At 47.9% G+C, this 288,358-nt stretch overlaps 1 protein-coding gene across 1 annotated transcript; it reads left to right on the top strand.

Annotated features, from left to right (window-relative positions):
* The first annotated feature begins 71,314 nt into the window (after positions 1–71,314).
* On the top strand, positions 71,315–253,943 carry LOC144752395 (E3 ubiquitin-protein ligase TRIM39-like). The gene is made up of 10 exons (XM_078640329.1): positions 71,315–71,728; positions 123,288–123,383; positions 130,147–130,377; positions 159,896–159,918; positions 160,638–160,644; positions 165,707–165,734; positions 178,531–178,564; positions 188,410–188,424; positions 189,211–189,233; positions 253,432–253,943. Exons 1-10 carry the CDS (start codon positions 71,315–71,317, stop codon positions 253,941–253,943), a joined length of 1,383 nt encoding a protein of 460 aa, XP_078496455.1.
* The last annotated feature ends 34,415 nt before the right edge of the window (positions 253,944–288,358 follow it).

Here is a 288,358-nt window from a genome sequence, read left to right as displayed (position 1 = left end):
TTCTCAGTACATCAGACCTATTACACATTGGGTCGCTACTTACCACAGCCCTTCTCAGGACCTACAAGACACTGCATCTAAAACACCTGCCTGAGAAAGGAATAATACCAATAAACACACCTACACAGTTAGAAATACGGCCAAAGTCTTGGGGAATCAGTACAATAATGCAATAAGAGTCAACGCCTCCCGACGATCAAGTATCACCGTCTTCCGACGGCCAATGCGCAAACAGCACAACAAATAATCACAAGCAAGTATCAACGTCTTCCGACGGCCAACGCGCAAACAGCACGACCTAGTATCAAAGTCTCCCGACGGCCAATGCGCAAACAGCATGACCTATAATCACAAGCAAGTATCAACGTCTTCAGATGGCCAACGCGCAAACAGCACGACCTCAAGTATCAACGTCTCCCGAGGGCCAACGCCCAAACAGCATGACCTATAATTTGGACATTCCCGATGGGAGCCGATTTCCCTCCCATAAAAAAAGGGGCCTGGCCTTCCCACACGAGAAATATCAGGCCTAAATAACACTTGTAATCATCCCCAATAAGCAATGTGATTCCCTCTTGGTCTCAGTTACCTGTAGGAAGGGAAACTTACCATCCTTCGATACATCAGCACCTGGTTAAGAATAAGTCACATCCCCCCTCAGAGATGACAGACAAATGAAACTAATACACACTGGGGTCTCTTTATTACATAATGATAGGGTGACAAGAAAAGAAATAACTAAGCATTATAATAAAAGGTCACCAACATGCACATACATATACAAACTAGAAGCAAACATTTAGTTAAATACAATAGGCCAACTTGGAACACCTCACCATGATTCTGGGCATCTTTGTATTAGCAGTCGAGCTGGTCCCTCTCTCTTTCCCTCTGATCCGGTCAGGACTCTCTGCTCCACAGTTACGGACACACGTCTGCACCGCTCTGTTTCGTCAAACTGCCATAACTTACAGACCAGTATATCTCTCCCTTCACTAATATAGAGCACAGCTTCTCATCGAAGCTTCTAGCAAACTCCTCCTACGGCTCCCACCGGATTCCTGTGCCACCTGGTACCAAGGACACTCTTCAGGGTAGCTAAGCCTGTAATATGACCTCGGCCCGAGATGAGCACATTCCTTCGATAAGAACCGGTCCTCTCTGGTTCATAGTTAGAGAATAACACATTGAAACTAAAATATAACTTTTCCCCTAGAAGCTTTTCAGAGTATGATGGCAGAAAAGAACATGGTGTTTCTCAAGTATGGGCCTTTAGGACAGATAAGAGCAAAGATCATAGTAAAAAGGCATAGAATCATGTCAAAGCAAGTAGGCAAGCCTTGCCAATAGGTGAGGTAAAGTCGGAAATAAAGGAAGTATCACACATGTGCAGGTAAATAGCAGCATATACTGAGATGGTGGTGGGCAACGGTCATCACCAGTCCAATGAGTGCAAATAATACCGTCGTTACAACAATGTAACAGTTTAGCCAGTGTTGGAATTGAAAAAAACGCTACTCCTTGAAGCCATAAATTGGGGTGGTTAAGGTATGGCAACGAAAACGGGGTAGGTTCAGACAGCATCCTGACCGGTTAATTCATACATTCATTTTATTTTTAATCTTTTTCCACGAGGGAATTGGCAAGAAAATGAAATGTGAGAGTGAATTTGAGCACCATTAATTCTATCACAGCAGCCCCCTTGCATAGATGGTCACAGGCCTTTCAGCTTCGATGAGTCAAAGAACGCTAACTGAGAGGAACTGACGCCCATAGGTCTTGCGCACGTGGGATCTATTGGCTTTGTCAATGTTTTTTTAGTGGTGTGTTGTATTGTGGTGTGGTATGCAATGGCCTGTCATTCCATAGTGTTGTATGGTATGGCCTGTCATTGTATAGTATAGTATGTGAGCAGTGTGCCTGTATGAGTGCAGGGTGAGCATTGTGCCTGTATGAGAGCAGGGTGAGCACTGTGCCTGTATGAGTGCAGGGGAGCACTGTGCCTGTATGAGTGCAGGGTGAGCACTGTGTCTCTATGAGTGCAGGGGAGCACTGTGCCTGTATGAGTGCAGAGGAGCACTGTGTCTCTATGAGTGCAGGGGAGCACTGTGCCTGTATGAGTGCAGGGTGAGTGGTGTGCCTGTATGAGTGCAGGGTGAGCACTGTGTCTCTATGAGCGCAGGGTGAGCACTGTGTCTCTATGAGTGCAGGGTGAGCACTGTGTCTCTATGAGTGCAGGGTGAGCACTGTGCCTGTATGAGTGCAGGTTGACTTGTGTGCCTGTATGAGTGTAGGGTGAGTGGTGTGTTTGTATGAGTGCAGGTTGACTTGTGTGCCTGTATGAGTGCAGGGTGAGTGGTGTGCTTGTATGAGTGTAGGGTGAGCACTGTGCCTGTATGAGTGCAGGGTGAGTGGTGTGCCTGTATGAGTGCAGGGTGAGCACTGTGTCTCTATGAGTGCAGGGGAGCACTGTGCCTGTATGAGTGCAGGGTGAGTGGTGTGCCTGTATGAGTGCAGGGTGAGTGGTGTGCTTGTGTGAGTGCAGGGTGAGCACTGTGCCTGTATGAGTGCAGGGTGAGTGGTGTGCCTGTATGAGTGCAGGGTGCGCACTGTGTCTCTATGAGTGCAGGGTGAGCACTGTGTCTCTATGAGTGCAGGGGAGCACTGTGCCTGTATGTGTGCAGGGTGAGCACTGTGCCTATATTAGTGCAGGGTGAGCGGTTTGCCTGTATGAGTGCAGGGTGAGCACTGTGTCTCTATGAGTGCAGGGGAGCACTGTGCCTGTATGTGTGCAGGGTGAGCACTGTGCCTGTATGAGTGCAGGGTGAGTGGTGTGCCTGTATGTGTGCAGGGTGAGCACTGTGTCTCTATGAGTGCAGGGGAGCACTGTGCCTGTATGTGTGCAGGGTGAGCACTGTGCCTATATTAGTGCAGGGTGAGCGGTTTGCCTGTATGAGTGCAGGGTGAGCACTGTGTCTCTATGAGTGCAGGGGAGCACTGTGCCTGTATGTGTGCAGGGTGAGCACTGTGCCTATATTAGTGCAGGGTGAGCGGTTTGCCTGTATGAGTGCAGGGTGAGCACTGTGCCTGTATGAGTGCAGGGTGAGTGGTGTGCCCGTATGAGTGCAGGGTGAGCACTGTGCCTGTATGTGTGCAGGGTGAGCACTGTGCCTGTGTGAGTGCAGGGTGAGCACTGTGCATGTATGAGCGCAGGATGAGCACTGTGCCTGTATGTGTGCAGGGTGAGCACTGTGTCTCTATGAGTGCAGGGGAGCACTGTGCCTGTATGTGTGCAGGGTGAGCACTGTGCCTGTATTAGTGCGGGGTGAGCGGTTTGCCTGTATGAGTGCAGGGTGAGCACTGTGCCTGTATGTGTGCAGGGTGAGCACTGTGTCTCTATGAGTGCAGGGGAGCACTGTGCCTGTATGTGTGCAGGGTGAGCACTGTGCCTGTATTAGTGCGGGGTGAGCGGTTTGCCTGTATGAGTTCAGGGTGAGCACTGTGCCTTTATGAGTGCAGGGTGAGCACAGTGCCTGTATGAGTGCAGGGTGAGCACTGTGCCTTTATGAGTGCAGGACGAGCACTGTGCCTGTATTAGTGCGGGGTGAGCGGTTTACCTGTATGTGTGCGGGGTGAGCGGTTTGCCTGTATGTGTGCAGGGTGAGCACTGTGCCTGTATGTGTGCAGGGTGAGCACTGTGCCTGTATGTGTGCAGGGTGAGCACTGTGCCTGTATGAGTGCAGGACGAGCACTGTGCCTGTATTAGTGCGGGGTGAGCGGTTTGCCTGTATGTGTGCAGGGTGAGCACTGTGCCTGTATTAGTGCAGGGTGAGCAGTTTGCCTGTATGTGTGCAGGGTGAGCACTGTGTCTCTATGAGTGCAGGGTGAGCACTGTGCCTGTATGAGTGCAGGGGAGCACTGTGCCTGTATGAGTGCAGGATGAGCACTGTGCCTGTATGAGTGCAGGGTGAGCACTGTGCCTGTATGAGTGCAGGGTGAGCACTGTGTCTCTATGAGTGCAGGGTGAGCACAGTGCCTGTATGAGCGCAGGATGAGCACTGTGCCTGTATTAGTGCGGGGTGAGCGGTTTGCCCGTATGTGTGCGGGGTGAGCGGTTTGCCTGTATTAGTGCGGGGTGAGTGGTTTGCCCGTATGTGTGCGGGGTGAGCGGTTTGCCCGTATGTGTGCAGGGTGAGCGGTTTGCCTGTATTAGTGCGGGGTGAGCGGTTTGCCCGTATGTGTGCGGGGTGAGCGGTTTGCCCGTATGTGTGCGGGGTGAGCGGTTTGCCCGTATGTGTGCGGGGTGAGCGGTTTGCCCGTATGTGTGCGGGGTGAGCGGTTTGCCCGTATGTGTGCAGGGTGAGCGGTTTGCCTGTATGAGTGCAGGATGAGCACTGTGCCTGTATTAGTGCAGGGTGAGCAGTTTGCCTGTATGAGTGAAGTGTGAGCCATGTGCTTGAAAGAGTCCAGGGTGAGTGATGGGCCTGTATGACTACAGGCTGAGCGGGGCACCCTGAAGACTGCAGCATGAGCACTGTGCCTGTATGAGTGCATAGTGAACACAGAGGCTATGTGAATACAGGGCGAATGGTCCAAAAACAAGCCTGCAAAGATGGACATTTCTGACTGGGGCATGTGCAGTTTACAGAACTTTATTTTTGCTGTAATGCCTGAGTAATGTGCACCTCTGAAAAGTGCCATATTCAGATACCACAGCATTGCATACTGTGCATATTAAGGGTCTGCATTGTATACTCTAGACATATTTTTGACTATGCATTTTACATGAGCCTATGTCATATGCACATTTTGGAGACCTGATATATGCATATAATCAGAGGTTTTAGATGTCAATATTGGGCATATGACAGGATTGAATGATGTACATAAATCAGTTACAGGTCGTGCATATGCCAGAGAGGTGCATAATGTGCATCTAGCAGGGTCCAATATATTCTTCATGTGATAGATGCCTTCATATTGGGCTTGATCCTCTGAACTCTATCATGTCAATTATCCTTTGGCAACAAAATGTACACACATTAGTGGTGAATTTGTCAAATTCTTAAAGCAAAAGAATTGAGAAGTGGGTGAGGTGTGGAACTGTCTTTTACTACTAGACTGGTCCGGGCAGTTTAGGGTGTTATTTGAAAATCCAGCCTGGGGAGACACAAAATCCCACAGAAGTAGATAGTCATTTCAGCACAATGCTTAGAGTCAGGACTTTCATGGTCAGAAAGAAGGTGCATTATGCTCAGTTCCAAAAGTCATGACATCCAGTCTCTTTTGCAGTGTTGCCTTGATTTTATTGAGATATCTTTCCCAAGGAGCTGGAAAACCAACACGTGTTTCAAGTCAACCATCATATTACCAAGGTAGGAATTCAGTTGCTATTACATCTCGCTTTCAGTGCCAGTTGGAGATGTAGGCTGAGCCAATTGAAGAACTCTTTGTACCTGCCGGACCCTGTGCTCTGTTTCCTGAATCTTTGTGCTGCGCCTCACGGTACCCGCTTCGCGGGTCCCGCTTCGTGGGGTGTGCTGCAGCGGGTCCGTGGCCACTGGAATTGTTGGCCCCTTTGGAGTCTGCTGTGGGTGTGTGAGTGTAGGCAGGGCTGCGAGCAGCGGGACCGGGACTACATCTCCCAGGAGTCCCCGCTAGCGCGAACTGCCACCACCTGGGCCGCTCTCCCTGCCTGCTCCGCCCCACCAACGAACTTAAAATCCCCAGCATTTGGAATCACTTTGGGACGCTCTGCTGAACTCTTTGTACCTGCCGGGACCCTGTGCTCTGTTTCCTGAATCTTTGTGCTGCGCTTCGCGGGTCCCGCTTCGTGGGGTGTGCTGCAGCGGGTCCGTGGCCACTGGAATTGTTGTCCCCTTTGGAGTCTGCTGTGGGTGTGTGAGTGTAGGCAGGGCTGCGAGCAGCGGGACCGGGACTACATCTCCCAGGAGTCCCCGCTAGCCCGAATTGCCACCACCTGGGCCGCTCTCCCTGCCTGCCCCGCCCCACCAACGATAGTCCCTATATTATCAATCTGTTACCCCCGCTGCGCGGGAGCGTCCCGGGAGAAGCCCGGGACAAGGGCGGGACCGTCTGTGGCCGTCCGTGGTCGGCCGAGGTTGGATTGGGCCACCACCCTTGGTTTTGTTCTTCTTTGGCTCTCTGGTTCTGCTGTTGTATCCCACCTTGCTTTTGGTTTAAACAATGAATCATGTCTTTACGTTCTGGCAAGGTACGATCTGTCCAACTGCATACGTCCAAGGGGGTGGTATCAGGGCCCCTGGATGCTTTTATTACTAGGGCAACAGGCATATTGGAAAAAGAGATAGCTATGGCTGAAAAAAGGCTCTCAATTGATCTAGTTAATGGGAAACGTTCTTCGCTAGGTTTAATTGCTACTATACCCAGTCCTGAGGCATTGGCTCCGAGTGCAAATCAATATTTGGTTATAGCACCGGAGAAAGTGCTTTGTGAGGAGAGGGGGGAGGGTTCGTCCCTGATCCCCTCCGATATTGAATTGAATCCTGGCAATTCACAGGATAGTCGGGCTGAGGATAGCGTGCTTCTGGCTAGCCAATCTCTGCCGGATTCATCCTTCGATGATGTACCCATGAGAATCTCATTGCATAAGAGAAAAAGGTGTAAGAGACGCCAGAGGGGAGGTGCCACTAAGATATCAAAAACCAACGGCCTACCTCAGCCAACTACTATTACTATCACCCCTGAAGTATCTGCTAATTTACTCCCTGTCTTGGTTACAAATGATCCCACGCGCCCCCCTAACATCCCTTTGGGGTCCTCTGATCCCCGTCCCACGTGTTTTAATAGGGATGACGGTTTGTTGGGTAAAATAGACGTTTTACTTAGATCCTTTTTATTGCCCGTTTTGGAAAGAGCAAGAGTGATGACTTCAAAATTGGATGCTCTTGAGAACTCGGTTAAAACTAATACTGGGCTTTTAAATAAACTAGTAAACCCACAAAATAAACTTGATGGGGCGGGGGTAGGGGGTAAAATTGCACCCATATTGGCCACGACTCTAAAGGTCCCCAAGAAGGCTAGCACTAAATCTAACCCCTTGTGTCAGCCGTGTACCTCCAAGCCCTCTGTGGTAAAGTCAGCACAAACACAAGTGGGGAATGACTCCAACACATCAATAAAACCCAAAATAAGTAATGGAGACTTGAGGAATAATACCATCAATCCCTCTATTCCCACCACGCAGGCTAATAAACGGGGACCTCCCCGTACAGACCTACCTGTTGAAGCTACCCCATACACGATCGTCCTAAATGGTGTCGCACCCATCAGGGAGGGACAAACTGAATACTTTCGGGATCTTAAAAATAAAGTCGTATTTTGGCTTAATAAACATCGTCCCCTCCCTCCCTCCTCCTCCACAGATATTTTGAATGTGCGTAGAGTTGATTGGGTGGGCTATTCTATGAAAGATTTATAAGGGGACTGCATCATTATATCTTTTAAGGACCCATGGGTAGTAGATTTTATACGCAGGGAGGCGAGATATGGTAGGTTGGGTGATGTGCAGACATTAGGTCTGGGGTACTTTTACCCAAAACGTTCTTGTGAGCTCCCTCCCAAATATATGTTCCCAAGAAAACCCCTCAGAGGATTCAGAGGATTCCAAGCGGATAGAACTCCCTTTACCCCGAAGTACCCTATATTGTTCAACCGCTTCGAATCCCTCTCTGGTCTGGAGGGCATTGACTGACTTCAGCCTGTAGTGGGGGGTGGGGGTACCTCCTGCAATCATGTTGATGGGGCTATTGAAGTCTGTAATATGGTACAGATTGAGGGGCGAGGAACCCAGGCTCTTGAGAAGGGGCCAGTCCACTTTTTTAATAAGAATGTTATCCTGGAGTCTGATTCCCAAACCAGCAAGTGTGATTTCTCAGGAGGGCTTCAATGTGTTCAAAATGTTTTCATATCCCCCAGCCAGGCTGTGTTGCTTAAAGTAGCCTGTTGGAATATAGCGGGGCTAAAGGGACGCATGGGCTCAGAGGACTGGCTAGATTTTATTGACACTTTTGATATTTTATTGTTCCAAGAGAGTTGGGCTCCTGATCCCATCCACAGGGTTGGGTTCTTAAATTTTTTTAAACCAGCAGTGAAGGGCCATAAAGGTAGAGCCTCAGGGGGCCTAGTTATCTGGGTCAAACAGTCTATTGGTTATAAACCAGTGGAAATTGTAGTGGATAACCCGGATCTCCTGGGAATTAAACTATGCAAGGAAAATTGTCAAGAGGTTGTAGTTATTAATGTCTATGCCCGGGGCCGCCCAGGAGGCCGCTGTCCAGCCATACTTAATGTATTAGATTCCTATCTTGAAGGGATTGGGAGAGACAAGTTCCTCCTCATAGCAGGGGATCTTAATTGCACGTTCGAACCCTTGTTGAGTGCGGGGGAGGACATGGGGCTGGAGGACGACATTGTTTGGAATATCCCGTTGTTGTCTTTGAACAATTTTAAAAGGGGCACAGAGGCGGTCTTACATTGGGCGGGGCTGTGCTTGGATTGGGGCTTACGAGCAGCTAATGGGCGTACGACCTCTGACAAGGCCGGTAACCCCACTTTTGACAATGGTGTTAGCAGAAGTAGAATAGACTATATCTTGCTAAAAATGGAATATTGGTCTTTTCTGGTCGACATGGAAGTCATGGTTCGGCCTGAAAGTGACCATAATCCTCTGTTTCTTAGCTTAAGGTTCCCAGAAGTCGCCGGTGGGCCTAAATCGACCGCATTTTTAACAGGAGATGTCATTTTGACAAACGATAGAAGAAGGCTTAAATGGCCCAGGGTAGTGGAGGATCTCACCCTCTTAGACGGTATAACGCAGATAGTCTCGTCGACTTTGAGCGACATCTCGAAATTATCCCCCACCACAGCTACCAATGACCAGATTTGTGACCTCCATGAAGAATGTTTTAATAAACTTAAGGCTCTCTTAACCCTCCCACCCACCCATGGAAAGGCGAAGGCACAGGGATGTCAAGAAAAATGGTATAATAAAACCTGCAGAGTCGCGCATAAGGAATTAATTAAGGTAGTTAAATCTAGGATTACAAGCGATATAAAAGAGGCACGCCTAAGGTACAAAAAAGTACAGTGGGCGGCGAAAAAAGAGTGGGACGAACGTCATTGGTCCGATCTTTTAGACGCTTGTAGTTCTCCTAACCAAATTAAATTTTGGGAAATAGTAAAGTGGGGTAGGAACCCTGACTTACAAATCCCTGCCAATCATGTGTCTGTGGAAGCTTGGGTCGAATTTTATTCTAACCAGTTTTTGGATCCCGATATGGAATCTTGTAACGGCCAAGAAATTTCCCTCCCCATACATAATGAAGTGCTTATTTTTACGCTTAAATAATCAACAGAGACCACCTGAAACAAATATACAATACATATTCCGATGGTGTTGGAATACACTCAGTGTGTTAAAATACCCCTCACACACCAAAAGGGCCCTTGGTGTCATGCTTCATCATCGGGGTCTTCCCGCCCCCGCTGCGGGACGGGGCAGTGCTGCGACAAGCGGCTACGCCGGAGCACCTTTTACTTGTGAGTACTATGTGAGTGAAGATGGAGTGAGTGTCAGTGAGGTCAGAAGTGATAAACAGTGAAATTAAAATTAAAAGATACCTGGCCTGGTGTTTAGAAAAAATTATTTAATAGGCACTGGCTGGTATCGTTACACATTGATCAAACACAACACTCTCTATCTGTGGGAGCGCATTAGTGAGTGACAGGGGGATCTATACATCCCGGTCCTGACGAAGGGGCATGTCGCCCCGAAACATGTTGACCCACACAGGAGAGCAAGACTAGTAACCCGATCTTGCACTCCGCCTCACCCCTTTTAACGATACCAGCCAGTGCCTATTAAATAATTTTTTCTAAACACCAGGCCAGGTATCTTTTAATTTTAATTTCACTGTTTATCACTTCTGACCTCACTGACACTCACTCCATCTTCACTCACATAGTACTCACAAGTAAAAGGTGCTCCGGCGTAGCCGCTTGTCGCAGCACTGCCCCGTCCCGCAGCGGGGGCGGGAAGACCCCGATGATGAAGCATGACACCAAGGGCCCTTTTGGTGTGTGAGGGGTATTTTAACACACTGAGTGTATTCCAACACCATCGGAATATGTATTGTATATTTGTTTCAGGTGGTCTCTGTTGATTATTTAAGCGTTCATAAGAGGAGGATTAGCCCACCGCGGTGCCTTGTCGCACCACCTCTTCACTCCCTTTTTTGATATTTTTGTGCTTATTTTTACCTCCTTAGAAACTGAGACCGCACTTCGTATGGTTCAGTGTGGGAAAGCGCCAGGGATGGATTCCATCCCGGCCGACTTATTTAAAATAAACCTTCAACTCTGGGTACCCTACATAACCTCGGTAGCCAATGCTATCGCTAGGGGGACAAGGATCCCATCGTCCTGGAAGGGGGTGGAAATTTTGCCCATTTTCAAAAAAGGGGATCGTTCGGCCCCGGGCAACTATCGCCCCATAAGCTTAATCGACTCGATACAAAAAATCATAGCCAGGATGGTCCTTGCCAGAGTCCAGGGCTGGATGGAGATGGATGGTATCCTTTCCCCGTTACAGGCCGGCTTTAGATCAGGTACCAGCACCATCGACCAGGTCTTCAGATATACTCTGATTTACTGGAAGGTGGTCCTGTTGGGCGGCGGATCCATCTACGCCGCCTGTGTAGATCTAAAGTCGGCCTTTGACCTGGTGCCAAGGGCCAAACTGTGGGCTGTCCTGAAAAACCTGGGCCTGCCGCTTGAATTGCTCGATCTGGTAGTTAGATTACACAAGGGCAACTTTGCCAGGGTGAGGTGGGGAGGCCAAGGGCAGGTGACGGATTGCTTCCCCGTAACCCGAGGCGTCCGTCAGGGTTGCGTTTTGGCACCCACGCTCTTTTTGCTGTTTATTGACCAGGTGGTGAAGTTCTTTGCTGATACTCCCTCTGATGCTCCTTCACTGGGCGGGACCAAGTTCTGAGGTGCCGGGTTTTTAGGAACCCGGTGGTGCCAGGGGGTAGCACCCGAGGACCTCTGAGTTCTCCCTTGTTCCGGACCACAGAAACACGGAGTCTTCTAGTTACCGTCAAAGATCAAGTTTTATTGGTAGCTACCAAGTAACACGTGTCCCAGAAGTACACCACACGGAGTGTAGGTTCTCGGGAGACTGTTCATTTTTACAGAACCAGCCGTCTCCTTATATACAAAAATAATAGCTGCAAGCAAGAATTCCTGAGTTTATGATATGGCTATACACATATTTCTACAATAATACAAAGAGCAGAGTCATGTAAGCAAGCCCATATTTTAGATGTCCAGTTTGTTGATAGATTACCCAGTTAGGCCTGGAACTTCCATCAGATATCGATGAAACCTTAATAAAGAAAGGTACAACCCAGTCATAAAACTGGCCATAAACAAGGAATGTGGACAGGTGCATGTTTGCAGAAAGCATGGTCTGTATGTCGTGAATGGTTTGTGGAATGTTATGTATTGATGCTATCGTATTCGGCCACTGGGCGAGGAGCTGCCCAAACAGGTTTGGCCGAAGGCAATGGAGTCAGTTGGGACAGGTCAGGGGGAAGTCACGAAAAGGTGGACGTGTCCCTCTTGATCAAGCTCGACCTTTAATTGACTTAACATGAGGGCAAGATGCAAGATGGATGCCGTTCACAAAATGGAGTTTAAGGGATGGGGACGGAAACTACGATTTTGGGGTGTTGGCAACCCTCGATTGTGACGCAAATACATAGGAATGATGTCCTAATTATTATCGGTTCATAGATACCAAAATCGTCTTGGTGCGTTGAGGTTTTTGTGACACGGGTATTGGACCTCGATATCGGGAGAACACCAGGGTCCGGATTTTCGAGAACCACAGACCCTCCTTTTGCCCTCATATAAGGCAATAACTCATGCTAATCTGAGTCCAAATCGGTATGAAGAAATTCGTGGAGATGTTGCTGTAGCATCATTCTGTTACTCAGCTCGTCCTGTGACACAGGCTTCCGTACACACGAGGTAGCACAGAGGCCACATAGTGCAGGAGCACACTGTATACATAGGCAAAACATGAACAGAAGTGCCAAGGTCATCCCAATGAAGATCAAAATTTTCCATCCCCAGGCAGTGATCAGCTCCCAGAACCACCCCAGCAGGGACCAGTCCCCTTTCTCAACGTGAAGGGAACCAGATATTTCGTGTAGTTTGGAGATGGCCTGGTATACTGTCGGTGCGTTATCAGGGATGAATATGCAACAACTAGATTGGATGACTCTACACACACCACCACGATCGGCGAGTATGATGTCTAAGGCAATTCGGTTCTGAAGGGTCATAAGTCGATCCGACTGAAGCTCGGTTGTCAGATTGCCAAGTGCTCCGGCCGTCGTAGTCACGGCGGATTCAACTATCCTCGATAACTGGCGAATATTTCTGCTGTTCACCATAGGCCCCCAAAATGGCAGAAAACCCTTTGCGAAGTCAGCGAATTCCTGACCCGCGGTGTCGTCTTTACTCACGACACCCCTAGCTGTCCTTGTCCGATGGTAATCTGCTCTGGCCGTGTAGGTGGGAGGCAGCAGAAATGAGATAAAACATGTACCTGAGAAATCAGGGGGCAACCACGTGTAGGCTTGGTCGTGGCAAACGAAATACGTGCCTTTGGCTGCCAAAAGTATAGGGGAAGTTCGGGAAGTAAATACATATGTTTCCGTGCAAATGCTCTTTCCTAACTGTGCTGTGGGGTCCCTACCAATACCCTGTAAGCATAAGTGACCTCGGTGGGGCACTATCCAAACTGGGCGGGATTTCTTTGCTGCCTGGCTCTTGACCAGGTAAACCCCATGTTTAGTCACGTTCCAACGGGTGTAGGGACTGAGTTCATCTTTGGGCATTGTCAGATATGTGTCGATATCCCTACTCATATTTCTTATCCCTGCAATTAGTGCCCTGTTATTGGAATCGCTCGCAGTGGAACGGGTCGGGTATGGTTCTAGGGCGAATAGGAACATGGTCTGGAAAGCCCACAGAGAACCATAGTAGCTGAATGGCAAAATGAAGTATGGGATTCCCTTATCGGTTGTGTGTGGCATAAGTCCGCATATCCAACAGTTTGATATGTTCATTACGGACTGGTGTTGGTGTAGGAGCTGAATGAAAGAATTGTTTACAAATTCGAGTCTTCGGGCAGACTCGTGTTCAGGTAGAGGGTGAAAGTAGTGTGGAGAAATAGTGGGAGGAGATGGTGGCTGGGTGTCATTCGAAAAGGTAACTTTAAATACGAACAGAGTATAACCAGTAAAAAACACAAGTATGCTACATAACATTAAAACACATAGCATCAGGAATCTTCTTTTGGACAGTATTGTGCATAACTGTTTTCCGAAGTTCGTGAGTCTGATAGGTCTCTCTACCCTTGGAAACTCCATCCTCTAGTTGCTGCCCGCGGTGGTTGATTGATTCTCCCAGGGAGCGCGCTCTGCTCAGTCCGGGGTAACTCCCGTGGACCAATCAGAACCGTGGACCTAGAACTTCCCAGTTGCACTCCCCAGACTTCAACCGCGACCCTAGCAGCAGAACCGGATGGCGGTTCGAAAAATCAAAAATGAGCTAGTTCCCCTGGGACGAGAGAGCTGAAAAATCAAAAAATAGTTCTTAGGGGAAAAGGGAAATCACATTAGGTCAATCGTTTATTAGTCTCTTTGTTTAGACCGCAGGTCGTATCGTCGTTTCCCAGGTATGGTGTGGTCTTCAAACAGCGTCTCAGGTTCGGTAGTGTCCAATTGCATAGACGGTGACACAAGTCCTTGTAAAATATGATCACTCTCCTTTTCAGTACTAGTTTCTTTCAAACGTGCATCGCTGAAAGGGATGAAGCAAGGTACGGATTCGGTCTCGGAGTCGGCAAGTCCTTTGTTGACCCACCGGTCGTATGGAAGGGGTAGAGGGACCCGTTTGCAGTGGGTCCCATGTACCCAATTCTTCTTGCCTTCCACCCGAACAGCAGATCTCGTTGAAAGCAGCACTAGGTGCGGTCCGGTCCACCTCGGCTGTCCGTTGTTGGTGCGCTGGAAATTCCGCACCAAAATCCACGAACCGGGCTCGATGAGGTGACCTGGATCGTCAGAGGCTGGTGGAGAGGAACTGTGAACCTGTTGGTGTAAAACACGCAATTTAGTTGTCAATTCGCACAAATAGTCAAGTAGTACGGGGTGTTCTATCTCACTTAGTTTCTTGGGTCTTGGCACGCCCCAGACGTTGGCTGGGCGGCCAAACACGATCTCATGGGGGCTAAGTCCTAATCTGGAATGCACAGTCATTCTGGTTGACAAAAGCGCTAGAGGCAGGGCGTCAGGCCATTTAAGACCTGTACTGGCTTGGATCTTGGCTAGTTTGAGTTTTAGAGTGCCATTGTAGCACTCTACTAATCCAGCTGATTGGGGGTGATTTGCAGCGTGGAATTTTTGGTGGATGCCTAAACACTCACAGACTCTCTTCATCACGCATCCTACGAATTCACTTCCGTTATCACTCCAGACAATGCTATTATTATTATTATTTATTTTTGTAGAGCGCATAGTCACCATAAGGTATCCCAGCGCTAGGCACCCTATCTCTTTGGTTTGGGCTGGTTCAGGACGGTTAAAGAAGGAACGGGGGGGCAGGGGATAACTGTTTAGAGTAGGCGTGAGTCATTGGGGAAAAAGATGAGTTTTGAGCCGCTTTCTGAAGTGAAGGTACCGTGTTTCAAGTCTCAGGTCGCGGGGGAGCGAGTTCCAAAGGTGTGCAGTTTGGACTGAGAAGCGTCTTCCGCCTGAGCGGCTTTTCTTAAATCTGGGAGTGGTGATGAGGTTTTCTGTGTCCGACCGAAGGGATCTCGTGGGTCTGTAGGGTGTACTCAGTTTACTGAGAGCGGGGGGGCCTTGCTTTTGAAGTAGTTTGTGAGCTAGACACAGGGCCTTAAATTTGACCCGCTCCCTTATGGGAAGCCAGTGGAGGAGTTTGAGGGCAGGTTTGGCGGAGGTTCTAGCAGGGGTGTTTGTGATAATCCGGGCCGCAGTATTCTGGATTCTTTGAAGCTTGGTGAGGGTCGCCTCCGGGGCACCTAGATAAATCACATTACTATAGTCAAGCCTTGAGATTATCAAGCCTTGAATAAGCAATTTTTGGGAGTTGAAGGGCAAGAGGGGCAGGACTTTCCTCAGTGATTTCAGGAGCCCGAAGCAGGTCCCGGCTACTTTGTTTGCCTGCGCAGTGAATGAGAGGTCCGAGTCGAGCCATACCCCTAGGCTTTTTACCTCTACTTTTGGGTCAGGGGGGGGGCCCATACAGGCGGGCCAGATGTTAGGGGAGAGTGAGAGCCCTTTTGGACCGAGGAGCAGAACTTCGGTTTTTGTCCCATTTAATTTTAGGGCTGAGTTGTTCATCCAGAGGTGGACCTGTGAAAGGCAGTTAAATAGATCTGCTGATTGTTGTCTGGGGTGGGATAGAGACACCACTAGTTGTGTGTCGTCGGCATAGCTGACGACGCTCACTCCGAAAGGGGTGATAACCTCCTCCAATGTGGACATGTAGATATTGAATAGAGTAGGGCTCAGAGAGGAGCCCTGGGGCACGCCACATTGGAGGGGAATTTCGGAGGAGCGGGCGTTTTTTTCCCAGATCTGATAGGTCCGTTGATCTAAGAAGGATGAGATCCAGGAAAGGGCGGAGCCTTCCACACCTACTCTCTTGAGTCTTTTAATGAGAAGTTGGTGGTTGACGGTGTCGAATGCCGCGCTGAGGTCGAGGAGGATCACTGCCACTGATCCTCCGTCGTCAAGCAGTGTTCTGGCTTCCTCAACCGCGGCCAGGAGGGCGATGTCAGTGCCCTGTCCTGGACGAAAGCCCGTCTGTGAGCTCTTTAATTTGTTGTTGCTCTCCAAAAACTGGGAGAGCTTCCTGTTGACCAACTTTTCGGCGATCTTGCTTACTCCAGGGAGTAGGGAAATAGGCCTGTAATTGGCCAAATTTCCGGGGTCGAGGGAGGGTTTCTTGAGTAAGGCTTTTACGACGGCCTTCTTCCAGCTCGGGGGTACAACTCCCTGTTGGAGTGAGGCATTGATCAGATGTGTCAGGGGAGAAGTGATCGTGGGAGCTACTTCCTTGAGAAACCGGAAAGGTGCGGGGTCCCTAGGAGATCCACTCTTTATGGAATTCAACGTATTCTAGGCATTCCGAACCTCGGAAAGAACTCTTTGACAAGTGCTTTGGCAGTTGATAAAGCGGTATTGTCCTTAAGGGGGTACGCTTCCACCCACCTTGAAAAGGCGCAGACAACAACGAGCACATACTTTAGGTTGTTGCACCTCTCCATGTGGATGAAGTCGAGCTTTAAAACCTCGAACAGGTACGTTGGAGGCGCAAAATGACCAGCTGGAGTTGGGGTTCCCCTACCGGGATTGTACTTTAAACACACCATACACTTTTTAACCACATTCTTTGCATATGTTGGGATATTGCTATTCTGCCATACTGGGGCCAATAGTTTACAGATTCCTTTCGAACTGATGTGTGCAATTCCGTGAGCCATCGTTACTACTGCAAGTACGTATGCATTAGGTAATAGCCATCGCTGGTGTTCTGATAGTTCGACCCAACAACCATTCGCATCCAATCTACCTGTGCTTTCTCTCCATTCATTCACCTCGTTCTCAGTGGCCTCAGCTTGTATCGATTTTACGCTTTCAATGGTGTCCTCGCACATTCCCACGTCAGTAGTCCATCTAGCGGGACCCATAACATACATCCGACTCATTGTGTTCCTTGCAGTTTCTTTCGCAACCTCATCTGCCAATGCATTTCCGCGGCCAACATCATCCTGAATCTTTTTGTGTGCACTGCATTTTATAATGGCGACTTGTAGGGGCAAGGTGAGTGACTCAAGGAGCTCATTAACTAGCTGGCCATGTTGTATCTTCGTACCATGGGACGTAAGGAACCCACGTTCACGCCACAATCTCCCAAAACTGTGAGCCACACCAAAGGCATATTGGCTGTCAGTGTACACATTCACTCGCTTTCCTTTCGCCAACACACATGCTCTAGTAAGCGCAATCAGCTCTGCAGCTTGTGCAGAATTGTGGGAAATGCGTGCAGTCTCTACAATGGTGTGTAATGTCGTTACGGCGTATGCTGTGGTCGTATCACCATTCGGCAACTTGAAACATGAACCATCAACCCATAAAGTATTATTGCATTTGGGATGGGGAGTGTCCTGTAAGTCTACTCTCCCTTTTGTCTCTTCTTCTGTCCTGAAACAGCAGTCGTGTTTGTCAATCTTGTCTGTCTCTGTCGGGATGGGTAATAACGTAGCGGGGTTGAGTGTATCACACCTCTTTATGTGGATGTGACTTGCTAGCAGGGTAAGTTCGTAACTGGATAGTCGAGCGCTAGTAAGATGTTGTGTCTTGGTCCTATTTAGCAAAATGTCAACTGCATGCGGAACCATAACGATCAGAGTGTTATTCATGACTAATCCAGCAGACTGTCGAATGCAGACAGCTGCTGCGGCGGTTGCTCTTAGACAACTTGGCAGTGCCTTAGCCACTGGATCCAGAGTTGCCGAAGAATACGCGCATGGGCGCTGTTTGTCCCCAAAGTGTTGCGTTAAGACTGATAATGCACAACCTTCGTGGACATACAATGTAAAAGGCTTACTGTAGTTGGGGTTTCCCAACACAGGGGCCGAACACAATGCATCGCGCAACTCGTGGAAACTCGTCTGACAATCTTCAGACCAAGGCATAGGATTAGGCGTGTCTTTGCGGAGTAGTGCCAGCAAGGGCTTGGCTAGTAGTGAGAAATTCGGTATCCATTGTCTACAGTACGATGTAATGCCCAAGAAGGCTCGAACCTCTCTCTGTGTCCTTGGGGCACTTAGTTCTGTAATTGCCTGTATTCTTTCTGGTGTCAGTCTCCTTCCCTCCTTCGATAAGATGTGACCTAGGTAGGTTACTTCTTGTCGGCAAAATTGCAGCTTTGAAAGAGAGACTTTGTGCTTCATGTCACATAAGTGACGCAATAGTAACAACGTGGCTTGTTTGCAAATCTCCTCAGTGTCTGCGGCGATCAGTAGATCGTCTTCGTACTGGATCAAAGTTGACCCATCTGGCAGCACAATTGTGTCTAGTTGTGTTTTCAGTGCCTGACTGAATATAGATGGGCTTTCGCAGTAGCCTTGAGGAGCGCATTTGAAGCGGAAGCTTCGTCCTCCTAAATTGAAGCCGAAAAGGTCTCTACTCTCTTCGGCGATCGGGATGCTGAAGAAAGCGTTCTTCAGGTCAATCACCGAGAACCAGTCTGCTGAAGCTGGAACCATTGTCAATAAAGCAGTAATGTCGGGGACAACTGGAAACTGTGGGATAACTACCTTATTTACCTCTCTGAGGTCAATCACAAACCTATACACAGGGGACTGTGAAGGATCAGTACGTTTTAAGACTGGTAAAACTGGACTGTTACAAACGTTCCCTGTTGTTTCTTCAATAACATCTTTATCGATCAAATCATAAATGATCGTTAACAACGCCTTCTCGCATTCGTTAGATATTTTGTATTGGGGAATACGTGGCAATCCGACGTTGGCTTTCAAAGTTATGACATACGGTGCTATCTCCAAACGACCTACGTCGTTGGAACCATTAGCCCACAGTATATCAGGAAGTGATGACAATTCGGTTGGAATACCTTCTTTCGACAAATACATTGGAGAAATGACTTTTTTCCCTAAGGTAAGTTGTACTCCCGAGGGAGAACAGTACAAAGTCGCATACAACCTTTTTAGCAAATCCAATCCTAACAAATTTTCACCGCAACCTGTTGTAAGAATGAGGGGTGCTTCTAATTCACAGGGGCCAACAGAAAGGGGTATAGGACTAGAGATCGGGTTCCTAACAGGGGCGCCAGAGAAGCCTACTGAGACATTCATTTCGCCAGACAAAGGTGCGCCAGGAAGTTTTGAGTGCATAATAGAACTTTTCGTAGCACCAGTATCCAGCAGAAATGGCTCTGACACTCCTGAGGTAATTACCTCGACATAAGGTCCATCCTGGTCTACTGGAACTGAAACAACTCCCTCTCTTTGTCCATGGCTGTCCTAGCAATCGTTACCCTCATTGTCGTGTTCGGTGTAATAGTCGTCAGCATAGTACTGAGCTGACCTAGACGATGCGTTATTCTGTTGGTCAAAGCTATTCATGGAATTTTGAGGCGGAAAAGAAGCTGTGTACTGGGAGAAATTTCCACGGCCCCTACATCTGGGGGCATGTTGAACACCTCTCCCTCTTACACCTGAAACACCGTTTAAGCGTCGCGCAAGAGCCGGACAATTACTCCTAAAATCACCCTCTTCCTTGCAATACGCACATTGTTTCGGGCCATACGGAACACGCTGGTGGGAAGACTCGTTTCCCTGCGCGTCGCTACAATTCTGCTTATTCTGTTGATAATTGGGCTGGCTAGCCATACGAGGCGGATAGGCCTGTTGGAGAAGAACTTTAGTTTTCAAATCTTTCGTCTTTTTGTCTGCCTTGTCTAGCTCGTCTTTGCGCCTGTTTTCGTAGTACTGAGCTGTTGCTAGAATCTGCGCTGACGTAGAGACAGCCCAAGCACTCTCTGAATCTTTTAGTTTAGCACATAGTTCGGCAAGCAGATTGTGTACAAATTTGTCTACAAACAATCTTTGGCCACCCTCGGTAGCCATATCCTGACCACTATGGTCAGTGAAAGTTTCATCAAATCTCGTGAAAAAGTCAGACACATTCTCGTCTTTCTTCTGCTTGCACGCTGATAGCTTGTCCCAGTTTACGCGTACTTCAGGCATAATTGTCTTCATGTACGCAATAATTCTACCGGGAAGTTCAGCTATTAACGGCTCAGGCTTGAAACCACCGACTTGTCTAGCATCTGTAGTCGCAATGTTCGCCCACGAGTCACCTAATTCTTGGTCATGATCTGTATGACGTATCTTACTCCATAAAGGATGTGGAACAACGTTCCCAAACAACATGTCTATATCCGCTAAATTCATTATACATGAGCTGGCAGTTTGGGATAACTCCTTATAATACCCAGTCGGGTTTTTACGGGGATCGGGTAGTGTCTGCTTGAGTGCTAAAACTTCTGATCTTTTCCAGGGGACATGTACCCATACAGGCTGGAAATGAGGCAGAACCGGTGGAACTGCAGTTGCGTCACCTTCCCTCCAGACCGGAGGAACCTCTCTCATGGGGTACTGTCTCGCTCTTTTCCTGCTGGATGTACCACTGTCAGAGGATGACCCAGAATTACCACCCGTACTTCTATGTGATAATAATACCTCAACTGCTTTTTCAACGTCGGGACCTACAATCATACCCTCCCCAAATTTAAATCGTACACTACACAACTCTTGCTGGTTGGTCTTCTGACCATTATCTACCAAATCCTCACACAGAAAAACACACATCTGCTCAAAGACGTATCTTTGCGTTGGTTCATCCCATTGACGGAAAACGTTCATGACAGACTCTACATCATATCTTGCTGTGTCCATAGCCCAATTTCGTGCTAACTTATTCAATGATTCCCTTTCCTGATAATCGGGCATTTGGCTTCGTAATTGTCTTCGTTCCGTGTTAGGGGTCGTTTTAGGCGACCGAAAAAGTGGTGAAGGAAGGTTAGTAACAATGCTGGTCATTTTATGCCAGACGGAAGGTGAAAGTGGGGGAATAACTGGTGGTAGAACAGAGTCACGCAAAGTAGAAACAGAAATGTTCGTAGAACGAGTATCAGAGAGACTAGAAGATGTGCTAGGCGAAATTTTAGAAGGAACAGTAGGAGAAGTAGATGTGATCGGTGAGCCTTGAGGAGGCTGCGCCAGAGAAACAGGAGCCAGCTGAAGAGTAGCCGGTGAGTGCGGAAAAGGAGCCTGTATAACAGCTACCAGAGGTGCAACTAAAGGTTGCGGAGGTGCTGTGGCATTTTGTGCATAGGGTGGTGGCGAACTTAGCAAATGAGCCATTAATGGATCTTTCTCACGCTCTTTTTCTGTCTCTCGCTGAAGAGATGGCAAAACGGGATAGCATTTATCTATTGCCATTTTACGTTGCCTGTGCAACTGCTCACTTATTTGATCCTCTTCGTTGTCTTTAAATTTTATCGCGGCTTGCATTACTGAAATACCTCTTTCCCTCTTATTCTTTTTTTCTAATTTAATTTCCTTCTGTTTGGCCTCTTTACGCCATAAGCGGAAAGAGTCAAACATCGCCGGTCGGGCTTTCTTCTTGAATAGTTTGACTTCTAGGTTATCTAAAACTTCTGAGTCGAAACTACCATATTGGGGCCATTTTAAAACACCATCCTTGCGGGTGTATTTTATCCATACTTCATTATATGTTATAGGACCTACGCCGTGCTTTACATAGAGCTCATACGTTGGAGTTCCAATTGGAGGAACCGGACAAGATTCCTCTAATCGGGAGTCCTTACTACAACCAAGACAAAACAAGTTTCCAAGTCTGCTAAAACCAGGCATCTTCGCTCACTAGTCTAGCTTCAAACTTCAAAGGATTATCTGTTACGATATATCTCGTGAATACACGAGTCCTTCGGCTTTGGGGCTTGCAAGTACCAAATCAAAGCGTATCTCAAGGATACCAAAAACTAAGGACAAACTAAGGACTGGGAGACGCTCCACTTATACTTAACTGAAGTATTTGAAGATCTGTGACGTCGCTAGAAGACTCGTCTATCGTTTCGCTCTACCAAGGATCACTGGGTCCAAAACAAGGCGATAGTCAGGGCAGCAGTCCTTCGTAGCCGTCGGGACGCGGGGAACCTCGCAGCAAAGACCTTCGGAACCACGTCGACATACAGGGGTCGCTGAAGTGGCTGGCCGTCCTCCGGAATTTTCACACGAAGCTCCTCACGAACATCTGGCTTGGACCGTCACCGCTTGATATCGCCCCGAGTTGGGCGCCAACTGAGGTGCCGGGTTTTTAGGAACCCGGTGGTGCCAGGGGGTAGCACCCGAGGACCTCTGAGTTCTCCCTTGTTCCGGACCACAGAAACACGGAGTCTTCTAGTTACCGTCAAAGATCAAGTTTTATTGGTAGCTACCAAGTAACACGTGTCCCAGAAGTACACCACACGGAGTGTAGGTTCTCGGGAGACTGTTCGTTTTTACAGAACCAGCCGTCTCCTTATATACAAAAATAATAGCTGCAAGCAAGAATTCCTGAGTTTATGATATGGCTATACACATATTTCTACAATAATACAAAGAGCAGAGTCATGTAAGCAAGCCCATATTTTAGATGTCCAGTTTGTTGATAGATTACCCAGTTAGGCCTGGAACTTCCATCAGATATCGATGAAACCTTAATAAAGAAAGGTACAACCCAGTCACAAAACTGGCCATAAACAAGGAATGTGGACAGGTGCATGTTTGCAGAAAGCATGGTCTGTATGTCGTGAATGGTTTGTGGAATGTTATGTATTGATGCTATCGTATTCGGCCACTGGGCGAGGAGCTGCCCAAACAGGTTTGGCCGAAGGCAATGGAGTCAGTTGGGACAGGTCAGGGGGAAGTCACGAAAAGGTGGACGTGTCCCTCTTGATCAAGCTCGACCTTTAATTGACTTAACATGAGGGCAAGATGCAAGATGGATGCCGTTCACAAAATGGAGTTTAAGGGATGGGGACGGAAACTACGATTTTGGGGTGTTGGCAACCCTCGATTGTGACGCAAATACATAGGAATGATGTCCTAATTATTATTGGTTCATAGATACCAAAATCGTCTTGGTGCGTTGAGGTTTTTGTGACACGGGTATTGGACCTCGATATCGGGAGAACACCAGGGTCCGGATTTTCGAGAACCACAGTTCCCTATGCTAATCTTCGCCGATGACACTCTGCTCCTTTCAAAGACCCGTAGTGGCCTGCAAACCGCATTAAACAGATTTGACGAGTTTTGCAAGGTCAACGACATGAAAATTAATGTGGGCAAAACCAAATTTATGGTTCTAACAAAAAACCGCCCAATTAAAAGTTCAGTGTTCATGAATGGCGAAAGCCTTGAACAAGTAGAGGTCATGACCTATCTAGGAGTAACCTTGGACCACCGCCTCAGCTGGAAACCACAGGCTGACACTCTTCACCTAAGATTTGCACGCCTAACTGGTTGTCTCCTACAGGAGCAAAAAAGGTCTCTAACAAAAAGGGTCAAACCCACTCTTAAGATCTACGAAACTAAGGTCAGTTCCGCAATATTATACGGGGCTGATCTATGGGGGTATATGGACCTATCCTCTCTGGTGAAGGTCCAAAATAAATGTATGCGCAAACTGGTAGGACTTCCCCAATCCACTCCAACTAAACCACTCGGTTTGGATCTAGGTTGTAAACCTATCAATGAGATGGCCCGATATCGGCTAGTAGCTCAGTGGAGACGTATATGGACGTCCCCAGATTTAAGCCTCTTTGCCAGGGAATTAGAGGAAGTAAGATCAGTCTGGGGGTCCAGTAGTATACCCTGGCTGCGTGAAGTCAAACTAATTCTGGAAAATATGGGTTGTAACCAGTTGTGGGCATCCCCGGGGTCTTCTATCTTCCCTTCTAAGGAAGACTTCAAAGCACTATATTGGGTCTTTGTCTGTTATTAGTTCAGATTCTACCAGCTTAACAGGTAGATTCTTGACTTATAAATTGGATCCCTCCTACGAGATTTATTGGGACATAATAACCAAACCACTCGATAAAAAACTGTACCACCAGTTTCGAGTTGGGTCCTTGCCTTTGAGGACCTTTACCAAGAAGTGGTCCCCCTCATCTACCGATTTCTGTCCATGGTGTACCATCCATAAGGAGAGTGCTGGTCATTTTTTATTTTCATGTCCCGCATACCACGCACCAAGAAACAAATGGATTAGGCCCATGTGTTGCCAGCTCAAAGTTCGTGGAAGTGCTGAGGCTTTGTGGGCGCTACGTACCACTACCTCTGAAGTGGTAGTTGTAGGGGTTGCCAAATATCTGGGGTGGGCATGGGTTATAAGAGCCAGACAGGTGCAGGCACACTGATTCCCATTTTCTTTTAACTCCTTTTAATGGTTTTATGTACGAGGTCTTTAATATACTCTTGAATTCTTTTTTTAATGATGAAATGTAATTACGATGTTATTAATCATTACTTCTTAATGTATGTTTACACTTTGTTGTCACAAGATGTCTTTTATGATCTAAAAATCGCAATAAAGACATTAAAACCTGAAACCTGAATAAGTGGGTGTGTCCTCCTACAAACATTTGAGCACCTGGACTTCATATTTTACAGATTAAGCACTGACCCAAAGGCTTTGCCACCCCCATGTAGGGTAGTTTCTTAATTTTCAATTCCTTACTTTCCTAAGGCTCCTTACCTCCCCCCGCTGCATCTGTGTTAGTCCCGCTCTCAACCTTGGTACCCAGCACTAGTACCCCATCTCCAGTGCCTACCCCTGTATCCTTAATGTATCTACCTTTGTGCAATCTCCCTTCCGTCATCCCCCCACTCCCTTTCCCCGTCCCCACAGACACCATTTTAGGTTTGGCCTGTGTTCTAACGTTCTCACCTGGCTTTAAAGAGGATGCTCGGACGGACTCCGACCACCGTGCTAACTTCTCAGATTGATCGACTGTGCGAGGAGACCTCACCGGTGGGCCATGCTCTCTATTGGATCCTGCCGCCACTGCCTGTGTATGTGGCACCGCTCTCGTAACCTGCAAAAAACTAGGAGACACGTGAGAGGTCCCCCCTCCTCACCTTCCCGCAATTCCCCTTCCTTGTGGCTGTCTTCACCATAAGCAAGCAAAATTGGCTCCTCCACCTGGAGCACCTCAGTATCAAAATCAACAGCACGGGCCTTACCAGACCCTGCATGTCCCACACTGGCCCTAACAGCCCCTGAATGTCCTCCATGAGAGGGAGCCGACTGTACCCGCCGGTACTCCCCCATGCGTTGACCTCTTTGAAAATCCATTTCCGCTGGTAAAGCTGACCACCTTGATCTGCCTAATGTTGGGGCCAGCGAGGTCGCGTCGGACCTCGTGTGCTGACTGCGACGGGATCTCCCGCCGGTACAGAATGTGCAGCGCAAGGCCTCACCCTCCATTCTCCTCTGTGTAATTGAGCCGCACCCCGCCCTCGCGAGTCTGCTGCACTACCACGCTCCCTGAACTGCAAAGAAAAAGTTTGGACTGGTGTGCTGGTTCCCTGAAAACTATCTGAAAAACCTACACCCGCAAATGCCAAGCAGTATCCCTAGTCCTCATACTCCTAGACAACTCTGACCTAACCACACTTACGGGGGGGTATTCCCCCCTTCCTCTTCCCCACTCCACTCCAGCATTGCTTGCCTCAACTACCACAGACGCAGGCCCCAAAACCTGAGCCCCCCAGATCCAACGTACCCCCTAACCCTACCTGCTCCCCTCCCTAGGCCCCCACCTTTTCCAATGGCAACACGGGCGCACCACCCCCGTGAACAAGGACATGAACCTCCTCAAAGGCCCCCCCCCCCGAGACCCCAAACCCCTTCTGTCCATTTAAGAAAGATATCTAATCCCTCGCAGGCCGGACCCCCCCCAGCAGGATCCAGCTCCCTTGACAGCTCCTCCTCATCCCCTAAAACAGCTCCCCTATAAACCTGTCCTTACCACCCGTAACAGGAGCACCCAAAACCACCCAACGCGAAGAAGGGGTTGCCCCAAAATCCACACATTCATGAGAAAAAACCTCCTTTTGCTAACTACTCCACCCCCCACCTGTGCCCACTCCCCCTGCCCCAAAGAGCTCCCTCCCACGGAAGCAGCCTCTCCCTTCAGAGAATATGGGGGGCGAACAACAAAGGGCTAACCATCTGCCCATAAGCTGCCTCCTCTTCCACTTTGGCCTCCTTCAATATACTGCTTTTATACTCCGGGGAGAAAATCCTTAATAAATCGTTCGCTCCAGAAGAACTGCCAATCGTGCATCAGCCTCTCCGACCCTCTGCGCTGAAACTACGCCTTGCTATAATAGGCGCGCGCACGGAGGCAGGCACACATTCCTCGCTCCCACCAGCAGAGCTCCGTGACGCTGCCCCGCCCGACAAGTCCCTGACCGATCCACTAAACTGCTCCGCCTCGTTATGCGCTGTCCTCACCTGGGCGCCAGGCAGAGAGGCTGCCCGCTGCCTCATACCCCGCCCTCCCCCGTGCTTCGCTCTCAGAGCGGGGGAGGAAAAAGAGCACTAGACTGGCTCCAGACATGCCGACTGGTCCTCCGCTCTAACCCCTACCTCTCAAACCCGATGCCAGTACCGCCCGCCACCTCAGACACCTCCCCTCCCCCAAGCTGCAATGCACGCATCGGGCTGCCTTCTATACACCGCTGCCACGCCCGCCGAGGCCTGGCTCTCAGGGCACGAGGTTCCTGCCACATCGCCTATAACGAGGTCCATCCGTCCCGCTTCCCTAAGGAGCCGGAGGGCCTCTAAGACTCGATAATCTTCAGCAGACATTCCGGAAGGCAACACCGACCAAAATACTCGACAAAGAGCAAAAAGTACCTCAACACAAAAACCCCTAAGCTCCCAGCCACCAGTTCACCAAACCTAAAATGGTTCCTGGAAGCAGGAGCTTAAAGCATTTATGATTGGGCTCCTTTTAGGCTACAAACTAACAAGCCCAACGCCAAAATGGCCGGCGCGATTCCTGCCCCCCACCCCTCCCAAAATGCCGGGGGGGCCTCCCTGCGGTCGGCTGACCCCCCCCCCAAACCCCCTTCACGCAGAGATGGTTATTGGGCTCTTATTTCTATTGCTCTAGTCACCGGATGAGCCGTGACATTTATCGCAAGCGTATACTTGATCGGCAAAACACTACCGGGGAAATGTACTAGTGAATTTACTGCACTCGCTACTTTTTTTCAAACATGTTAAGCTTCCTGGCTTGCTATGGCTGAACTAGGGTTACAGCATAGCACTTTTTAATTCTAACCTTAGTTCATTGTTGGGTTTAACTTTTACCATCTTTTGCCACCAGATAAACCTTGAAATCTCATGTAAACGTGCGCATGGTCGGCAACTCAGTGAGAAATGCACCATTAGCTTCACTGCACCGGTAACACTTTTTAAAAAGCACTTGCATTAAGTCTATGCCTCCTGCACGGACGGTTGCTGACTTTGGATTATAGTATAGCACACTTTTCTCTGCGCATACACTTGCTGACTTTGGATTATAGCACAGCACACTTTCCCTGCTCCACTGGAACGAGTTTGTAATAGGCGTATCGTACCAGCCACTCTTGCTGCCGACAGCGCCCACTTGTTACTCACCTTGGATTGATCATGGTCTAACGAGTTCAGTTTAGACACAGGTACACACACTCACTGTTGCGGTTGCCTGAGCCTAGTGTTATTCAGCATGGAATAGACATTAGCTATATTAGAGAGATTACCTTGTTAGCTATCTGTCACGCTGTGTATCTAAACCATAAAAGCCTGGTTCCTTTTACTTACTGAGTCACTTTTTATTTAGACACTCTTTGCATCTACTACACATCGGTTCAACAAAGGCGAATACTTGAGTCCTCCTAAACTATTGGACTAGTCTTGCTTCTAACTTGAAAGGTTAGTTTGATTTTGTACGTACAATCCAACCTGCCTCACACACAGATGGGAATTTGTCTACTGATACTTTTTTTTCAATATTGCCTAGGTTTATTCCTCTTCCTTCAACTGTCCCGACGCAGACTTGTTTAGATTTTGGACCTGGTTTAACTTACCTGGCAAACTGACTACTCTATACTATCGATAAGCGTACTCCTAACTACCACACTCACCACCGTAGACCATCTTTTGTTTATTATATATTTTACTTCATTGGGACTTTAGCGGTATCTTCCCCAGCACAATTTGAACACCTGAAAGAATTGTAGAACATCGGCCTTCTGTCACTATTCACAGCATTGGTTTCTTTAATTCCTCTTGGAAGTACTCTCCTCCCTCACCATATTTTCTTTTGTGTCTTACACTTTACCTTGTGTTTACTCTCACCACCAGCACTGTTAATACAAGTCACCATTTATCGTGTACTTAACAATGCACGGCGATACAATATTTAAAATACAGACGTATGGTATTACAGCCCTGAAGAAGCCCATGTCTGGCCGAAACGCGTTGGCTGTCTACATACAAAAATCGAGTGCATCTTTAATAAAAGACACCTTCAGATCATACAACAACAATGTGGAATTCCTTCTTTTGCTTTCTGTACATACTTATTGTTAGGCCTGGCACCTTGGCGAGGGTCTCCCTTCCATTTTTTGCTGTGCCTCATGTGTTTTTGCTGGTTATAGATGCTTTGGGCACTGTGCCACTGCTGTCCAGTGCCGCAGTGCCAGTGCTCCCTATGGTAAATTGATGTACGGATTAGTGATTCCATGATTGGTTGGTTTGGTTTACTTGTCAGACACTAGTTCAGTGCACTGAGTGTGCCCAGGGCGTGTAAGCCAAATGCTGCTGGTGGGCTTGCAGCACTGGTTGTGCCACCCACAGAAGCAGCCTGTAAAAGTGTGTCTCAGGTCTGCCATTGCAGAGCCTGTGTGCAGTCTGGCACTGCCATGTTGACTGGGCAAATGTACCCACTTGCCAGTACCTAAACCTTCCCCCTTTCATTGTAGGTAAAAGGTAGGACAAGCCCTGGTGTGTGTGGCATGTCCTAATAGTGAATTACAGCCATTTTTCGTTTTTCACTATTGCAAGGCTACCTGTTCTCCATAGGCCGGAATGGGCAGTTTGATTATAGCATCTTATAATCCTAACTGACTCAGGGAACTAGGTAGAAATTCGAGTTTAGTATGCCTGAACGTATTAGGATAAAATACATCTTTTAGTGAAGTTGGTTTTACCATTCTGTGTTTAAAAATACCACTTTTAGAAAGTGGGTATTTTCTTATCTAAGTACCCAAGCCTGCCTCTGCTAGGTTGTGTATAACTTTTTCTGGAGTTTGAGTAACAGGGGCTGGAGGATTCCAGGAGAAAGGGTGAGTAAGCACATGGCTGAATAGAGAGATCTGCATGCAGATGGGAGGCAGGAGTTGGACCAGGGACAAGAATAGGGCTGTGCCTTCCCTCCTGTGGTGTGTCTGATGTCCTTGCCCTGCACTGTGAAAGGAAAGAAGGAATCATGTAAACAGAGTGCTCCAGGACTGACCAGAACTGGTTTGGACTAGGCAAAGGCCTGTCTGCCTTCAGAGAACAAAGAGAAACAGTATATAAAAAGGGGGACCCAGACCCCAGAACTTTAGATCACTTTTGGGAAACAAGAAGAAACCTTTGCTGAGGAGAGGAACCAGAGAGACTGAGGAGAGACTATCCCTAAGCGTGAGGGATTGGCCTGCAGTGGTTTCCTGGCTGCCAAAGAAAGGAGAAAGGACATTTGTGCTACTTTCATTCAACTTGTGAAGGATCTCCAAGGGCTTGAGATAGAGATTGCCTCCTGCTCAAGTCTCAGGGACAACAGACTTCACCAACCAGCTCCCCAAGAGTTCTTTGGAAGTGCCTGCAGTTGTGTTGGGCTTTCTGAGGGACTGCGTGTTGCAAGGAGCTGGAAGCGCGACTCATGAAGAAGAAGCATGTTGCCGCTGCTGCCGCTGTGCTTCGCAATGCCTAAGCACCTTCAAGAGGATCGACGTCGCATCAGATGCCGCCGCATCATCGGAGAAGCGTGTCGCCGACGCAACCACTGTCGTCGCATCACTGGAAAAGGGTGTCGCCACTGCAGCTGTCGCATCGCATCACCGAAGCGCCTCGCATTGCTGGAGAAGAGTATCTACGTCGCATCAGATGTTGCCGCAACACCGGAGAAGCGTGTCGCAGGGCCTGTCGTGGCTCAGAAGAATCGTTGAGTCACCGCCGTCGGGCATGAACGCATTGTGTCGCATCAAGAAGAAGACGCCATTTTGTTCATTGCACCGGATCATCATCGCATCACAGCGCTGCTGGTTGCATTGCCACGGAAGCACAGTAAGAAACAGACGCATCACCTCTCCACACCAAGAAGAACAGACACATCACCTCCCCACACCAAGAAGAGCGGACGCATCCCCTACACATCAGTAGGGACCCGAAGCATCACCGTTTCACCGTTCTTGCGTGTAAGGAACCAATATATTACCTTCAACACTTTCGTTGTATAGCGTGATGCATCCAAAGGTACATTGAACTCAAAGTGTTGCATTTTACATCTAAAGAGAACTAAGCTATTTCTACCATTTTTAAGTTAAGTATTGTGGATTATTGTTGTTTGTGGTCTTGTGTTAAGTCTATATAAGAATACTTATTTTTATACTACATCTTGTGTGGTATCCATCTGTAGTGTTGTCACTGGGTTACTGTATGTGTTCACAAACGCTTTACACACTGCCTCTGAGATAAGCCAGTCTGCTCGTGCCAAGCTACCAAGGGGGTGAGCAGGGGTTATTTCAGGAGTGTACCCCCTTACCCTGACTAGACGCAAGGGTCCCTATTTGGTCAAAGGTACCTACCTCTGCCAACTAGAAACCCCGAAATCTAACGTTGGTGGTCAGCGGTGAGGATTTGGAATTGTATTTGTAATTCATATACAGTGATTGGTGAACACTACTAGTGAGTGCAGACCAAAACGCGACCACATACTTTTGGTAGATTGTTTTTCCTGGGATTTTCTATTTTTGCAAAGAACTGCCAAGTTTAGCCACCATGACCAAAGCAGCCTCCATAGCATCTGTTTATTATGAATGGGAAAGAGGAGAACCTGGAATGCTACAATGTCAAAAAAGCTAAAGGACTTCTGCAGGAAATTTAAAGTTACAATGACCGGTCTCACCAAGAAGGATGAGTTCCAAAAGGTGCTGAGGGCCTGGGTCGAAGCAAGGAAAACCCCTGACAATGATGAGGGGGCTGAGAATGCAGATGTGCAGCTGGAGGGGCCATTGTGTCCAGAGGGGAGGAGAGAAACCTCCCCGGCAGGTAGCAGTGTTTCTGCCAAAGGCCTGTCCCTAGAGTTTGCCGACTCTGCAAAACAGGCCCCGAAGATCTAGTCCACACAATATGTATTTGTCCCAGCTTAACGGACCTAAGGAGAACACTATTAAGTGCAATATGGAACCAGAAGGGGATTAGATCCTGCCGACAGGCAGTCAAACTGTGCTTCAATCAACAAGAGACTCAATTAAACTGCAGAATTACAAAATACCTTGACGCAGTGGCAAAAAGAATTAATGAAGCACAAAAAGACGTAAATGTGCAATAGCCAGTCATTACCCCCAGCAACTATGAGCCCATGATCCCAACAAAGCACATTAACTGACTCATGGACAATATGTACTACGCAAATAATTTTAAATGTTTGATAACCAATTTTTTATGCATTTTAAATTGTGAGTTTTAATTAACTGTGCAATAAAAAAAATTTACCAAAAAAATTTACCCTGACAATGATGAGGGGGCTGAGAATGCAGATGTGCAGCTGGAGGGGCCATTGTGTCCAGAGGGGAGGAGAGAAACCTCCCCGGCAGGTAGCAGTGTTTCTGCCAAAGGCCTGTCCCTAGAGGAGTTGGCAGACAGGAAAGAGAACAGGATGCACAAATTGGAGCTTGCCAAGCTCAAGTTGGGTGGGCAATTGGAGTTAGAGAATAGGAGATTGGCCCTAGAGGAAAAGAGAATGCAGTTGGGGCATGTGAAAAGTTTGAGGGAGTTGGAGTTGAAAGCTAGGAACTTAGATATTACTCCCTCTGATGACAGCACACCGTCAATGCCTGTGGAAGCTAGAGTGTATATTCCTAAAGATGTGGTGAGAGAGTTTTATAAGAATGATGACATTGGGAAGTGGTTTAAGGCCTATGAGGTAGCCTTGTCGTCCCACCGGATCCCTGAGAAGGATTGGGGAGCGGGGTTGTGGGGACGTTCCTTAGTGAGGGGCGGTATACACTGTTAGACTTGCCTTCTGAAGTCCATAATTCTTATAGCCACATGAAAGATGCATTGATGTCCAGGTATGGGTTGACTCCTGAATTGTATAGACAGAGGTTTAGAAATTGCAAGAAGGTGGAGTCAATTACATGGGTAGAATATGTAACTTTCTTTTGCAGAACGTTGGATGGTTGGGTGAAGGGTAGCAAAGTTACTGATTTTAAGGGACTCTTTGATTTAATTGTCAAGTAATTGTTTTCCAGAGCTACGCCAGCACCTTATTGATCACAGGCTGACTAACCCTAGGAAGCTTGCAGAGGAGGCGGACCACTGGGTGAGCACCAGGGTCCACAAGGGTCACGTGGGAGACTCAGCCATGAGTGGGCAGGGTCTCCAGCAGAAGAATGGGGGGGACAAGGGTAAACAGAGGGAGTTACAGAAAGGGCCCCAAAGTAACTCCCAAGGGAACAAAGGGAAAGATTCCCAGCCTCCCCCTGAGAAGAAGCACGGGGCCCGACAGGTAGACCTGTTCCCAGGGGACCCCTGAAGTACACATTTGGTGAAGTGGGTCATAAGTTGATTGATCCCCAGTGTCCACTGTTTGGAAAGACAGCACCCACTGGTGCTCCACCCCGGGAGATGGCGAGTGTATCCCTAGGAGAGGAGATTGGTGTCCAAGGTGGGTGGGGTCCCACAGAGATGTCCCTTGTCTCTTTAGGAGACTGTCAGGTGGTCCCCAGGACCCAACTGCCTGATAACACTAAGAAGTACAGGCAGTGGGTGACCATCAATAGCCATAGAGTGGAGGCTCTTAGAGAAACAGGAGCCAGTGTGACAGCTATCAAGTGTCACCTGGTGTCTCAAGAGCAGGTTGTCCCCAATGCATTTTACCCAGTTGTTGCCGCTGACAACACAGAGAGCCACTGCAAAGTGGCTCAGGTCCCTTTGAGTGGGGGGCTCTGGTACTCTTCAGGTAGCTGTGAGGCCTGCCATGCCTGTTTGTTACGGAACGATTTGGAGAGCTCACCTTGGGCGAAGGTGGAGCGAAGTGCTCATTTGGAGATGTTGGGTCTGCCTGACTGGGCGTGTGTGACCACATGGTCCATGGCAGCCAGTAAGGGTCGTCAAGTGGACCTGGAGCCTGAGAGGGAGGCCCAGGTGCCTGCCTTAAAGAGAAGAGGCAGGGGGCGCGGGAAACCGGCCCCCGAAGTTCCCATGGTCCAGGAGGAGGCAGACCCTGCGGGGGATGCCCTGCAGCCTACAGGGGAACAGGTAGCTGAACTGGGGGACCTGCCTGAGCTGACCCATTGGCAGCAGGAAGGAGGACCCTTCAGGGAAGAGTTCTGTGAGGAGCAGAACAAGTGCCCTTCCCTTGTGGGTTTGTGGCAGCAGGCTGCAAACCAGACAGCTGGTGATCAGTCTGGATCACATTGGATCTACTGGGAGAATGGTCTCCTGTATAGTGAGCCTAAGGTTGCTGAGCCTGGGTCAGCCGGTGTGCTGGTGGTACCCCAGCGTTTCCGAGCCTTCCTACTGGGTCTGGCTCACTCATGATGTGCCCTTGGTAGGACATTTGGGGCAGGACCAGATCTTTGATAGGCTTGTCATCCACTTTTATTGGCCCCAAATGTGCAAGAGTTCAGACACTCATTGCAGGACATGTCAGACTTGTCAAGAGTGGGAAGAAGCAGAAGGCTCCTCTTCAGCCATTCCCTGTGATCAACACCCCCTTTGAACGGGTGGGTATTGACATTGTGGGGCCATTGGACCCCAGGACACCCATGGGCAACAGGTTCATCCTGGTCTTGGTGGACCATGCCACCAGGTACCCAGAAGCCATACCTCTGAGGACAGTGACGGCCCCTGTGGTGGGACGGGCACTGATGGGAATTTTCTTCAGAGTGGGATTCCCTAGAGAGGTAGACCGGGGTGCAAACTTAATTTCCAAGCATATGAAGTCCCTGTGGCAGGAGTGTGGGGTAACCAACAAGTTTCAAAGAAATGAAGCGAACAGACGCCTCACTCCAGGTGCACTGCGTTACTTACTTTTATCAAAAAAGTGTCATACATTTTTCCTTTTTTTCAAAGTTTTATTCACATTTGGTCCTTTACTTTTCAAAACATCTTTGTAGTTTACTCCAATCACATGAGAGTCACTTATACACATTTTCCTTAATGTTTGCGAAATGCCAATCCAGGCCTTAATTCGAAGCACGGAGTGTGCGTAAGTCATCCTCAAAGGTCAGTCTATGTTTACCCAATGCATTTTCGAGCCGTACCAGGCTCTTCATCAGGGGTTATCTACAAATTAAAACATGCCTGTTAGACTGTGGTCGACCAAAACCTGGAACATGGTTACAAATGTTTCTATAAAATACTTCCCATCAAAAGAGACTTGCCCAGTACATAACGTCTGCCCTCTGAATTCATTAATATCCACTGTCTTGGAACCCTCTCTCCCCAACTGACACAGTGCCACATGTACCTATATCTATGTTCAAACGGTCTCATTATATGCGCAATTAATTCCTCCACAAAACCCCTTCTGCTGTATGTTAACCCTCCCGTCTAAATTCTTTTTCTGAACGGACACATACCTTAACAAACGGACCTGCCGATAGTTTTCCCTCGTGTTAATGATCCTTCTAGTGATACGCTCTTCACTCCACTTAGATACCTTCATCTAGTCTCCACCCCTCTGCTATCTAACCAATCGACACTGTTGTTCTGTAAGCTACTCGTAGATGTGATCCCTTTTAGGTAAACACCCAGTCACTGACTTTCACTAGCCGCTTTCTACCGATTAAAGACTTGCGCGCTGATCGTTTTTTTTAAACACTTTTTTTTCTCCCTCCGACTAACGCAACAACCCTGTCTGTGCCTAATCTTACTTGTGTATCTACCCACTCTTCACTATCGTCACCTCAATATTTGTACAAGCATGTCTTTTCAGGAAAAAATCAACCCTCCCTAGTACTCAATCCTACCAGTCCCATAATGCATCATATACCCGTGCCTCCCGTACTTCACTCTAATATCTATACTTAATTTTTCTGTGTCCAAAACATTTACTTTGTTCCAATGCATTCACATGAATTCACCGCCCACCCTTAGTTGCCATTATTGACAGTTATTAACTGGTGCATTAAAGCGCTTTTAACGTGAGCATCCTCCAACATCATCCGTTAGTCGATGAATGTTTCAAACAGTCCTCCATCTTGTTTCTCAAAAAGTAGTTCATGTCAATCCCTTTGGGGAACAGTTCTTTCTTAGTCTCTCATGTGATTCTCTCATTTTTTAAATTTACATCAGCTTCATCCGTGGGTGCAACTCTTCGATAGGCAGAAAGTACTACTTCATCAAAAGAGGGGGGTTCGCTTCATTTCTTTGATATTTCTACAAACACGTGTTTGGGCAGATCACGGATAACCGGGCTTGCACGCAAATGGATGAAATGAAAAAATACAGAGGATTGAAATTGGATGAATAGGAGTGCACTCTCACCCCCCTCTTTTGATGAAGTAACCAACAAGTTTACCACTCCTTACCACCCCCAAGGAAATGGGTTGGTTGAGAGATTCAACCGAACCCTAAAAGGCATGATTATGGGTCTTGAGGAACCTATGAGGCTTAAGTGGGCCGTCCTCTTACCATGCCTGCTGTGTGCATACCGTGAGGTGCCACAGAAATCTCTAGGGTTCAGTCCCTTTGAGCTTCCCTATGGTCACCCAGTGAGAGGACCTCTGAGTTTGTTCAAGGAAGGCTGGGAGCAATCTCACAGGAAACCTCCCCAGGATGTATATAGCTACATGCTGGCCTTCAGGAACCAAACTAGGTGTTTCAGGCAACTCGCTGAGGCAAATCTGGAAGCCTGCCAGGAGGAGATGACGCGGTGGTATGACCAGAATGCCACTCTGGTAGAGCTTCAGCCAAGTCGGAAAGTGTGGGTCATGGTCCCAGGGGAGCCTTGTGCTCTGCAGGATAAGTGGACCAGACCATTTGAGGTGGTGGAGCGCAAAAGTCCTATTACCTACTTGGTGGACTTGCGGTCTCCCAGGAACCTCATGTGGATCCTGCATTTCAACCGCCTGAGGCCCCACTTGGAGAGGTCCGAAGTGGGCATGCTCTTAGAGACAGATGATGGAATGGAGGAGGAGACTGAGCCTCTTCCTGACCTCCTGTTGGCGACAGAGCGAGATGGGTTAGTGGATGGTGTGAACCTCTCTTCCACCCTGACCCCTGAGCAACAGAATGACTGCCGCCAGTTGCTGGGACAGTTTTCTGATCTGTTCTCCCTGATTCCCAGTGTCACTCACTGATTGGTGCATTCATGATTTGGATACTGGAGATAGCCCTCCTGTAAAGCACAGGGTGACTGACAGGGTGAGAGTTTGCATCAAGGAGGAGGTCTCAAAGATGCTTGCGTTAGGGGTGATTGAGTCCTCTAACAGTCCTTGGGCCAGCCCAGTAGTCTTGGTCCCAAAGGCTGCGACACCGGGTGCCACACCAGAACTCTGGTTCTGTGTGGACTACCGAGGGCTCAATTCAGTCAAGAGCACTGACACGCACCCCATCCCCAGAGCTGATGAGCTCATCCATCGGTTAGGGGCTGCCCGGTACATCAGCACGTTTGACCTATCGTCTGGGTACTAGCAGATCGCCTTAACTGATGGGGCAAGAGAGAGGTCAGCCTTCTCCACACCAGATGGGCACCATCAGATCCAGGTTATGCCCTATGGGATGAAGAATGCCTCAGCCACCTTTCAGAGGTTGGTCAACCTGGCTGGACTGGAAGAGTTCAGAGCCACCTACCTAGATGACATTGCAGTGTTCAGCACCGGTTGGGAAGAACATCTGTGCCACCTCTGGGAAGTGTTGATGGCGCTGCGGAGGGCAGGCCTCACGATCAAGGCAAGTAAGTGTCAGATCGGGCAGGGTTCCGTGGTGTACTTGGGACACCATGTTGGGAGCGGCCAGGTGGTGCCCTACAGCCCAAGATTTAAACCATCCATGGTTGGGAGCCCCCCAAGACCCAGACAGAGGTGAGAGGCTTTTTAGGACTTACTGTGTATTACAGGAGCTTTGTCAAGGGGTATGGCAACATTGTTGCACCCTTGACAGAGCTGACTTCCAGGAAGCAGCCCAAGAAAGTGATTTGTACTGACACCTGTCAGAAAGCTTTTGAGGCCCTGAAAACTGCCACGTGCACGGCGCCCATGCTCCTGGCACCCAACTTCTTCAGAGAGTTTATCGTTTCGACTGACACTTCAGAGCATGGTGTGGGGGATGTTTTGTCACAGATAAATGAGGAGGGCCTAGATCAACCCGTAGCCTTCATCAGTAGGCGGTTACTTCCACAGGAACAAAGGTGGAGTGCGATTGAGCGTGAGGCATTTGCTGTGGTCTGGGCACTGAAGAAGTTGAGACCATACCTGTTTGGGACTCACTTCCGGGTTCAGACAGACCACAGGCCCCTTAGATGGTTGATGCAGATGAGGGGTGAGAATCCAAAACTGTTGAGGTGGTCCATTTCCCTATAGAGGATGGATTTCATGGTGGAACACCGCCCTGGTACAGAACACGCCAATGCTGATGGTCTGTCCAGATTTTTCAACCTTAGTGATGAGAACTCCCAGGAGGTAGGGTAGTTCTCCCCACATTTCAGCTGGAGGGGACACGTGTTAGTCCTGGCACCTTGGCGTGGGTCTCCCTTCCATTTATTGCTATTGCTTCATGTGTTTTTGCTGGTTACAGATGCTTTGGGCACTGTGCCACTGCTGTCCAGTGCCACAGTGCAACTGCTCTTGATGGTAAATTGATGTATGGATTAGTGATTCCATGATTGGTTAGTTTGGTTTACTTGTCAGACCCTAGTACAGTGCACTGAGTGTGCCCAGGGGGTGTAAACCAAATGCTGCTGGTGGGCTTGCAGCACTGGTTGTGCCACCCACAGAAGCAGCCTGTAAAAGTGTGTCTCAGGTCTGCCATTGCAGAGCCTGTGTGCAGTCTGGTACTGCCATGTTGACTGGGCAAGTGCACCCACTTGCCAGTCCCTAAACCTTCCCTTTTCTGCATATTAGTCACCCCATGGTAGGCCCAAGGGCAGGGTGCATTGTAGGTAAAAGGTAGGACAAGCCCTGGTGTGTGTGGCATGTCCCAATAGTGAATTACAGCCACTTTTCGTTTTTCACTATTGCAAGGCTACCTGTTCCCCATAGGCCATAATGGGCAGTTTGATTATAACATCTTATAATCCTAACTGACTCAGGGAACTAGGTAGAAATTCGAGTTTAGTATGCCTGAACTCAGAATGATAAAATACATCTTTTAGTGAAGTTGGTTTTAACATTCTGTGTTTGAAAATACCACTTTTAGAAAGTGGGTATTTTCTTGTCCAAGTACCCAAGCCTGCCTCTGCTAGGTTGTGCATTCCTTATCTGGAGTTGGAGTGACAGGGGCTGGGGGATTCCAGAAGACAGGGTGAGTCAGCACAGGGATGAATAGAGAGTCAAGCTATCCTGGCTGAAGAGTGCTGATATCCAGAAACCGGTCCTAGGATGCTTGATTCCGGTCCAGGAAAGACATGGCTTGGCAGTTCGGGCTGGACTGTTCCCATGAGGCACAGGGTCAAGACTGATTTGCATATGGCCATGTCTGAACTGGGGTGGCTTGGTGAGCAAAATAACGATGGATTAAACCCAGATCTGTGACTGGGGGTGAATGTTTTGCCATTGTGCAACATTCCGTCCATCATCTTGTGTGTTTTGCTGTTCACCCTATGTCGGAAGGGTATGCCCAGACGTGCGTCCCTTGCTCACTAAGCCACTGTAGTCAAGCTATCCTGGCTGAAGACGGCTGATAGCCAGAAACCGGTTCTAGGATGCTTGATTCCGGTCCAGGAAAGACAGCGCTTGGCAGTTCGGGCTGGACTGTTCCCATGAGGCGCAGGGTCAAGACTGATTTGCATATGGCCATGTCTGAACTGGGGTGGCTTGGTGAGCAAAATAACGATGGATTAAACCCAGATCTGTGACTGGGGGTGAATGTTTTGCCATTGTGCAACATTCCGTCCATCATCTTGTGTGTTTTGCTGTTCACCATATGTGGGAAGGGTATGCCCAGACGTGGGTCCCTTGCTCACTAAGCCACTGGAGTCAAGCTATCCTGGCTGAAGACGGCTGATAGCCAGAAACCGGTCCTGGGATGCTTGATTCAGGTCCAGGAAAGACATGGCTTGGCAGTTCGGGCTGGACTGTTCCCATGAGGCACAGAGTCAAGACTGATTTGCATATGGCCATGTCTGAACTGGGGTGGCTTGGTGAGCAAAATAACGATGGATTAAACCCAGATCTGTGACTGGGGGTGAATGTTTTGCCATTGTGCAACATTCCGTCTATCATCTTGTGTGTTTTGCTGTTCACCCTATGTGGGAAGGGTATGCCCAGACGTGGGTCCCTTGCTCACTAGGCCACTGTAGTCAAGCTATCCTGGCTGAAGACGGCTGATAGCAAGAAACCGGTCCTAGGATGCTTGATTCCGGTCCAGGAAAGACATGGCTTGGCAGTTCGGGCTGGACTGTTCCCATGAGGCACAGGGTCAAGACTGATTTGCATATGGCCATGTCTGAACTGGGGTGGCTTGGTGAGCAAAATAACGATGGATTAAACCCAGATCTGTGACTGGGGGTGAATGTTTTGCCATTGTGCAACATTCCGTCCATCATCTTTGGGTTTTGATGAATAGAGAGATCTGCATGCAGATGGGAGGGAGGAGTTGCACCTGGGACCTGAAAAGGGCTGTGCCTTCCCTCCACAATGCTGGCTCCACCTCCTGTGGTGCATCCGATGTCCCTGCCCTGCACTGTGAAAGGAAAGAAGGAGGCATGTAAACAGAGTGCTCCAGGACTGACCAGAACTGGTTTGAACTAGCCAAAGGCCTCTCTGCCTTCAGAGAACAAAGAGAAACTGTGTATAAAAAGGGGGACCCAGACCCAGGAACTTTAGATCACTTTTAGGAAACAAGAAGAAACCTTTGCTGAGGAGAGGAACCAGAGAGACTGAGGAGAGACTATCTCTAAGCATGGGGGATTGACCTGCAGTGGTTTCCTGACTGCCAAAGAAAGGAGAAAGGACTTTTGTGCTACTTTCATTCAACTTGTGAAGGATCTCCAAGGGCTTGAGATAGAGCTTGCTCTCTGCTGAAGTTTCAGGGACAACAGACTTCACCAACCAGCTCCCCAAGAGTTTTTTGGAAGTGCCTGCAGTTGTTTTGGGCTTTCTCAGGGACTGTGTGTCACAAGGAGCTGGAAGCGCGACTCACGAAGAAGAAGCGTGTCGCCGCTGCTGCCGCTTCGCAACGCAGAAGTGCCTCGCATCGTCAGAGAAGAGGATCGATGTCGCACCAGACGCCGCTGCATCAGAGAAGCGTGTCGTCGCCAGAGCCGCTGTCGTCGCATCGCTGGAAAAGGGTGTCACCGCTGCAGCTGTCGCATTGCATCCCCGAAGCGCCTCGTATCGCCTGAGAAGAGGATCGACGTTGCATCAGACGCCACCGCTCAGAAGAATCGTTGAGTCGCCGCACAACCATCGGGCGTGCACGCATCGTGTCGCATCAAGAAGATGATGCCATTTTGTTAATTGCACCGGATCTTCATCGCATCATGGCGCTGCTGGTCGCATAGCCACGGAAGCGCAGTAAGAAACCGACGCATCACCTCCCCACGCCGCGAAGAACCGACGCATACTCTACGCATCAGTAGGGACCCGACGCATCACCGTTCTTGTGTGTAATGCACCGATTCATCACCTTTCCTGCAACACTTTCGTTGTATAGCTTTATGCATCCAAAGGTACATTGAACTCAAAGTGTCGTATTTTACATCTAAAGAGCACTAAGCTATTTCTACCATTTTTAAGTACAGTGTTGTGGATTTTTGTCGTTTGTGCTCTTGTGTTAAGTCTCTATAAAAATACTTATTTTTATATTACTACTTGAGTGGTGTCCATCTATAGTGTTATCACTGAGTTACTGTATATGTTCACACATGCTTTACACACTGCCTCTGGGATAAGCCTGCCTGCTCATGCGAAGCTACCAAGGGGGTGAGCAGGAGTTATTTTAGGAGTGTACCCCCTTAACCTGACTGGATGCAAGGGTCCCTATTTGGTCAATGGTACCTACCTCTGCCAACTAGAGACCCCCAAATCTAATACTTATGGTTTACCTTATATATATATTGCCTCTCATACCCTTTTAAATTTATACTGGCAGATTGGCATTGCCCCAGGAGCAAAAGAGAAAACTGCATTCTCCTCACCTGATGGGCACTTTCAGTTCACTGTTATGCCTTTTGGTTTTAAAGAATGTCCCTGCCACTTTCTAGAGGTTGGTGAATCAATTCCTTGCTGGGTTGGAGTCCTTTAGTGCAGGTTATCTTGATGATATTGCAGTCTTTAGTTTCACCTGGCAGGATCACCTGATCCACCTTGGGAAGGTTTTAAAAGCCCAGCAAACTGCAGGTTTAACTATCAAGGTATCCAAATGCCAGATAGGGCAGGGAACTGTAGTGTACTTGGGCCACCATGTTGGTGGAGGCCAGGTATAGCCCTTACAGCCCAAGAGCCAGGCCATCCTGGACTGAACAGCTCCAACCACCCAGACCCAAGTCAGAGCATTCATTGGCTTGACTGGCTACTACAGGAGGTTAGTGATGGGATTTGGGTCCATTGTGACTCCCTTCACAGAACTCACCACCAAGAAAATGCCGAAAAAGGTTAACTGGACAGTTAGTTGCCAAAAGGCTTTTGACACCCTGAAAGACGCAATGTGCTCAGCACCAATTCTGAAGGTTCCGGATTATGCCAAGCAGTTCATAGTGCACACTGATGCCTCTGATCTAGGGATAGGAGTGGTCCTATCCCAGACCAATGATGAAGGCCAAGACCAACCTGTTGCTTTTATAAGCAGAAGGCTTCTCCCCAGGGAGCAGCATTGGCGTGCCATTGAGATGGAGGCCTTTCCTGTGGTTTGGTCCATGAAGAAGTTTAGACCATACTTGGTTGGTACTCACTTCCTAGTTCAAACTGATCACAGACCTCTCAGATGGCTAATGCAAATGAAAGGAGAAAATCCAAAAGTGTTGAGGTTGTCCATCTCCCTACAGGGAATGGACTTTGAAGTGGAACACAGACCTGGGACTGCCCATGCCAATGCAGATGGACTTTCAAGGTTCTTCCACTTAGACAATGAAGACTCTCGAGGGAAAGGATAGTCTCATCATCTTTTGTTTGGTGGGGGGGGTGTCTGAGAAAGTGCCCTCTTTCCTGCATGGTATGCCCCCACTTTTTGCTGAATTGCTGGTGTTCTTTGACTGAGTGTACCCTGGGCTTCTGCTAATCAGATACCGAGGGCCTATGTTTTTTCCCTAAAATTGCATTCAAGCCTAAACCCAATGGCATCTCTGGCCACATGTCAGCCCCTGGTAAATGGTACCACAGGTACCCAGGGAACTGTGACCAGAGAAGGCCTCTAAGGGCTGCACTACTTATTGTGCCTCCCTTAGAAGTCCTGTACCCTGACACATGCACATTACCTTTGCAAGCTGCGTGTCTTGGTGCAGAACAAAGTGAAGAGTCGACATGGCACAAATCCCTGTGTCGGTACAAAAGGGGGTGGTGATGGACGGAGCATATGAACCAATCAAACACTCACACCCAGTCAAAAGATCTGGGTTTGATCCATCACCGTTCTTTAGCCCACTCTGCCACCCCAGTTCAGACATGGCTATATGCAAATCAGTCTGACCCTGTGCCTCATGGGAACAGTCCAGCCCGAACTGCCAAGCCATGCCTTCCCTGGACCGGAAACAAGCTTCCGAGGACCGGTTTCTGGCATTCCAGCCGTCTTCGGCCCGGCTTGCTTGAATCCAGTGACAAAGTGAGCAAGGGACTCACGTCTGAGCATACCCTGCCACACTTATGGCGGCCAAAAGCGGTACAAAAGGGGGTGGTGATGGACGGAGCATATGAACCAATCAAACACTCACACCCAGTCAAAAGATCTGGGTTTGATCCATCACCGTTCTTTAGCCCACTCTGCCACCCCAGTTCAGACATGGCTATATGCAAATCAGTCTGACCCTGTGCCTCATGGGAACAGTCCAGCCCGAACTGCCAAGCCATGCCTTCCCTGGACCGGAAACAAGCTTCCGAGGACCGGTTTCTGGCATTCCAGCCGTCCTCAGCCCGGCTTGCTTGAATCCAGTGACAAAGTGAGCAAGGGTCTCACATCTGAGCATACCCTGCCACACTTATTGCGGCCAAACGCGGTACAAAAGGGGGTGGTGATGGACAGAGCATATGAACCAATCAAACACTCACACCCAGTCAAAAGATCTGGGTTTGATCCACCACTGTTCTTTAGCCCACTCTGCCACCCCAGTTCAGACATGGCTATATGCAAATCAGTCTGACCCTGTGCCTCATGGGAACAGTCCAGCCCGAACTGCCAAGCCATGCCTTCCCTGGACCGGAAACAAGCCTCCGAGGACCGGTTTCTGGCATTCCAGCCGTCTTCAGCCTGGCTTGCTTGAATCCAGTGACAAAGTGAGCAAGGGACTCACGTCTGAGCATACCCTGCCACACTTATGGCGGCCAAACGCGGTACAAAAGGGGGTGGTGATGGACGGAGCATATGAACCAATCAAACACTCACACCCAGTCAAAAGATCTGGGTTTGATCCATCACTGTTCTTTAGCCCACTCTGCCACCCCAGTTCAGACATGGCTATATGCAAATCAGTCTACCACCGATTTGAAAAATGCACAGGTCTCTCTCATTGATGGCCAGTACCGACATACACTTTTAGACACACCTCCCGCCACAAGTTCTAGAATTGCGAACTTTAGAGCTGGGGAGCTACGTTCGAATCTCGGCATCAGCTCAACATCCTGTGATTCCAGGCAAAACGCTTTGTCTCCCCATGCCTACCACAAATGAATGTGTTCTTCTGTAATGTAAATTGTGCTCATGCCATGTTGTCGAGTTCACGCTATTTAATATTGCAAGGAAAAATAAAGTAGGGAAACTCGAGTTCACACACTACTGAACGCGCACTCTTACGTGCATCAGCAGTGCACTGTGAATCGGAGCGTTTCACAGGCCTGTCACAGATAAGAAATGCTATCAAAACGAAATCCTACAAAACAATATACTACTGGCCGGCAGCAATTCATACCCTGACAACGTCGGGACGGGCTGCTAGTAACATATAATTTGACTGTATTTACCAAGCAAATAACCATCTCCAAATTCTCCAGAAAGCAGTCGGGCATGGATGGCACTATGTCTGAAAATATAGGAGTCATGGGCACTCCCAGGGTAACTTGCAGCTAAATCAGGGATGATAGTTTTGGAATTGCAAATTGCTTGAATGTTTAAAGAATGGTAACTTTTCCTGTTGCGGAAAATGTACTCATTTGCAGATGGGGAACAAATGGGAACATGTGTGCCATCTACACAGCCTATTACATGTGGGAAATGAGCCATGTTGTAGAAGTCTAACTTTGTTTCAAGCAATTCCTGCTGTGTGCTTGGAAAACAAATGTGATGCCTTATCCTTTGCAGCATTGCATTGAGAAAATCATTGAAAAATCTTGATAGTGCACTGTGAAACCCCCCCAGCAACGGCTATGACACCCTGGAAGGACCCCGAGGCTAGAAGGTGAAGAGAACATAATACCTGTACATGGGTGGGTATGGCTTGGGTCCTACGTGTTTGTCTATGCAAAATAGGGTCTAATTCAGCAATCAGGTCTAAAATGGAGTCAGCATTTAGCCTATACTTATCATAAATTTCAGCCTGTGTCTGCCCAAGCAAAGTGATGCGCAATCTGAAAATTCTTTCATTAAGCATCCTTCTCCTCCTTGCTGCTGCTCTAAACCTCCACCTACGTGCCAGGACAATGACTGCTGCCATCCTAAAAGAGTTTTGGAACAATTGTGGAACCCCTTAAATACACTCCCAATTAGTTTCACATGTTTAGATAAAAAAAAATACCACCTGCTCTCACTTCTTCTAAATTTAAGAATTCTTAATAGCGATTTATAAGAAATTCGCAATTAGGGATTTTTCATGCATGCAGTTTTTTGAGAAAATATTGCGATTCCTTACGTTTGCGAATTTTTAAGGAATCGCAAATCCATTTGCGATTCTTAGATTTGCGAAAAACCCGTTTCTACATGATGCATCCCAAAATAAGAAATTGCATTCGCAAACGGCCGAATTTTGCGATTCGCACCATTTGCGAATGCAATTTCTGTTGATGCATGTGCCTGAATATTTGCTAAGTATTGCAACCTACTGCATCCGCTGTAATTCAAACAAAAGTACAAGTTCTATTGCATTTTCAAACTGTTCTATATTCAGCGACTTATTACTGAAAAGTATTTTATGCTTACATGTGTCAGGCTCGCTTGTTTCTAAAAACATTTGGCCTAGAGTTCAGTTCTTGAGTGTGTGAATTCATTTGCTGACTGAGTGTGTACATCAAATGCTTTACACTGTCCTCTGATACTGCCTTACTGCTCGACCAAGCTACCACTATTAGAGAGTAAGGTTCTATCTAACTTTAACTTCTGCCTACCTCTGGGGTCACCTGGACTCTATACACACTATACCTCATTTTGTTGAAGTATACATAGAGCCAGTTTCCTACAAATTTCAAAATAAACATGGGGCAATGTTTACTTTGTAATTTGTTTTATTTTGTAATTGTGTATTGCATTATTGTATCTTTACGATGTAAAACATACGACACTGTTCACAATTGAGATATGCTCTTTGTATATAAAAAAATACAAACAAGAAATTATGCAATGATTAAATTGTATGAAGAGAATTATAAATTGAATTTTCTTTGATTGTTGTGACGAAAATGGCTTTAGAATTGAGTGATTGACAGTATTAACTTCCCCCCACCCCCCACTGTGCTCGTGTGAGTCCAGGCCGCCTGTTTGGGACCTGCCCACTTTTGATATGCCACATATACCACATAAAACTGTGCCTACCGCAAACACATAAACAAGCATTTGCAATGCATTGGGTCTCGCATTGGTGAAAGTTAGAGATCTTGGTGTTGCAAATGAGAACGTTTTGTATTTACGTTTTTTGGTTTCGAGTTGGCAGAGCCTTTTTGTATTGATATGACCCTAATCTGTTAACAGGCTGCAGACCAGGTTAGGTGGGAGGTAATGAGCAGCGGCTACAACAGGAAAGGCCCAGAGGTGGAACTCCTGCTCTGTTTGCCTTTAAACCCTGTAATGCTCGAAGAAAGGGAGGCAACTGAGAGCGTGTGAAAGGATCAATGCCGTGTAGGAATGGAAGTTAGGAATGCTGCTGTATAAAGTTAAATTAATGCATTGATTAAATAAAAGCTGCGTGTGCTGATTTTAAAAATGCTGCGTGTTTGTTGGTGCGTGGTCAACGCGTCAAGCCACTTCCTTAAAACGTGTAGACGGCGGAGAATGCTCCGAGCTCCTTCTGCTTGAATGCTAATTAGTTTAATCCAATGGTGAGAGAGGAAATGGGGGATGAGAGGAGGATGGGCACGGATTGCGTAACAGGCTGTGCGTCTGCAAAGTGTAGGGAGGGAGTCCTGGGAGCGTCCTGGCGCTGAGAACCATCCAAGCCCGCCTAGTTTATTTTATAAAAATATAGCATTGTTTTTCGTTTCTGTTACTCAGATGTGTATACAAGCACCTTCTAAGCAGATCTTTAAGATTACACGGCCAGGTCTGTCAATGCTGGCAAATCTTTAAATGGAACAACAGAAACGAAGTATGTAATAAGTAAACTTGTTGTTCACGTGAGAACATTCGCTGGCCGGAGCAGAATGTACAAATCCCACGCTGCGGATCTGCTTTTAAATGCAAGAAGGCTAGCTGTTATCAACATACAGAAGGCAGAAAGTGCTCTCGTTGTGAAAGCTATGGATTCGAAGCTCCGTCACTTGCAAGGTCAATAGCTTTGTAAATTACAGCTGCCCAGAGGCGCCGCAGTAACCCTTTCTCTGGAAGCTGTCCTCGGTAACACATATGTACGGTGCTTAGTTTACGAATGGCCGTCCATATAACTGAAACAAGCATTCCTACTAAACAATTGGATTAAAATAGTGTAGAGGTGGTGTTCTCCCCCAATAAAGACAGGACTCTCTGCTGTTTCCAACGCGCCGAGCTTGCTGCCTATCTGTGGAGCTCCGGCACCCGAATCTTGCGCGACCTAAAATGGCCGACGTTCGCACTACGTGATGACATAGCGTGAACACTATAACGCCAACTCTACATATCTCTCCCTTTTTGTACCATTTGAATAAACACAGTCTTGGGGGGTTATCGTCCGTCACCCATCTCATAGTCCCGGAACCTGGAGGGTCTCACCACCAATCGCCCCCCCCTTGTGCATCTTACCGGGGTGGACATCACTTCTCTTCCGCCAGCCATCGTGGCCTCCCTCTCTCTACCTTCTTGGAAACACGGACTCTCTCTGCCAGTCGGCTCTCTCCTCTCTCGACTCTGTGTCTCTGCTCTTGGAGTTTCACTGCCTCCTTGTTCCAACCCTGGGTCCGCACCTTCCATGTCTCCTTCCTGGTTGATGTGCTCATTCTCCGATGCACTCTGATCTGTCACTCCTTGTTCCCGATCTTCGGGAGCCCATTGTAAAATTTTGTTGCATCGAGCCATGCGATCCTGGGACCACACATTCCCATTCCTCAACAGCGCTGCTCGATCATAAACCTCTTTGACTTGGAGGGGTCGGCTGTATTTACTGTCCCCCTTTTTCTGTAACACTGCCAGCTTGACTCTCACCCATTCTCCTCCTTCCAAGGACGTGTCCTTTACATTTTTTCTCTTGTTATAATGTTCAGTATATATGGTTTGAGCTTTTTCCAAATTTGCCTGTACGACAGCAGGAGACCATTTGCTGGTCACCGTCTTCTCCTTCCATGCCAAATTGTCTTTAGTGAAGGAATCTCTGCCTCTGAGAATCTGGAAGGGACTGTACCCGTACTCGTGGGGGTGATGCGGTAGGCCCAAATCATGTGTAAGATTTCCTTCTCCCAGTCCTTTCCAATCATGATGGCTGCCTGGATGGACCCCATTAGTACTCTATTAAACCGTTCCACTTGTCCATTCCCAGCGGGGTGATATATGGACGTGTGTTTAGTGATAATCCCGTTCCTTTCCATGTATTTGAGCCACTTTTCTGAAGTGAATTGGGGCCCATTATCGCTCAATATGGACTTGGGAATGCCTTCCCTGAGAAAGGTAGCCGTAAGGAACCTGAGTATGGTCTCCGTATCCATCTCTTCTTGGATGTGAACTTCAGGCGATTTAGAATACCTGTCTACTAGGACACACAGATATTTCGGAGTCCCTTGTTCATCCAGAATTGGTCCCAATATGTCAATGGAGAGTTCCTCCCATGGATTCTTCGGGGTAGCGAATTTTCCTAAGGCCGGCCTCAATGGTGTCATCGTCTTGTCTGCACGTTGGCATTGGTCGCACTCTCTTACATGTCGTTCAGTTTGTAAGTCCATGCCTGGCCACCAGTATCCCTGTTTGGCCCTCAGTTTGGTTTTTCCAATGCCTAGATGACCCTCGTGCAGGATTGCTAGTAGCCTCGGGATTAACCCCTCCGGGGGTATCACCTTATCCCCTCTGTACACAAACACGCCCTTGTCATCCAGGGACAGTTCCTCGCTTACTTCATAAAACTTCCTTAGGTTTCCTCCTAAATGCTTTTTATCGGGCCATCCTCCGACTATGTGTTCCATCACCTCTTGAAGGTTCATGTCCTTCTTGTATGCCTCCTTCCATTCTTGATTGCTTATTACCTTCTCCGGGTCTTCCATCAGTGCCACTATCTCTTCATTCACTTCCTTCTCTTCCTCGGCTAATTCCATTGCTGCAGCCCTGCTCAGGTAGTCTGCCACCTTGTTCCTGCTTCCTGGGATGTATTCCACGTCGTATCGATACTCCAACAGTTTGAGGGTCATTTTCGCAATTCTGGGAGTGGCGCTAGCATGTCCACTAGACGTGAGAACTCTCACCAATGGTATGTGGTCCGTTTTAAGCTGGAACCTCGTGCCCCATAAGAACTGGCGAAACCTGGCCATGGCCCACACTACTGCAAGCATTTCTTTTTCGATGACGCTGAACTTCTTTTCAGTGTCTGTCAGGGCTCTGGATGCAAAGCTCAATGTCTCCATAGTTCCTCTACCCCTGTCTTGCATTAGGACTGCTCCCAGCCCTTTGTCACTGGCATCCGTTGTCAGCACCGTTTGACCCTGCTGATCGTACCCCTGGAGGGGTATGGCCTGAACCACATCACTTTTGATGCATTGGAATTGTTTCTGCACCTCTTCCGTCCATGCAAATGTAATTTTCTCTCTCGTGAGTTGCCTCATGTGGTGAGTTTTGGTCGCAAAGTGTCGGACAACTTGCTGTAGTATTCAGCCATCCCTAGAAAGGACCTAACCTCTTCTTTACTGGAGGGGGGTGGAGCGTCACATATTGCTTTCACATTCTCCTTCTTTGGTGTAATACCCTGTTCAGCAATTTCATGTCCCAGATAGGTGACTGAAGCCATCCTTAGGTGGTGTTAGGGGTGGTCGGATTTGACCACATAAACGAGTGTTCAACGTAAATTCTCCAGGGCTAAATCAGAGTGCTCCTTTCCGCATTCCCTATGAACTCCAGATGGTCTTTTGTGACATTCCTTAAATAGCATGCTGGATTGTGTTGGCGACCTTCGAGACGCTCCCTAACTAAGTGAAAAGGGAGTCTCACCCGTGAATCATTGCTTGGCTTACTGCTTGGTTAGTGACCTCGCCCCCTTTACTCAGCGTCCTGCTTTGTGAGGTTCCCGTAGCGTTCTTGGTTCCTGTCTGCCTTCGTGTTCCAGTTTGTTCCTCTGATTTCCTGAGTCCGTGGTATTTTGTCCTTGGTTCCCCGTTTGAATCCCGATTTCCCTTCACTTTCCTTTCCCCGTCTTTCCTAAGCCTATTCTGTTCTCGATACTTAGTTTTCTGAGCTCCCGTTAAGTTTCTCCTTTCTCCCCGGTGCCATGCACTATTTTCCGCCCTTGTGACTGGTTCTGCCCCCCGCGCCCCGTTTGGTTCGTATTCGAGCCCTTCTTTCCGCTCCGTTCCACTCGGGCTTTTGTTATTGAGTGGACGGAGGTGTTCTTTGTGCATTAGCGTTGTTGTGTTTGTAATTGTCTACGCGCTCCACTCTGTCTTCAGTTTACAAGTTGGACGCCTTGTGTGTTATCAGTGGATTGTCTCGTTGCGTGTACACCCGCTCCGCTCCGTCATAAGTTTCAAGAGTCAGACGTGGTGTGTGTCTTTGTGCTAGTTGTGTGTTCTATGTTTACCCACTCCGCTCTGTCTTTAGTTTACGAGTAGGAAGTGGGAGTTATTGCCATAGCTCCATAAGTGATACGAGTAGTCATCTGCTGCTCCGGAGGCCCAGTCTTGCTCTGTTTTCAGGAGCAGGACTGGAATTGTTTACCTTCTTGTTTGGAGGTATCCCTTGCTGAGTAGTCATCCAGGTTCCCTTCATTACCTCCTGGTTCATGACTTGACTGCTCGCTTATGCCCTGACGCTCACCTGGTGAGGTAAGTGGAATTCTATGTTGAACACTTGTGTACTAGTCCTGCAAACTACTAGTGAGTTTAGTACTGTTGTATGTTTGATTCCAGCCATCTCCTGCCATCGAGACTGCAGCTACATCGTCCCTGCTGGGGGAGAGTGGTATACTCCCTGGGAAATTCCCCCCACACTTTTAGGGAGCAACTGACTTTGAGTGAGTTATCTCTTCTCACTTGGGTCGTTGCTGTTTGGAAGTGTGTGGGACCTTCATCTTTGCTCCTGTGGACATCCATCCTCCCCTACAGTGGAGAAGCGTGGCTCAGTGGTAGTGGAGAAGCGTGGCTCAGTGGTTAGAGGTGGCAGACCCGGAAGCTGAGATCGATCGTGGACCAGGGTTCGATTCCCCGCCTCGGCGGGTCTCGGGCTCAAAAATGCCACGGACTCGACAATTCTCGCTCTGGTGCCTACTCAACTCACGGGGTCACACTCTGCGACTCTGGGCAATAGCTTGCTTAATCTCCACTACGGCCCCTCGCGGCGGGATGCCTGGCTTTCACCTTGTGGACACCCTGCCGGAGTTTCTCACAGGGGAATACCAGGACGGGTTCCCTAAGCAAGCGCCGGGACGCTTACGGGCAGCTGTGCGCTTTACAAGTCCTACACACATACAGGGGAGGACCCTTGACAGAAAGCCAAGCCCTCGTATATATTCCACCTGAGCAAAGATGAATACAGACCCGAGTACGGGTATCTCTGAACACACCCCTTCAATGGAAGAGATCAATGCAGTAGTAACGGCATTACAACAGGAAGTGGCCCTGTTACGCACAGAAAATATGAAGTTACAGGCAGAAGTAACCCACTTACAAGCACAAGAGACGGGGGCTGTGGGTGGGACAGGCGCAGTTCCCAAGAGAAAATATATTCAACCAGCCTGTTTTTCTGCACAAACAACCATGGTCAGACCACCTGCTGATGCATCCAACGTAGTCCCTCCTGTCCAAGTCACCGTCCATACACCTAGTCCGTTCCCTTGGCTATGCCAGAGAGATTCACAGGAGACAGTGCAAAGTTCAATAGTTTCATGACCCAGTGTCATCTCCAGTTTAAATGTAAGCCGGCTGCCTTCCCAGACGATGCCTCAAAAGTAGCATTTATTATTTCTTATCTAGGAGGAAACGCTTCAGAATGGGCAGTCCCTCTGGTAGAAACTGACGATCCCTTGTTATACAATTAAAATGATTTTCAGCTCAAGTTTAGAAGTCTTTTTTCCAAACACGCGTATATGCAAGCCAGTGACAATGCACTGCTTAATCTAAAACAGGGGTCCAAAGATCTCCTCACATATATAATGCAGTTCAACCGGTTGTTGGCCGAAACATATTGGCCTGAAGAAAAAAGAACATCGTTATTTTACAGAGGATTATCTGATGAATTAAAAGACATACTGGCGCAAATAGTGAATCCGCCTGAAGATTGTCCCTCATTTATTGAGCTTACGGTGAAGTTGAATTATCGACTCCAAGAGAGAAGAGGAGAAAAAACTCGCATTGGATTTCCCAAGTTGGTGGTACAGAGATCCGACAAGGAGAGTAAGGACATGCCTGAGCCCATGCATATTGGTGGGGTGAGAGGCCCTATCTCAGAGAAAGAAAAATCCAGAAGAAGGAAGAACAACTTGTGTTTATACTGTGGCAAGAGTGGCCATTACGCTAGAGACTGTCCCCATCGTCCTTCTATTCCTTCCAAGAAGATAGCCAGTGTTCAGGAAAACTATCAAGCTTGAGGAATGAGGGGATCGATTCTTCAAGTACATCCCTTTTTCAGATCTCACTAAATCAAAAGACTTTGCCTAGACCAGTGAAACATTTCTTGTTGAATATTACCCTCGTGATCACCAATCAAGACAGACATAACATGTCTATACTCCTAGACTCAGGAGCGACTGGACATTTTCTGGACATACAGTTAGCCCATAAGATGAACATACCCTTCGTGTCAAAAAATAGGCCGGAACCAGTTAAGTCAGTGGATGGTTCTGAACTATCATCGGGGTTGATCAGTCACCAGACACCTCCCCTTCTCGTGGTATGTGGTAATGGGCATTCAGAACAGATAACCTTTGACCTGATAGACACTCCTAATTTTGGAGCTATATTAGGAGTGCCGTGGTTGCAAATCCATAATCCTACGATTGATTGGATGGAAAGAACAGTGACACTGAAGTCGCCCTACTGCATGACTCATTGCTATCAAGAAGCCAGTGATAGTTTACACCCTTTGTGTTGCACCGTCCAGTCCATAGCGGTGGCATCGGTGGTACCAGAAACCTATTCAGAATTCAAAGCCGTGTTCAATGAGGAAGAAGCAACTAAACTACCTCCACATCGTACGTACAATTGTCGTATTGACTTGACACCTGGGGCAGAACTTCCTAACAGTAGGATCTACGCTCTGACCGCAGCCGAAACTGAATATTTAAAAAACTATCTGGATGACATGTTACAAAAAGGGTTCATCAGACATTCAACATCCCCGGTGTCCTCGCCTTTGTTTTTCATCCCGAAACGGGAGGGTGGCTTGAGGGCATGCCTTGATTACCGGGCTTTAAACAAGATTACCATAAAGAATAAATATCCATTGCCACTCATCCCTGTCCTGTTGGACCAAGTGCGAGGAGCAAACATTTTCACCAAGATAGACTTAAGAGAAGCCTATAATTTAATTCGGATTAAATCGGGCGATGAATGGAAAACTGCATTTCGCACTAAATTCGGATAATATGAGTATTGTGTCATGCCCTTCGGATTATGTAACGCGCCAGCCGCGTTTCAATATTTCATCAATAAAGTACTACGAGAATGTCTTCATGTCTTCGTCATCATGTACATTGATGATATTTTAATATATTCACAAACTGAAGAAGAACATGTGGTACACGTCAAAAGAGTGCTGAGGAAACTGCAAGAGAATTCCTTGTTCGCCAAGTTGGACAAAACCACTTTTCACACTAATACCATCGATTTTTTGGGTTTTGTAATATCACCCCAAGGGATTCATGTGGATCCTAAGAAGACGAAGGCGTTAATGGAGTGGCCCAGTCCAACCACAATCAAGGAAGTGCAGTCCTTTCTAGGATTCTCCAACTTCTATAGAAGATTCATTGATCACTTCTCGGACATCATCGTCCCTATAACTAAATTGCTCAGAAAGGGTACCAAGTTCTCTTGGAATGAAGAAGCGGAACAGGCATTCCGCAACCTTAAAGATAAATTCATGTCTGCCCCCATTATTCGTCATGCCGACAACACCTTACCGTTTTTCCTGGAAGCCGATGCTTCACAATCAGCCGTTGGAGCTGTTTTATCACAAAGAGACCCGGGAACTGGGCAACTACATCCTGTTGCGTACTTCTCTAAGACTCTGCTTCCTGCCGAGCAAAATTATACCATAGGCGAAAAAGAACTCCTTGCCATCAAGCTATCCTTTCAGGAATGGAGACATTACCTGTTAGGATCTCCACACGTCATCACTATTTTTTCTGACCATCGGAATTTACAGTTCTTCAAATCTGCCAAAGCCCTTACACCAAGACAGATGCGTTCGGTGTCCTTTTTTAGCGAATACGATTTTATAATCACTTATAGACCTGCAGCCCAACATGGCGAGGCCGATGCTCTCTCAAGAATAAACAGTCCTATCGTAGAGCACACAAACAATGCACCTCCCATCATTCCAGAACATAAAATCATTGGAGCAGAAGAACATCATTCCAAATCCTCTTTGGAAACCTTAAGAGAACAATACGCCTTGATCAATGAACAAGACTGGATGAAGAATGCACTGAATACCATCAAAGAAGGATTGTATTTCCATGACAACCGATTGTACATACCCTTTCCCCCCTTACAAACACAAGTCCTAGAATGGTGTCACAGCAGTGTGCTTGCCGGACATCCAGGAACAGCCAAGACGGTTAGTTTATGTCAGAGATGGTTCTGGTGGGATCACATAACCAAAGACGCAACGGCTTATGTTAAAGCTTGTTCAGTGTGTGCCAGGCAAAAGGCTTCCCATTGCGCCCCCACAGGACTGCTAAAGGTTATACCTGCTCCTCCTAAACCTTGGCATACAATAAGTATGGATTTCATAACCGAACTGCCCAGTAGTAAGGGATACAACACCATACTGGTAGTAGTTGACATGTTGTCCAAAATGGCCCATTTCGTCCCTTTGAAAAAGATACCATCGTCACAAGAGTTAGTACATATCTTCCTAGTTCAGGTAATCCGCTTACATGGTACTCCAGCAGTTATTGTTTCGGACAGGGGCCCTCAATTTGTTTCCAAATTCTGGAGAGGAGTGTGTTCAGTGTTGCAAATGGATCACAGATTGTCCACAGCCTATCATCCCCAGACTGATGGACAAACTGAGAGGACCAATCAGACACTGGAGCAATATTTACGTTGCCTCCTGACCAGTTTACCGTCCACGTGGTTGGAAGCTCTACCATTGGCCGAATTCGCGTACAACAACGCAACACATTCATCTATAGGAGTGTCCCCTTTTTATTTCAACAATGGACAACATCCAGGGTTCCTCCCTATCCCTTTCCCGAAGGATCTTGACAAAATCCCCGCTTTAAAAGAACATCATCAACACATAAAGAGGGTTTGGGAAAACGCCATTCAAGAATTGAACAAGGCCAAAGAAAACATGAAACATCAGGCAGACAAACATCGTAGAGAGGAACCACACTATGATGTAGGTGAAAAAGTATGGTTATCCACCAAAAACCTCAGACTTCCTGGATCGAAGAAATTACAGCCTCGCTTCATTGGTCCCTATCCCATCAACAAAGTCATAACCCCAGTCACTCTCAAATTGCAGTTGCCCGCACACATTAAGATTCATCCTGTTTTCCATTGTTCCCTACTCAAGAAATACATTCCCCTGCTGAAACCCGAACAACCTCCTCCTCCTGTAGTGATAGAAGGTGAGGAAGAATTCGAAGTACAACAGATCCTAGATTCTAGAAGACAGAGAGGAAAACTCCAATATCTGGTAGACTGGGTTGGGTATCCCTCAGAAGACAGGACCTGGGAACCTGCTGAGGATGTACATGCTCCTAGATTGATAAGGAGGTTTCACCGATTGCATCCTTCGAAACCCGGCCCCGGGGGAAGGGTTTTGAGGGGGAGAACTGTTAGGGGTGGTCGGATTTGACCACATAAACGAGTGTTCAACGTAAATTCTCCAGGGCTAAATCAGAGTGCTCCTTTCCGCATTCCCTATGAACTCCAGATGGTCTTTTGTGACATTCCCTAAATAGCATACTGGTTTGTGTTGGCGACCTTCGAGACGCTCCCTAACTAAGTGAAAAGGGAGTCTCACCCGTGAATCATTGCTTGGCTTACTGTTTGGTTAGTGAACACGCCCCCTTTACTCAGCGTCCTGCTTTGTGAGGTTCCCGTAGCGTTCTTGGTTCCTGTCTGCCTTCGTGTTCCAGTTTGTTCCTCTGATTTCCTGAGTCCGTGGTATTTTGTCCTTGGTTCCCCGTCTGATTCCCGATTTCCCTTCACTTTCCTTTCCCCGTCTTTCCTAAGCCTATTCTGTTCTCGATACTTAGTTTTCTGAGCTCCCGTCCAGTTTCTCCTTTCTCCCCGGTGCCTTGCACTATTTTCCGCCCTTGCGACTGGTTCTGCCCCCCACGCCCCGTTTTCGTTATTTGGTTCGTATTCGAGCCCTTCTTTCCGCTCCGTTCCACTCGGGCTTTTGTTATTGAGTGGACGGAGGTGTTCTTTGTGCATTAGCGTTGTTGTGTTTGTAATTGTCTACGCGCTCCACTCTGTCTTCAGTTTACGAGTTGGACGCCTTGTGTGTTATCAGTGGATTGTCTCGTTGCGTCTACACCCGCTCCGCTCCGTCATAAGTTTCAAGAGTCGGACGTGGTGTGTGTCTTTGTGCTAGTTGTGTGTTCTATGTTTACCCACTCCGCTCTGTCTTTAGTTTACGAGTAGGAAGTGGGAGTTATTGCCGTGTCACTTTGTCCTTAGCTCCATAAGTGATACGAGTAGTCATCTGCTGCTCCGGAGGCCCAGTCTTGCTCTGTTTTCAGGAGCAGGACTGGAATTGTTTACCTTCTTGTTTGGAGGTATCCCTTGCTGAGTAGTCATCCAGGTTCCCTTCATTACCTCCTGGTTCATGACTTGACTGCTCGCTTATGCCCTGACGCTCACCTGGTGAGGTAAGTGGAATTCTATGTTGAACACTTGTGTACTAGTCCTGCAAACTACTAGTGAGTTTAGTACTGTTGTATGTTTGATTCCAGCCATCTCCTGCTAACGAGACTGCAGCTACATCGTCCCTGCTGGGGGAGAGTGGTATACTCCCTGGGAAATTCCCCCCACACTTTTAGGGAGCAACTGACTTTGAGTGAGTTATCTCTTCTCACTTGGGTCGTTGCTGTTTGGAAGTGTGTGGGACCTTCATCTTTGCTCCTGTGGACATCCATCCTCCCCTACAGGGGAGGACCCTTGACAGGTGGCACTTCTCCCACTCCGCAATTAGGCCTTTGTCTTCCAACACCTTCAGTACTCTGGACAACTTGGAGTCATGATCCCGTCGGTCTCTACCCATCACCAGGATATCATCTTGGAAGTATTGGATCCCTTCCATGTCCTTGAAGAGGCGATGCATGAGTTTCTGGAAGACAGCCGCTGCTGAGGCAAGTCCGAACGGCATTCTGCAGAATTGGTAACACCCGAAGGGAGTTATGAATGACGTCAGCTTCCTACTCTCCGGGTGTAATGCTATCTGGTGGTACGCCGATGTCAGGTCAATGGTGGAGTACCATTTTATTCCCTTTGTTTTTGCTAACATCTCTTCAATGCAGGGTAATGGGAACTTTCCCACCACAATGCTTTTGTTTAGTTCACGTAGGTCCACACACAACCAGACTTTGCCGTTGGGTTTCATCACCACTATCAGGGGCGCTAGCCACTCCGCACACGTGATGGGTTCTATTATCCCATTCCTTTCCAGCTCTCGCAGTTCCAGTTGCACTGCTTCCCTCACTGCAATCGGCACATTCCTCACTTTGTGTGATACCGGCTTGGCATCCATCTTGAGGACGATCTTGTGAGAGAATGATTCCAATTTCCCGACCTTTCCGCCGAACGTCTTTGGGAAGTCTCTTTTCCATTGTTCCAGGTCTGGCCATTGTTCCGGTGCTGTCATCAGCAACTGCACCGCTCCGCCGGGGTCCAGCTTGATGCCCAGGTCTCCTTGATCCATCCAGCCTAGGACCGACGGGCCCTTTTCTGCTACATATAATTTACACGCGGCACTGCGTCCTCTGAACTCAGATTTCAACGGCCTAAACCCCACCATTGGGATGCGATCTCCAAGGTACGTGACAGGTCTGATGTCTGGTGGTTCCAACTGCGGACCCAAATGAGGTGTGAATTTCTCAGTCCATACTGCTCTCTGGACTATCGTGTATGGCGAACCTGAGTCCGCCACGATGCCTATCATCACACCGACTATTAGCATGTCGAGTAACGGTTTGTTCGACCTCCTGGCATTCACACTTAGGACTTGATCCTCTATACATAGCACCTTGTCCTATTCCTCTTGACATCTTTCTTCTTTGCCTTCTTGGTCTTGGTCCACATACTTCACCGTGTTGTGGCCTGCTTTCCTCCGGCATACCTTTTCGTAATGACTCATTATGCCGCAAAACATGCACTTGGCGCGGAACGCTGGGTATCTCTTGTCGTGTGCTTCATGAGCCAAACTGCCACAACGGTAGCAGGGATTCTTAACTCCTTTCGTCTGCTTCCCTTGTTGTCCTGGCTTCCCCGGCCACCTGTTGGGTCCTCTGTAAGCCGCACCCATGTTCTTATTCCCTCCTTTGGGTTCTTCTTCGTCTATCTTATTAACCATTGGCCTCGCTGCTGGTTCTCTTTTAGCTGCGTATGCACATCTCCGCGCCAATTCCGCCTTCTTCTCTCTTTCAACGACACATCTCCGCTCGCCCATAGTTTGTCTTGCACCGTTTTATTTGTTGTGTGCAACACAATTTGGTCCTTGATGAACTCATCATGGAGTGCGCTGTATTTGCATGTCGTCGCTAACTTTTTTAACGCCGCCACATACTCGTCGATAGATTCTCCAGTTTCTTGTTTTCGCTGCTAAAAGTTATAGCGGTCTATTGAAACGCACACTGCCGGCCGGTAGTGCTCGTTGAGTTCTTCTATCGCATGGGCGAAGACGTCGTCATCTGCATCTTGCCGAGGCTTGAGTACTAGGTTCTTGAATACCCTGATCCCCTCCGGGCAGGCCTAGGTTGTGTAGTAAAATCTTTCTTTTTCTTTTACTCGTGAACGCCTCCTCATTTTCGTCTTCCAGGACCTCAATGTAATTTAAGATGTACTCTCTCCAGTCATCCCACTTCATCAGGGGCTCTCCCGGTTTGGGCAGGAATGGTATCGGAGCCGTCGCTGAGGATGTCTGCGCGCACATGGCTTCGCGCTTTTCCGGCGCTGTATTCTGGCTCTTGGGGCTGCCTGGTGCACTGCTTTCCTCTCCCTGTTCTGGGTGGAGCTGGGGACTTCCTGCGTCTCCTCTATCTCTGCCCCTTGATTCTGCCAGTGCTCCTGCTCAGTTGGGATCTTCCCACGCAGTGTAGCCCCCCTGCGCTCTTCCTAGCGCCTATTTTGGGTCTGGGTAGGCTGTCTTCCTACTGCCTCACCCTTCCTGGGCGCGCTTCTTCCTCCCTCGCAGCCCTGGGTGTGTGGTGCCCTTGTACCTGGACTCCTCAAGCTTTATTGTCGAAGTTGGCGCACAGCCGCTTCTGCCACGCTCTCTGAGTTCATCTGGCCACCTCCTGTGGCCAAACTTGTAGTGCTGTCTGGTTATTTTCTCCTGTGCTGCTGTGGGTACCTTCCTAGAATTTCCGTTTTGTTTTTTTCCTGTGTGTTTCCAGGTCCCACTCTCGTCGCCACTGTAGAGGTGGTGTTGTCCCCCAATAAAGACAGGACTCTCTGCTGTTTCCAACGCTATTTATTTATGATAATTACACTACTCAGAGAGCGCCGAGCTTGCTGCCTATCTGTGGAGTTCCGGCACCCGAATCTTGCACTCTTCGCGCGTGACCTAAAATGGTCGCCGTTCACGCTACGTGATGACGTAGCGTGAACACTAGAACGCCAACTCTACAAATCGATAGTTAGCGTTATATTTAGTTTATTGTAGAGCTTTTTAAATTGTAAATATATTTTTCATTCAATGTTTACGAGCTGAAAACATGTCAATATATTTTTCTACATAAGCAACAACATGAAAGGGAGGTTCCCAAAAAAATTTGAACGGACCAATAGGTTCCGAAATTAACAATTGCCCACAGAAAAGCTGATAATCTTTTAAATTATTTTATTTTCATTTTGCGTATAAACAATTCATAATTTGAATATATTTTTCTACTTCGTAATCAGGAGGAGGAGAAGTCATCTGTTGCCGGGGAGAGGGACCAAGCCTGGGCGCGTGCAGTTCGTACACTTAAACAAGCAAAATGGAGAAAAAAAGTGCAGTTAAAGTAATAAATAACAATAATTCAAAATTTGCGAACATAAGTGACAAGAATTTTCAATTCTATTAAGGACAAGGAGGTGAGGATTATGCTTTCTCATTTCTTTATTAGAAATGCTCAGCAGCCAATTAGAAACAGTATGTAGAAATAAATAACGACAGTACCCATGAACACTTGGGTATTACATGACAGATCATAGAGTCACCAGTATAAAAGTACACATAGAGAATACCAAATCCTCTTTCTTTGGCGAATAAAACAGTTCAAAATGAAAAACGGCAGTCCAATATGAAGAACAGCAAGGAAACAACCAGCGGCACCAGAAATCCATGAAGAGGCAGAATAGGATGCTTGCAACAGTAGACAATTGGGAAGTGAAGATAACCGTCAGACAAGACGAACCAGACTGGACATGAACCTCTATTTCGGATCAGAACCTGAAAAGAGAGAGAGAGCCATAATACACAGCTTGGTGCACAGAAGACCAATCAATAGGGAGGGTGGCGGGGGGATAAAAACAAGGAACAATAATAAACAAAATATCATATGCAATTAGCAACAATCAATGTCAAGATAACACATGTAAAATGCAGAAAGCAGGGTGGGATAATTCTCGCCTCCTTGTCCTTAATAGAATTGAAAATTCTTGTCACATATGTTCGCAAATTTTGAATTCTATGTCAGGACAGGAGGCTCCGATTATGCTTGTTCAAAGGTGATCCACCACAACAGAAGCAATATGAGCAATTGGTTTCTAATAAAATGTTTTAAATACTGAATCAGACGACCAGTCAGCGGCCTTCATGATGTAAACCAAAGTCACTCCCATTGAAAAAGCTTTAGAAGCCATAGCCCCTCGTGCAGAATGTGCACCAAAGATAGAGACATCAATACCAGCCTCAGACATGAGCCACCTGACCCAACTGGCCAGCGTAGCTGGGGTGACAGGACGAAAAGGCTTTTGTACAGCAATCAACAATTGACCCTGCATATCTTGACGAAAAGGGGCAGTACTCACCTCATAATCCTTAACACATTGAACAACGCAAAGTTTGGGATTATTGGGAAAAGACGGATAGGTAACAGAAGACGTACTACATTTAGTGCGTCTGGAAATGGCAAAAGTAACACCCTCAGGCGTGAAATTGCGACCCGCCAGGTCCAGTGTCTGAACATCAGACACATTGCATGAAACAATACATAACAGCATAGTCAGTTTTGTTGAAAGTTGTTTGCGGGATAACAAAGAATTGGAAGGCCAGGCCACCAAGAAGCGAAAACAATGGAGACATCCACAGGGCCACATATTTTGGACAAGGAGGCTTCGCTAGGCGAATACCCTTGCGCAACTTAGAAATCAACGGATGTTCACCCGTAGGCTTGCCATCAATATGGATATGACCCGCCGAAATAGCTGAATGGAAATTATTAACCGTTCGATAAGCAAGACCGGATGAGGCGATGGAAGCCAGAAAATTCACGATCAGAGAGACATCCGCTGAAGCGGGATCCACCTCCCGTTCGGCACACCAATCACACCATCGTTTCCAAGACCCTGCATAATGTTTGTGAGTGTTTGGTGACCAAGCTTCGCTGATAAATCTGGTAGCGTCTCGCGAAAGGCCGGGGACGTGCCAGCGATCCCCGAAATGCACCATGCAACTAGGAGAAGATGGCTGGACTCGATCAGGGAATGCGAATTGCCGAGAGGGTCCAGCAAGAGATTCCACTTCTGAGGAAGAAGGGGCGGCACTGCACAACACATTTCCAGGAGAACTGGGAACCAAGCTTGAGCCCTCCACAGAGGAGTGATCAGAATCAGCTCTGACTGATAACGCTTTGTGCAAGCCAGGACTCTGGGAATCATCAGAAACGGGGGAAAAGCGTAACACAAGAGCGATGGCCAAGTCTGCAGAAATGCATCCGTGACCAGGGCTTCCGGTTCCGGTCTCCAGCTGTAAAACAGGGGAAGATGAGCGTTGAGACGGGAGGCAAACAGGTCGATCCGACACTGGCCCCAAACACGGGACAGAGAACGGAATATGCGAGGATGTAGTCTCCAATCGCTGAAGTCCCGAAGATGAAATGAGTTCCAGCCTGCAATCAGATTGTGGCGACCAGGAAGATATTCTGCAATAACTGTGATCTTCCTCTGGAGACAAAAGTGCCAGAAATCCTTGGCGATCTCAGCCAATATCTTGGACTTCGTTCCTCCCAACTTGTTGACATACTGAACCGCCGAAATATTGTCCATGCGGAGAAGTATGCAACAATTGGACTGGTGAGGAGATAAAAAACGGATCGCAAAAGACCCCGCTAGGAGCTCCAGGCAATTTATATGGAGAGACAACTCCTCCCGAGACCATCGTCCCCCCGTAGACAACGGACCGCAACAGGCTCCCCAGCAACACAGGCTGGCATCGGACTCTATCACTACCTCCGGAGACACTCCGAACAGGGCTCGCCCATTCCAGGCATCCATGTGGTCCAACCAACATTGCATCTCCCACCTCGCTTCCTCTGAAAGAGGGACCAGATCTGAATAGCGAAGGCCTTTCTGGAGATGGCGGATCTTCAAACGTTGAAGTGCCCGGTAGTGTAGAGGGCCCGGGAAAATCGCCTGAATCGAGGATGATAACAGACCGACAATTCGAGCTGTAGATCTCAACGACACATTCTGTCTGGATAGAACCAAATTCAACTCCCTCTTGATATAACAAATCTTCTGATTGGGTAAGAGGAGTTGACAGGAGAGGGAAGTGACCTGGAAACCCAGAAATTCTATCACTTGAGAAGGAAGGAAGACAGACTTTTGTGGATTCACCAGAAAACCCAGAGACTGTAAGAGAGTGATGGACCACTCCAAGTGCGTCATCAGCTTTTGAGGACAATCGGCCATAAGCAGAATGTCGTCTAGATAGACAATCAGACTAACGCCCCGAGCACGCAAGGATTCTACGACGGGCCTCAGAAGTTTTGTGAAGCACCAAGGTGACGACGAGAGGCCGAACGAGAGAACTTTGTACTCATACCAATTCCCCTGCCATTGGAACTGCAGGAACTGACGATGTGCACCGTAAATCGGAATCGACAAGTACGCGTCTTTGAGATCGAGACGGACCATCCAGTCCCCTTCCCGAAGAAGATCCCGCAAGAGGTGAATGCCTTCCATCTTGAAGTGGCGATGAACCACCCCTCCGTTGAAATCCTTGAGATTTAGTACCAACATGGACCCGCCCCCTTTTTTCTGGACAAGAAAAACCGTGCTCACAAAACCCTTGGGATGGCGGGAGGTCCGAAGAATTGCTCCTTTTGCCAGAAGGGAAGCAATCTCCGCTGAAATGAACTCTTGATCTTGAAGGGAAAAAACTAGGGGAGTAGGAGGATGGGACTGATGGTGGGGATGGTAGAATTCTATCTTGTAACCCTGAACAGTCTCCAACACCCATGCATCGCTGGAGATCAGATGCCAATTTTGTAGAAAAAATTGAATCCTGCCCCCTAAAACAACCTCTGAAGCAGGAATCAACCTCACCTGAAGTGTTGGAATCTTGATGACCTCCTTGATTTCCACTGTATCTTCCTTTCTTATACTGACCTCTCCCTTTGCGAGAGGGGTAGAAGTTGGTTCTGTTATTGTAACCGGAATCCTGTCCTCCGTCTCTTTGGGACTGGAATCCCCGCTGGGAATTCTGGTTAGAGCCTCGGCCGAACGATCGTCCCCTGTGTAGTTCGGCCCTAGCAAAAACCGGGCGAAAGGCTCTTCTCAGGGAAGCCTGAGCCTTATCCAGCCCACTAAAAGTAGCCACAAATGTCGTCAATTCCTTCAGGAAAGGCTGGCCAAATAGCAACCCTTGAGCCAGCGGACCGGACGAGGAGAGTTCCGCCAATTTGGGATCCAATTTAAGAAGGATGGAGCGACGCCGCTCGCAAGAGATTGCGCAATTGGCATTACCCAGTTGACAAATGGCCCTTTGGGACCATTCAATCAACTCATCCGGATCCACAAGAGCGTAGGACTCTTTGGCCTGAAACCCCAGGTCCAAAATCTTAGTAAGTGGCCCCAGCAAATCGAACATCTTATCTTGGCAGGACCGCCATGCCCTGTCAATACCCTTTTTTGGGTCCCTGGCATATTTTTTAAGGTATGTGACCATCGTAGGGTCAACCTCTGGAGTATCAGCTAAATTATCGGCCAAATCAGGGCGCGGACACTCGGACCGAAGGCGAGCCCTGACATCCTTTTCAAAAGGTTGGCGAATATGCGCCTGAACATATTCAGCCACGGCCGGGGACGGAAGCCAGGAAGACTAGTTGGGGTGAACGATGTCAGAAGGGTCAAAGGTGAGTAGGGGAGGATGTGTGGGAGCATCCACATAATGCTGCTTACGAGCCTTCTTTGCAGGAGGTGCATCATCATGATCAGAAGACGAAGAGGAATTAGTGTCATCAGTATCATCTGGTAGGACCTTGGACGAAGAAGCACCCTTGGAGGACTCCCTAGAAGACCGGTCAGAGGACAAAGCCTTCGCTAACTTCTGAAAATCAGACCTATGGGGATTATTAGGAGATTTCGAAGAAGCACGAGCGGAAGAGGACGGCAACCAACCCTGTTGTCGGGCATAATTGGAAAGATGGCGTTCTAAAGGAGTAATTGCGCAAACTAGCACTTTATTGACAGAGTGCTGAACCCCCTGATCCAAAGCCTCAACCAAATCCTGCTCCATAGAGCCAGAGGCGTCATCCTCGTAATAATAGTCATCCTCATCATAATAGTCTTCCATGTTGTACACCAAGTGCACCAATAATGCCCACAGAGGAGACTAGAATCAAAGTGGCCAAAGGCACAATGCAGGGGGAGTGACCAAACCCCAAAGCAAGCCAACAGTACACAGACAAAACCTGTGTAAATCACAAAAATCAAATGTGGAGGGAGGGCTTGCTTAAGAAAAGCCACTCTAGGCAAAGCCTATGAATATTATACTGTCCAAACCAATATTTCCTGAGTATTAAGCGTAATAGGGGCGAGAATGTGCAGGCTGTGGACAAAAATAGCAAAAAAGCTGATAAATGCAGCACTCCGTGTGAGAGAAACGGAGATAAACAATAAAAAATGGCCACTGCGCATGCGCGGTAACGGCCACCTGCCCAGAAAGTAGTGAGAAGCTCTTCCGCACCTCACGCGAGCGTCTCTGCCCCCAGACTCCCGCTCCACCAGAATTAGAAGTGCAGGCGCGAAGCGCCCGAACCGGGGAGGCGTCCACGTGCCCCCTGCAACGTCCGCAAACACCCGAGCGTTAGCGCCAAAGGCGTAAGAGAAAAAACGGCAACAAAGCACTGCAGAAGCCGGCACGAAGCCGGCACAACGCACTTACAATGAGCTAACAAAACGCGCCCATAAGCAATACAACAGTATGCAATTTGAGCACTAATTAAGGCATTGAAACATGTCCGGACGAGGACGAGGAGAGTTCCGCCAATTTGGGATCCAATTTAAGAAGTTAAGCAGTAATGAGAGAAAAACACTTAACTGGCTGTGGAGCAGCAAAGAAAGAGGATTTGGTATTCTCTATGTGTCCTTTTATACTGGTGACTCTAGGATCTGTCGAGTGATACCCAAGTGTTCATGAGTACTGTAGTTTTTTATTTCTACATACTGTTTCTAATTGGCTGCTAAGCATTTCTAATAAAGAAATGAGAAAGCATAATCGGAGCCTCCTGTCCTGACATAGAATAAGTAACAGCACATGTAAAAGGGGCAGTCCTCATGGGAGGTTACAAAATTCTAAAAGGAGGGATACTAAATGTATTCACCAATGAAAAGCCACCATTTCTGATGGGCAGTAAGAGGAACCAATGAAAGAGATGGTCATTTTTTGAAGTAAATATCCTAGATACAGGGTGTCTATTCGCGACAGCGCTTGCGCTGCCCAGGCAAGACCTAAAAATGACTAAAAAGCCCCCCGACATCGCCATAGCCATCCCGGACGGCTCCAAAATCACCTGGAAGGACCGCGTCTACAAAACCGGAGGAGGAGTCGCCATCATCTACCGGAACACCATCAGCGTCATGACCAATGCCGAAGACACACTCACCGTCGATGAACACCTACACTTCCAGATCCACACCGACCCCCAGACCACCCTCAGAGGAACCCTCATCTACCGGCCCCAAGGCCCACAAACACAATTCAGCGAGACCATCACCGACTTCATCAGCCCGCACGCCCTAGCCTCTCCAGAGTACATCCTCCTAGGGGACCTGAACTTCCACCTGGACAAAAACAACAACAGCAACACCACCACCCTGCTCGACAACCTCGCCAACCTCGGACTCAAGCAACTGATGGACATGCCCACCCACCTCGCCGGCCACACACTCGACCCCATCTTTTCCGCCAGCAACCACGTCTCCTTCAGCCACTCCTCCGGACTACACTGGACCGACCACAGCTGCATCCACTTCACCTTCAAAAAGACCACCTCCCACCACCAGACACCACAGATCCCCCGCAGATGCTGGAGCAAAGTCACCACAGACTAACTGACTGCATCGCTGAGCCAGAACCCACCTGCCGACACCCCCGACACCAACGACGCAGCGCACAACCTCGCACAGTGGATCACCAAGTGCGCCGACGACCTCGCCCCTCTGAAGAAACCCCCAGGCAAGACTAGCAACAGAAAAACCGCATGGTTCACAGACGCCCTCAAAATCGCAAAGAAATCGTGCAGAACCCACGAAAAAGCCTGGCGCCACAAGCGGACACAAGAAAACATGACAGCCCTCAAGAGCGCCACCCGCGAATACCACCAGATGATCCGCACCACCAAAAGGACATCATTCAAAGAGCGGCTGGACAACAACGCCCACAACAGCAAGGAACTCTTCAGCATCGTCAAAGAGCTCTCCAATCCCAGCGCCATCAACAACGACATAACACCGTCACAAGACCTCTGCAACTCCCTCGCCACATTCTTCCACCGCAAGATCACAGACATACACGACAGCTTCGGACCCCAGACCCCGCCCCCAAACACGAAACCAACGACCCCCACCTCAAGGCCTCAACGCATGGGCCCCCATCAGAACCGAAGACACCACCCGCGTCATGAACTGCATCCACTCCGGCTCCCCCTCCGACCCATGCCCTCATCATATCTTCAACAAAGCCGACACCATCATCGCACCCCACCTCCCGAACGTCATTAACAACTCCCTCACGTCAGCCACATTCCCTGAAAGCTGGAAACACGCAGAAATCAACGCCCTACTGAAGAAACCAACAGCGGACCCCAAAGACCTCAAGAACTTCCGCCCCATCTCTCTCCTCCCCTTCCCGGCTAAAGTCATCGAGAAGACCGTCAACAAACAGCTGACAGCATTCCTCGAAGAAAACAACTCGCTCAACCCATCCCAGTCCGGATTCCGAGCCAACCACAGCACCGAGACCGCCCTCATCGCAGCCACCGATGACATCAGGACCCTGATGGACAACGGAGAGACAGCCGCCCTCATCCTCCCCGACCTCTCGGCAGCCTTTGACACCGTCTGCCACCGCACACTAATAACCCGCCTCTACAACACTGGGATCCAAGGAAGGGCCCTAGACTATATCACATCGTTCCTCTCCGACAGAACCCAGAGAGTCCGCCTCCCACCCTTCCGGTCCGAGGCCTCCAAGTTCATCTGCGGCGTACGCCAGGGCTCCTCACTCAGCCATACCCTCTTCAACATCTACATGAGCCCCCTCGCCACCATCGCTCGCAAACACAACATCAACATCATCTCTGATACTCTCCCTCACCAAAGACCCCCTCACCGCCAAAGCCAACTTCCAGGACAGAATGAAAGATGTCGCAGAATGGATGAAGCTCAGCCGTCTGAAGCTCAACTCGGACAAGACGGAAGTTCTCATCCTCGGACAATCCCCGTCCGCTTGGGACGACTCCTGGTGGCCCACGACGCTGGGCACCGCACCGATACCCACGGACCACGCACACAACCTGGGATTCATCCTGGACTCCTCCCTCACGATGACCAAGCAAGTCAACGCAGTCTCGTCCTCCTGTTTTAACACCCTACGCATGCGCCGAAAGATCTTCCGGTGGATCCCCACCGAAACCAGAAAGACGGTCTCCCAGGCCCTCGTCACCAGCTGGCTGGACTACGGAAACGCCCTTTACGCAGGAACCACAGCCAAACTTCAGAAACGCCTTCAACGCATACAGAACGCCTCCGCACGACTCATCCTCGACATCCCTCGCCACAGCCACATATCTGCCCACCTGAGAAACCTGCACTGGCACCCTGTCAGCAAGAGGATCACGTTCAGGCTGCTCACCCATGCACACAAAGCGCTCCACAACATGGGACCCAAATACCTCAACAACCGCCTCTCGTTCCACACCCCCACCCGCCAGCTCCGCTCCACCAGCCTCGCACTCGCCACCGTCCCTCGGATTCGCAGAACCACCACCGGAGGAAGATCGTTCTCCTACCTGGCAGCCAAGACATGGAACTCCCTCCCCTCACACCTACGACTGACCCAGGACCATCTCACCTTCAGGAAACACCTCAAGACCTGGCTATTCGAGCAGTAGCGGCACCCACCCTCCCTTCAGCGCCTTGAGACCCTCACGGGTGAGTAGCGCGCTTTACAAATTGATTGATTGATTGATGTGGCCCACAGTGGCAGCCCCTTTCCAAGGCTTCACTGGTCACCATGTATCCGATGACTGTTGTAGAGAGGGGAATATTTAACGGCACTACAATGACTGTGTTGAAATAATGCTGTCACAGATTGTTGTTACGCCGCATAATTTACGTCATCTCGCTGTATAAACCTCGATTATGTTTGTATGTTTGTATAAGCTTTATTCGAGACAATTCTCATAAAAGCACATAAAACCAAGATAATTACACAATAATACATAATTACAGAATAAAAAATTCATTAAACATGACGTACAGCTTATACTACATTTACATTATAAAAACCATTTATAACAGTGATATTACATAAAACGTTATTAAAAAGAATGCCTGATTACCTACTACCCCCCAAGGACCGTCGTCTAATTGCCCAAGCCCAACCCAGGTATTTGGCTACCCCTATGACTATTGAATCCTGGTTTGTTGTACATAGGATTCTTAGAGCCACTGCACTGTCACGTGTCCCCAGGTTTTTGCATACCGGCGAGAGCCATTTTCTCCTTGGATTTACATAAGCTTTGCATACGAAGAGGAAATGACCTATACTCTCCTCGGCATTTTCACATGCTGGGCATAAGTTATTAGTGGGTCTGTGCCAACCAGATGTCAGTTTATTTAGGGGGATTGAACCTGATCTAAGCTGGAAGACAAGTTTCCTGTCCAATGGTACCGTAATATTATCCCAGTAATTTTCTAGGACTGGAAGAATTTTTGTCTCCAGATAGCGGCCAGACATAGAATCAGCCCTAGTATCTTTCAGCATCTTTCCACCCACCCAGTCCCAGTATTGTTCTTTGAGGGCTTCTTTACTAGGGAAGATTTCCCCCTCAGGATTATTCCAAAGATTTGAAAATCCTAGATTTACTAGCATGGTCTTTAGATGTTTTAACCATTTTATCTTGTGGAAGATATCTTCCCTGATAATCCATAGAAAACCCTCAGCATATTGTCTTATTTCTGGAGTCGTCCAAAGGCGTCTCCAGTAGAGGACTGGGCGCAATCGGGCTCTGCCTACAATGGTACGTCTACCCAGCTCCATAAACAATGGGATTAGAGGGGTGCTCTGTGGGAGTCCTGTTATCCCTCGCATGAACTTATTCTCGGAAATCTGGAGAGCCACAAGGTTATCCCAGGCCCATAGCTCCGCACCATATAGAGTGGCACCCAGGACCTTCGCATCATACACTGTTGTTACTGGCTTTATGGGCTTTGTTTTGGATCTGTGGTGTTCTCCCCTTAGAGCACCTGAAAGCTGCTTGTGCTTTAGGACCACTTTGTCCACATGATGCGTCCAGCCAGCACCCTCAGCGATCTGTACACCCAAATACGTAAATTCAGTAACGGTATCTAGCCTACTGCTATTTAAGGTTACCTTAGGGTAACTCCTGCGTCCTGTGGAAAAGGCCATTAATTTTGTTTTTCCCACACAACCTCGATTATGAATTATTACATGTGAAGAAGTGAGAAAACCTGTTATTTTTCAGCCTTTCAAACATTAAGTAAAACAGCCGGAAGAAATTGTTTCATAATTATTTTCGAGCTGTCAATAAGGTTCTAAAACAAATATAAAAATAGACGCAGAACTGTCACTTTAAAAACAACACAGAGGATTTTATAGAAATCCATATTTAGGAGACCGCTCTTGGCACTTTCAGAATCTGAGAACAAAACCAAATCGCTGGTATTTTAGCTGAGAAAGGAGGGAAACCTCGAGTCAGAGCACAGACAGCAGAGGAGTCAGTTCTCTGCTCTGGGACTGTAACATGAACCCGGAAGTCCCAGCGCAGCCAGAGAGGAGCAGACGCACAGACACGGACAGACGCACAGACACACCCACTGCACACAGAGAGGGACAGACGCACAGACACACCCACTGCACCCAGAGAGGGACAGACGCACAGACACACCCACTGCACACAGAGAGGGTGTTATGTTTGTATTCACTAGTATTAGCATAGATGTATTACTTTCAGTATAATCATGGCACGGACCTCTGTTCTTTCTTGATGTTCTAGACTAGTCCGAGTCCGTGCCGTGTCTGTTCTCTGGTCAGTTGCAAACCTGTGTATGCGCTGACGGATGGTTGTTCGTGATGCTGCTTATTTGAAGAATAAACTACATTTCTTCTATGGTGTCTTCGACTCTACTTAACAGAGGGGCAGACGCACAGACACACCCACTGCACACAGAGAGGGACAGACGCACAGACACACCCACTGCACACAGAGAGGGACAGACGCACAGACACACCCACTGCACAAAGAGAGGGAAATTCAAACTTTGCTTCACTTCCTGCATTTCTGCATCATGGCGGCGGCAGCTCAGCTCGGGAACCTCCAGGAAGAGGCCACTTGTTCCATCTGTTTGGAATATTTTATTGATCCGGTGACTATTGATTGTGGACACAACTTCTGCCGCTCCTGCATCACCCAGAGCTGGGAGGGATGGGGTGGACGCTTCCCCTGTCCACAATGCAGGCAAATATCTTCCGTGAGAAACCTCCGACCCAACAGACTAGTGGGGAACATGGTGGACATTGTAAAACAGTTTCATCTGCCCCCCGTGAAGCCGTCGGGGAAGAATCTGTGTGAGAAACACGAAGAGAAGCTGAGGCTGTTCTGTGCAGAGGATCAGAGGATGATATGCTGGGTCTGCCGGGAGTCCAAGGAGCATAAAACTCACTCAGCAAGTCCCATAGAGGAGGCTGCAGAGGAGCACAAGGTACGTCTATGGGCGTTCAGGGATCACAAAGTCGTTTGTTGAGCCTCCCAAGGGGCAGCCGGAGAGCACAAGCTGTGTGTGAGTGTCCAGAGATCGCAAGTCACCCTTTTTATAGGGTGTCCAGATGGCGCCATGTCACTGGGACACCACTTTTCCACTCCTGAATTTAGTTTTTTATATATCATTTTTATCTGGTGTGTTGAAGCAGTAGGGCCAAGTAAAATTAACCAAGACTACAACTCCCAGAATGCCCTGATCTGTTAAATCAAAAGGCCAGAAATGGAATATGTTGTGTTCCGGTTGCCTGGAGTCATCTGGTCACCCTACCTGGGTATGCCATTGAGGAGGCTGCAGAGGAGAAGAGGGTGTGTCTGTGGGTGTTCAGGGAATCAAAGGGCACCGGAGAGTCCATAGAGGAGGCTGCTGAAGAGCACAGGGTATGTGTGTGGATGGATTTTCAGGGAATCACAAAGCACATCGGGGGTCCACAGAGAAGTTTGTGCAAGGAGGGTATGTGGGTGTTCACGGTTCACAGGTGAGTTCCACAGAGGAAGAAGCTGCAGAGGAGCACAAGGCATGTCTGTGGACGTTCACAATTCTCAAGTGAATGCACATGATAAGTCTTTAGGAGGATGCAATGTATATTTAGGGGTGTTGTGTCCCTAGAGTAGGCTGCAGAAAATTACAAGGTATGTTTGTTGGTGTTTAGGGATTGTAAGTGAATCCACTCCACGAGGGCTTTATAGGAACCTGTAAAAGAGCACAAAGTGTGTCTGTCAAGAGGCAGCGCTGAGTTCCGAGGCCGTATACCGTGAGCCACAGAGGCGGCTGCAGAGGATCAGAAGGGATGTGTGTGGGTGTTTTAGGATCTTGCGCTATACTCGAAGGATTCCATGTGGCACTGCAGTGTGAGTTGTCGGTGTCAGAAGACTTGATGCAACAATGCAGTGTGTAGCACACAGTCTCACATGCTCTTTGACACAGCAGACGAGGTGCAGCGATGCAGGGTGTAGCGCACAGGGTCACGAGGGCTTCAGCGCAGATGACTCCCCAGCAGTGCAGGGTTCATCAGACACAAAGAGGTGCAGGTCCAGGCGCCAGACTCGCATCGTCACTGGACACAGAGTGAAGATCTCCTGTAGCTTCGGCTGCGTGAAGCTCGCTGGCTTTGGAGACCCCTCACAGGATGAATGACCGTCGCCCCGGGCTGCGATCACAGGCTCCTGGTCTTGTGGAGCTCAGAGTCTTCGACCTCCTCACCTCAAGGTGCTGAGCACTGGACCGGGCTCTAGGTGATCAGGACAAGCCACCCCTCGCAGACAGCCAACCTCCTGGGTCCTTCTGCAGCAAACGTTGTACTTGGCCTTAAAAAAATTCTAGTGGGGGGTGTGAGGAGCAGGGAATGGTGGGGAGGATACAAAAAGAAGGGGGACTGTAGGCTCTGACTACAACTAAGAATCTGATTCTAGGGCACATTGTTGGCCTGGCTAGATCGGAGAGACGGGCACGGCGCGTAGTTCCTGAAACTACCATCGATTCACATTTCCGAACCACAGCTCCGCAAGACATAGCTGAGGCATTTGGTAATTACTACCACACCCTGTACTCTTCCAGTACGATCCATTCGGAGGAAGAGGCTTTTTCCCTCTTACGTGATATACGCATGCCGGCGGTCACAGAGGAGGAGAGTCTTGATTTAGACCAAGACATTACAGCGACCGAAGTGGAGAGGGCCACCCATGATCTGCGGGGGGAAGCTTTGGGCCCTAACAGGATCCCAATAGAATTGTTTAAGCTAACTGCGGGCGTGAACGCTCCTTTTATCACTGCCATGTTCATGGAAAGTAAAGAGCTAGGAATTCTTCCTGAAGATCATAAACCAGCCAATATCATTGTTATCCACAAAGCGGGCAAACCCGCCGATCAGTGTTACTTATATAGACCCATTTCGCTCCTTAATTGCGAGGTTAAGATTCTTGCAAAAGTCCTTGCCACTCGCTTGCTATCTGTTCTTCCCAATTTGATTCACCCGGATCAATTCGGGTTTATGCCCGCGAGAAACACGTCTCTTAATCTCCGCAGACTGCACGCATTGCTATGTAGAGCAGATACGATCAGAGAAGATACAGTCGTGGCATCCTTGGACGCTGCTTCGGCCTTTGGCACCATAGAATGGCCATACATGTTCGCTGTGATGCGCGAGCTAGGATTCGGTCCGGAATTGATTAACTGGGTGCGTCTGTTGTATTGTCAACCGTTGACGCAAGTGATTGTAAATCATCAAAAGTCCCTGGTCTTCTCTCTCGGTCGGGGCACCAGGCAAGGTTGCCCCCCTGTCACCGCTCCTTTTTAGGTCTCGCCTACGCAACGCACATGCGCTGCATAGGAGAGAGACCTTTAGCCATCGGCACAGCTTTGGGGGCAAAAAAGTGCACGTGTTGCATTGCTTGCTTGCTTACAATGGCAACGGCAACGCGTGCACGTCTGGCGATTCCCTTGCGGGAGCCCGCGGCGCCATATTGTAGCGCCATATGGTCGCAATCATCGCGCCTTGCTGCACGCTTCCGCAAGGGAATCGCGCAGGCCCCCTCCCCCTGCTGCTGCGCTCTTGTTTACTCTTGCCCCACTCACTGACCCGCAGCATTGCTCAGGTTTATGGTTCCCATACTTATACTTATAAATGCTTTTCGACTGCTTCGTACAATACAAACATTCTAGCTTTTCTGTATTTTCTTTAAGCGGGACTTAAATGAGAGTCTGCCGTGAGCGGCAATGAACAGTAGTGGCTTTGAGTCTGAGTAGGTAAAGCCGACGCGACGCGTGTCACTTGAGACGAACATGCGCTGAAATTAGGGCTGTCGGTGCTACTGTAAGAGTTAAGCTTTGATAGCGTCTGAGCTCTGCGCATGCCCAGCAAAATATTCTACCCGGCACAATAGGTGCAGAGTGGCGCAAATTTGATTATTTATACAGTAAGGAGTTGTATACCTGGGCTCATTCTTTGCTCACTAGTGAGGCCAACGTTTTATTTACCTACGCTGTTTTAGGTCTCGCCTGTCGATGCGCATGCGCATCGAGCTTGCGAGCCTATTGCGGCTTAAACAACCTTTAACTAAGAAGCAAGGAATCCTGGCGATTCCTTGCAGTGCCCGTGACTTTTAAGCTCAATGCGCATGTGCATTGAGCTTAAAAGCGCGTGCACATCAGTTCCCTCAGCCGCAATCGCCGTTTGTTCCCTCAGCCGCATTCCTCCGACACCTTTTGAAGTGAAGCTTAGCTTCACTTCAAAGGCCCCGGCTTCTTCACACCCACATGCCGCTCTCCCCGCTCCGCCCCCTCCCCTGCCCGCCATGTGCATTTCTCCTACACCCCCTCCCCACAGCAATGCCCTCCGTCTGTTTTACAATTTGAAGAGGTACCTCCTCACATTTCACTTCACTGCCTTCCAACCTCATGGTTGAAACTTTAGTCACCATCTCCTGTTTGTCGTACCCCAAGCAGCGGTGCACGCACTACCAATCCTTCTGTTATTCCACATCTCGCAGCTTACATTCCTTCTCGCTTTCTATTCCTCTCCACGTTTCTGCCTCTTTCACTTTCTCTTCCAACTCTCTCCCTCCCTCTCCATTTACTTACACAAATCTCGCATATACCCCAAGCAGCTGTGCCCGCACTACCAATCCTTCTGTTATGCCACATCTCGCAGCTTAGATTCATTCCCTCTTTCTTTTCTTTTCCTATCAACGTTTCTGCCTCTTTCACTCTCTCTTCCAACTCTCTCCCCCTCTACATTTACTTACACAAATCTCGCAGATACCCCGAGCAGCTGTGCCCGCACTACCAATCCTTCTGTTATGCCACATCTCGCAGCTTAGATTCCTTCGCTCTTTCTTTTACTCTCCACGTTTTTGCCTCTTTCACTCTCTCTTCCAACTCTCACCCCCCTCTCCATTTACTTACACAAATCTCGCATATACCCCAAGCAGCTGTGCCCGCACTACCAATCCTTCTGTTATGCCACATCTCGCAGCTTAGATTCCTTCGCTCTTTCTTTTAACTCTCCACGTTTCTGCCTGTTTCACTCTCTCTTCCAACTCTCACCCCCCTCTCCATTTACTTACACAAATCTCGCAGATACCCCAAGCAGCGGTGCACGCACTACCAATCCTTCTGTTATGCCACATCTCGCAGCTTAGATTCATTCCCTCTTTCTTTTAACTCTCCACGTTTCTGCCTGTTTCACTCTCTCTTCCAACTCTCACCCCCCTCTCCATTTACTTACACAAATCTCGCAGATACCCCAAGCAGCGGTGCACGCACTACCAATCCTTCTGTTATGCCACATCTCGCAATCTTCCATCACACACGGAGCTGGTACAGCACAGGCAACGGCAATGCAAGCTTCACTCAAACACGGAGCAGGTACAGCACAGGCAACAGCAGTGCAAGCTTCCCTTACACATGGAACAGGTACAGCACCGACAGCAGCAGTGCAATCTTCCCTCACACATAGATCAGGTACAGCACAGGCGGCAGCAGTGCAAGCTTCCCTCACACACAGAGCAGGTACAGCACAGGCAGCAGCAGTGCAAGCTTCCCTCACACATAGATCAGGTACAGCACAGGCGGCAGCAGTGCAAGCTTCCCTTACACATGGAACAGGTACAGCACCGACAGCAGCAGTGCAAGCTTCCATCACACACGGAGCAGGTATAGCACAGGCAACGGCAATGCAAGCTTCACTCAAACACGGAGCAGGTACAGCACAGGCAACAGCAGTGCAAGCTTCCCTTACACATGGAACATGTACAGCACCGACAGCAGCAGTGCAAGCTTCCCTCACACATAGATCAGGTACAGCACAGGCGGCAGCAGTGCAAGCTTCCATCACACACGGAGCAGGTACAGCACAGGCAACGGCAATGCAAGCTTCACTCAAACACGGAGCAGGTACAGCACAGCCAACAGCAGTGCAAGCTTCCCTTACACATGGAACAGGTACAGCACCGACAGCAGCAGTGCAAGCTTCCCTCACACATAGATCAGGTACAGCACAGGCGGCAGCAGTGCAAGCTTCCCTCACACACGGAGCAGGTACAGCACAGCCAACAGCAGTGCAAGCTTCCCTTACACATGGAACAGGTACAGCACCGACAGCAGCAGTGCAAGCTTCCCTCACACATAGATCAGGTACAGCACAGGCGGCAGCAGTGCAAGCTTCCCTCACACATAGATCAGGTACAGCACAGGCGGCAGCAGTGCAAGCTTCCTTCACACATAGATCAGGTACAGCACAGGCGGCAGCAGTGCAAGCTTCCTTCACACATAGATCAGGTACAGCACAGGCGGCAGCAGTGCAAGCTTCCATCACACACGGAGCAGGTACAGCACAGGCAACGGCAATGCAAGCTTCACTCAAACACGGAGCAGGTACAGCACAGCCAACAGCAGTGCAAGCTTCCCTTACACATGGAACAGGTACAGCACCGACAGCAGCAGTGCAAGCTTCCCTTACACACAGAGCAGGTACAGCACAGGCAGCAACAGTGCAAGCTTCCATCACACACGGAGCAGGTACAGCACAGGCAACAGCAGTGCAAGCTTCCCTTACACATGGAACAGGTACAGCACCGACAGCAGCAGTGCAAGCTTCCCTCACACATAGATCAGGTACAGCACAGGCGGCAGCAGTGCAAGCTTCCCTTACACATGCAACAGGTACAGCACAGGCAACAGCAATGCAAGCTTCCCTCAAACACGGAGCAGGTACAGCACAGGCAGCAGCATTGCAAGCTTCCCTCACACACGGAACAGGTACAGCACAGGCAGCAACAGTGCAAGCTTCCCTTACACACAGAGCAGGTACAGCACAGGCAACAGCAGTGCAAGCTTCCCTTACACATGGAACAGGTACAGCACCGACAGAAGCAGTGCAAGCTTCCCTCACACATAGATCAGGTACAGCACAGGCGGCAGCAGTGCAAGCTTCCCTTACACATGCAACAGGTACAGCACAGGCAACAGCAATGCAAGCTTCCCTCAAACACGGAGCAGGTACAGCACAGGCAGAAGCATTTCAAGCTTCCCTCACACACGGAACAGGTACAGCACAGGCAGCAACAGTGTAAGCTTCCCTTACACACACAGCAGGTACAGCACATGCAACAGCAGTGCAAGCTTCCCTTACACATGGAACAGGTACAGCACCGACAGCAGCAGTGCAAGCTTCCCTCACACATAGATCATGTACAGCACAGGCGGCAGCAGTGCAAGGTTCCCTTACACATGCAACAGGTACAGCACAGGCAACAGCAATGCAAGCTTCCCTCAAACACGGAGCAGGTACAGCACAGGCAGCAGCATTGCAAGCTTCCCTCACACACGGAACAGGTACAGCACAGGCAGCAACAGTGCAAGCTTCCCTTACACACAGAGCAGGTACAGCACAGGCAGCAACAGTGCAAGCTTCCATCACACACGGAGCAGGTACAGCACAGGCAACAGCAGTGCAAGCTTCCCTTACACATGGAACATGTACAGCACCGACAGCAGCAGTGCAAGCTTCACTCACACACGGAGCAGGTACAGCACAGGCAGCTCTGAACAATGTGCCTGACCTTATTGCAAGGTGAACTATCCCTTTCTTTCTATAAATTGAGATAAGCCTAGTAGTGGATGTGTTAGCTCCTAGTACTAGTTTCAGTGTCTATTGTCACATTTCATTTGAACTATACATTCCTAAAGCCATATGTGTGTGTGCCCATTAATCCCTGGTGCTGTACTTCACCGTCCCTCAACCCTTTTCTAGTGAAAAAAGGGGGAGGGGGATTGGCAATGCCTCACGGGAGCAACCACCATGGAGGATGTGTCAAACTGGTACTCGCTTGACTCCCCACTGTATCATCATCAGCAGTTGCCAACCGTAAAAGTAAAGGGGATCAAAACATTGTGCTAAAGAAAACAAAACTCCGTGTCGTGATGTGAATGACCCAACTACGTGATAGGGGCTACCCTCCCGCAGATACCCCGAGCACCAGTGCCCGCACTAGCGAGCGTTCTGTTATGCCACATCTCTCAGCTTACAGATCCCTTCTCTCTTTCTATTCCTCTACACATTTCTGCCTCTTTCACTCTCTCTTCCAACTCTCTCCCTCCCTCTCCAATTACTTACACAAATCTCGCAGATACCCCAAGCAGCAGTGCCCCCACTAACAAGCCTTCTGTTCTGCCACATCTCTCAGCTTACAGATTCCTTCGCTCTTTCTTTTCCTCTCCACGTTTCTGCCTCTTTCACTCTCTCTTACAACTCTCTACCTCCATCTCCATTTACTTACACAAATCTTGGTGATGCACATGCAGCAACAGTCCAAGATTCCCTCACACACAGAGCAGGTACAGCACAGGCAGCAACAGTGCAAGCTTCCACCACACACGTAGCAGGTACAGCACAGGCAAATAGGCCTGCAAGCTTCCCTTACACATGGAACAGGTACATCACCGACAGCAGCAGTGCAAGCTTCCCTCAGTAACACGTACACACAGCAGCATTACCTATGCACTTCCTTAACAATCCACAGCATGACATCTATCTTCCAATAAACAAATATAACACATCCAGTTTATGAACATTTTTACACACGCCACACACAACTGCAGCTCTTACTGCATGCCTCAACAACGCACATACAAACAACTGTTAATGCATACTTACAACACGTACACACACAGCAACAACAACGATTCCAGTATTTAAAAGTAGCCACACACACATTAAGGTCCGCATCCGCTGCAATGTTCTCTATTTTCCTAATAAAGTTAACGTCACAACTTTGAGGCAGAATATTACAAGAGTTGTAGGTTACAAATGCCAACTTTGTATACTTTGGAAGCTTTATATATGCCGTTTTTACGGGTAACTTGCACCACACAGTTCAAGTCGAATTAGACTAAGGGAAAAAAGAATGGCGTTTGCTTTGTCAGTAGAGAGCGAACTCTTAGGAGCCATTAAGGGAGTTGCCCAGGGAAGTCTACTGTCGCGCCAATGTCTAAACTCCATCTGCATACACATTCAAACATTCACACTTCCAAGTCGCACACATCATCTAGTGTGACTTTTCCTTGGGGCAAGGGAAGGACTAAAAGCTTTGATCCTTTCTTAAAGTAAAAACCAAAAAAAAAGGTTTTTTCAACGTTAGCCCCTATTTAAGCTGGGGGACGGATCACTTTGAATCAGACTCTATTTTTACCTGCGAGAACAGAACTCGGACTTACAGAAGGACGCTGTACTTCCTGATAACGACCAACAGCCACTGAAAAAATCCGCCATTCAATCTTCCAAAGTAAGTGCATGGAACTTTTATTTCAATACCCCTAAGGGACAGCATTGATACATTAACTTCAGTTTATTATAACGTTTACTATCTCCACATTGCACCTGTGTCAAATTATTCTGCAACATGTTATTTTGGAACACTAAATGTTCGCTGATAATATTTATCAAAGGAATACGTCATTTATCAAGCAGGTCATAGCTTTGTTTGAACATACCGATACATATGTTTTTTTTTTATCGTTCTATCTTGTAGGTTATTCAGAAACATTCGACTTTTCATTGAAAGGGTAAAAGAAACGGCGCCCAAACATATATCATGTAAGTACATCCAACTGTTCACTCTGCTAACCGTTTTTGATTTCGTTCATAACACTTCAACTCACCACACAGAACATTTCTACCACTAATTAAAGGCACAACATGACTTTCACACATCTCTCAGCTTACAGATTCCTTCGCTCTTTCTTTTCCTCTCAACGTTTCTGCCTCTTTCACTCTCTCTTCCAACTCTCTCCCTCCATCTCCATTTACTTACACAAATCTCGCAGATACCCCGAGCAGCTGTGCCCGCACTACCAATCCTTCTGTTATGCCACATCTCGCAGCTTAGATTCCTTCGCTCTTTCTTTTACTCTCCACGTTTTTGCCTCTTTCACTCTCTCTTCCAACTCTCTCCCCCCTCTCCATTTACTTAGACAAATCTCGCAGATACCCCGAGCAGCTGTGCCCGCACTACCAATCCTTCTGTTATGCCACATCTCCACCGCTGTTAATAAATACACAACACAGGTTCAAGGTCCACCGTGAGAGACCAAGGAGGTCTATATGTGGGTCTTCTTTAGACCACCAATGTCACATTACAGGACTTTATGTAGTTGTGTCACCCAGTTGTTGTATGTTTGTGGACAGCCCTGTGCGTTTTTCCCCTGCGAGTTTAAAAACCATATGCCCCAATGGAAATGCCCCCGTTATATTGTATTTCTGTCCGTATCAGAATTAGGCTGTAAAGTTAAAGGGCACCCAAAATGAACGTCATTTTGAGTTAGAGTTACAAATGCCCTCTTAACCAAGGCAAAGTGGTGACTGAGACCTTTGGCTGCGTGATTTCAGCCAGGGCCCTACGTTTTTTAGGTGTACCCCTTTAAAAAGACTGATGACTTCCCACCTGTAAGCGGGTTGTGCAGTCACCATTGCTGCTGAGCTCCTTTGCCTTCCACATTGTAAATGGACTGGTGAGTGCTGCACAAAATAGAGTGTATGCTGCACAAAATAGAGGGCTCCTTTTTGCTGCCTCTTTCACTCTCTCTTCCAACTCTCTCCCCCCTCTCCATTTACTTACACAAATCTCGCAGATACCCCAAGCAGCTGTGCCCGCACTACCAATCCTTCTGTTATGCCACATCTCGCAGCTTAGATTCCTTCGCTCTTTCTTTTCTTTTCCTATCAACGTTTCTGCCTCTTTCACTCTCTCTTCCAACTCTCTCCCCCCTCTCCATTTACTTACACAAATCTCGCAGATACCCCGAGCAGCTGTGCCCGCACTACCAATCCTTCTGTTATGCCACATCTCGCAGCTTAGATTCCTTCGCTCTTTCTTTTACTCTCCACGTTTTTGCCTATTTCACTCTCTCTTCCAACTCTCTCCCCCCTCTCCATTTACTTAGACAAATCTCGCAGATACCCCAAGCAGCTGTGCACGCACTACCAATCCTTCTGTTATGCCACATCTCGCAGCTTAGATTCCTTCGCTCTTTCTTTTACTCTCCACTTTTTTGCCTCTTTCACTCTCTCTTCCAACTCTCTCCCCCCTCTCCATTTACTTAGACAAATCTCGCAGATACCCCAAGCAGCTGTGCACGCACTACCAATCCTTCTGTTATGCCACATCTCGCAGCTTAGATTCCTTCGCTCTTTCTTTTACTCTCCACGTTTTTGCCTCTTTCACTCTCTTTCCAACTCTCTCCCCCCTCTCCATTTACTTACACAAATCTCGCAGATACCCCAAGCAGCGGTACAGCACAGGCGGCAACAGTGCAAGCTTCCATCACACACGGAGCAGGTACAGCACAGGCAACAGCAATGTAAGCTTCCCTCAAACACGGAGCAGGTACAGCACAGGCAACAGCAGTGCAAGCTTCCCTTACACATGGAACAGGTACAGCACCGACAGCAGCAGTGCAAGCTTCCCTCACACACAGACCAGGTACAGCACAGGCAGCAGCAGTGCAAGCTTCCCTCACACATAGATCAGGTACAGCACAGGCGGCAGCAGTGCAAGCATCCCTCACACATACATCAGGTACAGCACAGGCGGCAGCAGTGCAAGCTTCCCTTACACATGGAACAGGTACAGCACCGACAGCAGCAGTGCAAGCTTCCCTCACACATAGATCAGGTACAGCACAGGCGGCAGCAGTGCAAGCTTCCCTCACACATAGATCAGGTACAGCACAGGCGGCAGCAGTGCAAGCTTCCCTCACACATACATCAGGTACAGCACAGGCGGCAGCAGTGCAAGCTTCCCTTACACATGGAACAGGTACAGCACCGACAGCAGCAGTGCAAGCTTCCCTCAGACATAGATCAGGTACAGCACAGGCGGCAGCAGTGCAAGCTTCCCTCACACATAGATCAGGTACAGCACAGGCGGCAGCAGTGCAAGCTTCCCTCACACACGGAGCAGGTACAGCACAGGCAACAGCAGTGCAAGCTTCCCTTACACATGGAACAGGTACAGCACCGACAGCAGCAGTGCAAGCTTCCCTCACACACCGTCACACACCCTCAGCTTCACACACCCTCACTCACCCTCACACACACACACATACAACAACAAAAGGAATAATAGAAATAAACTATCCTAATCCACACTCTAACTCCAAGATAGAAATCCTGAGTCCTAATTCACCCTAATAAACTAACAGCCTAATTCACCCTACAAATACACACTCAAGATACGCAACAGAAAGACATCCTAGAAAATAACAACCAAAGTAAAAATACGCGCAATGATGTTTATCAAGCTTCAGGTCACCAAACCAACAATTATTAGGACAAAATAACACCAACAAAAGAACGAAGAAATATCAGTCAGGATGCGAGGACTAGGATGTACAAACACAAAAGTAAAACAGCCTATTTTTAACTTGGGTAATAAACAAGCACTATTCATCCCGTAAATCGAACGGATTAAACACAATTGTCATGAGTTACACAAAAAGCCGTAGGCATATAACAATAGCAGTTCATCACACGGAATTACATCAAATATTAAAAACATATTACGCAACTTGGATTCAGCGCAAACATCATCAATAAACATTACATATGTCTCTTAGCTTCACAAAATAACTCGTAATACAATTAATACATTTTAAGTGTACAATATTCATGGCGAAAAGAGTACTTAGAAACTCAATGAACAGCTCTTGTACGTCAAATAACAAACAACTGCTAATAATACATTACATAACACTTTAAGAAAATAAATACATTACATATCGAATAATAAAAACAAGACTTTAATTACACGACATAATAATCCTTTCGAAATATTACAAACAAAAAAATACAATGTCAACATTATTAAAAATACACTCCTATTCATTCGTTAACTTAAATATACTATATGTAGTAAATAAAATACTTAATTACATATAAATTACATAAATAACTAAAATAATTACAATCGCTAACAAAATATGTCACTATTTATATAAATACACTCGTAATTATTAACTATTTTATGCATACTATCAATACTACTTTACATTATATTAAAAAAACACGTCGAGGGAATCTCTTACCTATCATACGACGCACCAACAGCACACGTACAGGAACACGCCTTCCGCATCCGGCTATTCTCCATGTTCTGGAGAATTCCACCGATTACGTATGCAAATCGGAACGCGACGTCAAAAACGTCGCGCTCCGATTGGCTAAAAAAAATGTCCATCAAAAAAAATACGTAACGGTAGGGAAAAGAAAAAAATAAACTAGAACGCTAACCTGGTAAATGTAGGTAGCGTTAAGGTGGCGATTTGCGTCAGACATTTTAATAACAAAAATTTTTTTCAACATCAACCCCTCACCCTCTATAACTCTCTATCACCCTCAACACATCACCATCACTCACCCTCACTCACCCTCACCCTCACTTACCCTCACTCACCCTCACCCTCACTCACCCTCACTCACCCTCAATCACCCTCACCCTCACTCACCCTCAATCACCCTCACTCACCCTCACTCACCCTCATTCACACTCACTCACCCTCACTCACCCTCACTCACCCTCAAGCCCTCACCCTCACTCACCCTCACTCACTCTCACTCACCCTCACTCACCCTCAACACCTCACCCTCAATCACCCTCACCCTCACTCACACTCAACCCCTCACCCTCACCCTCACTCAGCCTCAAACCCTTACCCTCAATCACCCTCACCCTCACTCAGCCTCAACCCCTCACTCACCCTCAAATCCTCATCCTCAATCACTCTCAACCCTTCACCCTCACTCACCCTCAACCCCTCACCCTCACTCACCCTCACTCACCCTCACTCACCCTCACTCACCCTCACTCACCCTCACTCACCCTCACTCACCCTCACTCACCCTCACTCACCCTCACCCACCCTCACCCACCCTCACTCACCCTCACCCACACTCACCCTCACCCTCACTCACCCTCAACGCCTCACCCTCACTCACTCTCAACCCCTCACCCTCACTCACCCTCAACACTTCACCCTCACCCTCACTCACCCTCAACCGTTCACCCTCAACCCCTCACTCACCCTCACTCTCACTCACCCTCACTTACCCTCACCATCACTCACCCTCACTTACCCTCAACCTCTCAGCCTCACCCTCACCCTCACTCACCCCCTCACCCTCACTCACCCTCACCCACACTCACACTCAACCCCTCACACTCACTAACCCTCACCCTCAACTCCTCACCCTCACTCACCCTCAACACCTCACCCTCACCCTCACTCACCCTCACCCTCCCTCAACACCTCACACTCAATCACCCTCACCCTCACTCACACTCAACTCCTCACCCTCACCCTCACTCACCCTCTCACCCTCAACCCCTCACCCACCCTCAACCCCTCTCCCTCACTCACCCTCCCTCACACTCACTCACCCTCACTCACCCCCACTCAACACCTCACCCTCACTCACCCTAAACCCCTCACCCTCACCCCCTTACCCTCAATCACCCTCACCCCCTTACCCTCAATCACCCTCACCCTAACCAATAACTACAACTTTTCTAATGCGATACTTATTGCATTCCAACCCCACTCACACACGCAACGCCACTCACACATGCAACGCCACTCACACACGCAACGCCACTCACACACGCAACGCCACTCACACACGCAACGCCACTCACACACGCAACGCCACTCACACACGCAACGCCACTCACACACGCAACGCCACTCACACACGCAACGCCACTCACACACGCAACGCCACTCACACACGCAACGCCACTCACACACGCAACGCCACTCACACACGCAACGCCACTCACACACGCCACTCACACACGCCACTCATCCACGCAACGCCACTCATCCACGCAACGCCACTCATCCACGCAACGCCACTCATCCACGCAACGCCACTCATCCACGCAACGCCACTCTTCCATTTGCAAAAAGAAAAATGTCTAACTATTCTATTGCGAGACCTATGGCATTTCCAATGCTTGTTTTCTAGTTTGGTGTGCTGCCTGCTACTTCTCAGAGACAAAAGCTGCGAGCCCCTGTGTTCTTTTTCCTCCTCAGTTGTCGGTCTACATTGCTCGTTTATACAGAGGTTCTCTTCAAAAAATTTCGATGTAAAGCAGGAGCGAAATGTCCCAGAACAGTTCAGAGCAGTTGAGACATATTTTATGCTGGCGCTGCGAGGTTTGTCCGTGACTGTCACTATGCCGAAACTGCCTTAATAAACAGAATGTAGTGCTGGGACCGGTCACTGTCTGTGTGTACCCTAAACACATTTCTACCTGTGTAATAAATACGTACAGCATCTATTACTGTAATGTAATCTAAGCAGGAGCAGTTTGGAGTGACTTTCTACTGTGTCAAATATTCCATATGAAACTTTTAAATTAGTTCTCTCATAAATGTTTAAATGGTCAACCTCAAATATCGCCCGGGGATCTGCATGCAAAGTGGCTGTTGACTGTGGTTAATTTTTACTAAAATAAGACATAAGGACCTTAATTTGCCTTCAACCTCTCCATTCCTGTATTAGGGGATAAGACCGCATCCATGGCATCAAAGAGCACGAATCATTGTCATCGCAGCTCTCTCATTGGACAGCAATGACCCCTGGTCTCCCCGATAAGGATGCGGAATCCCAGAAACTGAAACCAGCGCACAGCTCGTCCTGGAATTACTACGTTATGACCTTTCTGAAAGATACAACTGCCATCAAGCGTGACTGGTTTTAATACCGATTTTGAGAATCATAGTCAACTTAAAGACCTATCCGAATATACCACATGTTCAGAGCACACGCCCGTGTCAGTTGCTGATAGTCAGTGCCACTGCCACTGAAATCTCTGGTCTATGAGCCAGTGCCGAACGACCTTGTCTCTGGCACAAAAGGCATGCCAACATTATGTAAATTATTTCTTTTCTTAGGATGAGTTTCCCAAAAGTGAAGAGAGTTGATGTCCGAATGCAAAGAGCTATGGTGTGAGTACTAGACTACAGCTTAAATACGTCAGCTTGAAGCCCACTTCCTGTCTCAGCCTCTGAAGTTGTGTGATCTTTGGCTTGCAGCTGGCCCCGAATGGCGATGGGATGCGAGTTAACACATATGCCGCTAGGCCCAAACATGGCATTTGACAACCTTCGAAATCTTTAATGATTGCTTTGGATCCCCCCCTTCCTCAGGTGATCCGCGGGAAATTAAGGGCGTTGCAGAGGTGAAGGTGGAAGAAATGTTGAGGTGGGTGTATGAACTCTCAGGGCACGGCCTCGTGGTTACCTCATGATGGTTACCCATGCATTCCTGCAGCAGGGGGCTGTAACCAAGAATCCTAAGGTTCCTGCAGCAAGTTGGGCTAGACGTACACTCTGCACGTGCAAGGCTCGATTTGAGCTAGTCCAGATCACCACGAAATGTTTAAACTTGGCTTAAGGTATTACACACAAACAGGAGGCCTGCTGCCTTCCAGGCTCACAGCCAAGATCTCATTTTTATGAACATAAAGCAAAAGCACTTGCTGCATGCCAAAAGTATAACATTTAGGGAAACATAAAACACTGGGCCCTTTGCCAGTCTCCGGAATCAGAGTCAGATTTGTAGAAACAAATGTTTTTGAATTCATTTAACATGAAAAAAGAAACTTTTGTTTTTTTAACGTCTTTTTACACCTCAGAGTGGGCATCGGAGCCATTAGACGGTGTGGCTGCTCATGTCGTCATGAACATTGTCTCCAAGGTATTATAAAGGTACCCTTCTCTTGGATCTGTTCCTTGAGGGTTCATACCGTGATCCAGTCTGTAGGGTCGCAACTCCATTACCCATCACACCAAACCACAGTATTAAAGACTGCTTTTAAAAACACCACATGGTACCATACCACACCATACCTAAAAGCAATGCACTAGAACACAACACACATAAAACAAGCATTGGCATAGCCAACAGGTCTCACCTTTGGGATCTTATAAGTATTTAGTTATGCAGCACAAATCCTTGGTGCAACAACATCAATTGTTGCATGGCTAAACACTTATAAGGTCCCAAAGGCAAGACCTATTGGCTATGCCAATGCTTGTTGCTTTGGCCTTGGAACCTCTCGCAGCTTGGATCCGCCAGGACTCCGCCATTCGAGGCCTTAACTGGGCATGTGGATGGGAGGACGTATATCACTGTATGCAGATGACATCCTGCTCTATCTCGCTTCCTCGGCGAGGTCCCTTAATGTGGTGATGGATATCTTTCATAACTTTGGCAGGTTCTCATGGCTATAACATCAACTGGTCGAAATTGGTCCTCTGTGTCCTTAGTGGGCAGAGACCTAGACTTCCCCAGGGGTGCCAGCTGACGGATCTGGGGATCTAAAAACTTGATGCGATTTTATGACACTAACCTCCGCCCACGACTAGAGTGCCTCAAATCTGACGTTCTACACTGGAAATCGCTCCTGACCCTCCTTGGATGAGCAGCCCTATTCAAGATGATGTCCCTCCCCCCATCTTCTGTACGTGTTACAAAACACACCCCTTCCGGTCGTGGCATCCTACTTTAAAGAGTTGGCGGGCACAGTGCGAGACTTGCTGTGGGAGGGTAAGCCACCCGCATAGCCATGCACAAGCTCACACTGGGATGGTTCGATGGTGGCATCGGACTCCCAGACATGAAAAGATACTACTGGGCCTTGCAGCTTGCTGCCATTAACCAATGCACCTAAAGGCGACATGATGACCCGGCATTTCGGATCGATCGATGGATCCTCCCAGGGTGTGGGTTTGCGGGTGCACTTTATACCAAATCTCAGGAAAACGTCTTGACCGACCGACAAAACTCGCTGTGCTCATATGGAAAGAAGTCACTAAAAGCCTGGGTTGGGAGGGTAAGCTTACTCAGGCCATGCCACTTTGGCACTGTGACCAGCTGAGTTGGCTGTTGCGCTCCTTGGGGTTCGACAAATGGAATACCATCGGTATCTCCAGAATTGGAGACCTCTGGAGATCCGGGAACGTCCTATCGTTTTCTCAATTAAGTCAAGACTATGAAATGGCCAGCTCCGAGCAGTTCAGGTATTTTCAAATTAGGCACGCATTACTATCGGCTCTCCCCAAGGGTATGGCCCTCCCTGATTCCCCCCCCCCCCCCCCTCTGGAAGACCGGATTTTAGATGGGGATCTGTTGGAAAAGGCCATTTCCCTAGTTTACAAGAAGCTTATTAACAACATGACCGATCCCTTAAGACGGCTCAGAGTTAAATGGGATCACGGCGTTGCCGGCTTGGAGAATGAGGAATGGTGAGCTGCGGTGGCTTCCCCCGTGAAGTGGCCATCTCCTCCAGACTCCGACAGGTTCAGCTAAAATTCCTCCACAGGACGTATCTGTCTGGACCCTCATTGGTTCATATGGGATACGCCCCAGATGGTTGGTGTACACGACAGTGCGGCCAAGAGGGCACCTTCATCCATACACTTTGGGAATGCGATACAATTCAGAAATTCTGGGAGGGGGTGGTATCCGCGATGGAGGAAGTGATGGGGCGGCAGATACAGTGCAATATAAAACTGATTTTGTTGAACATATGGGACCCCAATGATCTTACAGCCAGAGAGAGGACATGGGCCACATTAGGCTTCATGGTAGCAAATCGGAATATCGCACGATTGTGGAGGGCTCCGACCTCACCGAACATTGCGGACTGGGCCACAGACATGGACTTGTGCATGGTTTCTGAGATACCTATTTATGTCTACAGGGGCTGCCCGAAAAAGTGGTCGCAAATTTGGGGGCCTTGGAACATTTTCTGGGGAGAGATATGTGAGCCTCCAGAGGGTCAAAGGGAGGAGGCTGTTAATGTTGATTAACGTGTTTTTGCTTATATCAACTATGCTGCAGAGGGGAGAAATGGTCTTTGATGTGCTATATCACTGTGTGCCAATGTCTACATGTGAAATGCTGTGTCTCTGATATTTAAAAGAATCTGATTCACCCTACAACAAAAAGTGTTTCACACACACTGAGGCCCACATCACCGCACATGGGAGCCTCACCTCACATGTCCACAGGCACTGCATCCTATAGACCTGGGCCTTAAGGTACCTAAGCCTGACAGCACTGTGATGCCCTTCTCATGGTAATGCAGCGCTAGATAGATCTGTGTCACAACATGTATGCTACGCATGTCATACGTCAGATGGAGCCCAGAGATGATATACTACAGAGTCAGAAGGTAGTGTCAGTCACTCTTCAGTCTGAGTTTGAGGGGACGTCTACCCCACTACTATACGTGTCTGCCACGAGCCTTTAGTAGTGTCATGAACTGGTCATGGGAGGGGAATCCATCCGGCTTCAAAACAGGACCCCTCTGGGTGGACCTCTGTCTCGTACACGCCAGATGTAAAGCTCTTGTCAGAGGACCCGTGGTCTGGGTCTCCTGAACAAGAGGATATCCGGGGCCCGGATAGTAAAATGGAAGCAGCTTGTCAGATGGACACTGCGCCAAAACCTTTGACCCTACTGGTCACAGTCTCAATCTGACTCCTGCCATACTCCATGCTTGGGGTCTGTACCTGTTCTGGCTGCCTGTTCCTTGTTCCAGACTCTGCATCTGCCTGCTCTCTCACTAATCCTGCCTGTTCCCAGCTGCTACTATATACGGGGTGACCCAATGGAAGTCCAAGGACCTGGGTATCAAGTGTTACAGACAAAGTGGTCCTAGACGTTGATTCTGAATATGATTATTAGTACTTATTTAACAATATACAATTCCTTTAGTTTTTATTCCTCATGCGATTCAATCCTGCAATGGAAACATTTTTGGGAAAGCAAAACAGAGAAAATAATAGCCCAAAACATCAGTTAGTCCAACAAACCACAAAAGAACCTTAGATGTGTCTCAAAAGAGAGAGGAGACTCAGCTATTTATTCTTCTTAAAAAATCCTCAAGGTAGTTCAATATGCACTTTATACAACTGAAAAAAGCAAAGGGTTACTATCGGGTAGTGAACAAAGGATAGAGTGAACAGTAAGTGCTAGTGTGAAACGAAAGGACCGAGCAGGTCAGAGAGAATGAAGTCTTTGTTTCGGTAGGTCTAAGGTTAAAGAATCCTTAGAGTTGATAACATAGAGCCTGCCCTGAGAGTTTCATTTGCAAAAACATTTCCATTGCAGGATTGAATCGCATGAGGAATAAAAACTAAAGGAATTGTATATTGTTAAATAAGTACTAATAATCATATTCAGAATCAACGTCTAGGACCACTTTGTCTGTAACACTTGCTCCCAGCTGCAGCCCTGTATGAGGTCGGTGCCTGTTCCCTGTTGCAGACCTGGTAAAGGGCTGCTGCCTGCTCTCTCGTTCTAGCAGGTTTCTCTTCTCAGACCCCTGTATGAGTCTGTTGCCTGTTTTCTGTTCCAGGCCCCGTAAGAGGCTGGCGTCTGATTCCTGCTTCAGACCTTGTAAAGGGCTGGAACTGGCTCTGTTCCAGACTCTCTGAAGACAGCTGCCTGACTCCTGTCATAGACCTTGGAAGGTCTGCTCTCTCTCTCGCTGCGTCTTTCATGTCTTCTACTCTGTATGGTGTCTGCTGTCTGTTATCTCTCACTGACCCTGTATGAGGCTGGCACCTGCCGTCTTGCTGCGACTGTCAGTGCTCTGTGGCAAACCCTGCATGAGGCTCGTATTTGCTCTCACTTTGGCAATCTGTTTTCTCAGTCACAGACCCTTTATGTGGCTGGTTGCTCCTCTGCTGTGCCTGTCTATTCTCCGTCACAGACCCTGTAAGAGGCTTGTACCTGCTCCCTTCCTGTGACTGTTCTCTGTCACAGACCATGTCAACATTTGGTGCACGCTCTCTCGTTTTGGTTGTGTGTTCTCTGTCACAGACCCTGTCTGGGGTTGGGGCCTGCACTAGTCCTGTGTCTGTTCTCTGTTGCAGACCCTGCCTGGGGTTGGGGCCTGCTCTCTGCCTGTGTCTGTTTTCTGTCACAGACTGTGATCATTTCTTTGGTTGTCTGTTCTCTCTCACAGACCCTGCATGTGGCTGGCACCTGTATAGGACAAGGTCCAGGTATGGTTCATCAGTCAAGGGATCTAGATGGAACATATTCAAGAACAATATGGATATGTGCGGTCCGAATTTAAAATCTGGACATCTGTTACTGACAGTCTTAGTATTTATGGGCAGTACTTACAGCCGGGATGCAGAGTGTAAACCGAGGGGCTGGCCCTGGGAAGATGCAGTTGTTGGGGGAAGGTCAAGGGTGGGCTGTCCGGTCAGGGGCAGTGCTCCTTGACGAGCTGCGTCTTCAACATTTTCTAAATTGGGAGAGAGTTGGAGCTGATGCTCCGTTGAAAGGGATGCTGTGCCAGATCTTGGGAGCATGTTTTTCTTCTTACAATGTTTTGTCTTGAGTCTGGTGATATCCACGCTCCTGGCCTGATGTTGTTCCTAGAACGTGTATAGTGTTTTTGCCAGGTGTTGTTGAGCGCTTTATAAGTGATGCAAATGATCTTGAAGATGATTTATGCTGGAAGGGGGGTGGGGGTAGTGTAGGTCTTTTGCTGTGGAGGTGATATGTTTTCTTCAAGCCCTTGATGAGCTGCTCCCCGCCATATATGCTGCCTTCCAGGGGTGCTAGGGTGGTGTTGGGGAGACCGTTGACCAGGGCCTTGTCTCTGCCCCATGACAGAGGCCTTGTCTGTTTGTTCTGAGGTCGTCTTCCAGTAGAAACAACTTCTTAAAGAGAGGATATTGGAATCAAGCTTTCTTGTGATTCTTTGTCAATCATTCAGTGTTCTGCTTTAATGAGAGGTCTGTGTCGAGGGTGGGGGTAAAGACTGATGGGTTTACGTTGGAGACCCAAGTTTAAATCTGTGCTGTTCTGAGCTGGTGGCAAACAGGAAGAATTCAGTCTTTGTGGGGTTTAACTTTAATACTTTAGTTGACATCCAAGACAGAATGAGATCAGGGCAAAATGTAAGAATGTCATTGGGTGTGATATTTTAGGTAGAGTTGGGCATCATCTGCATATTGATGGAACTTGATGCTGCTGTCTGTAATAATGGATCAGAGAGATCCCATGTAGAGTTTAAAGATGATGAGAGAAAGGATGGATCCCTTAGGTACTCCGCTAGAGACACTGAGTTTCTGTGATCTTGTAGAACCTATTTGCATAAACTGGTGCCATTGGGTGAGGTAGGATGTGAACCTTTCTCAAAATCTCATTGGATTTTTAGGTCTCGACTGAGCCATCACGCATGCGCTGAAAAGCTTTTAGTATGGGCTTTAAACTCTAAACACACGCTTGTGCTTTTTTTTTTATCACCCGCAATTGGCCTCTGCATGCACAAGGCGGGTGCATATCACACCTTCTCTCTCCCCTTGCCAGGGTGCTCTGGAGCGAGCAGCAGCAGCATCTGTTTCTAATTATCGCACTCGCGTTAATTGGAAACAGATGGCGGTCAACGCTGGTCGCGCTGGTTTTGACTGTTGTCCGTCCGCATGCTTGTTCGAATCTCTCTCTCTCTCTCTTGATGCGAGTGCGCTCCTCTCTTTCTCTCAGCTTGCTAACGGTCCCATATTTAACTAAGGAAAGCGCTCCATTTTGTCGACGAAGCACATAGACGACAAAGCCAGACCGCTTTCAAAAGGTGCACATGGAGAAGAGAGACAGGCTGAAGAGGGAAGCGCAGATCCATCTGCGATAGCAAAGCCTGTCTCTTAATGTGTCTCTCTCACAGGTTATCCCTGTCACCTCTAACCAGCTATCTGTGGGTGCCTCTCACAGTCTGTGACTTGCCTCGCTTGCCGTATGTATGCCTCTCGCAGCACGCCTTTGTTCCTCACGCAGCCTGCCTTTAGTATGTTTCACAGACTCTCTGCACATGCTTCTTTCATATTCTCTCACTACATCTCTGCCTCTGTCAGCGTGTGTGTTTCGCAGACTGTGGCAGTCTGTGCCCATCACACACTCTGTGCAATGTTCTCCAACAGTCGGAAACTAAATGCCTTGCAAAGTCTGTCTCCGTGACCTTCTCTCTCACAGCCTGTCTCTAGAGCTGCGTATACTTTTCCCACAGTCCGTCTTAAGGCATCTTTCTACGCTAGCTCCTCAAAAATTCCGTTTGAGTGACCAATTCCTGTCACTGCACCTGCCAGCCTTGCAATCTGTTGTGAGAGCTTCATTTGCAATTTACCCATACGACAACTCTCGCTGTCTGCCCCTCTACCAAAGTATGGCTGTCTCACTGTGTCACTCTCACAAACTATCCATGGGTCGGGTACCTATGTCAGACTCTGTCTGTATGTGTCTCTGCCACAGTCCACTTGTGATTATCTCGCAGCCAGTGAGTTCACACGTGTTCCTGTTTTACACCCTGTCTCGCGCTGTCTCCCTCTCTCATGCTGCCCATGTGTGCCTCCCTCACAGCCTCAATCGCGTTGTATCTCTCTCACATGCTCTCTGTGTGTGAATATCTGAAAGCCGGTTGAACACTGCCTCTCTCTCCCAGTGTCCCCCTTGCCTCTCGCAGAATGTCTTTTTACACTACTCCCACAGCATGTCTGGGGTTAGCGTGTTCGTACGACGCGCTGAAGCAGGCACCTTAACTTTGTTTTCTGTCTTTGTGTTCCACTGTCCACTCTTTATGGCTGCGCGCTCCCGGCTCTCGAAGCCCTACTTGTGTGCAGCCTGTTCAGGGCAGCAGCAGGCAGCACACGGTCAGTGCAGGCATCAGACCCATGTCTACTCCATCAAGTGACAGTCTAAGGCAGAGGTCTTCAAACTGTGGGGCTCGCCCCGCTGGGGGGGCGTGGATGGGTTCCCAGGGGGGCGCGAATGCCTCTGCAATTGCATGTAAATGAAGATGGCCTGGAAGTGCTGCAATGTTTATTTGCTGCATTTCCAGGCTGTCTTCATTTACTTCGAGCCCTTGTGAGAACGGCGATCAGCATGCCATGGGGGCGGAGGTCAGGAAGTGTGCTGGCAGGGGCAAAAAGGTTGCCAAAAACAAAATACATTTATGTATTATTTTTGCCCTATTTCAATTCCTGACCCATGTGAGGATTGCTCAAGAATGTATTTAACCAACATCCTGCTAACAGCAAGAGTACCAAAATAAGTGCCTCAAAACACATTAAATATCACTGAGTTAACAACTGGCTGTATTTAATATGATGCATAAACATCAATCATTTTCAAAGCACCTGATGCCACGTTCCTTGGCCCATCAATTTTCAAAGTATCTTTAGAAATGCAAGGATAACTCCAGTGATTAATGTTCTTTCTGGGGAGAGACCAGAGCTTTGTCTGGAAGTGGAAGTTTCTTTTGACTCATCATAGCCAGAAGGTTAATATGCCTGCTGCACAGAACATGTCCGATTTAGATCACAAAGTACATACACTATAAACAGGTCAATGGGTTATTGTTTTTCTCAGAGAGATCTTTTTGTTACTTTCAGTTTAAAAGTCAAAATACTAATATATAGCTGAGTGCTATTAACTGTCATCAAAGAGCTGCCTGCAAACTGCAAGGAATATATTACAGCTACATATTTTTTTGTCCAGTTTTTCCTTATACTAGTATTGCAAAAAGGGATCATTTGGGTAGAAATCAAGTCTTCTTATTAAAGAAAACCACTCACAATGGTGTTACATTTTAAATTCTTAATTTGTGCTTTTCCAGACCAAGGACTCTTAAACTATACTGCCTACCAGTATGCATGACATGTGACTCCTACAACTTGTAGGCCACTGTCTTATGTAACATTTCCCATACACGGATTAACACTTGTATGATTGTCTCCGTGCAACGTATGTGTGATGTGACGTGTTCTGACACCTTAAACTGGTATGAGTGGCGCTATAAAACTAAATTAATCTAAAAGACAGTGGTAATGGAGACTTGGGGGGCATTGTCAAATGGTGGTAGTGAGGGAATCGGTGGCGAGGGGGTCATTGGGGGGAGAGGGGCGTCACCAAACATTGTCGCAAAGAGTGCCACCAGGACTAAGGCCGGCCCAGAGGCCTTTATTACAGAAATTTCCTTAGTCCCGAATCTTGTGGTAGCAGTTTTTTTCTGCTTGAATCATGCATATAAGAAATGTGGTTATTACAGAACAACAGTGTTGGTAAATTGAATTGTTATTTCCTATGAGGTTTAAATACACACCACACAGGAAGGGACTTGCAGGGCACTGGGTGGATTGGTAGGTACTGCCCTCTTCACCCCGGGAGATTTGGGAGTGGTAATTGCTTCACAGCACTGAAATTGTGAAAGGGGGTGGGAATTGTTTAGCGGCCAAGGGAATAGTTAATGTTTGTTTGAGTGCTGTGAGGACATATTAATCTGAGCGGCAATAAGCAGATGTTTTTTGTACCTGAGCTCAAACGGCCTTATGACAACAGCAACAAGGTGTCCGTGGTGATCCAATCCCAAAGTATGTTTGGGAGATTAAATGGCTGCTGAATCCCTGCTCAACATATTTAAAAAACATACCAGAAGACCACAAAAGAAGTGAATTGTGCAGCAAAATAAACCGCAACATACCTAGAACTAGGTTCACTTACAAACACAAGTGTGCAACAAGAATGTATTTGTCTTCCTGTACTGCACAATAAAGCAGAACTATCGAAAATACATAAATCTGTCCTCCAGAATAGAATGTTTGTAAGTACTAGTTTACAGCACTGAAGAATTGGATATGCAGTACTATGCAGCAGATGATTGATTACGTAGCAAATGCGGTAATGTAAGTGGTCTTTTTTTTCTTTAAAAAAGGACATTCATTAGTGAAGCAGGTACTACTGCCAGGTGTGTAAGTGGCCACTGCTGATTATCAATAATTATGCAGAAGATCTGGGGCCCATCGATTTGAGGGGCCCACTGCATCACAGTTATCACTGTCTACCTTTAAAAAAGAGGCATGGGAGCGTATTTTCCTTTTTAGCATTAGGACCGAGGGCACCTTTGCAGAAAAAAGGGAGATCTAGTGTGGGAGCTTTGTTTTTTCTGAATGGAACAGAGAACCTTATTCAAAATCGGAGTGATGGGCCGGCATGGTGGGGAAGAGGTGAAAGATGTAGAGGAGATAGCCTGCTACTCAGGACTGCTGTTATCAATAATACCGCAGGTGTAGTTGCATTTGGCTCCAAGAGTGTGAGGGGCAACAACACCCCAATAATGGGGAGCAGTATTTTTGGGACCACACATGTCTTTGTTTGATACATTTGCTGTTTTATAAGTATCATACTTAGTGTGGTTTATGAGCTATAGAAAAAGTATTCCTGAAATCATCTCATAAGCCCGTCCCTTGCACACAGCCATGTCCCTCCCGCTCCACCAATCATTGCCTTAAAGTTTTGTAGGGGGGCCCGACCTCAAAACATTTTGCTTAGGGGGGGCTCGGAGCAAAAAAGTTTGAAGACCTCTGGTCTACGGTGAGCTTGCTGTGCAGACATCATGCACTCAGTGACCATCGGTGCAGACCTCCTTGCTCAGATAGGAAACATCCAGTGACAGTCTTTACAGCGCTCTGCACAGCAGGCATTCAGTGAAAGTTGGCGTAGACCTCGTGCGCAGCACTAAGGAGCTCTCTGGCTCCCTTGACAAGTGCATTTCACTGACCTATTTAGTTTTATTTCGAGAACATTCACTTACACCATGTGTGTAGTACATCTTGGTTTTTTTTTGCCACTTCTTCGCATCTAATGCCTTTGTAATATTTCTGAAAGCAACTTGCAGGTTCGTTGTGCTAGTGCAGTGGTGTACTCTTTAGGCATTGGCTGTCTTTTCGTAGATGTCTTTGTCCATAGCAAATTCAAATGGAGAGGCATCCAGCTTTACAACTATATACAGTCTTTTTGTCACATTGAACAACGGTTTAAACAAGCATTTACAATGCAATAGGTCTCACAACTGCGAGTTTTAGAGCTATTGGTATTGTAAATGGCAATGCCTTTTGAAAAATTAACAGGTATTGTAATTTAGAATAGTAATTTTCCACCAGTACCATAACTACCACTATTATTATTTACTATCACCACAGAGTAGTAATAGTAATAATTGTAGTGGTGGCTATGGTACTTGTGGTGGTCGTATTGGTACTGGTGATGTTAATGGTGGTGGTACTGGTGGTCTACGTGGATTTTATTTAATTACTTATGCTACTGCTGTAATATATATATATATATATATATATATATATATATATATATATATATAATTTTTTTTGTTGAAAACCTACTTTATTGTCAGACTGTCCATATGTTGCAGGGCTCTGCACACAAGAAACATCTGCAGTATTAAACATTACATCGGCCGGAAGGCAATTGACTTTTCTTTGTGAGCAATAACAAGCAAATATATGACGGAACAATACTTAAAAAGCTACCGCTCCCCCCCCCTTCCAACAGTCCCATACCCCCCAACTCCCCCTCCCCAACTCGCTCCCCCCAGAGTCGCACAAGTTCCACCAAGCCCTATCTACACACAAATTAAAATGCACAAAGAAATAGCTGTATAAGCACACCAACCTCCCAGACCCCCAACTCACCCCCAGTGCCACGCGACCCATCCATCACTCCCCCGGAAGATCTTCTGTCACCACGGGGGGCTCAAGCCACAGGCCCTATAATCTGCCCAGCGTTTCCAAATTTTATAATGTTTTCGCGGGCACCCTGATGAAATAGACCCTGTGTAAGTATTTAAGTTGGATGAGACGGAGGTGCATTGCTATTGCCGCATCCCTGGGGGCGGCCAGAGCCTCCCTCCAATCCTTCTCCTCCAGCTCACCCACATCCTCCTCTCATGTCTCCTTCTGCAACGTAGGGGAGCAGTGCGTGACCAGTGACTAATGAATGCGGGATATCTTCTTTGTCTCCAGATCCCCCATAAACACCTGCTTCTAGTGGACTAAACTCAGGGAGGGACTCCAAGCCCTCCAGGCTGGGGGACAGTGCATGACTGTTATTGCTCCAGGTTCTCCTCCGAATCAGGCCGAAGCTTAATGGGGTCCACCTCTCGACAGCCCCAGGTCCGGATGGAATAAATTCTTTCGGACTAGTGGGATGGTCAAGTGAGGGAAGGAAAGGGTAGAAACAGGAGGGAGATCTGTAAAGGAAAATAAAGTTGGCTGTTAAGGAGGGTGAGACCGAAGGGGGAAGTCGCAAGGTATCAGCACAAATCTGTAAAAGACTCCGGCTTGTCCCTTACTAAACGATACCAGCTTAGCCCAGGATCCCCCCCAACAGATCTCCCCTAGAGACAAAAAGATAACACAGTACTGGTTTACTGAGAGATCCAAGGATGCGTAATTCAATTTCTAGAACAAAGGTACAGTCAAGAAAGACTCTACTTCTTGAGTTGATAGAGTAAGTCACACACTATTGCTTCATAATGTGAGGGAATGTTTCACCAATACCAACAGAATCTAATACAAGCGATTGCACCCAAAGTCAAGCTCTCGGAGGTCCAATCACTATGAGAATAAAGGTACTCCAATATTTATGCCAGGAAACAAAACCAATTTCCTTCTCCCGCAAGAGACCGCTTTGGAAATGCGCGTCTCGCCAACGGAAAAAGGAAGGAAATAGCAGGCAAACTCGATCTTCTTCCCACAAGAGACCGCCTTGAGAATGCGCGTCTCGCCAACGGGAGAAGGAATGAAACAGCAGGCAGCCTGGATCTTCTTCCCGCAAGAGACCACCTTGATAATGCGCGTCTCGCCAACGGGAGAAGGAATGAAACAGCAGGCAGCCTTGATCTTCTTCCCGCAAGAGACCGCCTTGATAATGCGCGTCTCACCAACGGGAAAATGAAGGCTGGAATTAATCTCGTATAAATCCGAGATACTCAGGGGGTGTAAAAGAACAGATGCAAAAAGGGTGGTGCTACCGCACCCTTACCGTCCGGACTGATCCGCAACACAGAATCAGCAGGAATAATCGGCAACCTCAACCGGGCGCCACCTTTCCTTATACGATTCCGAGGACATAACGTTAGAGGCGTGTTGGCGCAGTGCGTCCCTGGGCAAAGTGGGCACGGCATGCCGGGAAATGTAGTTTTCCGCCCCTGAGACACTCTGTGAGGCATGCCGTGTTATTTCCCCAGATGCGCCCTGACAATGACGAAATTGGAGGTATCTAAAGAACTGAGAGCGAGGCAAGCCAAATTCCTTACATAGGTCCTGAAAGCACTTAAGCGTTGTTCCCCCCCCCCAGGGTCGAAATGCCAATGCTACTGCTGGAATATTCTTTAACAAAAAAAATACAAAAACGAACAAACATCATTTGCAACGCCAATAGCTCAAACTTTTAGTAATGCCCTATTGCATTGCAAATGCTTGTTTTATGTTGCAGGCATGAGGTGCATCATCTACTACCCAAAATACAAACTTAGATTTGTAGACACATTGTAACAGTCCTATGGTAGGAGGCAGTTGTTCAGCCAGTGTAAGGCTAATAGCTCACACAACTTGATACCTGAAGTTTAAATTACAATAAATGTAGTAGACCTCAGGCAGGAGACTTGAGTTACCAGTAACTGTGGAAAGAGCAATAACTTTAGAAACTGGTGCTTTACTTCACCTTTTCCGTGGTGTGCAGTTTACGTAACTGTTTTATTGCGTTCGAATAGGCACAATGGGTCTTATATACAAGTCCCTCGCACCGCCGGTGCTTCACTTTTTGTGTGGAAAAAGTGACGCAGCGGCGGCGCAAGGAACTTGTAAATAAGCCCCAATGTCCCGTTTCTCTAGCTCTAAAGCACCTTTGCTGACCTGGTTCTCTGGCTCTACAATGCCTCTGCTGACCTGGTTCTCTGGCTCTAAAGCAGCTCTGCTGACCTGGTGCTCTGGCTCTCCAGCAGCTCTGCTGACCTGGTTCTCTAACTCTAAAGCACCACTGCGGACCTGGTTCTCTCCCTCTAAAGCAGCTCTGCTGCCCTGGTACTCTCCCTCCAAAGTAGCTCTGCTGACCTAGGGTCTCTGGCTCTACAGCAGCTCTGCTGAACTGGTTCTCTGGCTCTAAAGCAGCTCTGCTGAACTGGTTCTCTCCCTCTAAAGCAGCTCTGCTGACCTGGTTTCTCTGGCTCTACAGCAGCTCTGCTGACCTGGTTTCTCTGGCTCTACAGCAGCTCTGCTGACCTGGTTTCTCTGGCACTACAGCAGCTCTACTGACCTGGTTCTCTGGCTCTAAAGCTGCTCTGCTGACCTGGTTCTCTCCCTCTAAAGCAGCTCTGCTGACCTGGTTTCTCTGGCTCTGCAGCAGCTTGGCTGACCTGGTTCTCTTGCTCTAAAGCAGCACTGCTGACCTGGTTCTCTGGCTCTAAAGCAGCTCTGCTGACCTGGTTCTCTGCCTCTAAAGTTGCTCTGCTGACCTGGTTTCTCTGGCTCTACAGCAGCTCGGCTGACCTGGTTCTTTGGCTCTAAAGCAGCTCTGCAGACCTGGTTCTTAGGCTCTCTGGCTCTAAAGCAGTTCTGCTGATCTGGTTCTATAGTAGCTCTTCTGACATGGTTCTCTGGCTCTAAAGCTGACCTGGTTCTCTGGCTCTAAAGCAGACCTGCTGACCTGGTTCTCTCAAACTAAAGCAGCTCTGCTTACCTGGTTCTCTGCCTCCAAAGCAGCTCTGCTGACCTGGTTCTTAGGCTCTAGAGCAGCTATGCTGACCTGGTTCTCTGGTTCTAAAGCAGCTCTGATGACCTGGTTTTCTGGCTCTAAAGCAGCTCTGCTGACCTTGTTATCTCCCGCTAAAGCAGCTCTACTGACCTGGTATCTCTGGCTCTACAGCAGCTGTGCTGAACTGGTTCTCTGGCTCTAAAGCAGCTCTGCTGAACTGGTTCTCTCCCTCTAAAGCAGCTCTGCTGACCTGGTACTCTGGCGCTAAGGTGGCTCGGCTGGCTTGGTTCATTCCCTCTAAAGCAGCTCTGCTGACCTGGTTTCTCTGGCTCTACAGCAGCTCTACTGACCTGGTTCTCTGGCTCTAAAGCTGCTCTGCGGACCTGGTTCTCTCCCTCTAAAGCAGCTCTGCTGACCTGGTTTCTCTGGCTCTGCAGCAGCTTGGCTGACCTGGTTCTCCTGCTCTAAAGCAGCACTGCTGACCTGGTTCTCTGGCTCTAAAGCAGCTCTGCTGACCTGGTTCTCTGGCTCTACAGCAGCTCTGCTGACCTGGTTTCTCTGGCTCTACAGCAGCTCGGCTGACCTGGTTCTTTGGCTCTAAAGTAGCTCTGCAGACCTGGTTCTTAGGCTCTCTGGCTCTAAAGCAGTTCTGCTGATCTGGTTCTATAGTAGCTCTTCTGACATGGTTCTCTGGCTCTAAAGCTGCTCTGCTGACCTGGTTCTCTGGCTCTAAAGCAGACCTGCTGACCTGGTTCTCTCAAACTAAAGCAGCTCTGCTTACCTGGTTCTCTGCCTCCAAAGCAGCTCTGCTGACCTGGTTCTTAGGCTCTAGAGCAGCTATGCTGACCTGGTTCTCTGGTTCTATAGCAGCTCTGATGACCTGGTTTTCTGGCTCTAAAGCAGCTCTGCTGACCTTGTTATCTCCCGCTAAAGCAGCTCTGCTGACCTGGTTCTTTGGCTCTAAAGCAACTCTGCTGACCTGGTTCTCTCCCTCTAAAGCAGCTCTGCTGACCTGGTTTATCTGGCTCTAAAGCAGCTCTGCTGACCTGGTTCTCGGGCTCTAAAGCAGCTCTGCCGACTTGGTGCTCTGGCTCTAAAGCAGCTCTGCCGACTTGGTTCTCTGGCTCTAAAGCAGACCTGCTGACCTGGTTCTCTCAAACTAAAGCAGCTCTGCTTACCTGGTTCTCTGCCTCCAAAGCAGCTCTACTGACCATCTTCTCTGTCTCTAGTGCAGCTCAGCTGACCTGGTTCTTAGGATCTGAAGCAGCTTTGCTGACCTGGTTCTCTGGCTCTACAGCAGCTCTACTGACCTGGTTCTCTGGCTCTTGAACAGCTCTGCTGACCTGGTTCTTAAGCTCTGGAGCTGACCTGGTTCTCTGGCTTTAAAGCACCTCTGCTGACCTGGTTCTATGGCTCTAAAGCAGCTCTGCTGACCTGTATCTCTGGCACTAAAGCAGCTCTGCTGACCTGGTTCTCTGGCTCTAAAGCAACTCTACTGACCTGGTTCTCTGGCTCTAAAGCAGCTCTGCTGACCTGGTTCTCTCCCTCTAAATCAGCTCTGCTGACCTGGTGGTTTATCTGGCTCTATACCAGCTCTGCTGACCTGGTTCTCTGCCTCTAGAGCAGTTCTCCTGCCCTGTTTCTTAGGCTCTAGAGCACCTCTGCTGACCGGGTTCTCTGGCTCTAAAGCAGGTCTGCTGACCTGGTTCTCTCCCTCTAAAGCAGCTCAGCTGACCTGGTTCCCAGGCTCTAAAGCGGCTCTGCTGACCTGGTTCTCTGGCTCTAAAGCAGCTCTGCTGACCTGGTTCTCTGGCTCTAAAGCGGCTCTGCTGACCTGGTTCTCTGGTTCTAAAGCAGCTCTGCTGACCTGGTTCTTTGGCTCTAAAGCAGCTCTGCTGACCTGGTTCTCTGGCTCTAGAGCAGTTCTGCTGACCTAGTTCTCTGGCTCTACAGCAGTTCTCCTGCCCCGTTTCTTAGGCTCTAGAGCATCTCTGCTGACCTGGTTCTCGGGCTCTAGAGCAGCTCTGCTGACCTCGTTTCTCTGGCTCTAGAGCAGCTCTGCTGACCTGGTTCTCTGGCTCTAAAGCAGCTCTGCTGACCTGGTTCTCTGGCTCTAAAGCAGCTCTGCCGACTTGGTTCTCTGGCTCTAAAGCAGCTCTGCAGACCTGGTTCTCTGGCTCTAAAGCAGCTCTGCTGACCAGGTTCTCTGGCTCTAAAGCAGCTCTGCTGACCTGGTTCTCTGGCCCTAGACCAGCTCTATTGACCTTCTTCTCTGTCTCTAGTGCAGCTCTGCTGACCTGGTTCTTAGGCTCTGAAGCAGCTCTGCGGACCTGGTTCTCTGGCTCTAGAGCAGTTCTGCTGACCTGGTTTTCTCGCTCTTGAACAGCCATGCTGACCTGGTTCTTAAGCTCTGGAGCTGACCTGGTTCTCTGGCTCTACAACGGCTCTTCTGACCTGGTTCTATGGCTCTAAAGCAGCTCTGCTGACCTGGTTCTCTGGCTCTAAAGCAGCTCTGCTGACCTGGTTCTCTGGCTCTAAAGCGGCTCTGCTGACCTGGTTCTCTGGCTCTAAAGCAGCTCTGCTGACCTGGTTCTCTCCCTCTACAGCAGCTCTGCTGACCTGGTTTATCTGGCTCTATAGCAGCTCTGCTGACCTGGTTCTCTGCCTCTAGAGCAGCTCTCCTGCCCCGTTTCTTAGGCTCTAGAGCATCTCTGCTGACCTGGTTCTATGGCTCTAAAGCAGCTCTGCTGACCTGCATCTCTGGCTCTAAAGCAGCTCTGCTGACCTGGTTCTCTGGCTCTACAGCAGCTCTGCTGACCTGGTTTTCTCGCTCTTGAACAGCTATGCTGACCTGGTTCTTAAGCTCTGGAGCTGACCTGGTTCTCTGGCTCTACAACGGCTCTTCTGACCTGGTTCTATGGCTCTAAAGCAGCTCTGCTGACCTGCATCTCTGGCTCTAAAGCAGCTCTGCTGACCTGGTTCTCTGGCTCTAAAGCAGCTCTGCTGACCTGGTTCTCTGCCTCTAGAGCAGTTCTCCTGCCCCGTTTCTTATGCTCTAGAGCACCTCTGCTGACCGGGTTCTCTGGCTCTAAAGCAGGTCTGCTGACCTCGTTCTCTCCCTCTAAAGCAGCTCAGCTGACCTGGTTTCTCTGTCCCGAGACCAGCTCTACTGACCTTGTTCTCTGTCTCTAGAGCAGGTCTGCGGACCTGGTTCCTCGGCTCTAAAGCGGCTCTGCTGACCTAGTTCTCTGGCTCTAAAGCGGCTCTGCTGACCTGGTTCTCTGGTTCTAAAGCAGCTCTGCTGACCTGGTTCTCTGGCTCTAGAGCAGTTCTGCTGACCTAGTTCTCTGGCTCTACAGCAGTTCTCCTGCCCCGTTTCTTAGGCTCTAGAGCAGTTCTGCTGACCTGGTTCTCTGGCTCTACAGCAGCTCTACTGACCTGGTTCTCTGAGCTCTTGAACAGCTCTGCTGACCTGGTTCTTAAGCTCTGGAGCTGACCTGGTTCTCTGGCTTTAAAGCACCTCTGCTGACCTGGTTCTATGGCTCTAAAGCAGCTCTGCTGACCTGTATCTCTGGCTCTAAAGCAGCTCTGCTGACCTGGTTCTCTGGCTCTAAAGCAGCTCTGCTGACCTGGTTCTCTGGCTCTAAAGCAGCTCTGCTGACCTGGTTCTCTCCCTCTAAATCAGCTCTGCTGACCTGGTTTATCTGGCTCTATACCAGCTCTGCTGACCTGGTTCTCTGCCTCTAGAGCAGTTCTCCTGCCCTGTTTCTTAGGCTCTAGAGCACCTCTGCTGACCGGGTTCTCTGGCTCTAAAGCAGGTCTGCTGACCTGGTTCTCTCCCTCTAAAGCAGCTCAGCTGACCTGGTTCCCAGGCTCTAAAGCGGCTCTGCTGACCTGGTTCTCTGGCTCTAAAGCAGCTCTGCTGACCTGGTTCTCTGGCTCTAAAGCGGCTCTGCTGACCTGGTTCTCTGGTTCTAAAGCAGCTCTGCTGACCTGGTTCTTTGGCTCTAAAGCAGCTCTGCTGACCTGGTTCTCTGGCTCTAGAGCAGTTCTGCTGACCTAGTTCTCTGGCTCTACAGCAGTTCTCCTGCCCAGTTTCTTAGGCTCTAGAGCATCTCTGCTGACCTGGTTCTCGGGCTCTAGAGCAGCTCTGCTGACCTCGTTTCTCTGGCTCTAGAGCAGCTCTGCTGACCTGGTTCTCTGGCTCTAAAGCAGCTCTGCCGACTTGGTTCACTGGCTCTAAAGCAGCTCTGCAGACCTGGTTCTCTGGCTCTAAAGCAGCTCTGCTGACCAGGTTCTCTGGCTCTAAAGCAGCGCTACTGACCTGGTTCTCTGGCCCTAGACCAGCTCTATTGACCTTCTTCTCTGTCTCTAGTGCAGCTCTGCTGACCTGGTTCTTAGGCTCTGAAGCAGCTCTGCTGACCTGGTTCTCTGGCTCTAGAGCAGTTCTGCTGACCTGGTTTTCTCGCTCTTGAACAGCTATGCTGACCTGGTTCTTAAGCTCTGGAGCTGACCTGGTTCTCTGGCTCTACAACGGCTCTTCTGACCTGGTTCTATGGCTCTAAAGCAGCTCTGCTGACCTGGTTCTCTGGCTCTAAAGCAGCTCTGCTGACCTGGTTCTCTGGCTCTAAAGCGGCTCTGCTGACCTGGTTCTCTGGCTCTAAAGCAGCTCTGCTGACCTGGTTCTCTCCCTCTACAGCAGCTCTGCTGACCTGGTTTATCTGGCTCTATAGCAGCTCTGCTGACCTGGTTCTCTGCCTCTAGAGCAGCTCTCCTGCCCCGTTTCTTAGGCTCTAGAGCATCTCTGCTGACCTGGTTCTATGGCTCTAAAGCAGCTCTGCTGACCTGCATCTCTGGCTCTAAAGCAGCTCTGCTGATCTGGTTCTCTGGCTCTACAGCAGCTCTGCTGACCTGGTTTTCTCGCTCTTGAACAGCTATGCTGACCTGGTTCTTAAGCTCTGGAGCTGACCTGGTTCTCTGGCTCTACAACGGCTCTTCTGACCTGGTTCTATGGCTCTAAAGCAGCTCTGCTGACCTGCATCTCTGGCTCTAAAGCAGCTCTGCTGACCTGGTTCTCTGGCTCTAAAGCAGCTCTGCTGACCTGGTTCTCTGCCTCTAGAGCAGTTCTCCTGCCCCGTTTCTTATGCTCTAGAGCACCTCTGCTGACCGGGTTCTCTGGCTCTAAAGCAGGTCTGCTGACCTCGTTCTCTCCCTCTAAAGCAGTTCAGCTGACCTGGTTTCTCTGTCCCGAGACCAGGTCTACTGACCTTGTTCTCTGTCTCTAGAGCAGGTCTGCGGACCTGGTTCCTCGGCTCTAAAGCGGCTCTGCTGACCTGGTTCTCTGGCTCTAAAGCGGCTCTGCTGACCTGGTTCTCTGGCTCTAAAGCAGCTCTGCTGACCTGGTTCTCTGGCTCTAGAGCAGTTCTGCTGACCTAGTTCTCTTGCTCTACAGCAGTTCTCCTGCCCCGTTTCTTAGGCTCTAGAGCATCTCTGCTGACCTGGTTCTCGGGCTCTAGAGCAGCTCTGCTGACCTCGTTTCTCTGGCTCTAGAGCAGCTCTGCTGACCTGGTTCTCTGGCTCTAAAGCAGCTCTGCCGACTTGGTTCTCTGGCTCTAAAGCAGCTCTGCAGACCTGGTTCTCTGGCTCTAAAGCAGCTCTGCTGACCAGGTTCTCTGGCTCTAAAGCAGCTCTACTGACCTGGTTCTCTGGCCCTAGACCAGCTCTATTGACCTTCTTCTCTGTCTCTAGTGCAGCTCTGCTGACCTGGTTCTTAGGCTCTGAAGCAGCTCTGCTGACCTGGTTCTCTGGCTCTAGAGCAGTTCTGCTGACCTAGTTCTCTGGCTCTACAGCAGCTCTGCTGACCTGGTTTTCTCGCTCTTGAACAGCTATGCTGACCTGGTTCTTAAGCTCTGGAGCTGACCTGGTTCTCTGGCTCTACAACGGCTCTTCTGACCTGTTCTATGGCTCTAAAGCAGCTCTGCTGACCTGCATCTCTGGCTCTAAAGCAGCTCTGCTGACCTGGTTCTCTGGCTCTATAGCAGCTCTGCTGACCTGGTTCTCTGGCTCTAAAGCAGCTCTGCTGACCTTGTTCTCTGGCTCTAAAGCAGCTCTGCTGACCTGGTTCTCTGGCTCTAAAGCAGCTCTGCTGACCTTGTTCTCTGGCTCTATAGCAGCTCTGCTGACCTGGTTCTCTGCCTCTAGAGCAGCTCTCCTGCCCCGTTTCTTAGGCTCTAGAGCATCTCTGCTGACCTGGTTCTCTGGCTCTAGAGCAGCTCTGCTGACCTGGTTCTCTGGCTCTAAAGCAGCTCTGCCGACTTGGTTCTCTGGCTCTAAAGCAGCTCTGCAGACCTGGTTCTCTGGCTCTAAAGCAGCTCTGCTGACCTGGTTTCTCTGGCCCTAGACCAGCTCTACTGACCTTCTTCTCTGTCTCTAGTGCAGCTCTGCTGACCTGGTTCTTAGGCTCTGAAGCAGCTCTGCTGACCTGGTTCTCTGGCACTACAGCAGCTCTACTGACCTGGTTCTCTGGCTCTAAAGCAGCTCTGCTGACCTGGTTCTCTGGTTCTAAAGCAGCTCTGCTGACCTGGTAATCTGGCTCCAAAGCAGCTCTGCTAACCTGGTTCTCAGGCTCTAAAGCAACTCTGCTGACCTGGTTCTCTCCCTCCAAAGCAGCTCTGCTAACCTGGTTCTCCGGCTCTATAGCAGCTCTGCTGACCTGGTTCTCTGCCTCTAGGGCAGCTCTCCTGCCCCGTTTCTTATGCTCTAGAGCAGCTCTGCTGACCTGGTTCTCAGGCTCTAAAGCAGCTCTGCTGACCTGGTTCTCTGGCTCTAAAGCAGCTCTTCTGACCTTGTTCTCTCCCTTTAAGGCAGCTCTGCTGACCTGGTTCTCTCCCTCTAAAGCAGCTCAGCTGACCTAGTTTCTCTGGCTCTAGACCATCTCTACTGACCTTCTTCTTTGTCTCTGGAGCAGCTCTGCTGACCTTGTTCTCTGGCTTTGAATCAGCTCTGCTGATTTGGTTCTATGGCTCTAAAGCAGCTTTCCTGAACTGGTTCACTGGCTTTAAAGCAGCTCTGCTGACTTGGTTCTCTGGCTCTAGAGCAGCTCTGCTGACCTGGTTCTCTCACTCTAAAGCAGCTCTGCTGACCTGGTACTCTGGCGCTACAGCAGCTCTACTGACCTGGTTGTCTGGCTCTAGAGCAGCTCTGCTGACCTTGGTCTCTGGCTCTAAAGCAGCTCTGCTGACCTGGTTCTCTGGCTCTAAAGCAGCTCTGCTGACCTGGTTCTCTGGCTCTAAAGCAGCTCTTCTGACCTGGTTCTCTCCCTCTAAAACAGCGCTGCTGACCTGGTTTCTTTGGTTCCACAGCAGCTCTGCTGACTTGGTTCTAAGGCTCTAGAGCAGTTCTGCTGACCTGGCTCTTAGGGTCTAGAGCAGCTCTGCTGACCTTGTTCTCTGTCTCTGAAGCAGCTCTGATGACCTGGTTCTCCGGCTCTAAAGCAGCGCTGCTGACCTGGTTCCCTCCCTCTAAAGCAGCGCTACTGACATGGTTTCTCTGGCTCTACAGCAGCTATGCTGACCTGGTTCTTAGGCTCTAGAGCAGCGCTGCCGACCTGGTTCTCTGGCCCTACAACGGCTCTGCTTACATGGTACTCTGGCTCTGAAACAGCTCTGCTCACCTGGTTCTACGGCTCTAAAGCAGCTCTGCTGAGCTGGTTCTCTGGTTCTGGAGCAGCGCTGACCCGGTTCTCTGGCTCTAAAGCTGCTCTGCTGACCTGGTTCTCTGGCTCTAACGCATCTCTGCTGACCTGGTACTCATGCGCTAAGGTAGCTCGGCTGACTTGGTTCTCTCCCTCTAAAGCAGCTCTACTGACCTGGTTTCTCTGGCTGTACAGCAGCTCTGCTGACCTGGTTCTCTGGCTCTAGAGCAGCTCTGCTGATTTGGTTGTCTGGCTCTAACACAGCTCTGCTGACCTGGTTCACTGGCTTTGAAGCAGCTCTGCTGACCTCGTTCTCTGCCTCTAGAGCAGCTCTGCTGACCTGGTTCTCTCCCTCTAAAGCAGCGCTGCTGACCTGGTACTCTGGCTCTAAGGCAGCTCGCTGACTTGGTTATCTCCCTCTAAAGCAGCTCTGCTGACCTGGTTTCTCTGGCTCTACAGCAGCTCTGCTGACCGTTTCTCTGGCTCTAGAGCTGTTGTAAATGAATCTCGGACACTAGTGTAATTTTCCCGATTCATGCCCTTATATAGGTATAACTTACTCAAACCTTATATAGACATAGAAATCATTACCATACTTGGACTAAGCCTATGCCGCCCAAATAAAGCATGGCTACTTCCACTAAGTTCAAAGAATCAACAACGATTTCTTGGAAAAACCCGCCTTCAGCAGCTAGGGACTTCCCCCTGCTTGCATAATAATTCATCCAAGAGCTCCTGGAGTTTTCAAGGAATTAAGCCTTTGAATGATGTTATTAAGTCCAAACATACGTCAAACTCCGCACCTTCAAGGTATAAATATGCCTACATTTGCCCAGAAAAACACACAGTGGTTTGGAGCAAATTGACTATCTACTTGCCCGACTCCCTGCAGCAGCAAGTGCCGAAGGAAGCCGACCCTCCAGCTGACGCACTGAGAGACTCTGCCTTTTCTCCTGCCGAGAAATCCAGCTCCAGTGTTTCCGGCCTACCCTTGCGGGTAGCTGGGAAATCGAGTCCTGAGAGAGAGATACAAGACCTCCTTCATTCTAAAACCAAGGTACGGAGCTGATTAGACCCTTCAAGAATTCTTGATTAGATTCTTGGCAAGAAATACTAAAACTTAAACTACTCCTCACTTACTTCTTCCCTTGTGCTAGGCTTAGGTCCGATACACCGGGGTAGGTGTATTTTAGAAGCACCAGTTGAGTACTTTTAGCCATCCTTTTAACACTGTATGTATTTTATCCATTTTAAGGCAATCTATGGCTTAGAAACCATATCATGCTTTTACAGTACTACTTTATAATACTGTTTGTATTATATACTCTGTACTTTATTGTCGGTATTACGATTGTAGCAGTACATTTCTTATGCTTGAGAAAGAAGACTGTTCAATAAATACTTTTATTGAAAACGCCTGTCTCTCTATTTTCTCAGCACCTCTGGTGAAACAAAGCATGCACGATTGACAGAGTTAAATAGTTATCTATTGTTTCCGCGACTCTAGAGATAGATTTCTTATTCTTGGGAAACAAGGTTGTCATGTTTATGCGGTTGTCAGAAACTAATCCCTTCTTGTGAATTCGAGAAAGTTTCTAGTGACCTCTGAGCTAGCTGGCACTCACAATTAAGTTTAATATATACGATAGAGACCTAGTCGACCTCAGTCTTGCGTCTAAACTATAGTATATGTTATTCCAATGCGCAGAGCCTATTGGGAATATAGTAACTACACTACATGCCGCCCAACGTTTGGTAAGGCAATAATTTAACACTAGATGCTAGAGTAACTCAGTTCTCCAATAGATGTCTGGAGTGGGTGAAAGGATAATATCTGCCAGAACTGAGTAGGACGAGAATCCTATGAATTAGTTTTTGGTTTGTTCAACGTTGAAGGATACAGTGTTCCAAAATATTGTGCACCTAATCTTTGTTTCTTTGAAACTTATTCTGCAAACTTTCTGCAAAAAATGGCAGAAAGTGACGAGGAAAGAGATAAAGTAAGAGCTGATTTAGCAGCTCAATTATTGTTAGATGACACAGCTCTCCAACAAAATGACCCATATGCTATATTAATCCCGGTGAATGTAAGAAAAACAATAACTTACAAACTCATTAATAATGGAGTATCATCGAGAGGTGGTAAAGTAATCTTTGTCGTAGAGGCACACGAATATCGGCAGACAGAGGTATTCTATTCATGGGTTCAGTTTCCTGCAGCAAATGCAGTAACACATGAGTTCCACTACTACAAAGTAGAGGAATCTCCAGCGGAATACGTTCCTTTCGAGGACGTTGAAATTCCACTAACTTACCCAGAGCATCAGCTCTGGTTTAATGGCGCCCTACAACATCAAAATCATATTACCAGGCTCGGTCCACTAGGTAGACCAGGACCAACATGGCCGGTACTAGCCAGCTATACACCACATCCTGACATAGAAGGTATGACAGGTCGAGAACTATTAACCCAGCTGAAACAGTTAATTAAAATACATAGACAATTGGTACAATATGTCCTGCGGACTTTAACGGTCCAACCTGCTGTAAGGATTCCACGTACTAAGAGGAAGGGGTCCCAGCCCTATCAAACAATTCATAAAGAAAATTCAATTATAGAATCACACAAAGAATGAATCAGTCCACATTGTTTTAATCACAATGGGAGATAGCGATACATATCATACTTTTTAGACAATAGACAATATGTTGAACAGTTCCCCAGTATGGGAGAGGGGGGGTGGGTGATATCAAGTGAGGAAAATGTGATAGGGAAAGGATGACGTGACAGAATAATCAATCATTTGGAAGTGAACAGTATAAAGAGTTACATATTCTGTACAAAAAGGACTTCAAGGTTCAAACTGCTGTATTTACAAATGTCATACTCCATAAAGTTCGATCAATGAAGAATTAGGACATGGAGTTGGCATAGAAAAACAAATGGTAGTCGACGTTTCGACCCTCTAAGAAGTGCAGGTAATTCATATTATCCTTGCCGTGAGGTCTTCATCAGGACGGGTATCGGGGCAGGTAACCTGTACCATGAATGGATACGGTTTGTTAGTAGGAAAACTCTTTTTGCTGTGTCCGAACCAAGCGTTCAAGACGCATTCCTCGGAGGGAAATTGTTAATAGGGAAACGCACAGCGGTGTCAGGTGCCGAATGAATCTGGCGGTGTAACGGTAGACTTCGGATTCCACAGCAAACCCCTCACCAGGGGAACACAAACGCGAACAAAATAACACCACAGACTATACAATCGGTCATGGGTAAATTGCCTGCCAAACGGGAACAAATTCCATTTTGGTTAGCACAAAAAATTACTCAAATAGAGGCTGTATTTCCGGATAGTACACCTCATGAGAAACACAGAATTCTGACAATCTGTTTACCAATGGGGATTGCACCACATGTAGAGGACTGCGACACTTGGGGTACAGTCTTTGCTTCAATCTACACAAAAACACACGGTGCTCCGTCTATGGCGGTAATACCAGACGTCCTAAGACATATTCAAAATGAATACGGACCAGAACCTGCTTTAAATCTGGGTATGAAAGTACTAAAAGATTTCAAACAGGTCTCGGCTATACTATTAGCCAACATCAGAGGTGAAGCAGCATCAGTGGCAATCCGCCAGAAATTAAAAGAAACAGATATAGCAGACCAACTATATGAGCTTGCTAGAATCGTTGAAAAATCATATGAAGAACTAGGTAGCGATAGTTTGGGTGGCAAACCGTTAAAACCCCAACTAACTGAAAATCCTGAAAAAACATTTATTAAAAATAATCTCACAACCCCTAAAAAGAAGTGGGACAGCAAACAGACACTTCCTATAGAGAAGCGCTTTCAGTCCAGAGGAAGGTCTCCCCAAAGGAGAGTTAGATAGCCCTCTGAAAAAAGATATAACCTTAGAAATAGGGGTACTTTGAGAAAACCTGATAGATATCAAGATACTGATACACGTTCCTCTCGTACCTTTCAGACGACTTCGCAGAAATTCGAGCGGAGTGGACAATCAGATTACAAAGAAAAACGCGTGAAGTCCAAAGACGAACAGCACGCTACAAAAAAATAAGAAAACTCAATTTGCTAAGAAGAAGGTAGCAAGCATAAAAATCAAACATGCCGAGGATCTTGAGGACACAACTCAAGAACAGGGAGTGGGCCCAGACAATGCTAGACAGCGCAGCAGAAGTAACCATAGCTCGCAAGATCCTGATGGATCATCTGGAGACAGTGGACTTGAATGAATGCATTCAGGTTGAGTCTGTCGACACCAGGGTTAGTGTACCCCACAAGTTATATGAAATAACACTCCGGATGGAAGGGGACAAACCAAGGAAAATAAAAGCGCTCTTTTGGGAAAAGCTTTCTGAAGGCTATGACATTCTTCTAGCTGAACAAGACTGGCCACCTGAATTTGTTAGGGAGTGCCCACATAATTATGTCAGCCTTCTCAAATCATATTCCTATTCATAAAAAATACACCTATGCCAGAAAATGGGCTGTGGCCCAGGCTCCAGCATTATATAAAAATCATGTGGGATGGGATGAGGACTCTCCTCACCATAAAATCCAGTTAAAAAATCAACCTACTGCACAGAGGCAGTATCCAGTTAAGCAAGAAGCTAAGAAACAAGTCAGGGAGATTTTAAATCAACTTGAATACCAAGGGGTAATTGAAACATGCACCTCATCAATGAACAATCCTTTGTTTCCTGTCTCCAAACCAGACAATTCATATTGTCTAGTTTTGGATTACAGACATTTAAACTCCTGTTGCAAAACATTTGCAGTACAAAATGCACACAGTGCAGCACTGATGAATAACATCATGCGGAAGAAATATAAAACCACATTAGACATTTCAAATGGGTTTTTCTGTCAAAACATTGCACCTGGAAATAGGCATCTGACCGCTTTCTCAATTATGGGGACACAGGGATTCAAGAATAGCCCAGGTTTATTTTCAGCCAGAGTAACAGAGTTACTACAAATATACGATGATGAGGCATTATCATATGTCCATGACCTCTATATTACAGATGACGACTTGGACAGGCACTTGAAAAGAGTGAATACCATAATACTTGGGTTTGCTTCTGAAGGGTATAAATTCAATTTTAAGAAATCACGAATTGCCCACCTAAACGTCCTATTCTTAGGATACGAACTATCGAGTGAAGGCAAAAGCCTGGCAGCAAACTTTCTAGAGAAATTTGCGCTGCTCCAACCTCCAAAATCGCTGAAAAACGTAGTCAATTCTAGGTTTCCTGAATTTTGGAAGAACTTCTGTTCCAAACTATGCAGAAAGGGTTAAACCTCTCTACGAACTGATTAAACCTGATTTCAAACCAAAAAATTGGACTCATACACACACAGAAATTTTGCGTTCAATACAAACAGACATGTTAGTAAAAACACAGTTAGAGACACGCAACAATGTGGGCAATCTTGTGATCTGAGTCATCCTAGGGAGATGCGGATTCACGTACCTGATCTTTAATGAAGGTGAAAAGGTACCAATAGCATACAAATCACACTTGTACACACAAGCTGAATGAAATTCACTTCTACAGAAAAAATTCTAACTGCAGTAGCAAGAGAAAACGCATAATGATCATTACACCTGTACCTGCTTTAGAAGCAGTGACAAAAGCAAGCATTCCCAATGCAAAAGCTTTACATCCGAGATGGATATAATGGGTTAACTCTCTTGCTGCAACAGACGTTGAATACGTCTTTGACCCCTATTTGAAGACACAAGAATTCCTACAATACGAATACGAATGTCCTCTGCCGACCGAAATTCTGCCTCTAGAACACTACGGCTGTATAATATATACAGACGGATCAGCACAACCCAAAATTAGGGGTAAACAAGCCTATAGTGCTGCGTGCGCGATTGTCAAAGGTCGCTGGCGAGAAGGTAAATTCAGACCTATGGTCACTAAAACTCAATCACTCGGAGACTGTACAGCTCAGCAAGCTGAACTACAGGCTTTCAAGATGGCGCTTGAAAATACCGATCGCGAATTCTCCACACTAATAGTGTGCGATTCGTATTACTGCGTCCAGTCTTACAATGAATATCTGCAGACCTGGGTTCAAAACGGTTTCAAAGATGCTAAAAGTGGCACAATTAAGCATAAAATGCTTTGGGAACAAGTAGTTCTATTACAGAAAGAACTACAAAAAACTCACGTGATTCATACACTGAGTCATCAATGTGATGGCGTTCACGTTGCAGGGAATTTATTGGCTGATGAGGCTGCGAAGGCAGCTTTGCAAACGGCTTCCGTAGCTACAATCACTCGCTCAAAAAGAGTAATAGACGGTGAAACGTTGCTAGCAGTAAAAGCCTCAATGAAAGGCAGCTATGCAGCGCTACCTCTCAACTATCCACTCACATATACATACATAATTGATGCAAACTCCGTTCCTTTTGCTCGAATCCCTGGAGTAGGGGACAGAGTAATCCCAAACAGGAACAAGAGAGCTGCTTTGGTACACGAAGCACATATAGGAGAGGGTCTGAGACATCGAGGACTCTTAGAATCTCTAACAGAACTAGAAAAGATGTACTGGTGGCCAGGAATGAGTGGCCAGGTTTACGAATTTGGAATTAACTCCGATACCTGTTACAGTTATCATAGTTTTGAAGACCACCAGATACCTGACTACAGTGTAGCCAGTCCAGTTCAGACACCATTGTTAGACAGCATTAGACTATCTAAACGCAGACGTCACCATGGACGAATGCGGTCCCACAACAACTAAGACAAGTTTCATTTGGGTGTGGCCACAGCGCTCTGCTTACGCCAGAACTGTTGTAAAGGATTTGCGAGTCTTTATCGGCACATACGCAATCGGCACGCTACATTCTGACCAGGGTCCTGCTTTTAGCTCTCGAGGTTACAAGGAGGCCATGGCTAGCTTGGGCGTTGCATTGCGGTATTCAAGTCCCTTCCATCCTGAGGATAATGCGGTAGTGGAAAGAAAAAACATTGACATAAAGCAATCCATAACAGCTAAGGTATTAGGTTCGGGTGATGGGTGGGTCAAACATCTAATAAGTGCCCAACGTAATCTGCCAAGAAATTCTCTGGGTAGAATCACTCCCTATGAATTAATGTTTGGTACTAGAATGATAATCGAAGATCTCGATTGTCAAACTTCCGTGGTGGAACAAAAACCCTTTGATGTCAAAGATCGTTTGGCTTTCTTACTGGACTTAAATGAAACAAGAAGAAGTCTAAGTAACACAACACAAAAGCCAACAGCCACTGAAGAAAAACCACCTGTCCCAGCAAGATCGATCTGGATTCCAAAGATTTGGGATCTAGTCAGAGAAAAGATCGCGGTGAAGAAGGAATTTGGGCCTTTGTACAAAAAAGCAGTACCTGTCTTGGCAATACACGGAACAAGATCAGTGTTACTACCGCCCCTTGCTGGTAAATGGGAGAACAGAGTTGTATCGATCGACTTTGTAAAACCACAACATGTGGCCGATAATAAGTAGTAGGCCCAGTGGACTCCCAAGATGTAGCAGACTTCCAAATCTTGCTACAATCCAAGAGGTTCAAAGTGAAAGACTGATCACCTTTGATAAACCAGCAGTGAGAAAAGAAGGACTATACAACAAAGCCATTGAACTCGTGCCTCTTGAGACCCAAATAACAGTTTGTCAAGAAACTCCTGTCTACAATGATATAGCCTCTGATTATACAAATATAAGAAAGGAAGAAGCAGCTGCAACAATTCCAAGCAATCCTGATGCTATTCCAACAATTGACAGAACTGCCTCCGGCTATTTCATCAACTTTGATAATTTTTCTGAGGATTCCAGTGAACCTGAAGATAAGCTAGCAACTAAAACTTTCGAAGTAAAAATAAAAGAACTCTTTCATCAACTTGAGAAAACATATCTGGTCTCACCATGGGTTGAATTTTGGATTGGGTTTTGTGTATTTTTTCTCTTGCTTTGGCTCATTCTTGTTTTAAGTTTGGGACGATTCATAGATGGAAAATATAGTACAATGGACACTGCAAGTCGAAAAATCAACTTGGTCCTGAAACCTCACAAATCTTCCCATCGTGAAAAAAGAGATCGGGCATCAGTGAACATCACAGCCGTTCCTATACCTGGTGGTATAGCATGGGACAGAACTGATTATGACATCTATGGCCCGGTAGAACTTCTGAGGATTTCACACAATTCAAGATCTCGTTAAGTGACTTTGTATCACCAAACACATTTGCTGATAATTGGGTCTTTGAAACTGTTAATAACATGATGACAGACTTAGAGATGTCAGCTAAATTTACAGAGCATGAATACTTACAAGGTTCATCAGAGTATGAACAAATGTATTGCTTTAATCATTATGGTCACCATTATTTGCATAAATCTGCAAGCCCTAGAAATGTTTTTAATTATAATCAATGGGAACATTGTCCAACGCCGCCAAAGAGCAGCTCAAATGCATTTTTTGAAAAATTTCAGTACTTCCCAGGGTTTAATGTGACAAATCCAGAAACGTTTATTTTAAAAATGAAAATAAGACAGGAATGAAAACAATGTTGACCAATACTAAACACATTTATTCTGCAAACTTTTTTATGCTCAGCTGTCTACATTAGGTTTTAACTTCTGGAAAGACAACATTGAGGCAAAAACTGTCTGGGGCACAAAAGTCTGGCAGGTCCAAGGTTTAGAAGCCCTGTTCATACCAGAACAAATAATGTTTTTTAATGACACTGTTCAGCAAACTTCTTGTCTTGGCTTAGCTAAGATAAAAGATTTAAATAAACCGTCTATACCTAAATCCACATCTGACAGTGATAATACTACAGAACAGGAGGTAGACGTACCATATATTTTGAAACCAAACAGAACTAATCCTGATTGGAAGAAATGATTAATCTGGCCCAGAGACTCTAATAACTGTCAAGATAGATTCCTGAACAAAACACAGGGGTTAAAAATGAACAGGCCAGATCCAAGATACTCCCAGAGACAACATCCAGGGATAGTACCTACTTATAGTGTAGGAAAGTTATGCCTTGAGTGGTTAAAGAAATCAACACTTCCGGAAATCAAACAACACCTTATCTTTTCTTAAAGAAGGCAATGATTTTCGGTATTTCTAAATGGGGCCTCGCAAACCACGTCAAAAACGTTTCATATACGCCGGTATATATGCTGCGTACAACGAAGCATGGAAAGTGACGCAAATAGAAACTGCAGAAAGAATACGAGAAATTGATCGTATTCATTTAGAGAAAACACTCTCTGTAGTGGACAATGGGTCAACAACTCTGTCCTCCAGAATATATTCTTTGGACAGCATTGTATCCTCTGCAATTGACCTAATAGAGCAGGACTTGCTGATGTTACAACATGGCCAGTCTCAATTACGTTCTATAATGCCGTTAGGCTGGACGTTACAAAATCTACGTTCAGGCTACGTGCCATGGCGTCTAATCAACACAACGGCATTGTTTGCTGTATTAACCTTACAGATAAACAAATCTCTTTGGCACAAAAAGGAGCAGACTATACGCTGTTGAGCATTGAAAAACTGGAAAGATTGACATTAACAGTTTCTGAGAAGCCTGTCATTGAATGGATAATACATGGCACCATTACGATACCAGTGACAATTTTCCAATTTCAGTATTGTCTACAGCATATACCAGCGGGCCTGTATGAAAGGTTGGGTAAAGAATACATTAAGTCGACCTGGACTTTACCATACACACACAAATGTTGGAATAAGGGAAAAGAGGTATTCCTTAGTGGTAATAATTGCAAGAACTCACTAAGCGGTACACTTTTGTGCAAAGGTATTAATTTACACGGAGCCTGTGACGGTTCTGCAAATAACCTTTCATGCCATCTGCATGGGACACCCTCCACAGTGATAGAACCAATTTTCAGGCAACTATCCAATGGCAGTTACGTTATGTTGAATGATCACAGCTGTTGTGGCATGTTGCAAGGAAAAGCTTATCTTGTTAGTGTGTCGTCCATGGTCACTTGTTGTATCCAACACACACTGCAGACAGAGGGACGGACTTATGGCCTTCACTGAATATCTCTTCTATACGAATTGATACTTTAAGCAGAATGAAAGTCATTCTTTTACAAAAAAAGTGCCACTGACCTCGTCTAGAGAAACGTATGATATGCAAGTTGCAAGGTCTTCTGCAGAGGTACATGCATTATTATCAACAAACTGCCCAGTACATTTCGCAGAAATGTTAAGTCAAATCTTCAACATGTCCGATACCAGCGGCATCGCACATGTATTTAAGCCAATTTTTTCAGGACTGTTACCACCATTTGAGGCAGTCCTCGGCATTTTTCCAAATTTCGTGCACTCTGTTTTTGGCGGACTACCTCTCATATTGGGACTCGTAGCTGGAATTCTATTTTTATTCCTTCTGCTCTGATATGGCAAGTCCAGTGACCAGCGATACCCGGACCCCCATGGAACAAACCCGTCTTGCCATACGGTATCGTGAGAGAATTACACAGATTCTTGGCTTGGCTCTTTGTGAGATCTGAACATGACCTGGTTTCTTTCGTTCAGACCAATCTGGCAAGATTTCATCTTACCTGTTCTACGATGCCTGCTTTGCGGAGAGGAATGCGCGTTGGACATCTGTCTTACACTTCCATCGGATGTTTACGCTTTGCTAGGTCCGGTAACGACTCATGCATCGTGTTGCCCCCAACAGCTGCCAATTCTGATGACGGCATTCATTGAGGTCTCACCAGTAAGTCTGACTGAGGGTGAGACACGAGGATCTACAGGCACACAGGTACCATCTGATGTGAACACTGCTAATTCGGCACCTGGCGCTGACGGCACTGCTTCTCATCTATGCTCATTTGATGAGCTTGATCAAGTAGTTCCACTTTCACCAACTGTGGTAGACACATTTTTGCCAGCCTAGACGATCTGATGTTTTCTCCTGACACTGAGAATAACTTTTGATTCATGCACACAACGCTCCATGAACTCTGAAATTCGGCCTTCATTTTCTCAAAACAAACCGTATAACTTGGGAACTTTTTCTGCTAATACAAATTTGAACTTTTTCCAGAAAAGACCTTTTGGCACAGACTAATCTGCTTAAAGTAGAACTATTCTTAGAGAACAAGAAATTCTTTTGAAACACTTTCCTCAAGAACCAATTTTTTTGGCCTTGTCCCCGATACTACAAACTATTGATAGGCTGTCATGTTATAAATGGTCTCGACCTTGTTTTTCTGTATTCTAGAGTCATTTTCATGAATGTAATTATATGATTAATTCACTTCCTTAAATGCATACTGTAGAAATGCTCATTTTTCATGTACAACTAGTTCAAGTGCATTTTTATGTATTTTGGGGTGGGATTGTAAACACTAGCTTTAGATATGTTCAATGCTTATACGTTTAGATTTATTGGACTTAAGACCGTGGAGTGGGTGTTGTAAATGAATCTCGGACCCTAGTGTAATTGTCCCGATTCATGCCCTTATATAGGTATAATTCACTCAAACCTTATATAGGCATAGAAATCATTACCATACTTGGACTAAGCCTATGCAGCCCAAATACGGCATGGCTACTTCCACTAAGTTCCAAGAATCAACAACAATTTCTTGAAAAAACCCGCCTTCAGCAGCTAGGCACTTCCCCCTGCTTGCATATTAATTTATCCAAGAACTCCTGGAATTTTCAAGGAATTAAGCCTTTGAATGACGTTATTAAGTCCAATCATACGTCAAACTCTGCACCTTCAAGGTATAAATATGACCTAATTCCTGCGAAAATTGTAAAAACTCTTGCAACGGAACTGGCAGGACCCCTTGAGATTGTTTTTAACAGATCGATCGCTGAGGGTAAACTTCCGAAAGAATGGAAAGACGCACAAGTCATGCCAATCAGGAAAAATTCCAAACTTCCACCAGATGTTATTACAAACTATCGGCCCATCTCCTTGCTTCCATTATACAGCAAGCTGCTGGATAAACATATTAATAAACATCTCTCATCTTTTGTTGAGATCTCTAACTGCTTAGATCACACCCAGTCGGGCTTCCGCCCCCGTCATAGTACGGAATCTGCCTTGGTGAACGTCTTAGACGATATTAGAATGCTGCCGGATGGGGGTCGAGCAGTTATTCTTATACTGCATTTGCGAGGGAGAATTGATGAGGACGAGCTATTTTTAGGTCCTACTCGCCTTTTCTGGCGAGTAGTAAGACAAACTAACTTTTGTCCTCTGTCTTTGAAAATGGAGCAAAAGTGACAAGATAACAAGATTTAAAGGTATTTTTATTTTTATTGTTCACAAAGGGAATGAGCAATAAAGATGCCTTTAAATCTTGTTATCTTGTCACTTTTGCTCCATTTTCAGAGACGGAGGTCAAGTAGGTTGCAGTTAGGTCGGGGGGATTTTCCAAAGTACTAGACCTGCAGGACTAGTTCCATTTTTCGGTTTATTTGAGCACTGCAAAAATACATTGTATCCTTAACTAGGACCATTCAAACATACCACTGTAGTCCAACCCGACCTCACACGAAATGTACTTGTCAGTTCATCATAATGCGCAAATTAATGCAAGGATAGATGGCTTTAAAAAGGTAAACACCAGAGAGATAAGGTGCGTTGATGATGCAGCAGAATTCCACATTTTGCGATGGTGGGGGGCTGAAGCAGAAGAGGCTGTCCGAGCGGCCATTACAAGCGTGTGGACGGCACTGAAAATGAGAAAAAAAAGTGCTTTGAGTCCTTTAAAGGAAAGAGTGTAAATCCACCCGTAAACGATCCAATCCTGGTGGACGTGGCCGAAAGGGGACAGGGTGGCAACCAGGAGGGATTGAAATGCCTCCTGTGCAATCATTGCACTGCCTTTGGCATAATTTGTGACACCAAACGACGTGCACAAATGAAATCTGCAGGCGAGCTGAGACAGGGCTTTGGAATCCATATTGATTCCAAGAAACCTCTGCATGGCAGAGCAGCGCCAGCGCTGCTTTCGCCAGGCCGAGACCTAAAAATCGTGCTCTAGAAGTTGCCCACAGATAACATCTCTAACATGCAGTGTCAGTCAGTCGATTGCCCCAGACCTTACCCCTCTCATAAGGACACTGTTGTTTTTTTACCGACTATTTCAGTGCTGGTATAGTCCACACTGCAAGGTCTACTGTACAGCGATTTTCCTTGGTTTTTTTTGCAGAGTTTGTTGTATGTATAAATAAAAAGCCAACATTTTTCTTTGCACAACTTGTTTATAAATTGAATCGCACTCATTCGGTTGAGCTTTTATTGTATTGCAATTTGGGACATACTGCACACCGCTCTCTCCCCTAACCCCCACCACGTACTCAAATGCCCTGCTTTACCCTACCTATGTTTATTTTGTCAAAAAAGTCTTTGTCAATGAGCTAAAGTCTTTGTTTAGCACACTGCCATACCCCATTCACTCGCAAGGCACACAACACACATACAGTCTCTGGAAGCCCGGTCCCTCCACTCCGGCAAACAAAAAACATAAATAAACCATTTACAGCGCCAATAGGTCTAACTTTTAGAAATGCGAGACCTATTGCATTGCAAATGCTTGTTTAGTATGTTGATCAGGGCCAGCTGGTCGCCTGTGTCGAAGGTCCAGGACCAAGCGGTCAGGGGTCATTCTTGTAGTTGAGGAGTAGGGCGTTATAGACTGCTGCCTATGTCAGGCCTCCTTACACAGTTATTGCACTTATAAAACTTGTTAGCTTAGATATTTTCACTTGGTTCTGTGTTGCTTTGTAATGTTTGACAATGTCTCTAGGATAACGTATCTCCTTTAGTGCCAAGTCTATCTGTTTCCATGCTTTAGGCATAAAGTGTGAACAATGTCCAGCAGCAGTAAGTGCCAGTGATGAAGCTTGTCTCCTTGGAGCAGGGATTCTGATACCAGGTCCTTTCTGGCAACAACAGGACCAAAGAAGTGACACAGTTGTCTGTGTTCTTGTTTGTGATACTTGGGGCTGGTGCTCACAATCCTGATGTGTGGCTGGTACGTTTAGTCTGGGCACGTGTGGCAGGTACTGTAGTGACACTTTTTTTGTAATTAAGACCACACTCTACATATCTACACTTATTTATTGCACTCTCATCCCTACAGGTGAAACTTCAAGAGTGGTGGTGGCTTCTGAAGAAAGAGGAGGGACATTTTCTGGAGTCTAAACTCAAGGAAGAGGAAAGATATAAAAGCATGAGGGTGAGTGGCTGCTGTGAGTGCTGTGTCTGTATATGTCTGTGCCCAGTCCTTTGTGTGGTCTCTTAAAGTTCAAGACACACAGAGGCTGATGAGTCACACTACAGACTGGGTCGTGGGCCCCACCAAATAAATATACTGACCGGAGTCATTGCACCTGGATATTGGGGCTGAAATCGGTCAAGGGCTCGTCCTAAAAAAACATGAAATCAAGGATTAATCTTCTGACCTTAAGGTAGTACTTGCGTACTCACATGGTGCGTGTGTGCAGTGGGGTGGCATTATCTGGCTGGGAGTACGTACCAGCAGGTATCTGTGCATATATGTGTGTGTGCGTGTTCACGCTTAGGTGTACGTGTCTAAGTATGTGTTTATATATGGATGGCCCTGTAGTTATTTTTGGGAGTACATGCATGTCTGCGGGTCCCAAAATCTGTCTGTTTTTTGGGCATAGATTACTGCGTGTGTGTTTCTGCATATTCATATATAAATTTTGAGCCTCAGAGTGTACAAATACATGTCCTTCTCTTTATGCATGTGTGTTTGAGAGTTGTGTATGTTTTTGTCTGGATTATTGGCTGTGAGTTTGTACCTACTTCCGTGAATGCCCGCCTGTGGGCTTGTATATCACAAGGTCTGGTGTTATTTGTGAGTGTGCAAATACATGTGTGCATCTGTGAGTTTGTGACGTGTATGCATAAGCCTGGAGTTATACATCAGTGAGATTTTATATGCAACTGTGTGTGAGTATATATGTATGAATGTGTGTCTCTGAGTCTGTGCATGCATGGACTGTAGATATCCATCTATGAGTTTGTACAAGGTTTGTGTGTGAGTATATATGTATGAATGTGTGTCTCTGAGTCTGTGCAAGCATGGACTGAAGATATCCATCTTTGAGTTCGTATAATTTTTGTGTGTGAGTCTGCAAATTAATGTGTGTGTCTGTATGAGTGTGTACCTCTGGGTGTGTGTATGTATGGAGCTGGAGTTATCTATCCATCATCAGACTGGTGTAAGCCCCTTCCTAAGCCAAGGTTTTAGCAATGTAACCATGCTACAGTATTGTATATACATCATCAAACCACAGAACATCCAACAGAGTTCATAAAAGTGATACATCAAGCATGGAAGCTCCAACATTGTGTAGATGAGTTTCAACCCATGAATAGTTCATCTAAACCAAATGCCCTCTAATCGTAGCACGTTTCGGCACATGTACATTCCCTTCTTCAGGACAGATGCATTTCTAATTCTAGAAATCCCATGCGCACAACTCCGCTTCAGCCACTGACTTTGGACATTCTCTGTTCTTCTCAATCCTCATTGCAAGGATTTCCTGCAAAAGTCTCATTACTCTGCCATAGTTTGACGTGTCACATTTGATGCCTTCATTAGACCTCTCACAAGGATAGGCCACAGCTGAGTGGAATGTCTCAGGATAACTAGTGCACTTAACCCTGCCCCAGGACGGAAGAAAGGGCAGGCTGGTAACGTGGAAGTCCCTTCAGCAGTGGTGCACATTTATCACCACTGTGACACTGCCATTGATAGTAATATTTAAGCGTTCAACATGGGTATCTATAGTGATAAAGTTAACAAGGGTGTCATTGCCATAAACATTTCATGGTATCTGATAAACTCTCCCACAGTTTTCCTGAAGTGTTTTTCCGAATGCACACTCTTCATTCTTTAGTGGTTGTTACCTCACTTGCCGCTATACCTCCTTATATTATTGACAGCTGAGTGCCTGTTCATTGCTGTAAAACACTGTGACCAGATCATAGCTCTGCGCACCAGGTTCAGGGTTTGAGCACTGCCAGACCCCAAGATCAGGGGGAGGAGGGACACCGGTCAGGGAGGGAATAAGGATCATGCTAGTTGAGGTTGTTTGCCTCTAGTGCCCTGAGGTCTGTCCCACTATGGCGACAAAACGGGCCAAGGACATCTTTCTGCACTTAACTCCGAGGATAGCAAGGTCGAGCAGTCAGAGTCTTCTGACGGAGGTAGAGGGCGCGGCAGGTACTCAGAACTCAACACTCAACCAGCAGACACAATAATGTTATGTCGAGCCCAGGACTTATTTTTAGTAGGGAAGAAAATGCTTTAAGCCCACAACAAAAAAATACCACCCAGTTCAATAAAGGTACAATTACATGGTTGTACTGTACGAGCCCCAGAATAGCGCAGCAGACCTGTTGACCTCTACCCTCTGTAGGAGTTCTAATGACTAAGGTCCCTGGTATGTCGTATCGGCATAGGTATTAATCAAGCACAGACTCTGGGTTACCCCGCTGACTACTGTGTAGATCAGTTCAGTGGCTTTTGCCTCAAAGAGTCACATGGGTAAAAACTATATTGCTCAGACTGCAGATTTCTCTGCCCTTCTATACCTACTCGGTGGTGGCGTGCTCGGAGTACCCGTTCCTGAAGCAGAGGCTTCGGTTGTGCAGTGCTGTGGGGCAGCCTTCTACTAGTCAATGACTGCTAGCACTAATCAGTTTGTCAGGTCTCCACGGTGCCACTTGTCTTTGACAGATGTGGGCCTTCAGGACAGTTGCTCACAGTTGCTCTGTGATAAAAGTTGGCGCTGCAGGGTCGGGTCTTCAGCAAATGGTCGTCATTGGCAGTTTCGACTCCCAGCCCTGACCAGTGATCCAGTGATCGTTGATGGTGAGTCTTCTAAGGGAAGTTCAGACGTCCGGCACCAACAACACGATGTTGATTCTCCCTTGAATGGTTTGGTACAGCTCACTATAGGAACAGCTTGTATTCTAGTTCCTATTTCCCTAATAGGTTCTGCGCTTTTGGATAACATACACTATAGGTTTGGCGTAGGACTGAGTCAGTATGCCCCTATCACGTGAGCTAACCTTGTTTACTGTAGTGTATTTCAGCTAGCTCACAGGGCCACTAGAAACTTCTTGAAAACAAGAAGGGAAAAGCTTTTGGCAACCATATGACATGACAACCCTGATCCCTCAGAATCGTGGAAACACTAGTCAACGTTTTGCTCAGTCAATCGTGCATGCTTTGGTTTCTCAGAGTTACATAGAAATAACAGACTGGCGTTTCAATAAGTATTTATTGAACAGTCGTATTTCTCGTGTAAGAGATATGAGCTGTTACAATCGTAAGATAGTATGCCAGATATAGAATGCACAGCATTATAAGCATAAAGAAATAGTGTTGCTGTAGCATTGTTCAGTACTTATGAAATACATTCGTATATATAAAAGATTGCTAAAAATATGAATACTCACGAGATGCGTCCCTAACTAGTTCTACCTGAATGTACCTAACCTGAGTGTAGGGTGAGGGGAGAAGTAGGTGTGGTATTCTGTAGGATATTTAGCTATATACTGATATGCCAATAGTCCCTCTAGGGTCTAGTCAGCTCCATACCTGAGAATGAAAGATTTGTGGTATTTCTGTCCTGGTCTCTAACTCTAACACCCCGCGAGGGAAGTTAGAACACTGCGCGCTGGAGTCTCTGCATGCAGGATGACAGCGTCTCTGGTCCGTGCGTCAGGCCGGGAAATACGGGCTCCTCTGAAATCGAGGTCTCCTCTAGTTTGCATGGGCAAAGGGTGGTATATTTATACCCTGAAGGTGCAATGGGTGGTTAGCATTGACGTAATGTCGGACAGGGGAAGACATCAGGAATGAACCCTGGGGAATAGCGGTTCATGCATAATAAATGAGTTCTTGGAGAAATCAATAATACCTGAGAAGAAGGGTCTGTTTCTTGGAACTTGTTACGTAGGGGGTGGACGAATGTAGGTGAAAAGCCGTGCCTGTATTTGGAGTGCTTAATGAGGACTGGGAAATCTATGCCAAAATAAGGGCAACGTGGATTGTGCCTATATAAGGGCATGCTTTAGTGTAGCCTATATTAGGACACCTGTACGAGACAAAACAAACTCAGGGGGACCCCACAACACAGATTGCTCCTGTCCTCTCTCTGACGGGCAGTCAACCTTCTCTGAGTGTTTCTCATGCTGAGAATATGTTGGGCTTCTCTGAAAGAGTACAGGCTGTACTCTCTCATCACGTGACTCTCTCCTTCCTTCTCTCACCAGTCCGGCTTGTAGGTGCTAGGCAGACCCTTGGCTCTTCCAGCAAGCAGTGCACATTTCAGGAGATGTTCCCTAACCACTGGGAGACAGATGTTATGCCTATATTAGCCCTAGTCACACTGCAAATCCAAGTACCGTACAAAGCGCTCCCGTCCTTGGTCAAGAAGAACTTGGAATTCAAACAAAATGGGGTAAATTGAGTCCTACTTTATTGTACTCATTTTGCAGACGGGGGACCCAGATCCACTCTCTAAAGCTTTTGGAACTGGTTTAGTTTATCAAATGCCATTTTTTGGAGGTTTCTCAGACACAGCCTTTGTGCAAGGTGATGAAAATCACAATAGGCAGCAATGATGCTCGCTTCCGCAGAAGTACCCAAAACAGGGGCAAAAAGAATTGTGAGATCTCTTCACCGGAAGTCATCAGCCTTCCTGAAGCTGTTGTAAGGGACAAATGAAAGGACAGGTTCTGCCTAGTAAATTCCTGTCCTAAGTAAAGAAACTGCTTATTCACCAATCACCTTTACCTTCTACTAAATGGCAGTGCGCAGGAAGAGCTAATCCGCAGCGCTTTGCTGACAAGGACTTAAACTTAATTTTCAGATGCAGTCCTGTCCCATCCTCACTCACTTTAGTGTCCGGATCGCCACCCTCAAGCCACAGAAATGCAGCCAATACACGTCCAATGCCAATACTCGGATCATTCAGAGGGTGTGGCCCTCAACCAATAGTGTGAGTGACTATATTTTTTTCACACGCTACACTGATGGGTGTTCTCTGGTGAAGGAGCTTTTCTTAGTGCAACTGTTCTAACATGTGATATAGTTATCATTGTTTTCTATTCACTGATGTGCCTGTATATATTAATTTATTTACTAAGTTGCCACTGAAGAAGGGACCCACAAGACATCCCGAAATGCATGGGCTATTTACAACTGAACTTAGGGCTGATTGTTTCTTTCATATACTGAATGATGTATTTTTGAATAATGTTTTGAAAAAATGCTCTAGTAACTGTATGTTTGTAAAAAATTAAGTTACATGTTACTATGCATGATGAAAATTACTGTGAATCAACAGGAATACATTGTAACAGAAAAAATTGAAAAAGCAGTAGATCATTGTAAATTCTTTAGGTTGTGCGCAGCTAAGTCTGAGTCAACAGTGTGTTGACCAGCCATTTTTTCATAGTTTAACTTGAGTACAAGGGTATACTCTATTAGGTGCAGCACACAGTTCAGTAGAAAGAGTTTAACATGTTTATTTCGAGAAACTAGGTGTGCTCAGAACATAATTGTTAGTTTTTAACTAAGGTACAGTGTGACATACCTCACCTGATAACGCACAGGCTCCTGCTCTAAGCCACAGTGTGACACACCTCAACTATTAACTCACAGCCTCATATCTTAGGATAGGACAAGATGTCTAACCAATCACCAATCTCCTCACTCATCTTTTACAGAAATGCCTAAATTACCTTCAGAAACATTGATTTATCTGGTAATTCTGCATTTTGTAACAAAATGCACATACATTATTTATGATTTTGAACGTGAAATTCCCACATCAGTGATTCCCCTTCACTCTGAATGAGGGCCATTGTAGGACACCCCCGCAGTGCCTCCTTCTGGGCAAACACATCCATTGTGCTGGCAGGACAGGGGCAGCCTGCACTCTCCAAATCTTATGTCTTCCATCCAAATGGGCTGAAACTTCCTGGCCCCCTTTCTTTTACATCATCTTTTGACTTCAGCCGGTCTCTGGGTCTTTGACTGTCTTGGGCTGCGGTGGGTTCTCTTCCTTGCACTCGCTCCATGGATCGAGCGTCCCTGCCCCCAGTGGGTTCTCTTCCATGCACTCGCTCCATGGATCGAGCGTCTCTGCCTGCAATGGGTTCTCTTTCCTGCACTCCCTTCATGGATTGAGCGTTCTTGCCCCCAGTGGGTTCTCTTCCATGCACTCGCTCCATGGATCGAGCGTCTCTGCCTGTAGTGTGTTCTCTTCCTTGCACTTGCTCCATGGATTGAGCGTCTCTGCCTGCAGTGGGTTCTCATCCTTGCACTTACTCCATGGATCGAGCGTCCCTGCCCCCAGTGGGTTCTCTTCCATGCACTCGCTCCATGGATCGAGCGTCTTTGCATGCAGTGGGTTCTCTTCCATGCACTCGCTCCATGGACCGAGCGTCCCTGCCCCCAGTGGGTTCTCTTCCATGCACTCGCTCCATGGATCGAGTGTCCCTGCCCCCAGTGGGTTCTCTTCCATGCACTCGCTCCATGGATCGAGCGTCCCTGCCCCCAGTGGATTCTCTTCCATGCACTCGCTCCATGGATCGAGCGTCTCTGCCTGCAGTGGGTTCTCATCCTTTTACTTGCTCCATGGATCGATTGTCTCTGCCTGCGGTGGGTTCTCTTCCTTGCTCTCTCTCCATGGATCAGGCTTCTCTGCAGCTTCACATATTCTGACCTCTCTACAGTTCATGAGATGTCTGAGGGAAGGGAGAGGGCAGGCGTGTGTGAAGGACGTAAGACAGTAGAAGGGAAGGTAGTAAGAGGCTGCAGTTCAGAAATTAGGAAAAGCACATTTTTGAAGGAACTATCAACCCCACTACCCTCCCCCTGGACTCTAACTCTAAGGATGGCTGGTAGAAAGCTTTTTAATATCTAAACAGCTTTTCTTTGCTTCTGACAGAACAAGCTAAGAGCTGAGAAGAATAAAATTGAATCTGAGTTTGAAAAGCTGCGGCAGCTTCTGAAAGGAAATGAGCAAACACTGCACAGAAGACTGAAGGAGATGGAGAAGAAAATGACCATGATAGAAAATGCAAATATCACCAAACTGTCCAATCAAATCACCTCTCTCAAGGCCCTGATAACGGAGATAGAAAAGAAGTTCGAGGCGCCAGCGTGGGAACTCCTGAAGGTGAGATACTGTTTGGGAAATAAAACAGAAGAAGGAAGTGACATATTCATGTTTTGTGTGCATTATTAAATGTATTAGTGGAACACGTATGAACTCCTGGTTGGGTCAATGCACACTGACCCCACGCACTCTGAGAGCCGCACACAATATACAGACATGGATAATTTACATTGTCCCAGTTGATGCTGTGAGCTCAACTCAATATACAGACTGTGAAATGTACAGTGACCGTTTACAGCGTGATATACAAGTTAACAACCCATCTATTTACAAATTATTTATGTATTTTATTTATTAGGGAGAATGCAACACACCAAGCAAATGAACTGACAGTAAATAATATATGAAGACCAAGGAGCAAAATGTGTTAAAAGTTAGATAGAAATGGAAAGCTTAATGAGTGACAACACCTGAGAGAATTGGAAAGAAAACAAATTCCTCCTTTTCTAAGAAGTTTGAAAACATTTCTTTTCTAATTTGGTTACTTTTCTCCTGATGCTGGTGGGCACTTAGGTTTGTGTGCTTTGAACCTCTTGTTAGGGTGAACAGCTATATAACTAGGAATTTGGAATAAGTAATAGCAAGCTCACTGTTTTTTTTGTCACCCCAGATAAAGATAGAGATTGCCACAGAAAACTCGTTCGTTTGAAGAATAGTGACAATTTAATATGACAGGTAACCCTTGGTTATATTAAAGAGTGTGCGAAATGAATGTCCGCAAATTGCTGCCCGGCAGCAAAAGAAATTGGATTTATGACTCTGTTATCTTGACACCCTGAACGGCAACCACATTCCTTACCAATATGGTTTAGGGTGGGATTAGAGGTATAAACCTCCTTATTGTGGTCATACTCTGTCACTTTAACAGTGATGTTCTGTTTAAATAGGTTGAATAGTTTACAGCCAAGAAGCTTCCCGAGAAGTAGCTCCATGTAAAGGGCACTAGATAATGGTGTTAGAGAACATACAGGATATCCCTCAGAGGGTGAAAGATTGCATCCCTTAGAGGGTGACCGAGAGCATCCCTCAGAGGGTGACCGAGAGCATCCCTCAGAGGGTGACCGAGAGCATCCCTCGGAGGGTGACCAAGAGCATCCCTCGGAGGGTGACCGAGAGCATCCCTCAGAGGGTGACGGAGAGCATCCCTCAGAGGGTGACAGAGAGCATCCCTCTCTGGTTCCACTTCCAGTATTGAAACAGTCTGAGTTGAAGTTGTTGATAATGACCGTGACCTGTCAATGTTGGTAGAAACGTGTAATTTACCAGTTATTCTAAACCCATGTTTAAATGCCATTTCTGCTTCTAGGAAAATGATAGATAGTAAACCTATGTTTCTCCGGGTGACCAATTTGGGAATCAAGCCCATCACCACCAATGCAGATAACGTTTGGCGTACAGTTTTGTGTCAGTGTTGAGAAATGAAATGGGTCCAGTAAGACCCACAGTCCAGGAGAGGCTCATTCCTCTTACAGGAGAGGACCAATCTTGCCTCCTGCTTGAATGATGGACCCGACCCGTTGATATGACCTCGCGACTCATTCTAGGATGATCTCCCGTGACCTTTTGGAGTATCCTCTCTTGTAATAACAGGAAGGTGACTCCTGACCTGTTGATAAACCTTTTTTTGTCATCAAGGACGATGACCCATGACCTGTTGATGACTTTCAAAGGGTCCTATGCGTTTGGTTTATCTGATAATAGTGGTCCCCTGCTTGCTACCACCCACTAAGGCAGTCACTCTACTGACTTCTGATTGCAATTGACCCGGCTTCTCCCACGAGGAGCTTGTGAGATACTGGTATCTCTCCAGATACCTGCAAGTAACTCTAACTCTTGTGTGTAGCCCAGCCTACTAAATTAGACGTTTTCATGGTTGAATTAATATATGTTCACTAAAATTCTTAGGCGTGTATTAAAGATGAATATGTATTTAGGTTCAGAACTCATAAACTGATCTTTTGAGGAAAAATTGATTTCTAAAATATATTTAGAGGTGTTATTTGCGTGTTAATTCCTGCGGCTTTGAAGAGACGTCTTATTAATATTATTACCATGGTCCGGGGGCATTGCACCTATGGCCATCATGTATTACTCATGCAGCTTCTGAGAGACATATTATTAATATTATTACCATGGCCGGGGGCAATGCACTTCTGGCTGTCATGTAATACTCATGCAGCTTTGGAGAGACGTATTATTAATATTATTACCACGGGCCGGGGGCATTGCACCTATGGCTGTTATGTATTACTTATGCAGCTTTGGAGAGACGTCTTATTAATATTATTCCATGGCCGGGGGCATTGCACCTATGGCCGTCATGTGTTACTCATTGAGAGACATTTCAAATTACTGGTAATCGTGCACGGAATGACCACTACTGTAATCTTGTCTGACGTGGTCACTATTACAACACAAATAATAGTATCTTGGGTGCTTTTCTTTGATCATAAGTGGCTCTTATTACAGAAAAGGTTGAAGACCTCTTGAATAGACAATACACAGATGTGGGTAGCAGTACCTTCAAATATGGTAGAATTTCAGAGAAACATGTAAATAGAAACAATATATAAAAAATTCAATGTTTACTAGAAAGAAGTTTTTCTTTGACACAATCTGAATCATATTGAACGTAAAACACCATTTACATCATAGTTGGTCATGAATTACTATAGTAGTCCCATGTTCAGCTCTCCCTAAATGCTCTGATGTCACAGAGTATAATGATAAATTGTGTGATCAGCAGACCACGAAGGATGCGCTCCTTTAACTTGAAACAAATGCGTTTCTTCACTCTCACTTTCTAGTGGTTCATATTGATAGTTATTACAATAAACTGTAGGATCAATAAATCATGAGTTCATAAGTCATAGACTTGTCAATTAAATTTTGTTCTTTTATTTGGATTATATCTTTGTTAGCGATTCATTTGCGTTGCTGAGTCATTCATTTCAATCATGAATATACATTTCAATTATGCCCAATGCATTTCGGGTTTGAAAAACCCTTCATCAGGGGCCTGTCAAAAAGCAAAAGAAAACATTCAGGACCTTAACATTCAGCAGTTTTAAAAAACGTACATGTTAACTCATTAAGTCTTGTGGACAGTGTATTATCGAAATTACTACATGACTAAATATCACAATGAAAGTAAATAGCACGTTGGTAAATTATGAAACATTTTCTATAAGTAAATAAAGACGAACATTTGCTGTAATTGAGGATATGCTCCGATGATAAAGAATACAAAAGAAAGATACTAATGGAACTGTCTCGTGTCAAGGGCTAAGGGGTTGCTCGGGCGTTCATGATGTGCGGAGCTACACGGTACAAGAATGGGAAGCGTCGCGGAAACTTAAACAACTAAGAATACACATAACGGGGGTAGACCTACTAGTGACCACGCGCTCTCATTAATCTGTTTCGAGTTCCGGATTGATGAGATGTGCCGATAGCCAATGGTGAGGCTACTTGTATACTGGGTGCAGTCACGTGGTAGAAGACCAATACAGCTAGTGTTTGAAAAAAGCTTCTTTAAGAGCAGTGAGTCATACAATGAATGTGGGTGATGCTGGTAAACGGGGCTAACCAAAATTAAACAAGCATTTACAATGCAACGGTTTCGCCTTTGGAAATGCTAAAGCTATTTGCAATGTAAATGACAATGCCATTTATTTATCTGTTTTCAAAACCAACACATAAATACAAATGTTGTCATTTACAATGCCAATAGCTCAAACTTTTCCAAAGGCGAAACCGTTGCATTGTAAATGCTTGTTCTAATGCTGGAGCCACATCCAGGGCGTTGTCCACACTATCCGTCCTGGCTTTTTGCTCTGCCTTTCTGTTGAGGCATTTTGAATACTTTAATGGGTTTTCAAATGCCTTCACTGCAGCCTACTCCCATTGCAAATGTGCTGACTTTTAGTACATTATTTGATGTATGAGTCAGTACAGTGAAAGACTTGCATAAGTGAAGCATACAAATAACTGACCTGCAGCAACGGAATACAGAGTTTCAGAGTCCTTGTGAAAGGTTGTTTTTTTTCATCTCCATACTGTGGCAATTGCTGCTGTTTTGTTGCTAATTACAGTGGTTTGTATATAGTCAGACAGTATTTAATAGCACTAACTTTATTAATTGGAAGTATAGCACCAGCAGTACTCTGAATGCCTTAGCATTCTTTTAATTGGTTTTATTACATGAATCCATGGCTACAAAAATAAGCTTTGTCTTTCTTGACACAAATAGCTTTACTGGAATTGAAGTTGACACGTGGAAGCCATCTGAGTGGACTTCATGTCCAAATGAACCACAGTGATAGGCTACTGACCTGTCATAATGTGAAAGGAAAATCACAAAGCGAATAAGGCTATCCATTGAAATTCCTCATTGTATTCTATGAGAATCAGTAACAGATGTAAGGAACTATAACCCCAGTGCTTCCCAAAGTGTGCGCCACAGCACCCCTCGATTCGGCTGGATGTGCTAAGCTTCAGTTCGATCGCACATGAACAGCAAACAGATGCATTCACTACATGGCCAGAGGGCGCGCAAATATTGTGGAAAGAGCAGACATATCGTTGCATTGCACGCACTATTCTTCCTACCTTCATCCCAATTATTTTCAGGGATTCAAATGGATGCACTACGGAGGCCCGGGTTACTTACACACACAAAAAAAAAAAGTATTGTAATGCGGCGCCGCGGCCAATGGCCAATGGTCAAGGGAGGAGTAGGTCCAAAAAGTTTGGGAACCATTGCTCTAGAGTCTTTTCGAAATCTAATGGTTCCTGCTCTTATTTGAAAATCATGACATGGACTGGCTCAAGACACCACCAATAGTCATTCTTTAATTTTGTTCGTCAAATACAAGAGGTACCTCATCATAAGATGTACATTAAATACGGACCTGGCTCAGTTTACAGGGCACAACTACAATAAAATACATGATGATGTTGACACCACATGAAGTACAACATTTGACAAAATTGCATTAGTGTTCCGTTGTATGGATATAGAGGAGAAGAAAAGTTAGCACCACAAAATAAAGCAATCCAAGATACGGGTGCTGTACAAACCAATCCTAGAGTTGGTTTTGCAATGAAAGCGACTTATTTGTACAATAAATTGATGTTAAGCTTCATTGATGAATGTGTCCGTCTGTAGCAAAACTGGCACGCATGTAAAGCGCACTGATACCCAATGTCTTGGGTCTAGTTCGCGCTATATAAAACTCTTTAGAAAAAAATGCAAATCTGGATATGAACAGGACTTTATGTAAAACACACGCCTGAAAAACATCTCTTGACAGCGCGCTTCCTCATACCTATTTAAAACAAAGTATAATAAAACAAATTTAAAAAAAGTTCTAATTGGGTCAGACTCACCATTTGAATCACTGATTCTTCTAAAACCAGTTAAAGACACGTGACACGTTCAGACACAGTATGGACCCGATGCCTACAGACGTCCACCGTAACCAAAGACATTACCTAAACAAACCAAGCATTTACAATGCAATAGGTCTCCCAGTATTAAAGTTTGAGCTATTGGCATTGTATATTACAATGTGTTACATTAATTTGTTATCAAACTCTGAATTGTTGTATAAAGATGATTTGCAAACTGTCAAATGTTGCTGAATAGTAAGCAACGGTGTGAATAATATTGTTTGCTAGTCATCCTTGGGTACCAGAGTACTTCACTTGAGGCAGCTCACTACTCTGCACTCACTACTCTGCACCCACTACTCACTACTCTGCACTCACTACTCTGCACTCACTACTCTGCACTCACTACTCTGCACTCACTACTCTGCACTCACTACTCACTACTCTGCACCCACTACTCACTACTCTGCACTCATTACTCACTACTTTGCACTCACTACTCACTACTTTGCACTCACTACTGTGCACTCACTACTCTGCACTCACTACTCTGCACTCACTACTCTGCACTCACTACTCACTACTCTGCACCCACTACTCACTACTCTGCACCCACTACTCACTACTCTGCACTCATTACTCACTACTTTGCACTCACTACTCACTACTTTGCACTCACTACTGTGCACTCACTACTCTGCACTCACTACTCTGCACTCACTACTCTGCACTCACTACTCTGCACTCACTACGCTGCACTCACTACGCTGTACTCACTATGCTGCACTCACTACTCACTACTTTGCACTCACTAATCACTACTCTGCACTCACTACTCACTACTCTGCACTCACTACTCTGCACTCACTACTCACTACTTTGCACTCACTACTCACTACTTTGCACTCACTACTCACTACTTTGCACTCACTACTCACTACTTTGCACTCACTACACTGCACTCACTACTCTGCACTCACTACTCTGCACTCACTACTCTCCACTCACTGCTCTGCACTCACTGCTCTCCACTCACTGCTCTGCACTCACTGCTCTGCACTCACTACTCTGCACTCACTACTCTGCACTCACTACTCTGCACTCACTACTCACTACTCTGCACTCACTACTCACTACTCTGCACTCACTACTCACTACTCTGCACTCACTACTCACTACTCTGCACTCACTACTCACTACTTTGCACTCACTACTTTGCAATCACTACTCACTACTCTGCACTCACTACTTTGCACTCACTACTCTGCACTCACTACTCACTACTTTGCACTCACTACTCTGCACTCACTACTCTGCACTCACTACTCTGCACTCACTACTCTGCACTCACTACTCACTACTTTGCACTCACTACTCACTACTTTGCACTCACTACTCACTACTTTGCACTCACTACTCACTACTTTGCACTCACTACTCACTACTCTGCACTCACTGCTCACTACTCTGCACTCACTGCTCACTACTCTGCACTCACTACTCTGCACTCACTACTTTGCACTCACTACTCACTACTCTGCACTCACTACTTTGCACTCTTTACTCACTACTTTGCACTCACTACTCTGCACTCTTTACTCACTACTTTGCACTCACTACTTTGCACTCACTACTCACTACTCTGCACTCACTACTCTGCACTCACTACTCACTACTCTGCACTCACTACTCACTACTCTGCACTCACTACTCTGCACTCACTACTCACTACTTTCCACTCACTACTCTGCACTCACTACTCACTACTTTCCACTCACTACTCTGCACTCACTACTTTGCACTCACTACTCTGCACTCACTACTCACTACTTTGCACTCACTACTCACTATCAGCAACCACAATAGTGACAGTGGAAATAACCAGATAGAAAAACCAGGAAACCTCCCACCTGTCATTATGAGACCAGCAACGCAGGGCCAAGTTCCTCGACAATTAGCAGGGACCAGAGCCTTTCAATACCAAAAAACATTAAATATACGCAAATCCCAAATTATATGCAAGGATAAAGTTGGGCAATGTTTGCGCCTAGAAGAACGAATGCTACCAGGTGAAGAAGTGGGTAGCACGGCAGCCAATCAACCAGACACTGGGTAAACGGCAGCAGGCCATTGCACACCTACAGGGCCTGCCCGCCTTCAAGAAAGAACACCTCCTCTCATGACAATGTCAAGCCCCAAAACGAGGCTACCTCACTCCTAAACTAAAGTAAGCCTGACACAGGAACGTACTTTACAATAGCTTACACTACTACGAACACTATTATTTCCGTATTACACCCAAAACCACCAAAAAGGGTACAAGACTGCCCCAACGCCACAAGGGTTACATGGATTGCACTGTAGCTCCAGTGGTACACACACCTGTTCTTTTAGTAAGCTTTGCACATACTCATCCCTTTGCATTCACCCCAAGCACGAGCTGCCTCTGATCAACTAATGACACCACCGAGAGGTGAAAAAAACCCAGCTTTAAAAAACTCTATAGAGATAAGGATGATGGAGTGAAATTCCCCTATGATTCCTACATTTGACCTGTTGAGTCCAGATAGCACTCCACCCACAGTTGCTGGGGATCACAGTGCTGCAAACATCTGACACTCTATTGGCCCACCTTCATGATGCATTCTCAGGATGTACATGAGCTATTTAGAAGGAATGAGTTCCAAACTGCCTGTGATCCAACCCACATACCTATGAGCAGGCTTCATCACTGAGTTGAACTGTGGAATGTTAAGACGACTCATCCGCATGCACCCCTTTCAATCGAACCTGCAGGCAAATCCATGACTAACCCGGAAATCCATGACTAACCTGAGTGGAAAGCTACATCATCCCTGGCGTGAGCTCTAAAATCACCTGTTGGTCGCCACATCTCGACCAGAGGACTGAGAAGGGTGATATGTCGCAGTTGAGTGGTCACTGTGTGAACAGTGCTGAACGGCACACACGAGGGGAGATCGAGACTGCGGTGCTGCACGACTTTACAAGTGAAGCTTTCCTCACCTTTGAAACTAGGTTGATCCTAATTCACAGTAGTTTTTATGCGAGTCCGGAAGTTGTAGGGTCGCACTCCTAGCTTAGGTGTGACGTGATCCTGGATTTCTAGGAGCAATAGACATTCACTCACAGAAACAAGCTTGATGAATTGGCAACTTAGTGTGTCACAACGTCTAAGGGATGCCTTGCACATTTTCTTATTGTTTACCCGTGAATGCACACATTAAAGAGGACGCCTTTATTAAGCTACTAAAAATTCTTATCATGGGCACAGAAGACATCAAAACAATGGTACATCATTTTCTACAAAGAAAGATAGTAGGGGCTGACACTCCAGTGATTCTGGAGGTTGTGCGCATGCGCTACTGCGCGCGCACTCCTAAAAACGAAACCTATGGTGGGGGCGGGACTTCCGTTTTGTGAAGCCCGCGCCCACGAAGTGCCTGGAGGAGCAGTGGTGACGCGGAGCTCCCATGCCCAAGGGAGAGCCCCGCGGTCGGAGGCTGCAACCGTCCGGAGTGCCGGTGAGCGGGGAAGGGGGGGATGCCTGTATGTGTGCGTGTGTGTGTGTCTGTGTGTGCGACGGCGGAGGGGTGGGGGGGGATGTCTCTCCGTGCGTGTATGTGTGCTTGTGTATGTGTGTGCGCATGCGTGCAGTGGGAGGTGTGCCTGTGTGTTTGAGCTTCCCAGGAGACAGCCACGGCGAGCGCGTTCGCGCGTGCGTGGCCTGCGCCGATAGCCTTTTGCGAAATGCGCGCGGCCAGGTGCTGTCTCCTGGGAAGCAGAGTCAGCAACAAAAGATCTCCTGGCGGACACAGCGCTGACGCGCTGTTAAACGCCAGGAGACCTAATAATTCCCCGGGCACAGTTTATGTGGGGGAAGGAATTTGCAACTATTTCGGCTCATTTTCAGGCGGGGTCGGAATGAAAATATTTCTGTGTATGATTAAAACTCAGCAGTCGAGCTAATAATCGATTTTTGCACAAAGTTATTTCGGAGTTTAGGGGGTTACAAGACTAGATAGCGAATGTAACAAACGTTCCGTTAAGTTGCAAATCTGCCCTTTTGGCAGTATATGCATTCTTTAGGGTTTTGTACCCATCTGTCTGGGTGCACTGATGTATCAAACTGGATGACGGAAGTTGATCTGTCCTGTCACTCCGAACGTAGGGGGCACTGGCGGAGCAGCGAGCTGTCGCTTTGTCATTGTGTGCATTTAATTGGGAGGGGGTCACTAAAAGTATCAGGTGAAATGGTAGGGATGCTGGACCAGCTCTGTGAGTACGGGCTAAATAAAGACATGTCACTGAGAAGAGTAGATTAGGGGCAGTTTGTTGCTGGTGATCTAATACCGAGATGGCACAGATGGTCTATCAGTCTGTGGGCAAGCACCCTATGTTCTGAGAAGAGTGAGCTGGTAAACAGTGTGCTGAATAGGTTTATTACGACTTTATTTATATAGCGCACTTCCACCACAAAAAGGGTCCTTGCCTCTAGCCGACGAGCTAATGGTTAAGAGCAAGCGTGTTAATGTCGATAGGTGTGTGCGCTGCTGGTGATAGGTGTGTGCGCTGCTGGTGATAGGTGTGTGCGCTGCTGGTGATAGGAGTGTGCGCTGCTGGTGATAGGTGTGTGCGCTGCTGGTGATAGGTGTGTGCGCTGCTGGTGATAGGTGTGTGCGCTGCTGGTGATAGGAGTGTGCGCTGCTGGTGATAGGAGTGTGCTGCTGCTGGTGATAGGTGTGTGCGCTGCTGGTGATAGGAGTGTGCGCTGCTGGTGATAGGAGTGTGCTGCTGCTGGTGATAGGTGTGTGCGCTGCTGGTGATAGGTGTGTGCGCTGCTGGTGATAGGTGTGTGCGCTGCTGGTGATAGGTGTGTGCGCTGCTGGTGATAGGTGTGTGCGCTGCTGGTGATAGGAGTGTGCTGCTGCAGCGGATATCTGGCAAAGCAGTTTGTGCACCAGTGATCGGCAGTGAACCTGCTCGTGATCCCTGGTCTATGTGCTGATGCACGTTCATGGCACGTGCTGGCAGATGGATGACTGGGTATACTGTAGTAAGAATATAAATACCGGTGGGAAGCATGGAAGGCCTCAATGTGCCGCCCCTGTTTTTGCACTGTAACCTGAAATGCCGTGGCGCAGACAGTTTGAGAGACTCTGGGCAGAGACACCGAAACCGCTGCAACACTCTCCTTTCTCTCACACTGAGGCCTCCTAAGCTAGCGTGGCCCCAATTCGTTTTGTGTGAGTCAATAGGACATGGTCGGGTACTCACGGCGTCCAGCGATCGCTGTACTCGTTAGCCACAGTCTCGGGCCACTGCAATATAGCAGCTCTGGAAGCCCACGTCGATGCCCACCACGGACATGGTGCACGCAGTTCAAGCGCCGCTCTGTCTGTACTCGCGGGTGGCGCTGAGCGCAGGAGCCGGGCTGCCTCACAGAGAATGGAGGCTATCTCAGGCTCCGCCGGGTAATAAGGCAAGACCGGCAGCCGAGAGCAAAATCTCGAAAATTCTCGTCCCTCTCACAGTGTGTGGGCGGAGGGAAGGAGCGCGAGCCGCTCGCGAGATCTTTGACGTCACAATCTACATCCGCCTGAAGCTAGGATCCTCCAACGGTATATGCCTTCACATCGTTGACAGTGCAAGGTCGGTGTCAGGTCGCTTTGGTATCCATACTGGAGTCATGCAAAATCTGCAGGTCGCTGTGCCTTCTGATCCGCACAGTGAAGGACGCACATGTGAAGGACAGGCAAGGATAACTAACAAGTCAGGTCCCGGGCCGGCAGCCAATCACAGCGCGGCCCGGGAATGACGTCAGGGGGGTGTCCCGGGCCGGCAGCCAATCACAGCGCGGCCCGGGGAATGACGTCACGGGGTGTCCTGGGCCGACAGCCAATGACAGCGCGGCCCAGGACAAAGGGGCGGGACTTAAAAAAACATCGAGAAACGCCCCCGAATCGCGTTTTCACAAGAAAGTGTGATTGGCAGCCTCTGTCTCCCAATGGCTAGCCTCCATTTATGGAGCTAGCCAATGAGAGACAGAGGCTGAACCAAAGTCGATATGTAGGAACATGAGATTTCGCCTTGGGCGGAGCAACTGCTACGCAGTTGCAACGCCAGGCGAAACCTAAAAAGAATTTCTGTGAACAAAGTAGTAGTTTTTTAGCGAGTGCCGGGCGGTAGCCATGGAAACTCTGGAAAAGCAATGTGGTTGGTTACGAATTCCGATCACGTGTGTGTTAGGACTCGAATGACGCTTTGTTTGGGAAGTGTTTACAGTGATGTAATGCGCATCGTGGGGACGTAATGTGAACTACAATATGTCCATAAAGTGTTTATATTACATGGAGCACGACGGATCAGGTCAAGTATTAAGAACATAATTATACTGCGGTGTGCAGTGCAACTAAAATAATGCAAAATGAAAAATAAAAATAGCAACAATGACAGGTAAACAATTGTACACATAATAAGAAGTTAGCTATACAAGTAAAAGTCTGTATGCTCTGTGATTTGTAGACCGCATATTGCTAGAATATCAGTACTTTGCAAACTCAAATGAGTGTCAGAAGTTCTGAGGTAAAGGATACTTTGCGGGGAGGGAAATGCCACAGTCCCTCAGCTGTGCAGAAATGTAGATTCTTCATAGAAAACATGCCAGTTTTATTCTGTCGTTCATCCCTGTCGGCTGAAGAGTTTGTAATTTTTTAATCCCAAAAAATTCTGCCTGTAAGCGTTTTTTAACTGGATCCATGTCGCAGCGTTGTGGGAGAATCTCAAGTATAGTAAATCTTAATTGAGAAATCTGGTGATTAGCTTCCTGCCAATGCATGGCTATGGTAGATTTGTTGTTCATAGTGCGTATGTTACTCTTATGCTCTGTTATTCTTACTTTGATTTTCCGTTTGGCCGACATATGTCTTGCCACAAGGACATTTGATGGCATATATGACATTTTTTGAGTCGCATGTTCCCGTATAGTGCAAATCAATCTTATGACCTTTTTCGTGGGGTGCATACATGTTTTCCCTAAAATAACAATGTTGCAATGTATGCAATTGTAGCATTTCGCCATCCCTTTGTGTTCAATTTTGGTTTCTTTGGTGCAGAGAGAATCTCTTTCAATTTTTTGGATCTTTTGTAGGCAAATGTAACGTGTTCATTGAATAAGTTCTGTAGATCAGGTTCTGTTTTGATTAGGGACCAGTGACAATTTATGGCTTTTTTGATCTTATGTGAATCACTTGAAAATTTAAGTACACACACCGTTTTTGATTCTTTGGCTTGTTTGGAAGTTGTCAGCACATTTTCTCTTGGTAATTTGGCTACTCTTTTAAGAGATTCTTCTAGGATCTCTTTGGGATATCCTCTTGCTAGATATTATTCTTGTTACTCAATTAATGAATTTTTGAGGATGTTTTCTTCTGAAGTGATTCTTTTGAGACAAATGAATTGTGAAGTTGGTAAATGCTTTTTGAGAGAATCAGGATGAAAGCTCTGGAAAAGTAAGCTTGAGTTCCGATCTGTGGCTGTTTTGTATACTTTCGTTTGAATTTCTTTATTGGCTATGGTGATGTGTACATCCAAAAAAGATATGGTGTCCTCATGAATGGTATAGGTGAATTTGATTAGAGGATTCACTTGGTTTAACATTATTATATTGTTGGTAAATTGGTCTTTAGTGCCTCTCCAAATTAGGAATATATCATCGATATATCTTTTGAAGGTAACCAAGCTGGAGGTCCAGTCAATGTTGTTTAAAATGTGATCAGACTCGAATTTAGACATAAACAAATTTGCATACGAGGGGCCCCCCCGAAACCCATTGAGGTACCATTGCATTGGTTGTAAAAGTTGCATTTCCATTCGAAGTAACTATGAAAAAGTGAAAAGTGCATCAATTCAATTAAAAATATCTTATTGACTTCACATTCATCATCATTCAGCAGATTCCATTCTAAGGCATCTAGGCCTTCATTATGTGGGATCGAAGTGTAGAGTGATACTACGTCCACTGTACAGAGCCAATATTCTGTGTCATTATCCAATTGAATGGTTTTGAGCAAATTGAGGAATGCCGTGGTGTCTTTGATGTACGTTGTACTCTTTTGTACGATGGGCTGCAGATAATGATCAACGAATTTACCTATACTTTCAGATATGGACCCACAAGCTGACACGATGGGTCTGAAAGGAGTTGGTGTGTTTTTTCATCGATCCATTTCATGTGCAGTGCACGCTCGAGAATTGATGTTAACGTTTTTTGGTATTCTTCAGTGGGATCCGCCTCCAAGTGTAAATATATGTCTTGGTCATTCACATGTTCATTGACGCTCTGTTCATAGAAGGTAGTGTCCATTATTATAAGAGCCCCGCCTTTATCGGCTCGTTAGAAGGTTAGATCTTTGTCATTGGCTAAGTTTCTGAGTATGCTCCATTCTGTTTTGGTGAGATTGGTTTTAGTGGGTTTTTTTAAGTTGATTTTTTGTATATCTGAAATCACCGACCTTTCAAATGCTTCGATGGTTTTGTGCGAATAGGGTGCACAGAAGGTTCTCTTCGGTTTGAAAGTTGTGGAGTTGACTGCAGGATTAGTTGGTAAGTCTTTAAAAAATATATTTTAATTTGAGTGTCCTGAAGAATTTGAATAACGCAATTTCAGTTTCTGATAGACTAGTTTGGTATGTCGGGACAAAAGAGGTTCCTTTATTGAGCACTGCTGTTTGTGCTTTAGACATTGTTTTAGAAGAAATGTTGATCACTAATTCGTTTTTGTTGTTTTCTGACTCCTGGTTCTTTTTGCTATTTCTTCTTCTGTTTCTTTTGCCCCTCCTATTATGATGTTTGGTGGTGAGTTGGCAGCCGGGCTTACATCTAAAAAAGCCTGTTTCTTAGATGTGCTGGATTGTTGTGGTTTTTCTAATGGTTGTCTAGAGTGGGATATATCAGATTCTGAAACTACGCTTTCTTGTGATGAAGTCGTGGACGATTTAGATTTCGGTTGTTGCCATTTCTTTTGATTATAAATCTCAGCCCAGGTGTAGACTTCGTCATATTTATAATCAATTGTGTCTCTTTTATATTTTCGTACTTTGCGGTCGTTCACTTCTTTGGCATATTTATCAAGTTTCGCATTTACATCCTGTAAGACGGTTTGTAGATCCGGTAATATATCCAATTCTTTTTTCATACCTTCTAGATCAGACTCAATTTCTTTTAGTACCTTTGAAAGTTCTTGAATTATTAATAGAATTAAATCCAGAGAACATTTGTTAAGTATTTGGTACCATTTTTCAACAAATGATTTACTATTTTTGCACAGCATCGGTTTTAAGGCAATTCTTAGTTCCCTAGGTATCCTTTTGTTTTTGTGGTAATGTATAAGTGTTGTGGCATGTAGTCTTTGATTAATTTCTTTCCGGCTAAGGAATTCGAACTGTCCTATTAATTGAGCTGTAGTTGAAACATTAGGGCTGAATGCTCTGGTCTCCTGAATGAGTCCATAGATTTCTTGCGCTGACTCCGGTGAAAATGCTAAGAGTTCTGCTTGTTTTGAGGTTATCTGAGCTATGTCATCAAATTGCATTTTCAAATCTTGGGTGCAACAGAAGATAGGTTGGACTGGACAATTGAATGAATGAGATCGATTTATCTTCGTGCGCGCCTTATTTGAGTAAAGTTTATGGCAAGTTCTTTTTGGCGCGATTTCCTTGTTGCTCTGTGTCCAACAGAGTCTTAGCGTGAATATGATAAATTGTGTGATCAGCGGGCCACGAAGGATGCGCTCCTTTAACTTGAAACAAATGCGTTTCTTCACTCTCTCTTTCTAGTGGTTCATATTGATAGTTATTACAATAAACTGTAGGATCAATAAATCATGAGTTCATAAGTCATACACTTGTCGATTTCAATTATGCCCAATGCATTTCGGGTTTGAAAAACCCTTCATCAGGGGCCTGTCACAAACGCTGGTTCTCTGAGAGTGGTCATCAAGGTGTAGTCATTTGCTGTGAATCAATAAACCCCTGCAACGCACCCAGGTTTCACAGTTGTAAATATTGATCTGAAAGTGCTTCACAATTATTTCTTTAATAGTTTATATTCTCTCTTAGAGTTATTGTCTATTTCTGATGAGGACACTTTCCATTTGCCAGCTGTGAACCTGGCGTCACCCTCTAAACAGTGCGTTTTCGTCCTTATACTGACATGAACTTTAGCCACGCCGCATGTGGGTCATAGACAACTTGTCCTAAAAAGTCCAATATTCCAAATCATTTACTCTTGCCTGGTTCTACTTTAAACTTTAATCGAGAGTCTCAGTCAGTCAAAATATCTTTATTCGATTTAGTTAAAAATCATACAAAGAGATAAAAACATTTCATACAAATAAAAACTATTTACAGTATCATACAAGTCAGTGCATACATGAGGTTCATAAAAAGGCAGATTAAGTTCATTTAGTGTTGTACAAAGATCAAATACAATGATTAAACGCAATTTAGAGGGGGCCATTGTTCTGATGTGTTTTTTTAATTCTGGCTGCTGCCACCAAGAAATTGGCCATACAGAATGTAGTGCGTATGTTGTTCAATGATTGCAGGTAGAGCAGGGCTGGTCTCACTTGTGTGAAGCCAGCCTCCTTTAAAACAGGTAACAGATATTTTTTTCCTAGGCTCTAAGAAAAACCCACAAAACATAACAAAGTGCATGGTATCTTGGACAGAAAAGTGGTCACAACAACAGGGGGGGGGCTAATTCAGGTTTTTCCCACATTTTAAAATTGCCCAAATAAAAATGTAACAAATTAAACCTAAACTTAGTCAGGAGAAACCTATGGAATGGGATCGTAACTAAACCAAGGTAAGGTGCTAGTGCAAATGAATTTGCAAGCAGATAGTGTCTCCTCACTGCCGGTTTCACTAGTTCCTTTTCCTCGCGACACGCTCTTGCCCTTCCCATGAATTGCTTCTTGATCAAGTCAATGTCCTGTTTCTTGATGTCCCGGAGGGATGTAAAGAGTTCTGGTCGTCCCAGGTCTGAGAACGACTTCATCAAGTAGGCCAACCATGGCACCCTTTTAAAGTGGTCCAAAGACATGACATCAGCCATGATCTTATGGTTAAGGGGCAGTTCTTCATTGAGCCAGGTCTTTAGCCAGAAGATCAAGGGTGCCATGTTCAGCCCATCAGTGACGAAATCTAGACCCACCTCCATATGTATGGAAAAAGTCGGTGTGGGCTGTGGGACAGACAGGAGGGTCCGTATGAATCTGTTTTCCACCTTCTGAATTGGTTCCAGGTTTACGTAACCCCAAAGGGGTGAACCATATGAGGCCAGAGCAACTGATTTACTTTTATAAATCTTCAAAAGGGCTTCCATCGGCCTAGCACCCAACCTGCCTGCAAATCCCATGAGGGCTGCTGATGATCTAGTCACCGCCAACCTCTTCACCCTAACCTGGGGTCCCCAAGATCCCCTCTGGTCAAAAACAACCCCCAGATAGGGGAACGTAGAGACTCTGGTGACGACCTTGCCCTTACATTCAAAGATTTTAGATTTCCCCTTGCTACTTTGGCGCCCCACGACCATGGTATGGGATTTATTCGTGTTTATTTTTAAATCCAGATGTCCATAAATGTGCCAAAGGCATCCAGAAGACGTTGCAGACAGACACCAGTGCGAGCGACAGCACCGCGTAGTCCGCGTACAGGAGCGCGGGGATCTTAGCTGCTCCTGCACGCGGAACGTCACCCTCCACATCCTCTAGATAGGCGCCCAAGCCATTAATGTAGATGGTAAAAAGCAACGGGGCTAATATACAGCCCTGTCTGACCCCCCGCATTGACTTAAAACGAGACGTACACCTTCCCTCATTAGTGACCCGCACTGCAGCAAAAAGCTCTTGGTGAAGAGAGGCCATGAACTTGACCAACGCCTCTTCTATCCCCATCTTCAGGAGGGTGGTCCATAACTTAGACCTGTTCACCAAGTCGAAGGCTGAGGAGAGGTCCATAAACGCTAGGAATAGGGACCCTTCCTTGGCCATCGTATATTTCGAGATCAACAGGTGTAAGTTGGAGCATTGCTCAACCGTTACTTTCTTCTCTCTGAACCCATACTGAATGTCGGCCAGCCCCCCGCAACCCTCTACACTATCCCTCAGTTTGACCAAAAGGACTCTGCCTAAGATCTTAACTGCAGAGTCCAGGAGGGATATGGGCCTATAACACCCGGGATCGTCCCGCTGGCCCTTCCTAAAAATGGGGACGATGGTAGAGATGACCCAGGTGGATGGTATGGAGTTGCCATTAGCGGCTGTAAAGACATTAGCCAAGACCCCCGCCCATAACTTGGGTGCGTGTATATAAAAGTCAGCCGGCACCCCGTCAGGTCCAGGAGCCTTGTTCTTGGTAGTGGCCAAAATAGCTTTCTCCACCTCAGATCTTTTAAAATAAATGGGAGCGGCATCCGGGGCCACCAGGGGGCATACTTGACTGGCCGTCTCGTTGTCTCCATACACCTTTCTAAAGTGGGCCAGCCATTTGTCATCCGAGATAACACAGTCCATGACATCATTAGTTGAATCAGAAAAAAATGGCTGTTTGATTATTTCCCAGAATTGCCTGCTATCCTTCAGAACGGCCACGGAGAGGAGATTCTCCCAGGCTTCACGTTTGATGTTGTCTTGTCTGGTCTTGACTGCTAGCTTGTAATTCTTCCTCAAGGTGACAATGTCAGCCCTTATCCTAGGTGTTCTCTTCAAGGCTGCCATTAGGGATTTATGTGCTTTTGAGCAAGTAGCGTCAAACCAGCGCTGCTTGTTACACACTCCCTTCCTGGGTTTTACCAAAAGATCCTGTGAGACCTGCCCACACATAGTCTCAAAGGCCCCTATAATTTCACAGTCCCGGGCATTTGGGTTTTGGCACACAGCCACCTGGGCCTCGATTTTCGGGAAAACTTCCGCATAAAAGTTCTCCGGAACCACCTTGGCCCATTTAAGTCTTCTACCCTGGTCGGATGTGCGTAAGGTCCTGGTTTTACTGGCCCTGGGATTGGCCCCATAAAATCTCCCCAAGCTACATCAAGTATAACAGGATTGTGGTCGCTGTAATGGGAAGGAACTGTGCGATAGGGGATGACCCTGTTTAAGATACCTGGTGTTACAAAAATGTAATCTATAATTGTTCCAGGGTCACTACACGTAAAGGTAGCTATTTTTGAGCCCCCCTCCGGTTCAAAGAGGTTAAAGTTAGCCAGAAGATCTTCTAGCTCTTCACCTGATGTCGTATGCTCGAAGTGGGGGCCTTCGAGACCTTCTCCCCCTTCCTTGTTACTTGAGCCACACATTAGCTTGCAGGGGTGAATATTAAAATCTCCCAACAGTATGTACTCTGAATCGAAATGTGTATTCTGACTGACTGACATTAAAACAGCATCTAGTCTAGCGATATTATTATCGCAGTTGTCCCTGTTCCAGGAATTATAAAAATTAACGTATAATGTCTTCCTGGAGGGGCTAATTTCCCTTTCAACAATAAGGATATTGGGGAGACGTTATTAATCTGTCTTATAGATCCTTTAAGTTCTAGGGAAAATAAAATTAGGAGGCCTCCCTTAGCTCTACCAACACAGCTAGGGGTAGCAGCTTTAGCAAAGCTGGTAAACCCGTCCATCCAAAAATTAGCGGTAGTGTCCCATGTTTCCTGTAGGGCAATAACCTTATGCCCAGAGACAAATCTAATCCATTCCTTGTCGTTGCGTTTTGAGTTAATTCCTGCCACATTCCAGCTAAGTAGCTTACATACCCCTACTTCATCATTAATTAAATGCCCTACCTCCTCTGTCACACGTGTGGAGTTGACTGATAGTCAGTCTATGTCCTCCAGACCCGACAGGGGGGCAAAACGATTTTCTGTGGCCAACCCCAAAACCTCCCGGGCATTCTGGTGGTCACGGGGATGGCGAGTTGATGAGGTAGTTGGGCACCTTAGGGATTGTGAAGATGTGTGTACATTAGTCCTGCCCTCTCCTAGAAGTAGGCACCCTCCCAACCTGCTGCTCCCAGGGCGTCTGGTTTGCATAGTGCGAACGGGGGGGGAGGGTAAAAGAAACCCAGCGGGACAGGTCTCAGTTGGTCCTTTAACGATATATCAGAGCCATCCCAGAAGAGTCTATCCGCTAGGTTAGCCCTGCTAAAATTAATGACCATGCAATCTCCTTGGGTAGATTTCTGTTGTTTACCAATCCAACACACCCTCCTTGCGTAGATAATCTGGTCTGCAATGTTCTCCCCGCAACATTTGTCCGAACACCACTTGTTAGTCTTAGCCATGAGGTCCGTGGTAGATTCCACCTCCCCATCCCTTAGTGGGGGAACCCCGATGAAGACAGCTACTAATGAGGACGCTTCAGGTGGTAAATTAAGTTTATATTTACTATAGGATATCCTCCTAAAATCAGGTGTGCAAGGCTGGTGCTGCGGGCGTGGCTGCCCCTCCAAAATTAGAGGGGGTGCATCCTTGACTAGAAATGATGTATTGGTGGCCCCTACGCTACTCTCAAGTTGCAGTGCCGCACCATGTCTCCCCTTATCAGTCACCTTCCTGCCTCCCTCACCCTCGGAACACATCGCTCTATCATGTGGTACCATACGAGGTGGGGGGGTGTTGACAAGTCTATCGATTATTGCACATTTCTTTAGTAATCCTTCTAGACAGGTGTTTAGTGTGTCCACAATGTCTTTCGCGATCCCAACGAGTAGTGGTTCAATCCTGCCAACAAAAAGTGCCTCTAATTGGTCCCCCAGGAGATCAATTGGCAAATTTGATGGGCACACACTGATGGCGTTGTTATCCATCGATCTCCTGATTGGTTGAGTAATTGGCTGCTGACTCGACTTGGGCTGTCTAGCTGGCGAGGTGGGGGTGGATGCCTTAGCTGTGAGGCATATGGGAGGAGGATTAACAATTGTCACAACGGGGTCTAGTGGTAACGGGGGATTGACATTAGGTGTGATATCACCCAGGTCCGTGGGGGTAGATGGAAAAGTGACTGGTGAGGGAGTGGCTGACAGACCCAGTTCATACTCAGCATTGGCAATCTCCTTCGTCAATGCTCCCACCGCCGAGGAAAGATAAGTCATGATAGATTTAGAGTGTCTTGGGACCTTGGCATTCTTCCCGCCCTCCTCCATATTTGTCGCTTTCTTGCGCTTACCCATTGTCAGCAGAAGATGTTATGGGGGTGGCCCAGCCCGGCCTCCTTCGGCCCCTGACCGCCACAGACGGCCCGCCCTCTGCCCAGGCTCCGCCCGGCGCTGCCCGCGCGCGTCCCGCGACGCGGGGGCTCTCGCTGGTATAAGAGCACCTCCGGGGGCGGGACAGGGCATGCGCGAGTTCCTCTCGCAAAGGCCGCTGGGGGATGTAGTCCCCGGTCCGCCGCGATGTTGGTCGGCAGAGGGGCCAGATGACAAGCAGGCAGGAAGGCTTGTTCAGGCAGCAGGGAAGGCGCTGGAACTCCTCAGCTCCCCTCGCAGAACCCAGGTCAGTGATTGTGTGCCCCCCCCCCCCAACCCCCCCCCGAGAGTCTCCTTTCTCAGCCTCTTCACTCCAACAGCTCACCCCATGTTGGGATGAATGAATCCAGTAACTGGCGGGAGCTTCACACAAGCAGATCCTTCAAAAGTCCATAACTGCACAAGAGGGGGTCACATGTCTTTGTTCTTCCTGGGCAGCTGTGATGTTGTTTCCTAGATGGCTTCCACTTACATGCACTCCTCTAATACCCCTGCTGCCCATACCTCCTCCTCCTACAGGGCACTCTTCTAGTACCCCTTCTGTTGGTACTTTCTTCTGCAGGGTGCTCTTCTAGTACCTCTTCTTCTCGTACCTCCTCCTGCAGGGCACTCTTCTAGCACCCCCTTCTGGCTGTACCTCCTCCTGTAGGGCACTCTTCTAGCCCCCCCCCTTGTACCTCCTCCTGCAGGGCACTCTTTAGCCCCACCTTCTGGCTGTACCTCCTGTTGCGGGCACTACTCCTTCATGGCACTCTTTTAGTAATGCTTCTGTTTGTGCCTTACTCTCCTGAAGAACACTCTTCTAGTATCCCTGCTGTTCATTCTTCTCCTGCAACGCCTGTTACCTGTAATACTATCCATACTTCTATAATAAAGAGAGAGCCCAAACCTTTGAGGCGGGTAATCTCAGGTACCGCAGCACCAATCACAACACCCAATACAGCGTTGGAAAGGGCAGTTGCAGCAGAAGGACATATGCTATGCAGACGCCCACCATATACATTTAAAAGGTAAAAGAACCGTGCCAGCAAAGTAGTCCCTTGTGGGCGTGTCTACGTTGTGCTGGGGGCGTGAAAAAACGCTGGGGGCGTGTGGTACGTTCCGCCCTTCATGCCATGTCTCATATCGTGTGCTGGGGACATGGGTGTGAGCGGGGCGCGGGATTACGGAAAAAAAGTGATATTTCATTGTTTTTTCTTCCCAGGTTCTGTACATTCCAGCTCCGGGTGTCCAGCCTGCTCCCTTTAAATACCCCTGCACCCCATAATCATAACCCACCCTTACTCCTTAAAATACCCCAATACCCTTAAACACTAACCCTTCTTAACCCTATAAATATACCCTGTACCCCAAAACCCAAACCTATCCCTAAACCCTAAATATACTCCTGTACCCCAAAACCCAAACCTAGCCCTGAACCCTATAAATACCCCTGTACCTCAAAACCCAAACCTACCCTTGAACCCTAAAAATACCCCTGACCCCAAAACCAAACCAAGCCCTGAACCCTAAAAATACCCCTGTACCCCAAACCCAAACCTACCCCTGAACCCTAAAATACCCCTGTACCCCAAAACCCAAACCTAGCCCTGAACCCTAAAAATACCCCTGTACCCCAAAACCCATACCTATCCCTAAACCCTAAAACTACCCCTGTACCCCATAACCCAAAACTATATCTGAACCCTTAAAATACCCAAACACCCCAAAACATATACCTTAGTACCCCAAAACATATACCCCTATACCCATACTTACCTTATCCAAAGATTAAACAAAAACATGCTTTTACCATTCATGCATTTACAACGAATTTCGTTGTAAATGTATGCGTGGTAAAAGCATATAAAATGTAATGCCATGCGTTATAATGGCATTGCGGAGTCATGGTACTTTCGTAATGAAAGTATGCGGAGTGATGGTATGCGGAAAGAAAGTTGCGGAATACTGGGTGTTTACCCTCCCCCGGTAAGTACATTGGTGGCACGGCGGCCCACATCTCCAGCAACATACTCATATTTTTCACCACCGATTTGAAAAATGCACAGGTCTCTCTCATTGATGGCCAGCATCGACATACACTTTTAGACACACCTCCTGCCACAAGTTCTAGACTTGCGAACTTTAGAGCTGGGGAGCTACGTTCGAATCTCGGCATCAGCTCAACATCCCGTGATTCCAGACAAATCGCTTTGTCTCCCCGTGCCTACCACAAATGAATGTGTTCTTCTGCAATGTAAATTGTGCTCATGCCATGTTGTCGAGTTTGCGCTATATAATATTGCAAGGAAAAATAAAGTAGGGAAACTCGAGTTCACACACTACTGAACGCGCACTCTTAAGTGCATCAGCAGTGCACTGTGAATCGGAGCGTTTCACAGGCCTGTCACAGGTAAGAAATGCTATCAAAACGAAATCCTGCAAAACAATATACTACTGGCCGGCAGCAATTCAAACCTGGACAACGTCGGGACAGGCTGCTAGTTAGTATAATAAAACATGGTGCACCAGGATCTACAGCAAGGACTTCTGGCAGATTATTCACTGTAAATGTAGTAAATAATTGGCAGAAAACGAAGGTGGAGAACAACTCTCATAAGGGCGAGCTGCCTCTGTCTTCTTGGCACTGATTTTACTACCTCTGTATCCAGGAGTCGCACAAGCAGTGCCATGGGTCACAAGGGGCAATCCAGGAGTCGTAGCTGCGACCCCTGGCAAGTCGTAAATGATGCTCATGCACGTGACCCTGTTTAGAACATCATACACTGTGTCAAGTGACTCCATTCAGAATATCAGGATGTGCTGTGTTTTGTGACTCCATTCAGAATGACACTGTGCTGTGTCATTACCATTCAGAATATCAGTTTCTGCTATGTCATTTGACGTCATTCAGAATGTCACATTCTGCAACAACTACCATCACCAGATAAAGACATCACCAAATTCCTACTACAACGTGAGATTTACTGGATCTGGTTTTTGCAAACCCTTTAGGGCTCAATGATAAATTTGATCTCTCTTGCTTTCTATAATCCTGTTTGCGCATAATATTGATACTTGTCTGTTCTATCTATATTGCTTGACATTTCCTTGTGTATCTGTAATTGCAATGTTTCTCTGCATATTACTTTGTGTATTTTCCTGCTTGTTGAGGATTATTCATGTATAATGCTGTTCCTTTTTGCTATCATGTTCATGCAAATGTTGTGCCAGCGCATCTATCGTCTTTCTCATTTTCGTTTTACTTTACTTTGTTTCTACTATGTTGTTCTCTGTAAAGTGCTATAGAATGATGTTCAGGTTGTAATAATACCTCTCTAAGATGGCCACCGAGTTCGGCCAGCTCCCATTAGTCCTTCCTCTACCAGTCGCTCATCTGCCTGTTAAACACACTGGTTTTCACTTGGTTTCGAGACTGTTGGCGTTTTGTTTCGAGACGCCGACTACTGCCGTTTTCCCGAAACTCGCTTTGGTAAGCCATTGAATACTTTTATTCGATTGATTAGGTCAATTTCCATCCCCACAGAGAGCTGACCATTACGTTTTATTCTTGTTTTAACAGCTCGTTTTTGGCATTTATGTACCACGCTATTGATCTTTCACCCGGTCTTACCTATAATTGTGAAGTCTCCTACGCCTCTCGTTTGTTGTGAGTACGAGTTTTTTTACTGTACTTTGACATTTGGTTTAAGGTTACGGTCTCTTTTTGGAAATATTTGTAATACGGAGGCTTATTGTTCTCAGTGAGCTTCCTGAAGTTACAGGATGATCTGGGTTTCATTGTGCCAGTAAGTTGTGCGAATGTTTGTGTTATCCACCCTTTTTCACTGGTTTCTTTTTCCTTTTTCTTGATGCACGTGCACTGTTCCACATAGTTGTCTCTTCGGTAGTTGGTTGCAGTTTCCATAGTGTTTTTTTCACTGCATGTTTTATATTGGTTTTAACCGCTGGTTGCACTTTTTTCTTCTCAGTCCGTTTTTTAGGTTTTGCCTACGCAATGCGTACGAAGTACGCATGCGCTAGCAAAATCTAATGATATCCTCTATGTGGGGTCGGGTATCCGCCCCCTCCTCCCATTGGCTAGCTCCATAAATGGAGGCTAGCCATTGGTAGAGGGCTCTGTCTGTCAATCCCAGACCAGATTCGGGGGCGTTCCCGAGAATTTTTCCCTTTTGGCTACGTCACGCGACGTCAGCCAAAAGCCGGGAACGCCCCCGAATCTGGTCCGCCATTGAAGGCACCCGGAAGAAGTCCAGGTGAGTGCTTTTTTTTTTTTTTAGCTTTTTACCGCTGCCTCGGCTCTGCCTCGGCTCCCATTTCCCGCCCTCCTACCACTGCCTCGCTCTCTGTGTCTCCCTGGCCCCGTTCCCGCCCCCCTCCCGCTGCCTCGGCTCCCGTTCCCGCCCCCTACCACTGCCTCGCTCTCTGTCTCTCCCCGGCCCCGTTCCCGCCCCCCTACCGCTGCCTCGCTCTCTGTGTCTCCCCGGCCCCGTTCCCGCCCCCCTACCGCTGCCTCGGCTCCCGTTCCCGTTTGCAAAGACGGTCTTTTGCTCTCGACTCCTTAATATTTTTTGCATCTTTTGTCCCTGCTTCCTAGTAGCAGCACCAAAGAAACCTTTGGGTGAATGTGCTTTTAAAAAAGCTACTTAATTAATGAATATTAAAGTGGTGACTATGCCTGGGCAAACAATGTGTACTTTCCTTTGCGAAAAAAGCATTAAATGCCCCTAACATTACCCAAAATTAAATGGTATTACGTGAAATATTAGTTTTGGCATTTTGCACTATTTTGTAGTGTTTGTTTTTGGCGAGAGGATGCATGACGCACTAAAAACTACCACAAAACCACGCAAGATGCGGGCCACAGCCACTCACATTCAGTTTGTTTGAGTTCTCCCTGTGTTGTTCCCGTGCTTTCACTCTATGATTTTTACCTGAATGAAGTCCCAAAATACGCGACATGACAGTCATAATGGCATGCTAGCAGTGGCATCGGGAGCGGGGGGGGGGGGGGAAGGCCCTCCGGCGGACGGGTGGCAGCACAGCCCGCGAAACTCGGGCACTGACAGTGGAGGCTGGGAAACCGGGTTCGAGTCTCGGCAGGATGCTTAATCTCCCCGTGCCTAACAACATGAGGAGCGGGAGCTCTCCTTCTTTTTGCTGAACAGAGGGAAAAACAGGTATGAAGAGGACGAGAGAGCAAACCGAAGAGGAAGAGGACGAGAGAGTAAAAAACCACAGGCAGAGGACGAGAGAGCAAGCCCGCAAGAACAGAATCAGAGAATAAACAGGTATGAAGAGGGTGAAAGGCAACACAGGCATGGAGAGACAGAGGGCAGAGCAATCGGGAAGATTCGGGGGTGGGGGCGGACATGAAAAGGATGAGACAACAAAACAATCAGGAAAAGAGTGAGAGGGCAAAATAAGCACGTGAAAGATGACAGGGCAAAACAAGCACAAAGAAAAATGACGAGACTAAAGACAAGCATTAAGAGAATGAGAGCGCAAAACAAACAGAAAGAGTGAGGGCAAAACAAAGATGAAAAAGATGAGAGCAAAACAGTCAGTAAAAGAGTGAGGGCAAAACAAGAAGAGGATGAGAGGGCACTGTGCAAAAGCAGCATGAAAAGAGCGAAGGGAAAGAACATCGGCAGGGTGAGAGGGCAAAAGAAGCACTCAGTGGGTAAGAGGGCAAAACAAGCCCTCAGCGGCTGAAAAGACAAAACCATCTGGAAAAGGGCACAGCATGAAATAGTGTGCGTGTGTGAATGAATGCCCGCGCACGCGCTGTCTCGCGCACTGTGAGGCTAGCGGCAGGGCTTAAGCAGCAGCAAGTTGAACCCACTATTTCAAAAGAAGGAGTTTGTGCAGGTTTTTTTTTTTTAAACGGGTGGTGGACACTGTCCCTAATTTTTAAGGACCAAGGCTTGTTTTTCATCCTCGGACTTCATCTAGAGTAGGAGAGACCGGAAGGAGAGGAAGAAAGGAGGAAGAGAAAAAATAGGGAAATTGTGATAAATGAGAAAGCATGGATGGAAAAGAAACTGCGAAGTGAGATGAAGAGACAGGCAGTGTGGCTTGCTGGAAGAAAGGTGTGAGGTGGAATCCAGTTTAGACAGCCTTGGTATTTTTCTAACATGGCATTTGTAAGTGCCAGTGGCGGGCTCTTAAAAAATCTTTAGGCCCCTGCACTTATTTATAAATTCAACCCGAAATAGAGTACATTACTGTGTGCCACTTTTACTGTGTGTACATGTGTTGTGTTTGCATAGCGCAAACATTCCCAAAAGACAGCTGCGCAGTGTACAGGCTCAAAGGAAGAGAGCAGCAGTGAAAGGTGGGTGTGAATGCCCTCATTCTGTTTCGAACAGTAGTCACACAACTACCAAGAGGCCCTGTGTGTTGTGACCCTACACGCTTTCTGTTGGCTAGGTGAGTGTCTTTGACAGGCGTACCTATTGTGTTTTTTGGTTGTTTTTTTTGGTCGAAGCCTACATCTTTTGGACCTTCGGAAAGCGTCCATGAGAATGCATTTCACCCATTGCTTGCCAGTGGCTTTCTACCTCACATTTTCTTGCTTTTATTTGGACTGTTCAGCTTGAGTTTGTCCCTTCCATTGCCCAGTTAAGTCAAGTATTACACCGTCTCCTCCCTCGGGACTCGCTCCTCTCTCCGAACTTTGCCTCGCAATGCAGGAACATCGCTGCCAGCAGCAGCAGTGCCGACCGGTGGGGCCGCATCCCAGGCTGTTTTGCGGGGGACCCGAGGAGTGGCAAGGGGTCAGTGGTGCCACCGGCAGGTCCTGGCTCTGCAGTCATGCAGCTCCCAGGATGCAGGACTTCTGCTCATACTCTCATCCCGTCACTCACTCTTCCCTTTCACCACACTCTCCTTCTCTCACCAACTCTCTCTCCTCTGCTCATACTCTCCTCCCGTCACTCACTCTTCCCTTTCACCACACTCTCCTTCTCTCACCGACTCTCTCTCCTCTGCTCATACTCTCATCCCGTCACTCACTCTTCCCTTTCACCACACTCTCCTTCTCTCACTGACTCTCTTTCTTCTGCTCATTCTCTCATCCCGTCACTCACTCTCCCTTCAACACACTGCTAACTCTCTCCAATGCACCACTCTCTCTCACCCTAATTTGTTTTTCCTTCTTGGCTCTATCTCTATTCATTATCCCTCCCCAACTCCTCCTGATTCTATAGAGCACTTTTCAAATTTTTTTGTAGCCATCGTCCATTTGCGTGAGATTATGCTATTGGCATTGTAAATGACAATGGCATTAATTTATCTGTTTTCAAAACCAACACATAAATAAAAAATTTGTCATTGACAATGCCAATCGCTCTAACTTTGTCAAAGGCAAAACCATTGCATTGTAAATGCTTGTCTATACTTTGCGCTTGGCCGCTTTGCTTTAAAATTGGGCAAGGTCCTCTATTCTCTTTTTGCTGAGTCCTGTGTACTTACCCAGAGTATCATTAAGACTATTATTTTTATTGTTGTTAGATTCCCCTGATGAAGGGCTATCCCGTTACGCCCGAAATGCATTGGGATTTTTAACATTTGGATGCTGTTGTGAAGCACCGCATTTATGTTCTGCCCACCTGATTTTGAAGAACGCTAATAAAACTTCTTCGGACACCAGACATCGTTGAATTTCTTTGTACATTTTTCTTGTTTCATTTGATGCTGTTTCAGTCAGAATGTATTGATTGCAACAATATACTGATTCAATTCAATTAAAAAAATCTTTATTTCGATTGAAATTTTTACAATCATAAAAAGTACATATTAAAAAGCACATCAAACTTCTAGAAAAGGTTATCACGTACAAATTTCTTACAAATAAATTAATAACATTTCAGTTTAAGAAGACAATTGATGTCTACTAGCAAAAATCGAGAAATATCTCTGATGAGTAACTATACTGTTTGTGAGCGAATTTTCAAACACGCTTTTAAAAAACAAGCTATGCTTTTAGCAGCAAATTGGGTTTCTAGAGACTGTAACGCCAGGAGCGCAGGTCTACATCTTCTCAAGCCCATTTGTCGGAGGAGAGGGATAATCCAGCGTTTGCGGGGAATCACATAATAATTGCAGAACAGTGTTACATGCAAAGTTGACTGGTGTGCAATTCCATCACAGGGACATTTAATCAATTCGTGAGACCAATTTGAAACCCCAGGAAAAGAAACAAGACGGAAGAAGGAATCAAAACGAAACCTAGTTAAAACAAACTTTTCATAATTAGACAAAAAGAAAGACAAATACAACTGAATACCGGGAGAGGTTTGTACCATCAGTAGGTGAGTATTTGTTCGTTTGCCTACCTCTGTGCATAAACGCAGATCTCTAAGATGGGCTACACACAGGTTTTTCAGGGCCTTCCTGGAGATATCAAAAAGTGATGGGGGGTCTGTGAAAAATACTAAACAGTTTAAGTCTTTCAAAAAGTTAAAAACATACAATAACCATGGAATCTTTTTCCAGTGAGCCAAGGATAAGCAATCGGTAATTAATGAGCGATTCACTATTGCCTATTATTGTTGAAACGTCTTTTGACGCCTCTTGTAGTGCATTGGGTTTTTCCAGATAAACTGTCTGGATATCTTCTTTTTGTGTCACATTCTGCGCTTGGTCATGTGATGCCACAGAATGTGCCTTGTCATGTGACCCCAGCGACTGTTTTCAAAACGTAGATAGATCAAAGTGTTTCACTCCTAAAAATACTGCCATAACTTCAACATCTTCTCTGGAAACTGATTTCACTTTGATTGTTTCTCTGTTTTGCAGGATGTCGGAAGCACCCTAAGCAGGTAAGGCTGGTTTATTATCCTCCTCTCAGTGTGTAAGGAGCAGGTCTCACTGCCGCAGTGTGTAAATGCCACTACTAAGTTCACACAAAGTGCTTTTCAGATCCTCATAAAATCAAGTTGTAGCCTCAAAAAAAACCTTAAGCCCTCAGAAAATACCTTTTGATTCCTCTGAAAACTCCCCTGTATCATCAGGAAGCTCTAAGCTCTTAAATTTTCATAAATCCCTGCGAGTCATCAGAAAACTCCTTTGAGTGTTGAAATAATTGCTACAGAAATGAGCTGCTGTCCTCACAAAACATATTTGTATCTTTAAAACTTGACTAAAGTCCTAAGAAAAGTACCCTGAACACCCAGAAAACTCAAGCACATTCTGGAAACTTCCCCTCCGGTTTTCCTCGATTAAAAGTTGTGCAAAAACTCATTCAAAGTTTCCTAACTACGATGCCAGTCTTCAAAACATCCCTTCTGTATTTCCAAACGTCATTGAAGTGTAGTTAAAGCCATGTTCAGGCCTCATTCTTTAGTAAATTCCCTCCAATTAGAAGAGGTCTCGTCCAGTTCTCTTAAACCTCACTGTAATCCTGTACTGGTACATGCCTTCTGGATTACTTAACGATCACTTAACGAAACAAAGATGGTGGTGGACCATATAAAATAATTGCACATGTTTTTAACAAGGAATGTGCGGCCTGGCTGTTTGTCTGTTGTGGCCCAAAAAGGTGCAAGGTATGGAAAATTAAGCGGCATGTGACGAATGAACTGTTTACTGCAGGCCAACATTTATATGTGAACAAGAGTTAAAATATTTAGTAGGGAAGTGTTAGACCTGGCACCATTGGCGTGGGTCACCCTTCCATTTTTTTGCTGTTGCCTCCTGTGTTTTTGATATGTTTTGCTGGTCTAGATGCTTTGGGCACTGTGTCACTGCTTTCAGTGCCACAGTGCAAGTGCTCCCTATGTTAAATTGATGTAATGGATTCGTGATTCCATGATTGGCTTATTTGGTTTACTTGTCAGACCCTAGTACAGTGCACTCTGTTTTCCAGGGGCTTGTAAATCAAATGCTGCTGGTGGGCTTGCAGCACTGATTGTCCCACTGGAGCAGCTTGTAACCTATGGGTCAGGCCTGCCATTGCAGAGCCCGTGTGCAGCCTGGGGCTGCCATGTCGACTTGGCCAGTGCACCCACTTGCCAGACCCTAAGCCTACCCCTTTCTGCATGTTAGTAAGGTAGGCCCAATGTACCCCCATGGGCAGGCTGCATTGTAAGGTAAAAGGTAGGACACGCCCTGATGTTTGAAGCATGTCCTGGTAGTGAATGGCAGCCAATTTAGTTTTTCACTATTGCAAGACTACCTGTTCCTATAGGCCAGAATGGGCAGTTTGATTATAACATCTTATAATCCTAACTGACTGAGGGAACTAGGTAGAAATTCGAGTTTAGTATGCCTGAACTCAGAATGATAAAATACATCTATAAGTGAAGTTGGTTTTAACATTCTGTGTTTTAAATACCACTTTTCTAGGGTCTTTACCTCCTTTTGTGATAAACGCTAGAACTTTGCAGTCAAGTTCCAGAGTTGCAGTTATTTTGGCTGGTAGGAAAGGACGTGGACATTCAGATCTCATACATGATCTGACATCCTTAGGTATCTCTTTGCGGAGCCAAAAGGAAAGGTAGTCCGCAATGTGCTGGATAGGGGTCCACTCTGGTGATAGGGGATGTTTAATTAAGAGAGGGTCAAGCATATTTTTTCCAACCCGGTCCATAATGCCCATCTTAGACCCAGAGACCGATTGAGCTACATCATTGACTTCAGTGTTCTCTTCTTCAATATCTTGAATGTCCGAATCTAGGTCGGAGGAACAGGACATCTCTATTTCATCTCCCATCTCATTTTCACTGTTGATCGGAATAGGAATTGGGCCTTTTGCTTGCCCATCAGAAGTGCCTGGGGCACTGCCAAGTTCACCGCCAGTACGTCAAGTCGAATGGATTGAGCGTTTTTTTTTTTTAACCTTTTGAAGTATTCTCCCCAGTGCTCCTTTTCCTTGGGGCTTATTTACCCAGTCTTCCCCATAAGGGTGTCTTCAGACTGCTATTGGCCAGTCTGTTTGGGAGAGGGCTTCCAATTTTGTATTTATAGTATCATCTAGAGACCCAGTAACTTTATTGATGGCTTTGTTTATAAGTCCTTCAATTGTTTCCTCCATACTACTTACTGAGGCTTTGAGAGACATACTAGCAGGTAGGTAGCTGTCAGCGTTGCTTGAGGGGGTAGTTGCGGCAGTTGGTTAGACTACAACTGCCAGAATTCATTTAATCTCCCATATTAACCCAATGGTGGACATGTGTTAATAGTATCAGCCCAATGGTTACAGGGTGTTCCCTATTACCTTTCATCTAAAGTCCTACCTTTGTTTCTTTGAAAACTCGGTCCTCCCCCTTTTTTTAAAATGTATTTTATTGTCTTGTACAACCAAGCAGTATTTCTGCCTCTTCTTAGTAGGTAAGCCTTGTTTTGTTAAAGTTGTTTATTTTTCCCTGGTTACTCTTTTTTTTAAAATATGTGGGAGTTATTTTTTGTTTATTTATTAACTTGTTACTTATTTAGGAATGCTGACCAAGAGCTGTCTGCTAGCATATGCTCGTCTGCTAGGGAGTGTTATTAATGATGCCCTTCTGCCGGCAAGACGTTGCTTGGCAACGCGTGTTCGCCAGCTTAAAAATAGACAATTTGGTTTTGACCGGCACTCGCCGGTCACAGAAAATTATGTTTTGAGCCGGTCTCCCGTCGGGTTCGGCCCGCGTTTGGGGGCAGCGCCGGTCTCAGAGCGAGGCCGGTTCATGTACAAACAATGCCTCACACATCAGGACGGTCCCGTTGCTATGGCAGCAGGAGCATCCTAAGTTTACATTTGAAGCCGAGGACATAACTCAAATGGTGAGCGAGGTCGGACCCAAGAAAGGTTCACCTCGTTTAAGGAATAACCTAATTGTTGGCCTGAAAAGGCCGAAAGAGATTAGAAACGTTCCTCGGGGTGGGGGAAAGAAACGCTGCGCCCCGGGGAAAACAAAATCAAGCTAGTAATAAAAGCAAGCATTGGCATAGCCAATAGGTCGCGCCTTTGGGACCTTATAAGTATTTGGCCATGCAACACTAGATGTTGTTGCACCAAGGATATTGTGCTGGATAACAAAACAATTATAAGGTCCCAAAAGGGAGACCTATTGGCTATGCCAATTCTTGTCTTATTGGCTGCTGTTAAAATCAAAGGAAGAAAAGTATGCATAATATCTCTAATAAAATCTAGCCTTTCTGACACCAAGACTAGGAAAACCTATTTTAAACTCTATTCTGCTGTTTCATGTACTGTATTGTGTGAGCGTCATGCTTCATTTAGAAACTGACTGACTAACTTCTTCCCACTTTACTTTCTGTAAAGCCTTTCATTTTTCAATAAACGTTCATGGTTTTAAGCATATTTGTCAGTCTTCATTGTGAAGCATAATGTGTTTCACATTATGAGATGTTATTTGATATTGAACGTATATGCTGCCCAGGTCCATTTAGAGGATTAACACCGCTCCCTGGCAACAGTGCAATGAGAGCAGCAGCACCCGGGTCTAGCTGAAACGGGATCGACGCCCAACAAACAGAACGCCTGACCGAGAGATGCAATCATCCCACCCAACAGTCTTGCTACTGAATTTTCTTCTGGGCGTCATTCTCTAAAAGCAAACAATTTCAACTACAAGCGCAATTTTGACGAGGGTTCTTACTTCTCATTTCCATAGGTGAATCCATTTTAATGGACGGTCTCGTCCTCCAGTGAAGAATGGCATCAGACCTACGTCAGGCTCCGTTGAACTGTCAGAGTCAACGAAATTCCAGAAGAGCCTAGAGAGTGGGCGGTGCTGCAGATCCAGGAATGACCTTAAGAAGATCACCCTTTCACCTGCACGGTTTTCTGACATGATGAAAGAAAGAGAAAAAAGTTGCCAACTGTCAGGCCTATTAACAAGGCAGATGAGTAATGTACTCTTCTTACGATAGCCTTGTAAAATTTTTGGAAAAATAGAAAAGTCCATAAGATGTTATAAATTGGGGTAGAAATGTAGCTTGGTTTTGCTGTTTGGTGCTTCCCCGTGGATTCTGCAAGAAAAGGCAAACAAGCGCACGCGCCTCACGCATGTAGGGGGTGGGGGGAGTGCGGCCGAGAGCAGGCAGCGCTTACCTTGTGGGAGCGAGCACGATAATTGCTACAAGATGGCGCCGCTCGCTCCCGCAACGGAATCGCCAAACGGGCACGCGTTGCCATTCAAAGCAATGCAACGCTTGCACGTTTTTGCCTCAAAAAGGGAATCAATGGCTAAAGGTCTCTTTCCTAAGCAGCGCATGTGTGGTGCGTAGGCGAGACCTAAAAACCTCTACCACCAACCCATAATAATTTCTCCTGATAAAGAGACCGAGTAAAGGATGAAATCAGCGCTTTAAAGGGTTAGGGAGGGTGTAGATATTAGTAGAGGGTTGGTGGGGTATTAATAAAGCCCTTAATTAACAGATAAGACAGTATTAAGACAAACTGAAGATAAAAGCAAAAGATAGTGTACTTATCTGTGAGCAGTAGCAACAAAGAAGGGAGAATGCTTCTTGCTGATGGACTTTATATGTTACTAGAATGTTATTGAAATTCTAGATTTCTTCAATTGTTGCTGCTGTGAGCTTCGCAATAAAGGAGATTTGCATAATGTTAGCCTCCATGTCATGCCATAAAATCTCAAAATCGGCACTCACTCAGACCCAAGGAGCATTCAGATGTCTTCGGTGATAATGGGCAGTGAGGGCTCCGACCTGTTTGATGCTTGGCAGAGTAAGCATTCTTTCACTACGTCCTCCACAAGGTCATCCAAGTGCAGGAACCATACTTCTGTGCAGTCTTTTGTTTGTTTTCACAATCCCTTGATGACCCACATGGGCCAGGATTACCAATTGTATCGCCAATGTAGGATCACAGTTTGATTGCCTTAAATGGAGTCAGCCTTCTGATGATGAGATCAGGTAATTCCTGACATTATATAGTGATGTTAATATGGGACGAGTGTGGTCGTGAGATTATCACTCAGTTTCGTTTCTTCACTTGTTGGGATGTGTAGGAGAGTAGGGTCTGCTTTAGCCCCACTTTTTGCTTTTTGCTTCACTGGTTTTCGACTTAATATGGCTGTGTGCCTGCTAATCAGACCCACAGCCCTGCTGTTCTCTCTCTAAATTCACAACCATGTACTTTAGGTACATCACCAATTGGTATTGGGTCACCTTATGAGCCCCTGTACAGTGTACTATAGGTACCCAGGGCATAGGTGCATCCAAGGCCTACCAGGCGCTGCAACATATCTTTTGCCACCCCTGGCTGGCCATCCAAACTGACAAAACTGGCTGATCACTCAGCTGGGGCAAGGTCGTGTAATCACCCCTTGCTTAGATATAGTATACCTATGTCTAAACCTATATCTGGACACATATACACATATAAGTCACTCCTATGGCAGCAGGCCTTAACAATCCTGGATTATTTACAACAAGGGGTGGTGATGGACAGAGTCTCTGAATTAAGCAGAGTACTCTCACCCAGTCAAGAGATCAGGGCTAGATCCAACACCGTTTTTTAGCTCATTGCACCATCCCAGTTTCAGAACCTGGCTGTATGCAAATTAGTCTGTCCCTGGCCCAGTGCATCATGGGAACAGGGCAGACCAGACTACAAAAGCCAATTCTTACACTGGGAAGGAAACAAGCTTCCGGGGACCGGTTTCTGGCATTCCAGCCGTCTTCGGCCCGGCTTGCTTGAATCCTGATGGTGCAATGAGCAAGGGACTCACATCTGAGTATACCCTTCCACGCTTAGAGTGGACAAAATTATTTACAACAAGGGGTGGTGATGGACAGAGTCTCTGAATTAAGCAGAGTACTCTCACCCAGTCAAGAGATCAGGGCTAGATCCAACACCGTTTTTTAGCTCATTGCACCATCCCAGTTTCAGAACCTGGCTGTATGCAAATTAGTCTGTCCCTGGCCCAGTGCATCATGGGAACAAGGCAGACCAGACTACAAAAGCCAATTCTTACACTGGGAAGGAAACAAGCTTCCGGGGACCGGTTTCTGGCATTCCAGCCGTCTTCGGCCCGGCTTGCTTGAATCCTGATGGTGCAATGAGCAAGGGACTCACATCTGAGTATACCCTTCCACGCTTAGAGTGGACAAAATTATTTACAACAAGGGGTGGTGATGGACAGAGTCTCTGAATTAAGCAGAGTACTCTCACCCAGTCAAGAGATCAGGGCTAGATCCAACACCGTTTTTTAGCTCATTGCACCATCCCAGTTTCAGAACCTGGCTGTATGCAAATTAGTCTGTCCCTGGCCCAGTGCATCATGGGAACAGGGCAGACCAGACTACAAAAGCCAATTCTTACACTGGGAAGGAAACAAGCTTCCGGGGACCGGTTTCTGGCATTCCAGCCGTCTTCGGCCCGGCTTGCTTAAATCCTGATGGTGCAATGAGCAAGGGACTCACATCTGAGTATACCCTTCCACGCTTAGAGTGGACAAAATTATTTACAACAAGGGGTGGTGATGGACAGAGTCTCTGAATTAAGCAGAGTACTCTCACCCAGTCAAGATATCAGGGCTAGATCCAACACCGTTTTTTAGCTCGTTGCACCATCCCAGTTTCAGAACCTGGCTGTATGCAAATTAGTCTGTCCCTGGCCCAGTGCATCATGGGAACAGGGCAGACCAGACTACAAAAGCCAATTCTTACACTGGGAAGGAAACAAGCTTCCGGGGACCGGTTTCTGGCATTCCAGCCGTCTTCGGCCCGGCTTGCTTGAATCCTGATGGTGCAATGAGCAAGGGACTCACATCTGAGTATACCCTTCCACGCTTAGAGTGGACAAAATTATTTACAACAAGGGGTGGTGATGGACAGAGTCTCTGAATTAAGCAGAGTACTCTCACCCAGTCAAGAGATCAGGGCTAGATCCAACACCGTTTTTTAGCTCATTGCACCATCCCAGTTTCAGAACCTGGCTGTATGCAAATTAGTCTGTCCCTGGCCCAGTGCATCATGGGAACAGGGCAGACCAGACTACAAAAGCCAATTCTTACACTGGGAAGGAAACAAGCTTCCGGGGACCGGTTTCTGGCATTCCAGCCGTCTTCGGCCCGGCTTGCTTGAATCCTGATGGTGCAATGAGCAAGGGACTCACATCTGAGTATACCCTTCCACGCTTAGAGTGGACAAAATTATTTACAACAAGGGGTGGTGATGGACAGAGTCTCTGAATTAAGCAGAGTACTCTCACCCAGTCAAGAGATCAGGGCTAGATCCAACACCGTTTTTTAGCTCATTGCACCATCCCAGTTTCAGAACCTGGCTGTATGCAAATTAGTCTGTCCCTGGCCCAGTGCATCATGGGAACAGGGCAGACCAGACTACAAAAGCCAATTCTTACACTGGGAAGGAAACAAGCTTCCGGGGACCGGTTTCTGGCATTCCAGCCGTCTTCGGCCCGGCTTGCTTGAATCCTGATGGTGCAATGAGCAAGGGACTCACATCTGAGTATACCCTTCCACGCTTAGAGTGGACAAAATTATTTACAACAAGGGGTGGTGATGGACAGAGTCTCTGAATTAAGCAGAGTACTCTCACCCAGTCAAGAGATCAGGGCTAGATCCAACACCGTTTTTTAGCTCATTGCACCATCCCAGTTTCAGAACCTGGCTGTATGCAAATTAGTCTGTCCCTGGCCCAGTGCATCATGGGAACAGGGCAGACCAGACTACAAAAGCCAATTCTTACACTGGGAAGGAAACAAGCTTCCGGGGACCGGTTTCTGGCATTCCAGCCGTCTTCGGCCCGGCTTGCTTGAATCCTGATGGTGCAATGAGCAAGGGACTCACATCTGAGTATACCCTTCCACGCTTAGAGTGGACAAAATTATTTACAACAAGGGGTGGTGATGGACAGAGTCTCTGAATTAAGCAGAGTACTCTCACCCAGTCAAGAGATCAGGGCTAGATCCAACACCGTTTTTTAGCTCATTGCACCATCCCAGTTTCAGAACCTGGCTGTATGCAAATTAGTCTGTCCCTGGCCCAGTGCATCATGGGAACAGGGCAGACCAGACTACAAAAGCCAATTCTTACACTGGGAAGGAAACAAGCTTCCGGGGACCGGTTTCTGGCATTCCAGCCGTCTTCGGCCCGGCTTGCTTGAATCCTGATGGTGCAATGAGCAAGGGACTCACATCTGAGTATACCCTTCCACGCTTAGAGTGGACAAAATTATTTACAACAAGGGGTGGTGATGGACAGAGTCTCTGAATTAAGCAGAGTACTCTCACCCAGTCAAGAGATCAGGGCTAGATCCAACACCGTTTTTTAGCTCATTGCACCATCCCAGTTTCAGAACCTGGCTGTATGCAAATTAGTCTGTCCCTGGCCCAGTGCATCATGGGAACAGGGCAGACCAGACTACAAAAGCCAATTCTTACACTGGGAAGGAAACAAGCTTCCGGGGACCGGTTTCTGGCATTCCAGCCGTCTTCGGCCCGGCTTGCTTGAATCCTGATGGTGCAATGAGCAAGGGACTCACATCTGAGTATACCCTTCCACGCTTAGAGTGGACAAAATTATTTACAACAAGGGGTGGTGATGGACAGAGTCTCTGAATTAAGCAGAGTACTCTCACCCAGTCAAGAGATCAGGGCTAGATCCAACACCGTTTTTTAGCTCATTGCACCATCCCAGTTTCAGAACCTGGCTGTATGCAAATTAGTCTGTCCCTGGCCCAGTGCATCATGGGTCACTCCTATGGCAGGCCTTAACAATCCTGGAGGCAGAGTGCTTGGTTTTATGTGAGATGGTGCTCTAGCATGAGCTGAGCCTGTCTGCAGCTTTCGGAACCATGTCCTTATAGCTGTTCTGGGATATTGCCATACCATATACTCTTAAGTGCATTATAATCATCGCGGTTAGATGCTATCTTTGGTTTGGCTTTATCAAAACATGTTGTGTAAGGTGTCATACGCTTTGGAATACTACCCCCTCGCCAGTCCTGGCGACAGGGGTAGCATTCCACCCTTCTAGAGGGAGAAGACATGTTACTTTCCTTAAACGCGGTTAAAACTAACCAGAGCCTCAGCATCACAAAATGGATGCTGCTGCCACAGACACAAGTCTGGCATCCTGCTGCTGACCAAAACTCAGGGCAGGGGAGGCCTGGACAAAAGGTTTCCTGTCACAGGGAGATGCTAACATCACCCCAGACAGGAGATAGTGGATTGGGGCAGGGAGGGCTGAGTGAAACTAGACACTGCCTGGGGCACACAAGGTGTCCCATGCATAGCCCAGTTCAAACCGGTGCTGGGGCACTCCAGCCCCATCTCTGGCGCGAAACTGGACAAAGGGAAAGGGGTGTAACCACCACCTTCCTGGGTCCCACCCATAGGAGGGACCTAACAGGTAATCCAGCCCCTTGATTTGGAATAAAGGTAGGAGCTGTGTCCATAGAGTTTAGATAATCCTGACTGAAACTTTGAAACAGAACTCTGGACCCTTCGACATCCTACTCGACGTAGAAGACTGAAGAATCTCCCTTGTGGTCAAGGGGTGACCACCCTGCACAAGCAGGCACCATCAGCGCTCAAAGCTTTTCTTTGTCGTTGCTTCCGCCGGAGCTCGAACGCCAGAGATCGACAAGAACCAGACTTCCAACAGCCCGATCCACAGCCACAGCAAAGCTGAGACCCGTGGAGGGGACATGAGACGTGGGACCGGCCATCTTGGAAAGCCAGCGAAGTGCTTCCTGTGCAGCTCCTGAGGCACCCTCGAAGCTGTGCATTAGGGATTGACAAGACCCAGCCCCGAGCAGCTTTTGCACGGAAGATCACCTCTCCACACTCACAGAGTGCTGCGTGGGGCCCTTTTGCATTTTCCTGCTCGACGCGTCTGTCCGGTCACTTGCCCGTTGGCTAGTTGCCTCTGTGACGACAAACCTACAAATTTTCACTGCTGGTCTGGTTGCTCCAGACTGGCCCTTGCTCCCCTGAAAAGAAGCATCCCATCAGACCTTGCTGGTCTGATCCAGAAGCCATCTTCGATTCCTGCGTGGGTTGCATTTGCCAAGGCCTGTTGACTCGGAATCGAGAACAGACACCGCCGACAGCGAGAGCCTTCGTGGGACAGTCTGTGTCCACCTCCTGGTCGTCGTCGATACCTCCTTGTCCACGTGGCAGTGGAGACAAGCTTCACGACATCACCTGATCGCAACCCGACATCGCCTGGTTCCTTCCTGTTTCCTTCGTGGTCACTGGCTAGTGACCCAGACTCTGTCCCCTCTGCTTTCAGGTACTCTACATCTTCGATCCACCCTTGGATCCAACCGGACTCTTCTCTCCTGGTCGCCTGCAGCATCTTTTCCTCCAGGCTCCATAGAACTCCACGAAGAAACCCTACGCACTTTGACACCTATGCACCCGCTTCCTGTGGGTGAGGTAACGCGAGTACTCCGGTGATCCTGTAGTGGTTTACACCTCTAGTGTCCTAGTTTTAAGTGGTTAAGTTCTAGTCCAGTCGGAAGACTTCCAAATCTGTAACTTTCTAACTTTTACTCACCATTGACTTCTATGGTGCACGCGTGTGCCTTTAGACACTGCACCCGCATCCTGTGGGCCTCCCACGTCCTAACTTCTGTTAGTCCAGTGTAGCCCCAGCGATTCTCAAGGCCCTAGGCCTTACCATTGTTCATGATGTGGTTCTTATACCACTATTTTAGTATATGGTTTTAAGGGCCACCGGGCCTATCCATAATTGTGCAACTTTTGTATGTTATTAAGTGCTTTTGTTTAAACGCTTGTGCCTCTGCCCTCATAAAGAGCATAGTGGATTATTCTAGTAATAAATACATATATTTTTATAATATATAACTTTTGTGGTGTCCTTTCATTTGGTATTAAAAGGATTGCATATGGTAAAACAGCTGGCTTCACATGCCCTCTTGAGTTTAGCCTAAGACTGCTTTTGTCCATGCTACCCCTAGGATAGCTGGTCTATAAGGTTGACTTACAACCAATCACCATAAGGGTTTTTTGGACTGGTACAAGGTGCTCACTAGAATAGTGAACATCATATACCAAGCCAACTTCTCACAGGATGGCTTGGATTTCTAGCTGGAGGTAATATTTAGTATTTGTGGCAGTCACAATGTCTTCCAGGGATATTGGAAGGAGACATGGTCAATCCATCACTATCATGTCCTACTCCTCCGTATCAAAAGCACATGCCTCTTCTTCACTGGTTGCCAGCGTGGCTGTCTGGCCTGCTAATCTGCAGGGTTGTTAGATCTTTGGGGATAGAATACTGAGAAAGCATCCTCCCGTAGCTGGTTGATCCACTTTTATATCCTGGGTAGAGGCTTGGAGGCCGACCCCTGAAACAATGGAGCTAGAGACTTATAGTCCATGCAGACAGAGAATGTCTGCATCCCCAATGGATGGTGATGGCCTCCTGGTCCATCTGAGAGTAGCATTGGTTCATGTCTGTCAAAGCTCTGCTGGTACAGCCCCCCGGAGCCCACACCCCACATCCACTCCAGCTCTGAGTCTATGACAGGATAGAAATAGGGTTACGTCCATTCAGCCGACTGGGCGTGAATCAATCTGGATTTGTAGAGAGCGTCTCCTACACTCGTGAGGATCTCGAGGTGCTATCGTATGATGCTTCCAGTTCTCGTATTGGTTGAACATCTAAGTTTTGAGGTCCTTCCTGAGTTGCTGGAGTGATGGTGAGGCTCTGAGTTGCATGGGGAGGTCGTTTCAGATCTTGGCTGCCAAATGGGAGAAAGAGCAGCCTCCCCTGTTAGTCCGACGGATGCAACAGGTGGCAGCTAGGGATCTGAGTTTTCTGATGGGCTGGTGAAAGGTCATGCGTTGGTTGAGGAACGCAGGCCCTTCTTTGTGTGATGCCGTGTATGACTTGTATTGTACTGGTATCTCTTCATGACTGGTAACCAGTGGAGTTTCCTTAGGTGTGGGGTTATGTGTGTCCATCTGGTGAGGTAGAGGATGACTGGTCGCTGTGTTCTAGATTGTCTGGAGTTTCCTCATGAGTTATTCCTAAGTAGAGGGAGTTGTCTTAGTCGAGTCTGCTCGTGACAAGAGCCTACATGATAGCTCGCCTGGGGTTGTTTGGGCGCCATCTGAAAACCTTCCTGAGCGTGAGGAAGCAGACGGCGAAGACAGCACCGACTTGCTTCTTCATGGATAGCTGGTTGTCAAGGTTGATACTGAGGTTGCGGGTGTTTTCGGTGGGTATCAGGGTTGGGCCCAGCTCCGAGGCCACCATTTGTGGTTCCAGTGTGTGACCTTGCCTTTCCTGAAGATGAGAACATCTGTCTTGTTGTTGTTGAGTTTGAGACAGTTATTGTTCATCCAGTCAATCAATCAATCAGTCACTTGTAAAGCGCGCTACTCACCCGTGAGGGTCTCCAGGCGCTGAGGGGGGGGGGGGAGCAGCTACTGATCGAATAGCCAGGTCTTGAGGAGTCTCCTGAAGGTCAGCAGGCCCTGGGTCTGTCGTAGGTGGGTGGGGAGGGTGTTCCATGTCTTGGCGGCGAAGTGGGAGAATGATCTGCCACCGTCGGTCCCTCTGCTGATGCTTGGGACGGTGGCGAGGGGGAGGTCAGCGGAGCGGAGCTGGCAGTTCGGGGTGTAGAAGTTGAGTCGGTCGTTGAGGTATTCTGGTCCAGTGTTGAGGAGTACCTTGTGAGCGTGGGTGAGGAGCTTGTAGGTGATACTCTTGTTGACGGGTAGCCAGTGCAGGTCCCTCAGGTGGGCGGTGATGTGGCTGTGGCGGGGGATGTTGAGGATGAGGCGTGCGGAGGCGTTCTGTATGCGTTGGAGTCGATACTGGAGTTTGGCCATGGTTCCCGCGTAGAGGGCGTGCTGTAGTCCAGCTTGCTGGTGACGAGGGCCTGGGTGACCGTTCTTCTGGATCTGGTGGGGATCCATGTGTAGATGTTGCGAAGCATGTGGAGGGTGTTAAAGCAGGAGGAAGAGACAGCGTTGACTTGTTGAGTCATTGACAGAGAGGAGCCGGCATCCTCTTTCATGCATCTTTGGAACTTTTTTATTTTTTTAGTTCTTGTATTGTTAGTCGGAGAGAGAATGAGCTGAGTGTTGTTGGCGTAGGAGATGAGTTCATTACGTGGCTTGTGACAAAGTTGGCCAGGGGGGTCATGTATTAGTTGAAGAGGGTTGGGCTGACGGATGAGCCTTGAGGTACCCCGCTGGTAATGTTCTTAGGGAGCGAGGAGTATGGAGGGAGGATGATTTTCTGAGTTCTTCCAGTGAGGTATGAGGCGATCCACTTGAGGGTTGCTCCTTGGATTCTGATCTGGTGGAACTTGTTGGTCAGTGTGTGGTGGGATACTTTGTCAAAAACTGCCAAGAGTTCGAGGAGGAGGAGAGCCACTGTTTTCCCCTGGTCTAGTATCATTCGGATGTCATCGGTGGCTTCTCAATGACCTTGGCTGAGAACGTGAGCCAAGAGATGGGACAGTAGTTCTTCCGTTCTCCTGGGTCCGCGGATGGCTTGTTCAGCAAAGGCTTCATGTCAGCGAGCTTCCACTTCTGGGGGAAGTGGGTTGTGGTGAGCGAGGAGTTGAGGATCTTGGTGAGTTCTTTGCTGTTGAGTTGATTGCCGAGGTTGAAGGTGTGGTGGGGGCAGAGGTCTGCCGGGGCTCCAGAGTGGATGGATCTCATGATGGTTGTTGTATCCTTCGAGGTGAGGGGATTCCATGATGTAAGCTGGTGTGGGTGAGCATCAGTCGGCCTGATGAAGTTGATGCTGTCTGCGTCAGAGTGTTGGGGTACAAAGTCTTGTAGATGGTGTTTATTTAGTTGTGGAAAAAGCCCGCCAGGGCATCGCAGAGATCTTGTCATAGTGTGATGTTTTCTGTTGCTGAAGGGGTGGTGAATTCCTTGACTATGTCGAAAAGTTCCTTGCAGTTGGAGCTGCCATTGATGTGGGTGGCTAGAGCGGCCTTCTCTGTGTTTTTCAAGCAGTGGTGGTAGCGGTTGAGGGCATCTTTGAAGGGTGTCGTGTTCGTTTCTTGGGGTTGGTAGGTTTCCTCGTGGCAAGTTCATCAGTGCTTGCTGTGATCCAGTTTGTGAAGTTGTCCACTGCTTATTCTGTGCCCTTGTGGAGGTGGGTAGGTGGAAATTGAGGGTGTTGATCCAGCATTGTTCTGATGCTTTGGACCAGCTGCGACATGTTTCGCTGGCGGTGGGGGTATTGAAGGGCTCTGAGACGATGAAGTTGACACAGTGGTGGTCAGTCCAGGTCAGCTCTTCAGTGTGGGTGTATTTTACTCTGTATCTGGCTGTAAAGATAGGGTCAAGCGTGACTCCTGCGATGTGAGTGGGGTCGGTGACCAGTTGCTTGAGTTCGAGGTTGGCCATACTTTCTAAGATGTCAGCCGTGTTGGTGTCATCAGTGTTTTCAAGGTGAAAGTTGAGGTCACCTCAATGGTGATAGGAGCGATGAAGTCGGAGATGGAGTTGCAGAAGAGAGGGGGGAGTCCCAGAGGTCTGTAGGCGAGGGTGTCTCCGATTGTGGTTTTGCTGTTCATTTGGAGTTGAGGTGCTCCCTGAAGGGGGTAGTGTTGTCTGTGGTGGTTGCGCGTTTGAGAGTCTCTTTGTGTATTATGGCTGTGCCGCTGCGGTTTCTATTGGTCCGGTTTCGGTGCGTGATCTTGCATCCGTCTGGAATGGCTGTGGCAATACTGGGTGCTGATGCGCGGTTCAGCCAGGTCTCTGGGATGAAGACGATGTCTGGGATAGTGATGGTTTGCTAGAATTCTGTGGTGTATTTTCCAAGAGAGCGTGCGTTGTTCAGCAGGAAGTTGATCTCTCTGAAGGGTTCGGCCACGGCCCTGATGTTGAGTGTGAGTGACTTGTTGTGGCTGATGAACATGGTGTCAGTTGTTTCTGTTGTGATGCAGATAAATCGGCAATTCCAGCAGGAGAAAGACCCGTTGGTGGTCCAGGGGGAGGCCTGGGCACAGCAGTTGTTCTGACATCCGGGGTCCAGGCCTCTAAGTGGCAGATGTGTCAATATAGTTATTTGCAAATCCCTAATTGAGAATCACAAGGATTCGCAATTAGGGAATCGGAAAATGCCATGTATGAAGGTGTATAGTACAACTTTTGCGATTCCTAGGGGGTCGCAAATGACCTACCTCATGAATATTAATGAGGTAGGTCGCAATTTGCGACCCCTAGGAATCGCAAAAATCACAGGGATGGTGGCCTGCTGAGATCAGCAGACCACCCTGTCGGTGTTTGCTTTTAAATAAAGCAATCTTTTTTTTTTGTAAAGCATCTTGTTTTCCTTAAAGGAAAACAAGATGCTTTACAAAACGACAAATGAAAAGATTTCTTTTCATTTTTAAAGAGCAGGCAGTGGACCGTGGGACCACTGCCTCCTCTTAAAAATGGTTTTACAAACATTCACAAAGGGGAAGGGGTCCCTTGGGGACCTGTTCCCATTTGCGAATGGGTTACCACTTACTTGAAGTAGGTGGTAACATGCAAATGTTTTGCGACCGCAAATGCGGTCACAAAACATTCATACATACCGATGCGATTAGGTATTAGGAAGGGACAACCTAAACATGCCCCTTCCTAATACCGAAAAGCAAACCTACTTTGCGATTCGGTAACAGGTTACCGAATCGCAAAATTAGGTTTGCAGCAACTGAAACACAATTTTCGTGCTTGCAAACAGGCAGATTTGCAGAATCTGCCAGTTTGCGAATGCAAAAATGCTTGATACATCTGCCCCAAAGTTCCTCTGATGTGAAGGACAGGCGGTCCATGGTGGGTGGAGACCTAGTGCAGAGCGAGGTCCATGCAGAGCGTACCCACTCTTTGTGTCTGCTGCATTGGTGTGCTGTGTTCTCCATGCTGGAAGACTGGGTTACTGGAAAGATGGTGCCAGTGGTGCCCATAAGGGGAAACAGCAGGCACGACCAGGAGTGATGCGGGAGGCGAGGCGTAGGGAGCGACAAGCCTCCAGGCAGCGGAACGTAAGTCCCAGCAGAGCCGGGGGGCAAGGGATAGATGGGGGACGGCAGAGACAGAGGGAAGGGGAAGAAGCTAGACTGCAAAGTCAAGTGCAGCTGGCCCAGGCTACCAGGGTCAAGAGGGACGCAGCTGGGCAGTAACTACTGGGAGTCTGGTGCAGGTTGGGCTGAGAGGAGAGCGCTGGGCAGGATGTCAGGGAGGACAAGGCCACGGAGCACTGCAACTGAAACTGGGCGTAAGAGGGGTGGGCCAGCCTCCTTCAGTTTCTGACGGGAATGGACGGGCACACCCTTTGCCTGGGCCTTGCCCGTGTGTGGAAAAGTAAATTTTGCCATGTTCTGTGTCCCTATGTGTTCCCCATCTTATGTTGCATGTGCATGATTAATATGCATATGTATTCCCCATGTTTGATTAAAGACGCACTTACAGTTGTGTCCATCTCTAGTATGCCAGTTTCCAGTTCTCGTGAAAGCTACGAGTATCAGGCTTATGTAAAGTTGCGTTGCCACGTTTCCCAGTGTGCACGTTATTTCATTGAAAAGTCCCCGTTTCTAGGCCTCAAAAGGGCCCGGACACCAGATTCAGCTCCTGTCTCCTGAGCCCTCGCTGAGGAGCGATACAGCCCCCACCTGTATTCCTGACCCTTCACTTACTTCCTGCCTCACAGTGCCCGGCCCAGCCTGGCTCTGCCTGCTAGTCTGCCAAAAGTATGTTATGATTCTAGTTATCAGTCCAGCCCTCCTTCTCTGCATTCCTTAGCTACTGAATCGCATCAATAGTTTCCGTCATGGTCTAGCCTTTACGTCTCCATGTAAGAGAAATACCGTATTAATGGTCATTTAATATTCTTCAACACGCACTACATGTAGAATAATGCATGCACCAGTCTTAGAGTCTGTTAGCCTTTACCCCAATAACTTTTGGATTCTATCAACATGTTCTCTAAACATCAGATACTAGATAATGTCTAGGTACATGTCGCCCTGACTCTCCAGATTTCAGTCTCTGCTCCTAGCGCAGAAGTCATAGCCCCCAGCTTCTCCTAGTAACACGTCATTGTCAGTTTGCGCGCACCACTAGGTTAGAGGTCCCGGCTCCTCAGGTAGCCCCCTCCATGTTTCCACCCCATTTATGACATATTCTGTTACGTTTACATCACATGTCTATGTACACGCCTCCTGTTACACCTACTTTCACCCTTATCTTTCGCGACTGTTACTGACCCCACCCACTGCTCCGCCTATCGTATGTATTGTAATGAAACTGTTTTAGTATATATACTTGTGCACTGTTATTAAATGTTACGCCGATCCTGCCCCGTGCAGCGCTGCCATCCTATTCCTGTGCAGGTTGTCCTGTTCCTGTCCTTTATGCTGTATTAAACCTGCAAACTCCTACTACATCGAATCTTGACTCTTATTTATTGAGCTATCTGTTATTACTATATCCAGTCAAAAATAGATCCGGTATTATTTATTTATATACCACATAATGGCGCCCGAATAGGGACTTGCCCTTTCCCCACGCGCCGGTGAAGCCCCGTAAGCCCCCTGATCCTCTGCAGCCGTGACGGAACCATACCGTGCACGTGCAGATATTTCTGCTTCAAGTATCCCTCAGGCCCACGGAGGAGACGGAGGTTGCGGTCCAGCATCCAGACGAGGCGGTGGAGGAACGCGGCGAGTCCCGACCAGAGCCCAAGCCGAGAGTCCAAGGTCCGAGGTATCCGGAGGCCCACCCGTAACAGAAGTCCGAAGTCCGTGTCCGTCCGGCGTCGAAGCAGCCCAGTCCAGTCCGAGGCCTTCCGTTCTTGCTGCCCGGTGAGTACCGTTGCTGGGGTAGTATCTAGACAGGGTCAATCTAATTGACTCTGGTCCGTGGGTTTGGTGGTACACAGACCCAACACGAAGTGTCCACTCCGGTGGATGCGGGTCCTGACGTGTCTCTTCATGAGACCGGTAAGTTCGTACTGTTTTAGCAGTGCATCTAGTTTCTGTTCTAGTCAGTTCTGTTCTCGAGAAAATTCATGTATTCTGTTTTCAGTATTCCAGGTAGTATTTTGTCAAAACTGTTATTTTAAATGTTCTTCATGTATTTTAATGTCGTGGTATGAAAGTGGTGTAATTATCGTGTTCATTGTGTATTGTATTGTGTCTAGATTACAGTTCAGTCATGCCTTTGTTTTCCAAATTACGTCAGTTAAGAACTAGAAAAGGTCTGTTAGAAGAAGCAGTTCCTGTCCCGCCTAGGGACAGTCCAGGTCATTTTATGTATCAGAAGCATGGCATAAGTGCCATATTATATCTAGATTTATGGGTGGAGTACACCAAAGAGTTAGAAGAAAAGTATAGATGGCCCGTATCAGGTACGTGGGATGCCGAGTGCATCATGCGAGTAGAAGAAGCATTATGGAAAAAGAAAGCCAGACAGTCACAGAAAGATGCCATCGAGTTATGGCGCAAAGAATCTCATAAAAGAACCGAAAAAGAAATCAGAAAGTCAGAATTAAGTAGAGAATCCTTAGAACGAGCCCAAGAAAGGGAATTAATCGAGATAGGTGAGCGAGTTAAAACCGAACAGTCAGACAGACAGAGGAATGCCCTCATTAAGGGTATGTATCCTCTTCTTGCCGAGGGCTTGCCAAAAGCAACCCCGGAGGCATCCAGTAATTTTCCGCCACCATTAGTTCCGACCAAGCTACGTCACAAACCGACCGCAGCTGATATTTTTCTCTCGTCCTATTTGGACGACACAATCCCAGAATATGCAAATCCTGTTCCACCAGCTCCTGTAAATCCTCCTCCAGACACCGGGGCACCTTTTGCAGTACCTGCTACGGTACCCCCGGTCCAGCCCATAGTACAACTTCCCGCCACATCAGTCACTCTGCCAGCACGAAGAGTATCAGTCGACGATTCTAGTTTAGGGGCCGCAGGAGGAGGTCCTCCTGGTACCCCGCCGCCACACCAACGTGTAACGTTAGTCGAGTTACATGAACGTGCGTTACAGCGTACGCCCAAATATAAGTCCGTTGCAGAAATCCGACGAGCTCTTACTGAATGCCGCTATGATCCAGTCACAGGCGATGATAGTACGGTTATATATTCCATACGTGTAAGACGGGTGACCGGGTATTTGGACACCCTACCGGATAAGAAAGAAGATCTAGACAGAATATATCGTTTCATCCGTACAGGGGATGATCCAGAAAGTATTGGCGAAGCCATGTCTCAAAGGAAAGCTGAGATCCAGCTCATGATATTAAAGTTTCTGATTAATTGTTTAATAAGGGAACAAGATTATCCGACCAAAGATCCGGCCGAAATGAGAACCCTGACAAGGTGGAGTGATAATATAGCCGAGGGTAAGCACAGAACCATCAGTAGTATAGAGAGTATGTACAAGAAAATTCGTAAGGAAATAATAAGGTTACACGAACAACGTAAAACAGCACAAGTAAGCGAGAAAGAGAATGACTCTTTTACTGAAGAGGTAGAGGACGAGAATACCGCCAGAATAGCGTATGTAGGAAAATCTAGATTTCCAGACCGCCATTTACGCCTAGAACACAAGAAAATCTTTCATCATCCAGCACCGGAACAAGGTTCTCTAGAACAAGTATTTCAAGCTACCGATCACATTTTGAAATCACGAATCGGTTATAGTGAATTAAGTACTATGCATGAACAAGAACTAGCCCGATCAGCAGTCCGATGGATTACTGATTCTACCACTTTTCCAGACGAAATAGTGGCACAAATGTTTCTGAAATTGCCCCCAGCCGAGCAACGACTGGTGGGTATGTATATGATTCAGCACCTCATCACATTGTATGAGGGTCAACATTCTGATCCAGGTCCGTTACATGATGTCCTGAACGAGTTACTCCAGTATAGATGGAAAGGTTTAGGTACCGATTTAATTAGTGTCATTCTAGAACAGCGCCATAAATATAGAACGTTCCTGAACCCGCATTTTGTTCATGTCTCACCTCCAGAAAGTAAACCGTTTTACATAGATAGACAGAATCCGTTACGAGAAGTACACCCAGTCAGGACAGCAGATGGTGAAATGCAACGAGTATTTGTTTACACCCCGATTACAAAGATGGAACTCTTAGAGATGAAGAAATTAATTCCTTGTCATGACAAAGATCCAGCAGGGTTCCACCGAGAATTAAAGGACATGCTCCGTATGGGAGAATATACGTATCCAGATATTATTAAAATGTTAAAAGTCCTGTTGCCTGCGGGCATATATGAGAAACTCAAGGAAAAAGAATGGGAGGTGGGAGAGAAAAAGATCGATTGGGCAGTTCTAGAAGCTGAAGATAAGATACGAGTACCAGGTACCGGTCTTGGAGAGAAATGTAAAGAATTACCAGAACTGTTAATACAAGTTTTGCCCAGATTATTAGCCACTAAAAAGGAAGACTGGGATGCAATCTCAGCCTGTAAGCAGAAACAAGATGAAGATACTAGTGATTTTTATTCTAGATTTGAAAAATGTTTCATTATAAACAGTGGATCGAATACGAGTAGCGAGTCATACCCTCATCTTTTTGTTACTAAATTAGTCGAGAATTCAAGTCCACAAGTTAAGAATCGAGTTTTGAAAGTCGAAAGTACATGGCAAGCTAGTACCCCGTCCCAGATGCTTCAGATGCTCCAGTATCACCAGAATAGAATCAGAGAAGAGCAAGAACACGAGAGAAAACGTATGAAAGACACGAAAATGAAAGTACTAGTTGCACAATCTATTCCTCAAGACAGTCAGAAGAGGGGTCCGAATCAAGCCAGTCATCCTGCAGCTCCCGTTAAAGGGACATGCAATTATTGTAAACAGCCAGGTCATTTCATAAACGAGTGTGCAGTTCTGAAACATAATATAGCTACTGGTAAAACTAAAGAAAGACCACGTCCGCCTAGACAAGAACAAGTTTCACAGACTTCTCAGCCACAGAATGCACAACAGACAGTTCCAGCACCGCAGCCTATTGCTGCAACACAGCATGTTACACAGCAGATGTACCAGTATGCTCAGACAGAGTATCCAGAGTACCAACAGTACTCATGAAACAGCCTAGAGAGGGAGGTGGGCTTGCCTCTCATCGAGATTCCTGTAGATCAAGAAGGTCCCTATATTCATAGTCAAGTACTAGGGAAAGACAGAAAGTTTCTGATTGATACAGGGGCAAGTAGGACTACCATAAGTCACGCCGAAGTTCCAGGGGCTCCGCTCTCAGGCTCTAGAAATGTTTCCCTTGGATTTTCAGGAAAGCCTATTGTAAACGAGATATCTGAGCCAGTTACTCTAGAAGTAGGTCCATTGTCCCGCACTACTGATCTATTACTTACGAAGTCATGTCCAGAAAATTTGTTAGGCATTAAGACACTGAAAGAATTAGGTGCAGTTATTTGCTGTTCCCCCGAGGGAATACGTTTGTTTTTACGTGACTTCAAGGGTCACTATGTATTACGAGATTTTGATCCGAGATTGTCTAATGTTCCGCAGCATTTATGGGCGCAAGGTCCAACTGATGTTGGCTTCATGCAAATCACACCCCATCGTGTGACTCTCAAGCAAGGTGTAGTGTTACCACGAATCAGACAGTACAGATTACCACCTGAGGCTGTAGCAGCCTTATCCAAAATTATTGACGAGCTCATGGCTCAAGGAGTAGTTGTAGAAACTGACTCCAATGTATGTAATTCTCCGATCATTCCCGTCATGAAACGTACTGATCCAAATGCACCCCCAGTATATCGATTAGTGATTGACCTTCGAGAACTCAATAAATGTATTATTCCCCAGTACCCAGTTGTCCCAGATATCTCTTCCCTATTGACAGCCATTGATTCCGAAGCCTCATTTTTCACAGTCATAGACCTCAAGAACGCGTTTTTCAGTGTCCCCATTCATCCAGACAGCCAGTTTCTTTTCGGATTTTGTTTAAATGGAAGGAGCTATAAATTCACACGAGCTCCTCAAGGTTTCACAGAAAGCCCTAGTATTTACAGTCAAGCACTTAAGAGACAACTAGACAACATTCACATGCCAACAGACACTGCCCTGCTCCAGTATGTCGATGATCTACTGATCACAGCCCGTTCTGAATGTGCTTGCGAGCGAGCATCACTTACAGTCTTGTATTTCCTTGCCGAGATGGGGCACAAGGTGTCCCCGTCGAAGCTTCAATTCTGTGTCCAGCAAGTGATCTACTTAGGCCACTTACTGTCCAAGTGGGGTAGGCAGTTGACACCAGACCGTATCCAGTTAATAGCGAGTCTTCCTCAGCCCAAGACCCAGAAGGAGGTACGTGCTTTTATCGGCCTTACTTCTTATTGCAGACAATGGATTCCTCAGTATGCATTTCTAGCCAAACCACTGATACAGTTAACGACACAGGAGGCAGCCGTATCGACTGTCCTCCCTTGGACATCTGAACATACACTTAGTTTCAATGAGTTAAAGAAAGCTTTATGCCAAGCTCCTGTTCTAGCTACACCGAACTACAGTAAGCCTTTTACACTTTTTGTCACAGAACGTGATGGTACAGCATTATCTGTTCTCACACAAGATCAAGCAGGACAATACAAGCCCTGTGCTTATTTTTCGAGCACATTAGATCCAGTAGCCCAGGCTCTGCCTGCGTGCCTCAAGTCAGTTGCAGCCACAGCACTAGCTATCAGACAAAGTGATTCCATAGTATTAGGACATTCCTTGACAGTACAAGTTCCACACCCCGTGGAAGTTCTTTTAAACCGAACACAGACTCAGCACTTGACAATTGCACGTTTAACAGGTTATGAACTGACACTGTTCCAGCCACACATAGAAATCAGACGCTGCAACGTTCTAAATCCTGCTACACTGTTACCGTCAGTTATTTCGAATCCTGCCACACACGACTGTGTGGAAGTAGTTAACACTATGACTAAGCCAAGACAAGATCTGACAGATATTCCATTACCAGATCCCGACCTGACACTTTATGTGGATGGTTCATGTATGAGAACAAGTACAGGAGAACTAGTAGCCGCGTATGCTGTGACTACTGACACTGAAGTTATAGAAACACACCGTATTGACACCCTGTCTGCTCAAGCAGCAGAGCTAGTTGCTCTGACTCAAGCCTGCATACACGCCAAGAACCTGAAAGTTAATGTTTACACAGATTCACGCTACGCATTCGGAGTTGTACACGACTTCGGAGTGCTCTGGCAGGAGAGAGGTTTCATGACTTCTCATGGAACCAAGATTCAGCATGGTCTCCTTATTCAAGCTCTGTTAGATGCCATACATTTACCAACATCTATTGCTATCATGAAATGCAAAGCACATACGAAAGTTACTGACATTATTTCTCAAGGTAATGATCTAGCAGATCGCACAGCCAAGTTTACAGCACAGACTCCAGACATGTCAGTTAATCCGACACAGACACATACTCCAGATCCGACTACCTGTATGACAGTTAAGGACCCTACTCAAGATGTCATAGATATCCAGTTACATGCTACTCCCGATGAAATCAAGAAATGGTCCGAACAAGGAGGGGTCCAGACAGATCAGGGATGGGTAACGAAGGGAAAAGCCACATGGTTTCTCCCCGACTCAATGGTTCAAGTCATTATCAATACCGCACATAGTCCAGCACACTTAGGAGAAAAAGCTATGTTAGACAGTATCCAGAACATTTGGTTTAACAAGCATTTACGAGCTGCAGCCAAGCAGAAAGTCCGTACCTGTATGATATGTTGCCAGTTTAATCCAGGTAAAAGTGTCCCGGTGGAACAAGGTGGATTCCAGCCCCCTGACCACCCTTTTGAAGTCCTCCAGATGGATTATATTCAGATGGAGCGATGTCGAGGTTTCAAGTATGTCCTTGTAGTTGTATGCGCTTTGTCCAGGTGGACAGAAGCATATCCAGTCCCAGATTACACAGCCGCGACCACTGCCAAGCAGTTGGTTCGTGAATTCTTCCCCCGTTATGGACTCCCTAGGGTCGTATATTCTGATAACGGCCAGCCATTCTCATCTGAACTGATGAAACACGTTTCCCTTTTGTTAGGGTACCAGTGGAAGTTCCATTGTGTACGCCATCCTGAAGCAGCCGGTCTAGTAGAGAGACATAACCAGACCCTGAAAATCCGCATTGCTAAAATCTGTCAAGAAAAAGGTGTAGACTGGTTAGTTGCTCTGCCAGTCGCTCTGTTTTATATGCGCATGGTCGCACATTCCAGATCAGGTCTGTCCCCGTACGAGGTCGTATTCGGCCGCCCCCCTAATATGTGGGGTACACCTAGACCCCGAAGTATTACAGATGTTTCAAGTAATATGTTGACAGATTACCTAGCTTCCTTGATGTCTGCCCTACACTCTTGTCGTTCACAGGTTGCCGCCGCATTTCCAGACAATACCGAGGTGGCACCGCATGAAATCGTTCCCGGAAGTCTGGTTCTCGTAAGGAACTTTGATCGTTCAAGTCCGCTGGAGCCCCGCTGGAAGGAGCCCAAGCAAGTCCTCCTGGCCACCCGTACTGCCGTCAAGCTGGAAGGCAGGAAGGGCTGGGTGCATTTGTCGCATGTAAAGAAGTTTTATGGACTAAAGACTGTTTCCAAGAACATTTCCGAGGATTTTATAGACTGCCAAAGTACTATTCTCAAGGACTGTCCCGCAAAAGACATTAATTCCTCCCTGTTAGAGAAAACTCCGCAGCAGGAGTATAAGTTGAAATTAAGGTCTAGTAAAATAAGTCAGCCAGTTTGATTGTCTAAGTCCTCCCCTAGGTGAAACGGTTAGACCGGTTTCTGACATGTATAAAATAGACCCCCATAGAGAGAGAGTTAGTGAGAACTCTAAAAGTTGCATTATTATTTTATGTTTTCTGCTATATCTCAGCCTTATGATTACCTGCACGAGTTATGCATTGCATTTATGTTTTCCAGTTTCTAATGTAAATAAGTCTTCTAATACTACAGTAGAGCATACGTTTAGTGATCTGCCTCCTCATGAACTATCTTATCGTCTTGCTATGCGAAATAATTCCTTTATCCGCATGTTACATTATTCACACCAGACCAGCAATGCCACTAATTGTTGGGTGTGTGGTCGACTCCCCCCTTTCCGGACACCGAAGGGAGTTCTGCCACTCTTTCCTTATCCATTTTCACATAACGGTTCATGTGGAGCATGGTCCACGTTAACGTCATCCTTAAATGATATGTCCTTTCTGAACTGTACATGTTTTCCAGACAAGCAAGGTCTTCCCCACAGAACAGGGTTAGATCTAGAAAATGAAGTTTATAATTTGGGTAATTATTCTTCGAATTTCATGGTCCTGAATGTCCAGTCTGATACTACTCCAGACTTACCTGCTATGTCAGTACTACCAGTCAAAGGTGAATTATGTGTCAGAAAGAATGGTTCCGTACATGTAGGACATAGTGATTGTACTACTATTGTCAAGTATAGTGACAGTGGGAAATCTATTTTCAAAGCTTCACGTCATTCTTATTTTGTTTGTGGTCAGACCGCATATGTTCGTCTGCCCCTCGATTGGGAGGGAACCTGTTACATTGCATTCCTACTGCCACCAGTTTTTCTAGCCCCACCTGACTATCATAGGAACTCCCACCTAGTACATACTAGACACAAGAGAGACCTCCCGATTGTCGATTATACTGAAACTGCTCTAGAACAATACATAGATATCAATAAAGGTGTCTTTCCCTACTTAGGTACTGTCGTGAATAGTAAACTGATACGTAGATTAACCAGAACACTTGAAGCAGTAGTAATTGAGACTACCTCTGCTCTAGGTAACTTAACCGAAGAGCAATCTTTTATGAGAATTGTCGTGCTCCAGAATCGTCTCGTCCTTGACGTCATACTGGCCGATAGGGGCGGGGCATGTAGAGTCATCGGATCTAGTTGCTGCATTTTCATTCCTAATAACGCGCCGTCTGTTTATTCAGCTATAACCAGACTCCATAAAATTGCCCATCTGTTACACCAAAATCCAGGCACCTGGACATGGTCCGGTTGGTTCTGGAATATAATTTCCGCCTGGGGATGGAAAGTGTTGTCCTTTCTAGGTATTGCAGTAGCGATCATATTCAGTTGCTGCCTCTGTATACAATGTGGCCCTGCGATTTGCGGCATTTGTGCTACCTCTTGTATTCCTAGTCCCGAGTCCCGTTCTAAATCCAGTTCCAAGAAAATTCGAGACGAGCAAATGATACTGTATGAAATAATAGATGGTATCATGAATATTGATGTTTCCTGATGGAAACGTAGTGACAAGGAGGGAATGTGGAAAAGTAAATTTTGCCATGTTCTGTGTCCCTACGTGTTCCCCATCTTATGTTGCATGTGCATGATTAATATGCATATGTATTCCCCATGTTTGATTAAAGACGCACTTACAGTTGTGTCCATCTCTAGTATGCCAGTTTCCAGTTCTCGTGAAAGCTACGAGTATCAGGCTTATGTAAAGTTGCGTTGCCACGTTTCCCAGTGTGCACGTTATTTCATTGAAAAGTCCCCGTTTCTAGGCCTCAAAAGGGCCCGGACACCAGATTCAGCTCCTGTCTCCTGAGCCCTCGCTGAGGAGCGATACAGCCCCCACCTGTATTCCTGACCCTTCACTTACTTCCTGCCTCACAGTGCCCGGCCCAGCCTGGCTCTGCCTGCTAGTCTGCCAAAAGTATGTTATGATTCTAGTTATCAGTCCAGCCCTCCTTCTCTGCATTCCTTAGCTACTGAATCGCATCAATAATTTCCGTCATGGTCTAGCCTTTACGTCTCCATGTAAGAGAAATACCGTATTAATGGTCATTTAATATTCTTCAACACGCACTACATGTAGAATAATGCATGCACCAGTCTTAGAGTCTGTTAGCCTTTACCCCGATAACTTTTGGATTCTATCAACATGTTCTCTAAACATCAGATACTAGATAATGTCTAGGTACATGTCGCCCTGACTCTCCAGATTTCAGTCTCTGCTCCTAGCGCAGAAGTCATAGCCCCCAGCTTCTCCTAGTAACACGTCATTGTCAGTTTGCGCGCACCACTAGGTTAGAGGTCCCGGCTCCTCAGGTAGCCCCCTCCATGTTTCCACCCCATTTATGACATATTCTGTTACGTTTACATCACATGTCTATGTACACGCCTCCTGTTACACCTACTTTCACCCTTATCTTTCGCGACTGTTACTGACCCCACCCACTGCTCCGCCTATCGTATGTATTGTAATGAAACTGTTTTAGTATATATACTTGTGCACTGTTATTAAATGTTACGCCGATCCTGCCCCGTGCAGCGCTGCCATCCTATTCCTGTGCAGGTTGTCCTGTTCCTGTCCTTTATGCTGTATTAAACCTGCAAACTCCTACTACCTCGAATCTTGACTCTTATTTATTGAGCTATCTGTTATTACTATATCCAGTCAAAAATAGATCCGGTATTATTTATTTATATACCACACGTGCACCGCCTGTGAGAAGTTGGCCTGGTGTATGATGTTCACTATTCTAGTGAGCACCCTGTACCAGTCCAAACAACCCTTATGGTGATGGTTGTAAAGTCAACCTTGTAGACCAGCTATCCTAGGGGTAGCATGGACAAAAGCAGTCTTAGGCTAAACTCAAGAGGGCATGTGAAGCCAGCTGTTTTACCATATGCAAACCTTTTAATACCAAATGAAAGGACACCACACAGGTTATATATTCAATATATATATGTATTTATTACTAAATAAATCCCTTTAACTCTTTATGAGCACAGGAGCACAAGCGTATAACAAGAACCATAATATAGCATACAAAAGTTGCACAAATATGGATAGGCCCTGGTGGCCCCTAAAACCATGTACTAAAATAGTGGTATAAGAACCACGTCACGAACAATGGTAAGGCCTAGGGTCTTGGAAATCGCTGGGGCTACACTCGACTAACAATAGTTAGGACGTAGGAGGCCCACAGGATGCGGGTGCAGTGTCTAAATGCACACGCGTGCACCAATAGAAGTCAATGGGTGCGTGTGAGACACGACGCCCCGGACCCCCCTAAAGGGAAGCCGCCCTCCCCCACACGTACCTCCTTCCTTCCCACCGAGACTGCAACCCCACAGAGGCATCCCCGCGCCAGAGACGGGGCTCGGAGCAGCAGCCATAACCCACGGACCCCCGCCCTTCTCTCTATTGCAGGAACCAACCAGAGCCCTGAGACCGGAGGAAGGACATCCCTCCGACCCCGGAAGTCCCGCCCCCGGGGCAGCGCCAGAACAGGGAAAAGCCGAGGCCAGAGAGCAGAACCCCGTCGGAGCATCGTGGCAGGACACTCAGACTGGAGTTGGAGAACGAGAGGTGGCGTGCGAGGAAGAGGTGTGGACCGAAGAGTGGTGGAGCCCTCAGGAGGTGGCTGAAGAGCGGCCGTAACGCACTGGAGAGTTACGGCGGACCGCGTGAGTACCTTAGAGTCTTCTTTCCTTAAGCTCAGTAGGAGCCCGCTGTATAGCCCCTGTATAAATCTCCTTTCTCCATAGCCTCACATCCCTTGCACTGTAGTATACTTGCATAGCACTATCACCGTGTAAATAACCTTCCACGCCCGACCGATCAACACCCCTTTACTATCTGCCGCCCTGCCTTTCCTCCACCCCGAGCCCTTCCTTCCCTCACTGACTCTTTCCTGCCCCCTCACTTCCCGGGTGACGGTGTTTGGTACCTTCATACCCGAAGGCTCAAGACAGGACTAACGGTTCCTTATTTTTTTTCCTCTTGTTGCCCTCCGTGGACCCTCCCCACTACCGGAGCCGTCGAGGGACGTCCCCAAGACCTGGACCCGATCCCCGAGCCGGAGTGAACAGCGGACTCTTTCCTTGGACCATTCTGCCTCTATGTTTGGACTTTGCTTTCTGTCTTTATAGTAATAAACGAACAGTATAGCCCACTATATACGGCCTCCTTGCCTGCTTTTCCGGCCTGCGACAGACCCACCATCACAGTGCGTAAAGTTAGAAAGTTGCAGATTTGGAAGTCTTCCGACTGGACTAGAACTTAACCACTTAAAACTAGGACACTAGGAATGTAAATCTCTACAGGAACACCGTAGTACTCTTGTTACCTCACCCACAGGAAGGAGGTGCATAGGTGTCAAAGTGTGTCGGGTTTTGTCGTGGAGTTCTATGGAGCCTTGGAGAAAAGATGCTGCAGGCGACCAGGAGAGAAGAGTCCGGTTGAATCCAAGGGTGGATCGAAGATGTAGAGTACCTGAAAGCAGAGGGGACAGAGTCTGGGTCACTAGCCAGTGACCAGGAAGGAACCAGGAAGGAACCAGGCGATGTCGGGTTGCGATCAGGTGATGTCCTGAAGCTTGTCTCCGCTGCCACGTGGACCAGGAGGCGTCGACGACGACCAGGAGGTGGACACGGAGTGTCCCACGAAGGCTCTCGCTGTCCGCGCTGTCGGTTCTCGGTTCGGAGGCAACAGGCCTTGGCAAATGCAACCCACGCAGGAATCGAAGATGGCTTCTGGATCAGACCAGCAAGGTCTGATGGGCTGCTCCTTTTCAGGGGATGCAAGGGCCAGTCTGGAGCAACCAGACCAGCAGTGAAAATTCGTAGGTTCTTCGTCACAGAGGCCACTAGCCAACGGGCAAGTGACCGGACAGACGCGTCGAGCAGGAAAATGCAAAAGGGCCCGACGCAGCACTCGGTGAGTGTGGAGAGGTGATCTTTGGTGCAAAAGCTGCTCGGGGCTGGGGCTTCTCAATCCCCAATGCACAGCTTCGAGGGTGCCTCAGGAGCTGCACGGGAAGCACTTCGCTGGCTTTCCAAGATGGCCGGTTCCACGTCTCACATCGCCTCCACGGGTCTCAGCTTTGCTGTGGATCTGGCTGTTGGATGTCTGGAAGTCCGGTTCTTGTCGGTCTCTGTCGTTCGAGCTCCGGCGGGAGCAACAACAAAGCAAACCTTTGAGCGCTGATGGTGCCTGCTTGTGCAGGGTGGTCACTCCTTGACCACAAGGGAGATTCTTCAGTCTTCTACGTCGAGTAGGATGTCGAAGGGTCCAGAGTTCCGTTTCAAAGTTTCAGTCAGGATTATCTAAAGTCTATAGACACAGCTCCTACCTTTATTCCAAATCAAGGGGCTGGATTACCTGCTAGGTCCCTCCTATGGGTGGGACCCAGGAAGGGGGTGGTTACACCCCTTTCCCTTTGTCCAGTTTCGGGCCAGAGCTGGGGCTGGAGTGCCCGAGCACCGGTTTGAACTGGGCTATGCATGGGACACCTTGTGTGCCCCAGGCAGTGTCTAGTTTCATTCAGCCCTCCCTGCCCCAATCCACGATCTCCTGTCTGGGGTGGTGCTAGCACCTCCCTGTGACCGGAAACCTATTGTCCAAGCCTCCCTCGCTGGAAGGACTCCGAGCAGCAGGAGGTCAGACTTGTGTCTGTGGCAGCAGCATCCATTTTGTGATGCTGAGGCTCTGGTTAACTTTAACCGGGATTAATGGGAGTAACATGTCTTCTCCCTCTAGAAGGGTGGAATGCTACCCCCGTCGCCAGAATGGCGAGGGGGTAGTATTGCAAAGCGTATGACACCTTACACGACATGTTTGATAAAGCCAAACCAAAGATAGCATCTAACCGCGAGGATTATAATGCACTTAAGAGTATATGGTTTGGCAATATCCTGGAACAGCTATAAGGACAGGGTTCCGAAAGCTGCAGACAGGCTCAGCTCATGCTAGAGCACCATCTCACATAAAACCAAGCACTCTGCCTCCAGGATTGTTAAGGCCTGCCATAGGAGTGACTTATAGGTGTATATGTGTCCAGATATAAGGTTAGACATAGGTATACTATATCTAAGCAAGGGGTGATTACACGACCTTGCCCCAGCTGAGCGATAAGCCAGTTGTGTCAGTTTGGATGGCCAGCCAGGGGTGGCAAAAGATATGCTGCAGCCCCTGGTAGGCCTTGGATGCACCTATGCCCTGGGTACCTATAATACACTTAACAGGGGCTCATAAGGTGTCCCAATCCCAATTGGAGATGTACCTAAGGTACATGGAGTCCATTTTACAGAGGGAGCAGATAGCCTGGGGCCCTGATTAGCAGGATCCCAGGCCAACTAAGTCGAAAACCAGCTAAACACAAGGCAAAAAATCTGGGGTAACCATAGTCGGGTATCCACCTTCCTACACAACCCCCTCCCCCCCAAACGAAAGGAGATACAGCTATCCTTGACCAGGTAAGCCTATATTGCCTAAGTGGCCATATAAGGAAGTACCTGCACTAGCATGGTTACCCCCTGTCTCATGGTCCACTAAGCAATCCCTCCCCCTAGGAGTATCAGAGGGTCTCCACCATAGGGAATCCCTACCTGTGGTGGGTTTTGGCAAAGTAAAAGGCTGGTGTTGAGATGGCGTACTGAAGTGAGGCTCCTCTAATTTAGGGCTCAGCTTCCTCCCAATCATCCTCCACCATGTGTGCCTTTCTTTCCTTGACTGAGTTGCACTGTGCTCTCAGGGTCAACCTCTGGCTACCTAAAGCTGGAGGCTGGGTCCCTTTTGTTGGCTTACTGGAGGGACAGGTCAGGTTTGGGGCCCTTAGGTCCCAGGTTTGGCTGTGCCCAACAGAGTCCATCTGGGGGCGGCTCCTAACTAAGTGTAAGGGAGTTCCCTCAGGAGATTTTCACCTTGCTAGGGCTGCTAGCTTTGGTGCCCCATATCTGGTGATGAGGGTGTTCTGGTGGCTAGGGGGCCCTTTGGGGTCCACTGACCTCCTTGACCTCTATAGCCCTGGGCTGACTGAGGCAGGGTAGAGAGGGGCAGGATACCTGCTCCAGACTGGGACCCACCTTGGAAGGATCCACTGACATCAGAGGCTCTGTCAGGCCAGGCCTGGCTACTTCTGGGGCAGTTTCTTCACAAGGGGTAGGGTCAGTTCCCTGAGGAGGCTGACTCTCACCTAATGTCTGGTGGGAGGGAGACTTGTCTGCCTCCCCAATGCTCTCTGTCTGAGTGGAGTGATCCATAGTTTCAGGCTTCACAACACTAAAATCTGTCTGAGTTTGGGCTGTGGCAATCACAGCCCCACCAACCTTTTCAGGAAGGGACTCAGTTTGGGCTGTTACCATCACAGCCCTGTCAATCTGTCTAGGGAAGGAGTCTGCTTGAGATTGGGCTGAGACTGGCACAGCCCTACCAACCTTTTCAGGGAGGATATCCCGAGCTGGGGCTGTGGCCATCACAGCCCCACTAACCTTTCCATGGAGATTTACCATTTTAGAATGGGTTTCTTGTTCTACCTCAGCCCAGGCTGAGATTTCCAGATCATTCCCCAGTAGACCATCTACAGGCAAGTTTGTAGACACTGCCACCACTCTCTTGGGGCCAGTGACACCTCCCCAGCTGAGATTAGCTACTGCCATGGGATGATCTTTCTGTACTCCATCAATGTTGGTCACCTGGTATGTGGCTCCAGGTAAAAGTTGCCTTGAGGGGACTAGACTCTCAGTCACCATAGTGATGCTAGCCCCTGTGTCTCTAAAGGCCTCAACTTTCTGACCATTGATGATGGGCTCCTGTCTGTACTTGCTCAAAGTGTTGGGACAAGCAGTGAAGTTGGCAAACCCCATGCCATCTTCACAGACAAGAGTAGCTATGTTAGGGGACCTGGTTAGGCCAGAGTCCACCTGAGTTCCCAAGGTAAACCCAGCCAAATTATTGGGGGGCACTCCCACCACCTGGGGTATTACTGCTAACAGTAACAGGAGGTCTGGGAGTATTATTTGTGGGAATGTTTTCCTTATTGTTGGCCCTTGGGCAACTGCTGTCCGTTTTCCAGTGGCCAGGCTGTTTACAGACATGGCAATAAGGTTTCTTTTGGTTAGAGGAAGTGTTTTGGGACCCACCCCCACCATTGGAGTTTTGGGGCCCTGTGGAGACTTGTCTTTTGATTTATCCCCACCTTTCTCTTGAGGCTTGGTAGAATCTTTCTTCTGGTCACCACCCTGATTTTTAGGCCTAATCCTGGTTCTGACCCATTTGTCTGCCCTCTTACCCAATTATTGTGGAGAGGTCCGATCGGAGTCTACCAGGTGCTGGTGTAAAAGCTGGTTTTGACAATTACTAAGGATCTGCTCCCTCATAATCAAACTATACAATCCCGTATAGTCATGTACTTTGCTGCCCAGTAACCAACCTTCCAGAGCCTTAGTAGCACAATCTACAAAATCAGTCCAGTCCTGAGTCTGAGCCTTTTGGGTATCCCTGAACAACAACCTGTATTGCTCAGTGGTTAAGCCAAACCCATCAATCAGAGCACTCTTCAGGACAGTGTAGTTTTTTAGCATCCTCATGTCTAACTGTGAGGAGCTTGTCTCTTCCTTTTTCTGAAAAGGAAAGCCACAAGATTGCTGCCCACTGACCTTGGGGAACCTGCTGTACCATGCAGGCCCTCTCCAAAGCAGTTATCCACTTGTGGATGTCATCCCCATCTTTTTAGGGGGGCACAATCTTACTCAGGTTTCTCTGACCTTAGGACCTGTCTTTATCCTTGGGGATATTGCTGCCACCAGTGGAATCTAATCCACTTAATTTTTGCTCCCTTGCTAGAGCAAGTTTAGCTTGGGCCAGGGCTGTTTCCTCTTTCTCTATCTGAAGTTGGACAGCTCTTATCCTAGCCTCATGTTCTCTTCTCTGGGGGGGAAGTAATTCCCCTTTGAGCACCCCTTGAGACATTAGAGAGGATAGATTCCCTGGAAGGAGAGCTTTCCCTTCTATTGCCTGGATTAAGTCTACTATTAGGCCTGGAAAGGTGAAACACCTCTCCATTCCCATGTAAGCTTAGGTTAGCCTGGCTAAGCCTCCTGACTTGGGCCTGGCTATCATCCCCTTCTTCTGAATCCTCCTCTACCTCCTCCTCCTCTTCTACCTCTACTTCTGGAGTCAAGGGATCATCTTATGCAGATGGGACACCATCACCTGTATGATCTGGTTGGCCTGTTTTAGAGGCCTTCTCAAGATCAGCTGCCTCTAGGACTTCTACCAGGTGCTGGATGGTAGGGATGGAACCCTGTTTCAACTTTCCGGAGGTGCACAATGACCTAATTTCTCGAAGGTTGAGCATATATCTGGAGGGTGCCCTGGGAGGGTCACTTACCACAGGTAGAGAACTGGAGGGTTCACCTGTTCCACCATGTCTAGTGAGGTGTGGGTGATGCACCTACCTACACAGAGTGTTTACCTACTAAGCCTACCTAGGAGTTGTAGTCAGGGTGTGCTAGGCCCTTTCCTCTACAACAACTAAGTTCAGTATAACTTAAGTAGTTTAATCTTTGTTATATGTACCTATGGTACCTAATGTGATCTTTCAAATGAAAAAAAAGATTGTAATGGTAAAACAACAGCAAGCTTAAATCCCAACCGCTGCACACCGATGTGAGAAGTTGGCCTGGTGTAGGATGGTCACTATTCTAGTGAGCACCCTGTACCAGTCCAAACAACCCTTAGGGTGATGGTTGTAAAGTCAACCTAAAAGACCAGCTATCCTAGGGGTAGCATGGACAAAAGCAGTCTTAGGCTAAAATCAAGAGGGCATGTGAAGCCAGCTGTTTTACCATATGCAAACCTTTTAATACCAAATGAAAGGACACCACACAGGTTATATATTCAAAATATATATATTTTTATTACTAAATAAATCCCCTTAACTCTTTATGAGCACAGGAGCACAAGCATATAACAAGAACCATAATATAGCATACAAAAGTTGCACAAATATGGATAGGCCCTGGTGGCCCCTAAAACCATATACTAAAATAGTGGTATAAGAACCACGTCACGAACAATGGTAAGGCCTAGGGCCTTGGGAATCGCTGGGGCTACACTGGACTAACAATAGTTAGGACGTAGGAGGGCCACAGGATGCGGGTGCAGTGTCTAAATGCACACGAGTGCTCCAATAGAAGTCCATGGGTGCGTAAAGTTAGAAAGTTGCAGATTTGGAAGTCTTCCGACTGGACTAGAACTTAACCACTTAAAACTAGGACACTAGGGATGTAAATCTCTACAGGAGCACGGTAGTAATCTGGTGACCTCACCCACAGGAAGCGGGTGCATAGGTATCAAAGTGTGTCGGGTTTCGTCGTGGAGTTCTATGGAGCCTTGGAGAAAAGATGCTGCAGGCGACCAGGAGAGAAGAGTCCGGTTGGATCCAAGGGTGGATCGAAGCTGTAGAGTACCTGAAAGCAGAGGGGACAGAGTCTGGGTCACTAGCCAGTGACCAGGAAGGAACCAGGAAGGAACCAGGCGATGTCGGGTTGCGATCAAGTGATGTCGTGAAGATTGTCTCCGCTGCCACGTGGACCAGGAGGCGTCGACGATGACCAGGAGGTGGACACAGACTGTCCCACGAAGGCTCTCGCTGTCGGCGGTGTCGGTTCTCGATTCGGAGTCAACAGGCCTTGGCAAATGCACCCCACGCAGGAATAGAAGATGGATTCTGGATCAGACCAGCAAGGTCTGATGGGCTGCTTCTTTTCAGGGGAGCAAGGGCCAGTCTGGAGCAACCAGGCCATCAGTGAAAATTCGTAGGTTCGTCGTCACAGAGGCCACTAGCCAAAGGGCAAGTGACCGGACAGACGCGTCGAGCAGGAAAATGCAAAATTGCCCCACGCAGCACTCGGTGAGTGTGGAGAGGTGATCTTTGGTACAAAAGCTGCTCGGGGCTGGGGCTTCTCAATCCCCAATGCACAGCTTTGAGGGTGCCTCGGGAGCTGCACGGGAAGCACTTCGCTGGCTTTCCAAGATGGCCGGTCCCACGTCTCACGTCGCCTCCACAGGTCTCAGCTTTGCTGTGGCTGTGGATCTGGCTGTTGGATGTCTGGAAGTCTGGTTCTTGACGGTCTCTGTCGTTCGAGCTCCGGCGGGAGCAACAACAAAGCAAACCTTTGAGCGCTGATGGTGCCTGCTTGTGCAGGGTGGTCACTCCTTGACCACAAGGGAGATTCCTCAGTCTTCTACGTCGAGTAGGATGTCGAAGGGTCCAGAGTTCCATTTCAAAGTTTCAGTCAGGATTATCTAAAGTCTATGGACACAGCTCCTTCCTTTATTCCAAATCAAGGGGCTGGATTACCTGCTAGGTCCCTCCTATGGGTGGGACCCAGGAAGGGGGTGGTTACACCCCTTTCCCTTTGTCCCGTTTCGGGCCAGAGCTGGGACTGGAGTGCCCCAGCACCGGTTTGAACTGGGCTATGCATGGGACACCTTGTGTGCCCCAGGCAGTGTCTAGTTTCATTCAGCCCTCCCTGCCCCAATCCACGATCTCCTGTCTGGGGTGGTGCTAGCACCTCCCTGTGACAGGAAACCTATTGTCCAAGCCTCCCTCGCTGGAAGGACTCCCAGCAGCAGGAGGTCAGACTTGTGTCTGTGGCAGCAGCATCCATTTTGTGATGCTGAGGCTCTGGTTAACTTTAACCGGGATTAATGGAAGTAACATGTCTTCTCCTTCTAGAAGGGTGGAATGCTACCCCCGTCGCCAGAATGGTGAGGGGGTAGTATTGCAAAGCGTATGACACCTTACACGACCTGTTTTGATAAAGCCAAACCAAAGATAGCATCTAACCGCGAGGATTGTAATGCACTTAAGAGTATATGGTTTGGCAATATCCTGGAATATCCTGGAACAGCTATAAGGACAGGGTTCCGAAAGCTGAGACAGGCTCAGCTCATGGTAGAGCACCATCTCACAGAAAACCAAACACTCTGCCTCCAGGATTGTTAAGGCCTGCCATAGGAGTGACTTATAGGTGTATATGTGTCCAGACATAGGTAAACTATATCTAAGCAAGGGGTGATTACACGACCTTGCCCCAGCTGAGCGATAAGCCAGTTGTGTCAGTTTGGATGGCCAGCCAGGGGTGGCAAAAGATATGCTGCAGCCCCTGGTAGGCCTTGGATGCACTTATGCCCTGGGTACCTATAGTACACTTAACAGGGGCTCATAAGGTGACCCAATCCCAATTGGAGATGTACCTAAGGTACATGGAGTCCATTTTACAGAGGGAGCAGATAGCCTGGGGCCCTGATTAGCAGGACCCCAGGCCAACTAAGTCAAAAACCTGCTAAACACAAGGCAAAAAATCTGGGGTAACCATAGTCGGGTATCCACCTTCCTACACAACCCCCTCCCCCCCAAAAGAAAGGAGATACGGCTATCCTTGACCAGGTAAGCCTATATTGCCTAAGTGGCCATATAAGGAAGTACCTGCACTAGCATGGTTACCCCCTGTCTCATGGTCCTCTAAGCAATCCCTCCCCCTAGGGGTATCGGAGGGTCTCCACCATAGGGAATCCCTACCTGTGGTGGGTTTTGGCAAAGTAAAAGGCTGGTGTTGAGATGGAGTACTGAAGTGAGGCTCCTCTAATTTAGGGCTCAGCTTCCTCCCAATCATCCTCCACCATGTGTGCCTTTCTTTCCTTGACTGAGTTGCACTGTGCTCTCAGGGTCAACCTCTGGCTACCTAAAGCTGGAGGCTGGGTCCCTTTTGTTGGCTTACTGGAGGGACAGGACAGGTTTGGGGCCCTTAGGTCCCAGGTTTGGCTGTGCCCAACAGAGTCCATCTGGGGGCGGCTCCTAACTAAGTGTAAGGGAGTTCCCTCAGGAGTTTTGGGAATTTTCACCTTGCTAGGGCTGCTAGCTTTGGTGCCCCATATCTGGTGATGATGGTGTTCTGGTGGACAGGGGGCCCTTTGGGGTCCACTGACCTCCTTGACCTCTATAGCCCTTGGCTGACTGAGGCAGGGTAGAGAGGGGCAGGATACCCGCTCCAGTATGGGACCCACCTTGGAAGGGTCCACTGACATCAGAGGCTCTGTCAGGCCAGGCCTGGCTACCTCTGGGGCAGTTTCTTCACAAGGGGTAGGGTCAGTTCCCTGAGGAGGCTGACTCTCACCTAATGTCTGGTGGGAGGGAGACTTGTCTTCCTCCCCAATGCTCTCTGTCTGAGTGGAGTGATCCATAGTTTCAGGCTTCACAACACTAAAATCTGTCTGAGTTTGGGCTGTGGCAATCACAGCCCCACCAACCTTTTCAGGAAGGGACTCAGTTTGGGCTGTTACCATCACAGCCCTGTCAATCTGTCTAGAGAAGGAGTCTGCTTGAGATTGGGCTGAGACTGGCACAGCCCTACCAACCTTTTCAGGGAGGATATCCTGAGCTGTGGCTGTGGCCATCACAGCCCCACTAACCTTTCCATGGAGATTTACCATTTTAGAATGGGTTTCTTGTTCTACCTCAGCCCAGGCTGAGATTTCCAGATCATTCCCCAGTACACAATCTACAGGCAAGTTTGTAGACACTGCCACCACTCTCTTGGGGCCAGTGACACCTCCCCAGCTGAGATTTGCTACTGCCATGGGATGATCTTTCTGTACTCCATCAATGTTGGTCACCTGGTATGTGGCTCCAGGTAAAAGTTGCCTTGAGGGGACTAGACTCTCAGTCACCATAGTGATGCTAGCCCCTGTGTCTCTATAGGCCTCAACTCTCTGACCATTGATGAGGGGCTCCTGTCTGTACTTGCTCAAAGTGTTGGGACAAGCAGTGACGTTGGCAAACCCCATGCCATCTTCACAGACAAGAGTAGCTATGTTAGGGGACTTGGTTAGGCCAGAGTCCACCTGAGTTCCCAAGGTAAACCCAGCCAAATTATTGGGGGGCACTCCCACCACCTGGGGTATTACTGCTAACAGTAACAGGAGGTCTGGGAGTATTATTTGTGGGAATGTTTTCCTTATTGTTGGCCCTTGGGCAACTGCTGTCAGTTTTCCAGTGGCCAGGCTGTTTACAGACATGGCAATAAGGTTTCTTTTGGTTAGAGGAAGTGTTTTGGGACCCACCCCCACCATTGGAGTTTTGGGGCCCTGTGGAGGACTTGTCTTTTGATTTATCCCCACCTTTCTCTTGAGGCTTGGTAGAATCTTTCTTCTGGTCACCACCCTGATTTTTAGGCCTAATCCTGGTTCTGACCCATTTGTCTGCCCTCTTACCCAATTATTGTGGAGAGGTCAGATATGAGTCCACCAGGTGCTGGTGTAAAAGATGGTTTTGACAATTACTAAGGATCTGCTCCCTCATAATCAAACTATACAATCCGGTATAGTCATGTACTTTGCTGCCCAGTAACCAACCTTTCAGAGCCTTAGTAGCACAATCTACAAAATCAGTCCAGTACTGAGTCTGAGCCTTTTGGGTATCCCTGAACAACAACCTGTATTGCTCAGTGGTTAAGCCAAACCCATCAATCAGAGCACTCTTCAGGACAGTGTAGTTTTTTAGCATCCTCATGTCTAACTGTGAGGAGCTTGTCTCTTCCTTTTTCTGAAAAGGAAAGCCACAAGATTGCTGCCCACTGACCTTGGGGAACCTGCTGTACCATGCAGGCCCTCTCCAAAGCAGTTATCCACTTGTGGATGTCATCCCCATCTTTTTAGGGGGGCACAATCTTACTCAGGTTTCTGTGACCATAGGACCTGTCTTTATCCTTGGGGATATTGCTGCCACCAGTGGAATCTAATCCACTTAATTTTTGCTCCCTTGCTAAAGCAAGTTTAGCTTGGGCCAGGGCTGTTTCCTCTTTCTCTATCTGAAGTTGGACAGCTCTCATCCTAGCCTCATGTTCTCTTCTCTGGGGGGAAGTCATTCCCCTTTGAGAACCCCTTGAGACATTAGAGAGGAGAGATTCCCTGGAAGGAGAGCTTTCCCTTCTATTGCCTGGATTAAGTCTACTATTAGGCCTGGAAAGGTGAAACACCTCTCCATTCCCATGTAAGCTTAGGTTAGCCTGGCTAAGCCTCCTGACTTGGGCCTGGCTATCATCCCCATCTTCTGAATCTTCCTCTACCTCCTCCTCCTCTTCTACCTCTACTTCTGGAGTCAAGGGATCATCTTATGCAGATGGGACACCATCACCTGTATGATCTGGTTCGCCTGTTTTACAGGCCTTCTCAAGATCAGCTGCCTCTAGGACTTCTACCAGGTGCTGGATGGTAGGGTTGGAACCCTGTTTCAACTTTCTGGAGGTGCACAATGACCTAATTTCTCGAAAGTTGAGCATATATCTGGAGGGTGACCTGGGAGGGTCACTTACCACAGGTAGAGAACTGGAGGGTTCACCTGTGCCAGACATGTCTAGTGAGGTGTGGGTGATGCCCCTACCTACACAGAGTGTTTACCTACTAAACCTACCTAGGAGTTGTAGTCAGGGTGTGCTAGGCCCTTTCCTCTACAACAACTAAGTTCAGTATAACTTAAGTAGTTTAAGCTTTGTTATATGTACCTATGGTACCTAATGTGATCTTTCAAATGAAAAAAAAAGATTGCAATGGTAAAACAGCAAGCTCAAATCCCAACCGCTGCACACCGATGTGAGAAGTTGGCCTGGTGTATGATGTTCACTAATCTAGTGAGCACCCTGTACCAGTCCAAACAACCCTCATGGTGATGGTTGCATGTGAAGCCAGCTGTTTTACCATATGCAAACCTTTTAATACCAAATGAAAGGACACCACACAGGTTATATATTCAAAATATATATGTATTTATTACTAAATAAATCCCCTTAACTCTTTATGAGCACAGGAGCACAAGCGTATAACAAGAACCTTAATATAGCATACAAAAGTTGCACAAATATGGATAGGCCCTGGTGGCCCCTAAAACCATATACTAAAATAGTGGTATAAGAACCACGTCACAAACAATGGTAAGGCCTAGGGCCTTGGGAATCGCTGGGGCTACACTGGACTAACAATAGTTAGGACGTAGGAGGCCCACAGGATGCGGGTGAAGTGTCTAAATGCACACACGTGCTCCAATGGAAGTCAATGGGTGCGTAAAGTTAGAAAGTTGCAGATTTGGAAGTCTTCCGACTGGACTAGAACTTACCCACTTAAAACTAGGACACCAGGGATGTAAATCTCTACAGGAGCACGGTAGTACTCTCGTTACCTCACCCACAGGAAGCGGGTGCATAGGTGTCAAAGTGTGTCGGGTTTCGTCGTGGAGTTCTATGGAGCCTTGGAGAAAAGATGCTGCAGGCGACCAGGAGAGAAGAGTCCGGTTGGATCCAAGGGTGGATCGAAGATGTAGAGTACCTGAAAGCAGAGGGGACAGAGTCTGGGTCACTAGCCAGTCACCAGGAAGGAACCAGGCGATGTCTGGTTGCGATCAGGTGATGTCGTGAAGATTGTCTCCGCTGCCACGTGGACCAGGAGGCGTCGACGACAACCAGGAGGTGGACACGGACTGTCCCACGAAGGCTCTCGGTGTCGGCGGTGTCTGTTCTCGATTCGGAGTCAACAGGCCTTGGCAAATGCAACCCACGCAGGAATCGAAGATGGCTTCTGGATCAGACCAGCAAGGTCTGATGGGCTGCTTCTTTTCAGGGGAGCAAGGGCCAGTCTGGAGCAACTAGACCAGCAGTGAAAATTCGTAGGTTTGTCGTCACAGAGGCCACTAGCCAAAGGGCAAGGGACCGGACAGACGCGTCGAGCAGGAAAATGCAAAAGGGCCCCATGCCGCACTAGTTGAGTGTGGAGAGGTGATCTTTGGTGCAAAAGCTGCTCGGGGCTGGGGCTTCTCAATCCCCAATGCACAGCTTCGAGGGTGCCTCGGGAGCTGCACGGGAAGCACTTTGTTGGCTTTCCAAAATGGCTGGTCCCACGTCTCACGTCACCTCCACGGGTCTCAGCTTTGCTGTGGCTGTGGATCGGGCTGCTGGATGTCTGGAAGTCTGGTTCTTGTCGGTCTCTGTCGTTCGAGCTCCGGCGGGAGCAACAACAAAGCAAACCTTTGAGCGCTGATGCTGCCTGCTTGTGCAGGGTGGTCACTCTTTGACCACAAGGGAGATTCTTCAGTCTTCACCGTCGAGTAGGATGTCGAAGGGTCCAGAGTTCTGTTTCAAAGTTTCGGTCAGGATTATCTAAAGTCTATGGACACAGCTCCTACCTTTATTCCAAATCAATGGGTTGGATTACCTGCTAGGTCCCTCCTATGGGTGGGACCCAGGAAGGGGGTGGTTACACCCCTTTCCCTTTGTCCAGTTTCGCGCCAGAGCTGAGGCTGGAGTGCCCCAGCACCGTTTTGAACTGGGCTATGCATGGGACACCTTGTGGGCCCCAGGCAGTGTCTAGTTTCATTCAGCCCTCCCTGCCCCAATCCATTATCTCCTGTCTGGGGTGGTGCTAGCACCTCCCTGTGACAGGAAACCTATTGTCCAAGCCTCCCTCGCCGGAAGGACTCCCAGCAGCAGGAGGTCAGACTTGTGTCTGTGGCCGCAGCATCCATTTTGTGATGCTGAGGCTCTGGTTAACTTTAACTGGGATTAATGGAACTAAACATGTCTTCTCCCTCTAGAAGGGTGGAATGCTACCCCGTCTCCAGAATTGGCGAGGGGGTAGTATCCCAAAGCGTATGACACCTTACACGAAATGTTTTGATAAAGCCAAACCAAAGATAGCATTTAACCGCGAGGTTCATAATGCACTTAAGAGTATATGGTTTTGCAATATCCTGGAACAGCTATAAGGACAGGGTTCCGAAAGCTGCAGACAGGCTCAACTCATGCTAGAGCACCATCTCACATAAAACCAAGCACTCTGCCTCCAGGAATGTTAAGGCCTGCCATAGGAGTGACTTATAGGTGTATATGTGTCCAGATATAAGGTTAGACATAGGTATACTATACTATATCTAAGCAAGGGGTGATTACACGACTTTGCCCCAGCGGATGTATGACGGTACAACGCGTGCCGTTACAACGCGTCCCTTTACGAAGCAGTTTTAAGAACGCAAGTCGTTACAACGACTTGCGTTGGGGGGGGTGCTGATAGTGAATAGTTTAATTAATATTCCCACACCAGTACCTGTGGATAGTAGGGAAGGTGTTGGATAGTTAAATTATACTATCCCCTATCCTAGAGCGCCCTCCAGCAAAAGTCGTTGTAACGACTTTCGTTGTTAAAACTGCGTCGTAACGGTACCGAGTTGTAGTGGTTCCGTTGTAAAGGATGTTTCCCGCCCCAGCTGAGTGATCAGCCAGTTGTTTATTTATTTATTTATTTAGAAGTTTTCTATAGCGCTAACAAGACCCGAAGGTAGCAGAGCGCTTTACAGTAAAAGGAAAGGCATGGTGAGCAAAAAGATACGTAACACATAAAGGCAGTCCTCAAGACAATGTTGGGGGAGGAGAAGTTCGTAACAGTAGGCCTTTTGGTAGAAGGATACAGAGATAGCACATAGTTCAGAGGGAGATCCTAGTTATCTAGGACCCAGGAAACGGGTGAGGAACAAGGATTTGAGTTGGATCTTGAAGTCCGGATAGGAAGGTAGAGTTCTGATATGAGGGGGGATAGAGTTCCATATTTTGGGGGCGTTACCAGTGAAGGAGCAGTCCGCATTTTTCTTCTTTCTGGTTTTTGGTGGGATGAGCAACAGGGAGTTGGAGCTTCTCAAATATCTGCTTTGGCCTGCTTTTTTGAGCTTATTAGCCAAGTATTCTGGTTTACCGGTGTGGAGGGCCTTGTGTGTTAGGCAGGCCGTTCTGAAGGAGCTACGCATTTCCACTGGGAGCCATTCAAGTTCTTTGAGTGCTGGGGAGATGTGGTCAAATTTTTTGCATCCTGTGATCATTCTTGCTGCCGCATGTAGTGTTGTTTTTAATGGAGCCAAGTGTGATTTGGGTATGCCTGTAAGGATTGAGTTCCCATAGTCCAGTCTAGATAGAACTAGAGATTGGGTGGCTAGTTTGAGGTCTTTGTTTGGAATAAAAGGTTTTATTTTATTCAGCAGTCTGAGGTTGAAGAAAGCACTTTTTGCCGAGTTCTTAATGTGGTTTGTCAGGGTTAATTTGGTGTCAAGGGTGAAACCCAGGGATTTGACGGAATCAGTTGGCGTGAGAGAACCTTTAAGAGCATCGCTCGACTTCAGCCATTCAGTGATTTGAGGATTGTCTTCTTTGTTTGAGATGAGAAGAGTTTCGGTCTTGTTGGGATTGAGTTTCAGGTGGTTTTTTGTCAGCCAGTCTTGAACATCTTTTAAGACAGCATTTAGTCTGTGGATGTCATTAAGCGAGGAGGTTTCCAGGTAGATTTGCGTGTCATCCGCGTAGAGGTGGAAGAGGATATTGGCATTCCTGAGTAGTTTGGCGAGCGGTTCCATATAGATGTTGAAGAGCTGAGGTGAAAGTACTGATCCTTGGGGGACACCCTTGTTGACTTGCTGCGTTTCAGAGGTGAAGTTCTTCAGTTTTATTATTTGCTAACGGTTGTGGAGAAAGGAAGAAAACCAATCAAGAACAACTTCGCCGAGGCCAGCTCTTGCTTGCAGAGTTTTGATGAGGAGCTTATGGTCTAGCGTGTCGAAAGCTGCGGATAGATCAAGGAGTATGAGAAGGCAGCACTTGTCAGCGTCAAGAGAACCGTGAATGTCATCTATGATGTTCAGCATTGCGGTTTCTGTGCTGCGGCCTTGTCTGAAGCCAGATTGGAGGGGATCGAGGAGATTGATGTTATCCAGATGATGAGTCAGTTGCAGAAGAACACAGCGTTCCAGTGTTTTGGCGAGTAGAGGGAGGTTAGATATCGGTCTGAAATTGTTTAAGTCTGCAGAGTCAAGACCGGGTTTTTTTCAGCAAAGGAGTGACTTGTCCCATTTTTAGGCAGTCAGGGACCACTCCGCTTTGTAAGGAGCTGTTTATGATTTTGCCCCAGATGGGAGCTAAAGTGAGCTTCATTTTTTTGACTAGTGAGGGAGGAATGGGGTCTGAGACGTGAGCTGATGGTTTGGAGGTAGAGATCAGCGAGATTATCTCAGTTTCCTGCACGTGGCGAAATCTTAGCCACGGGGCGGGGGGGGGGGGCCAGAGAGGAGGGTCTGAGGGATGGCCGCGTTACTGATGTCTAGAGATAGTTCAATTTTTAGGACCTTGTCGTTGAAGAAGCTGGTGAAGTTATCGCAAAGTTCTTTGGACGCTTGCAAGGGTGGGAGTAGAGGCTTGGATGTTTGATGTCTGATTATGTTGAAGAGCTCCTTAGGTCTGTTTTTGGAGTTGGCTAGAGCCTCTCGGAAGAAGCTGGATTTCTTGCTTTTGATATTGTTGTTATACTTCTTGCGGGCTGTTTTTAGTTGTAGGCGAAGGGTGGTTGTTGGGTTGTTTCTCCACTTTCTTTCTTTGGCTCTCAATGATCTTCTTTCTGCGTTGAGGTCCGCATTGAACCACGTTCTGGATGGGGTGGCGCGGCTTCTTTTGAGCTTTGGAGGAGCTAGATTATCGAGAATGGAGACTAGCTCAGAGTTGTAGTGGTCAGTGAGTTCGTTGGTCGAAAGATGTGGGGAGTTGTCTAGAAGAAGAGAACTTAGCTGCCCTTCTAGAATTTCTAGGGGGACTTGGGAGAGGTTTCTTGACCATTTGGGTGGGTCTTGGGGGGGTTTACGCGGGATGATGGGGTGATTAATGTGAAATAGGATCATATGGTGATCTGACCAGTCAACAGGGAGTATGTGGTTGATCGTGATTGTATTCTTTTGTGCAATGATGGCGTCCAATGTGGCTCCTTTGTAATGTGTCTCCTCGGTGCAATGTTGAGTGAGGTTGTTGTCGGCGAGGAGGTTGGATAGTGATCTAATTAGAGGGTTATGGGATTCATTCCATCGGAGATTCAGGTCACCAAGAATTATGTTTTTGGAGTCATCGAGAGCGTCTTGGGCGATCAGGTTGGATAGTTGGTCTCCAAACTCATTGTTTTTGCCCGGGGGGTGATAAAGAAGATGGCAGAGTAGAGAGTCATTGTCTTTGGTTTTGATGGAAGCGGATAGGCATTCAAATGAGTTGTATTCAAAGGGGGAGGTTTCTGTGATGTTCCAGCTGTCCTTGTGGATGATAGCAACTCCACCTCCTCGTTGTTCTATCCTGTCTTTGGAGATGAGGGAGAATCCCGGTGGAACCAGCATGTCTAGGCAGGGGGGAGATGACTTATTAAGCCAGGTCTCAGTGAGGAACGCAACGTCTATGTCGTGTGTGAGGATGGCTTCAGCTATGTCCGTTGCATGTAATGAGGCCGATCTGCAGTTCATTAGGAGGCAGTTGGTGATTCTCTCCTGAGTGCTGGTGGTTTTGTCTTTAACTTCTCTGGGTATGGCGGTGAGGACTGGTAGTCTTTGTCGTTTGAGGATGGGTTGATCTTTCCGGAAACCAGTGATTACTTGGATTTTAGATTTAGGTGAGACTGAGATGGGAGAGTCGTAGGTCGTGGCTAGTGATGTTGCTTCACTGTCTGACATGGGGGCTTCTGATCTGAGTGGTCTGGTGGTCAGGTGTTTTGAGCCTGCTAGGGAGTGAGATGGGTTAGTTGTCGGAGGCTTGGTCCGTGGGGTTCTGGGGAGTTCAGTTTTTTTGGGCCTGGAAGCCAGGACCTTGGGGTAGGGATCAATCGGGTGAGTGTTGAGGGCTTCTGTGGGTCCCTGGGTGATTATGGCATTGGCGAGGAGGGGCGTTAGGGGAGGGGTATTGGAAGGTTTGGGGGTATTACATTGAGTACTGAGGGGTACTATGGGACCCTGGGTGATGTTGGGGTTGGCGAGGAGGAGTGTTCGGGTAGGGTGATTGACGGGAGTACAGGCAAAACCGAGGTTGAGGAGTGATACTGTAAGGCCTTGGGTGATGGAGTCGACCTGTTTTTCCAAGGCTGAGAGCCGTCTGGTTATGGAATCAATGGAGGTGTTGTGGGCATCTGCAGTGGGGCCGGGCGAGATGTGGTTAGGGAGAGTAAGTTGAGAGATAGGGATCGGGGTAGGGGGAGGGGGTGGTGTGGGAAGAGGGCTGGGTGGGAGATTGGACATGGGAGGGGAGGGGAGAGGGTCGGGAGGAGGATGGGGTGGGGGATGTTTGAGAGTTGGGGGGACATTGGAGGGGAGGCTCGTTGGCTGTGGACTGCCTGTTGACCGGGGGGGTGAATGTCCTCGGGGTGGGCAGTAACTGTGGGGGGTGGAGGGGTAAGGGGGGGGCGAAGGGGTTGAGAGTTGCGTTTCCTGTTGGTGGTGGAAGGATGGGCGAGGAGGGTGGGATGAGTCGGGGGGGGGGAGCCAGACGGGCTTTGTGTGGATCGGGGTGGGTCGTGTCGCGATCATCTCTGATTGTAGAGGGAGAGGATGGTGAGGGTGTTGATGCGAGATGGGTAGGAGGGGCGGACTTGAGAGAGGGAAATAAGGAGTCAAAAGCTTCCAGATTATCATTGTTGGCTTGTATGAGGACTGTGCCATTGGAGAAGATAGTCACGGTTGTATAGCCTCTGCCAACTGATCTGAACGGAAGAATCGTAGTTAATTTGCAGCTGTAGGCAGTGGAGGTGGTTTTGGCGATGAACATCCGTGATTTGATTGTGAAGACCCAATATTCGGGTCTTTCAGTGTGGAATATTAGGTCCATCTTTGTCGGTCCTGTGGTGGTCGAGTGGTAGATGTCAATGATTAGGGTTTCTTTATGTTTGCGGATGAGTTTCTGCTTGAATGCGCGTCTGAGCTTTGTAGAGAGGAGGGGGGGGAAGATGATGGTGAAGGAGTTCCGACTGTGAGGTTTGAGGTGGACAAATGGGATTGGAGGAGGAGGGGGCGATTGGTCCCGGGCCATCGTGTGGATAGTAGAGGGTGGGAGAGCCTGGATGAGTTGTGATCCGAAGCTTGGAGCTAAGGTGGCCCAGGGTATCGAGCCGCAGTGTTCCCGTGGAGTGATTGAGGGTGACGTTCCAGGCCGGAGGAGAGGGTCTTAGAGCCCGTGTGGTACTTCTTGGGAGTATGCAGGTGATCGGACTCGATTAGTTGATGGACTTTTTGTAGACTAGCGTCTTGAGAATGGAGTGAGATGAAGATTCTGGTCAGGAGAGGGCATGCAAAGAGCCTCCCAAACGTACACTCCAATGGCCAGCTCAGTACAGGATCTGACCTGACGTAGTTCTACGGTTGCTGACAGCAAGCTCTATTGTCCATGATCATTCTGATAGAGTTGCACCTCGTCTGGTGTAAAGGTAAGGGTTATTGAGTCTACAGGGTCTCCTTGGTCATTTTGGGAAAGTGGATGAGAATAGTGGGAGAGGAAGATCCGTTGTCCCCCTGTTAGATGCCCCACTCGAATTTAGCAGTCAGAAACTTCACTGTAACGTCAGGCAATGTCTTCGATGGCCGCCATTTTGAGGTCAGGCACAAGGCCGGCGTCGGTGGGCAGCAGAGGGAGCCGGAGGGAGACTTTAATTATTACAAGAGGAGGAAGATAGGGCTGTCACTTGGCGCCCGCGAGGTAGACGTTGCCTTGTAGGTGGAAGATGCACCTCCGAGGGACCTTCGAGTCAGGCGGCGTCTTCTTTGTCCGCCATTTTGGGGACAGGCGGTGAGAGGGCAGCAGAGGGAGCCGGGGCGGGGGCTTACAATTGCACTAGCGGTGGATCGGGGTGTAGCTTAGGCGCCTCTGCCGAGGTAATAACCTTTAGAGTGTCAGGGGCGACTCCGGGGTAGTTAGGGTCAGGCGGCGTCTACTTTGTCCGCCATTTTGGAAACAGGCAAGAAGTCTGAGGCGGAGAGGAGCCTGTGGCTTCGTTGAAGGGATTGCTGATAATAATCACGATCCGGGCTGTAGCTTGATGCTCATTAGGCCGACTGAGCGCTTGCAGGGTGAAAAGGAGCGGCTCCGGAGGAGGCTCTCGTCAGGCGATGTCCTTAATGGCTGCCATTTTGGGGACAGGCGTAAGGGCTTACCGGAGGCGAGCGTCTCAGGGCTCCGGTGGTGGAATGAGGTCCTGCGCTGTTCGGCGGGCTTGAGTTGCGGAGTTCTTCGTTCCTGGTACTGGCGATGGTACAGGAATGCTGGATCCGGCGCTGGTCTGTGTCAGGAAGGTAAGTTTCCTGGGGTCGCAAGGAGGGCAGAGGGGCGCCGATCAATGTGGAGCGAGATCGGGCGGCTGGACTCTGCTTTCCTGAGGTGGGACAGGCTTCACTTGTCCTTCTTGAGCTTCGGTCGTCGTTCCTGGTGTTGGGCAGCGCTAGGGGGGGCTCTGCTTAGGGTATTATTTGGTGAAGCCAGGAGCTTGGTTTCAGAGCTTACTTCCCCCCCGCGGCCATCTTTGTGTCAGTTTGAATGGCCAGCCAGGGGTGGCAAAAGATGTGCTGCAGCCCCTGGTAGGCCTTGGATACACCTATGCCCTGGGTACCTATAGTACACTGTACACGGGCTCATAAGGTGACCCAATACCAATTGGTGATGTACCTAAAGTACATGGTTGTGAATTTAGAGAGAGAACAGCAGGAAACTGATGTGTTGTTTTGGAAAGTCACACTTGCAGGGTTTAACCTGAGGCCGCTTGAAGGCTCTGTAGGACTTTTCAGAGGCAATAATGACTGATATTGTGTGCCTACACCAAGATGTCGTCACTGATGTTAATTATTCCAGTCAATCCGTATAGAACTTCTTGGATGGTGTTCTCAAAAACATCAGCGACACTGGAGATTCTGAAGTTTAATCTTGTGTATAGTCTCAGACCCAGGTGTGTGGAGAAGGTTGTGATATATCAAAAAGTGCGATCGAGCATCAGAAGGTGATACCCTGACTTAAGATCTGTTTTGGAGAACAAGCTAGATCCTTTGAGCTAATTTATTAGTCTATCCTCTCTAGGCGTGATATGTTGTTCTCTTTGGCATGCCTGATTTAGGAGGTGCATGGCCACACACAGCCACACCTCTCCTGGCTATTTGGGCTTCCTGGTGACAACAGTTGTGGAAACCCAGGGAGTGGGCTCATAATCTCGCTCGATTATGTCAGCCTCTTCCAGCCTTCATAGCTCCTCTTCCACTTTTGCCTGAAGATGAATCGCCCCTCAGTGATGTCAATAGATTGATCGATCTGCAGATGCACAGTCTAACACCCAAGGCCATGAAACAGGCTGTTGTATTCCTGGAGAAGATTGTCCAGCTCAGCAGTGGAGGCAAAGTGGATCAGCTGAAGACTTGTGGCTGCCTGCCAGCATTCCTGCACTCTTTGGTAATGAGCACCTTTGTCCTGACTGCTTGTTTCTCATGAGCGAGTTCCACTTTGGAGACTCCTGTTAATGGTAGTGGATTTGGATGTCATTAGGAATACATTTTTATCTCCATTGGTTTTAGTGTTGTCTCTCTTCCACTCCTCCAAAACACTGGTGTCTGTGAAATACATTTCTATCCTGTCCAGCCGCACCTTCCATTTAGGTGCCTGAGAAGAGGACGCCCAGGAGATCATGAATGGACTGATGGCTAGGATGGAAGGCATCTTGGGTGGTCTGGATGTGTGCACGCAGAGTGGAGCAGGCGGGTAGTCAGAGTTACACCACAAGGCTGGTGTCTACGGTGGCGATACTGCAGGGAGAACACGTCTGCAGCAGCCAGGAGTGGTGACCTGTGCTGCAGTGATGTCAAGATCTGGGGCAGTTAGGGTTCCTACCCCTTGATAACTTGCACGCTTCCTGAAGGGCATCTAATCATACCTGTGATGGTGGAGTTTGAGGTGGCAGCTTGAGTATGACGGGTGCCTGCATGTAATTAAACAAAAAGCATCCAAAATCAAAATGTCCCTTGTTGCCAAATAGAAGGGGATGCTTTAGTCCCCAAGGGGGCAGAAAGACTGTTGAGGTCACATTGGCGGTGGGGGCTAGGCATGATGTTTGGGGGGTGGGCAGGCCACTGCAACACATTCTAGCAATACAAAAGCTCTCTGGTGTCTAGTGGGCTTTCTGCCCCTCCCAATGAAGCAGATTGGGTTAAAGACCTCTCATCTGCCCCCTGGGTTGGACAGAAAGATTGATGCGGTTCATTTGAGGGGTTGGGTTAGGCCCAATGCCTGGGTCGGCCGATCCCACCCATTTCTCCCCCAAAAAATCATCCCTGGTGTCTACAGCAGTGTCCTCCCCCTCCCCTTCCAGCAGGTAAACAAAAGAAAAATAAAATGATAATAAACCATGGTTTATTATAGTTTTATTTTGTGTCCTGGCGTCTGGGAGGCGGGGCCAGAGGGAAACCGGCACCCGCGGGGAGTGGTATGACCGGTTATCAGTGCGCGTGACAGTTTGACCGGCCGTCTCAGGCATGCCAAACCATCAAGCGCACTTTGCATGTTCTCCACGCAGGCTGCATTACAGCCTGGGTTGAAAACATGCCCACGCACCCAGTCCCTGGCTCAGCGCCGAACCACGGAACTGAGACCAATCACAACTCTTCACTGCAGCGTTGTGATTGGCTCAGGGGAGCCTGAGTGCTTCCTGCTTCTGGCCGGAGCAGAGTAATGATGAGGAGGGACGACAAGAAGAGACGTGGTGGAAAGAAGGTAGATTGCATTCTTTTTTTTACTACCCTGCTCTGTGCCCGCCGCCACTGGGTGTCTGGTGGGTAAAAAACACCAATATGCCCCCACGGGAGTAGAAAGACTTTTGGACCTGTGGGTAGGGGGGTGCATTACCCATTGCCAGAGGGGGGCGCTCCACCTACAAATATAATCCCTTGTGGTCTAATGGGCTTTTTGCTGCCTGCTGAGGGAAGAATGGAGGAAAAGACCTCCTATCTACGACTGACCAGTGGGTACGGGCTAGGCCCAGTGCCTCGGAGAGCAGCTCCCACCGATTTTGCCAAGAGGCCCGTGACCAAACGCTGCTTGTGGGGCCACATCCATCAGGGCGAGGACTGCTTGATGCTGCAAGATATCATGGCGGCGATCCAGGGTATAAAGTCCTCGCTGGAAACACTTATGGACGTGGTCATGAATGAGGTATCCCTAATGAGTGCGGATCTTCGGAACATGAGCTCACGAGTGAAGGAAATAGAAAACACTACCACCTCTCTCGGCCTAGACACTAAGACACATTACCAGGAAGTACAGCGACTCTTATTTGCCATGACGAGTTGGGGTTGCCGTATATCACAGACACAATTAGAGTACAACCCATTCTCCTATGGCACAGAGTCTGGACTGTGAACGAATGCGTTCTAAATCGTGCCATATTACAGGATGTCTTAAAACTGGGGAGAGTAAACGGAGTCGAATGGCTAAACTATATTAAAACATTCCTGAAGGAAATAGACCGTTCGCAATACTATGATGACCCGTCTTCCATGGTACATATCCCCAGAAAAGTACTGAAAAAACTCTGTATGGACTGCCTTCGAGATAAAAGACAGCTTGAAGAAACTAAGAAAAACTCTGTCACTTCCCATCAGCTAATTTTAATAAGTGATAAACTACAGCCATACCTAAGCTTACATATGCCCAATTATGACAGATTCTTTCTAACACGTTTTAGAGCTACTATTGTTTTTAGATTATTTACCTTCCCTGAAATGAACTCGTGGTCCAAGGAATTGCCTGTATGCCCTTGCGATGAAAAATCCGTACAATCTAACATTCATGTTTTATTTTTCTGTAAATTCTATACATTGCCCCGTAGAAAATTGATTGTCCCGATCTTAAAGGAGATGAATTTGCACAGATGTCGCCTAGCGTTTTTAGAATTGCAAAAAATGGACAATGTTTTTACTGTTGCCTCGTTATCTGAGTATTTTAAACAGGTTTTTAAATATAGGAAATCAATTTGTTTAAACGAATCGTAACAGTGTAAATACTATGTATTATACTTATATCTTCCTTTTTAATTGCTGTACCATTGTAAATGAAATGTGACTTTCTGTTGCTTTTATGGTTATTGATTTTTAACCGAATAAAGTACTTTTTGATCTTGATCACTAAGACACTCAAAAGCCAAGTTCACCATCTATGGAAGGCTATTGCCCAAATGGAGGCCTGACTGGAGGACTTTGAATGTAGATTGCGACACAACAACATACTCATACTGGGGTTTCCAGCGCACGCAGGGGGACCTGCAGTAGACCTCTTTAAGATCTGATGACTAAGGAGCTACAGTCTCGAGGCCTGTCTAAATACTTTTTGGTGCAACGGTCCCACCGAATCCGGGGGGGGAGGGGGGCAGCCCATGACGTATCATAGCCTTAATTTTTCACTTCAGAGACCGGAACGTGATATTACAAACTGCCCGCAGAGCACTCCCAGTGACTTGTGAGAATGCGCAAATAAAATGTTTTCAGGACATTTTACGCTCAAAGTTCAGAGACAACGCCGCAGTTTTCTCGAAGTCCAAAAAGCATTGAGGGACAACACAATTAAGTGTGTAATGCTCTTTCCTGCTAAATTACGAATGGAAGCAAAGAGAAAACATAGTTTTTCACATCCCCAGAAGAGGCCTGGGAGTGGTTGGATGGTTGGAGAACTGTCGGCAAGCAGGGGACTACGAACCGGCATGGATGACGACAATGCCATTTAGGAGATTCATCAGGATAACAGACCCGGGTAAACACATCAGGAGGAAACAAGGGAACCTCCTAAACACGATCCATGAACAGAACGCACAGAGCTGATTTGGGCTATTTTCGCACTATGAGACATCTCACACAGCAACATGGAACTGTGTATGGCACAGGCCAGGATTGAAGCACAGGCCCCGACTACTGAGATATGGGTGGCAGCAAACCTTTGAAGATGGCTGGAATATATGGATGCAATGGGATGATAGATGAAAATTCTATTTAAATGTTTTGCACTACTGTGGGCTTTAGTTGTGCTCTTTGGTACCAGTTATGGGAGAGGCCCGGAGTGCAGTTTGTTGGGTTGTCCCCCTACAGCCCCCTATGTAGATACACAACCCTCTCTGGGATATGGGAGGGGAAACGGATAAATATCCTATCCGTGTATAACCCTCTGGCCTCACACAGCATCACTCTTCCGAACTTGTGTCAACTTCTAATAGGTGATGACTTTAATATGACCATGCGTGAATCAGTTGACCGTCAACCCCCACGACACGTGACCCCCTCCCGCACACATTTGATGGAATTCTTTACATCAATGGGGTTGGTAGATGTATGGCACACATACAATCGCATCACTCCGAATTTTACTGTTCACTCAGAGGCTCATGGGCGTCTCTCCAGTATTAACCTCCTACTCACTTTGGCCCACAACGTCTCGCGATTCCGAGAGATGCATCATTTGGCTAGAGGGATATCTTACCAGTCCCCCATTTGGGCTGTATTTATGGCGTTGACAAATGGAGCAAACACAAGGATATGATGGACGGAGCGCCAAAACATTTCAGACACTCACCCTCAGTCAAAGATCTGGGTTGAATCCATCATCATTCTTTAGCTCACTTCGCCACCTCAGTTCAGACCCAGCTTTATGCAAATCAGTCCTGACCCTGTGCCTCATGGGAACAGTCCAGCCCAAATTGCTAAGCAGAGGTCTTCCCTGAACCAGAAACAAGCATCCTTCATCAGCAAGGCTAGCTTGAATTTATTGGCAAAGTGAGCAAGGGACCCACGTCTGGGCATACCATTAAAGGTTCTAGATCAGTGATGGTGGTGATTACAGTTGCAGGGATTGTATCATAATCCATCCAAGGTTGTAGAAGAATTTCTTATTTTTTTTTCTCCTTATATCACCATCCAACTAAGTGAGCTGTGACCCAAGACGCCTCCACCCGGAGTGTCCAGCGTATGTGCATGCTGAATATTTCTTACAGTTTTGCCCTTTTGTAGGATGGAGAGCTGCCCATTACCTAGCAAGATAGAGGTGTAATCATAGGATGTTATGAATTACTTTGCCATATCACAAAGGGCCGCCATCTTTTCTCTTCTGAGGCTGACTTGCGGTCCAAGTCCAGTCTACTGACATCTCTTACAGATCTGAGCCTTTCTGATACCTCTGGTGGGTCGGGTGTAATCCATTTCTTACAGATTTCCTTTCTTGCTACAAATATCAGAAAAATGTCAGCGAGGCCTGATCCGAGTTTAACTCGTCCCAGTAAGGGCACAAATCCATTTCAAATAGGATAAGGAAGGGGGTTTACCTTAATTTCACAGCCAATCATTTCTTGAAACACCTGACTTACATATCCCCGGCAGAAGGGTAGTAACGGGCAATCCACAAACATGCCATGCGTATATCGTCTGTTTCTGTGTCACCGCACTTCTTATATTTTGATGGTTCCAACATGGTCTTAGCTAACTTTGCTGGTGACCGAAAAGCTCTATGGAGAGTCAACAAATTATTCTTTTTAAGTGGTGCTGGTTTGACCAGAGTATATAACAGATTTAAATATACTCGCCATAATTGCTCTGTGGCAGCTCTGGAAGATCCTTTTCCCAGTGCAGGGATGGAACTCCCATTTTATCATCTGCTGCGGAAATAAATATCCAAAACCACTGGGAAACCTCTTTCTTAGGTTGTTGCTTAGCTCTCACCCGCTTGAGGAAGTGCTCCTGCACCGAACCGCTCATCTCTGACAACTTTTGGGATGACCACCAAGAAAATAGCTGCAGGTAATTAAATTTGGAAAGCCTCCCTTCAACAGGTCATATATCTCTTGTTATGTGATGAGGGCATCACCCTTCCTGAACTCTTCCCCGCTGGAAAAGTTGCCATGCTGGAGAGGATAACTAAGTTTATCTTTAAGCCACTCAGGGGATCCAGGAGAGCCCTAAATAGGTGCCAGGTCCGCATAGTACTCTATCCCAAGAAGTTTCCTAAAGAATACCCTCAGGGCTGTTAAGAGCATCTTCAACTTTACTTGATTAAAACATGTGGGTCCTCAAACCCAAACAAAAAACGAATTCAGGCCTAAATGCTTCAACATAGCTCTATAAAATTGACCCATGTAAGAAGTATCTAGCTCTCCAGCCAGAAGCTGGGAATTCTTGAACTGGAAAGCATAACAAAAGGCTTGAAAATCCGGCAGAGTCAGCCCCCCTAGCTTCAGTCTCATCCAGATCTTGTTTCATGAGATCCTGGCTCCACGGGATGCCCATATAAAGCTTCCGACCCTCCCTTGCGATTTCTGCAAAAGCTTTTGGAAAAGGAAGTGGTTTAGTGTTAAACAAGACAATCACCTTAGGAACAACCAGCATCTTAATGATGTTCACTCTCCATAGTTACCGAGGGGCAGATTTTCCCACCTTTGAAGAGAGCATCTATATCACAGTGTTGTTTGAACATGAAAAACAAGAGACAAGAGGCAAAGCAGGTTCAGTTAGTTTGATTAAACACAGCGGGTGGAAGAATAGTTACAGGCACAGGGTCAAATTTCAATCAATCTGTAGCAGTCTAATATAAAATTCATTATTGGCAGAACAAACTTTCTGCCGATCCTTGTATGGTGAGGAATATAAGTTGCTGCCTCTAGAGTCATACATTCGTTTTAATGGGTAATACAGGTGGGCCTCGACCTTGCATGGACACAATGTGGCCAGTGGGTAACGTGTCCAGATGTCTGGCATGAAGAGCACGTGATTGCTGTGTTCTGATTGGCCATATGTTCCTAACTAATGTGGCATCTGACTTTATGGTGCTTTAGAAGCACACGTACCCCCTCGAGCCATGCGTGCTTTACTGGGGCTAATCTACCTTGACCATTGTAGTGTTGCTGCTCCTATCTGTGGGATTGATTTACAGTTTCCTGTCCATGCATTTGTCTGCCGGCTACGTGCTACCCCACTTGTGACCTGTGAATCAATAACCTCAGGCCTAGGTCTCAGTTCTTGCCTGACTGCGTATTTGCGAGTCGGGCTGATGTGGAGTTCACAACGGGCAAATTTGTTAAAAAGGACACAATTTCGTTTGTATAAATGAATGCATCTTTTCTCATATCAGCATTGATTTTTTCCATATCAACAATGGCATACCTTAGTTAGGTTTACGTCCGGTATTTCCTCCAAACTCTTAATTACCATGATCTTTAGATACCTAATCTGGTTTCTGGTTTGATGCCCTACCTTCTCTTTAGCCCATGTCATAATCCCTGTCTTCCCCTTATAGATGAGATACCCTGACGACTCCCAAAATCTCCGGCATGCATCTCAAGCTGTGGAACAGAGATCTCTGGGTTCAGTGAATACTGAACTATGCCATCAGCATGCCGTTCAATTCTGGGTGGTAACCCTACAGCTTCAAAGGGAAGAATGGCCTAATCGTGCCAAACCATCTGGGAAAAGGGCTCAATATATAGACAAAACAGAATTGGAAACAAAGGACACCCGTTCCTAGTTCCCCTGGATACCTGAAAAGAGGCTGTAAGTTCACCATAAACCAAAATCTTGGCTCCCGGCACCTTATATTACATATAACTCCAGTAACATTGCTGCTGAAACCATGTTATCGCAATACCTCCCAAAGACTGACCCAATTAGCCCTATCAAATGCTTTAGCAGCATCAATTCTTGTGATTTTTAACAGGAGATTAAAGACCTCGACCATATCATTTGCATCAATAATTCAATGAGTTAATTCATACAGCTGTCTGTCAGGCACACACCCCTTTTGGTCGAAATGGTTTGAATGATATCTGACAACCTCTTTGCAGTAATCACAGTTCGACAACGATATAGGTGTTTAGGAATCTGCTAACCTAGCATCTTTACCCGGCTTAAGGATCATAACTACAGTTGCCTCATATCAGGAGGGTGGAATTTAACATCCCTCCAGAGAGGTCTCATTAACATAAGATACCCAGAAAGGGACCAAAGTGTTTAACAATTTTTTACAGAATTCAGATGGAAACATGTCTGGGCCCGCTGCTTTCTGATTACTGAACCTCCAAACTGTTCCCTGATCTCTCCCTCTGTGCGGGTCTTATGTGATGTTCATCCTTTGTTCCTGTAGCTGTCCTTGCTCTTAGTACAAAGATGTTGTGTCTGTTATTACAGGTGTAATAATGTGAAGATTCAGAGCCCAGAGGCGGTGAAGAGTTATAAAGGTAAATATCATTGTGATGATTAGCTCTTGATGTTACTGTTCTTGAAAAGCCTGTGGTATGGCATGGTATGGCTTTGTGTGGTATGGAATGTTATGTTCGTCTGGTATGAGAGCGTCTGTATGGTATGGTTTTGTGTGGTATGGTATGAAATGTTATGTTCGTATGGTATGGGATAGGAAGGGATGAGATTCTGTATGGTATTGTATGGTTTGGAACGTTATGATTGGATGGGATGGTGTGGTGTGCTATGGGTTGGGATCATTGTATAATATGGTGTGATGGGATGGTGTGGTTTGGGATTTGATGGTATAAATGGTAATTTGCATTCAATGGGATGGCATGTATTGGTGTGCTATGGAATGTTCAGGTGGTATGGTATGGGGTGGGAAGGGATTAGATGCGATTGGATGGTGTGGTATGGAATTTTATGGAATGGCGGTATGGAACGGAACATTATGATGGGATGGGATGTTGTGATGTTCTATGGGCGGGATCATAGTATAATATGGAATGGCATGGAATTGCACCTCAGAATTTGGTATTTACTGCACCTACACTGACTTAGGGCATGCACCTAGACTGACCCAGCGCATGCACCTACACTGACCCAGCGCATGCACCTACACCGACCTAGGGCTTGAGCCTACACTGACCTAGTGGATGAACCTACACTGACCTAGGTCTGCAACTTTGTACCATCTACCGCAGTGTACTGACTAGTATTGTATTCCTTCGAGTAGCTCATCCCTCCCTGCACCGTCCATTGCGGTGTACTGATTACTACTGTGTACCTTGTAAGTAGCTTTGTCACTCTGTGCCTTCTAATAGAGTGTACTGACTAGTACAGTATACCTTCTAATAACTATCTTACTCTGTACCATGTAATGCCGTTTACTGACTAGTACTGTATATATTCTAGTAGCTCTTCTTCTCTGTACCATCCACTGTGGTATACTGATTACTACTGTATATCCTTTAAGTAGCTTTGTCACTCTGTGCCTTCTAATAGAGTTTACTGACTAGTACAGTACTCTTCTAGCACCTCTGAGATGCACCCCCCCCTTGCAGAACAGTCGCCCCAAGATTTCTCATCCTTTTTTAACTGAAGGACAGCTGTCGAAGCCTGGTTTATTTTTGAGAAGCAGCTTCACCACTTGTGAGCCTTTATTTCCCTCCTAGTTCTTGTTTCTGCTCTAACTTTGCTGCTTTAAGACTTTTATTTTCCAGTAGTGGGGAGCTTCCAGTAGCGAGGTTGGATCTAATTGTAGTAAGGGTTCACTTATAGTACTTGTGATGTCACTATTTACTCAACTGTGATCCGTTTTGATCACTGTGGGTATCTGCCGCCTCAATATGGCCCAGCTCCTCTCCCAGCGTGTTAACTGACTCTGTTGTGTTAGTGGTTATTTTTTTTAAAATAGGGTAGACTTGACCAGCATGTTATCCACTCTTTCCCAAATTGGACTTTTTGTTATGTGCTTTGCTACGCCTTTACCGCTGTCTTTTAGTCGGTTGTGCGATGTCTTCAAGTGAGTCTGACCATCGCGGCAGTTCAGTCAGCGCTGCCACCACCCATGGGACTACCAATCCCAGCCTGCTTTGCGGCCGGCACTGATGCCAACGACCCGTGACCGCGCTAGGAGGCGCTTACAATCTGCTCGGGGCTCCCGCGGCGCAGGAGCCCGTCATCGCGCCAGTTCAGTCACTGCTACCACCACCCAGGGGACTAGCAATGCCAGCCTGCTTTGAGGCCGGAAGCACCGCCAACGACCTGTGACCATGCCAGATGGCGCTTATTATCTGCTCAAGGATCCCACGGCGCGCAGGTGTGCCAGGGCCACGCCCTGGTCCGTCTGCGCCTGTAATAGATCGGAGGAGGCCAGGCTGAGCCAGGTCCCTTGGTTCCATGTTCCTGGTAGCTAAAACTAAGGTGCTGTTTGTGTAGTAATTTTGATACTCCTTCCCGGTTAGTAAGAACATATAATTGCTAACTATCCAATCATGGGGAAAAGAAAAAAAACAGTTGGAGGAGTGGGGGGGCAACAATACAACGACTACTGACTCTTTTTTTAACAAGGGCGGCTAGTGTTATCTCCAAGGAGGTAGCTCTTACTGAAGAAAAGCTGTTGCTAGAGATAGGTAAATCTAACCCCACACAACCACTATTGACTGGCTGTGGAGCAGAAGGAGCCAAGCCCGGACTAATGTCCGCTCCCGAGGCCAATATAGTCATAATACATCCCACGCTAGAGACGGCTATGAGATTGGCGGAGGATCCCTTGCCCAGCCCCCCTACTAAGAGGAAGAAAATAAGCTGTAAAAGACACGTTCGTAATCCTCTGCCCGAAAGTCTCGCAACACCAACTGAGTCTGATCTAAAACATATCACTGACCTACTTTTACCTAAACTGGAATCCATAGTTGAAAATTTCTTAAGGCCTATGGGGGAAAAGTTGGAAGGGTTGGTTGCAAGACTCGATGCTGCTCACCCATTAATATCCTCTCAACTCACTGTAGGGAGTCAGTGGCGGGTGGTCACTCTGGCCCTGTTGGGAACACCAAACCACAGGTGCCTGATAGAGGGGCAGAAGGCATAAACACAGTGGAAGAATCAGTGGTCCCAGGTTGTTCAACTCGGATGCCCTCTAAACCACAATATTCTCGAAATACACAAAATATTGGGCCCCAGGAACAATGGGTAACAAAAAAGGCCAGGTTCTCGAGTACGACCAATAAGTCATCTGCTGATCCCTCACCCTCTGCGACGCAGTTAGGGAAGAAGGTCCAAGTAGTTCCATTGCGAGGGGCGCCATTGTTAAGGGGGCATGTACCTAATGCGATTGCTACCAATTACCTTGGTGAATAGTTACGAGATCATAGATCTGCCCCCAGCGGCTGCACCCTTGGCAGAAGTCTTGGTGGGGGTCCCGTCAACTACAAGGGGGACTAAAGAAACTACACTGGACTTGGTACACAAGGATACACATTGGTGCCACACGAACATTGTGAATGGCCATTGAATATCTTCGGACAATATTATGGCTAGAAGAGTGGGCTGGGTGGGCCTTAGGATGGGGAAAATATTGGGGGGTGACTGTGTTATAGTCAATATGAGATATCCTATAAAAGTTGATGCTTTGATGGAATGTGAGCTCAAGGCCAGCTCTAAAACACTGATTAGGATAGCCCCCCTCCAGTAATTCTACCCGCCCACTAATTTTCCTCCATCAAAAAGCCCATGTCTGCAGGCATCTGTAATGACCAAACCAACTAAGAGCTCTGGTCCGACCTTAACCCTGTCAAAAGGGTATGAACCCTTGCATAGCTTACATGGACTGGATCCTGTAGATTGACAATCATCACTTGAGGAAGAACCGCTGGGACTAAGATCACACAATATGCGTGTCAATATTATCCCCTTACTTGTGAGCCAAGATCCTTCCCCATCTGGTAGCTAAGTCATCTGCCTTGAAATTGTTAGTTCTTCGCATCCTAGGCTGCCCCCATAGGAGTGGGCAATATAATGCCACTTGAGAAGCCTGATTTTGTTTCTGCCCCTAGTGTAACATCCCCTAGGAAAGATCCCGCCCGATTGAGGGTACTCGCGTGAAATGTACAAGGCGTTGAGACCAAGGGGGGATGACGCTCTTTGGTGTAGGACATTCCAAGGCTGCCAAATAATTGCACTACAAGAGACATGGGATACAGGTGAAGGCTTTCACTTGGATGGTTTTACCTCATATGTTACGCATGCAGTCCCCTCCACGTCAGGGCGCGCAAGGGGAGGTCTTCTCCTATTGGGTTCTCTCGACTTAGGCTACAAAGTGAGCCGCTTAGTGTCATTCTCCCCATATTTTGGCAGTGGAGCTGATTTTTAAGGATCCCCACCCGCTATTAGTAATAAACTTCTATAATTTTGTACTAGACTTTTTGCAAATGAACATTTAGTTGCCTTGGAAGGAAGGTTTTGTTGATGCAAATAAAAAATGGAAACATACTTATTCTGAGATCTTAATTCTGGGCGATTTTAATATACATTTGTGCAAGTTGGACTGTATTTTAAATAAGCCCCCTGAGGACTGTCTATTTGTTACCCATTTTGAACATGCAGAGTCAGGCATACTCTTAGAGGGGCTTCTTGCTGCAAATAATTTGTATTATTTAGAGCAAACGAGGATGAATACTCATATATTCCCACTTTTACCCGTAGGGGATGATCCAATATTACTGATTTTATTACGATTTCTGCATCTTTAGCTCCTGCGGTCTGTAGTATGAATGATCTGGAGCCCTTATAGTGATCATAATCCCCTTACACTTGACTTGTTATACTCATCTGCCTTTTATAAGGTTGAGAGTAGGGGTATCTCTACCCGTGATATTAGCACTAAGGACCAGTCACGTAGACTGAAATGGATGAAAGTGGTGCCTGAACAGTTTTTAGATAAGTTGTACATGAAGTGCACAGCCGAGGTTTCAGTATGTATGTACCGCACTGGGTCGGATGGAGCGGTATTAGACGCCTTTGGAATACTGACCAATCAGATAGCCAATAACTTAACTATCCCATGCAGGGCAACGGATCCAAAACGATGACATGGTTTGATGGTACCTGTTCTACCACCCATAATATCTTAGTACTGGCCCTTAAACAAAAACCCAGAAATGTGAGTAAGATCAGGGCATACAGGGCAGAGTATAAGAAGGCCACTCAGGAGTGGAAGAAAGCTATCAGGGAAAGGGCTTGGGAGGATCTTGGTCAAGCAAGCACATACTCGGATAGTAAGATGTTCTGGGCGTTGGTGAACAGCCCGTTGTATTCGGAGACTGGAAACACTAATACAGACTGTATAGTAGCCCCTGACCAGTGGATAGAGGTTTTTGGGGGGAATGTATAGTGATGGTGAGTTGGAGAGGTTGGAACCAGAGGGGGAGCCTATCCCGCCGTTAGAACCACTTCATTTTAATGTTGTTGAGTCCAGGCAGCTATTCTTGGCACAGCTGCGGAAAGGCCCCTGGCCCGGATGGGGTACCAGCTGACCTTTATAAGGCAGACCCTCTGGTATGGGCTGCAATATTGGCTCGGGTTTTTAATGCTGCTGGTACCTGTGGCTTTCCGCCATCATGGGCAAAGGCTATTATCATTCCAATTTTTAACAAGCATTTACAATGCAACGGTTTCGCCTTTGACAAAGTTAGAGCTATTGGCATTGTAAATGACAAATTGTTTATTTATGTGTTGGTTTTGAAAACAGATAAATAAATGGTATTGTCATTTACAATGTCAATAGCTTACTCGTTCGCAAATTTCTGACAAGATAGGTCAAATCTGGTTTGGCAGGGTATAAGCCAACTGTTATTATGTTATGTTAGTAACATGTTACTGACTGGGTAATACATTTGATATATATGACTTCAATTGATGTCCTGATGCCTATATGTCTAGACATTTAACTATCTCTCTGTTTCCTTCTCCTCTTTCTTTTATATGTGTGATCTACATGCCTTATTGTTCCCAGGGGTCCACTTTTAGCAGCCTGTGCCAGCTACGGAGGCCGGCATTTATTTGTGACTCATAGTTCAGCTGTAATAAGTTGCTATAAGAGGCCACTCATGGTATTACAAGTAGCATAACATCAGAAAGCGACACGCTGCTTAAGTAAATGGTACGGTATCTCCAGGCATTCACATAGAACCCATAATAAAAGATATGAGATAGCAGGAATATAGCGAGTGTTGTTAGCCGGGCCGCCTCTAGGCGCTGGAGTGAATTTTGGAAGCCAGACTCGCACCACATAAGAATGTGCTGACCTGAGTGTTTCGGAAATTAAAGCGCTTCCCGCAGTGCCTGCAGCTTGTATAGGGACAGGGTATGCCCATTCAATGGTAGGCTTCCCTGCTGAGGGCACCTCTTACAGAGGTGTTTTCTTTCATGTGAATGCGCTGGGACTTTAGCAGTGAGGTTTCTAGCTCTATTCACGGGTACCACTTAAATCCACCTCCGCCACTTTTGTTGCTCTCTCTCATAGGATCACGGATCCACCTCAGCCTCCTTCCGTGGCTCTCACACTCTCTCCCAGACGGAGCTTCTAACAGACTTAATAACAGCCTGCTGTCTTTCCCCACAGTAGAGGAGCTGCTCCTGGTAGCACTGAGGTGGCGTAAGGGCCAGAGCTGCCACCTTTTGAACTGGGGAAATGAAATACCAGCATTTGCAAAGCGCACAGCTACCTCCGGAGAGGTGCCCTGGCGCTGGGGGCCCACGGGAAGATTGAGCGAGCTATTGCCCAGAGTCTCACTGGGCTAACCTGTCATGGGTAGCGGACCCTGAACCCCATGGTCCGGAGTCAGGCACCCTGGGACCCTGGCCGCTGGGCCACACCTCTACCACCAGGCTCGAGTCTCCGCGTCCGCTCAACATCCTGTGTTCTGGGCAAATCACTTAATCTCCCCGTCCCTACTAAAAAGGAACGTGACCTTATGTAATGTAACTGGTGCTCGTGTAAAGCGCTCCGATACTTTCGGGTGGAGTTCGCGCTATATAAAACTGCAACAAAAACAAGCCAGGTGGCAGGTGCGCGCGCACACCCAAGTCCTATGGCTCACAATGAACTAACTAACAAGAGTGTTTATTATCTATGTCCAACTGACATCAAACCGTCAGAGAACGCTGATGGTCTGTATGTTATGTTATGTTATAAAATATTTTATAGCGCGATCTATTACTCACGAGTATCCTAGCGCGTGGGGGGTGTGTGCGAGGAGCCGAAAGGAGGGCAGTGGAAGCATTTAGATAGATAGGTTAAACAGATGGGTTTTTAGGCCTTTCTTAAAGTGGATTATACTCTGCATTGTGCGTAGATGGAAAGGAAGAGCATTCCAGGCTCTGGCTACCAAAACAGATATAGATTGACCGCCCAGCCTAGCGTACTTGAATCTCGGAAGGACCATCCTGCATTGGTTGACAGATCGGAGGCAGCGATTGGGAACATACAGAGCAAAACGTTTTCTCAAGTACTCTGGTCCAAGCTCATGCGTCGCTCTGAAAGAGAGAACCAGCGCTTTAAAAAGGATTCGCTGTGCCGCCGGAAGCCAGTGGAGACTACGCAGGTGAGAGCGGACGCTAGACCTCCTAGGGATACTAAACAAGAGTCTAGCTGCCGCATTCTGGACCACCTGGAGCCGTTTGATCAAATAAGATGGTATACCGGTAAATAGGGCATTCGCGTAATCCAGCCTAGAAAGAATAAGGGCCCGCGACACTGTCTCTTTTGCATCTCTTGGCAGTAGGGGAAAAAATCTACGCAGGGCTTTGAGGGTTCCAAAATAGACACCTGTGAGTTTTTTGATGTGGTCGTCAAACTTTAAATTCTCTCCAAACCACACCCCCAAGTTCTTAGCTGGGCCCCCCATAGATTTAGGACAGGGAATATCATGTGGCCATAGAAGATCTCTGAAGTTATCGGGGAAGGTTCCATAAAAAAGGACCTCTGTTTTGTCCTTGTTACACTTTAGTTGTGCTATTGCAAGCCAACGGAAGACAGAAGAGAGGCAGTCATGAACAGCCGACGTATCCAAATTGTCACCCGGCCAGGTAAACAAAAGTTGGATGTCGTCGGCGTAGGCCATAATTTTAGCCCCTAAATGTTCCGCCAAATAAATCAAAGGGGTCAGGTAAACATTGAACAGCAGGGGGCTGAGTGTAGACCCCTGGGGAACTCCCGTGGAGAGTATCCTGGGCTGAGATGCATGCGGTGGCATCCAGACCTGCTGCGTCCTGTTGGTCAAAAATGACGTCAGCCAATCTAGAGCTAGACCAGAGATGCCAATAGCAGAGAGTCTGGAGAGGGGGAGCCCATGGGGGACCGAATCGAAGGCGGCAGAGAGATCCAACAAAATCAGAACTGCTCTGCCGCCTCCATCCAGGCATTCCCGGATGGCCTCCGATACCTCCACCAAAGCCATCTCAGTGCTATAGGCTGTCCGGAACCCTGATTGAGCAGGGTGCAAGGCATGCGAGGTCTCCACAAAGTTGTCTAATTGACGGAAAGCCATTTTTTCACAGATTTTCACCAGGGCCGGCAGTAATGATATAGGCCGGTAGCTGGACGGGGGGCTGGATCCAACCCGGATTTTTTTAGAAGCGGCAATAATTTAGCCTGCTTCCAGCAGGTTGGGACAGTCGCAGTAGAGAAAGAGAGATTAACAATCTGAGTAACCTCCCCACATACTGTCTCGGCCACCCCTCCAAGCACCCGAGCCGGACAAGGGTCAGTTGGAGACCCCAACTTCAGGGACTTTAATACTGTCAAGATGTCCGCGTCAGCAGAGGGAGAAAAAGCCACAAACTGATCACTAGGTATGGGCACAGGCAGGGAAGGCAGCATTAATGAGGACTTATGAGAATCGCAAACAGCGATCAGGTCCTCCTGAATCTTTGCAATTTTCTCAGAAAAGAAAAAAGAGAGTTCTTCACACCATTGTTCGGAGGAGGATAACAGGGGTTGTGCGGCACAAGGCGATAAGAAACTCTGAACGATGGAGAAAATTTCTTTGCTGTTATTATTCGCCTTGGCAATTCTTCCTGCGTAGTAACTGCCCTTTGCTGTCCTAATTGCAGCGTAGTAGTCTCTCTGGGCAGCACGCAAGGGAGTTTTTGCCTCGGGCAGGTACCCTTGTCTCCATATACGTTCGAGTTTTTTGCAGCCTAGTTTCAATTCCCGTAGAGCATGTGAAAACCATGGTTTAGAGGGGGAGAAACGCATTGTACAGATACGTCCCTGGTTCACGGAGGCAGCCGACCCCTGTTCCACCCATGTGTTAAAATTCCTTACAAGCCTCACCCACCTCCGCGGCCAATAGAGGTCGGTCCCGGGAGAGGGTGTCCACAAGAGTGGCTAGATTGATCTTCTGGGGGTGAGCATTTGAAGAGGTATCCCCGGCCCCTGGAGTTTTTTCCATGGGCCAGGTGAACCTGATTAACTCGTGATCAGACCAAGTCACGCTCTCAGGACGAGACATCGCAATATTAAAATTGGAGCATACTAAATCCAATATATGGCCCCCCCACGTGAGTTGGAGATTCAACCCATTGTTTGAGTTGAGCAAGGTTCAGAGTAACGCCTAAGCGTTTGGACTCCATAGAGTCAAAAGCATCAACATGGATGGTGAAATCCCCTAGGAGAAGGAACTTCGAGAATCTCAGGGCCGAGGCACTATAACCTCCTCCAGAGCGTCTAAAAATTGACCAGCATAACCTGGAGGCCGGTACACCAATGTGCCTCCCAGCGTAAAATGCGGGTTTATCCTAAGGGCAAAATGGAGCATCTCCCCGTCCCCCAAATTACCAGAGGTCTCAAAGGAAAAAAGCCATTTGTCCCTATAAATCACGGCAACGCCGCCACCTCGTCCTAATAGGCGGTCTGCCCTCGTGATTTTAAAGCCCCTGGGCACAGCCAGCTCTACCACCGGGGCGCAGGTGTCATTAAGCCATGTCTCGGTGACGAAAAAAAGGTCTTACTGGTTCTCCGCCAACATCTCGAAGACATCGGCGGCGTGCTTAACCAGGGATCTGGCATTAATAAGGCCTGCTCTGATCAGGGTAGAATTGGTGCTTTCAGGACCAGAGCTGCAGGCAGTGGGGTGGAAGCGGAAGTTACAAGATGGGCATTTCCTAAAGGGACAATCAGCCACCATCCATGGACATTCTACTCCACAACTGGATGTGTTTAGTGCAAGCAGGTCATTGCGTGAATACCTTATCCTGACGTCCCTATGCTTCGTGTGCGGATAGGCAGAGCGTCTGGCACTAGGCACGTCCGGGACACAGACGGGCCCTCCTTTGGCGCTGCTTCGGCGCGCAGACGGCGCGCCCGCTGCACGTCCGAAGTGCCATTACTATTTATATCTCAAGCCCCTCCCCCAGGTAGAACGCTGCCTATGGTCACGCCGGGATCCGGGACTCAGGTAAGATGGCGCCCGACCCTGCCCTCCACAGCAATCGGCACAGAAAAGCTGCGGTGGAACGGGGCAAAGGGATCAAAGCAAGCACAGAGAGGAGCAGTTTAAAAGGTACAATTATTTATAAAATACACAACACAGTACTGATTCGTTTTTCAAAATTTCCAGCTGGGGTACAATAAAAGCAGAGGAGGATTCCCTCGCTGTCTGCTCGCCACACAAGCAATAAACAAGGAGCTGCCACCACCCTGTACTATCGCACCGGCCCCCAAACTTGTGATCTATTTATATCTCCAGCCCCTCCCCCAGCTAGACCGCTGCCTACGGTCACGCCGGGATCCGGGACTCAGGTAAGATGGCGCCCAACCCTGCCCTCCACAGCAATCGGCACAGAAAAGCCGCGGTGGAACGGGGCAAAGGGATCAAAGCAAGCACAGAGAGGAGCAGTTTAAAAGGTACAATAATTTATAAAATACACAACACAGTACTGATTCGTTTTTTAAAATTTCCAGCTGGGGTACAATAAAATCAGAGGAGGATTCCCTCGCAGTCTGCTCGCCACACAAGCAATAAACAAGGAGCTGCCACCACCCTGTACGGGATCGTATGGCAGTGCCGCCCTGTTAACCTGTCTAGATTGAACGTTTCTGCAGTGCACCTTCGGTATAAGCAGCGCTTAACTGTCAGCCCTTCGTGGGCGAGTTGTAGAATGTACACTTTTAAATGACTACTGTTACAAAGTAAAATGTACATTGTAAAATAAGTAGATCCAATAATCGTAGGTATACTTAAGTTGGTTTGTTAGTCATAGTTGGTAGAAAGGAAGGCCCCACCGGGAGCAGCATCCAGCTGCTCAGCCCCACTCACTCAAACTGACCACACATTCAAACCATGCATACACGAACATTCTAATGACATCACACACACAGGCTGAGCAGCAGAGAAGGAGAAGACCAGAATATAACAACTACCCATATAAACGTGGTACGATGGTGCCGGTAAGAAGTAATAATCAGAACACTCGCCCGCTACTTAAAATGTTGAAATGGTTACACTCCCTGTCTGTACTCTGCCCACGTGAGATCCAGACAACCATGCTCGCGTCTACGCGACTGCACGGTTCTTGTACAAGATCACTTTCAGTAGAAGCGTATTTTTATGTGGGGTGGTCACAGTTGGCTATCCTTTGGCTTCTACCGCCTTTCGTTTCACTGATCCCAGGCAAGCGCCGTGGATCAGGCAAAACTGCCGGAGCCGCCATATTTGGTGGGGGAAGAGAGGGGAGGGTCACGGAGTCAGGAGGAAACAGACAAGCGGGAGGGAGGGGGAAGGAGAGACAGGAAAGAGAGAGACCGTCGCTGACACCCGCCGGAACCCAAGTGAAGGATTGAGAGGGAGGCGGTAGAGGGGCTACCGGTGCTCAGAGGTAGTTGCGGGACCCGCACCCTCATCGGACGACAAAAAGGAGGTGCATGAAGCGCCACTGGTCTCAAGCCAGCAAGAGGCGGTGACGCACGAGAAACGCAGCTTCAGGCGGCGCCGGGGAGGGAATAAAAACAAGGAGACAACATGAGACGGGATAAACGAGACGAGGTACATGTACAAACACAGGGCATGTGTTAGAAACAAAGAGAAACATTCACAACAAGGGGCATGTAGAGACCACAGCAAAGACACACACAAAGACGTAAACAAACAGGGAGACGACATGAGACGGGATACACATGCAAAAAAATTATAAACAAAATGCTGCTTACCTGATCGGAAATAACAACTTCCTGGCAACTTAAATCTCGCCGACCACTCCGGCTAAAGGCACTTCCAAAAAGACGAAAACATCACGAGAAAAAAAAAAAAACACGCCCACAGCCGCATGACGTGATAAAAGGGGCAGGATGAGAAAAACATCGCCGGAACACCCACGAATCGCCTCGGCCCATGACGGACAGATCTCACTTCCAATGGCTAGCCTAAATTTATGGAGCTAGCCAATGGAAGTGAGAGGCGTGACAAAGGCACCATACTCTTCTCAAAAGTTTTCGCCTGCGCGACCGCTCCTGCGCAGCGGGCGCCAGGCGAAACCTAAAAAGGGCGCAAGGGACGGCCCTGCTTGTTACGGACCTATCTCACTTTTGGATTCCGCTGCCAAAGTTACGGGAAAGGTGATTTTGAAGCAGCTATCAATATGGCTAGAAATCTTTAATGTCATTAGCGGTTTGCAGTATGGGCTCAGGCAAGGGATAGGCACATTGGATCAATGTATAAACTTGAGCCCGGTGATTGGGAAGTATACTATAGCAAAGAGGGGCCCACTGAGATTCATGGATATAACAACTGCCTTTGATCGAGTAAGTCGATCAAAACTGTAGTGGATTCTGGGGGAAATTGGGCATGGAATCGAGTCTGGTATCCTTTTTACACTATGCCCATAATAGCACAACGGCAGCGGTAAGATTTAAAGATGACTGTAGTTTAACGGATTGCTGGGAGGTTAAGCGAGGGGTATGACAGGGGTGCATTATGGCACCTCTATTGTTCACACTGTACATAAATAAACTAGGAGTCCACCTCACAGGCAGTGCTGAAGACATCCCAAGAGCTGGGTCCAAATTGGTCCCAGCATTACTGTAAGCAGAAGATGCAGTGTTGTTCATAAGGACCGCCATAGGTCTCAAAAATCTTTTAAATACTTTTATTGATTTTATGGAGTCACTTGATTTAGCAACCAATTTTACCAAATCGCACTTAATGACAATGGGCACTAAGAAGGCCGCTAAGACAATGTTTTTTTTTAAGGGGGTGGAATTGTCGAAAGTGTCCACTTTTCTGTATTTGAGGATGTTATAAGACGAAAATGGGTCCTGGGCTGCGCAAAGGCAATTAAAAAAAGAACACTTTGGCCAGAACAGTCTGGCCGTTTGGGATTTTGCCAAAAGACTGGGGTCGAAACCAATACCTGCCCTACTCAAGGTTTATAAAGCGAAATGTATCCCTATGGTGACATATGGGTGTGACGTATGGGGTCACAAGGATGTGAGGGACATACAGAGGTTCCAAAACAAATGTATGCGTGGCCTCCTAGCTCTCCCCTCTAGTACCCCTGCCTTTATTTTACATGAGGAGCTTGGCTTGGGCTACATCTCGGATTATGTTGCTTTGCACCCTTGATGTGTTGGTTGAGGATTTGGTCAAGTATTTCTCCCTCTCTGGTCATCAGGGATTGCATTGCCCTTGATGGGGCCCTACAAATTACGTGGCTAAAATACATCAGGGAGCAATTGACGCTGCTGGGCTGTCCGTATATGTATAGTAAACTATAATCTTTAGGACCGGCAGCGATCAAGGACATTAAAATGAAGTTCTTGGTTAAGCATCAGATGACTAGGGAGGGCCGCGGACATGCCAAGCCCATGGTGAGAAGGTATGTCATCCTCAGTTCGACCCCACAGCCACAGTCCTATTTGTCACTAGTAAGAAACGTACAACATTGTTTTGTTTAACTAGATTCCGGCTGAATCACGTGTCCTGGTCTTTAGCCTCCCCAAGGGGTTTTCATGGCCAGGTACTTTAAAGCCGTGCCCCTGTGATACTTTTTTGGAACAAGACACTTTACATTTGATCTTTTTCTGTGAATTTTATACCCCACTTCGTAAGAAATCTATATTGCCGCTATTGAGAGAGGCAAACTTTGTTCAAATAAGGCCTGCTCTGTTATTTTTACAAATGCTACCCTCCCCTGTGGTGTGCTTTGGGGTTGCAAGTTTTCTGCTAGGGGCAACGAGATCTAGGAAGAAGATCCCCCTGCAGTAATTGCATAACAACCTTTTTAAATACGTTTATGACATTACTAGCAGCCCGTCCCGACGTTGTCCGGGAGCAATCAGGCTTCTGGGCCCCCGCCCGCCCCGACGTTGTCCGTGGGTCCCCCGGAGCGCACCCGCCACTTTAAAGGCCCCCAATGAGCCGCACACGGGCCGCTTCACCAACCTCAGCCGCCGCTCCTCCCCGCCTGTCTGCCGCTCCTCACCGCCTGTCTGCCGCTCCTCACCGCTCCTCCCCGCCTGTCTGCCGCTCCTCCCCGCTCTCATGTCCGTCGCTCCTCCTCGCGCTCCTGTACGCCGCTCCTCCCCGCGCTCCTGATGTCAGCACGCACGTCGCGGCCGGCGCTACTTCCAAGGGACTACTTTTTTTTTAATCGTAAATATTTTAAATAACGTATATTTTATTTTTTTATATAGCCTATCATCTGCAGACCCTGACAATTACAACGATGTATCGGGTGTTTAGATTGGTGCTGTGGTTCCTGAGTTTACCCGCCTCAAAGGTTCAAAGTTCTCTCTTTATAATAGTAGTATATACCTGTGAAAAAGTTCCATGGCGAACGAAACGCGTCGGACCCTGCCACAAGCTGTTCAAATCCCTTAATAAATCGCAAAATTGCAAGTTTCGTGTGCGACTCCATGCTTCCCGGTGGGGGAGAGAAGTGATTTTATATTTTCGGTGTGGTTCTACCGAGGAGAAACGTACCACCAAAAGAGCGCCAAGCATTTCCCGACTTGAACCATCCTGTTGGAATCGGTAAAACGAATAAGGAGAATGTGGTGCCCCCGAGGACTATCCTCGGTATTGGACCCGAGACAGTTCTGAAAGTGCACTGACTCGGGGGAACTTTTTGCCTGGGATCATGGTTTAAAAATTCAAACAGCTTGCAAAGTACACCGCCCACTGGAGGGTAATAATTAAGACAACTATTTGCACCACAGGTCCCAGAATGCTGTTTGTCATCACAGGAAGTGAATTCCAAAATAGAAAACCACCAGAGAAATGAGAACTTTGAAAACATTGGACCTGGGAGCACTAAAGTTTGTCGAGGTGTAAGGCGTACCTGTGAAAAAGTTCCATGGCGAACGAAACGCGTCGGACCCTGCCACAAGCTGTTCAAATCCCTTAATAAATCGCAAAATTGCAAGTTTCGTGTGCGACTCCATGCTTCCCGGTGGGGGAGAGAAGTGATTTTATATATATATATATATATATATATATATATATATATATATATATATATATATATATATATATATATATATATATATATATATATATATATATAGATATAAAGTCTAAACAGGAAGCCCCAAATGAAAGCAAAGCCACACGAAGTTCAGATCAGCACGTTTATTTGTATCCATTTCACTGCTCGTTCCTTGACAGCTTTCAGAGCAATCTTTGAACATGTAAAGCCTGACGTGTTTCAGGAAATAATCCTTTCTTCAGAGGCATTGTTCACGAAGGGCTGGAAGAGCAGTTTTTGGCCGCGTCTGCTGCTGCTGGCCATTGAAATTAAGAACCAGTCCCTCAGGAACTTTATACAGCTCAGACTGCAAAATCCCTAAGTCATTATGACTTCAATGAACTCAACACCTGACTTTGCCTTCTCTCCAAGGCTCGGAAGCTCCTTTTAGCCCAGTCCTCCCAGTGGAATGCAGGTTTTTTAGTATTAATTTCTGCTTAGGTAACCGACTTTAGAGATATGTACTGAGTTTTGGGTGTGATTTCGGAAAAAGCAAGTGAAAACGGACATAGCGGGCTTGTAATCCACATGCCTCTTTGTGATGTGTAAGTAAAGCAGCCACCGGATTCTTTAAAAAACAATCAAATTTCATCTCCATTTCCCCCTGTACTATGTGGGTGGTAGTAGGAACCTCTGGTATAATTGAAGGAACTCCCCTTCTTGTTCTGTTGTAGCCTCTGCTTGCGTTGGTTTCATTTTTGTTTAAAGTCAATTGATTGGAACACTTTTGTCTACGCCGAGCAGTTCTTGGCTCCCCTCCTATTTTTCCTCAGCCCACGCTATACCGAGTATCTAAATGACGGAGTAAATATAATAGCCGTTGTGTGGTGAGTACCTTCGCTGGTTTTCCACTTTATGCGCTGTCAGGGGTTTAAGATTGCACTGCGCACCCCACGTACCCACACAATGGTTACTTGAACGCGCAAAGTCACCCACAAGTCTTTGATGCAGCAAGGCTATTAGTGGGAGTTTTTTTTCCCCTGGGCCATGGACGTGTTGGACGGTCAGCTACAGGTGCGGACCTCTGAAGGAGCAACCCGCACCGGTCTTGTGCCGGCCTTACCGGCAACCAGTGGCGTAACGAAAGTTGAGGGGGCCCCCATGCAAGGTACATGGTGGGGCCCCGTTCTGGATTTAATCTGGAGCTCTCAAGCCAGAGTACTGTGCTGAGGGGACCCCCTGCAGCCCGGGGTCCCCCTGCACTGTGGGGCCTCAGGGTCCTGCCTTACACAACTGCCTGCAACCACCTGCCTCCTGGGTTCTCGAGTATAATCCCCATCTCTAGTTGCTTCCAGTGTCACCACCTTCTTGTTGCCCCTGTGTCCTCGCCAGATCACCAGCCACACTCCTTGACTTAGACTGAATATCCCAGCCGCAAAGGGGCCGATGCTGAACGGAGCGAGCCTGAGCGTGGTAAATGTCCCACGCAGGGCCACGCTACCGCCACTGCCACCCACGCCAGTATCTTGCTGCTGGAGCCCTGCTGCTGAGACCTCACTGCCAAGGGACCGCTGGGACCGCACAGGCAACTTCCTCTTCTGAGGGGAGCCGTGAGGATGCCAGCGCAGGCTGGTACAAGCTCCGAGCTCTGAGCTCTAGAAATAGGCCGAGGCCGGAGTAAGGGCCGGAGCCTCACAGGAGCTGAGGTTCTCTGATCCGCTCCAAGGATTGTAGTGCATTCTCGCATTACTCATGTCACTTCTGTGTCCCTCGTGATCGGATCGCCAGTAACATTCCAGATAGCTCTGTCACTCATTACCATCTAATACAGTGCACTGACTAGTATTGTATACCTTCTACCCCCCCCCTACTGTGCACCATACCTTTGGAGTGGCTCTTTTACTCCGTGCCATAAAACGCAGTGTACTGAGTAGTACAGTACACGTCTTGTATCTCTGTCACTCTTTGCCATCTAATGTAGAGTACTGACTAGTGCAGTGTAACTTCTAGTAGCTGTCTTACACTGCACCATCCAATTCAGTGTACTGACTGGTACTGTATATGTTTGAGTAGTTTTGTCACGCTGTGCTTAGTAGTTCTGTATACTTTGGAGTAGCTCTGTAACTCTGTGCCATCTAATGCAGTGTACTGAGTAGTAATATATGCCTTCTAGTAACCCTGTCTCGCTGTTCCATCTATTGCAGTGTACTAACTAGTACTTTATATGTTGGAGTAGCTTTGTCACACTGTACTGAGTAGAACTGTATTCCTTGGAGTAGATCTTTCACAGTGTGTCATCTAATAAAGTGTACTGGCTCTTGCATTTACCTTGGAGTAGCTCTGTTACTCTGCCCCATCTTAAGCAGTGTACTGAGTAGTACTGTATACCTTAGAGTACTTCTCTCACTCTGTGCCGTCAAATACAATGTCCTGACTAGTACTGTACACTATCTAGTATATTCCTTGCTCTGTACCATCTAATATAGAGTAATAATTTGTATAGTATGCCTTGTAGTGACTCTGTTACTCTGTACAATCTATTGCAATATACTTACTTCTACAGTTTACCTTGGAGTAGATTTGTTATTGTGTACCATCTAATACAGTCTACTGACTAGTACAATACACCTTGGAGTAGCTATGTCACTTTGTACTATCGAATGCAGTTTTACTAACTGGTACAGAATACATTGGAGTAACTCTTTCTCTCTGTGCCATCTAATGCAGTGTACTGATTAGTACTTGATACCTTTTAGTAGCTCTCTTGCTCTATACCGTCTAATATAGAGTACTGACTAGTACAGTATGCCTTGGAACTATCTAATGCATTGTACTGACTAGTAGTGTATACCTTCTAGTTCCTCTCTCACTCTGCACCATCTAATGCAGTGTACTGAGTAGTACTTTCTACCTTGGAGTAGCTCTGTCACTCTGTGCCATCTTATTCAGTGTGCTGACTAGTACTGTATACCTTCTATTATATCTGGTACTCTGTACCATGTAATATACAGTACTGACTAGTACAGTATGCCCTGGAGTGCCTCTGTTACTCTGTACCATCTAAAGTAGTGTACTGACAAAGTACTGTATGTCTTGGAGTGGCTCTGGAACATTCAATACAGTGTATTAACTAGTACAGTACACCTTCTGGTACATCTTTCGCTCTGTACTACCTAATGCAGTGCACAAACTAGTACACTTTACCTTCTATAAGCTCTCTTACTCCGTATTATCCAAGACACTGTATTGGCTAGTACTGTATATCTTCTAGTAGCGCTCTTACACTGCACCATCTAATGCAGTGTGTTGACTAGTACGGTGTACCTTCTAATAGCTCTGTCACTTTGTGCCATTTAATCCAGTGTCCTGACTAGTACAGCACACTAGTAGTAGCTCTGTTGCTCTGTATCTTCTAATGCAGTGTACTGACTAGTCCAGTGTACCTTAGAGGGTCTCTGTTACTCTGTAACATCTAATACAGTGCAATTACTAGTACAGTACACTTTCTTGCAGCTCTCTTGCTGTGTACCATGTAATGCAGTGTACTGACTAGTACACTATACAATCAATCATTCAGGGATTTGTAAAACGCACTACTCACCCATTAGGGTCTCAAGGGGCTGGGTATGAGCAGCTCCGTTAGGGTCATTCGAAGAGCCAGGTCTTGAGGTCCTTCCTGAATTGGTGTTGTGCCGCGCTCCGGCTGAGGTGAAGGGGGAGTTAGTTTCAGGTCTTGGCTGCAAGGTAGGAGAAGGATCTTCCTCCTGCTCTGGTCCTGTAGAAGCGTGGGATGGTGGCCAGGGCGAGATTGGCTCAACTGAGGTTTCTCTTGGGGGCGTGGAAGGAGAAACTGTTGTTGAGATATTGTGGTCCGATGTTGTGGAGGGCCTTGTACATGTTAATGAGCAGCTTGAAAGTTATCCTTATTGTGACGGGGAACCAGTGTCGATCATGGAGGGGTTGGGTGATGTGGTTGTGCCTGGGGATGTCCAGGAGCTTACATTGCCATAGTCTAGTCTGCAGGTGATGAGGGTGTGTGCGACCGTTTTTCTTGACTCTGAGGGGATTCGTTTGAATGTTTTGCAGAGTATGCGGAGGGTGTTGAAACAGGCTGAGGAGACATTGTTGATCTGGTGAATCATTGTGAGCGATGAATCAAGTATGATGCTGAGGTTACGTGCATGGTCTGTGGGGTGGGTGGGTTTCCGAGGGCAGGGGGCCAGCAAGTGTTGTCCCAATTTCAGGGGGTGGAGTTGAGTTTCAGGCAGCTGTTCTTCATCCAGGTTGCAACGGCTTTCATCCCATCTTGGCAGTGTTGCCTGGTGATGTTGGGTTCTTTGGTGAGGGAGAGGATGAGCTGGGTGTCATTGGCTTAGGAGCCCGCGTCGAGCCCGTGGTTTCTGACAATGGTAGTGAGGAGGGGCCATGTAGATGTTGAAGAAGGTGGGGAGGGTGCAGATGTCATCAGTGGCGGTGAGGAGGGTGGTGTTGGTGATGTGGTTGCTGCGGAAACCCTATTGGGAAGTGTTTAAGACATTGTTGGTTTCAATGAAGCATGCTAGCTGGGTGTTGACTGCCTTTTCGATGACTTTTGCTGCAAATGGAAACAGCGAGATGGGCCTGAAGTTCTTGAAGTCTGTCAGGTCTGCGGAGGGTTTCTTGAGGAGGGGGTTGACTTCAGCATGCTTCTAGTTGAAGGAATGTGGCGGTCTCGAGGAAGCAGTTGACCGTTTGACGTAGCTCGGGTGCGATGGCTGTGGTGGCCATGTGGAAGATGTGGGGCGGACAGGGGTCTGAGGGTGCCCCTAAGTGGGTACTCTTCATGATCTTTAAGGTGTCTTCTGACGTGAGCAGGGTCCAGGTGAGTGCGGTGTGTTCGGTGGCGTTGCTGGGGGTGGGAGTTGAGGTGGTGCAGAGGTGGTGCAGAGGTCTTGTTCATCAAAGTTATTGTAGAGTGTCTTGATCTTGAGGTGAAAGAAGGAGCTGAGTCTGTTGCACAGGTCTTGGAAGGGCGGGACTTCTGTTGTTTCGCTGCCTGGTTTGGCAAATTCTTGTATGATGGAGAAGAGTTCTTTGGAGTTGTGGAGGTTGATGAGGATTCTGTCTTGGAGGAAACTTTTCTTTGTGGCTTTGAGTTGGTGGAGTGCTGTGGTGGCTGCTCTGTAGGCTGTGCATGTTTCCGGAGTTTTGCTGTTTCTCCAAGTCTTTTCAAGTCATTGGCAGGAGGTTCTTGGATTCTTGGAGTGCCGTGGTGAACCAGCTTGCTTTCTTGTTGCGTCATCCTGATGCCTTCCGGAGGGTGGGGCGAGGGTGTTGACGCAGTTGGTGATCCATCGGTGGATGTTGCTTGCCACAGTGTTGACGTCTGGCGTGGTTAGGGGTGGAGTGCTGGTGAGGGCGGATGTGAGGTGTTTTTCGCTGACTTTGTTCCTGCTTCTGCGTGGGATGCGGCGCGCATGCTTGTTTGTGGTGGGTTTTCTAAAGGAGAAATGTATGCATTGGTGGTCAGTCCAGAGTAGTTCCATGGTGTGGCTGAAGGTGACGCTGTTTCCTCCTGCGAAGACTGGGTCGAGTGTGTGTCCTGCTGTGTGAGTGGGGACAGAGACAAGTTGCTCCAGTCCTATGTCGTTGAGATTCTGTACGAGGACGTTGGTGTTTGGGTCGTCGTGGTTGTCCAGGTGGAATTTTAGGTCTCCGAGTAGCATGTAGTCCGTGGAGGCAAAGGCGTGGGGTGAAATGCGGTCAGCGATGATGTTGGTGAACGGAGCACAGGGGCCAGGCGGTCTTTACACCAGGGTTCCATGGAGCGTTGTCGGGCAGGGGACTGATGCTGGGGCCCGGAGCTGGGGGAAGGTGCAGTGGCACTGTCGGCTAGAGATCGGGCCCTGGGTGTTGCTTGGCGTCGAGAGCTTGCAGTTGTTGCTGCATCCGGGGTTAAGAGCATGGAGGGTACTGGGGTCATACCGGCGGCGGGTCGGGGACTAGGGGCCTTGGCGCTGATCGCAAACGGGAGAAGATGGGATTGCCTTTGGTGCGCCAACAGTGCCCCCGCTGCGTGCGGTGGCAGCGGCCACTATTAAGTAGGGGTCGGGGGAGGGTGGTCAGCTGTTAGCGACACGCTGGGGGGGAGGGGCCGCGGTGCAGCAGCGGCAGGGAGCACGGGAAAAGGGACAAAAACAGAAGCAAAGAGAGAGAAAAGCAAAAACAGAGCAAAAGATAACGGGCAAAACAGAAGAGCAAAAGAGAAAGAGCGAAACACATAGAGCACATAGAGGGAAGCAGGCACAGAAAACAGAGTGGAATAGCAGAAGAGCAGAGTGTTCTTCCACTAGACCACCAGGGATGAGGTGCAGGCAGGAGCCTGCGGGTGGACGAGGGCCTCAAACACTTGCCTTGTACGGAGCTCGGGCTCAAGGGCAGTCCCTCAATGGTGGAGCTGCACAGGGGAGAGCAGTGATACTGACTAGGAAGCTCAGTGGTCATGTTCTGTCACTCTGTACCATCTAATGACATGTACTGACTAGTACTGTACACCTTCTATTAGCTCTCTCACTCTGTACCATCTAATGCAATGGTTTGACTAGCACTTATACCATCTTGTAGCTCTTCTACTCTTCACCATCCAATGCACTGTACGGAGTAGTACTGTATACCATGGTATAGCTCTGTTACTCTATGGTATTTAACGCGGTGTACTGACTAGTTCAGTGTACCTTGCAGTAGTTCTGTCACTCAGGGACATCTAATGCAGTACATGTGTAATGTATACCTTCTAATACCTCTGTCACTCCGTACCATCGTGTACTGACTTGTACATTAGACTTCAGTACCTCTGTGCCATCTTATGCAGTGTGCTGACTAGTACTGTATACCTTGTAATAGCTCTCTTACTCTGTACCACAGTGTACTAACTAGTACTGTATACCTTCCAGTGGCTCTCTCACTCTGTACAATCTAATACTGTGTATTGACTAGTACTGTATGCCTTGCAGTAGCTCTTTCACTCAGTACCCTCCAATGCAGTGTACCGACTAGTACTGTATACCTTCTAGTAGCTTTTCTACACTGCACCATCCAATGCAGTGTACTGGCTAGTACTGTATACCTTGGAGTAGCTCTGTCATTCTGTACCATCTAATTGAGTGTACTGACTAGTGCAGTACACTTTTAGTACCACAGAGCCAACTAATGCAGTGTACTGACTAGTACTGTACACTTTCTATTGGCTCTCTCACTCTGTACCATCTAATGCAATGTGTTGACTAGCACTTATACCTTCTTGTAGCTCTTCTACTCTTCACCATCCAATGCAGTGTACTGAGTAGTACTGTATACCATGGTATAGCTCTGTTACTCTATGGTATTTAACGCGGTGTACTGACTAGTTCAGTGTACCTTGCAGTAGTTCTGTCACTCAGGGACATCTAATGCAGTACATGTGTAATGTATACCTTCTAATACTTGTACATTAGACTTCAGTACCTCTGTGTTCGAGGCATATGAGCTGAAGATTGTACACTTTGCAATAGATCGCTACCTGGTGTTGGGCTCGGATGATTGCAGGTTGTTGTCTTCTTGGAAGAAGTCTTTGTAGTCACGAGATAGGTGACTCCTCCCTTGGACAACACTGCGCATGGTCATCGACTCCATCTTCAGATTGTTTTTTTCCACTACTGGGTTCTAATGAATGTTCTCAGCTCTGGCTAGAAAAACTTTTCAAGCAACTTCAGAGCGACAAAACTTTATATAAACAACATCGACGTCGAATATACTGCTTTCGACACCATCAGCTCCATTCCGGTTCATCAACGCGGGCCGCTGGGCCTATCGACGCCGTGCGGCCTACACCTCATGGACAGAACTCCGTTCAAGAGATGCCCGGTATGTCGAGCAAAATTCCCACATAGCGATCATCACGAGGTCTGCAACCTCTGTCTATCGCCAGATTACGACGAGTCGACCTGCACAGCCTGTGCTTCCTTCCGATCGAAAAAGACCATTTGGGATCGGAGGGCCCGTCGACACGATGAAGAGATCAGCCCCAGCACCGGAGAGCATCTTCGATGACGAGGTTCCACTCGTTCCAGAAGAGGATTCGCCTGATCATATCAGAGGCAGAGGACTCGGATGACTCGATTCCATCTCGTCAACATGTGAGTACTCCTGCCCCTGCACCACAGACACTGCCCAAACCGAAGGAAATGGTCAGCACTCTGCCCAAAGGGCCCAGTCGAGACCGAAATCTTCCCTCAAAAGCCCCGCCTTCCGGCTCGGCTCCGAGGAAAACAACTATGCCTTCCGGTGCCTCGGCACCGAGCAAGCCACATGTTCCGATTCCACCTCTTCCATCGGCACCGAAGCCAAAAAACCCTTCGGTACCGAGAGAAAAAGACACTTCGGCACCCACGCCTAAAGACGCACCGGTACCGAAGCCAAAGACTACACCGGTTCCGAGAGAAGCTCCGGCTCTGAAACCGTCCAATTTAAAAGATAAAGATGGAAAGCCAGGTTCTGACGCCTCGAAGACGACCAGACCTGCCTCCATTCCAAAGAATCCACCTTCGGTACCTAAAACGGCAAGGCCTGATTCCGAGGCCCCTAAGTCCTCAGACACGCCTACCAAGCCAAAAACACCTTCGGCACCGAAGAATTTGCCACAGGACACTGTCCAGCCTCCTAAAGCAAAAGACACAACAAAACCTCTACCGGCACCGAAAAAATCGACGCCAAAGAAGGTTATAGAGGAAGAAGACTTGTTTAGACCTGATCCTAAACAAAAGAAGGTTTATATAAACCCAAACACTGGACATGTGGAAGCCATTCCTCATAAGAAGAGACCAGCAGAAACACCACTTAGACCTGTAGTTCCTGCCAAAAAGGATTGTGCTACTTCTCCTATGCACCCTTCCTCTCCTTTACCTTCTTCCTCTTCTATCCCTCCTTACATATCACCTAAAGTTTCTCCTGTTCAATCTCCTGCATCATCACACCATACTGATGAGGAGTATGATCTAGGTGGGGGGATGACATACCAGACCCACATACATTCCCTAGAGATGAGGGTATGGAACCAGATACATATCCTACAGATGACGATATGTACGATTTTCCACCACAAATTGTGCCTGACATTCCTGATCCTCACTCATACCCAACAAAACCTTCTCCTCCGGAAGACAGTATTGGTTTTAATCACCTCTTAAATAGAGCTGCCCTTTACCATGGAGTCTCAATGCACTCTGATGACATTGAGGAGGATTTTTTACTGGACACATTTGAGCAGTCACAAAGGACTACTCAAATTTTACCCGTGATCAAAGGAGTCATTAAACATGCTCCATGAACTATTTAAAGAACCTGTACGTAGTAGGTTGTTAAATCCAAGAATAGAAAAGAAATATAGACCAGCTCCATCAGATCCAGTCTATATTAAAGGACATCTGCCATTAGACTCTTTTTAGTAGTGTCCAATGCGAGAAAAAGAGCTAATTCCCAGACTTCTGGTGACGCGCCCCCACCTGACAAAGAATCCAAAGTCATTGATGCGTCAGGTAAACGTATAGCTGCGCAAGCCACAAATATATGGCGCATAGCTAACATGCAAGCCCTTCTCTCACGCTATGACAGGGCTCACTACGACCAATTAGAAAAACTACTAGAGCACCTACCAGATCAATTCAAAGATCAGGCAAAAGACCTCATACAAGAAGGCAAACTAATATCCAATGCCTCAATAAAATGTGCACTAGATGTAGCTGACTCAGCATCCAGAGCAGTCAATACCAGTGTAATACTTAGACAACATGCGTGGTTACGCATTTCTGGGTTTAAACCAGAAGTGCAGAATACCATTTTAAACCAGCCTTTTAATCAAAGCCAACTGTTTGGGCCAGAGGTAGACATTACACTGGAGAAAATGAAGAAAGACACAGACACAGCTAAGTCTATGGGAGCGTTACAATCCACACAGACTAGAAGTTCTTTTCGTCGCTCCTTTTATAGAGGAGGCTCCAAGCAAACAGGAGCAGATACGACATCTTCATTCAAGATGCACACGCAAACCTCCTCTAATAAAGGCTACTATAGAAGAGGATATAGAGGCAATAACAATAAGGGAAGAAGTAGAGGTAACAACAACAACCGCTCCTCTTCCACCCCTAAACAGTGACTTCCCTCTGCTCCCCCAACAGCATTCCACTCCTGTAGGGGGCATATTATCACAGTTCCTGTCTGGAACTCCATAACAACAGACAAGTGGGTAAGACAAATTATTCAACATGGTTACTGCCTAGAACTCACATCTACCCCCCCCAAATATACCGCCCAGGGAGCGTCCAATGTCTACAGACCATCTGACTCTGCTTCAACAAGAAGTTCTAGCGCTTCTACAAAAGGACGCTATACAACTAGTTCCTGTAGAAGAACAGGGAACAGGGGTTTACTCCCTGTATTTTCTAATTCCCCAAAAAGACGGATCACTGTGGCCAATTCTCGACCTCAGGCCCCTCAACCAGTACATTCAATCAGATAATTTTCACATGATCACTCTGCAACAAGTACTCCCACTACTACAAAAAGGCGATTTCCTCACAACACTAGACTTGAAGGACGCCTATTTTCACATTCCTGTACATCCTGCTCACAGGAAGTATTTAAGATTTGTGATACAAGGACAACACTATCAGTTCAAAGTCCTTCCATTTGGGGTCACAACAGCACCAAGAGTATTCACAAAGTGCTTAGGAGTAGTAGCGGCACATCACAGAAGACAGCAGATACATGTTTTCCCTTACTTCGACGAATGGCTCATAAAAGCCAAATCGTTCAGTCAATGTGTCCAATATACAGATCAGACAATTCAAACATTGCACAACTTGGGGTTCACGATCAACTACACCAAGTCACACCTAGAGCCTTCGCACGTGCATCAGTATCTAGGAGCTACCATAAACACATCTACAGCTCTAGCGTATCACAATGCAGCCAGAATACAGAGCATTCAGACCTTAGTCTCCGTGTTTCAACACCAACAGTCTATTCAAGCCAGAGTGTTCATGAGACTAATAGGCAGGATGGCATCTTGCATCTTCATAGTTCCGCATGCAAGATTGCAAATGCGGCCATTACAAGAATGTCTAGCACGACAGTGGAATCAAGCTCAAGGTCAGCTCACAGACCTGGTGTTGGTAGACAGCCGTACGTATCTCTCTCTGCAATGGTGGAACACCAAGAACTTGACAAGAGGACGGCCGTTCCTCGAGCCTGTTCCACAAATAGTGCTTACGACAGACGCATCCCTCACAGGATGGGGAGCCCATCTCTTACATTATACGACACAAGGTCAATGGAACACCCAACAAAAACTGTTCCATATCAACCATCTAGAGCTGCTAGCAATATTCTTAGCACTCAAAACTTTTCAATTACAGGTACAAAACAAAGCTGTCTTAATCCGGACGGACAATATGACAGGCATGTACTATATACAAAAACAGGGGGGGAACACGCTCTCTGCAGCTGTCCCAGCTCGCACAGAACATTTGGAGATGGGCCATTCCTCAAAACATACATCTGTTAGCGGAACACCTTCCAGGAGTTCACAATCCGATAACGGATCTGTTAAGTCGGCAGTCACAACAGATTCACGAATGGGAACTAGATCCACAAGTACTTCAACCATTCTTCCAACAGTGGGGGCATCCACAAATAGATCTGTTCGCCACCCAAGAAAACACAAAATGCCCAACCTTCGCCGCCAGGTTTCCACACCCACGGTCCGAAGGCAATGCGATATGGATGAGTTGGTCAGGCAGATTTGCGTACGCTTTTCCACCTCTCCTACTCATTTCACTAGTAGTGCGCAAGCTCAGACAGCAGTCTCTCAAACTGATACTAGTAGCTCCCACATGGGCACGCCAAAGTTACAGCTCACATCCTCCCTGTTAACTCAGAACCAGGGAGAAATAAGACACCCAGAACCAAGTCAACTGAATTTGGCGATCTGGCTCCTGAAGTCTTAGAGTTTGGTTATTTAAACCTACCACCAGACTGTATGAACATCATTAAGGAAGCTAGAAAACCAACTACCAGAGCGTGTTATGCCGCTAAATGGAAACGATTTGCAATTTATTGCAAAAATAATGATATTGATCCACTGGATGCTTCCATCCAAAATATAATTTGTTACCTTTTTACATCTTCAAAGGTCTAATTTGGCTTACACTTCCATACGCCTTCAGGAAACAACTCAAGACCTGGCTGTTCGAGCAGTAGCACACACCCTGCCCCAAGCGCCTTGAGACCCTCCCGGGTGAGTAGTGCGCTATACAAATGGTATGATTGTTTGATTGATTGATTACGCCTGCATCTTGCAGCAATAGCAGCCTATTTACAAAACAGGCAACATTTATCTCTCTTTAGAGTACCTGCAATTCAGGCATTCATGGAAGGATTAAAACGAATAATCCCACCCAGGTTACCACCTGCTCCTGTATGGAACCTGAACATTGTCCTTACAAGACTCATGGGACCCCCTTTCGAGCCTTTACACAAATGTGAATTGCAATTTCTAACATGGAAAACTGCTTTCCTTGTTGCTATCACCTCTCTCGGAAGAGTTAGTGAAATACAAGCATTCACCATACAAGAACCTTTCTTTCAAATACATCCTAACAAAGTGGTTCTTAGGTCTAATCCTAAATTTCTTCCCAAGATCATTACTCCTTTTCACCTCAACCAATCTGTAGAGCTACCTGTGTTTTTCCAAAACCCAGACTCTGTAGCAGAAAGGACCTTACACACCGTAGATGTTAAAAGAGCTCTATTATACTACACGGATAGGACTAAATCATTCAGAAAGACAAAACAATTATTTGTATCTTTCTCTCCTCCACATAAAGGCAACCCCATCTCTAAGGGAGGGATTGCCAGGTGGATTGTAAAGTGTATACAAATATGCTATCAAAGGGCTAAATGTACACTGACTGTTCCTCCTAGAGCGCGCTCCACTCGCAAACTAGGAGCCTCTATGGCTTTCTTAGGAAATATACCACTAGAGGACATATGCAAGGCAGCAACATGGTCTACACCACACACCTTGACTAAACACTATTGTGTTGATGTGCAGGCCAAGCAGCAAGCTGCAGTAGGCCAAGCTGTCCTCAGAACACTGTTTCAGAATACTGCAACGGATACAAGCGACCACCGCTAGGGGAGATACTGCTGCACAATCGATGCAAAGTGTACAATCTGCAGCTCATATGCCTCGAACGGAAAATGCTACTTACCAGTGTGCGTCTGTTCTTGGAATGTAGAGCTGCAGAGTTGTACACGCCCTCCCGCCTCCCCGGGACTTGTATCCGTTCCAGTTATCATCTTATTTAGATGCACACGCATGGACATCCTTTCTTTCTATTTTCTACTAACTCCATCATTTCCCATCATTGGCGAAAAACAATTTGAAGATGGAGTCGATGACCATGCGCAGTATTGTCCAAGGGAGGAGTCACCTATCTCGTGACTACAAAGACTTCTTCCAAGAAGACAACAACCTGCAATCATCCGAGCCCAACACCAGGTGGCGATCTATTGCAAAGTGTACAACTCTGCAGCTCTACATGCCAAGAACAGATGCATACTGGTAAGTAGCATTTTCCTACTCTGTGCCATCTTATGCAGTGTACTGACTAGTACTGTATACCTTGTAATAGCTCTCTTACTCTGTACCGCAGTGTACTAACTAGTACTGTATACCTTCCAGTAGCTCTCACTATGTACAATCTAATACTGTGTACTGACTAGTACTGTATGCCTTGGAGTAGCTCTTTCACTCAGTACCCTCCAATACAGTGTACTGACTAGTACTTTATACCTTCTAGTAGCTTTTCTACTCTGCACCATCCAATCCAATTAGGTGTACTGGCTAGTACTGTATACCTTGGAGTAGCTCTGTCATTCTGTACTATCTAATTGAGTGTACTGACTAGTACAGTACACTTCTAGTACCGCTGAGCCATCCAATGCAGTACACTGACTTGTACTGTATACCTTCTAGTAGCTCTGTTAATCTGTGCGATCTAATGCACTGTACTGACTAGTACAGTATACCTTGGAGTAACTCTTCGACTCTGTGCCATCTAATGCAGTGTACTTGCTAGTACTGTATACCCTGGTGTAGCTATGTCACTCTGTACCATCTAATGCAGTGTACTGACTAGTACAGTATACCTTCCAATAGCTCTGTCAGTCTTTGCCATCTAATGTAGTGTGTGCAGTGTACTTATTATTACAGTATACCTTTGAGTAGGTCTGTGACTGTATTATCTCATACAGTGTACTGACTAGTGCAGAATATCTTCTAGCAGCTCTGTAACTCTGTACCATCTGATGCATTGTACTGAGTAGTACTGTCTACCTTGGAGTAGCTCTGTCACTCTGTGCCATCTTATGAAATGTACTGACTAGTACTGTATATATACCTTCTATTAGCTCTGGTACTCTGTACCATTTAATATACTAGGCTGACTATTACAGTATGCCTTGTACTATTTATGTTACTCTGTACTATCTATTGCAGTGCACTGAGTAGTACAGTGTACCTTGGAATAGCTCTGTCACTCTGTTCCTTCTAATGCAGTGTACTGACTAGTACAGTATGCCCTGGAGTGGCTCTGTTTGTCTGTCACATTAAGTACAATGTACTGACTAGTACAGTACACCTTATGGTAGATCTTTTGCTCTGTACTATCTAATGCAGTCTACGGACTAGTACAATATATATTCTATTAGCTCTCCTACTCTGTACTATCTAATGCAGTGTTGTTAGACCTGGCACCTTGGCGTGAGTTTCCCTTCCACTTTTTGCTGATGTGCCTCAGATGTTTTTGCTGGTGTCCGCTGCTCAGGGCACTGCGTCACGGCCAATCCGTGCCGCAGTGCAAGTGCTCCTAATATAAAATGTAACTGTGATTGATTTCCATGATTGGTTCATTGGATTTACTGTTAGTCCCCAGTAAAGTGCACCAGGAGTGCCAGGGCTTTTAAATGCCAATACAGGCACTCCACACCACTGGAATCAAGCTAGCCGGGCTGAAGAGAGGTGTTACCTCGAAACCGGGCCGGTCCTCGGATGCTTGTTTCCGTTCTGGGAAGGACATGGCTTTTGTAGTTCGGACTGGACTGTTCCCATGGGGCACAGGGTCAGCGCTGATTTGCATATCGCCATTGTCTAACCCAGGGTGGTGTGGAGTGGAAAAACGATGGATTTGGGCCCAGATCTTTGGACTGGGGTGAATGTGTGACATTGATCCACATTCTGTCCATCATTGTTGTGTTTGCAGTTACCGCTCTAAGTGTACTGGGGATGCTCAGACGTGAGTCCCAGGCACTCCACACCACTGGAATCAAGCTAGCCGGGCTGAAGAGAGGTGTTACCTCGAAACCGGGCCGGTCCTCGGATGCTTGTTTCCGTTCTGGGAAGGACATGGCTTTTGTAGTTCGGACTGGACTGTTCCCATGGGGCACAGGGTCAGCGCTGATTTGCATATCGCCATTGTCTAACCCAGGGTGGTGTGGAGTGGAAAAACGATGGATTTGGGCCCAGATCTTTGGACTGGGGTGAATGTTTGACATTGATCCACATTCTGTCCATCATTGTTGTGTTTGCAGTTACCGCTCTAAGTGTACTGGGGATGCTCAGACGTGAGTCCCAGGCACTCCACACCACTGGAATCAAGCTAGCCGGGCTGAAGAGAGGTGTTACCTCGAAACCGGGCCGGTCCTCGGATGCTTGTTTCCGTTCTGGGAAGGACATGGCTTTTGTAGTTCGGACTGGACTGTTCCCATGGGGCACAGGGTCAGCGCTGATTTGCATATCGCCATTGTCTAACCCAGGGTGGTGTGGAGTGGAAAAACGATGGATTTGGGCCCAGATCTTTGGACTGGGGTGAATGTGTGACATTGATCCACATTCTGTCCATCATTGTTGTGTTTGCAGTTACCGCTCTAAGTGTACTGGGGATGCTCAGACGTGAGTCCCAGGCACTCCACACCACTGGAATCAAGCTAGCTGGGCTGAAGAGAGGTGTTACCTCGAAACCGGGCCGGTCCTCGGATGCTTGTTTCCGTTCTGGGAAGGACATGGCTTTTGTAGTTCGGACTGGACTGTTCCCATGGGGCACAGGGTCAGCGCTGATTTGCATATCGCCATTGTCTAACCCAGGGTGGTGTGGAGTGGAAAAACGATGGATTTGGGCCCAGATCTTTGGACTGGGGTGAATGTGTGACATTGATCCACATTCTGTCCATCATTGTTGTGTTTGCAGTTACCGCTCTAAGTGTACTGGGGATGCTCAGACGTGAGTCCCAGGCACTCCACACCACTGGAATCAAGCTAGCCGGGCTGAAGAGAGGTGTTACCTCGAAACCGGGCCGGTCCTCGGATGCTTGTTTCCGTTCTGGGAAGGACATGGCTTTTGTAGTTCGGACTGGACTGTTCCCATGGGGCACAGGGTCAGCGCTGATTTGCATATCGCCATTGTCTAACCCAGGGTGGTGTGGAGTGGAAAAACGATGGATTTGGGCCCAGATCTTTGGATTGGGGTGAATGTGTGACATTGATCCACATTCTGTCCATCATTGTTGTGTTTGCAGTTACCGCTCTAAGTGTACTGGGGATGCTCAGACGTGAGTCCCAGGCACTCCACACCACTGGAATCAAGCTAGCCGGCCTGAAGAGAGGTGTTACCTCGAAACCGGTCCGGTCCTCGGATGCTTGTTTCCGTTCTGGGAAGGACATGGCTTTTGTAGTTCGGACTGGACTGTTCCCATGGGGCACAGGGTCAGCGCTGATTTGCATATCGCCATTGTCTAACCCAGGGTGGTGTGGAGTGGAAAAACGATGGATTTGGGCCCAGATCTTTGGACTGGGGTGAATGTGTGACATTGATCCACATTCTGTCCATCATTGTTGTGTTTGCAGTTACCGCTCTAAGTGTACTGGGGATGCTCAGACGTGAGTCCCAGGCACTCCACACCACTGGAATCAAGCTAGCCGGGCTGAAGAGAGGTGTTACCTCGAAACCGGGCCGGTCCTCGGATGCTTGTTTCCGTTCTGGGAAGGACATGGCTTTTGTAGTTCGGACTGGACTGTTCCCATGGGGCACAGGGTCAGCGCTGATTTGCATATCGCCATTGTCTAACCCAGGGTGGTGTGGAGTGGAAAAACGATGGATTTGGGCCCAGATCTTTGGACTGGGGTGAATGTGTGACATTGATCCACATTCTGTCCATCATTGTTGTGTTTGCAAATACTGCTAGTGGGCCTGCAGCGCTGGTTGCGCCACCCACAGAAGCAGCCTTAAAATGTGTCTAGGGTCTGCCATTGCAGAACCTGCGTGCAGTCTGGTACTGTCATGCTGGCTGGGCAAGTGCACACACTTGCCAGCCCCTAAACCTTCCCTTAACTTCATACTAGTCACCCCTATGGTAGGCCCAAGGGCAGGGTGCATTGTACGTGTAAGGTAGGACATGCTCTGATGTGTGTGGCATGTCCTAATGGTGAATTACAGCCAAATTCGTTTTTCACTATTGTAAGGCTACCTGTTCTCTTAGGCCAAGATGGGCTGCTGGAATTATTACACTCTATAATCCCAGCAGGCTCAGGGAACATGGTAGAAAATAAAGTTTAGTATGCCTGAACTCAGGATAATAAATTACTTCTTTTAGTAAAGTTTATTTTAATATCCTGGGTTTGCAAATGCTACTTTTAGAAAGTTAGCATTTGCTTGCCTAACCATTTCAGCCCGCCTCTGCTAGGATGTGTATCTGACTGTCTGGGTTATGTGAGTGACAGGGCTGGGGGATGACAGGTGGTGAATGCCAGGATTACACCTTGGTGGGAGGTGGGAGTGACCCTGGACTCTGAATAGGGCTGTGCTCTGCCACCACAATGCTGGCTCCGCCCTCTGGGGAGCGACTGATGACTCAGCCCGACACCTGGCCCAGGAGAGGCGAAGCACTGTCAACAAGGTACTCCTGGCTGCCCCTGTCCACACAATGCTGGCTCCACCTCCTGTGGAGCGTCTGATGTGCCTGCCCCTCGCACTGAAAAAAGAAGCCAGAGTACACCCAACCAAGTGCTCGGAGACTGAAAGAAGTTATGCAGAGGCCCCCCTGGCCTGTGAGAACAAAGAAAATGCTGTATAAAAGTAGTAGCCCTGCTCCTTGTAAATCAGAATCCTGTTTTCCACAAAGAACCTCTGCCCAACTAGAAGGAGAAGAAGACGCTGGAAGGACTGGCCTGCTGCTTGCCTTGCTGAGGAAGGAGAGGGAAAGACTTGCTGAAAAGACTTTGCTGATTTGTGCTAGAAACTTTCTCCAAGGGCTTGACTGAGCTTGCACCTGACCTGAGCCACTGGACCATCTGGCTCAACTTGCTCTCTGCTCGTCTGCCGGTAATTGCGAGGACTTCTGCCCCCGCCGGAGCCGTGACCCTGGTGCCCCTCCTCGAGGCCATGACCAACTGTGTTTCCCCGCCCCCGCCGAGGAAGAGCCCCGCTCCGCCGAGCCGCTCTCCCCCCGCTGAGGGAAATCGCCGTGTCACCTCACCTTGGGAGGCTCGCTGCCGTGACCTTGGTGCCCCCCAGCCCCTCCTCGAGGCCGTGATCAAACTGTGCTTCCCCGTCCCCGCCGAGGGAGAGCCCCGCTCCGCCGAGCCGCTCTCCTCCCGCTGAGGGAAATCGCCGTGTCATCTCGCCTTGGGAGGCTCGCTGCCGTGATCTTGGTGCCCCCCAGCCCCTCCTCGAGGCCGTGATCAAACTGTGTTTCCCCGTCCCCGCCGAGGGAGAGCCCCGCTCCGCCGAGCCGCTCTCCCCCCGCTGAGGGAAATCGCTGCATTACCTCGCCGTCGGAGGCTCGCTGGTGGCCCAACGCTCCCGCCTGACGTCCACACCGGACCCCAAAGACCCCGAGAGCAGACCCCGCAAGGAGCGGACGCCCCGGATGCCGGCCTCGCCCTGCTTCCAGAGCCGCCGGGCGCCCCGCGTCCACCCCCGCTGGGACCTCGAAGAAGAAAAAGGTATTGTGCGCGTCGTACCCTGCCAAGCGGAGTGCTTCGTACTGCATTTTCCAGGCTGTACGCGGCGCTTTGGCTCAAGTGACGGTGCGCCTCGCCTTGCAAGTAAAACAGACTAGCCGCCTATTCTACCTTACTACCAACGGTGTGCTTGTAAACTACCCGTTTCCCACCACCTGGTCAAGCCGTAATCTCTCCCTGCACGCCGGCACCAAACGAGTGTACGCCGCTCAACCAACGCACAGTGCTTGCTACGGGCTAGGGGCCCGCAACGTTCTTCTTTCCCCTAAGCACTGTGCGCGGTACGAGTCGTCCCCCGGGCACCGCGAGAGGCGTGCCACTTGACCGGGCTGCTCCGTACGTCCCGCAGCTGGGAGCGGTACGAGTCGAACCAGTGCTCACGCTAGATGCGTGAGTCGCGGTAGGGCCCACCCGTTTTCCACCGGCAGAAGCCCACAAAGCGGTTAGTAAGCCCCAAGAAGGTATCAAGGAGCTAAGAACTGTTTTAGGAGGCAAAGAGACTAGAAAGAACCAGTTTGGAACTGTAAACAAATAGAACACTGGCCTATTTACAACCTTGTGGCTAAGAAAAACGTTATTGATGGTCTTGTGATAAATACTTGCCTGCATATATATATTTGTACATAAAGGAGACGTATTTTTATATAACTACAGCCTGGTGTCCATTTGGTGGGGGATTCGTATATTTACTATGTGTGTTATTACAAATGCTTAACTAGAAACGCCTGAAGAATAGCCTTGGCTGCTCACCCCACGCACCTAGAGGGTGAGCAAGGGTAATTCTAAGGGGTCATCCTTCGCCCTGACTTAGAGGAGAGGGTCCCTGCTTGTCACAAGTGAATACTTGCGCCAACCAGAGACCCCCAATTCTAACAAGTGTACTGACCAGTACTGTATACCTTGGAGTAGCTCTGCCACTCTGTGCCATCTAGTCCAGTGTACTCGCTAGTACAGTGCCCTATCTGGTACAGTGTTCGGTGTAGTACAGTGTGCGCAGTGTCTGTGTGTAGTATGGTGCGTGGTGCAGTGTAGTGTAGTAGAATGTCCTGTCTATATAGTGTAATGTAGTATGCTTCATGTGTGGTAGTGTGGTGTAGTTTAGCACGCCTTGTGAGGGATAGTGTAGTATGCCTTATGTGTGGTAGTGAGGTGTAGTATGTGCTACATGTTGCGGCGTAGTGTGTAGTAGAATGTCCTATGTAGTGCACTGTGCTGTTCGGTGTAGTGTGTGCTCTAGATGAATGCGTGCTTCAGTGTAGTGAGCAGTCTAGAGCTGTGATCTCTAGCGCTGCGTGCTCCTTCCAGATGTGGTTTACATTAATCATATGTAAAACAGAAGCAGTAATTACAGCCTTTCTTTGTGACATTAAATCTCTAATTGTGAATCTCTTCTCTGCAGTGATGGTAACTCTGGATCCTGACACAGCTCATCCACAGCTGCTCCTGTCTGAAGGGGGGAGACGAATGAGATGGACGGGCATAGAACAGCCCCTGTCGGACACCCCTAAGAGATTCACCTACTACTGCTGTGTGCTGGGGAGCGAGGGGTTCACCTCCGGCAAACATTACTGGGAGGTGCAGCTGCTGCAGGAGGGGGCAGGGTGGGAGGTGGGGGTCGCCGCAGAGTCTGTGGACAGGGAAGAAGGGATCACATGGTCACCTGAGGGGGGAGTCTGGGCTGTGTGGGGGTGGAACGGTCAGTACAAGGCTCTCACCTCCCCTCACACCCCTCTGAACCCACGTGAGAAGCCCCTGAAGCTGGGGGTGTATCTGGACTACGAGGGGGGGCGGCTGTCCCTGTACAATGCTGACTCCATGGAGCTTCTCTACACATTCCCGCAGGCCCGCTTCACACAGAGGCTCTTCCCGTACTTCTATCTCTGTGACAGAGCGGAGCTGAGGCTGGTGTGAGAGCTGCAGGGAGCTTCAGCCCCTCATCCTTCCATCCCTCCCCCGCGCAGTGATAATGTGACCAGGAGCACAAGCCGAGATGCGTTTATATAATAAAACGCTCCCTTTGGGTATAAGTCCCTGGGGAGGGGGGGGGGGGGGGAATCAGTAACTCCAGTGACATGAATATCAGGTTTCTTTCTCATAGCTGCTTCTGACGGCCAACGGCCACGCGTGCTCTACCTTTATAGTGCTGCGCACGTCCATTGGCCGTCGCGAGCCTGCCTGCTCAATAGAACGTTAAGCACTAGCGTGGAACGTTCAGCGCAGCTAAGGGGTTAATATATAGATGTCAGCCGAGCCCATGTGCAGACCTCCTGCCCCTTAACTGTCATCTACAGTTTAAATACCAACATTCCAAAGAATCTGCAAACACCAACATTCCAAAGAATCTTCTTCACAACGACTCTCCCACATGTTGCCATGACAACCAGTAGCTTCACGTGAAATTGACTGCTTCATATCTCTTTTTCTTGTACAATTTTAAAACAAGGGCAGGAAATGTTTGCCGTGTGAATCATGCACCAGACATCATGTAACATATGATAAAGTCTCTGTAAAATTCAATAAAGTGTATTTCTTTCACACGTGGAGCTTTGACATTAATATGCAGAGTATAGCGCTGCACTGAGAAGTACTTTGAAAGTGATTGTTTTTAAACATGATCTTAGAAACCATTCCTGCCCCGCCCAACAACAGGGATATTATTGATGACCTCAGACGCAAGACAGTTGTCACATGAACCCTGTATGTAACCCAGATTCAGGGCAGCTTTAGGACAGTGCGACCGGTGCAGCTGCACCTGGGCTGACCTGTGAGAGGCTCTGTGTGCAGAAATAACTTTGGGTTTTAAAAGCACCTGCTGCTTCCTTGTGTGTTCAGCAGGTTTCAGGCAACAATAAAATGTCAAGATAACGCACGTGATTAATGTTTCTGCTGGAGAGAGATCACAATTTTGACTAATACACTAGCACAGAGGGTTATATATGCCTGCTGGAAAGAACGTGTACATGAAGATCACAGAACAGTAATCCTCATTGGTTTGTGTAACATTTCCTAAAGACCTATTTACACATTTAAGATTCATTGCTTCTATAAAAGGTATGTTTGGTGTAAAGTGCTCTGACACCCTAGAGTTGGCATGAGTAGCGCTATAAAACAAGACATGCATGTGAGAGAGGAGCTGTGTAGAGATGAGTGCCACTGTTGGAAGGTGGCAGTGAGGGAATATTTGGAAATGGCAGTCATGGGCGAAGGGGCGCGTAAAAATATTGTCACACCTGGCGCATCTAACTCTAAAGCCGGCTCTGCCCAGAATCCTTTAGATTCATTAATTCAAATGCAATAGGTTTTTTGTAGCGCTGGTATTCTAAACTCACAGTTTTGAAGGTGCTTTCATATGTGATTGGTAAGAAAATGGACGATCGGTGAAGTCAAATATTTGTCTAGGATCACAAAATGTGGTTACGCAATGAATCCAGGTGTTCTAGTTTCCCTTTGGACAAATTAACTTCTAAATGGGTATCCATTTGTCTCTCCTTTTATCTTAAATGTTACTGCTTTTGTGATCCATCACCTGTGAATTAAGCTGATATTTCTTTGCCAGGGTTTAACCCCTTGCGTGCTCATGACCGAACCACGCCGTCATGAGTCACGGGCGGCGTGTGCTCATGACGGCGTAGTTCCGTCATGCTCCTCCCATGTGGCACTAATTTCCCCGCCGGTGCGGGCGAATTAATGAGCGGGCGTGGTCAAGACGGAACCACGCCGTCATGAGCACACGCCGCCCGTGACTCATGACGGCGTTGTTCCGTCATGAGCACGGAAGCGCCGCGCTCCCCCACCCAGTCCCCCGCGCTGCCGGCGGAATTCATTGCGCAGGGAAGGGGTTAAAACTTCTTTCTGAGGACAGTGTTTTTTTGTAACGTGAGCATGACGCGTCCAGTGAAGATATATCACAATACAGAGCTATTTTTTAAACATTGCAGTTTCTAATCTGCAAATATTCCATCACAATTACAGACCATCATGTCTAAGTTGTTTTGTTGTAAAACATCTGCCCTGCTGCACAAGCCACTATTGTAATTTATGAAATGTGTATGTGGCAAAGACATGCAGATTCTGTGAACAATTTGCAATAATGTTCTATTTCAGCAGCACAAATACAACACAATAGCCTCCTGCAGGGCTTTCATGACTCCGCAAACATTTCCAGGTCGTCCAACCATATTAGGTAGAATTAACTTGTCTGGAACATTTTTTCCAGATGTTATTGTGTATTTACAGGCCATCCTGGGTTAAAAGCAGAATCTATTTTTGTCATGAAACTTTAAGAAGAGCAGCTACATGTGTGACCCTCGGAAGCAAACCTGCCTTTCAAGCCGACGCCAGTGCATGCTGGGACTGAGATAACAAGGATCTTAATAGAAAGCATCAAACTACATGTCCCAAAATGCAAAGTGCTGTTGACACACAACGTCATGGGTTGGGAGGGGGGGGAGAGGTCACTTGGAGTGAGGTTTTGACACCAGGTCAAAAAAACTGGAATGATTTTGCTATGAGTTTTAAATGCTGCTTCCAGGACGGCAGGAATATTGTGTAATACCCGTCACCTCTTCATCCCTTTAGGGGTTTCTGCTTCCTAATATTCGAGTTGCGGTCTGAGTAGGTTCTCTTTCAGCTTTAGTGTCATGACATCCTTTTATAGGGTAGCTCAGTAGGTTGAGGCACATCTGAGAGACCCATGATCTAGAAGTCAGGTGAGACTCTTGGCAGGGGCTTCTCCGACTTTCTAATGATTCTACGGTATTGTATCATTTATATAAACCTTCATGCTGTTACCAATGACTTCCAGCTGACGTCACTGAGAAATGGACCTCCAAGGCCTAGACATTTTGCAGTACAAATATTAACATTATCAGATTAAAAAGAGTTTCGCTGGTGATAAATTAATATTACCAGCGAAACATTTTGCAAAAACATACTAAACAGATCAATTTACAATACTTTCAATTATAGAACTTTTTTCAGGAGCTCTGTGTCAATCTGGGGTAACTGGACTCAAACTATAACAAAGAGATCCTGTTACCACTGGTGTCCTGGGGCTTCACCTTACTGTGGGGTCCAAGACTGAGCACCAAGTGAACCCCTCACCCCTGGACTCTCAGAGGAGTGAACTCGAGCTGTCCGAGGCTTACTCAAGGAGAAGGTGCGGGGTTAGAAACCAAGAACTCTCAAAAACATAATACACTTAAATGATTACCATGCCAGGGCTTTTACTTGAAATGTGTTTTAATCACAAACACACAACTCCGGACTGTACACAAAAAATAGAGGGGACAGAAAAATGCACCTAGTTATACTCTGGAGGTTGGGGGGTGCTCCATAGGGACCCTCATGTATATAGCCCTTTCCCCCCCGTGGATGAAGATAGAACAACATTTGTACATAGTGCTTAGAAAGGCCTTGTACATGATGTTTGAGGCATCGTGTTAATGTTGTTTGAAGTTAGATGTTTAAACAAAGCAGTTTCAGAGAAACTAGTCCAACATTACCGTGCACGCAAATATGTGCAGAAGATCGCGGTAGAAATGTTGTTTGTGAAAAATAGGACAATGTAAGAAACAAGCAGCTTCGCTACATGGGCCTAATCCAGGCATATAACAGTATTGTGCTGTTGCTGTGAACGTGCTGTAGGACAGTTGTGAATGAGGACAGTTATGCTGTAGGACAGTTATACAATTGGAGAGAAGGTTGAATAGGACTTGCTCCCCAGGCTCTCACCGCTCTCTCTGGGTCTGTAGTTAATCCCCCCTTTCCTTCTGGAATGGGCTGTGCCAGTTATGGACTGTAATGGTGCCAATGACTGTGGTGGTCCCTTCTTACAAGGTCTTAGTTCACACTGTACCTTAATTCTAGTTCACTAGAGGGTGTTCTCACTGAACTCGTCAGGGGGCGCCACTCCAATAGTGCACACGCTCACCCAGAGCTCCTGGGGGCAGCTAGGCTGACTCTGCCTCAGCCCTACCGTGAGCACTTATCCCCGTTGGTGCCCAGACTCACGTCTCCAGTCCAGGTGAGGGGAGAGAGAGAGTGGCAGAAGTGACAGGTAGAGAGGGAGTGAGAGAGTGGTGACATTGGAGGGGAATAGGAGAGTAGAGAGAAAGTGGTAGAAGTGAAAGGAGAGGGAGAAAGAGAGAGAGAAGGGGGTGAGATACACTGATGTGGAGTGAAAGAAAGGAGGAGATAGGAAGGAAGTGGAGAGAGAAAGCGAGAGATCGAGGAGTGTAAGAGAGACAGGAGGAGGAGGTAGAGAATGGAGAAAGAATGGGATAGAGAAAGAGGGTGGCTTCCATGCAGGCCGGACCTTCTTTCCAAGACGGGGGGTAAGATCTTCCATCCGAGCCTCCCCTCTCAGCCTGACAGCATGGCTCCTGAAGTCCTGCAGTATAGACACCTAAACCTTCCTGCAGACTGCATGGACATTCTACGAGAAAACCAGCAAAAAAGCTCAACATATTCGGGAGACCATCGGGTGGGATATGTGTCTACATAAAACACTCACTTAAACTGGAATTCGTGGAAATACCTAACCTTCCGGATACCCTCCAGGCAGGCATCCTGAAAGGCTGTCGCCCGACAAATGGTAATCTGTCACTTCTGCTAATCAACCTCTATCATAATCCCCATGGGCCCACATCCAACTCGGCCACGCTGATAAACCACCTCGAGTCGTTATTGCTTCAATTCACGGCCTTAGAATGCATTATCCTTGGCGATTTCAACACCCACAACATAGGGGTACCCACCACACGAAGTCACCAGTCCGGGGCTACTCACGCATTGAACGACCTATTAAAATCCTACAAGCTGGCGATGGCGCACTCAAGTCCTCCTAAAGAACAGCCCTGGGTCTTTTGTCGGCCCCACATTTAACAATCGTACAACGGTGGATTACATCATACTAAGTGACAAACTCCAACTCCTAATGTCAAATTACTCAGTACACCCGCGTAGTGACAGCGACCATGCTGCCCTAACCATTACACTAAACCTCATAGCGGACACCCGCCACAGGCTCGAATATATCGGAGAAGCCGACGGAGAAGAATTAATAAAGCTGCCCAGAAGAATCAAATGGGTACAGACCGCAATCACTACATTTAACAGTTGGGCAACCCAGTGGACAGGCTGGCCACCGAGCGAACAGAAAAAGGGCAGAATAGCAACCTGGAACGCCATAACAGGGACCCTGGCGGTGATTCTTCGCGGGAACTCAAACAGCACAACTCATAGGCACCCGCTACCCACATACGGCCACAACACAGAAATTAAAATAAGCGGCAAACAACTAAATAAGAAACACAAACTCTTCCGTAAAATTGGGACAAGCCTAAATAAGAAACAACTACAAGAGGCCACAAAAAGCCACTCAAAGAAGGTTTGGGCAGCTAAATGAGTCCATTGCGAAGCGCAATGGCTGAAAATTTTTGACTTGCTGAGCCCAGGAAAATCGCAAGAGTTTTGGCATTATTTATGCAACCTGGGACGAGGCTCAAACCATAGAGAAAATTCTCTTGAGGCCTCCATCTGGGTCGCCCACGTAAAAGCTCTCTACACTGAAGACGGCCCTGTTAAGAAGCAAAATGAAACATCTATTGCAGGAGACGATTTAGACCCATTCACGAGAAGTCGGCCCCGCCGGGAAAATTGCTAGTGACCAAAATCCTAAAAAACATCAGACAAAACTCGGCCCGGGCCCTAATGGCCTCCCTGGTCACTTATTCAAAGCATACATCGACTTCTGGTCTAAAAACCTGACCCACCTGTACACTGAATGTTGGCTACTGGGGGATGTACCAGACTCATGGAGAGGCTCGCTCTTACAGCCAATCCACAAAAAAGGCCCCAAAACTGAACCGACTAATTACCGCATGATCGCCCTTTTGGACATCGAGGGAAAAGCCTACGCTAGTGCCATCTTGAGGGACCTCGCAGACTGGACGAGCACAGAAGGCCTCCTTCCACTCTGCCAAACCGGATTTAGACCTGGGTCCGCCACAGTCGACAACATCATCGCACTATCTTCTTTGGCCCACCGCGCACGGTCACGCAAAAGCCCTCCCTTATTCGCCTGCTTTATTGACTACTCGGCGGCGTTCGACGGGGTAGATCGAGCAATCCTGTGGAGAAAGCTGGTTCAATGGAACATCAATCCAGCCCTGTTAAGAGCAATCCAGTCCCTGTATCAAAAAATGTGGGTGTGAATTAAACTCTCGAGGGACCACGTATCTGCCAAAATCGATACAGATCGAGGCCTAAAACAAGGGTGCGTGCTAGCCCCATTATTATTCAACTTATACACAGCGGACATGGAGAAGGCCTTGACTGGGGCAGCCCTGGCCACCCCAAAGATTGGTGGGATCAAAATACATTTCATGCAATATGCTGACGACCTGGTACTCTTGGACCACACGAGAATTGGGCTACAAAAGGTGCTGACGGCACTTGCCGCATACAACGATAAAAACAGGCTAGTAGCAAACCCAACCAAGTCAAAAGTAATCATATTCGGACATTCCCCAAAGAAAAAATCATTAAAATGGAGGCTAGGCCATCTTCTGCTGGAAAGCACACAGAGGTACATCTACTTGGGCATCTGCTTTCAGGAGTAGGGGCTTTCAAGTGCCCATCTAAAGATCATCCAAGGCAAAGGCAAAACCATCACCTACGCCATTTGCAAGCTGCAAGCCTCCTTATACAGCCCGTCCTCAATGGCGATCCAAAGAGTACTCAAAGCCAAGCTAATGCCGACCCTCAATTACGCTCTACAGGCATTCCCGGGCAAACTGAGTAATGAACTAGAAAAAATTCACTGTAGAGCATACAAGAGATTATTCCACCTTCCAAAGTGCACCGGAAACACCCTTGTCTGCCTGGAATTCTCACTTAACCAGCAAAATCTGGAAGAGATGGCCGCCTTAAGTAAATATTACTTTTTAACAATGGCGGCTCAGGAGAACACACTTAAAGCAGTCCTGAAATGTATCTTCAGAGAACCAGGGAACCCCTGGTCGGCCACACTCAAAGCGGCAAAGGCCCAGCTCAATCTGGCCATCGACTCTTGGAACCCCAATCTCGTCAATTACACCACCATCAAAAATTCGATCAAAAAACAAGTACGTGTGCGGTCGCGGGAATTGGATCTTGAGTGTCTGGCAAGGAAAGACTTGCACGAGTCCCTGTGCCTACCGCACACCCTGCACACTCCCAAACATCCTCTCACGCAGGCCGTGGGCCGTGCTGCCCGCCACAAGATCTTAGCCTACAGACTACATTGGCTGCCCCTCAAAGAATTATACGCCTTCGGTCAGGCTGGCTTAGGAGTCCGGGAATGTAGGCTATGCAGGTATAAACGTGAGTCATTGGCCCACCTTCTCTTCTGCTGCCCGGCCCTGCGCACGGCCCGCAGTCTTTATCTCAGGCCAATTCTAAGACAATCAGGGTCACGCACCGCAAAGGAGGGGATTACCCATCTTTACACCCTGTCTACCGTAAAGCACATGGCCTCTTTCGGTAAGTTCATCTACCAAACACGGTCCCTGCTGATGGCCTCTACGGGTTCGATTACATAGAGACTTGCAGGCCAACGAACCCTATCCACCGTATTTCTAGTACCCAGGGAGTAACCACATAGACTGAATCCCCGAAACTCTCCTGGTTTTAACTTTTGTAATTTTGTATCTTGGTTTTAATGTAATGGTTATGAGTAACCAAACAATAAAGTATTCATTCATTCTACGAGAGTCAAAAGAGGCCTTCCACAAGAACCTCATACTCTATGAAGTGGAAGAGGTTTTATCTGTGATGTGTTCAAAAGGGTTGGAGTCCGACTACTGGTCAATAGGAAGTCATCGTACTGTACTTAGTCTATTGGGCCAAGTCTGGTTTAAGATACTCTTCTATAAAGGTACATTTGGCAGCCATTTAAGCTTATCGTAAGTCTCCTAACCAACCTTCATTTTTTCAACTTCAGGTGGGTAAGGATTTCCTACATGGGCCAAAGAAGGTTTACCCTCCTGTGAGACCTCCCTCTCCACCTTGGGATTCGAATTTGGTATTGTCCAAGCTAATGGGCCCTCCTTTTGAGCCCATTCATAAAGCTTCTCTGCAGCACTTGTCGTGGAAAGTGGTGTTCCTGGTGGCAATCACCTCTGCACGCAGAGTTAGCGAAATTCAGGCTTTGTCATCTAAAGAGCCCTATACAGTGTTCCACCATAATAGAGTGGTTATGTGAACCCACCCCTCTTTCCTACCTAAAGTGGTGTCGGAGTTCCATGTAAATCAGACAATCTCTTTGCCCTCTTTCTTTCCAAACCCTACGACTCCAGCGGAGAGAGCTCTGCATTCGCTGGAACTGAAAAGGGTTCTCAAATTTTACTTGGAAGCCACGATATCTGTGAGAAAATCTGACCATTTGTTTGTAAACTATGGTTCGGTCAGAACAGGTTTTGGTGCTTCAAAAAGGACCATTGCATGATGGATAGTCTCTTGTATAAAGTTATCTTACCAGTTGGCAAATAAAACTTTGCTCGCTACCCCTAAGGCTCACTCAAATAGGGGCAAAGCGGCAACAGTGGCATTTTTGCATAATGTACAGATGGCCGAGATTTGGCAAAGGGGCAACTTGGAAATCGGTTCACACATTTACCAGGCATTAATGTATGGATTCAGACTCCAGAGCAGATACCCAAGTGGGCCAAGCCTTCTTGCGGAATCTGTTTAAGTGTTGAGAGTTCGGAGTCTTTGTTCGCCTAACGGCGGTTTTCTGATGTCTGCATAGTTCCCCATCTACTTGCCCGCAGGATGAGGGGTTGGCTTGCTATTCTATTCATGTGCTTATGACTATTGATGAGGATCCCCTGGAAGAGAAGGATTAGTTACTTACCTGTAATCCTAGTTCTCTTCCAGGGGTATCCTCATCAAAGTCATAAGCAACCCACCCGCCTCCCCGGGCAAGTAGGCATGTGAAATATATATATATGTTTTTAAAAGAAATGGTCTGCGGTTATCCGCAAAGAACAACTGACCTAACTGTCACCCCTGAGGCATGATGGGAGCTAGGGGTCATGGCTGCCTTAAAGGCACAGTGCCATTTTTTCTGGTACTCTCTATATGAGTTAGCTTTTCAGCTTTCTACTCTATGGTTTGTTCTACAATGCAGCCTATGGGCTGACAATGCTTTCATTTCCCTTGCAGGATTACCTTTTCTACTGTATAATAAAGCAGTTTACAAAGGTTTTTTCTTTCTACCTGTTTTTTATTGGAATATTTATATATATATATATATATATATGGTTTTTTATTGCAGCATTGTTCAGCCCGGATCACTGAAAGAATATCGACTACCAAAATATCGACTACCCAAAATATCGAGGAAAAAATATCTACAGCAAAAATATAGAGTTTGTATGTACAAACAGGTAAGTACAAAAATATCGAGTACAAAATATCGTTTACAAAAATATAGTTGTAAAAAATATCGTATTTACTAAAAACAGTGTTAAATTAAATTAATATTAATAATTAATTACTAAAATATACTTAAAATTACTTAAATTAACTTATAATTAAATAATTAATGAAAGTTAAATAAATATTTTTTTTATTTCATATTTATTAAACATATATATATATAGTAATAAAATATAATAAAATAATACCCAAAAACTGAAAACTGACCCTGAACCCTAAAATTACCCCTTTACCCAAAAACTGAAAACTGACCCTGAACCCTAAAAATACCCCTTTACCCAAAAACTGAAAACTGACCCTGAACCCTAAAAATACCCCTTTACCCAAAAACCCCAAACTGACCCTGAACCCTAAAAATACCCCTTTACCCAAAAACTGAAAACTAACCTTGAACCCTAAAAATACCCCTTTACCCAAAAACCCAAAACTGACCCTGAACCCTAAAAATACCCCTTTACCCAAAAACCCAAAACTGACCCTGAACCCTAAAAATAAAAACGATATTACTTCACTTACCTTAAAAACGATATTACTTCACTTACCTTAAAAACGATATTTTGGCTGTTGATATTCTGTCCAGTCGATATTTTCTCCAAACGATATTTTGGAGTCGATATTATGTCCAAACGATATTTTGGAGTCGATATTATGTCTGTGTACCGTTCAGCCCTTCCCATAGAGGACTGGATTGTGGATGTTTATATATGTATCTATACATATATGTAGAGCTACATATATATGATATATGTGTTTCAGGGGTCCCGCACATGGGCGGGAATATTCATGTGCTTATGACTTTGATGAGGATACCCCTGGAAGAGAACTAGGATTACAGGTAAGTAAATAATCCTTCTGACCTGCCCAGCTAGACCCTATGGATGAACAGGTGTGTAATCTAGCGCCTAGGTGCCCCACCTGAGGATCATGGCAGCCCAGTTAAATTGCACCAGAGCAGAGGCTGGTGCATGGACTGCCCCCTCCACCGCCCCTCCCACCACAAGGACGCAGCAGCAAAGCCAAGGCTGGTGTAGGAGCTGCACCCCCCCCCCTTCTGCAGTAATAAAAAGGTAACAACGGCCACAAGCAGAGACGCTGCCACCAGAGCCAGCCCTTTGCAGCAGAGCAAGAGGACAGTGATAATTGTATCCTGGAGGGTTCCACCCCCCACCGCCCCACCCTCCGGACCTTAACGATCTGCGTGTCAAGGTCCTTCAATACTGACCCGTCATACTCTTGCCCTCCTGAACTAGGGGTCCCCACATAACTCTGCCAATCCCCTCAATTCCACCTCTCAAAGACCTCTGTAAAACCAGCCCTGGCAGCTCTACCAGGGTATTAGAATCCTGACCTGAAGTACCGCCCCTAAACACGTGATGACTCCATCACAAAAGTTGCTGATGGTGTGTTGAACGTCTTTACCACGACCAATGCCAGCTGCACTTACATCAAGTGGTATGCCGATTCAGTACCAGCCCTTGCTGACTCGTCCTGTCTGTGGGGGGTGGGAAGCTATGGAAGAGCACAGCCAGGGGTCCCAAAAGTGGCATGTTACGCATTTAACAGTGAAATGTGCTTCCACCACTTTTGCCGCTGTTGGTATGAATGTTGTGGCTGTGTGTGGAGACACCCGCTTACACAATGTTTAGGACTGTTGATGGTGGTGGAACAGTAGGAGTGGTCCCGGGCCGGGGACAGCAGTCTGAGCCTTAAATGATGGCTTGACTGGCATGTTATCCAGAGAGGGAAGTGGCCGTCAGACTCAAAGGGGGTTTCAGTGGTGGTTTTACATTGAGATATCAAGGCCCACGACAACAGTGCTAGTCAGCTTCAGTCACTGATGAAGGAGAAACCAAGGAAAGAAGTGGAGGAAGAAAGGATTGCTGGCTGATTGTTGAGTGGTCATTCCCAGATTTGATGCTGCCTCTTTTGGGGGTAGTTCCAAAGAAAAACCCCAGGGGAATATTGTTTAATTCACCATTTATCATTGCCAGAGGGGCATAAGTGAAGGGATGCAAGACTCAGGAAGATGCAACCGAGCAGTGTGCTCCATCGGTTGATACTATTAGTTTTGGGCAGAACAGGTAAAGTGTGACATTCAAACAATCAATCAAGGAATTTGTATAGCGCGCTACTCACCTGTAAGGGTCTCAAGGCGCTGGGGGGGCGCTACTGCTCGAACAGCCAGGTCTTGAGTTGCTTCCTGAAGGCGAGGTGGTCCTGTGTCAGCCGGAGGTGGGTGGGGAGGGAGTTCCATGTCTTGGCTGCCAGGTAGGAGAAGGATCTTCCTCCGGCGGTGGCTTTGCGAATGCGTGGGACGGTCTCAAGGGCGAGGCTGGCGGAGCGGAGCTGGCGGGTTGGCGTGTAGAATGCGAATCGGTTGTTGAGGTACATGAGGCCGCGTTGTGCTCTGTGTGCGTGGGTGAGGAGCCGGAATGTGATTCTCTTGTTGACGGGGAGCCAGTGCAGATTCTTCACGTGGGCAGAGATGTGGCTGTAGCGGGGGATGTCCCGGATGAGTCTTGCCGAGGCGTTCTGAATGCGCTGCAGTCTTTTCTGGAGCTTGGCTGTGGTTCCAGCGTAAAGGGTGTTTCCGTAGTCTAGGCGGCTGGTGACGAGGGCCTGGGTGACCGTTTTCCTGGTCGCGGTGGGGATCTATCTGAAGACTTTCAAGTGCATGCGCAGGGTGTTGAAGCAGGACGATGAGATGGCGTTGACTTGTTTGGTCATCGTTCGGGAGGAGTCCAGGATGAAGCCCAGGTTGCGTGCATGGTCTGTGGGTTTGGGGGCGGTGCCCAGGGCAGGTGGCCACCAGGAGTCGTCCCAGGCCGAGGGGGATGGTCCGAGGATGAGGACTTCGTCTTGTCTGAGTTCAGCTTCAGGCGGCTGAGTTTCATCCAGTCCGCGACGTCCTTCATTCCTTCCTGGAGGTTGGCCCTGGCGGTGGCGGGGTCGTTGGTGAGGGAGAGGATCAGCTGTGTGTCGTCGGCGTAGGAGATGATGTTGAGGTTGTGTTTGCGTGCGATGGCAGGGAGGGGGCTCATGTAGACGTTGAAGAGGGTGGGGCTGAGCGAGGATCCTTGTGGGACGCCGCAGATGACTTCGGTAGCCGCGGACCGGAACGGGGGGAGGCGAACTCTCTGGGTTCTACCGGCGAGGAACGAGATGATCCATTCTAAGGCCGCGCCTTGGATTCCGGTGTCGTTGAGGTGTTGTATCAGGGTGCGGTGGCATACCGTGTCGAAGGCTGCTGTTTCCCCGTTGTCAAGCATAGACCTGATGTCTTCGGTGGCTGCGATGAGGGCGGTCTCAGTGCTGTGGTTAGCTCGGAAACCGGACTGTGATGGGTCGAGGGATCCGTTTGTCTCGAGGAAGGCGGAGAGTTGTTGGTTGACCGTCTTCTCGATGACTTTGGCAGGAAATGGGAGGAGCGAGATGGGTCGAAAGTTCTTGAGGTCCGTGGGGTCCACGGTGGGTTTTTTCAGGAGGGCGCTGAGTTCGGCGTGCTTCCAGCTCTCTGGGAAGGTGGCTGATGCGAAGGAGCTGTTGATGACGTCGCGGAGTTGGGGTGCGATGATGGAGTCGGCTTTGTTAAAGATGTGGTGTGGGCATGGGTCGGTGGGGGAGCCGGAGTGGATGGTGCTCATAGTGCGGGCGGTGTCTTTGGTGCTGACCGGGTTCCAGGTGCAGAGGGTGGCGGTTGGGTGTGCTGGATCGGTGGTTGGGTTGTTGGTCTGTGCGCTGAAGCTGTCGTGAATGTCGGCGATCTTGCGGTGAAAGAACGAGGCGAGGGAGTCGCAGAGGTCTTGCGAGGGTGTGATGTCGTTGTTGCAGGCGCTGGGGTTGGAGAACTCTTTGACGATGCTGAAGAGTTCCTTGCTGTTGTGGGTGTTGTTGTCCAGGCGCTGTTTGTAAGTGGTTCATTAAGTCTGCATTTCCCATAATGCCAGTTCCTATAGTGGAGATTTCTTCACTGGGGATGTCATTTGAAGGGACAATATATGTAGACGGAGTTTTGTCCATGGGTTGTGCAATTTCTTGTCCTCTTTGAATTTTTCAGCGCCTTCTTATAATGGGTTTTGTCAAGAAGAGCTGGTCACAGGCTGATTTTCATGGATGATTTCTTGTTTGTTGAGAAGGAGGTTCATTTAATTACTGAGAAGTGTTGGGCATGTTTCAGTACTTGGCAGAGGCTTTTGGGGAGCCCCTAGCACCAGAAAAGACAGAGGGGCCGAGTACTATATTGATTTTTTCCAGAATCGTCATAAAGAAGATGCAGGCGAGATTGCCAGGAGACAAAGTGCGAGAGATTGTTTTATTGTCGAAGAGGTCTGCAAAGAGCGGAAGTTGGTGCTCCATTAGGTTAAATGTTTGTTGGTGCCTCTCATTTTTGCATGCAGAGTGGTCAGAGCTGGCAAAATGTTTTGTACAAGGTTGGGCTTTGCCATGTCTGGGGTGGATTTACCGCACCAGAGAGTGTGAATGGCAGTTGCTCCTCGGGTAGATCTGCATGTATGCCAGCATGTTATTGAGAATTTAAACAGAGTAAGCATGCTTTTGCAGAGGATGAGACAAATTGACATGTACAGATTTTTTCTGAGCAAGAGGCCCCTGGTTGTGGCTTGTTCTGGGATGGATGGTGGTGTGCAGAACAGTGACTTTCACTGGTGGTTGCTTTGTTGGTGTGTTGTGTGAAACTGATGAACAGAAGAGTAACATTCAAAGTGGATAACATATCAGGGGTGAAATTGTTTAACAGAAGGAGAACGATTTGAGGGTCCCGCTGCTCTTGTGGAAGGTTAGGTAGAGTAGTGTGCCTTTCAATATTGCTTTTAGAGCAATGCATGTCCCTGAAATGAGCTATGACTTTGCTGATACTGTATCTTGTTTGCAGTGAAGGAGGTTTCGAAGTTTGGCCCTAGGACTTGAAGAAAAGAAGACCAAGTTGCCACAGGTCATCTGGTCACTGGGGCAACGAGCACGCTGGAACTTGTCGAACAATCTGTAAGAGTAACTACTAGATGAACCTACAACAGGCTTCATGGGAGTTTAAAAACTGTCAGGCCAGAAGAAAGGGGGTGATAAAGATGGTTTGGAACTGAGTAACGAGGACTTCATGCATTTTCGATTATCTTTGATTGACAGGAGCTTATCAGCTGTTACCATTGCTGGGAACCAGGGTGGTTTGTCATTCATGTGAAGATATTTTAGGAATATGACCCGGCGGCTGGGGAACTGGTGAGGCGAGTACTAGCGGGTTGGTCAACAGTGAATGGAAGAAAATCTAAGCTATGGGAGCCAATTCCATTTCACTTGTTGCTGACGTTAATCTGGGTGTTGGGGTTTTGCTGTTATGACAATTTTGAAGTTGAAATATTTTGTCTTAACTTCTTATGGATGTTTGTATGGTGTCTGAATTGTTGGGCTCAAGGAACAGGCCAGGTGTAAAAAGACAAGAGGTTGTGATGGAAGTTATGTTTTTGAAAATATGGCTTAGGCGTTTCAAAACAGATCAGAGATTGCTAAGGAGATGATTTGTGTTGAAGACAGGGCTTGTGACAGAGGCAGGTAGACTTTTGACAAATTGTACAATTTCCAGATGTGTTTAGTAAATGAGGTTGTTTTCCCTACTGATGGTTAGAGAGTGACTGCAGCCAATCTTTTGGGAATATTGGGTTAATCATTGGTTTACTTGGGATTGAACACAAACGGCTTTGGCATTTGCTGTTTTCAGACTGATGCTGCATCTGAGGCAGCAAGGTCAGGACTTCAGACTGAGGACATAAAGAGGGTTGAGAGATGGCGGTCCAGGCGTTGTGAGAGGTACATACGAGGTAAGGACTTCAGACTGAGGACATAAAGAGGGTTGAGAGATGGCGGTCCAGGCGTCATGAGAGGTACATACATGGGAGTAGGGTTATCTGTTTTTTAAGGCATGATGTGTTTTAGTTATTGGGGCACCTGATGCTGTGACTGGCTGAGCTATTTACAGGCAGAAGTTGTCCAGATTTACAAATAATACATTTAGGGGAGAATGATCTGTGCAGCTATTTGGTCTCTCTCTGCTGAAGAGCATGAAAGAGGATTGGTGAGGCCGAAGGACCTTTGGGGCTGCACTTGCATCGTATGGACTGTATTTATTCTAAAAAGGGTTTGGTGGGATGACGTGGAACACAGCGCAATGGACAAAGCCAGACACAAACTGAGAGCAATGAGCGTTTTTTTTGTGCAAGCATGGGGATCAAAGTTTTTATCGCGTGTGAATATTAAAGAAGTAGACACCATGTTATAATGCTCAGATGAAGCGCATGTATCTATTTTGGGAAATTAATATTATGTTTGGGATTTGCCGGTATTGGTTGCAAAGCTGTTGAGCGAAAGGGTACAGTATAGAGCATTACAGGAACAAAGCTTAAAGTCTGTTTTTGTACTAAAGGGCGTTGGGCGGTGGGGAAGGAAAACTCCTTACCATAGTTTTACTGGTTGGCTGTATGTGGGGGGGAGGGTGAATCACAAGCAGGTGTATCCACCCCTAAGGGGGGAGCACAGCTGAGGGACTGCAGTAGAAGTTTGGGTGAGTTGGAGCTGGTTAAGGTGGGGTATTTTTCTCTGCGAACAGCTCAATGCTACACATGAAAAATAATACAAAGGTACAGCGGTATATACAGGTTCTGCAAACGGGCACAGTGTTAGTAGGTGGAGATCCGGGGGTTGTGAACCACCCTCCTTGACCCCTGTCACTCTCATGATTCTCTACATCCCTGGAGGAGTGCGGGCCTTGTATGCTGCTCACAGTAGCTGATATTTTAAGTAGGGAGGGAGCTCCCACCAGCCAGGGGCATAACAAAACTTAAGGTACGTCCCCCTGCAAGGTATGTTGATGGGTCCCCACACCATTTCTTCCCACCGTAAAAATCCAATATCCACACTAGTCATTTACAACACAACAGATACTGAGGCCGTAACCGGAGGAGGGAGCAGACATTGAGTCCGTAAATGGAGGAGGGAGCAGGCACTGAGGCCGTAAACGGAGGAGGGAGCAGACACCGATGCCATAAATAGAGGAGGGAGCAGGCACTGAGGCCGTAAACGGAGGAGGGAGCAGGCACTGAGGCTGTAACCGGAGGATGGAGCAGACACCGAGTCCGTAAACGGAGGAGGGAGCAGGCACTGAGGCCGTAACCGGAGGAGTGAGCAGACACCGAGTCCGTAAACGGAGGAGGGAGCAGGGAACTAGGTTATAAACAGAGGAGGGAGCAGGCACTGAGGCTGTAACTGGAGGAGGGAGCAGGCACTGAGGCCGTAACTGGAGGAGGGAGTAGGCACTTAGGTCATAAACGGAGGAGGGAGCAGACACTGAGTCCGTAAACGGAGGAGGGAGTTGGCACTGAGGCCGTAACCGGAGGAGGGAGCAGACACTGAGTCCGTAAACGGAGGAGGGAGTTGGCACTGAGGCCGTAACCGGAGGAGGGAGCAGGCACTGAGTCCGTAAACGGAGGAGGGAGCAGGTACTAAGGCCATAACTGGAGGAGGGAGCAGGCACTGAGGCCGTAACCGGAGGAGGGAGCAGGCACTGAGGCCGTAACTGGAGGAGGGAACAGGCACTGAGGCTGTAAACGGAGGAGGGAGCAGATACTGAGTCCGTAAACGGAGGAGGGAGCATACACTGAGTTCGTAAACGGAGGAGGGAGCAGGCACTGAGGCCGTAAACGGTGGAGGGAGCAGACACTGATGCCCTAAATGGAGGAAGGAGCAGGCACTGAGGCCGTAAACGGAGGAGGGAGCAGGCACTGAGGCCGTAACCGGAGGAGGGAGCAGGCACTGAGGCCGTAACCGGAGGAGGGAGCAGACACCGAGTCCGTAAACGGAGGAGGGAGCAGGGAACTAGGTTGTAAACGGAGGAGGGAGCAGGCACTGAGGCCGTAACCGGAGGAGGGAGCAGGCACTGAGGCCGTAACCGGAGGAGGGAGCAGACACCGAGTCCGTAAACGGAGGAGGGAGCAGGAAACTAGGTTGTAAACGGAGGAGGGAGCAGGCACTGAGGCCATAACCGGAGGAGGGAGCAGGCACTTAGGTCATAAATGGAGGAGGGAGCAGACACTGAGTCCGTAAACGGAGGAGGGAGCTGGCACTGAGGCCGTAACCGGAGGAGGGAGCAGACACTGAGTCCGTAACCTGAGGAGGGAGCTGGCACTGAGGCCGTAACCGGAGGAGGGAGCAGACACTGAGGCCGTAACCGGAGGAGGGAGCAGACACTGAGGCCGTAACCGGAGGAGGGAGCAGGCACTTGGGTCATAAACGGAGGAGGGAGCAGACACTGAGTCCGTAAACGGAGAAGGGAGCAGACACTGAATCTGTAAACGGAGGAGGGAGCAGACACTGAGTCCGTAAACGGAGGAGGGAGCAGGCACTGAGGCCGTAAACGGAGGAGGGAGCAGGCACTGAGGCCGTAACTGGAGGAGGGAGTAGGCACTTAGGTCATAAACGGAGGAGGGAGCAGACACTGAGTCCGTAAACGGAGGAGGGAGCTGGCACTGAGTCCGTAAACGGAGGAGGGAGCAGGTACTGAGGCCATAACTGGAGGAGGGAGCAGGCACTGAGGCTGTAACCGGAGGTGGGAGCAGGCACTGAGGCCGTAACTGGAGGAGGGAACAAGCACTGAGGCCGTAAACGGAGGAGGGAGCAGGTACTGAGGCGGTAACTGGAGAAGGGAGCAGGCACTGAGGCTGTAAACGGAGGAGGGAGCAGGTACTGAGGCGGTAACTGGAGAAGGGTGCAGGCCCTGAGGCGGTAACTGGAGAAGGGAGCAGGCCCTGAGGCGGTAACTGGAGGAGGGAGCAGGCACTGAGGTGGTAACTGGAGGAGAGAGCAGGCACTGAGGGCGTAACTGGAGGAGGGAGCAGGCACTGAGGCCGTAACTGGAGGAGGGCACAAGCACTTAGGTCATAACTAGAGGAGGGAGCAGGAACTGAGGCCATAAACGGAGAAGGGAGCAGGCATTGAGGCTATAACCGGAGGAGGGAGCAGGCACTGAGGCCGTAACTGGAGGAGGGAGCAGGCACTGATGGCATAACTGGAGGAGGGAACAGGCACTTAGGTCATAACTAGAGGAGGGAGCAGGAACTGAGGCCTTAATTGGAGGAGAGAGCAGGCACTTAGGCCGTAACCGGAGGAGGGAGCTGGCACTGAGTCCGTAAACGGAGGAGGGAGCAGGTACTGAGGCCATAACTGGAGGAGGGAGCAGGCACTGAGGCTGTAACCGGAGGTGGGAGCAGGCACTGAGGCCGTAACTGGAGGAGGGAACAGGCACGGAGGCCGTAAACGGAGGAGGGAGCAGGTACTGAGGCGGTAACTGGAGAAGGGTGCAGGCCCTGAGGCGGTAACTGGAGAAGGGAGCAGGCCCTGAGGCGGTAACTGGAGGAGGGAGCAGGCACTGAGGTGGTAACTGGAGGAGAGAGCACGCACTGAGGGCGTAACTGGAGGAGGGAGCAGGCACTGAGGCCGTAACTGGAGGAGGGCACAAGCAGTTAGGTCATAACTAGAGGAGGGAGCAGGAACTGAGGCCTTAATTGGAGGAGAGAGCAGGCACTTAGGTCATAACTAGAGAAGGGAGCCGGCACTGAGGCCGTAAACGGGAGGAGGGAACAGGCACTACCTGCCTACATGGCAGACAAACATTTGAACTAGACAATGACCGTATTTGCGTTGGGCATCTTCTTACTCAATGTGCTACGTATACTGCATAACGATAGTTAAAATAAACATTTTGAACTTTTCTTGTGTCTGTCAGATCTTATTGTGGACTAGTACAAGTGTGAGAGCGAATGGGTGTGTCCTGTAACAGCGATTCCTGAGAGGGTCAGGAGTGTTGTGTTCTGGGATGTCTAATCACTTGTTCCTCTGTGAGTAGGAGGGCGAGAGACACTATAGCTAATCCGTCTCGGGCTCATGGGTACTCGTATGGTGAGATGACTCAGTCCCTGCCTACTAAGGTTCTATGATCCCTAGCATAGTTTTGTGAGTCCGACGAATACCTGCAACACCCCAAACATTTGGGCCTCATGGTCACACGCCTTCGGGACTAACAAAGAACTAAGGATATTATATTCCCATTGAGACTCGTGTATGCGTGGACAGGTGATGAATTATGGTGCTAAAGTGCAGATTTTTAAAGTGTGAGGGGAATATGACTTTACAGATGACTAAAAACAAGGTTCTTTAAACTAGCAAACTGAGAGGTTTGGGAAAAATAAAAAAATGAGGCAGGATTGTCAAAAAAATACCTTCTCCATAAAGTGATACTTAGAAAATGAGAGAGGATTGTTGAAAACATGCTGTCCCAATAACAGAAAATCTAAGAAGAATGCAGAGTTACCGTATGAACTTGTGGATCTCTTAGAGCCTGTTGTGCCCGACACCAGTGCTATATTACCATCTATGCCAGGGTTCTCCAAAGTCGGTCCTGGAGGCCAGATCCAAGCCAGATTTAGAAGATACCAACATTTAGATAAATGTGGATATGCTGAAAATCTGACATGGATCCGGCCCTCCAGGACAGATACTGGAGAACCCTGGTCTATACCTGTAGAGGCAGAGTATTTTTCTCTTCTCAGGGTTTTTTCAGCATTTAAGTCCATCCACAAGTGAGGACCTCTTTGCCTTCACCCTAAAAGATACACAGTACACTTCCTTCACTGAGAGTCCCACGGTGAATGCCCAGGCGCTAAAGAGAGACTTGGACCACCTATACCTGGAAGGAGGTAGCGTCGTCTTGCAGTACGCTGTTGTGACATCTCCAGCCCTTGTGGCGTGTAAAAAATACATTGTAGTCCTCCTGAGCAACCTCCGGGAAAGAGAACACAAAAGACTCATGGTCAGAATTCCAGAGCTGCCAAAAATCAGGTGACTTACCAGAGTGATGTGATATTCCAAGGTTCAAGCAGCAGGTCACCTGACAGAATAACATTGATTCAGGGCATGCAGCCCCCGTTCTCCAAGAAAGGATTGATATCCTTCATGAGGATGATGAACTGCTGCCGCCAGTGGATCCCTGAATGCAGATGCTGAGATGCCATCTTGAGACCGAGTATGCTAAAAGATGCACCTAACAACACTGTATGGACTAAGGAACTTGCAAACTGTTTCAAGAAACTGAAAGAGTCTTTGTGTGCTGCACCAGCATTGGGGCTGCCGGGCTACAAACTGCCCTTCCATCTCTGTGTCAGAGCAAAATGGCATTGCAAGTGGTGGGCTGGCACAGCTCTTAAAGACCTGCGGGATACTAATATGTGACTTTTGCCTTCAGCAGTGACTGAGCGTCGGCAGCTGTGATGGTGGAGAGAACGGCTCCCTTTGTGTTGTTCTTTATTTGTAGTGTTTAGGTGTCACATTGGGTACCGTTGTTGTCATCTGGAGCGACACAACATTTTTCCGCTGGCAGTCACCGAGGTTATGAGGTTGCCTTGTTTTCTAATGCTAAAATCATCATTAAAAGATGCACACCTTTTAATTTGGCAACAGTGCTACCTGCAATAGGTTATTCTGAAGAGACCCCTAAGCATGTCTGTGTTGAGATTGTAGAGAATTGCACCACACCAAGACCAGATTTACAGCAGACAGCATTAGATAGGCAGACGATGAGACGTACACTGATGGTTTCTCCAGCAGACAGATCGCAAACCCTGCTCTGTAATTAGTGTTTATTACAATAGTTGACACCATAGTTGAAAGTGCAGCTCTGCCATCTGGCACATCTGCCCAGTAAGCTAAGCTGAGCTGTATGCGGTGACAAGAGCCTGCGTCCTAGCTGAGGGGAAACGGTTAACATATACACTGACCATGCTATGCCTTTAGAATAGTCGATGAATTTTGACAGCTGTAGCAGTATCGTGGTTTCATAACAGCATGAGGGCATTTAATTAAAAATGGCCCTTTAATAAAGAACTTGTTATGAGCAATACTACTACCCAACAGGATAGCAGTAATGAAAATGTGAAGCCCACACAGAAGTTTACACTAAGATAGCCAGAGGTAGCGCCAGGGCTGACACTGCAGCAATATAGAGCATGTTACAAACAATACAGATGGTGCCTTTAATGAATAAAAGCATTCCAAAAATTCAGCTCATTCAGAGACAATTGTTGCTAGCTGATGTGAAGGAAGCACAATGGTCTGCAACAGCAGAAGAGCAGAGAGCGTGGATTGATGCTGGTTGCAAGCAGTATAATGAGAGATTGTGGGTATACCGGGATGAGAGGCCTGTGGCCCCACGCAGTATGTTCCCTTCTTTTACAAGACTTGAGCATAGACCAACTGATTATTGTACACGGGGGAGTGGGGTGAAGGTGCAGATATATTTTGCTTCCCAGTGAATGACTTTAAATATTGCTGTTGTGTGTGGATGTGTTTCCAAAATAGGTGGAGGAGTTCCCACAAGGAATTAAAACACAGCAATGGTTGTGCAACGCTTCATGAAAGCCTTCACTCCGAGGTTTGGGGACCACTAAGGCATAAATAGCAATAGAGGGGGTGACTTTCTGGCTGCAGTTATGCAAAAGATGTGTGACTGTTTGGGAATAGAGTGGAACCTGCATGCCCCATACCACCCCCAACGTTCAAGCCTGGGGGAGAGGATGAACTGCAAAAGAAACTCTGGATTGGACTGGACCTCAGACTGTTCGGATTCCCTGAATGTATTAATTGAACAACATGCAGATCTGCATCAACAATGCCTGAGACAAAGGTATCAGAAATTGATGATCATATGTCACCAGAGGAGCTGCACAACACACCAGACAAGGAGAGGACAGACCAGACAATTGCAAAGATACATGCAGAGGGCCCATCATGAAGTGCCACAGGATGGTGATGAACTGGCGCTCTATTGTTTTTTATATTTTCATTTGGTTTTCATTGCATACATGTGATAGGACAACATTGTTAGCAACTGAAATTTAGGTAAGAGCCTGTAAATGCATTTCGATACATTATCATGTCAGCTGTGGGTATTGTATAGTCTTCCATATTGCTCCGAAAAGTTGCTCTTGTTTTAGTCTATGATAAAGGATGTCGCTTCCCTGTATATACACAGCCGTATTTGATGTCTGTCCATGACATTGATGAGTGTAAGACTCAATTCTGCAATGGGAAGTATAACTAAACTGGGGAGTGGAAAAAACTGTGTATGAAGAAATGTATGGTGCTAGATGTAGATGAGCATTGCTGAGAGTTTTAGTTTATTGTTACTATGAAACAAGCCTCAGGAGTGTGTGCATTGGTAAGGTTTTAGCCCTGGTGCTCATATATGCCCTGTAGCTGCGCCCTGCATGTTATGCGTGATGAGATGGCCATCCTGCACAGACCCTGAATGAGATTCCTCCCGAGGGGTTTGCGGGGAGTTTGGTGTTAACTGAGGGGACTCAGAGTGTGGTGCGGTATGCTTGAAGGTGTGTAACAGTGTCGTCCACTGCCTGGAGATGTGGCGTTTCCAAATGCCTCGGACTTCCTCATATCGTAACGTATCTTCCTCCGATGCTCCCCACTTTATAACTGCTCCCCTCCAGGCAGCAGAGGAGGTCCCCCTGGGGTTCTCCAGTGGTGGCGATGCTCCGTTTGGATAGCAGGATAGTGAGAGCCGCAAATCGCGTTTCTACTTTGTGGTGTTTACGGCGTAAGATTGTAGCATCAGATAGCTCCAGAACATGTGGAGAAAGGTTGCGCTAGGTTCTTGGCATCTCGGGCAAAAGAATCGTGTGTTTGGGTAATATAGCAGGAGATTTTCTGGCGTCAGATACGCCTGATGTAAAATAAAGTATTGTATATTTTCGAATCGCTAATTTCGGGATACTCTTTTGGGATACTCTAAAGCCTGTTCCCATTCTTTGTAATGAATGGATTCGCCTCTGATGTTCAGTCTCCCATTTTTCCCGGAGGAGGGCGAGTGTTATTGCATTGAGTTCTCTGATTGCCTCATATATCCAAGTCACTATGTGACAGCCGTGGCCCATCTGTAGGATAGCATGAAGGACGGGGTGTGTAGCCGGCTCTGTATCGGTCATGTGCCAGGTACTGCAGCAGTCAGCCTCCAGCCGTCCATACATAAGAAACTGTCCTCTAGGAAGGTCGGTGTCGACTGTCAGCTCTGCAAATGAAAGCTGGTGTCCACTTGCGAACAGTAAACCTGCCTCCGTGAGTGATTGTTCTGTCCATGTTTGCAGGGTTTGTGTTGTGTAGTGATCGCAACCTCTGGGAAGGCCCACTAGCGGCAGAAGGTGGGAATAGACTGATCGTGACATCCATTGTATGTGTTTCATGCAGGTGAGCGCCACTGTCCCTTGTAACAGACAGGTTGACGTAGGCTGGACCCCTGGTAGCAGCATGCATCGAATCACAGAGGCAGATATTGGACCAGTGCCTGAGTGGGTCTCTCCTACCGCGCGTCCCGCCGTCCACTGTGACATCCACTGTAATTGAGCCGCTAGGAAGTATGCTTCAAATGAGGGAGCTCCCAGTCTGCCCTGGTTCACTGGCGGCTGCAGTTTGACCAGGGCTACCCGTCTATGACCCTCCCCCATATTAGAGTGCTGATAAGAGTATCTAGTTGCAGGGAGGGACTACTGGAAGATTCGCAAAGTAGTAAAGCAGTCACAGGACGAGGATCACTTTGGCCACTGCTACTTTCCTGATGGGTGCTAAGGGGAGATTTTTCGAGAAATTGACAGAGGAACGAATGCCTGTTAGTACTTTCTGGTGGTTATGCTCGTAGATATCTTGTGGGTAGTGATAAAGGTGCACGGCCAAAGTATCACGTCGCTCGCGTACTCCACACAAAGTTGATTCCTCCAGAATGCACCTGTTCTGGAGAGAGGTCGGCAGACAATGGGTATATTGTAGATTTAGCCCAGCTGACCTTTAGCCCAGCTGCAGTCTCAAAGTCTGTCATAGTGGCAAAGATCAGAGTGAGGTCTGATGTAATATCCTGGACATAGAGGAGCAGATCATCCGCATACAGTGATATACTATGTATGGTTCCTGCCAATGGGATACCCCATTGCTCGCCCTCTTTCCGAAGACGGATCGCAAACGGTACCATTGCCAGGGTGAAAAGCAGTGGGGAGAGCGGGCAGCCCTGCCTTGTGCCTCTGAACACCAAAAATGAGGGTCATAATCCTGGATGTTGGGCTAGTGTATATGAGTTTAATGTATGCTTGTAAACAGGGCCCCACTCCTATCCTACGGAGCACTTCAAATAGGTAGGGCCATGACAGTGTATCGAAGGCCTTTTCCAGGTCCAAGACCAGGCACGCAGCGTGAGGGAAACATCCCTGAACCTATTCATACACATGGAACAGCCGACAGATGTTGTGGGAGGTATTTCTTCCCGGAACAAATCCACATTGGTCTTGGTGTATTAGTGTTGGGAGAATTGAGGTGTACCGCTCTGCTAGTCTTATGCCATAGTTTTTGTAGTCTGCGGACGGCAGGGCAATGGGCCAGTAGGAGCCCAGATGATGGGGATCCCGGTCTGGTTTTAGAAAGGGGACAATTAATTATTCCTGTATGGATTGTGGGAGTGCACCCTCCTCTAGTGCGGCTTTATACAATTCTACCAGTTGAGGGACTGACAGGGTAGAGAAGGTGCCGAAGAATTCTAATTATAGGCCATCCAGACCCGGGGCCTTGTGTGTGGCTAGGGTATGTATAGCTTGCGTCACTTCTGTTGAGGTAATGTGTTCATCTAGGGTGCTTTGATCAGTTGCCGCTATACAGGGTAGTGGGTGTGCATCTAAGAATCTATCCAGTATTTCTGAGTTTACCGGGTCAGGGGCTGCATATAACGCTGTATAGTACTCACGGCATGCACGCATTATGTCTGCCTGGGAACGGACAGCTATGCCTGCAATGGTGTGTGCTTCAGTAATCGGATGCGGGGTAGTGGCTTGTTTTACCAGCCATGCTAGCAGTGTACCAGCCTTGCCCCCTTTCCTGCGTGCTCTGGCTGCGTGTGCTCTAAAGTTATATCTCCGGAGGTCTGCAAGTACCTCTGTATATGCAGGTTTTGGCTTCTGCTACCTGTGCAAGTGTGCTTCATTTTTACAAGCTGCCAGTGTCAGTGTAGCTAGTTTCTGTTCCTCTTCTAGTATGCGCCGCTCAAGGGTTTTACGCACTCCGGACATGGGTTAGATACACGTCCCTCTAATCACCTCCTTGAAAGTGTCCGACTCTACTGCCCTGGGTGATGCTGTGTTGGTGTTTTTGAGTAAATAGTGCTGGATGTGGGTTTTTTGCTCTTGCTTAAAATACTTGATCCTCCAGACATGCAAGTGGCAGGCACCACATGGGTACCGGCTGTAGGGGCGGTTGCCAGGCCAAAGTGAGCGTGTGTGTGTCATGCTCCGATAGTACCCAACCGATATTCGGTCTCCTGGACCATAGGAATGATGGGAGGGGTGCAAAGGAAACGGTCGAGGCAGACGCTGAGGTCGTGTGGTATAGAGTGAAATGAATATAGTCTGGTATTGGGATATTTAGCGCACCACACATCTACCAGCATCAAGTGCTCTATTCACGTTTTAAAGCGTTTTGTTTGCGTTATTGCCAGGAAGACTGGGTGTGGTGGGTGAGATTTGTCTAGGGAGATGTTTTGCATTCAGTTATAGTCCATCCCCAGTATCCAGGGGGTCGCGATATATTGGGCCAGTGTACGGGAAAGGGAGTCCCAGTATTTCCCCTGCTCTGTGTTTGGTGTATAAATACTACCCAGCAGAATTGGTCGCCCATCTAGGAGCCCCTCCAGTAGGGTGTAGCGTCCCTCCACATCTGTCACTCTGGACTGTATCTGGAACGGAACCCCTGGTCGCAGCCAAATAAGTGTTCCTCGTGCAAATGCAGAGTATGTTGTTGAGCAGAATGTACCTTGCCATAGTTTGCGTAATTTGCCTAGCTCCCCTGCCACTAAGGGCGTTTCCTGCAGCATTGCAATCTGCACATTCTGTCGTTTTATGGAAGCGAACACAGCATATCTCTTGCGGGCCATGTGCATGCCTCGCATGTTAAGTGTGAGGATAGTAACATCGCCTTTTCGCGCCATGGGGTTTTGGCTCGGTCTCCTCGAGATGGGGTGGGGCAGGGTTGTTGTATATGCACCTCTCTGAGTTTGGTCTTGATGTCGCACACTGGCTTATTTCTATCATCTATCTGCAAACATACCTTCTGTGTGTTAGTGGGTGATGAAATGCGGGAGATTAACTGGGATCGGAGGTATTCCCAATAGTGGGGACCTACCGCAAAGGGCGGTACATCCAAAGTCAGTATGTTACTGAAACTCTAATGTGTTGTGGGTTCTGGTTGGCCGCGCATCTACGCTGGCTCCGTGGGTGGCATTTGTAGGATTATTGTGTATGGAGGAGCCTATCGGTGGCCCAGCGTGCGCCACGTGTGATATTGGACCATGTATGGTGCTATGGCACTATTACCTGAGCTACAATTGAGATACATGGTCAGCAGTAGCTAGAAGTCATATCAACATATCAGCTGTTTGTCGCGTCACCAGTGGTGGGATCATCGGGCCCGTTTGGGATATAGTCTCATCACTGCCTTCTTCTGATGGGGGCCTCTGTCGACATCTGTTGTTGGTGAGGCTGTTCCCATTTCTGCTGCTGCCTATGGGACTTTTTTTGTTCTACAATAATTTGCTCTAGGTCCGGGGACCATGTGAGTTGGGTGCAGATCTCAGATTTGGGATGTTAGCTTTGTCTTTTGGGGCGACATTGATTGCTCTTCAGTGTTGGAGGACGTTTAGTGTTTTTAAAGTTCGAGATTGGACGATTTTGACAGTTTTGATCCACCCAGTCGTGGGATGCCTCGGGATTCATGAAAAATGTAGTGGACCCATCATGCATGATTCTGAGTCTTGCTGGGAACAGCAGTGAATATTGGACTCCTTCTTGGCGAAGACGTTTAACTTCCAAAAATGAGGATCACTGGAGCTGCACTGCTCGGGAATAGTCCAGGAACAGCATTATGTTTATTCTCAATTTAAATGGGATCATGTTGTCTGGTGGCCTGGAGTACAGCATCCCTGTTTCTAGAGTGAATTAATTTTGCGAGTAGTGGGCTGGGTGGGGAGCCCGGTGGTGGCCTACGAAGTTGGTACCCTTGTGCTCTTTCTAATGAGAAGAAAGCAATGAGCTCTGCATCCGGTGTGAATGAGAAGGTCCAGGTTCCCATATATTCAATGGGATTTGTCCCCTCAATGCCTTCTAAAGGCCTAGGAAGTGAATATTGCATCTCCTCGACAGTCCTTCCAGGTCATCTGCGCGTTCCTCCAGGGTCGCGACCCGGCCCAGGAGAGTCTGCAATGTTTCTTGTTGTGTTTTGGCTGATGGTTGCGATTGTCTTCTCTCCGTCTGTCACTCTGTCCGCAAGCTTGCGGTGATCGTCGCGGAGCAGGTTGAGATTCGACTCTGGTCTGCTCAATAGCTTCCAAAACCTCAACCAGTTTTTCGGACATGGTCAGTGCAGGGGGAGGGGTATGGGGGGGAGCTGGCCTCTGTATCCCCTTGTGGTTTAGTACCTGCAGAATCGCTTTGTTTTGCGGCGGCGGCCAACCGAGAAGTGCTGTGGGAGCGAAGCTTCCCCATTCTGTGTGAAGTTAGATGTGTTTCACAGTGGGTCCACAACTCACTTGCCTATAACTGAATTCTGGCTGCCCTTCGTACTTTGGTTGGGCCTTAATGGCAAAGGGATGAGAGGAATTTCCCCTTCTGTGATAACGTCCCAATCTTGTGCCGCAACTCGATGCAGGTGCCGAGCGGCGCGCTTCCCAGTACTTGTCTGCATTTGCGTCGTTTCGAGTGCTGGGTGAGTTCCCTTCTCAATGTCAGTTCTTTTCACACTGCCTCTGTAGGTTGGGAGGCGGGGAGGTGTCTGGGTGTCTATCACTTTTGGTAGATTTTCCTGGGTGCTTGCTGTGCTCGCCTCATGTTGTATCAGCGGGTTATATGATGACCTCTGTTTGCTGTTAGAAGCTTACTCTGGCTGGTGGCGACGATTCTCAGTGTACTGTGCAGTAATATATTTTGCATGGATTAGCACGTGGCGCGTTGTGGCCAAGTCTATTGGGTAATCACTAGTCACTGTGTGACACTGATCCTGATTTATTTCACTTTACTCCCCAGCTTTATAATTATTTCACACACCACTGTATTCCGCTTTATGTTGGCGTGGCATCGGTTTGATTTCACTGCTTCGTGCAGTTTGTGTCCCCTGTTTTGGGGTGAGACACTCTCTTGATGGGGGGAGGGGTCTTCTTTACTGACAATGTTCTTTGCGTACTCTCTAGGTCTGTTGCTGTCCCCCTTTGGTCATTCATACATGTTTCATTGACCCAAGGCCTGCTCCTACGGACTTTGTAACCTGGGCAGGTAGGACCTCTAGATTAGTCCAGCGTGTGTGTCTTTGCTCAGTTTTGGGATTCACTTTGGCTGGTGGTAGCATTACCGCTTTTAGTGCTTATTTATCTTTGCACTCACATAGTAGAGTTATGCTCCTCGCCTGGGAGCAACGAGGGACTTAGCGGAGGAGGGGGGTTTGTTCACCTCCCCAGGGGCGTAACACAGCCCCCCGCAGCCCAGGCGTTGCGGGGGGGGGGGGGCCATGCTCCAGGGGGGCCCCTCGCTCCCGAGCCCCTTCACTCAGCAGAGGAATTTAATGGTGCGAAAGGCCGTGGTGCGCGCTCAGCCGAGGGCTTAAGTTAACACAGGAGGCCCCCGAAGCCCCGGGCCGTGCTCCAGGGGGGCCCTACGCTAATAAAATGGAGGGGCACTGCACGCCAGGCCTCTTAATTAATTAAACTGTCCGGAAGTTAAAAAGCAAGCTCTTTATTAATTATGGCGGCAGATGCCTCCGCGAGCCGCGAGTGCGCGTCTTCAGAGTGGGGGAGGCGCTGTCTCTGCAGCAGCAGTTAAGAGGACTTTGCGTTAGTCCTGGATGTTAAAGGAAGGAGTGCAGAGCTCCCGGTCGCTGGAGACATGCAGGGTCAGGTCAGACCTCCGAGCGGAGCCACAAAGGCCTCCAGGCAGGCCGCGCCAGTCGACGCCATTGAAGGTACGGGGAGGGCTGCACTGAGCTCCGGGTCACAAGTGGCAGGCCGGGCCAGTCGCCGACATTGAAGGTACGGGGAGGGCTGCACTGAGCTCCGGGTCACAGTGCCAGGCCGCGCCAGTCGCCGACATTGAAGGTACGGGGAGGGCTGCACTGAGCTCCGGGTCACAAGTGGCAGGCTGGGCCAGTCGCCGACATTGAAGGTACGGGGAGGGCTGCACTGAGCTCCGGGTCACAGTGCCAGGCCGCGCCAGTCGCCGACATTGAAGGTACGGGGAGGGCTGCACTGAGCTCCGGGTCACAAGTGCCAGGCCGGGCCAGTCGCCGACATTGAAGGTACGGGGAGGGCTGCACTGAGCTCCGGGTCACAAGTGGCAGGCCGGGCCAGTCGCCGACATTGAAGGTACGGGGAGGGCTGCACTGAGCTCCGGGTCACAGTGCCAGGCCGCGCCAGTCGCCGACATTGAAGGTACGGGGAGGGCTGCACTGAGCTCCGGGTCACAAGTGGCAGGCTGGGCCAGTCGCCGACATTGAAGGTACGGGGAGGGCTGCACTGAGCTCCGGGTCACAGTGCCAGGCCGCGCCAGTCGCCGACATTGAAGGTACGGGGAGGGCTGCACTGAGCTCCGGGTCACAAGTGGCAGGCCGGGCCAGTCGACGACATTGAAGGTACGGGGAGGGCTGCACTGAGCTCCGGGTCACAAGTGGCAGGCCGGGCCAGTCGACGACATTGAAGGTACGGGGAGGGCTGCACTGAGCTCCGGCTCACAAGTGGCAGGCCGGGCCAGTCGCCGACATTGAAGGTACGGGGAGGGCTGCACTGAGCTCCGGGTCACAAGTGGCAGGCCGGGCCAGTCGCCGACATTGAAGGTACGGGGAGGGCTGCACTGAGCTCCGGGTCACAGTGCCAGGCCGCGCCAGTCGCCGACATTGAAGGTACGGGGAGGGCTGCACTGAGCTCCGGGTCACAAGTGGCAGGCCGGGCCAGTCGACGACATTGAAGGTACGGGGAGGGCTGCACTGAGCTCCGGCTCACAAGTGGCAGGCCGGGCCAGTCGCCGACATTGAAGGTACGGGGAGGGCTGCACTGAGCTCCGGGTCACAAGTGGCAGGCCGGGCCTGTCGACGCCATTGAAGGTACGGGGAGGGCTGCACTGAGCCCTGGCTCACAAGTGGCAGGCCGGGCCAGTCGACGCCATTGAAGGTACGGGGAGGGCTGCACTGAGCTCCGGGCCACAAGTGGCAGGCTGGGCCAGTCGCCGACATTGAAGGTACGGGGAGGGCTGCACTGAGCTCCGGGTCACAAGTGGCAGGCCGGGCCAGTCGCCGACATTGAAGGTACGGGGAGGGCTGCACTGAGCTCCGGGCCACAAGTGGCAGGCCGGGCCAGTCGACGACATTGAAGGTACGGGGAGGGCTGCACTGAGCTCCGGGCCACAAGTGGCAGGCCGGGCCAGTCGCCGACATTGAAGGTACGGGGAGGGCTGCACTGAGCTCCGGGTCACAAGTGGCAGCCGGGCCTGTCGACGACATTGAAGGTACGGGGAGGGCTGCACTGAGCTCCGGGTCACAAGTGGCAGCCGGGCCTGTCGACGACATTGAAGGTACGGGGAGGGCTGCACTGAGCTCCGGGTCACAAGTGGCAGGCCGCGCCAGTCGACGCCATTAAAGGTACGGGGAGGGCTGCACTGAGCTCCGGGTCACAAGTGGCAGGCCGCGCCAGTCGAGGACATCGAAGGTACGGGGAGGGCTGCACTGAGCTCCGGGCCACAAGTGGCAGCCGGGCCAGTCGACGACATTGAAGGTACGGGGAGGGCTGCACTGAGCTCCGGGTCACAAGTGGCAGGCCGGGCCTGTCGACGACATTGAAGGTACGGGGAGGGCTGCACTGAGCTCCGGGTCACAAGTGCCAGGCCGGGCCAGTCGCCGACATTGAAGGTACGGGGAGGGCTGCACTGAGCTCCGGGTCACAAGTGCCAGGCCGGGCCAGTCGCCGACATTGAAGGTACGGGGAGGGCTGCACTGAGCTCCGGGTCACAAGTGGCAGCCGGGCCAGTCGCCGACATTGAAGGTACGGGGAGGGCTGCACTGAGCTCCGGGTCACAAGTGGCAGGCCGGGCCAGTCACCGACATTGAAGGTACGGGGAGGGCTGCACTGAGCTCCGGGTCACAAGTGCCAGGCCGGGCCAGTCGCCGACATTAAAGGTACGGGGAGGGCTGCACTGAGCTCCGGGTCACAAGTGGCAGGCCGGGCCAGTCGACGCCATTGAAGGTACGGGGAGGGCTGCACTGAGCTCCGGGTCACAAGTGGCAGGCCGGGCCAGTCGCCGACATTGAAGGTACGGGGAGGGCTGCACTGAGCTCCGGCTCACAAGTGGCAGGCCGGGCCAGTCGACGCCATTGAAGGTACGGGGAGGGCTGCACTGAGCTCCGGGTCACAAGTGGCAGGCTGGGCCTGTCGACGACATTGAAGGTACGGGGAGGGCTGCACTGAGCTCCGGGTCACAAGTGGCAGCCGGGCCAGTCACCGACATTGAAGGTACGGGGAGGGCTGCACTGAGCTCCGGGTCACAAGTGGCAGGCCGCGCCAGTCGCCGACATTGAAGGTACGGGGAGGGCTGCACTGAGCTCCGGGTCACAAGTGGCAGGCCGGGCCAGTCACCGACATTGAAGGTACGGGGAGGGCTGCACTGAGCTCCGGGTCACAAGTGGCAGGCCGGGCCAGTCGACGACATTAAAGGTACGGGGAGGGCTGCACTGAGCTCCGGCTCACAAGTGGCAGGCCGGGCCAGTCGACGACATTGAAGGTACGGGGAGGGCTGCACTGAGCTCCGGCTCACAAGTGGCAGGCCGGGCCAGTCGACGACATTGAAGGTACGGGGAGGGCTGCACTGAGCTCCGGGCCACAAGTGCCAGGCTGGGCCAGTCGACGCCATTGAAGGTACGGGGAGGGCTGCACTGAGCTCCGGGCCACAAGTGGCAGGCCGGGCCAGTCGCCGACATTGAAGGTACGGGGAGGGCTGCACTGAGCTCCGGGTCACAAGTGGCAGCCGGGCCAGTCGAGGACATTGAAGGTACGGGGAGGGCTGCACTGAGCTCCGGCTCACAAGTGCCAGGCCGCGCCAGTCGACGCCATTGAAGGTACGGGGAGGGCTGCACTGAGCTCCGGGTCACAAGTGCCAGGCCGCGCCAGTCGACGCCATTGAAGGTACGGGGAGGGCTGCACTGAGCTCCGGGTCACAAGTGGCAGGCCGCGCCAGTCGCCGACATTGAAGGTACGGGGAGGGCTGCACTGAGCTCCGGGTCACAAGTGGCAGGCCGGGCCAGTCGACGCCATTGAAGGTACGGGGAGGGCTGCACTGAGCTCCGGGCCACAAGTGGCAGGCCGGGCCTGTCGACGCCATTGAAGGTACGTGGAGGGCTGCACTGAGCTCCGGGTCACAGTGCCAGGCCGCGCCAGTCGACGCCATTGAAGGTACGGGGAGGGCTGCACTGAGCTCCGGGTCACAAGTGGCAGGCCGCGCCAGTCGCCGACATTGAAGGTACGGGGAGGGCTGCACTGAGCTCCGGGTCACAGTGGCAGGCCGCGCCAGTCGCCGACATTGAAGGTACGGGGAGGGCTGCACTGAGCTCCGGGTCACAAGTGGCAGGCCGGGCCAGTCGAGGACATTGAAGGTACGGGGAGGGCTGCACTGAGCTCCGGGTCACAAGTGGCAGCTGGGCCACTCGAGGACATTGAAGGTACGGGGAGGGCTGCACTGAGCTCCGGGCCACAAGTGGCAGCCGGGCCAGTCGCCGACATTGAAGGTACGGGGAGGGCAGCACTGAGCTCCGGGTCACAAGTGGCAGGCTGGGCCAGTCGCCGACATTAAAGGTACGGGGAGGGCTGCACTGAGCTCCGGGTCACAGTGGCAGGCTGGGCCAGTCGACGACATTGAAGGTACGGGGAGGGCTGCACTGAGCTCCGGGTCACAAGTGGCAGGCTGGGCCAGTCGCCGACATTGAAGGTACGGGGAGGGCTGCACTGAGCTCCGGGTCACAGTGGCAGGCTGGGCCAGTCACCGACATTGAAGGTACGGGGAGGGCTGCACTGAGCTCCGGGTCACAAGTGCCAGGCCGGGCCAGTCGACGACATTAAAGGTACGGGGAGGGCTGCACTGAGCTCCGGGTCACAAGTGGCAGGCCGGGCCAGTCGCCGACATTGAAGGTACGGGGAGGGCTGCACTGAGCTCCGGGTCACAAGTGCCAGGCCGGGCCAGTCGACGACATTAAAGGTACGGGGAGGGCTGCACTGAGCTCCGGGTCACAAGTGGCAGGCCGGGCCAGTCACCGACATTGAAGGTACGGGGAGGGCTGCACTGAGCTCCGGCTCACAAGTGGCAGGCTGGGCCAGTCGACGCCATTGAAGGTACGGGGAGGGCTGCACTGAGCTCCGGGTCACAAGTGGCAGGCCGGGCCAGTCGCCGACATTGAAGGTACGTGGAGGGCTGCACTGAGCTCCGGGTCACAAGTGCCAGGCCGGGCCAGTCGACGACATTGAAGCTACGGGGAGGGCTGCACTGAGCTCCGGGTCACAAGTGCCAGGCCGGGCCAGTCGACGACATTAAAGGTACGGGGAGGGCTGCACTGAGCTCCGGGTCACAAGTGCCAGGCCGGGCCAGTCGACGACATTAAAGGTACGGGGAGGGCTGCACTGAGCTCCGGGTCACAAGTGCCAGGCCGGGCCAGTCGACGACATTAAA

Source organism: Lissotriton helveticus, chromosome 5_1, assembly GCF_964261635.1.
Source record: "Lissotriton helveticus chromosome 5_1, aLisHel1.1, whole genome shotgun sequence".
Taxonomy (NCBI): Eukaryota; Metazoa; Chordata; class Amphibia; order Caudata; family Salamandridae; genus Lissotriton; species Lissotriton helveticus.
This window is presented reverse-complemented; position numbering and strand designations above follow the sequence as displayed.

Excerpts from the sequence above, each read along its gene's own strand:
- LOC144752395 (XM_078640329.1), top strand. The coding sequence starts at position 71,315 with ATGGCGGCGGCAGCTCAGCTCGGGAACCTCCAGGAAGAGGCCACTTGT. Across the intron at positions 123,384-130,146 it reads AAAGATATAAAAGCATGAGG|AACAAGCTAAGAGCTGAGAA; the intron begins GTGAGTGGCTGC and ends TGCTTCTGACAG. Across the intron at positions 189,234-253,431 it reads GGAGGTGCATAGGTGTCAAA|TGATGGTAACTCTGGATCCT; the intron begins GTGTGTCGGGTT and ends TCTTCTCTGCAG.